The 250068-nt window shown below is 41.1% G+C and overlaps 1 protein-coding gene across 2 annotated transcripts; it reads right to left on the bottom strand.

Annotated features, from left to right (window-relative positions):
- Nucleotides 1-11827: 11827 nt before the first annotated feature.
- dnah9 (dynein, axonemal, heavy chain 9) lies at nucleotides 11828-210789 on the bottom strand. 2 transcript variants are annotated; one of them, XM_026177431.1, is made up of 78 exons: nucleotides 210306-210789; nucleotides 209458-209654; nucleotides 209211-209369; nucleotides 207824-207954; nucleotides 207471-207682; nucleotides 205627-205860; nucleotides 205371-205538; nucleotides 204814-204930; nucleotides 204549-204699; nucleotides 202007-202121; nucleotides 201743-201811; nucleotides 197070-197196; nucleotides 196637-196783; nucleotides 194360-194468; nucleotides 185913-186154; nucleotides 185596-185731; nucleotides 182835-183031; nucleotides 182497-182759; nucleotides 182161-182322; nucleotides 181397-181619; nucleotides 181010-181176; nucleotides 178915-179058; nucleotides 178588-178747; nucleotides 177004-177159; nucleotides 175486-175618; nucleotides 175120-175397; nucleotides 174577-174707; nucleotides 174346-174472; nucleotides 173764-173916; nucleotides 173173-173298; nucleotides 169687-169926; nucleotides 169337-169497; nucleotides 164142-164298; nucleotides 163096-163200; nucleotides 157629-157786; nucleotides 155924-156062; nucleotides 153399-153686; nucleotides 148238-148448; nucleotides 148015-148142; nucleotides 147598-147706; nucleotides 145713-145860; nucleotides 144991-145165; nucleotides 143981-144154; nucleotides 142648-142855; nucleotides 140972-141137; nucleotides 140169-140271; nucleotides 135262-135501; nucleotides 129369-129530; nucleotides 128331-128527; nucleotides 125353-125515; nucleotides 125015-125138; nucleotides 118964-119106; nucleotides 102571-102732; nucleotides 102086-102319; nucleotides 93228-93308; nucleotides 92614-92793; nucleotides 91859-92089; nucleotides 90547-90741; nucleotides 89337-89456; nucleotides 85350-85538; nucleotides 81795-82030; nucleotides 81580-81702; nucleotides 75970-76174; nucleotides 70628-70792; nucleotides 69302-69442; nucleotides 67767-67937; nucleotides 67466-67588; nucleotides 62591-62784; nucleotides 60883-61031; nucleotides 58741-58868; nucleotides 54591-54818; nucleotides 51838-52029; nucleotides 51518-51709; nucleotides 46847-47017; nucleotides 33587-33769; nucleotides 16628-16881; nucleotides 16410-16545; nucleotides 11828-14585 (listed from the first exon to the last, which is right to left on the bottom strand). In XM_026177431.1, the coding sequence occupies exons 1-78, from the start codon at nucleotides 210666-210668 to the stop codon at nucleotides 14358-14360; spliced, it is 13407 nt and encodes a 4468-aa protein (XP_026033216.1). In that variant the 5' UTR covers nucleotides 210669-210789; the 3' UTR covers nucleotides 11828-14357. The 2 variants fall into 2 exon arrangements, with proteins under 2 accessions (XP_026033216.1, XP_026033217.1); XM_026177432.1 differs by lacking the exons at nucleotides 163096-163200; nucleotides 164142-164298; nucleotides 169337-169497; ... (29 more) ...; nucleotides 209458-209654; nucleotides 210306-210789 and adding an exon at nucleotides 161881-161920.
- Between the last annotated feature and the right edge of the window lie 39279 nt (nucleotides 210790-250068).

Genomic DNA, 250068 nt, shown 5'->3' with positions numbered 1-250068 from the left:
GGTCCTGTTGCTCTATTTTCACCTGTAAAGCAGGAGTTGGGTAGGCGGAGGTTTACCCTGGTGCAGGTGTGCCGCGGTCAGTTGAAGAATCCGCGAGTTTCTCTGTGAGTTTCCCATTAAGTCGTAGCTACTCGGTGCTTGTTGGAAGTTTAGGGGTTTTTTTCGCTGTAAAAGGAAGTTTTCTTCCCACGCACAACGGACACTAATATTTTTGTCACTTTTGATGGAATCTAACTCAAAGTAAGGTCAGTACTTCCACGCTTTAAACGCTGCACGCTCATACTCTCTCCCGCACTCGATATATGATCCATTGTTGATCTGCACACAGCTGTTGTCACGAACGTCGCACTCGCTTACGTCACTGTCATGAGACATTCTCGCCAAAAATCACGGTTTTAGTAACGCAGTAACGCAGCGTTCCTACGGGAAAGTAACGGTAATCTAATTACCGTTTTTGCAATAGTAATCCCTTACTTTACTCGTTACCTGAAAAAAGTAATCGGACTACAGTAACGCGTAACGCGTTACTGCCCATCTCTGGTGGTGACTTAAAAGTGCAAAATTGTAACTAATTTCCAGATTTTAGAACTCATTTCACAATCTATAAAGTTCATAAAGAAAGTGTATTCTAAGGCCTGGCATGTTTCACAAAACACTAAAGCAAACCCAAGACAACAGATGTAACAGATCTGCCTTTTTTATACCATCAACATACTATTGCACCTAAAAAGCTTTGAAATTTCATATTGTGGTCTAGGATGTGTGAGTGTGGAAATATCTCACAAAAACTACACATCGAACTATACTCAGTGTGTTTCTTTTGGTCTTTCTCAGCTCGCTGTCCAAACACCTCACATTCCCCATGATGATTGCTGGATGGTAGATGGAAAAGCTCCATCTCTGAAACCCTGTTCTTTCCTTCATAGCTTCTTCAGGATTACAGGCCTTGCTCGAGGCAAAAAGAAGTCAGCCCGAGGAGATTAATCATCAAGAGTGCAATGCAAAGACAAGTCGCTAGTAGACCTGCAAAACTTGACTTGTGAATTGCAGTAAAAACCAAGTGTCTGCTACGTGTACTTGGAAACGATCTAAAAAGACCAATCGTCTTTTTTTATCACATGCATCCATCCATCCTGTTGTGCTTATCCTTACCTCTTCAAAGAACAAAGTCAAAAAACAGAGTTTGCATTTATATGCATATTTTTATGTGTCTGTACAAATATTTGCACATTCAAACGAACAGCTTCATCCTCACATGATTTGCAGAATCTCATCTTGTGAAAATCAAGCCTGGCAAGGCAAGGTAAGGCTGCTTTGTAGTAGTTACTAACTGTAGATGTCCTGTAGAGCTTGTTTTCATATCTAATTCCTTTCTGATCGAAAACTAAAACCAGAAAGCATCATTTACACATGATTGGCCACTAGGCAATCAACTGATAATATTACTACATCACTAGTTATATGAGATATAACTATATATATATATATATATATACAGTGTTGACACACACCAAAATTACATAGATATCTCTATACTTTGACCTTAAAAAAAAACAATAATTCGAACTTCCTTACCTTACTCAAAAGGGCATTTTTAGACATAAAGGTCTAGCGTCTATATTGTAAAATAATAGTTAGAAATAGTTAAATTCACTTACAGAACCATATCTTTTGTAGTTCTGAAGGCTGTCTGTGTCTGTGGTGTGGATAAGTGATGTCTACATTATTGAGTTGCACTGGAGTAAGTGCATTTCTCTGTAGTTTGATCATTATGGATTTAATAGATATATGCTGCTGCTGCTGTTTTTAGGTCCTGTGTGAACTTCATGCAACAGTAACTTTGGGTTTACAGAGCACCCTTTAAGGTTTCTTGTTTCAGTATGACAAACAGGTTGTTTTAATCAGCTTTAACAAACAGCAAGTGCTGCGTTTTATCTAATGACGATACCTTCTTAACCTCAATTTAAGAAGCTCACACTGTGCAAACATCACTTTTGTCGCTGCCCACTGAAGTATAGCAACCAATAAGATTATTTATGATTCTGGAACAGCTATGCCTCAGAAAATTATCTGTGTAATTACAGGTCCAATCTGCCAGCTGTACAGGTTTGATTATACAGCGGTGGGGGTCACGCACCTTTTCTGACAGCATCCCAGAGCCAGCCCGGCACGCATGTTTAACTGACAGTTTCTGCATGTATGGCACTCTGGGTTTTTCTGGGCAGTGCTTTTATATGACATCTGAATTAATATGGTTTAATTTAATGCTGGTCATTGCAAATTCAAACCTTGTTTAAATTCATGGAAATCCATGGGTGTGAAGGACAATTCTCGCAGCAAACAACAGCGTCTGCAAATTGCACTCCTCCATAAACACACAAGTTTGTTTTTTTGTTTTTTTTAAAGAGCGATAAGAAAAAAATGGAAAAAGTTTGCATTTGCAATTTACACTGATCCTCGAGCCCATCAGCATTTAAATGAAAATATGAGACTGCAGTCAAAAAGAATCTATGAATGGGAGAGCAGCTGAAGAGTGAGAGGAAGGCTGGCTACAACAATGACTGCAGCTCAAGCGGTGCGAGGAGGAGGAGGTGCAGAACATGGTCTTCCATAAAACAATCAGCAGCTTTCAAACTGTCTTTCCACATCTCAAATAGCACACATTTCTTCAACAATGTATTTCATTACTCATGTGTTCTGCATTTAATGCTAACATGATACAGGAACAGAGGTCTTATTTTGCTGGTTAAAAATTCAATCTCCTTTTCTGTACTTTTCCATTTGGTCCTTGCTTTCGCCAGCTCTGAGTGCGGTCAGTGAGCACTGTCATGTCTGGATTTGAAACAGAAAGACATTTTCAGTTTCCCTGTGACATTCAGAGGATGTAGTTTAGACATATAAAAAATACAAAAAAAGGCAGTGGGCTCTTTTCTGGGTTTCATCTTCCATATAGAAAGCTGCAATTTTAGTCCGCTGTGGGGAAAATGCTTTTTTTTTTTATATACAGCAAACACGATGACAGGTACGAAACTGAAATCCTGTAAAATGAAACGCCTTCTACTGCCCTCAGTGATGACAATAGAGGGAATGACTTATGTTATTTTATTTGATATTTTTTAAGCCGCCGTGGATATCTTGAAAAAGGTCAAAAGAACATGACAGTGGCCCGGCACCTGCCAAAACACTCACTGTGTCGAGCCAACGTGTAATATATTGTGGCGATATGTTCAAGCCAGCTATTTCAAGTCATAATTGCTCTTTATTTTCTTTTCCTCAAATACTTACAATCTGACTACTGCCCTTCAGAATGCCTTCGAGGAAATCTTCATCTCCTCGAGGCAAAGCACGCTAATTTTCAATGTTTAGCACCACACATGACAGAGCACACAGCCCAGATTCATCATGCAGCGGTAAAGGTGACTAGACTGTCAAATCATCAGTCGTGCAGAGTGTCGCATAAAAAACCCAGCAAAATAAAGTACACTTAAATATGCAAAACATATATAACTAAAGTGAATGGAAACAAATGTACGTAAGAAAAAACATAAGAAATATATTTATCCTAAAACTTGGAAAATTAAAGAATTAAAGCAGTCATAGCATGAAAAACAACTTAGATTTGCTAGTATTAAAATACATGCACTGCATACAAAAAAAACAACAAATATGGAATAAAATAGTTCATAAAGGTAAATATTTCCACTAATCAAAGAGCTCAGTTAAGCATAAAATACAAAACAATGAAGTGTTCAATAAACCAAAAATCTAAATATGAGAAAATAAGTAGCTTCAATTTAAACATGAATGCAGATATGCTTGTGTGAGGTGATTCAGCAGAATTGAAACAGTTGTTAGAGAAGCTGTTCATGTGCATGTCCAGTAAGTAATGCACAGAGTATTCAGGATCCACTAATTATTCACATCCATTCACCACAGCCACAGTCATTCGGATGACCTCTGCTGGCAGCAGAATCCAAACAGTGTCGATTCAAACTGGATTCAAACAGCAACACCAAAGACGACTTTCCTCGGTGAGTCATGTGGACGCATTCCAACAGCTAGCAGGATTGCACCACTTCTCTTCTCACCAGAATAACATCCTCTCTGTCTGAAAAGCCACAAAGCCAGGTATGGTAACACTGTGGTCTGGGAAGTAAGAGTTCGGCAGTGTCTCACTTCAACGCTGCAATGCTCCATGAAACACATGAAACAGGTCCCACTCTGAACTGCCGTTGTTTCCTCTGTGTCTCCTCCATAATTACAGACCTTACATTCAGCAGAACTGTTGGCACAATCAGCTGGTGAAGATTATCTGCTGTCAAGAAGGGGGGAAAAGCTGTGGACATCCAAAACAAAAAGTTGCTATTTCACCTTCGTATGAGTCACAATAAGCAAGAAATATCAGTTTCATCAAGTGATCAAGTCACTAAAATGAAATAAGCAAAAAGCAAAAACAGGAGCTGCTGCTCAGCACAACCCCTGGACAAATACAAAAAATACATATATTTGCATTTGTCACATAAAGTAATGCATCCTCTGTCAAAAATGTAATACAATCATAAATACTACAAAAACTATTTTGTTGTAAACTCCTAAGACCTGAAGTCTTTCATGGCATGCATTTTTCATTTCTCTTTGCTATTTGGCTTTATAGTGTCCGATAGAACTGAGTAATGATGTGCAAAACTCTTTATTTGGTGTCTGAACACAACATTTCTCCTGAGTACAAAACAAAATGAGAAACAACAATTGCGCCCTTTTGAGCAATATGGCTCATTTGAAAGAGGAAAGTTTAGTACTGTGGTCTAGACAACCCAAAATGTGATGTCACCATATGTGGATGTCAGGTCCTAAGAGGTTAAATTAAAAAAAAAGATGAAGCAATTACCAAATTGTTGATGAGTTTCACTAGTAGCATTATAGTTATTCAAACATTTCATAATGATATTGTTAACATGAATACTTTAACCACAATAATGACCATCTAATTCAAATATATGCAGATCTTCGACAACTATGAACTTACACAACCTCTTGTAACTAAGATCACATAAATCATTGTATTCCTCTTGTCCATTTTAATTGCACAGAATAAAAAGTGATGTATGTGTGATTAAATATAACTCGTAGTCTAAAAGCATTTTCTCCGGTCAGTCAGTCAGAAGGGGCTATATAAATTCCATTACATTAAATGTACATATTGCATATATAATTCAGCACTCATAATGTTGGATGGAAAACAAATCTGAATGACAGACTAATGAATTCAACAAAAGCTAATCAATGAAACCAGACTGGATGGGTGGGTTAGAGCGACTTTAAACTTCAGATCCAAAGAAAAGCCAAAATAAAAGACACTTTGTTTTACCGTTTCCAAGAAACATCTGTTGTCTGTAAACTGAAACCACTTCAGTCTGTGACTACACGGGTGGTCGAAGACAATTTAAAAAAATTACAACAAAACAAAACATTTGCTATGCAGTGCCTTGTATAAAGAGTCTGATGTTCAGTTCTTTTTTCAGCCATAATAAAATATTCATAAATACTGACACAACAACAGTTTTGTCCCAAAGACATAACAGGCTTAATAAAATATTTTCAGCCCTAAAAATGATTTGCAAGTCTTCTTGTGATGTATGTAGCAACAACCAACTCTCCTGACAAAGCAGTACCCAGCTCTGAAAAACCTCAAAGCGCCACATCTCTCACTCTCACTCTCACCTCATGAAGTTTGTCATTGTGAAATCATAGCAACAACTGACTGTATCTGCATGATGATCAGCTCTGATCTTCTCTACTCTGGACATGTGAAGCTGTTTGGTGGAACGCAGTATTTTACAAATAACTGAGACAAAAACAAGAAAGCCACAAAACTTTTATTTTGTACTCCTACAAAAAACGTGTCATTATATCCCCAAAGACTTTAAAACTTCCTTCATTACACTGGATAAAAGTTTGTTTGTTCCTGATTCTGTTTGTGTACAAGATCTGCATTATCAGAGATCTTTATCTTAATAACTACATAATTAAACAAAAGTTATACAGTTCAGCAGGAGGATTTCAGGTGATAGCATCTTCAAAAAAAGATTAGGGTGTCTCAAATCGCATACGTGCTGTATATGTGCAGCCACGATGACAAGTCTGAGGCTTTTATATGTCCCAAATTCACGACAACTGTCACCTCAAGGTGCTTTAAATTGTAGACTACAGATTCTACAATATTAAACAAACACCCGTAATGGTCAAAAGGTTGAGTGTGAAATTTTTTGAAATAATTTTTAGCTTGTTAAAAGAAGATTCACTTATGGTGACAATATCATTGTGTAGCTAACAAATGGACACAGCTGCCATGACCTCACGCACCGGTTTCTGGACCACACATTTTGAACCCTCACGATTAGCATTGTTTGGAGTGCTAAGTTATTACCTACCACTAGCAAATTGTTAGCAAGCAGCATTTGTAAACTTACAATGTATGAACAAATTGTAACCAAGTAATTTGAAAAAATCAAACGTGCAGTGATTAAGAAGTTGAAAACTATCCATAGAGCTTAAAAGAGTTTGGACCAGGTTGTAAACGTCCTGTTTAAAGGTGTACAGCTGGGCATTTTAACACTAGAGTCTGGGTTTTGGAGCCATGCAGCCCTCGAAACTACTGTTTTTGGAATGTGTTTGCTTGAGCCACTGCTTTGCTACCAAGCTAACATAGCATTATCTCTTTCTATGCATTGCAATTACATGTGTTTTATTATTATTTGGTGTTCATGCATGTTAAATTGTTCTTCATTATTATATGCCAGATGTAATTTCTGTTAATTGCAAAACTAGCAACCCCACATTCTGTATTTACCCATAGTGCATATAGTGTAGTACAAAAACCTAGTCTTAACTCAAACATTTATCACATTAAGAAACCTTGAATTTATGAGGAATGCCAAGAAAAGTGAACATCTGCATCCAGTGTCACACCAGAAAACACAAACAACTGCAAAAATAAAATATCGTCAAAGGTCAAGGTTTCCCTTTAAAGATAATGCCCTGTCACGAAAACAAACAAAGATGTATAACTCTTAACTAATGTATTAAAAAGTCAAAAATTAGCTTTGATAACAGATTTTCAAATTGATATTAGTCAGTACTTGTAACAACATTTGTTGGTACACAAGTGCCAGCTTGAATGTGGACTGACAGAATCATCTAACCATTACGGGTGAGTTTAAGCTCCTAACATGTACACAGTAGGTGCTGTTGTTGTGACTAGTTTCCGCCTGACTGCTCAAAACACCGTCCTCTCTGCTTATCTGCCTGGATGCAGGACCCAACCCCAGTTATTTCTGATAATCCACAGATTGTAGGCAGCTAACAGACATTTGTTTTACGACAGATGCCAGATTCAGATAAACATTTAATTAGCAACTCATCAGCTCTGTCAAAGCTAATTACCCCAGTTTCCAGCCAAAGCCAAAAACTGCTCCTCTCGCAGTTGGTTTGCATAACAGCTGAGTCTGCTGGCTGTGACAGGATATGAGGAGCCAGAGGCTGCGAGGAGACAAGACCGGCTTGCAGTGCTGTAGCAGGAATCAGAGTGGGTAATCCAGCCATTCTGCCATGGCTGAGAGTTGCAGGTCAGAGAAGTGGAAAGAATGGGTTAAATAGAATTACAGGCTGAGAAAACATTGTACTATTTATCAGCTTGTAACACGCCTGTCATGGAAATTACTGCTAGTGATATATCTCAGCAGCACGTTTCTCAGCAGTCAGAAGGAGTGGGATGTGAGTTTTTAGGATGGGCAGTGGACACAGTCTGGCTGCCAAGTGGTTCCTGAGAGGTGTATAGTGTGAAAACAGCACAGACGTGACCAGTGAGCAGCGACAGCAATCGCCACATGATCGCAGGATTACTGACCCTCTAGTCAGATGACCATCTTGATGATTTTTGCATATGCTGGACTTGTGCGGAATGTTTGCAGCACAGTAACAAACAGAAATGGGAAGACGTCATCAAGACATCTCCACGATCATTTGCTAATGTCGAGCTCTGGAATTAAATCATCACGTATGACTGTAATTAGAATTTGACATGCTTACACATTATACACACTAAGGCATCTCTATAACACTCAGGAGCTTCTCTGGGCTGACCTGTAACCTAGCAACCGTGTGACATCTCACACAAGCAGATGATTAAAGGTACCTTCTTTTCCATTCTGAGCATGGAGCCTTTGATAGATCCCCCCCGCCCACTACTTCGACTCCAGCATTCTCCTCAGTAGCATGCCAAGAACACTCATATAACCTACAAATATGAAATATGAATCGTCATGCTTTTTTTAGCCTTTTGAGACCAGGGGTCTGTAGCTGGCGTAGCAGGCAAAGCCGCATCATTAACTGCTCTTAAGAGCTGATACATCTGGCTTTTCATGACACACCAGGATAGTGCTGATCTGCAGGGGCATTTTGAAGCTCATATTATTAGTCTGCACTGCAAATAAATAACACACAACTCAGCATTTATATTTTGGCTGTTAGCCTTTCCAAAACTATAACCATGAAGGGATTATTGATGTTTGTGTCTAAAAAAGCTGTTAGTTGCTTTCAAAAAATAGTCATAAGCTGACTACATTTTTCATTTGATTTATTCTTATTGAAATTCCAATTCATTCCGATACACTCTGTCCTGCTGATCTTCAGAGATTAAAAATAAAACAGTTGGACTTCTTGGTTTTCAAGACATTTCATCTCTCTGAGAGGCTTCTTCAGGTCTAGAACAATTGGTGTAGAGTCACAGGTAATAATCCCCTGGGTGGGTGATGGGAGTCAAAGAGTAAGTACTGGGCTGTGTGTGGATTTTTAGCAAATTTTAGTGGAGCTCTGAACAGAAATTATTGTGAGTTGTGATTCTTTTCCCCACAGTGAGCCAGGTGGTTCCCCACCTACCAAATCACACTAAAAGTCAGTAGGATTAGAATTAGAATACTCTAATCCCAGAGGAAATCATGTAAAAAAATGTATTATAATGTCCAATGTAATCCTATCTATCAGTATTGCTTATTATTCCATTAATATTGCACAGCTTTTAGTCATCTTTGCACAAAAATAGCTGCTAGAAATATCCACCGAAGATCTACTTTTAAATTTCTTACTTTGAGTGCATTTTAGTCTCTTCTTTTTCACTTTCACTTGAATAAAGAAGTTGAGTCAGCTTTTCCTACAATCCGCTCTAACTTTTACCAGAGTATTTTTTTTAACACATATCTATACTTCCACTTAAGTACAGAATGTGTGTACTTTTGTCAGAGAAGGTCAGTCAGGGCCAGTTGATGGAGGACATTTGAATACATCCAATTAGTAATTTTAGAGAGGCTGTTGAGGGTTTTTGGCTTAACAGAAAAGTACAGCCGTGTATCATCTGCATACCAGTGACAGGAGATTAAAACTATTAATTAGATTACCCAGAGGTAATATATATATATTAAAAATCAAAACACAATTGGTCCAAGACCTGTGCCATGAGAACTCCACATATGAGGGTTGCAGATGAGGACACACATTGGTTAATATGAATTCTGAACTGTTGGATGAAAACCATTTGAGCGCAGTACCAATGATGCCCACCAGTTTTGTAATCTGTTGATAAGCGTAGCCTGCCAATAAATCTAGGAAGGCTCATCATATGTCAGCACTTATTTTTTAATACAGCTGTTTCAGTGATGTGGTTTTGTCTGTAACAAGATTGGAATTTATTAAGGATATTGTTTCCTTCAACTAAGGTAGTAGTAATAAATGTGAGTTTGGAAACTGTCCTGTTATCATCTAAAACAGTGGAGGAGTGGTTGACTTTTTTAAGGTAACCTGAAAATGAATGTAGGAGGGATAATGAAAGAAAAGAAACCGAAGAAAAAGCACACATATGTGAAACAATATCGAGGAAATCTAATGTAGCATTAACCATTTAGGAGAACAAAACTTCTTCAAAGTTCAAATGTTAGGCTTAATAATTACAAAGTCCTTTGTAATCACTGGATGCATTTCCTCAATGTGATCCTTTGCCAGGCTGTCATTAGATGTCTGTTCACAGGTCTTGCTCTGTTTTGCTTTACAGTCTAGATTACAGTATTTAGCAGCTCAGTTGCATTGAGATCCTAATACTGACTTGGCTGTTACAGAAACTTCCACCCTTTTCTTTGCATATCTCTTCAGTTACGTTCTCGGTATGTTCCAGGGTTAGGATGCAGTAAAGTCTTACTCCGTGGACTCCATAATTCATCCAGTTATACATCGACACTGGACATCACATTACACCTGCACCTCTGTTTTTGTGGAAGATGGCTTCAAAGGCTTCTACAAATTTGTATCTTCCTACCATTCTAGTAGCCACTTATGCAAAATGTTTAGTCTCGATGGCAAACTCAGTACTGAAAACTGCTCTTCGTGGTTCACCTGAAGTCTTCTTCAGGTTTTTTTATTGCCCAAGATTGGCCTACTTCACTTTAATCATTTCTAGACTTTTAACCTGCTTATTTTATGAATCAACAATTAACAAATTATTGTCAATAGAAAGTTTTTGAGCTTCTTATGACCAGTTCTTTTCCCCCAGGGAGTAAATGCAGAAAAATGGACACACACATACACACATATATCTATTTATGTTTGCGTGTGTTTATATGTGTGATTTGGGGCTTTATACATACAATTGAATTGAATTGCATAGTTAAACTGTATAACAACTCTTCATTATGTTACAAATGAACACACTTGTCAGGCATCAGATCCCAAACATAATTTGTAATTTACCTTCATGCAGATGTGTTTCTTAAATTTATAGTCTAAAAAATATTTATTTATGCAATTTGCACTTCTGTCTTACACAATTTCAATGTCAATAACACTTTTGCTAATTTTAAAAAACTTAATTTTTACTTTTGCTTTTAACCACGGTTATAAATGTAGAAATTCTTGCACCCTCATACAACATGGCCTTTAGTTAGAAATCAGAAAGTCTTCTTTTCTTTACTTGTGAGTTTTCACACCACTGTTAAATCTACAACTATTTGATGGCAAAATCTTCTGTGTAAGAATGCAAAGTTTGACAGATATACTGCAGCATTAGCTGCTAAGCATGACTGAGCTCCACTAAGGGTCAAACAGATAATGTCATACTACATCAGAGAATAACTACAGCACTGCTGCTGAACAGCACGCCATAAGCTATGCTACAGTGACATGACCTGTGTACCAAAGCAGGATCTATTTTCATAATGACACCTGAAGCTGTACTTTAGGAGACCGACATAAAATTCCTCGCCGTGCATCGCTACTTTTCTCTTCCTATTTCCCCTCACGTGCTCCTCGTGCCTCTGTCTCTTAGAGCATTGTTAAGGCTCTCAAATAACCAGATAAAGATGACGCTGGGGAACCTGGGCTTAGACAGCAGCAGAACAAGAAAAAAGAAAGGAAGACAGAGTTTTAAAGTTGGGTTATATCATAGTGCGTGTGTGTGTGCGTGGGTGTATCTGGGAGATTGCGCACTTTCTGCTTTGGAGATGTTTTTTTTATTATCTCAAATGGGGAGGAGAGAGGAAGAAAGGGGTGAAGGAAGGAGGAGGAGGAGAGGGGGAGAGAGTAGGTCTAAAGAGCTGGAAGAGAAGAGGCAGGAGTGGGGAACTGGAAACATGAGATAGGCGAAATGACTGCATATTGGCACTCAAATGGGATATATCATGGAGTATATGAAAATAAAACCACATGTGCAATCTGGAGAGGCAAGATAAAGCATTTTTATTCTGCAACTTTTCTGGAAGAAAGTACAAATGAATAAAATATTTACACATATAAATATATTTCAAACATATATTTTGTATGTGGTTAGTTAAGATATGATTATGAGATTATGTGTGCATAGTGTAGGTAGCTCTACTGATGTGAATTCAGTAAGAAAGTGTTAAATCACCCAATAGTTAAATTTATTCTGTGATATTTTCCAACCAGCCACATCTTTTACAACACCTCCTCATACAGTGACTCACAGATACATATTTGCAGAATTTCTCCACACACAGATGACCAGTAATTAAAACGCTTCAAGCTTCACAAAGTTACATTTAAAGGTACATCATGCAAAAGATCCAACATTGCTCTTTGTGACACTTCTATATAGTCCTATATAAAATCACCAACAGGACGTTTTTGCCACTTCCTGGTGGTGACTGTCTCGGAAAAACAGTTAAAAAAATGTAGGCATACTCCTAATTTTAAAAGTGCCCACTGCATAGTTGTTATGCAGGGGAAAACTGTTCTTAGACAAGAACACTATTGTACAGGACTGTAAGCATGATTTTAGCCCTGTAAAACTGGACGTTTTAACATGGGAATGTATGGAACCAGCCTCAAGTGGGAAAAAATGCAGTTTTTAGCCTTTTCACCTTCACTTCAGACAGCTGTGGAGCATGTGTGAGCATGGGGAGTCTAAAGATTGAAAGGCTGGTGGATCAGTCCCTGGCTTCTCCATGTTTCTGTTGAAATATCTTTGGGCAAATAACTGCCCTCAGTGCATGCACTGGAATGTGTGTGTATAAATGTAAAAGTGCTGTACACTGTCTATGTGATTGGGTGAGTAGGACTTGCTTTGAGTGTTTGCAGCACTGCAGCCTCCATTTCTTCATGTTTCTACAGCAGAGCTGCTGTGGCGAGTGCTTTGAGGTCTCTTTGGGCTGGTTTTAATCTTTGCTTTTTGTTGTGGGCTTTGTGTTCACACGTAAACACTAGAGTTCAGGGATATGTGTTGGTGCATGGATTTATACTGTCAACTGGTAATTATGTGACAATGAGTTTTAGGTCCATTTATGGCCTTGCGAGAAAGTAATGTAACAAGCAGTTTAACACATTACTCTGGTAGTTAAGTAACATACTGCATTACAGTAACCAGTAATGTGTTCTTTTTTTTGAGTCACGACCTCCAACGACTGGAGGGGACATTGCTTACCACTCATACTAAAGTGCCTCCTTTACATGTGGGAACAATAAGTTTTGACTGTTCAGAGATTTGTATAACCAAATAAAGTCAATCAAATGTTTTTAAAAACAAATTACAAATAAATAATGGGACGCTTCATTTGTGTGTTTAGTTTCAGTGAAACTTTGTAAATTTGGAGTTGAGTTGCTCTAAATTTTAGCTTAGTTTTAGTTTTTCCACTTTCCTGCCAATGTGCCACTTAGAATTCTTTTAGTCAAATTGGTTGAATTCTTTGTAATAGACTGAAAAAAGATGATGGTTCACCTTTCTCAACCCTTTTAAGTTGTTGGGATCTTTAAAAGGGACTTTTTTGATATCTCTTTACCAACTCTTCACATTTTTGTCAGATGGAACGTGATCCTATTTTCTTTAGGGGTACAGGTCTTCCAAAGCAGATGTTCATGTGCTAAGTTTGGAACAAGTCTTGGTTTGTCTGGGCTAAATAATATGTAATGAACCAGACTGAGTCAAGAAAATGGACTGTTTGTAGTTACCACAGAAGCTCAAATGAATTCTGCTGTTACAGAGGTAATAAATTCATGATTTATGTGAAATGTATGTGACGCTCTCCTGATAGGGAAGGTCCGGAATTATAGTTGCCGTAAATGATGACAGAAAAAAATAAAATAAAGCTCAGTGTCTCAGAAAATGATTTGGAGCTCTTCAACAGCCTGACAGGAGAAAATGTAAGAGTGTGACTGATTTACAAAATACACTAATGTGGGTTTTACATGTTGCCATTTTTCATGTGTCACTTACTTGAGAGACAGGCCTTCAAAGATGAGAAATCTCTTCTTAGATCAAAGGTTTCTTATAGAAACTTTCCCCACAGGACAAGTGTCAGAGTGGTTCTTATCATCAAAGAGTCCTATGCTCAGAAGCACAAGATTGGAAATGAAGTCCTATAATCACGGGTGTCCCATAATCAGAACAGCAACCACTGTGGCCACAAGTCCCACTATAACAATAATGGCACAATCAATGACGCCAAGTTACCTTTAACAAATGCTATAATATGGGGTTCCTGTTAAAGCAATGCTAAAAACATTGGGTCTTAGAGTTATTTAGGCGGGGTAAGGTGTTTAATTTTGAGTCAGTTTCTATTTTTGCAAAACTTTTGAAATGTTTATATGTAGGTGGAAAAGTAAGAACGGTCTAACTTAGCTTTCTGAAACTATCTAGAGTAAAACCAACAGAGGCTATAGCAAGAATTCCCTGAGTGCTTTGACCAATAAATCTACCTTTTCATTTGTTATTCCCAAATACTAACACATCTCATATATGTCCATTGACATTTGAACCATTCCCTCTTTCAGGATCATTAGCGCGTTCATCTTAAACCATTCTAGATCTGTAGAAGAAGAGCCACGCCAGCTAAGGTCCACTTGGAGGGGTTTTCTTTGGTCTTCAGGTTAAAGGTCCATACGTATGTGGGTCCCCTCTGACGAGTCTTATAAACAGGGCACTGGTAGAGGTTTCTGTTGTCCCATTTGTCCACTGGGATAGCCTTGATGAACATGACCGGCATGGTTGGGGTGAGCTCTTTGAGACGGGCATCCACAATCAAGCCAGTCTGAAAGAAAAAGAAATAAAGAAGGAAAGTCGGGGAGATGGGAAGGAGAGGGAGGGTGTGAAGGAGGAATAACAAGCCAATCAACCCCAGACAGGAACATTTCACAGAACTGTAGAAGTTATAAATTAGTTTGAGGTTTGTGGAAGCTTTGCTCAGATGCTGTGCTTGCCATTGAGCCTCCATTTAATAATCATTTTGTGCCAGAGCAAAGAAAAGAAAAGAAAAGAAAAGAAAAGAAAAGAAAAGAAAAGAAGCTGTTTGACTAATCTTGGATGGCACAAGCAGAGTTAGAGTTTGTTAAACACAGTTTTGTGGCACCCTTGAAAAGTGGTGAAAGTCAAGAGAGTCTGAGCTGAAGTCGAGCTACCCTGTCTTAGTATACACACTCTCTAAACAGTCGGAAACAGAGTGGTCTGTCTCGCTAATTAATCCTCCTACAATTAGCTCCTGACAAACAGAAGTTTCTCCATGCATGCACAGTGACTTTCAGGAATGAATGTAAATCCTGATGACTTTGGAAAGCAAAGAGGACAAAGCCCGGACTGCATCTGCAATTCCTACAACACTTTAAAGAGTTGCTAAGTACCAATAACCTTATATCTGTTTCGGGTAAATAACAATGATGAGGATCCTAAAGTGAGCAAGTCATTATGGTAAAAATGGTAAATGGCCTGTATTTGTATAACGCTTTACTTAGTCCCTGAGGACCCCAAAGCACTTTACACTACATTCACACACACTGGTGATGGCAAGCTACATTGTAGCCACAGCTGCCCTGGGGCGCACTGACAGAGGCGAGGCTGCCAGACACTGGCGCCACCGGGCCCTCTGACCACCACCAGTAGGCAAAGGGTGAAGCGTCTTGCCCAAGGACACAACGACCCAGACTGTCCGAGCCGGGGCTCGAACCGGCAGCCTTCCAATTACAAGACGACCTGCCAACTCTTGAGCCACGATCGCCCAATTATAAATTGTCCTAATGATGCTGTGTCTACACTCTTACTACACTAGCGAATATCCATTTTGATCGTGTGCTCACACAACATATTGAAAGAATCAAGTACATCACAAAGCAGGACATCAATAAGTAGTGTCCATCACAAACACAAATCATTTCAAAGGACATATCTGCATATTCTGTGATTCCACATGCAATACATGATGTCTGAACCATCTCTGAATAAAATGTAAGGTTCATTAATATAGATTAGGTTTAATATAAATCTTTGACTTTAATGGCTGCACAGAGCATTGTCCAAACGGAGCGCTGCATACTCGCCTATTCACACTCTGCTACTCCCTGCCAGTGGCACAGAACTGGCCCTGGGGCTGAGAGGAGAATGGGTAGGAGGAGAAGAGTTGTGTGAGTGGAAGCCACCCAGCCTGTAGGGCTGCCTGTCTATTTGCCTGCGCCTCCAACTTTAATGAAGAAAAAAGGAACCACTCCTCCAAAGGGTGATCTCAGTGCTCAAGTGCACACTCTGCACATTCCCTAATTAAGAAGTCTAGTGGGATGCACCTTGAAAGCTGGGCACATATGCAGAGCTTGAATGTATAGAGATAGAAAGAGCTTTGGGAAGCTGAGTAATGTGCTATGCCCCAACAGCTGAACACAAGCAGGTTGCAAAGCAGAAAATGAAGCCACTAAGGAAATGTGAAGGTGCTTTTTTTGTGAGCTTAAATGAGGTGAGGGTCAGCTCACCTCATTTAGATATATAGTCTGAGGAGCTTGCAAGTGAAAGCGTGTTGTGTTTGTTGTATCAACTTTCTGTAGCAACTTTGCGGCACTCAGCTAAACAAGGAAATCAATAAAAACTCATGTACCTGTGTGTCCCAGCGTGCACCCTCCATGTACAACCCGTGTATGTAGGCCCCTTCACGAGGTGGAGAGCTGAAGTCCTCGCGATTCTTCTTTGTGACATCACACTGCAGACACATACTGTCCAGGGGCCACTCGTTTCTGCCGCATAACCACACATTTCCTGTTAACAAGCCATGTGGTTTCCATCATTTTCTTATATCTTAATGCTGAGTAGCCCTACCTTCTCGCCATAGCCTGCATGATGGCTGTGAGAAAGGACTGAGGGTTAAAGAAGCCAGCCAGCCACACTGCAGAAGGTAAGCTGAAATCAGCTGACCAAGCTTCCAGCTCCCTGATCCTGGCCAGCAGGTCAGTGAACCACAGGGCCAGGCCAGACATGGAGGGATATGCCCGTTTGGTCCAACTCTCTGGCACCATGTCCAGGAAGATAGCATTCTGAAGGTTTTCCATGTCACTGGTCATGGTCAGCTCTCCCTGATGAGCGAGGGTTAAAGGAGAGAGAACAGATGAGATAAAAAAATATATACTGCTACACGTTAACGGAGTAATAAAAAAAATTCTTGTTTCTTATTTCTCCTTTCATTAATTTCTGCAACACACTGACAGTAGAGCACCTGGTGTTTTAAGCTACAATCCCACTGATACAACATTGACACCTTCCAACAAACAACCTGCATGATGATCTGCTGGATAATCTGCTTGATTTGGGCTTTAGGCAGTGTCCTCTGGATTGCACCTTACCACCAGCAGAGAGGGAAGGAACAAGGCTAAACGAAATACTAGCTGTAGCGACTTCCACAGTCGCTACAGGCCGGGGATGGAGCCTGCCTATTTGCCTGACGCGCTGTCAGTTACGCAATAATGCGAGAGATGGAATTGTTTGCTCGTTTAATTAAAGTGCTTTGCGATTTTTACAGAGTAGTATCATCGGCTCCTGATTCAAACTCTTACAACATCACAGGCTCTAATATAACGAAGCGAACATGTCGTGCAGCGGTCAACAAAAACTACGGCTACCCAGCCCTCCTCTCTGTCAAAATCAAAACCCGTGAATGACAGACTGACAACGCCCATTTATGTCACCGCTAGCACCCACGTGACTCCCATAACAACCAAACAAATAAAAAACCCAGTGATCATCAAAATCCAATACATTCAATTATGGCTCCTACACACCAGCCCCTAATTATTAGGATCCCTTCTAATAATTACCCATAATTAACCAAGTAGGAGACATAAAACATGCAGAGAAAAGTCAAGCATTTACTGTATTTCAATATTACCCGCAGGAATCCTATAGGTAATCTTAAAGTCTATCTATAAAGAAAAATGAGAGACATTTTATATCCAAATACAATCAAAGTCTGATAATTGGACCCAGAAGTCTTTAACTGTGATCTGCCTCCAGCAGTAGACACAGTTTGGTAATAGGTCGATCCAGGCAACTAGTCTGAGTTTTAATCCGAACTTGACGAACGAATCCTCTTCGGTCAGGAAAAGTCTTTATCACACGTCCCATTGGCCAAGAGTTTCGAGGTGCCGAACTGTCCATGATGAGAACCAGATCTCCCACGATGAGGTTCCTTTTTACTCCAATCCATCGCTGACGTTCCTGTTGCTGTAGTAGGTATTCCTTCACCCATCTTTTCCAAAACAAATCAGACATGTATTGGACTTGTTTCCATCTTCTGTGTGTGTACATATCAGTGGAATGGAATACTCCTGGTGGTAATATCGGTGAGGTCTTTAACAGAAGAAGATGATTAGGGGGTCAAAGCTTCCAGGTCGTTAGGATCCATTGAGGCTTTGGTAATTGGGCGGCTGTTAATGATGGCTTCAACCTCACAAAGTACAGTATGAAGACCTTCTTCATCCAGATTTTGTACTTTCATTATGGAATTAAGTACTTTGCGAACCAGTCTTATCAGTCGCTCCCAGGTTCCTCCGTGATGTGAACCTCCAGGTGGATTAAAGGTCCATTTAACTCCCTTTTGCAGAAAGACGTCTGTTACGGTCGCTGACCTCTAGTGGCTCTCCCTCTGTAGAAGAGTTGTTTTTCTCCTTTTCTTGTGTTGCAGGTCTGCCTCATGAGCCGCAGCTGAGGTGTGTTCCCGCTCGTCAGCCACGGCATATAGGCTGCCATCCTAAACTGCCACACCCCCTGCCATTTTCCCCATGTTTGCCAGAGCTGTGAGCTGTAGAGTTTTTGGCAGCGGGCCTTAGTGTGTGTGTATGTGTGTGAGAACTTACCCTCTGTGAACTTTGGTTTTTCTTTCTTTTATTGTGAGCGAAGGTGTGCCCTTATTGTGATAATTAGTTTGTCATTGTGGAAGCAGGTAGGGGTTCTCTGCCATTTTTGTTTCACCTGTTTTCTCCTGGTTTGGTTAGACAGGGAGCTCAGCCATTGTATTTTGTTTTTGGTTAGTGAGTACTTGGTTTTGATTTCTAGCTAAAAGGGGGTGTTTTGTTTATTGTTTTGGCCTTGGAGACCCTGAAGAAAAGAAAAGCGTTCTTTTAAACCTGGTGATCAGGTACTCGTGTTGGTGCCCACATCTGGTCCGTCTCTGTCAGCCCAATTTGCGGGACCATATGTGGTAGAGAGCAAAGTCAATGACACAGACTACATCGTTCGCACTCCGGATAGGAGGCGTAAAACACGGCTCTGCCATATAAACATGCTGAAACTGTTTCACTCTAGGGAAGACGACCGCGAGGGCTCCATCTCACTCATTTCTGTGCCCATAAACCATGATGATGGTTTGGTGAAGGGTAGTGAAGGTCAGCAGAGCGGCAGGCTTGCAAACTCAGAGGTTCTTGGTGCCTTAGACACGTACCTCTCCTATCTTCCTCATGACGAGAGAGACGATGTGAAAGATCTGATCCTAGCGCACCCTAGTCTGTTTGGGGATGTACCGTCTAAAACCCCAGTGTTAAAGCACGACATTGACGTGGGTGATGCGTGCCCTATTAAGCAACACGCATACCGGTGCCCCCCACTCAAGAGGGAATTAATGAAAAACGAGGTACAGTACCTGCTTGGAAATGGTTTGGCAATACCTAGCCATAGCTCTTGGAGCTCTCCATGTCTGCTGACACCAAAGTCAGATGGTTCTCCTCGTTTTTGTACTGATTTTAGGAGAGTAAATGCAGTCACAGTCCCTGACTCATACCCATTGCCTCGCATGGAAGACTGCATAGACAGTATTGGAGCCGCCACCTACATAACAAAGCTAGATCTGTTAAAAGGGTACTGGCAGGTTCCTCTAACTAGCAGAGCCTCTGATATTTCAGCATTTGTTACTCCAGACTATTTCTTGCAGTACACAGTGATGGCGTTTGGCATGCGGAATGCACCAGCCACTTTCCAACGACTTATGAACCTTGTGTTAGCAGACATTCACAGTTGTAATGTGTATTTGGATGACATTGTGGTATATTCTTCTTGCTGGACTGATCACGTGAGTACTCTGAGGGATGTTTTTGCTCGTTTAACCCAGGCTTCCCTAACTCTGAACCTGGCAAAGTGTGAATTTGCCAAGGCGGTAGTGACATACCTCGGAAAACAAGTGGGACATGGCCAGGTGCGCCCCGTGAATGCAAAGGTGGAGGCCGTACTGAGCTACCCGGTGCCCACCACCAGACGGGAGCTCAGACGCTTCTTGGGTCTGGTGGGCTACTACAGATGTTTCTGCCGGAACTTTTCAACAGTGGTGGCTCCCCTAACTCGTCTGTGCAGTCCAAAGGAACCCTTCGTATGGACTGCGAGTGCCAACATGCATTTGACTGTGCCAAGTCTCTCCTTTGCAGTGCCCCTGTACTGGCTGCTCCCGACTTCAGCAAGGCCTTCAAGCTGGAAGTGGATGCAAGCGCTACGGGCGCTGGAGCAGTACTGTTGCAGGATGGAGTTGATGGCATCAGTCACCTGGTTTCCTGCTTCTCAGCTAAGTTCAAGCCTCATCAACTCAACTATTCCACCATTGAGAAGGAAACCCTGGCCATGTTGCTTGCTCTGCAGCATTTCGACGTGTACGTGGGGTCAACCACCACCCCTGTCATGGTTTATACTGACCATAACCCTCTGGTATTCCTAAAGCACATGTACAATCATAACCAAAGATTGATGAGATGGGCGTTGCTTGCTCAGGAGTATAACATAGACATCCGACATCAGAGAGGTGTGGACAACGTGGTGGCTGACGCACTGTCCAGGACCCAGTATTAACCCCTTAACCCCAGTAACGGACCTGGTGGCAGTTGTTAAAGGTGTCTGTTTACTGTATGTGATATTTTATGTGGGGGGGTGTTACGGTCGCTGACCTCTAGTGGCTCTCCCTCTGTAGAAGAGTTGTTTTTCTCCTTTTCTTGTGTTGCAGGTCTGCCTCATGAGCCGCAGCTGAGGTGTGTTCCCGCTCGTCAGCCACGGCATATAGGCTGCCATCCTAAACTGCCACACCCCCTGCCATTTTCCCCATGTTTGCCAGAGCTGTGAGCTGTAGAGTTTTGGGCAGCGGGCCTTAGTGTGTATGTGTGTGAGAACTTACCCTCTGTGAACTTTGGTTTTTCTTTCTTTTATTGTGAGCGAAGGTGTGCCCTTATTGTGATAATTAGTTTGTCATTGTGGAAGCAGGTAGGGGTTCTCTGCCATTTTTGTTTCACCTGTTTTCTCCTGGTTTGGTTAGACAGGGAGCTCAGCCATTGTATTTTGTTTTTGGTTAGTGAGTACTTGGTTTTGATTTCTAGCTAAAAGGGGGTGTTTTGTTTATTGTTTTGGCCTTGGAGACCCTGAAGAAAAGAGCTTCCCTGTGTTTTTGTACTATAGTAGTTTTAGGCAATAAATCTTGTATACAGACAGCTATTTCTCCAGTAGTTCATGTGTTCCCTTTCACTTTGTGTTACCCCTCACTCCAGTCGACACTCCGTTCATTAAGTGGGGCGTAACAACGTCATTGATTTTTACCTGGTTCCAATGTTCAATGGCAGTTCTAAGTTCACGTTCAGCACCTACAAAATTGGTTCCGTTGTCAGAACGCAGTTCTCGAACCTGACCTCTTCTTGCATTGAAACGTCTGAACGCATTAATGAAAGAGTCAGTATCCAATGATGGAGCAACCTCAATGTGAACAGCACGGATAGCAAGGCAGGTGAACATAACACCGTATCTCTTCACCACGCTCCTCCTACTTTTTACACTGAAGGGTCCGAAGTAATCCACTCCCACCTGCGTGAATGGAGGTTCATCTGGAATGATTCTTTCATTGGGCAAATCCGCCATCTGTTGATTCACCGGTGGAGCATTAAGACGTCGACAGATGACACATTTAGATAACACTTTTCTTATTGCTGTACTAGCTCCAATCAACCAGTACTTTTCTCTTAGCTTAGACAGCATGTGGTTACGACCACCATGTCCAACTTCCTGATGTATGTGTCTAAGCAAGAGCTCGGAAATGTGTTGATCCTTTGCTAGTATTATGGGATGTTTCACCTCAACCGGCATTGATGATCTACCAAGTCTCCCACCTACTCTGAGAATTCCATCTTGCAGCTGTGGGCAGAGTCTTAAGATAAGATAAGATAAGATAAGATAGAACTTTATTAATCCCTCGGGTGGGTTCCTCTGGGAAATTCGACTTCCAAAAAAAGCACAGCAACGACCGAAGTTACAGTTACAGAATTGTTATATATATATATATATATATACACACACACACACACACACACACACACACACACACACACACACACACACATATAAATACAGAGACAAATATAAATAAAGTATACAAAGGGGATAAATAGAATAAATAGGAATAAAAAATAAAAATACAAGTGAATTGCACATTTCAAGTATTGAGTCTACTGCACTGTTGACTATTTACAAAAAGTATTGCACAAGGTATTGTACAGTGAGGTGAAGAGGCACTACAGCTTAGTTGTTCCCCCCTCCTTTGTCCTCCTGTTTCCTGTTTCCCCTCCCTCTCCCCTCCAGAGAGGAGTTAAACAGTTTGATGGCGTGTGGGACAAAGGAGTTTTTAAGTCTGTTAGTTCTTGTCTTGGGGAGAAGCAACCTGTCACTGAACAGACTCTTCTGATTGTTTATGGCCGTGTGCAGAGGATGCCCAGCATTGTCCATAATGTCCATCAGTTTCTTTAATGTCCTTTTCTCTGCCACTGTCACCAGAGTGTCCAGCTTCATGCCGACCACAGAGCTAGCCTTCCTGATCAGTTTCTCCAGCCTGGATGAGTCCCTCTTTGCTGTGCTGCTCCCCCAGCACACCACAGCATAGAAAAGTACTCCAGCAACCACCGACTGGTAAAACATCCTCAGGAGCTTCCTGCAGATGTTAAAAGACCTCAGCCTCCTGAGGAAGTACAGTCGGCTTTGGGCTTTTTTATACAGGTGCTCTGTGTTGCATGACCAGTCCAGTTTATTGTCCACCCACAGCCCGAGGTACTTGTACTTGTTGACCACCTCCACCTCCTCCCCCTCTATCTGAACCGGCAGTGGACCTTCTCTGGACCTCCCGAAGTCCACAACCAGTTCCTTAGTCTTTGAGGTGTTGAGTTGCAGGTGGTTTGTGTGACTCCATGCGACAAAGTTCCTCACCAGACTTCTGTACTCCTCTTCCTGATCATCCCAGATACACCCCATGATGGCTGTGTCATCTGCAAACTTCTGAATATGGCATAATTCAGAGTTGTAGCAGAAGTCAGAGGTGTACAGGGTGAAGAGAAGAGGGGACAGCACAGTTCCCTGTGGTGCTCCTGTGCTGCTGACCACAGTGTCAGACGTGATGTCCTTCAGCCTGACGTACTATGGTCTGTCGGTGAGGTAGTCGGAGATCCAAGCCACCAGGCAGGGGTCCACCTCCATCCTGTTCAGTTTTTCCTGAAGCATACAGGGCCGGATGGTATTAAAGGCACTGGAAAAGTCAAGAAACCGTATCCTGACCGTGCCTTTTCCCCCATCCAGGTGTGAGTGGGCTCTGTGTAGGAGGTACAGGATGGCATCCTCCACTCCGACACCCGCCTTGTATGCAAACTGTAGTGGGTCCTGGGCATGTTGTACCTGTGGTCGGAGGAGGTTGAGGAAGAGCCGCTCTAGAGTCTTCATAAGATGTGACGTCAGTGCCACCGGTCAGAAGTCATTCAGCTCATTGGGCCGGTTCCTTTTAGGGACCGGGACGATGCAGGATGTCTTCCATAGGGCGGGCACTCTCCCCAGTCGCAGACTGAGGTTGAAGACTTGTTGTAGCGGCTCCCCAAGTTCAGCAGCACACGCCTTAAGCATCCTAGGACACACCTTGTCTGGGCCTGCTGCCTTTCTGGGGCGAAGCTTCCTTCTTCCTTCTTCTTAGAGGACTTGATTTTATAATGGGTTGTCCCTTCTCCAGATTCACAAGCTCCAAGGAAAATCTCCTCCTCTGACAGAACTTGATAATGACAACCTCAGCTTTGTCCAGATCTTCCACTGTAAGATTCTTAATCACAGATGTCCTCTTAAAGTTCCTCAGCTTTTCTTCCACAAATGATTTCTGTTGCTCTTTGGTGACCTCTGACTGTGGTAAACTTGAACACAATTCTCTCCTTTTCTTCACAAAGGACAGAAGCAAGTCCTTAAATTTTAACAGCCATGCCACTGACTTCTTAAGACGTGTCCAGGTGGAAAAATGTTTAAACAAGCGAGTAACAGAATTTTCTCCAGCTTGCTCAACACTCACTGTGGCAACTGTTTTTACCTCAGGATCATCAGATGCAAGCAGACTGATGTCATCTGGGTAGACAGGCCATTCACTTCTAGATTGTAGAAGATACTGAGGCCCAGACAACCATTTTGTATTCTTCATAAAAACATCGACTTTCACTCCTCTTGAGGCCATATCTGCTGGATTACTGGCAGTGTCCACATATCTCCATTGCGAGGAAGATGAAACTCTTAAGATTTGTGAAACTCGGTTGGCCACAAAAACCTTGAATCTTGAAGTTTCACTCCTGATGTATTTAAGAACAGAAGCACTATCTGTCCAAAACACAGAATCCAGAAGTTCCATCTGCAGCTCTTTCCTCCAGAGTACATCCAATCGACTGGCCATGGTTGCTGCAATGAGCTCCATTCTCGGGACGGTAAAGGATTTAAGAGGAGCGACACGAGCTTTTCCCATAACAAACGCACAGTGTCGTTCTGAACAAATGTTTTCAATCAGCAGGTAGGTCACTGTTCCATACCCATCCTCACTGGCATCACAGAAATGGTGCAACTGAGCACTCGTGATTTCTCCAAATCCATCAGGTTTCAGACAACGACTCACTTCAAACTTGCTCAATAGCTGGAGCTGCTGGAGCCATGTTAACCATCTTTTGGAAAACAGCTCTGGTACGTTATCGTCCCAGCCGATTCCTTCCTGGCATAGATCTCTTAGGATTTTCTTAGCAGTTAAGACCACAGGACTTAGCATTCCAAGAGGATCATAGATAGAACTGACAATTGAAAGGATTCCTCTTCTGGTGAGCGGTCTGTCCTTGAGCACAATCTTGAACTTAAAAGAGTCTGATTTTATGCACCACTCCACGCCCAAAACTCGCTCGATCATTGAGGAATCCAATTCCATGTTCAACTCTTTCATTCCTGTGGCTCTGTGACTTTCAGGAATTGATTCCAGCACTCCAGGCTTGGTGGTGATCCACTTTTTGAGCAAAAATCCTCCTTTGGCACACAAAGAAACCAACTCGTGGTACATTAACACTGCTTCCTCATCAGTTTCAACGGACACAAGACAATCGTCCACATAAAAACAGTGCAACAACTTCTTCACAGCTTCCTCACTGTAGAGATGTCCAAAGTCATCCGCACACTTTCTGAGTGCAAACTTGGCACAACTTGGTGACGAAGTTGCCCCGAAGAGATGTACATTCATCCTGTATTCAGATGTTGGTCGTTCCAGATCACCTTTAGGCCACCAGAGAAATCTCAATAGATCTTTATCTTCAGCTGGAACCATGACTTGATGGAACATGGATTCAATATCTCCCATAATTACAACTGGCTCCTTCCTGAATCTTGTGATCACTCCTATTAAAGAGCTTGTAAGATCAGGTCCTTGTAAGAGTTGGGAGTTTAAAGATGTTCCATGATAACTCACTCCACAGTCAAACACAACTCTGAGTTTCTTCTTGGTCGGATGGTAAACACCATGGTGTGGTATATACCACAGCTTGCCATCATTGCGATTGATCTCCTCTTCCGGGACCTTTTCAGCATAACCTTTAGCCAGAAGCTCATTCATGAAGACTTTGTACTCAGTATGAAACACTGTGTCTCTCTCAAATCTCTTTTGTAGAAAGCACAGACGTTGTTGAACAACTTTCTTATTGTTTGGCATACTGATACTGGCATTCCGAAAAGATAATGCTATCTGGATATGACCACCCACATATTTGGCAGAGTTAGTCACTATTTCCAGAAATCTCTGATCCTCTCTTGACAATCCAACCTGCTCATCAACTTTGCTCTCAGGAAAGTCATTCTTGAACTGTTGCTGCCAAAGCTCCTCCAGCGTGACAACAGAAATTCTGTTGACTGTAACTTGTGGATGCTTCTGATCACTTGTAGCTTCACAGTTTCCTGAAAGTGGTCCATTGATGGTCCAGCCAAGCCTTGTCCTTACGGCATACGGTCCTCCATCAACACTACACACCACTTCCAGAGGTTCCAAGGCTTTGGGAATGTTTGTTCCAATCAGAAGTTCGATTCCTGCATTTATTTGAGGCAAGGTTATGCGTTTTAAATGTGCCCATCCTTCAATATCTCTTGGTGTTGTAATATTTCCTTTATGTACAGGCATGGACTCCTGTGTGTACACTTTTGGCAGTTCCAGAAATTCATCACCACAAAGAGCGGCAACCTCCAGTCCTGATAAAGTGTTGCTGCTCACAACTCTTTCCTGGCCCATGGTTCTGAGGAGGATGTTTCCTTTCCTTCCCTCAAGGTGAAGTCTGCGCATCAGACTCTCAGTGCAGAAAACTAGTGTGCTCCCTTGGTCAAAAAAAGCATATGTTGTAATAATGTTGCTTCCTTTCTTTGACTTTACTTGGACAGGCACAATGGGCAGTTTACAGTCCTGGTCTCCAGCCCCTGTAAGACCACTCGACACCAGTGTGCTCACATGCGGCTGCATGTTCCTGTCGGTCTTTTCAGAAGGTGAACTTTCTTTGTGCAGGATGGTGGGATGTTTCCGGCTGCAATTGGAACAGGAAATCCTCTTACGGCAATCTTTACTGATGTGTCCTATACACAAACAGCCAAAACAGATGCCATTTTCCTTTAAGAATGTTATCTTCTTCTCATGAGCCATTTTTCCCAACTGTGCACAGACGTCCAACATGTGTCTTCCTCCACAACAAATACAGACGTTCCTTCCAACCTGATTAATTTTCATTTCCATTTCCGCAGGCTTAGGTGTACTCTCCACAACTTGCATAGTGGTGGCAAAGCTTGTTCCTTTATTTCCAGGTCTGCCTTGATACTTGGCTTTACTCATTCCTTTTATTGGTAAAGAAAGCGGAGAATCTTGAATATTACCGAATACAGGATCAGTTAATATTCTTATTTGCTTCTCCAAAAAGTCTGCAATATCCATAAATTTGGCTCTTCTTTTATGCCTTTCTTGCAGGTCACAAACATGGCTTCTCCATTTGTCCCTAAATTTATACGGCAATTTTTTAATAATGTTCACCATATTAGAAGGCATGTCCAAATCACTCAGATGCTGCACCTCCTCCATTGCATTACAGCATCCCCTGAGGAACAAACTGTAGTTCTGAAGAGCTTTTACTTCCTCCGTTTTAATTGATGGCCATGAAAGTGCCTTGTCCAGATATGCAGCTGCGACCTTCTGTTCATCGCCATAGTGCTCCTTTAACAGTGATTTTGCCTTGTGATAACCACGATCCGAGTTCATTTGTTGACAGCTTCTCACCAATTCCTTTGCATGGCCTCTTGTGTACTGTTCCAAAAAATATAAACGATCGCTGTTATTTTTCGTATTGCACTCAACTGCATTCTCAAATGCTTTAATAAATGAATAATATTGAAGTGGATCTCCATCAAAATGAGGTATTTCTCTCTTTGGTAAAGAAAAGAGTCTTTGTTGTTGGATTAAGAGTGTTATTATTTCATTTTGTTTAGTCATTATTCCAATAACATCATTTTGTGGTTCCAGTTCCACCATACCATTTGTATGACAGTCATTTTGTCCATTTGCATCAGATGGGTTTGAAGGAATAACTGAATATTGTCGAGGGTGCTTATTTTGAGAAGATTCAGTCAGCACGGCTTGTTGCATGACACATTCCTGGGTTTTATCTTTTCTCCTGTTTTGAGTTTCAGCATTAGTCAATGAATTTTGTTTTGCAGAAATGTGAGGTATAAATTCCAATGCATCAACATTAAGGGTTTGTTTAGATCTTTCATGGGAAATGTATGAATTCATTCCATCTGAAACTTTTAAAGAGCCTTTTTTGCTTGTTATACTTTGAGCTTTAAGGACATTTATTGTAGCCATTTTTTCAGCAATTTCAGTGTCCAATTTTAGCCTTTCCTTTCTTTTACGAAGACGTTCCTCCTCTTCTTCCAGTACATGTTTCTCATTCAATAATTTCTGCTTTATCATTAAAGCTGCCAACTCTGCCTCAGCTTTCATACGAACAGATGAAGTTGAAGATCTTGATGAAGAAGTTTTGTGGCTTTCAACATTTGAAACACTATCACTTGGCTTGATATCATCCTCCACTTCTGTCTCAGTATTTGATGCAACATTGTTTTCCAATAAATTGATTTGCTTTGGACGAACAGCAGGATTTTGTTCTCTTTGATTTATCCAGTTTTGAATTTCATTTAAAAACACATTGGTGTATTTCATGATACTTGAAAACCATTCCTCTTGTTTTATTACTTCTTCCTCTGGCACCAAAGACAACACCTCAACATGTGAACTTGAAGCCTTTTCACACAGTGCCTTTAAATCCACCAAATACTGCTTAATTTGAGAAAGATTTTCAGTGTGTTGCATGAGCGCTTTCATTTTTTGTATTAGTCCTTTCATTTTATTGACATATATTTTGCATTCATTTTGTAATTTTTCGATTTTATTCAACAATGCCTTTCCAGTCAATTTTCTTTCTCTCTTTCCCCTCAAATGATTAGAGGAACAATCATCACCAGCTGTTTGACTCATGATTTTCCCGTTTGTTTGTTCGATTTTTTATTTATTTATTTTAATCTTCAGTGATCATCCATTAAAACATATATCCACTGGAAGCCACAATAGACTTTGACCATAAAATCCTTTCAACGTAACGGCACTTTAATTGTCCATTTGAACGTCATCCAAGCAGCATAATTACGGTAATAAGACGCAGCGCAGACATCATTCCAAGAGCGCAGCCAAAAACGTTGCACATTTAACCAACATTCATTCCATTCAGTGTCTCTTCTTGAAACATCTCAGCGCTAATCCAATGTGGCTTCCTTTTCCACAACCAGACATGCACAGGTATTCTTACCTGCGCTCCTCAGAATTGCGTCAGGTGTGTCGGTGTTGCTGGGCTCACTCATTCAGATGCGCTGCACTTACTTGGCGTCTTTCAGGTTCCTTGATCTGATTTCTTTGATCCTGCTCGCGGCTGGCTTCTCCAGAATGCCGTTTTTTGTTGACTAAAGATGTAGCGACTTCCACAGTCGCTACAGGCCGGGGATGGAGCCTGCCTATTTGCCTGATGCGCTGTCAGTTACGCAATAATGCGAGAGATGGAATTGTTTGCTCGTTTAATTAAAGTGCTTTGCGATTTTTACAGAGTAGTATCATCGGCTCCTGATTCAAACTCTTACAACATCACAGGCTCTAATATAACGAAGCGAACATGTCGTGCAGCGGTCAACAAAAACTACGGCTACCCAGCCCTCCTCTCTGTCAAAATCAAAACCAGTGAATGACAGACTGACAACGCCCATTTATGTCACCGCTAGCACCCACGTGACTCCCATAACAACCAAACAAATAAAAAACCCAGTGATCATCAAAATCCAATACATTCAATTATGGCTCTCTACACTAGCCACTCTTTATATCCTGTTTATCCTATTAATTCTGCAGCGTTTTCAGTAAATATCTTTCTATGAGCATAGCAAAACTATTTCTTCCTGTTGTGCATGGCTGAGGACAGTCAGGAAAGAGGTACAAAGTGGTGTTACTAGACAAAAAGGACTGCAGATAGCTGGATAGCTAAGGCCTCTGTCACACAGACCTAGAGAATGGTTGACAGTGGTGTATTTCCTGACCAGCTGGTGTGTGGTTACTAGAGGCTGTTGCTGGGTGAGGTTGGCCTCAAAGACAGTGGTATACGAAAAACCTTCCTGTGATTGCTTTGGTAGCTAGGAGACTGCTGTGGTTGCCTGTAGATTGTGTGGAAGATGCTGCCTTGCCTGCAAACACTTGCTAGCTAACACAGAGTATGCTAACTAACCACTCAGCCATAGTGAAAATTAAGAAAGTGTGATGCGAAGTTGTGCCTTTTTTTCTTCCCCACCTGTCACGTTTGGTTCTTTTGCCATCAGAATTATTGTCTAAAGGCCAAGAAAGATGCCCAACGGATTTACTTTACCAAATGGACCATCCCGGCCTTGCCGTATTGGTTCATTTGATTGACCTTTGTTTTTATTGTTTATTTTATTTTATTTTCACTTGCTACACATGGGACAGACATGACTGGGGGAAAGAAAAGGGAGAAAGAAAGAGAGGTAGGGAAACAAAAACAGCGGGGAAGAGGAACGGTGATAAAGGGCACAAAACAAAAACAAACAAAACAAACAGACAAAAAATACATAATCATCACCTGGATCACCGGTTGAGAAAGAAAAAAGAGAAAACAAGCAAAAAAAAGAGCAATATAATAAACAACAACATCACGATAACCTGTGTGAATATAAAAGTAAATACTAAATATTGAATATTATTGTGCAGCACATAAGATCAACAGCTCACAGTGTGCTTTGAGGTAGGAAGGTAAGGTGTAATTTGTGTCTGTGAGCACCCGTGTGTACACCTGTGAGCATGAGCGCGCTTGTATTCAAAAGGTTCCTTCATGTAATGATCTGCTAGAGGGTGTGGGGAGCCACAGCCCCGTCCTCCAGGGCATGAAGCAGGTATGGAGGAGATCCAGGCTCCAGACATCCAGAGACCCCCAGAGCACAAGAGACCAAGGAAGACCAACGACTTGCTGTTGCATAGTGGGTGCAAACTGAGGTCTAGGCCTGACTTCATAAATCTACCACTATAATAAATTAAAGGACACTTCTATGTCGGCATTACAATAACAATAGGTTATCCCACATGCAGAATTCTGAGACTTATATGTGTGGAAGCCAACAGAAAAGGAAAATAACATTTGATTGTGTTCATAAGCTACAACATTTTCCTCTGTTTTGGATACTCCCTTGGTATTCCTTTGAAGTTCAGTAATTTCAAGACATTTTGCTTTAAAACAAACATGAATATGATGCAATAGAAAAGTATGGATTTACTTGTTAGAATGTGAGGATTCCATTAAAATGTTAGATATTGCAATATGAACTGCTGGTGTGACCCGACCAGTGTTTGATAGGCAGGTCATGAAACACGAAACTGCAACATCTACACGGGTATCGGCAAGTTCTGTCCCTTTGCCATAGAAAATAGATAAATCTAATTTATCCAATTTCTAACTTCATTTTTGAAAAAAAAAATCTTTCAGATAACATTATGTTGATATAGTGCGGATTTGTTGCAGTATAATCACCAGAGCTTGCTAGGCTGGTGATGTCACCATAAATGCTAATATTAGTTCTATTGCCATTGTTTGCTGTACTTTATTGAACAGGCTGCTTGTGGATATGAAAAATCTGTTGTATAATTTGGCTTTCATGCTCTTCTTGATCATCTGGAAATACCCATTTTAATTAGGGCGAGTACTCTCAGTGCTGACAAATGCTGTGTCTGTGCAAAAAACTTCTTGCTGGTTTTTGAATGCTATTTACAGGAAGGGAAAAAAGTTCCTGCTTGTCTAGCTAAACACTGGAGGTGAGACCTTCCAGCTACTTAAGGTGTTGAATGGTAACAAGCCCTTTAGAAATCAGTAAACATGGGAATAAGCAAGCCATGCCAGATAAGGAAACATGCTGTAAGATAGCCAAGAGAAGATGGCACTGATGAGTAATGAGACAGCATGCGAGTGAAAACAGTAGTGTCCTTCACCTGCTGATAGTGTAGCTGATGTATCGCTGATGTATAGATACCCATTTCTGACATAAGAATTCTTTATGAGGGTGATAAGGTTCTGTGGGTTTATCTAGATAAGTGACTTTATCATTAACCACTCCTCAAAATAATCCATCAGTTCAGCCATTTCATACTCAACCTCATAGCACTATGAACCTCCAACACCTCAACCAGGATAACATTCTGATAGTTCCTATTTATTGAACTATAGAGGCAACATATGATTCCATTTGCTGGTACAACAGTATACATGGCTTTTAAATCACTGAGCCGATTTATTGGGGCTTGTAGGGCGGGGAGATCGAAGCCTCATAACTCCTGACAAATGCATTGACATATTTTTCCCCCTTTCTTTCTCTTTTCATTTGTTGTTAACACATGACTCAGTCAGGCTTGACACAGAGAATGCCGACATCTCATTCCTTTCTGCTACTCTGTAAGCCAGATCTCTGAGTCACTCTTACAACCGTGCTTCTGACAAACAACAAAGGAAAAGATTTAGTTGTGCAGGAATACTAACTAAGCAGTCTGTTGATGTCAACAGTAGAGAAGCCTATGTAAAGTGAATCATAGGTGTTGAGAATAACTGAAGCTTTTTATGGTGGGGATTCAAGTCACAGTTCACTGTTTTGCGTTGCAGGTTTTTAGTCGTTGAGGGTCCTGTGCAGTATCTTGGCTGTTCCTAGGACTGCACTCGTCTGGACAGAGATCTCGAATGTTCTCTATACTTCTTATGGTCGCTCAACTCCTAGCCAAACATCTCACTAATCACTATAGCCGTGGTGTAGATCAGCTGATTTGTCTTGGTAATGGTTGCAGTAGGTATTGTCTGTAGTACTGCATTCACATAATTACATAATTTACTTAGGTATTATTAAAGTATTCTGATTCTGATCGACAGTAGGCCTTCAGAGGGAACTTGTAATCTTGGTAACCGGCTACAGAAGGTCCAGGTTTCAAGCTTCGCTATGATCCTGTCTTTTAGGTCAGTTCCTCTTGCACTCAACAATCCTTCTTCCATTGCATTTGGGGCTTGGTATCCAATCTCGGGTGGGGGTGATGATATCTCCCCCCAGACTTGTCGTTCTGGCTTCCACTTGCTGTGTCATTTGTGTTATATAAATTTAAACGGCTAAATTCAATGCATTTGAGTTGGTTTGAGCTCTGGAACCAGTCTCTTGGAGAAGGGATGGACTCTTTTCCATTCTGGAGTTGCCTTTGGTGGAAGGAGGTGGGGAGGCCTGGATATCCTACGTATCACCATTGGAGTTTTTATTGCAGGAAAAGACGGTTGCTTCCCCGCACCTTCGGCTTGGAAAATTGGTCCTGACTGTCGTTCAAAGGTTGCTCCATTTGGAGATATCTCTATTAGGATGAACATCAGGTAGTGGCCTCCAGCTTGCACTGGAGTGGTTTGCAAGTCTGAAGCAGTGGGAATGAGAACTAGAACCTTAGACTAGACTGGTCGATCAACGTCCCTATCCTCACGTATGGATATGGGCTTTGGGTAGTGACTGAAATAGTGTGACCAGTTGCTATCTCCTACCAGCAGGAGGCCCAGGAGTAGACCCATGTCAAATAGGTCTCTCTGCTGGCCTGGGAACACCTCAGTGAGGGACTTCTGGGCTTCCTTGCTTAGGTTGCTCATGTGACCCAGCACAGGATAGGTGAAAGAAGATGGATGAGTGGAGGAATCAATGGATGGATCTTATTTGACTTGGTAGCTACTGAATACTGTATCATAATAAAACTCAGGCTTTGTCCACAGGACATGTACAATGTAAATGTTTTTGCAAGGCAAAACACTTCCATCTCCAGTCTCATAACAGTGCATAGCCTCCCATTAACACTTCAAAGCCACTACTCACCTTAAGTCCAAGGCTTAGCTCGTGAAGAGAGCATCTGATCTCCTGGGTGAGAATGTTCATACGCTCACACTCCTGCAGCGCCACGACCTGATAGGGAGTCCTCTCCTCTGCTTTCCCTAGAAGCTCAGCCATGTTGAACTCCTCTGGGAGTTTCTCCAGTATCTCTTCCAGCACTGCATGCACCTGATAACATGGATAGGAATGTAGAAAAAAGTGAGAGGAGTGTTTCCCAGTAAAGTAGCCCATTATGCTTGTCAATATTAAAGCTAAGTAGGACAAGAAACACCAATGGTAAGACAATACTATCCTAAGCAAACATCTGAAAGAGATGGGTTCATCTGAGTCACATAAACTCAGTCCTGTCAATGCTGACAGTCTGAGAAACTGTTTGAAATTGTTCCATAAATATTCATGAAGACATATTTTTGCAACACCAGCTTTTTGTTTTCAATAACAGTATTATTCCTTCAGAAAATCAATGCTCACATCGTATTTTTGTGGACAAGGGGTGAAAGCTAATGTCTGTGTCCAAACTTTCCCAAGACAACCAGCAAGAGAGATCAATCAAAGGATTAGGTACCAAACTAAGGATATCAGGTCATCGTATCTATGGATTTTTTATTCCTGATGATTCTGAATATCTGACTTGACTTTGGCAGCTACTGAACACCCAGAATACAAAGTGGGCCTCTTCAGTAAGCCAGAAAGATTCCAAATCATAATATATTAAATGACCAATGGAAACACGGAAACACACACACACGGCAAATGTAAAGTCACAAATCAACCTTACATATATGTTTTTAGACATTTTAAGGTCAACTAATCATTGACTTCAAAATACAGATGAGAGCAAACGTAAGTAAATCAATCCCAGTTAAAAGCATGCGCATATGAATTAAACATGAATGAAACATGCTGAGCAAACTTCCCTAATGGTCAGCGGTGAAATCAAATTAATGTTTTCTGTTAGAAAGGGGTTGTTGCAATTATCAAATTGTAATCATAAAGTGGTGGAAATAATTATTTGATCCCCTGCAGAACTCATAGGTTTGCTCACTTACAAAGAAAAAAACAGTCTCTAATTTTTACCATAGTTTTACTTTAAAGGAGAGAGACAGGATATCAACAAAAATCCAGAAAAACACATTTTTCTGAAAAACACTTATGAGTAAAAAGCACACCTCCACCAACATGGACCAAAGAGCTGTCTAAAGATGTCAGGGACAAGACTGTAGGCCTGCAAATGTCCATTAATCATCCTTGATCGGGAGCTGGAATGTGGATGAGCCCAAAACTACACAGGAGGAGCTTGTTCATAATCTGGAGGCAGTTGAGATCACAGTCACTAAGAAAACAACTGGTGAAGCACTATGCTGTAATGGATCAGATCCTGAAAACCACAAAAGTGATCACACATTCACGATCATCACGAGCATGTTATTCTTTGGTTTGGTTTGCCACACCGACTTTGTCCCCTATGGTGATACTAACAATCCAGAGATGTACATGTAATGTATCTAACTGTGATATATTTTTTCATAAGCCCATTCACAGGACTACATACTAGATACACAATACAGTCATTAACTACTCCCATTTTTAACATTGTCAATACACAGTTTAGTCGACTGAATAATGGACAATACACATGTGAATGGGGCTTTATTGATCAATTTCACAACAACTGCCAGCAGTCAATTGTTTGGTTGGGGAATACCTGTTTTTCCTTTGCAATCCGTGGTTGTCAGATGGTTGCTGACCACTCTCTGGGCTGTGTGGCTTATTTAGCTATAGTTTAGTTTATAAATAGCTTCCATAACCACGTACTTTACAGGGCACTTTTATTTAAAGCAATTAATTTAAGCTTTTACTTTTTAATGGCTCAGTCATATTAGAGCAAAAATAGGATGAGAGTCTCTTTGTGAATAGGAAAGATTTATGCATATCAGATTAATAAATTGAACTTTTTGCATTGTACATCTGACCACAAGTAGTTGAGTCAACCAACTAAGGCCTTTTCATGCTTAACCTTGGGGTAGTCACTTTTAAGTTATCTTTAAACAATCTTCAAATAGTCCATCTTGGACTAACTGTAATCATTCTCAGACAGATTAGTCAAGGTCAACATATAATTGGCATTTATTTTCCAAAACTTCGCAATTAAGTCAGTCTGAACCGATGAGCTGAACCTGTCTGTGACATGCCTTTTTGCAGTAGGGGACTTGAGTAAGCCGGTTGCCAACTCGTCTTCTCATTATATTCCTATATAAAAGTTGGAATGCCATTTTTAAGCACCAACTATGTCACTATCTGTGAATGAATTTCTGATTCTAATCATCTGGGATTCTAAATGTAAGCAGTTAATGTGAATTCCTTTTTCATGTGAATTTCCGTGTATGTAAAAATCAACACATTTGCAATAGCTGGATTTGTACTTTTTGCCTATTTATTACAGTAACTGCTGTGTTATCATAAGCAGATAACATCTAATGAGACTGATTCTGTTTTTCTGTCATTTAATTGCTGTTGTGAGTCACCAAAATCACTTTGAAGATAGCAGCTGACTGTGAGTGGTCAAGGATCTGTCCCCCGTCTTCAAAGCAACCATATCAAAGGCAACAAAATCACAAGTTCATTGCACACAGTTGCAACAACTTTGGTCACGCTACAGTCTCCAACCACTGTTTCACTAGTGTGACTGTAGCAATCAAATACAGTAAAACAAACCAAAATAATTTATCTATCTATCTATCTATCTATCTATCTATTAGGGGTGCAACGATATTCGTATCGATATTGAACCGTTTGATACAGTGCTTTCGGTTCGGTACGCATATGTATCGAACAATACAACATTTGTAATTTATTTTATCAACTTTCCTTCTGACGATGCTGTCTGTGTGGAGCGCTCAGTGAATCTGCGTTCGACTACTCCGCCTAGGCTGCACTGTCGAGCGCAGATCCAATGTGCGCTCCACACAGACAGCATAGTCAGAAGGAAGAGCGCAGGGCAAGCTAGCGAGACAGAAGTTAAGCTCTCCTTGCAACATGGCAAATTGAACCTCCCCCACCCTCATTCAGATCTGGCGTTTGGAATTATTTTGGTTTTCATGTGACGTATGACCCTGAAGGTAAGCGCGTCATGGACTAAAGTAAAACAGTATGTTGGATGTGCCACACAATGCTCAATTACATGGGTGGGAGCTAGTGTGTTAGCGCAGTTAGCTCGTTAACGTGTTGGCCGTCTAGCCCCATGCACGGGGCTATCAGGGGTAGCTCGTTAACGGAGATTTGCCGTGTTGTGGCGTTAAGGTCATTTTAACGAGGTTAACCTGAAAGCACTAGTGGGAACACAACAAATATGACTGCACATTTACGCCGACATCATCCTAGTGCAAAGACAAAAACAACAAGCCTGCATGCTACAAACTTTACCCGAGTCATTTAGACAGCCGTTAGCACATGATTCTCCTTATGGGGACCTGATATGTTTAATATGCTGCTGAGAATATAGCCCAGAAGAAGCGGATAGTATAACTTTTATTTTGGAAAGAGCCATTTCTCTGTAATAAACTCTCTTTTCCAAAGATGAGTGATTCCTCAATCAGATACAGGGCTCGCAAAATCGCTAGCCCGACGTCCTGGGGCTAGCGATTTTTCCAGTCGGGCTACCAAAATCTATCTCTTCCCTGCCTGTCCGGCTATTGTAGGAAGGAAAAATATATGTCAATGCTTTTGCATTCTTTTGGAAATGTAGCTGAGTAATTATGTCATTGGCATCGGTGAGCCACTGTCAATATGTGACATATTGAAATCGCGTTTGAATTTTTTTTTGCTTTCACTTTGCAATCGCGTGAACTGTGTATAGAGAGCGACAGTACTGATTGGTGAGTGATGATAATTTGTGCACCAATTCCTCTGACATCGTCTTATCAATCGTTAGCTTACTATGCAAACATGACAAGTGAAATCTCCCGCAGCAAGCTTAAACATGTGAGAGGTTGATCGCGCAGAGAATCGCTGAGCTTATGTGAGTGCGTGTGTAAAAGCAGCAGGATATATATTTTAGTTCTGCTGAGCCAAATAAGACAGGTCAGGGTGAAGAAGTGACAGCCAAAGAAAAGCTTACCACAAAACAGAAAAGTTATGACAAATCAGACTATAAGGCAAAAAGAAAGTGCAGCTTTATGGTTTCATGGACAAAAGAATTTCTGTGGCTGGATATGATGAGCTAAATAACCAGGGGTGCACATAAGTGGTCCGCAGGTGCGCATTCGCTGTCAAAATAAAAAACACGCACAAGGGTTAGGGTTAAATTTAAAAACTGTACTTTTGAGTTAAAATCTATATTTATAATTTTAATAAATGACAAATTAAAAAGGCATGAACATTTTATTTTATATCGAAAAAATATCGAACCGTGACACCAAAGTATCGAACCGAACCGAACCGTGAATTTTGTGTATCGTTGCACCCCTAATATATATATATATATATATATATATATATATATATACATACATATATATATATATATACATATATATATATATATATGTATATATATACATATATATATATATATATGTATATATATATATATATATATATATATATATATATATGTATATATATATATATATACATATATATATACATATATATATGTATATATATATATATATATATATATATATATATGTATATATATATATATATATATATATATACGTATATATATATATATATATACATACATATATATATACATATACATACATATATATATACATATACATACATATATATATATATACATATACATATATATACATATATATATATATATACATATATACATATATATATACATATACATATATATATACATATATATATATATATATATATATATATATATATATATATATATATATATATATTTTTTTTTTTTTTTTTTTTTTTTTTTTTAATTTTTAAATTTTTTTTTTTTACTGTATTCTATTTATTCGTCTAGTGGAGTACTTTGACTGTACTGAGTTCTTCTGCCTTGTTTTCTCATCATATTTTTATCATTTGTCTTTACTGTTTCCCAATTTCTGGCATATCTTATCTTATTTGGATGAATATACCAACATACATACTTGTATAGTGTTTTCTCTACTCCAACTCAAAGCAATTTTTACAACAACTTTCATTCGTCCAAAAACACAAACATTCATATAAACTCATTTTCTAAGAGTCTTCTCTAACACACACACACAAACACACACGCACACACACTCTACTCCTGAACCACAGCCACTCTCAGTTATATAAAAACAAATTATTCATTCTTTTTTAAAGGAGGAGAAAAAAATCAGGGTAACTTTTACTGCATCTTTTTTTAACAAAGCTAACACTTCCAGATCATGATATAAGAAAAGTGACACTTGCTCCATAGAGGGAGTGCAGAAAGCTGCACTCTCTGACAGAATATTTGTTTTAGCTTTTACACTCATATAAACTTTATTTCACAGCAGTACTGAACCAAAAAATGCACCACAAAATGCCATCCTTGTAAAACTCACCCTAGGTGTTTTCAAAGCCCCAAACAGTTGGTCACAATTTATTTTCAATTGGCCATGCAGGAGCCACAGAAAATGTCACCCGTTGTCATCACACATTTAAGTTTTGGGGATCTCGCTTAGAGTTTCGTGTGAGACTTACTAAGGCCCTGGTTCATATATCTGCCTGGGATATCTACCGTACACAAGGGCAGAAAATCACATCAAAATCAAAATCTGAGTTTAAATGCTACCATTCCCATATACCCATGAATATAACTGACCTGCTTGTAGCGTTGTCATAACAAATATACACTATGCAGAAAAACACTGCTTAAACCTAATTCACATTTTACTGAAGATGGTAATGGTACCAAATATGTCAGGCCAGTCTTTGAGGGAGAATGTGTGTCAAATAATAAAACTGGAGATATGGTGCAGGCACAAAACACATGGAATATTAAAATGAAATAATTTTCGTAGGCACCACACAGGAAGGGGGAATCAGTTTTTGATTCTCTGCTGAATTTCTAAATTTGCTCACTTACAAAGAAATGAACAGTTTCTAATTTTTAACATACTTCAAATGGAGAGACACAAAATCAGCCAACAAACAGAAAAATCAGTATTTGATCTCCAAACAAAACAAAACTTAGTACTTGATTGAGAAAACATTGTTGCCAAGCACAGCGGCAAGAGGTTTCCTGCAGTTGTTCACTGGGTTTGCACACATCTCATGAAGTATTTTGGCCCACTCTTTACAGAAACTCTAGATTATTTAGGTTTCTTGGGTGCTGCTTGGAAACTGAGGTCTGGAGACCAGCTAAGGCCACTCATTGACCTTGATATGCTTTTTCTGCAGTCACGTCTTTGTTGCCTGAACAATATGTTTTGGGTCATTTTCATCCTGGAAGATCCTGTGTAGGATATGTGTTAAATGCTTTTGAATTTCCCCAAAAATTCAGTTTACCCGTGCGGCAAAGAAGCTAGCTGGATAGAGAAAGTCCTTTTTTCGGCAAGAATAATAAGAGTGATACTGTATTCCAGAGGCCGTGAGCCAACGTGAGCACTGTGAAGCCCCGTGTAGCATTTGTTGCTTCGCATGGTAAGTCCCAGGCAGCACACGTGCGCTAGCATAGCATGCTACTTGCCGCTAGCTCCGATGCTAACTTCCGTTAGCCATTTTGCAATGAAAGTGCCTTTTCCGAGGCTAAAGCAATTAGCACTGAGTCTGCTGCACTTTATATGAGATGTTCTTTAAAGGTTTATGTCACATTACTGTGGTATTGATGTATAATGTATGGTGTTGTGCGATGTTATGTTAGCACATGTTCCCTTTTCTCATGGTGCTAATTATAGTTCTGCACACTAAGTATTAGCAATGTGAAATTAAGTGCCTTCACCTGCACTTTACTTAGCTGAAACTTGATAAGTCTCAAGCCAATGTGTATTGTTTTAAATGTGTGTTTCCTATGCACTTTTTCCCTTTGAAATGAGAATAATTTGTTGTACAACATAGAATATTTTGAAAGAAATTTAGAAGCACTACAAGCAACCAGTAGTAATAATAAGTTACAGGCATGATAGCTTAAATGTTGAACTACTGTGTTCTGGCCTGGTCCCCAGGTCAGGTTTTTTCCTTTGCTTATTTGGATTGGATTGGTTTTGAGGACCTGAGAAGAATTGAGGATCCCTTTTCCAGTACTGGATGGCGAGCCCAGCCCAAAGAGCCGGATGAACTGGTAGATTGTAACCCGACTGGTTACAAACACACTGAATGACTACTGAACATTGAAAGACTGAAATTGACTTTAAAAAAGACACAAAAGACAATATATCCTTAGGTCGACCATTTGTGGGGTTTATTTTATTTTGTTTTCAAGAAGAGCGCTCTACTTTTGTTAAATGTGCACAACTTTAATAATTGCTAATAAATGCAATTGTGTTTTCTACACCTACTGTGTACAAGTCCTCTGTTGTCATACACCCTTGGCTCCTACGAATCTAGAACCTGTCTGATCTGGTCCATATTTCCCTTCTGTCCTCGTACTGTGGTTAAAGGTAATTATACTGCCGTACTACAGGCAAAGAAGGCAAGAAGTAGCACTAACAGGCCTAGTATTGCACCACCAGTGTTACACGTGCATGTGTACCCCAGTCACAGCTCCTTTCAGCATGGCGGGAGATTGCAGATGTTACAGCAATTTGCAGTAAAGAGCCCAGAGATCCAGTGCTGTCTCCTGCCTCTTATTCATTCGCCAGACCACAACACATCAATAGGCATAACACACACAAATGGGTTACACATGCACAAGGCATATTCAGTATTTTGGCTCAGCAAAGAAGGTTCTCATCCAAGATTTTGCAGTACATTGCCCGATCCATTAAGGCAGCGGTCCCCAACCTTCTTTGCACCACCAACTGGTTTAATATCAGACAATATTTTTACGGACTGGCCTTTAAAATGTCACAGATAAATACAACAAAATAAAATGACAAGACAAGACAAAAACTGTGGTATTTTGTAAATATAATAATAATAAACGCAAATTCACTGTATAACTGTGCAACTTTATTAGCACCGTCCTCCTGAAATGCGCCAACAGCATTGAGAGTGACATCCTCCTCTCTGCCCCTTAATGCTCTCTGGTTGCTATGGTAACGTGTAAATATTTCTTTCAAAATAAGACACAAAACTACAAAGAGTTGGGAATCGCTGCATTAAGCCATAGTGTGTTACCAGTTGCGTTCTTGGTGACTGTGCTCCAAAGTGCCCTCAGATCATTAACAAGCTTCTCCCATGTAGTTTTGGGCTCATCCACCACCACTCCAACGATCCTCCTCACCTCATGAGGATCTGTTAATATTTAGCTGAATATATGTATATGATGTTTATATGGTTATTGGGGCGACCGTGGCTCAGGGGGGTTGGGAAGCGTATCTGTCGCCGGTTCGATCCCTGGGCTCTCTGTCCTGGTCGTTGTGTCCTTGGGCAAGACACTTTACCCTACTGCCTACTGGTGTTGGCCAGAGGGGCCGATGGCGCTAAATGGCAGCCTCGCTTCTGTCAGTCTGCCCCAGGGCAGCTGTGGCTACAACCGTAGCTGCCTCCACCAGTGTATGAATGCAAGAGTGAATGAATAGTGGTATTGTAAAGCGCTTTGGGTGCCTTGAAAAGTGCTATATAAATCCAATCCATTATTATTATTATGGTATGGACACTTTCTGACAGACAACAGAGCCCTGTAGTTTGAAGCAGGATTTGAGCAAAACTTGAGGGCTAACTCTGTCGTTTAAAGCTTTCAATATTAAAATATTGTACAGTCTTTTCCTCTTACACACAGTCACACTCTGCTGTTTGAGTTGCTTTCAGCTTGTGTGTAACTTCTTTATCTTTTCACAGCATAGTTTTTATCATTATTTCTTACATCACTCCCTTGCCAGCACACCTGCCCATTTTTCTGATTGATCAAATACCCACAATACCCCCCGTTTCATGTAAATGTACTCACAGATAGACTTGAAAACTCGTGGTTGGTCTATCCGGCTGAACACCATCTTCTTGTGCCCGCTTAGCCTGATGTCAGTGTAATATGATGTAATTGAAGAAAAATAATGGATATCTTGGGTATGTTTGGTATGTTGAACTTGCTAGTACAGGTCACTAGAGTTAATGAATATGTGTATTCCTTCCTCCCTGCCCTGATCACAAAGGTCATCACAGAACAGATCCAGGCTGATTCCTAATTTTAAAATCAAAAGTAATACCAGGTGAAAATGAATCTGTCAGTTCAGACTAAGAACATCAATTTTTGGCAGAAGATCAGGAGAAATGACAAAAGTAAAGAAAATCTTTGGAGGAAGTTAAAGCAAGTCAAACTAAGCAATGAGTATAAGTAAGAAACTCCTGAAAATGCAAGAGCATTAATCAGCAAGTAGGAAAAAACATGCTGAAATCAGATCAAATCTTTCTGCAAGTCCTTGTGTGCCAATTAAAGAGATTTTATACAGCCTAAAGTACTTCCCCATCAGAGCTCAATTTCTTAGTCCATTATTCAACTAGTTAATCATCACAAAATTAATTTGCAACTATTTCATATCTCACTGCAAGAAAAATGGTGCTGGTTAGTTTATCAGATATGATTATCAGTTGCCAAAGAATCAGGATACATCAGCTTTGGGAAAGTAGAGGCGGGATGTTACATTTTCAAGACAAATACATTGGTCTGGTTTTTCTTGGGTGTTGCCAGCTCCTATAGTTCAAATGAAATAAAATCTTACTGCTACTGCAAATAATATTTCATTACTATGAGATTTCTGGATTTTCAGAGTATCTGGTCACGTCTCAAGACATGATAAACAGCGGAGCCCCTTTTCTGTGAGGGGATGAGCTTATGCTGTGGGTGACCTCAGGGCCCCTGTTTGGTGGTTTCATTTAAATGTTTTCAAAATGAACTAATATTTTTATTAATGGGATCATTCTATTTACATACAATAAATTTAAAATATCGTAAACTTAGATCTACATTTCCTGAAATATTGTTTCTGCATGTAGAAAACCTGGTTTCCCCATTTCTTATTATGTCATATATTATATTATATAATAGTGGTCACATGGGCAGAAACGTCTAAGGACGGTACAAGACACGAGGCATATTATTTGTTAGGAAAATCCACTAAAATGCCAAAATGCTATACAAACACAACACAGCCTTTAACAACAATACCAAATGGTTGAGTTATTAATAAAAAAAAAAACAACAACTCACAAATAAACCACCATACAGTTGATACAGGTTTAGGTTGTATGTTATCTATACAATCAAAGCCCATTTTTTGCACCAGGTCGTAAAACTCTGGGACTGACTCACTTTCAGAGCCTTAGACTCAAGTAACCATTAAAGTATCTGAAATTTGTCACTTTATGTTTAGCTTCATTTTTCAGCACTAGAGCTGTTTTTCGCTCGGTTCTGACAAAACACAACATCTCACCAATTTTTTTTACCCTATGACATCTTCACACTGTTGCCTGACAGCAAGAAGGTCCTGGGTTTGAATGCTGAGGCATTTCTGTGTGGAGTTTGCATGTTCTCCCCGTGCCTCTGTGGGTTCTGTCCAGGTGCTCTGGCTTCCTCCCACAGTCCAAAGACATGCAGTTAGTGAGTTTGGGTTCGTTGGGAATTTTAAATGGACCATAGGTGTGAAAGGTTGTCTGTGCCTCTGTGTTAGCCCTTTGACAGTTAAGAGTGCACCCTGCCTCTTACCCTATGGCAGCTGGGATAGGTTCCAGCCCTCCCATGGCCCTGAATTGGATAAGTGGATGGATGGATCCTGACATGAGGTCAGTAACCATTAGATAAATCCACTCTTTATGATCTGTATGCTAGTGGTCATTTTAAAAAAATAATTTTAATCATTTGATAGATATTGATCCTCAAAGAAAGTTACGTCCTGACAGAGCCCTAATGATGTTTGCGGTGTCACTACCTCTGGTCCAAAGTGCTTTCTATATTTCTGGCTCCAGCTGGATAAAGATGGGATCAACTGTAGAGTCAAAGGAGCTTGCAAAGAAAAGCGTCTGGACTTCTTTAAGTTACTTGAAGACGTTTCACCTCTCATCCGAGAAGCTTCTTCAGTTCTGAGGTCAAATGGTGGAGAGTCCCAGATATAAACCCAGTGGGAGTTTCCCCCCACAGAGGGACAAAAGGACCCCCTGATGATCCTCTAATCGCCTGAGCCAAGGTGTGAAACTGGGTGTGGGTCCCAATCAGCCAGAGTTTCGGGTGAGTTCATTGTGAAACCTGGCCCCACCTTATCATGCGAATTCCTGAGATCAGATGGCCCAGGATGTGAGTGGGCTTTAAGGCGTCTGGGAAGGGATCTCAAAACTGGATTATAGATGGCAGAGAGTTGGTGTCGTAAACCCCCGCCTCTGTTCAAAGATGGTCGCTCACAGTGGACATAGGTGGCTTCTTTCACTCCTCTTTCAAACCATCTGTCCTCTCTGTCCAAAATGTGAACATTGCCATCCTCGAAAGAGTGTCCTTTATCCTTAAGATGCAGATGGACTGCTGAGTCTTGTCCTGTGGAGGTGGCTCTTCTGTGTTGTGCCATGCACTTGTGAAGTGGCTGTTTGGTCTCTCCAATGTAGAGGTCTGGGCATTCCTCGCTGCACTGTACAGCATACACCACATTGTTAAGTTTGTGTTTTGGCGTTTTGTCTTTCGGGTGAACCAGTTTTTGTCTGAGCGTGTTGCTGGGTCTGAAATGCACTGGGATGTCATGCTTGGAGAAAACTCTCCTGAGTTTTTCTGATACACCGGCTACATAGGGGATGACAATGTTGTTGCGTCTGTCTTTCTTATCCTCCCTCGCTGGTGTCTGATCTTCTTTTCTGTGCCTCTTTGCTGACTTTAAGAACGCCCAGTTAGGATAGCCGCACGTTTTGAGTGCTTCGTGCTTCCTTTACATGTGTGTGTTCCTTCTTTTTTCCTTCAGGCTTAGAGGGAACATGTTCTGCCCGGTGGTGTAGGGTCCTAGACAGGCGCAACAACATTGTCATTCCCTATGTAGCTGGTGTATCAGAAAAACTCAGGAGAGTTTTCTCCAAGCATGACATCCCAGTGCATTTCAGACCCAGCAACACGCTCAGACAAAAACTGGTTCACCCGAAAGACAAAACGCCAAAACACAAACTTAACAATGTGGTGTATGCTGTACAGTGCAGCGAGGAATGCCCAGACCTCTACATTGGAGAGACCAAACAGCCACTTCACAAGCGCATGGCACAACACAGAAGAGCCACCTCCACAGGACAAGACTCAGCAGTCCATCTGCATCTTAAGGATAAAGGTCACTCTTTCGAGAATGGCAATGTTCACATTTTGGACAGAGAGGACAGATGGTTTGAAAGAGGAGTGAAAGAAGCCACCTATGTCCACTGTGAGCGACCATCTTTGAACAGAGGCGGGGGTTTACGACACCAACTCTCTGCCATCTATAATCCAGTTTTGAGATCCCCTCCCAGACGCCTTAACGCCCACTCACATCCTGGGCCATCTGATCTCAGGAATTCGCATGATATGGTGGGGCCAGGTTTCACAATGAACTCACCTGAAACTCTGGCTGATTGGGACCCACACCCAGTTTCACACCTTGGCTCAGGCGATTAGAGGATCATCAGGGGGTCCTTTTGTCCCTCTGTGGGGGGTCACTCCCACTAGGTTTATATCTGGGACTCTCCACCATTTGACCTCAGAACTGAAGAAGCTTCTCGGATGAGAGGTGAAACGTCTTCAAGTAACTTAAAGAAGTCCAGACGCTTTTCTTTGCAAGCTCCTTTGACTACGATGACCTGGATGACTGAGAACCTTTATAGACAGATCAACTGTAGAGGGGTTCTCAAGATTTCAGTTCAGCCCAGTTAAAACCAATGGGTGACGATCTTTGTATACAATCTATGTACTACACAAATGGATTCTTAGACACGCTGTAATTAGAGCTCACTAGTGACAGTCCTTGACTTTTATTTATTAGCTTAATTTGCCGATGGTTCAATAGGACTGCGATGCGTCAAGCTGACAGTGGATTTTCAGAGCACTATCTTATGGTTCCCAATGCAACCTAATTACTAATAACTACATTTAAATACAAGGTACTTTGCAAACTTTGCCTATCTTACTAAACTGTAAAAAACAAATTAAGCATTTACCTTCTCTTCACACGTCGTCCCGCTTCCCTCACCCACTCCTCTGTCCCTCGGCTGCATTTCCAGGATAGTGCGGAAAAGTGTCTCTGAGGTTTGTGTAAGGAAGCCAATCTCAGCATTGGGGTGAAGGCCATACAAATAAGGGGACTCAGGAGGAAGGTTGTCATCGATGTACTGGAGCAGGAAAAAGTCAGAACTTTATCAGAATCAGTCAGAAAGTATTGTTTTCTTTTAAGATTAACTAACCCTAATTTACACTTAGATTCTTTTTCATTCTTTTGTATATAACAAAATGGAAATTTGCAACTCAATTGCTTCCTGTCTAGAAAGTACCATCACTTTTTTCTCCACTCTGGTGTTTCTTTTGAAGTACTGCTGACAAAGGACAAGAATGGAGCCATATAAATGGTGAGATATTTCTGGGGGAGATTCAAACACTCTGGATCAATTGACAGACTGTTAATGACCATAACAAGGGAAAGGAAATGTGACATTTTCCATCTGCTGGTCCATAATGAATATCAATATGCTTTTAAGTCAGTACAGATGAAAGTGAAAACTCAACTGAAGAGGGGGGCTTTTGTGGGGCACTTAAATAAAAAAAAAAGTTCTTCTAATCAAGTCCTGATGAAAGTCTTGATGGAAAATATACTGGCCTTTAATACAGAAACACTTTGTAGTCAGCTGTTTTGAGATAGCCTCAGTACTTTTTGGCTAACATTTACTCACCGAGTACACCTGTATGTTGTTGAAAGTGGAGGAGAACTGCTGACTCGCTGGCTTTTTCTTTGTGCTTGGTCCACCTGTCTCCTCTCTTATACAGTAGGTTTGTTTTAGATGGTAGGAGATGGCCCAACAGACCTCCAACAACACAAAGGTCTTTAAAGCCTTTGTTCTTTGGACAAATTTAAACAGCTAAAAACTCAGTTACCACCACCTAGTCAGGCTAACTGCAAAAAAACTCTCCACTCCCTGTGGGAGTCCCCTGTGCTCCCCTGTGCTCTTGTGCTCACAAGAGCAATGACAATTCGTGGTTCACATGCAGTAAATGTGAACTGCATAAATGCTGAAGGGAAATGTCACGCTGGTTTGTGCCGTCAAAGACTGAAGATAAATTCTAAAGCAACCTGAACATACTTGGCCTTGCTTGTGAAGTCTGTAGGATTTTACCCTATCAATAGAGTTTAGTGTTAAATGACAAGTAACAGACAGGAAACACGGTGAGGTCAAGTGAGGGGAAGCAGTAACGTGATAATGCTTGGAGCTGTCACAGTCTGGTTTCATCATGTCCATGTCAACATTATTAACGGTGATCACACAGGGAATGGGCAAATGTACAATATGTTGCAGGTTTATTCGAAGAGTCTTAAATGTGTAACTAAGATAGCACTGCAGTGACCCAGTAAAAGAATTCCTGGGTTTAATCTGAGTCATATAAAGAATTTGACTGAAGAATATTAACATCATTACAGTTTTCCAAAGCTTACCATTTTCTCTGTATGCGGATTAACACTATAATGTCATCAAATTGTTAAACTTCTGATTTTTCAGAACAAGGTTGGATTGTTTGGATTCGTGGAGTTAAACCTAGCATTTGGATTGTAACTCCAAAAATAAAATAAAAGAACGGAATGTACAATATCTGTTACTTATGTTGCTTGTTAAGTTATGTTTGTGTTATTCCACAGCATGGCCTGGGATACTTTGTAAAATAATACGTTTACATTATAAACCTTAAGAGAAGCCCACAAAGGACGCTATTAGAAGTGACCGGAGGCTATAGAAGATCAACGATATTCAGTGAGTTCAGGCGACAACAATCAAAATAACTGCTTTTTCAATATTTCCTATAACACAAAGCCAAGCGCAAAATTAAAAAAGCAACAACACACAGATCTGTGGCCATGATCGCTCTTAGTTTTGTGGTTGTTATGATGGTGATTTTACATCAAACTTTAAACCTCAAATGTGTTTCTGAAGTTGAAAATATACAAAACTGTTTGGTCTGCATACAGTCTTGGATATCAGATCATTTTCAGCTTGGTCCTCCAGATCTTTGGAAACTGTTGCAAACACAGGAGTGTCTTTTATTATTGGATTTGCAGGACAGAGGTTTGGTTCCTGTTTTAATCATTGGAGAAACATCAGTAAACTCTGATTTATTGCATCAAAATCTGAGATTGAGATTGTTATTCATGATTTTATTTCATCTTGCCTTGATTGCTGTAACTCAATTTTAACTTGTCACAATAAAACCTCCCTGGATGTCTGTGCAGGTTCTCAGTCACCCAGGTCCTGGTAATCTAAAGAGCCACACCCTTTTTCACATGTCAGCTCATGTGATGAGGGTCAACGACTCTCTTAACAGACAACTCCTGCTAGGGCCAAAATATCTGGGACTCTACACCATTAACAGATGAAGCCTCTCGGATAAGAGGTGAAATTTATTCAAGAAACTTGACAAGTCCAGTTGGTTTTTATTTCCAAGCTCCTTAGATTACCTCCCATGTCACACCTCCACTGATGTCACTGCACTGGCTCCCCATCAAATTCAAAATTCAATTTAAAGTTGTGGTTTTCACCTGCATGGCCTCTGCATGGTGAATCACCAATGAACTCTGACAGCCATATGTCACCAGCACGACTCTATGGCCTTCTGATCAGAGGCTCGTTATCCAAACTAAAAAGCAAAGGTGACAGAACCTTTGCAGGTGTAGCTTCCACACTGTGGAACTCTCTGGCCTCCAGTCTATGATCTGTGAGTTCACTGGGCCTGTTTGAAAATAGATTGAAGAATTATCTTTTGTTGGTTTTATTTGATGTGAGGCAGCTTGTGATTTGTCTCATGAAAGATGTTATGTGTTATGTTATCTGTTATAGTTCAGCCTATGAACAACTGCTTTATGGCCCATTTACAGTTTACGGTTTGTGTTTCTATCCTTCAGTGAAATTAAATCACCATTTAGATAATTCAAGACCTTGTACAACCCAAGAAATAACATAACTACCATGTGATTTATACATAATATTACTGTGTTACTGAAAAATGGAAGGTGATTACACGTATCACGCCCAAGAATGCTCGTGGGCAGGTTTATTCAGTGTAGGTGTATTCAGTTCAATTTAATGCATTCACATAGCATCTCAAGGTTACCTTAAGATGCTTTTTATTCTAAACATACATATTGTAAACATACTACAATAATAGAGAAAAAAAACAACAACAATTGGTTGACCCACTATGAGCAAGCAATTGTCGACAATGGGAAGGAAAAACTCCCTTTTAGGAAGAAACCTCTGGAAGAACCAGGTTCAGGGAGGGGCAGCCATCTGTCGTGAGTGGGTGTCCCTCCCTGAGCCTCCCTGAGTGGGTCCCCAAAAGACAATGTGTATACAAACAAACTGTAATTCAATAAAGCTACCATTTCTCATTTCTTTGAATTTTACTCCTAAACTCCGTTTCTCTACTGTTTTGTTGCAGCTCGTGAACTGAGTGACAAAAAATAATATTTCTATTCTATTCTAGTATAAAAGTGCATTCTAATGAACAAACCTTAGTATTAGTGCTTCTGTCATCCCTTTGGTGTGCTATTGTCCCCACGACTTTCTTGTTTTTGCTTTTTTTTTTTAAATGTGACCTTCAGGACTTTACTCACCTTTATTGTAATTATTTGTTCTAAAGTTAAAAAGTCAAACAGTTGCTATAAATGGTTTCCAGTATTATTGTGTTTCCAGTAGTCAGTGACCACCAGACTGTGCAGTCACCTCGAATTATTGGATTCAAATCCAATTTTCCCATGGCTTTAAAGAACCAAATAAACTGGCTCAGCATTAGTTGAATGCAGATCACCCAGTGGATCTTGGATCATTTAAGCAACACATGAACAGCCTATCCTCTACTGAAGCCACAGAGGTTTGAGAAATAAGTGCTGGGAACGGACCGATGGTCAAATTAAGTCTACCATCATCAAAGGCATGCTTGTAGGACATCCATTCATATTGTGTTCTTTTACAGGAGCTGCAATTACTGACAAAAACCCTACAAAATGCTATTTTCCCAAAGTCTAGCAGCACACAGCTGTAGCTGCTGTCACCGACTGTTTTCTTATTTTTACTATTTTGTTGTTTGGAAACCTGCTTTATACTGTAAGCTCAATGACCCAACTGGTTTTATTTATTCTGACTTGCATACATTTTATGTTTCTTGGTTTGCTCACATTTAACTTTGCCAGTTAGACTTACTGGCAAACAGTTTCCACCCACAGAGCAGCTCCACCTCAGAGAAATATTTATGTAACTCAAACAACAATCTGTTATGTCCCAGGGACCCATATGGGAAGCATTTTATTGTTATTGATTTAGCATTGGATTGTACTACTCCACACTGTACATGGGGAATAATGATGGTGAAAACCTTTTAATTACAGTAATTCAGTTATGGCCACATTAATCCACCATTAATTTACTGGAGGCCACATAGACGCCCCTTGGGGACACATTGAAGAATACAATCTTAATATTTTTCTTGCACTGTAAGTGGGAGATACTATGCTTTTACATGGCTGATTCCACTAGGAGCTTCTGCTTTTAATTTTCTGTCGTGTCCTTTTTGTGGCTACATTATCTTTATTTAATGTTTCATGGCCTAAATGAGTCCAGTCTTATCTGCCTCACCTGGTGGTAGCTGTTGTAGTCCATGTTTCCAGGCAAGAGGAAACCAGGTGCTAGGTACAGCTCCCCCTCCATCATCTCGGGCTTAACAAACTCCTCCAGGTATGTGCGACACAGACGCCGGTCCCAGTCGTCTGTGATGTGACCACCATACATGATCTCACCGAATAGGTAGCGCAAATCATCGTACGGCACCTGGGGATTACAGAGCACGGGGATGTTGTTTTGCTGGAAAGTGGCCTTTGGTGTTTAGCTGAGGTCACCCGTGTTCGGATTTCCAATTAAGATAACAAACAGCAGGCTTTGTAAAGAAACATGTGTACCTTTGGATTTGCCTCCAGATAGTTGTAGAGGACGTTGACAGAAATGGTGAGGTCTCCGGTGTTAAAGGGGTATGATCTGTTCCAACCTTGAGGACCAAATTTCCTCCTCTCTGCCACCACCGCATGGAAGTAGCAAAGGGCAAACAAAATACTCTTAAACTCATTCTCCCTTGCGCACATTTCCAGCGTATCCTGAAACGCAAAAGAACAAAAAGCGGCATGTTCAAAGGGCATCTCGAACTGTTCGCACTGGAGTTATATCTGCATGTTATGGGTAAAAAGTTGTGGCAGGTAGCCCTGTGATCTGCAATATTTTGTCAGATCCCAGCAGTGCTTCATGGTAAAAGACAGACAATGAGAAGACTAGATGGCAATAAAACCAACGATGAGATTCCCTTTTTTAATTGTCACAACTTGTCAAGCGCTTTCAGCCTTCAACTATCTCATGGGCTCATTATTCAAGACAGGCAAATAAAAAAGTGGACATAAATGGCACTGTAATCTCAGGGGGGAGAGATAGTTAAATAAGCTTGCCAATAACCCCTATGGAAATAGGAAGGCTAAATTCTCTTTATTCTAACATGTGTCACCGAGTGCTACGGTGAAGGCCTTTTCGCTTCCGCTACTGCAGTGCCCAGGGGAGCTGACTCTGACGATTGCACAAGCAGAGCGCAGGCTGACTACCACACTCACAAACACATGCACGCACCCTTTTGGAGATTTAGTTAGTATTCTGTATGGTACTCCTCTGCTCAACACAGCTGAAAGAGATGCATAGCCCCTCTATTCATGACCCGTGGACTGGAGAAAATCGGCATGCTGTCCGATCGCAGAGAGACAAAGACGCATAAACACATGTCGAAGTCCTCGCACATGCAAGGGAACACAAACTTTGATATTTATGATTTGACAACAGTTTCAAGATTAACATCTGGGTATGCAAGAGTCTGAAAAAGCTGTGTAGTCTGATACTGTTAAAATGATTTCATCATTTAAATGATTAGCTTAGACAAACAGTAAATTCACAACAGCTTAGTTGTACCACCGTGCTGATATTACTACTCTAGCAGAGGCTGTTTAAAAGCTGTGATGCTGTATGCATTTGCCAGCGAATAGACCAAAAGAAAAGAAATGTCACTTCTCTGCCTTTTGCCGTGTAGATGGGCCATTACTGAGAGTTAGCCAAATATTGATTAACTTTCACTGAGTACACATGATTGGAATATTCTCTCATCTTCCCCTCAGTGGACCTCCCTGTAGCTCTGCATAAGGCAGGGCTCACAAGCATGATGCTCTTATCAGACAGATACACATCGGCAAACTAAGGATCATGGAAATGGACCGGGAGGAAACTGAGCACTCAGGTAATGGTGCAAAGGAAGATGCATTAGCAGCAAAGCACAGAGGTAATGGTAAAGCTTAGATAGAGACTAAGAACTGATAAGGTAAAGTAAAGCTAGGAGAGGCCACTGTAGCACCCTGATCCATTCTAACTATGGGGCTGGAGAATAGTCTGGGTAAGTGATATTGTCTGGATGTGTTCCAATAACTCACACAAACATCAGCAAATGGACTTTGCTGAGGTCTGTGCTCAAGTAATCCCTCTTTCTCACAGCAGAATGTAACCAAACTTTTAGCGTTAGCATGTGCGATGATCACATCTGTCCTCTTCAGGTCAGAAGCAATTCCAGGGTGAGTGAAAGGTGAAGCTGCCATCTGCTCGCTGCAAGACTTCTGCAAATTGGCAACTTGATGAGAAATCGGGAACTGACATGTTTTGTTTCAACTGCCACTCACAGCTAAAAGGAAAATGAGCATTCAGAGGTAGGTAGCATGTAAAATCCTAGAGAATCAAGAGAATCCTCAAAAGAATAGCCTACTAAGATCCTGTGGAACGGGCACTTGAACTGCTACAAAAAAATAGCTTTCTTTTCCTTAGTTGTAACCTCATGCTGCACTAGTGGGTGTAACTAAAAAGTTAATTAATAAAATGGTCACAGATCTCTCAGCTTTCTTTGCCAAGTTTCAATCAAATCACATTTTCTTTCTCTCTACTGGTTTATGACCCAGATTTAAGCCAGAAATACTCACATTAAAAACACAGTATTACGATGCAGCCCTTTAAATCATTCCAGACACAGCACAAAGGAATCTTTCTTCATTCATTTCATTCTTATCATGTATGCTTATTTAGCTGAAGTAAAGTTAAACAGGTCTACATTTGGGGTGGCTGTATCTCAGGAGGTAGAGCAGGTCATCTACTGATTGTAAGGTTAGCGGTTTGATCCCTAGCTCCTCCAGTCTGCATGCCAAGTATCTGTGGGCAAGATACTAACCCCAAGCTGCTCTCCGATGCATCCATCAGAGTATGAATGTTAGCTAGGAAGCACTAAAAGCTTAGAAGAAAGTGATTGGGTGAATGTGGTATGTTGTATAAAGTGCTATATAAGAATCAGTCCAATTTTAATTGGCACATCCAGCTGCCCTACACCAACATTAGTCTTATCTAGCCTTCCTTTAGCTACTACCTTTGCTTCTCTGCTGTAAATGTGGATTTTTTAGGGTAACTATGCTTAAAACCACAGTCTGCTGCTTCTGAAATAAAAGTTCATAGAAAAAGAAGCTAAAGAAGATTTCACATAATTACACACAATGTAACCATATAAAAACCTTTTGTGCTAAGTTGCTTTCCAGTGGTGAAGCGTAGGTAGGTAATAAAGGTAGAGCAGGTATTAAACCTGTAAGTGTGTTACCTGGTTGAAGTTGTCGAGGGCCTTGTGCAGGTTTGCGTGCATGCCAGTAGGTGGTTCATTGGTGATCTTGATGGAGGTCTCCAGGATACCCTGGGGGATGATGTGGCCCTCGCGGGTTGATGAGGGCTCCGCACTAATAAACACTCTGAAATTTTCATTGCTTCCATCTCCGTACTGCTCCAGAAGTTTCTCAAGGGTGCCCAGCCAACGAGCCACGAGGTGGATGTTCTACAAGGGGAAAGCCTGCTGTTAATCTGGCTCATTTTTATGCAAATCAGTTTTGCTTTTTTAAGTGTAGAAAACGCAATCTACACGGAGGTGAAGACTACAAAAGTCTGGGCTTTAATGGAGTGTACACAATACTTTAATACTCTGCTTGATGCTAATGCATCAAATATTGCCTATTTATGTATATTTGTTGTAATAACAACTAGCAAAAGGACCAATTAATATGTTTCATATTCCTCTCGCTTCACCGTGACTTTGATGTGGCACCAAATTAAATGGTACATAGCACATGAAACCCATTTCTAGGTTGCTGACATTGAACGACCATTCTCTGGCTTTACTTTACCATGACGTTTCTGCAATATCATCGCTCGGTGCGGTGCGGGCAGCAGGGCTGACTTGTACTATCACACAAGCATGGATGAGCTCAATTTTCCATCTCAACTGTCCTGACACTTACAGGATATCCCGTGAATGATAAGGAGTCAGCCAAACCCCCCAGATCTCACCACGCAGCACTGCCCATTCCCTAAATCTAATTACAGCACTAATAACTCCAGTCATTAATTCATAAGCCTCTTTACTTTCTCATTTCCCTTTGCACTCCACATTTAATCTTCCTTACGATGGCTGAAGTTTCCAAACGATGGGACACAGAAGGGAGCGGAACGTCGACTTTAGGGGGAGTCATTGAAAAATACAGGAGAAGAAACTTTTACATTCTGTGAGCAAGTGTCCAGAATGAGCTGGGAGCTGAGAAGGGGATAAGCTAGTTTTCTTCTCAGTGCCTTAGAGAATAATGAATGGTATACAAATTAAAAGTCTAAATTCAAGCACTTTTTCATCAAGCCAGAGTACAACCTTTCCTCTTGGCATGTAAATAGTTTGGCAATAAAGAGAGCCAACAGAAGAAGTGAGAGACTGCCTCAGAACTTGTCACTGTAATGAAACCATTCATCCTCTGGCTGCAAGGGGAAAGGAAGGGGGCGAAGAGACCGACAGACAAACAAACAAGACAGAGGGGCAGACGCGTTTTTATGGCTTTTTAATTAACTTTCAGGTGCGACATTTTTTGTTCCCTCAACGTCTTCTCGATAAGGGCCTCCCAGCCCTGGCAATGACTACGCTGATACTACATCAGAGAGTCACCTATTTACATAATAATATAAAAGTTGAATCCAAAACCCATTAGAAGACACCACTGGCAAGGTCTTTGATGCATTGCTACCAAACACAACCTGAGGGAAGGCACAATGGCACGTCCAACTGCACACGCTGGCTCACAGACAAGCAAACAGAAACACGAGCAGGTGCCCACACATAATCTTTCTATTTTACACGTAAAAAAACCCCTGTTGGTCAAGGAGCTGCAGCACTGCCGGGCTCCACACTGAGGAGGCGGCCCTGCGGTATCACAGCAGACTCTGAGTGACACTGGAACATCGTGAACAGGATGGAGGGACAAGCAGGACTGTCGACACACTGCAGGCACTGACAGCATGACACGCCCTTGAGACTAAATTTAAAAATAAAGGCATACATCCACCAATGCCAAAAGATACATATTTATTTAGTGTAGGGTTTGGAGGTCTTTAAAGGTTCATAAATGGTCTATTTTTATGCCACTGCTATTATACACTGTAGAGTAATTTGTAGAGGTCATGTGATATGTCCACAACTTGCAGAATGAGAATTCCTGCAAATGTACTTATTTCACCTGACACAAATGTTATTATGCTGCCTTTTTCCTGCAGGACAATTAAAGCTGCATGTTAAACCTTATAAGAATTTGTCATCGTACAGGATCTGTATACCCATAACTACTGAAAAAAATGATCAATTTCTAGACATGGATTTCTATCTATGAAATCTTTGAAGGTGCAATATTCACCGGAAAAAACCCTTCTGCAGCCAGCAGCTCCTTCCAGTTTGCCACTGTATTGTAAAGACTACAAAATGTCACTTTAGATGTGTCACCCTTAACTTAAAAAAACATGCATGCATCATATTCTAAATGTAGCTGTAATTGTTTTTTATTTATTGCCATCTTTGTAAGACTTCATGACTGTAATATGAGAAATTTGTCATTGTGGGATTTATGAATCATTTCTTTCAGAAGTGAGGGGAGGACATCGTGATGAAATCGTTTCATCCAACTGTCTGCCCTCCAGAGACGTTTTTCTGTCACTAGCTCAAAATGGGTGGTTTTAAGATTAAAAGTGGCATTCGAAACAGACCAGCAAGTTCTGGCCACTCGATTTTGGCCTCCTGGCCAATGTAAGATCTTCAACTCCAATCTGCAAACACATACTCCCACCAAATGCATTGGACTGCTTTGAAGTTTCTGCTATTTTGTCTCTTGTGCCCATCTGAAAAGAAGATGCTGCTCTCCAATATAATTACCCAGCAGCAAAAGGGAATCTGCCATTAACATGATCCTGGACTGATGGAGCCAGGCTTAATAAAGGTGGAGTGGTGAATAGGTAGGAGGAGAACTGAGACAAGAAGGTCAAAGAGGGGGAATGAAGAGATAGCAGGTTAGCAGGAAAAGTGGGAGGATTGATAGGATGTTAGATGTGGTGGAGAAAATGATAAAAACCAAAGTATCAAAGTTACTTCACAGAATGAGAGAGTGGGCAGAGGAATAGAAAAGAGAAGATGGAGAAGATACGGATGGTTTAAGCAGGAGATAGATGGGAATATGTTACCTCCCCTCCCCTCCCTTCCCCTCCCCTCTTTTTTTCTTTCCCTCCCTGGCCAGTACCATAGGGGTGGCACTTGGTAGGCAGACAAACAGACAGATAAAGCGAGTAGGAGGTTTGTTGCCAGGGGGACAAGGCCTTTTTAAGCGTATCGATCGGGATTCTTATGCAAAGGTAATTAAACAACTGCTTGTCTGTGCTATCCTGGGTCTGGAGAGGAGAGTGATGCTGTCGCAACCTTCTCTCTCTTTTTTTGAAATCCAACAAGCTGTGTGAATTAAAAGAAATGGGTGTCCCACAGTGCCTGGTCTGTGGTTCATATCTGTCGATACTTCACATTAGAATTCCACCAAGGTTTCCACTTAAAATGCAAAAGCCAGCCTTGCCCTCCAGATAAGAGGAGAACAGACACCGTGGCTGTAGATATTGTACTGTATAATGCCGTGGCCCTTTCAGTTAGGAAATTTCCCTCGAAAATTAAATTCGCTTTTCCACAGAGACGAACCTTGGAGGAAAGCAAACATCCCACTGAGTATGCAATGAAAAACAAAGTGATAATGTGCCTCATTCAGAACACGTACAGATAAAGGAAATGCCACATAAAATCACCCCTTGAATAGAAAATCCTTGACATAAATGAACCCTGTATTCAATTTCCAAAGAGTGTTTGTTTCAGTTTTCCGAGTGCCTACAGGATTGTATATATTACATTTGATAACAGACATATTTTTTTGTAATTTGGCACGTTTTATGTGATGTGGATGGGTTTACCACATGGGACAACTCAGTGAAAGACAAAATGTTCTAACAATTATAATGAATTGTCATTTTATACCTTTTGTGTTAGTGTTCAAACACCACAAACTATAATTGGATCTACTTGATATGATTAAATGGTAAATGGCCTGCATTTGTATAGCGCTTTTCTAGTCCATAGGACCCCAAAGCGCTTTACAGTACATTCAGTCATTCACCCATTCACACACACATTCACACACTGGCGATAGCAAGCTACATTGTAGCCACAGCCACCCTGGGCGCACTGACAGAGGCGAGGCTGCCGGACACAGGCGCCACCGGGCCCTCTGACCACCACCAGTGATTGTTGCAATAATCTTCAGAAAACATATTGATTGGAGTGTGAACTCACTGAATTTGTGTTGATACTCATATTTACAAATAACATCACAGTCCCTATTTCAAAAGTATATTTGCTGTACCTGTAATATGACCCAATGGCCGTTTTTAGCTGCCAAGTTGAGGGCTTGTTCAGCGATAACTTCCTGACCTTGACCCAGAGAGACATTATGGAGGTTTTTGTTGTCAAATGTGTAGCCCAGCTTCCTCCCTGAAAGAAAAAAAAGTAATTGTTTCAATAAAACTTTGGTTGCAGAAACAGTTGCAAAGACTAAAATGATAAATGCAGTCTATTGAACTGGACTGCTATTTGCTAGTCTAAACTCCATTTAGCATCCATCTGCATCTTTACTACCTCTCTGCACTACAGAGAGGTAGCTCTGAAATGTGCTTAGCCTAGATTAGCAAAATAATGGTACAGACCAAGCTCTGATTAACTGTTAAAGAAATAAGCCAAGAAAGTAATAAACAAACTGTGTTATTTATATGTTTAATATCTTATTAGTCTCCTCTTAAAAGTAATGCTAGATGTCTCTTTTAGTTCCAATCGATGCTAATTGAGGCTAAATGTTGCAAAACTAAAAGCGATCAGTTTGAAAACCAAAATTTCACACAGAACCTCGCACAGAAAACAGAAACACAAAAACAGAAACACAGTGAAAAACAGTGGGTGAAGTCCATTTTTAAATGTACAGTCTATGACTGAGCGTCACAAATGGTTCTTAGGTGGGAGTCACAAATCACTAAGTGTGATAAACAGTATTATAATCAGTATTAAGAGTAGTGATCTAGTTGCTCACTTATTCAAATGTAATCTAACTGCATAGCTTAGAAAAATATGAACAAGCTACATAGTTATTGGATATGAATCTGTGTAATGAACTGAATAAAATGACTCAATTCCACAATATCTCCTCCTCTGGCTAAAGCACTATCCATGCCTTGGACGCAGGCTAAACTAACTAATATGCACTTTAAATCCTAATCATTAGATGAGTCAGCTTTAGTTCCCCACTTTAAGCCTTCTGGTTAAAATTTCACACAAACACTGGAGTGATTTGTGCTCAGTTTGTTAGAAATCAAACTTGTGAAATGTTTGTTTCGGAGCCATTAGTGCGCTTCAGACCAAACAAAAATCACATAATCTGTCTAATGAAAATCTCACCAAAGCCTAATATCTAAGAAACCCACAGACACAAATATAATGGGGAAAAAACATGTTCTGCTGCTTTTCATCAGCACAGGAGCAGCTGGTTACCTTTAACTTTGATGTGATTGGCTATGGTCAGGATGAGGGTGTTGCTAATCAATAATCAGAGCCCTTAGAGGCAATTTCAGCAGGAGTGCTATTTGGTATGGTATTAGGAGAGGATGGAGGATTTTACAGGGGGTTTCGGAGCCTATAGTAGCTCCATGGTTGATTTAACCACCTGGCGATGCCTATAAAAATGAAGCATCTAAAAATAGTCACAAATAATGCAGTGTGTTGGGCATAAACCAACACTTCAACACGCTGAAATGGGTCTGTGTGATAAATTAATCCGAGGATAAAAGGACGACAAAGGAGAAACTGAAACCCAAGTAAGGCAAAACAAACAAAACAACAAAAACCCTAACAAATCATTCATTACTTGAATGCAAAAATGCCGATGCATATGCTTGGGTAGAAGAGAAATAATGAGGAAATCTGTTCCAGTTAATTGAAACAATTCCTGCAATCTGAATATTTCATACAGCTGATTTCAAATACCCAAAAACTGAATTAATGCCTAGGTCAGAACAAAAGCTTCAACTTTTTCCATATTTCTAGTAAAAATCATCTCGCCACCCATTATTCATAAAGGAATGTAAAGTAACTCTAAAACCAATGACATTTACTTTCTGTTGCCCCTAATACACCAGTGGTGTCATCTCACATATTTCTGACCTTTAGTATAATCCTTTCAGTCTATCCAGAGCTGGTTGTGCATCGGCAGTGATGGCTGATATTACAGCAGATACACATTACAAATGTGTTGTTCTGACTGATAATCCTATGCAACAGAACTAAAATGAAATCATGCATGCAGGTAGACAAGGCATTTCCTCTTAATAACTAACCCAAAACCCTACACAGCTAAAAGAAACGATAGACTGGCAATGTGTTCGCTCTTATAAAAGTCCTGAACACACTTTTAAGCAGGATTTAAAAGCTTTTTTAAAGATAAAACAAGCAGAAGCCTTACCATGTTTTTCCACATCCTTCAAAGGGTCAACTCCAGGAGAGAGGATGAAGAACATGGGCGTAGCTGGACCTGACTCTTCAAAGGAGACGGCAAAGTCCAGTGATCTGCCAATCACATACTTGCTTCCCAGTTTCTCCTCTACAAAGTCTCTGTAAAGGAGAGTGTGACTCAGTTCTCCTTAAGACTTTATTATCTTTGACAACAAGCTGAAGAACTTGAAGAACCGGAATTGTCTGTATTACAGTGCATTAGACAGACAGCTGCTTCAAAACTATAAACTCTAGTCACGACTCAGCTGTCAGTAGCTCTTTTCACCCTCTCCGGATTAAATGCTTTGGTCTTTCAAACATTATGCTTTTCTTGCTTCAGTTTCAACCAAATCACAGTCTTAAATAAATCAAGAATTCACTTTTTAACAAAATATATTTTGTACATATGTTGTATTTTGTCCTATAACCTTAGTTCCGCCTCCACTTAAGGTTTCTGAAAATACAAACATACATGTGCAGAACCGATAGTGAAGAAATGAAAACACAGAAAGCAGCAAAATGTGAATTCTGTGTATTTGTTCTGCAGTGTGCCAATAAGTTGTCCAGCTGTTGCGCATTGACCACAACTCCAAGAATTTCCTGGCAGATGTGGAGACCTTTGCAGTTCTAAACTCCACCATTTGCTCTACTTTTAGCTCTCTTTTGGTCTCCACCTTGGAAAGCCAACATGATGTCATCCATCTCATATTTTTTAAAACCCGACATTGTGAGTGCAGGGTAGAACTAACTATGAAACTGTGTGACACAGCATGCTGAATAATTAAGCTACATCTAGAAGCTACATCCATATTTTGTAATCAGTCTGGGTTTTAACCATCTAAAGCTGCAGCACATTAAAAACAAATTCATGAACTCTGAGATGTTAAATTGCAATGTGGTGCTGGTTATTATACTGCCTGTCTTAACAAATTACCAAGAGTGATAAACTGCATTATAATGTATTATGAGTAGTGATCTAGCTGTTCACTTATTCATTTCAAAATTAATGTAATCGCATTGCTTATAAAAAAATATGAACAAGCTACATAGTTATTGGCTACAGGTATGAATCTGCGTAATGAACTGAGCAAAATGACTCAGTTCCTCCTCTCGCTAAAGAACTATGGACACAGATTAAACCAAGCACAATCTTCATAAGACTCGTAATATGCACTTTAAATCACAATCATTAGATGAGTCAGCTTTAATTCCCCACTTTTAGCCTTCTGGTTAAAATTTCACTCACATACTGGAGTGATTTGTGCCCAGTTTATTAGAAATCGAACTTGTGAAATGTTTGTTTCGGAGCCATTAGTGCCCTTCAGACCAAACAAAAAACCACATAATCTGTTTAATTAATATCTCCAAAGCCTAATATCTAAGAAACCCCACAGACACAGGCATCTTAATAGAACTAAAATACTGCATCTCACACCTAATGTATGTTAATTCAGAGTGTAACTGGGGTCTGGATTTGGTACAAGTGGACACAGACGTTCTCTTTTAATACTTAGGTTTGATGATTGTCCCTGAAAATCTGTGTGACTCAGTCAACTGTCATCTCAGGATAGAAGCCAAAGGTTCTGTTGTTCAACTTTTTTACCTTTTCAGTAACCAGAACAGGTCAAGTAGGAGCTTTCACAGATCACAGAGCAAAGGGAAATGATACCACCTCTTACCTGACAGCGTACGTCATGCGGTCAGGCCTCAGGGCTCTCATAATGCACAGTCTCTGGAGTGAGCTTTTGCTCTTCCATTCCTGTGGGAATTTCTCTTTTTCCGGACACTCGGACTCTACAAACTTCTTCCAGCGTTTGGCTGAGCCTTCAATGTCTCTGTCCAGGTTTCTGAACTCCTCCATGGAGCAAAGAGCCTGGAGGTTTTGGAAAAGAAATAGGATTTGTGGAGTGAAACATAGTGCATGTTGTTAAAAGAGCTGCTGCACTGCGATCAATGATACACATTAAAGTTCTTGACCAGAGATATTTTTCACAATGCACAGGTAAAAAAAAAAAAAAGAGAGTCTGTTTGCAAAATATGGAGAGTCATAAAAAAACAGAATGCTTATCTTTCCTCATGTCCTTATAAATAATATTTATTCAAACAGAAATGCTGAGTAAACACAAAGCTTTCATAACGGGACAGGGGGTAGGGGAGCACTAAATATGCATCTCTTGCAGAACCAGTGAGGGCTTCATTGTGATGCCCCAGATGACAGACACCTCATCTCATCTGCAGAGAACAGCAGTGTCACGCAGTGCAGCCTCAAGCAGCTCTGCTGTCTCCCGCACTGTGCAAACTATGAGCAGGATGCTGAAATCTTCTCTCAGCAGAGACACAGAATACAAGGTGTCAAGGCAAAAACATCCCGTGTCACTCTATGAAACCAACCCCTCGACACAAGCCATGAGGGGAAGACATAGAGCAGAGTGAGAAGGAGCGGCTCGGCACACATCACCTTCACTGTGACTCAGTTTAATTACTACAGGTGGTTGGCGACCGATCAGCCCCAGTGTAATGAGAAACACTGGGTCCCGAGGGATTCCAGCTCTGCTAATATCATCAACTGGGGCAAGCAATCAGAGGACGTTATCCTCCTTTAAATCTTTCCAACTGATTATGTTTCCAACTACGATAAGAAAAATCAAGTGACAGAATTTGATTAGCAGGGACTTAAACATCCACAGCAGGTTGAGAGCAGTTACAGAAAGGCCATCTCTTAATCCTCCGAGGGGTTTTAGGTTAAGTTAATATTGAAGGCGATATAGAGTGAAATATTCATGAGCACGAGGGGCTAAAAGACATGCTGCAGTTAGGGTTTACCTTGCTGTTAAACGCATCTGACAAGATAAGAAACCTCTGCTGTCCACAGCACTGCGTTCTCTGAGACACAAACAGAGAGACTGAGTTTTTCTTCTAGCACCCTTCAGTGTTAGAATCTAGCAGGGTCACAGAGCACAGTGGGACCCTGGAGACTGCATGCTGTCAGACTGGAGTTTTGGGTGATACAGAGATATACACTCCAATTATGTGCATTCACTTTAGTGCTTACTTGTTGGGAAAATCCACTGTACATACTGCGCACTGTGTGGAGCCGATAAAGGAACCGGAAGATATTAGCCTTGAATCTCGCAGATGACAAGGTGGAGGACAACAAAATTTAGAAAGAAATAGAGGTGAATTATTTTTTATTATCTTTTAGAGATTTCAACATATAGGATGGAATTCGAAAAATAGGGCTGATCTACAAGTTATTGCATCTTTATGAAGTTCAAGACGGAGCTCTAGCTTTCTGAAAGAACAGCTTATTTTGATGAATTCATCAAATTCACACTTCACAGTGTAGCTTTGTACCATTACAGCCAAGAAGGTCTAAGGAACTTGGAAAGAAAAGCATCTGGGCTTCTTTAAGTTGCTTGAAGACGTTTCACGTCTCATCCGAGAAGCTTCTTCAGTTCTAAGGTCGAATGGTGGAGAGTCCCAGACTTTCCCCCCAAAAGGGACATGGATCCCCCTAATGATCCTCTACCTAATCACGTGAGCCAAGGAGTGAAAAAAATATTTATTTTAAGAGAAATAAATAATATATTTATTTAAAAACCCTATCATGTGATTTCCAGAGATCAAAAGGCCTATTGTGACCTACTCCCATTTTCACACCTTGGCTCACGTGATTAGGTAAAGGATCATTAGGGGGTCCATGTCCCTCTCGGGGGGACATTCCTATAGGGCTTAAATCTGGGAGTCTCCACCATTTGACCTTAGAACTGAAGAAGCTTCTCGGATGAGAGGTAAAAAGTCTTCAAGCAACTGAAAGAAGTCCAGACACTTTTCTTTCCAAGCTCCTTAGACTACGATGACCTGGATGACAGAGACCCTTCACAGACCTACAGCCAAGAAGGTTTCTACTGTTGAAAGTTTGAATATTATCTGGAATTTCACAGGGAGCCAGTGAAGTTCCTCAAGAACAGGGGTGATGTGCTGGTAGGAGGGGGGTTCTGGTGATAATGCGAGCAGCAAAGTTCTGAACCAGTTGAAGCTTATGGAGGGATTTTTGGGGGAGACCATGCAGAAGAGAATTGCAGTAGTCAATACGAGAGGTAACAAGACTGTGGACAAGAATGGACGTAGACTGGGTGGAAAGAGAAGGAAGCAATCTGTTAATGTTACGTAGATGGAAGTAGGCAGAACGGGTGACATTACTGATGTGAGATTTATAGGAAAGTGAACTGTCTAGGATGACACCAAGGCTCTTAACCTGAGGAGAAGGGAAAACTGTGGAGTTATCGATGGTGAGTTAGAAATGGTTCACCTTCAAAAGGTTGGATTTGGTGCCAATAAGGAGGATCTCAGTTTTATCCTCATTGAGCTTTAGATTAGAGGTAAACCAGGATTTTAACTCGGATAGACATTCTGAAAGGGAAGAAGGTGGGAGGGAGGAATCGGGTTTGCAAGAGAGATATAACTGGGTGTCATCAGCAAAACAGTGAAACTGAAGATCAACTTTGCAGAAAATGGTACCTAGAGGGAGGATGTATATTATGAAGAGGGCCTAAAACTGAGCCTTGAGGTACACCAGATGTGACGGGGAATAGACGAGAGCGGAATGATCTTAGTTGAATAAACTGGGAACGGTCAAGGAGATATGATTGAAACCAGGCGAGGGGTGTGTCAGAGATGCGAGAGAGGAAAGTCTGCTTAGAAGTACAGAGTGAGAAATGGTGTCGAAGGCTGAACTCAGATCTAAAAGGACGAGAATGGTGAAAAGACCAGAGTCAGCTCCGATAAGAAGATCGTTAGTGACTTTAAGTAAAGCAGTTTCTGTACTGTGACATGAGCGAAAACCAGATTGAAATCTCTCGTAGATATTATTATTAACCAGGTGTAAATGCAGTTGAGCTGCAACCACTTTTTCGAGTAGTAAAAATCATACTGGAAAATGAAAACATATTAGGGTGATTACAGACTATGAATGAAATTTTGTAATTTCAGTAACGTAGTGGAAAAAGCAAAGAAAACAAAATATAGATGGAAAAATATGGTCAGATGTTGTCACACCGGCATTTAAGGAGTCCAAGAAAGGACTGAGTATAGGCTGCACAACTAAGGGTGCAATCCATTCGCGCGTATTCCAGGAATCCTCCAGGCTTTTCAACAAGTAGAGACCGAAAGGTTCGGAAAATCAAAATTGCTTTTAAATATCTTTGGGCCACCAAAAGTTACAGGAGTCCCCTACAAACACAGAATGATAATGATTACTAGTAAAAACACAAACTTGTTTTCATCAAGGACCTCCAATTTTACAAGAGTTTCATATAATGCAAAGTCAGCACGTTTCTTAGCCACAGACTGAAAAAAAAACCACAAAAAACAAAACCATGAAGATAGCTACGGAAAAAAGGTTAAAGTCTGGGACTGGGCTTAATTATTTCTGAGAAACAGAACAAAAGTGTTCGTAAGTGAAAAAAAATTACCTTTGATGCGAGTCTGAATAAGAACACACTGATAAATCAAATATGTATCCATATATAACTATATTTCTCTCTCTGTGTTAATGTTTTAATGGTATATACTGGGGGAAATAATTATTTGATCCCAGACGGGTCTGTATATGTGCCTTAAGCCAGGGGACCTTGAGGCCACTGCAAAATTTCAATAATTTACAGCGTGTGTTACCTATAGTGTTGTTAGCGACTGTGGTCCCAGCTGCCTTCAGATCATTAACAAGCTCCTCCCATGTTTGGGGCTGATCCACCACCTTTCTTGTGATCATCCACACTCCATGGAAGATTGATGCATATTATATATTGTATTTCTTTCATTTTTGAATAATTGCACCAACAGCCTCTCACAAAGCTTCTTGCTGATGCTCTAGTACCCTATTCCAGCCTTGTGCAGATCTACAGTCTTGTCCTTGATGTCCTTCGACAGCTCTTTGGTCTTGACCATGATGGTGGAGAGGTTGAAATGGAAGAAATGTATTCTGTGGACAGGTGTGCTTTATACACATAAAAAGATAAGATCAGGAATATCTGTAATTGATTGTAATCTGTGAACCACATGGGCGCACAGGCAATCTGTGGGAACCAGACTTCTGGATGGGTCATAGAGTAGTCAGTTTCTAATTTTTGTGTGATGTGTTTTTTCCTGATTTATGGTTGAGATCCTTCTGTCTTCATTTAAACAAAACTACCATAAAAATTAGAGATTGTTGATTTCCTTGTAAGTGAGCAAATGTACAAATTCAGCATTAGATCAAATAATTATTTCCCCAACTATACATGTTACACACAACGTGTTTTTAATTTTAAAAAATGGTTGAAAATGAGGGACAGTTAACTCACAGAGGTGGAGGAAATCTTTGACACAGGAAGTTTAGCCATTTTGTGTGTGTGTGTGTGTGTGTGTGTGTGTGTGTGTGTGTGTGTGTGTGTGTGTGTGTGTGTGTGTGTTGGGACAGTTACTTTAAGACACAACATCACATATCTCTGGTTTGCTCAGGGACTGTGAAAAAATGATCGAGTTGTGCCCTTTCACGCAGCCTCTTTTCATACCTTGATCCCCCCCCAGGAGTGGTTAGATAGGAACTCCACTGGTGATGTTACACCTGGTTGGACAGGGTACCTCAGGAGGAAGTCTAGCTCTACAGGGTTTATATCTTTATTCATCAGGAGTATCTGGGCACAAAACAAACAGGAATAACTTTACAATGATGCGTTTTCGGTACAGAGCACATCTCCTTTCTACTTGATTAAACCCAAACAGGGCCGCCGGTCTCCGGAGAAGCCTGTTCAGCAGCAAACGTGTGCTCAAAAACAAACCGTGCAGAGGATGAAACCGGATGCACCTTCCTACCTGGAAAGCGAGCTGAGCGATGTATGTGAGCTTGTCACACTCAAATAGGCCTCTGGTGGTGTACTGGAAGACTGAGGAGGTGATGCTGTCAATTAGGTTGGACACCCGCTGCTTTAGACCTTCTGCAGGCTCAGCCTTCAGAACTGCTTTCTGGAAGACCACACTAAACGCCTGAGGACGCACAGGAGCAGGTACAATACAGAAACAGTGTCTGACATCAAAGTGTTAAAAGCACAAGAATAACAGTACTGTTAGATACAAACTCATAAGGTAATCCAATAAAGCAAATGATAACCCAGCAATTGGATTGTGTTCATACTGATCTTTAAGTATAAATTAGATATCATCAGTCTTTGTCATTTACAGCTGACTTGATGGATATGATGCAGTGTTCTAAGAATGAACTGATCAATACTACTTTGGCTCTATAAGGAAAGCCGACAGCTGTAATTGATTACAACGTTTATGTATGTATAAATATTTTATCAATGTGGTAAGCTTGAATGAAAAACTTTAATGGACATAGACAATTTTAAATTATTTCTAAACACAAAAATAAACAAAATAAAAATCTTTTGCAATGGACCTCATTAATAAGTAGGATGTTTTCAAAATCTGGTCATCTGTGCTACAGAGCTCCAATTTTTTAATTACAGCTCAAAGCTCTTTTTGCTATAAGGTAAAGACCCTAAAGTATTAGCTAGAAAAACCCAACAACCAGATAAATATCAAAGAGGCAAAAAAAATCATAGAGAGACAAGGACAAAGCAAAGTGAGAGTAGACAGTTAATAACATGCAGAAATAGCACATAAACATATACCACATAAGGAGTGAAAGGTTCTCAGTGCATTGTGATCGCACAGCAACCTGAGCCTATAGCACTAAGGGACGTTCATTGTTTTAGGGAGCTTTTCTAACTTTCTAATAATTGTTGCTGCACTGGATCTGACTTCTGATTCCAATATCACGTCATACTGTGATCCTTCAACATACTGAACCATGCAGAGTTTGAAGTACTGGAGAAACAGTTTGTTTGCACTTTTTGCAGCGACTCTAAAATAACTTATTACCACAGAAATACAATAATTGTCCTCTTTCACTGTAGGAAATGTGCTGTCATTTCTGTTCATTTAGCAGATTCACACTTAGCTCTGAGGTTGTATACAGAACACATATTATAATGTATTTCATTTCATTCACAAGGTCAAAGGTACATAAACACTGAATGTGTTTTCATTTTATTATGTTGGGAAATAAGACGGGCCGAGGCAACTACCTGCGGAGTCGGAAGAGATTGCAAACAATATCTCAGGCTGCCTTCTCTCAGCACTGCCTGGCTGACAATATGAAAGACATTATGCTCTACATAACCACATTAGGGAGCCACAAACACAATAAAAGCAGGGCAAAGAGCATAAAACACGGTGAGCAAATGGAAGGAGGAGGGAAACAACAGAGAAGTGAGTGTAAAGAAGGGTCTCACTGGGGGCCCATGACAAGGGTCGGTAACATGGTGGGTCAATAGACAGGGTACCTTTAGAGAGAACTGATACATGGGGTGGATTTTATTGAGGTCGTTCATTGTGAAGTACAATAAGGAAGCCCGTGCTGCTGCTGGTCGGAAGTGCTCTCGAGCCTCATTGATTTTGGTCTCTGTCACCTTGGCTTCTTTTACCTGCAGTAAAGTAGTGCAAACGGAATCACACTCATATACATCAGCACAGACGAGGATATACTCAAGGTCCATCAATCAGTTAATGATGAACTTGTGCACAATCCAATAAAACATACTCCAGTGAAGAGCAGTCCTGTTGCAATTTCACGCTTCAAAATGTCCTCACATTCTGTGGATCATGACAATCATGCTTTTTTTTTGTTTTAATAACCAGCAAACGCCTGTGCAATTATGTTAAGGATGAACATCTGCAAAGGAAGCGCTCATCTCCTCACAGACAGAAGGCACACTCTAAGATTAAAAAAAACACAGAGCTTTTAAGAAGTGCTCTAAACTAATTCATCTTTGGCAGACATCATACGCTGAGCTGATGTGATCTTGTAATCTGACCACAAGAAATAAAGAAACAAAGCAAGGGAAGCAGAGCTGAGAGTATGGCAACACTTTAGGTGACAGTTATTCTGCACCTGCAAATGGGAATTATTGAAGAAGTACAGTCTAAAAAGGATACTGCATTCTACATTTCATTTAGGATAACATTAGAAACAAACTGCACTGATGCAAAAGTGTGCAGAGACAGGTTGGCAGATGCAATCAGGCAACATGCTCTGTGGACTATGATGTTCATAGATGAAATGGAACCTGGGGAGGTAGAGGTATGCTTCTGTTTGAATGAAAATCAAACAGAAGCAAGACAGACTACATGGGTCAAGTACAGAGAGTGCACAAGAGATGTGAAGAAGAGAGTACACAAGTTTCAGGTGTGATTTGCAACAGAAGGAAGGAGCAAGAGCGAAAGAGAAGTTTTACAAGATGGTAGTGAGAACTGCTATTATGCATGGAGACAGCGGCACTGACAGGACGCCGACGCGGCACCGTTGAAGATATTAGGAGTTTTATTAGGAGCAAGCAGGATGAACAAGATTAGAAATGAGTACATGAGAGGAACAGTTTAGGTTGAACAGTTAGACAGCCAATGTTGAGGTGGTCTGAACGTGAGCAGAGGAGGGATAGTGGACAAGGGATGTTGAAGATGGAGTTGCCAGGCAGTAGGAAAAGAGGAAGACTTCAGATGGTGTCAATGGTAAGTGCTCTAACGAGAGCTTGTAGTCAGTAGTAACACTGTCACTTGAAGGCTGTGATCTAAAGTGTGAGAAAAGATTAAAGCAAATAGAAGACAAAAACCTTTTCTTCGATCTCAGCAGCTGTGCGTTTGGTTGTCTCCAAGTTTTCCACCAGCTCCGTGTCACTGAGGAAATTTCCTGAAGCTGAAGACAAACGGGATAGCAAGTTGTCCTCCAACGTCTTCAGAGTAATCTTAAAGTCGTTCTGTTGCTTCGTCAGGTCAAACTTTAAACAGAAAAAAAAGAACCTCAAAGACAGAACTAATCAATACAGTCTGCATCAGTTGTCCGGACACATGGAGGGGGTTTTCTGGGATGGATTAACCAGCTTCTGTTTGGTTGCCAACATCAAACTTTTTCAGAGTCACCTAACCCTTGGTGTGATGAGGCCGTCGATTTGAATAAGATGGGAGGGCGCTTTGATGGGGAATTACACACACATCTTTTCTGAATGAGCTTTTACGAGATGCCGTGTTTACAATTATGTACCAATGCAGGCATCATGCAGTGCAATAATGGGGTTATTACCTCCCCAAATGCATTAGAGCAGTCCGTCTTCTAACAAAGCTTTCAATCTAGCAGGTTTTTCTTTTCTTTTTTTGGTTTTGGCTTAAAAAAATTACCTGAGAGAAACTTTCACTTTTTTTCAAAGCCTGGTGTTTGACAGGAGAACAAAGTAGACAGAGCTTCATCCTGCCCTGTCCTTCATTATATTCTGTTGCAGCTCCTTGTTTCTGCCCGTTAATGACTTTGCTTTATTGAAGTTTCCCTTAATAGAAGCCTCTGCGACCTTTGAATTGTTGTAATTACTGGAGGGTGGGCTGTTGTGAGATTTGCCTACTTGGAGGGTTGTCGGGGACGGATAATAGCACAGGGGTTTTTTGAGTGGCGTGGTCCCTGACAGGCGGCTGGTAATATGTTTCTGGCAGTGCTGTTTCTGCCCACGTGTAATCACAGAAGATGCTGATGGGGTGGGGGTGGAACTGTTCCTCCTCCCTCTGGCAAAACTCACACATGACAAAAGACGTACTTGGCTTCGATCGCGCCAGGGGAGCAGATAGTTTAAGAGATCACAATGCTTAATTGTTCTCTTTATGACAGTATTTCCTACTGCTGTGATGAGAGGTATTTCACACCATTGTTAGAACTAATTGAGCCTCTGTTTTGTTGAATCCCAGATGCTTTAAATTGTATGTTATTACCAACTCTGTAGCAGAAAAGTTGCACACAGAGAATGAATCGTGGCATTTTAAGGAAAAACCTGACATGTGTGTGTGGTTGGAAAAGAAAAGAAAAAAGCCTGGTTTGAGTGGTAGACATTTAACTGGAGTGACTCAACTGTGACCTTCTACTTGCCTGCACTCTCTGCTCTTGCGGGGAAAAGCTATCCAAGCTAAAACATTCCCAACTGGATCCAGTAATGAGTCAGTTTTTAACGATTAGCTTTCCTCTGGCACATTGTACTTGTAATTACCCTTGCTTTGGAAAAACAAACAATTAACCAGTCAGCAGAACACTCTAATTGGGATTAAAATAAGATATTACATCTATCATTTTTTTAGGCAAATGATTAGCGAGAGCCAGCAAGCAGCCCTGTTAAGGTAATTTAAGAAGTGGAGCATTTTAGCTCTCATTAATACCGAAAGGCCTGCGCCGGAGCGAATACGCAAGCATGCACACATGTGCACACAAACACACTTGCATGTGCTTAGGGAGGACCAGACGACGTAGTTATTGTGGTAAAAGGTTGTAGACTCATCCCCCTGTGCACTCTCCAAAAAGGCAACTTGACATTTTAAGCTCCTTAGCTCCATCTTTGGCTTTGCTTAAATGAGAGCGCTTTCACCCAGCAGTCATCTTACGGCTCAGTAGCAACGCTAACCTCATTAAAGGTATAATGGCACAGAGTCATTCGAAGAATATAAACAGGTACAGCCAATTTGCACTCCCTCATCAATCTGATGATTGTTATCACTCCGGGTTGTTTACTGACAACAAAGAGCCATTCAGCACTTCATTCTGTCGGCCACGTTTTGATAGGAGGGGGTTCGGGAGTGAACACAGCCAGCAACAGCTCACCCCCACCCTCACCCCAACCACCACCCACCTTCAACTTTCAGCGTTAATTAAAATGATAAGTGAGCTCTAGATCTTGTTTTTTTTTGTCATCCTCCAATCTCAGTGAAATGCTAATTAAACAAGCTTCATTAAATCAAACTTTATTTCTTCTCGATTGGATTTTGCTGAGGGGGCATAAGGCTTAAAATAACTCTGGCATTTTGGCTTTTTTAACTTCTCTTTTCCCATTTTCATTTATTAAAAATGCTGATTTGACTTTGGATGGAAGCCCACAGGTTGGAGTAAAGAGCTGCCCACGGAGACCCAACACAAACAAAGGCACCTCAAGAAACCATCAAAATGCAAATAGGATTGTGTTAGAGTAAATCTGCCTCACCCATTAACAGAGTTCCAACAGTATCTTCCGTTCTGATCTCTCTGAGTCGCTGCCGTCAGCTACACTTGTACTCAAGAAGGAATTTCTTATTTCCCCTTCACTCCTCAACTAACAAGAGCTGCATTTAAGGAACAGTGAAAGTGTGTCAATGTGTCGTCTAATTACTGTGGTACAGTAACGCTATCGGCCAATCAGTTTCAAGCAGCTGATATGCACTGCAGCTTTGATCAAGTGAATTTTGGGTTAAATATAAACATCAGCCCATACTATGGATATTGGAACTAAGAGCTGCTCATTACTTCTCAAAAGTTGTCTACAGAGCTGCCAGCAACTTGCAGTAAATTGCTCACAGTACTGAGTACTGAGCCGGACAGCTGCAGCTGCTGATCAACAGAGTGGAACAGCAGCTTTCTAATCCTTGCTGCCTGAAATAGAATAGCTCTACAGAACAAAGGCAGCCATTTACATTAAAAAGGGAAATACACCTTAAAGCGTCGTCTATCTGCATCTCCCTTGATTTTGGAGATGTGTGAACATAAATGAGGCTACCAAAGTAAAACGCTTAAAAAAGCTTAAAGCTCCTTACGGGGAGCATCAAGACAGGATTACATAATTCTCAAAGTTTGGTGATAAACGGCAGCACGTCAAAGGAACAGTACCCAGGGTGACTGCAACACAATGGTAAATTAGCACATGTCAGTGCTTCAAAAGTGAATAGGATTTTTTGATTTAGGATTAACTGTTTAGCTGGGCAGTGCTTCAAGGGCTTTTTCTGATATTGTCTATCATCAAATGATTTAAGATGGTAGCTTGAGCTTATGAAAGCATTTATTTCTGTTTGACCTTGCATCAAAGCAATGTTTCCAGCAATGAAAAGACTGTTTTACTCAAACAAAAGGTGAAAATCAAAGAAAGAAAAGGAAAGCGTGAGGTCACATATAATGATTACTGTTCTGTAATGTCTTTAGGATCAATATTTGCATAAAAGGTGACAGTCTGCACCGTTTCAATAGGAGCAGAGAACAGTGTGATAGGCTCAATGTGATGCTCACTATACGATAAAATATCTGCCACTGTCGGAGTCAAAGCAGGCTTTACATCTGACCATTACAGCCATATCTCTTTGATGTGTCAGCAATTTACATGATTTTTCCTATATACAGCAAACAGATTGAATAACTGCATGTATTACAAAGGGTTGGCTTGAAGTGTGGGTCAGCTCCCTTTTCTGGTTACATGGAACATGACTTTGCAGTTTTGGTGCAATCATAGTTCAACTCAACTGATCTTTTCCACAATAAAAAGGATATTTTTTATTCGTGGAAAAGATCTCTGTTAAAGTAATTGTCGAATCAAGTTTAGTAATAGTTAATTCAAAACAAACCCACATCTGCAACCTGCTTTGCAACCCACCTTCACTCCCCCCTCTCATTCTGACCTAATGGTAAATGGACTGATTCTTGTATAGTGCTTTACTACTCTACCTGAACACTCAAAGCACTTTACACAACTTGCCTCATTCACCCATTCACACAAGCACTTTTTTATATGCTTTTCAACTTAAGTGTTTCTATCTGCCCAAGAATATCCTGCTCTTGGCAGACTGGAGTAGCCGGGAATCAAACCACCAACCTCGCTGACCTCCTCCTACTAACTCCTGAGCTACAGCCATCCTGTTTAATCGTTGTCATATTTGCTGTTATGGTTTCTCCTTTCTCCACACCTTCAGGTTTTTGGGTGCACACATGGAAAGGGATGGAAGTAGCAGAACACAACAGCACTGCTAAATATAAAATAACGCAGATGCCCAGTCACAAAACAAAATCAGCACTTAATCCGTGTATTTCATTGTGTCCAATCAGAAACACACCAGAGACCAGGTATTTAACTGATTACTGGTTTCTGTTTGAGGAAACTCAGTAGGCAACTATTTGCTAACATGTTGCAGAAATGCAATCAGTCCAAACGACACACACTGCTGCTTTGATGTGCGACCCTCGTATCAGAGAAGGATAATGGTAGCTGCATGATCGCGGTGAAGATTAAAAAATGAGTGAATGTGCAGTGTGCTTACGAGACAGCCTGCACAGACAGACAGAACCCCTCTGTCACAAGAAGGTACTGACAGAGCATGAGAAATAGTGCGATGATACAACTCCGATTGATTTCTGCATTTAAAATGAACCGTTTCAATATTATTTGTGCTCTCGGAGCAATATGCAAATGTCCTGTAATTGGGAATTAGCTCTGGGCAAATGCTTGTGTGTCACATTAATTTCAACAACTCCCCTAAGAAAACACTATTGGAACACTGCTGGGAAACTGTGAACATCACCATACCTGAGGATGGACGTTATTACACTTTGAATTTAAAACCACCATTTGGTGTACATTTAAAAATGTTTCATTTAGACGACTTCATGCTCACACACATGCCACGTGAAAACACAGGTGCCGATGTGCACGTTCACAGCCGTGCAGGTTCCCAGTCTCCATAAGTGCGCCATACTAAGCCTCATAATTATCCCACATCCACCAGCCATTAATCAAAGATGCTAGCTGATTGTTTTGGAATCAAAGAGCCCGGACCTTGTGATGTTTAAAGACAGACGATCTTTTCTTGCTGACGAGAACCATTAAGGATTGATAATGACGAGCAAGAGTGTTATGTGCAGCTCTAGGAGGCCCCTGACTCCTCTGACTGTGACTTTTAATTACACCTGCTCAGAAAAGATGTTAAGAGAGAAACTCAAAGAGTCCATCGTGGAATGCTTGTTTGTTCTCTGATAACATCCGAGCAGTGTGACAGATGCTCTTTTCATGTCTGCTCAGGTTCACTTTTACATTCCTGTAACATATTGGATGAAAACGAATCTGTCAAAACTCCCCTTTGTTGTCAAATAGTTGTATCAGGCAGGGTTGCTCCTTGCCTACACTGACTTTCTCACCTTCAGCTGTTCCAGATCAGGTCTCTCCATGCTGACCACGGCAGTCAGCAGCTGGTCCTCCAGACCGTCTCTGGTCACTGTGAAATTTATTAAGGTGCACTGGGCCTGCAGCTCTGGCTGATAATGAGGGCTGGCAAGCTTGGTGTGTAAAATGAGACGGAAACTGGGATTGTACTCACACTCCTTGTCTCCAATCTTTATGTACCTGTTTGTAAATCAGGAACAGAAACGTTTGATCAGTGAGGGTTTCTTAGTGAAAGTAGAGATTCTGAAACAGCACATATAATAGTGGACAATGTCATTATTGGCAAAGATCTAAACATCTGTCTTTTCTGTCTTTCATATGTTTAATACAAACAAATATCTTCAAACTGGGACACTTGTTTGTAATGAGAACCTGTCAAAAATGTCACACAACCTTTCTGCAAGGATGATAGTTTTTGACAATGCCAAACCAACTGATTTTTCTTCATGACAGATATAGTTTAAAAAAAATACTCTCAAATGTATTACAGTCATTTCCTGAAAATGCTGCACATTTAAACTGCAGAAACTTAGGAAACTGTTAGGGACACATATGACGCTCTAGTAAGCCTGAATTGTCAGTACTACATGTCCTGTGACCCTCTATGTGTATTTAACAGTGACTGAACCAGACAATATTTATAGGTGTGGCTATGCTGAGACCATTACTTACATCAGGGTGTCACCAGACCAGGCTTTTATTTTGTTATTTTGTCATGTGGTTCACTCACTCTTTTCACTGGCTTATTTAGGCACAAGGAGGAACACCACACACACTCTATCATAAGCTTTTTTTATATAACTAACTAAAATCATGAACAGCTGTTTAAATCCTAAAGTTCCTTCAATACACTGTAAAACACTTCTTGTTGCTAGGTAAGTTGCTTTTCCTACTTCCTAGTGGTAAATGGACTTGCACTTATGTAGCACCTTTCTGTTAATTTTGAGCATTCAAAGCATTTTCTACTAAAGCTCTCCTTCACCCAATCACATACACATCCACAGAGGGATTTATCTCAACATAATCAATTTTATCCAACATTCACTTGTACACTCACACACCGACGGATGTATCGGGAGCAACTCAGGGCTACAGTTACTTGCCCAAGGATACTTCAACACATGGACTGGAGGATCTGGGAATCAAATATATAGGCAGCTGGATAGCGTAGTGGTTAAACTACACGCCTTTGGAACAGAGGATCGCAAGTTCGATTCCTGCCTGGGGCGTCTGTATCCAGTAAGGGTCCTAAGGCTAGACCCCCTATGCTAAGCAAGCCTACCGCAGACATGAGCGAGACAGATAAATATGAAGGCATGCCGGCTCGGACGTCGCCCGGATCAACAAGGTCCGCGTCAGGTGTTGAGGAACCAGGGCACCCTGACGAAAAGTGGGCTACTGGAACAAGAAGGCATCGGTGGGCAAGGGACGAAAACAGGGCGTTGTTGGAATGCTACTACGCAAGTAACCCTGGCGGAAGGGGCTACATGAATAGGATGAGGGACCTATGGATTCTTCGATACCCAACATCCACAATGACGGCGAAACAACTAGTAGCTCAGTGTTCCAACATTCGAAAGAAGGGACTGCTCTCACAGCTAGAGATTGACGAGGTACAACACAAATGCTACGGCAAGGAGGAGTCAGGACGCCAGGTCAGGGGGGAGATATCATCACCCCCACCCGAGATTGGGTACATAGCCCCAAGTGCGATAGGAGAAGGATCGTTGAGTGCGAGAGGAACTGACCTGAAAAATAGGATCATGGCCAAGCTTGAAACCTGGATCCCCCGTAGCCGGTTACCAAGATTACGTGAAGTACCCTCAGAAGGTCTGCTAGATGATGTTAATGCAGCACTACGGGCAATACCTACAACCACGATTACCGACACTAACAAGCTGATCTACAATACGGCAGCAGTGATCAGTGAGATGCTTGGCTACAAGTTGAACAGCCACAAGGGGCAGTACCCTCCATGGAGAAGGAGGCTAGAGGGCAAGATCAAAGTAGCACGGAGGGAGGTTAGCCAACTAACGGAGTTGCAGAAAGGTGCGACAAATAAGGTGCCTAAGAAATACAGCAAGCTGTCCATACCTGAGGCCTTGGAAACTGCCAAGCAAAGACTCACAGCCTTGGCCAGCCGCTTGAGGAGGTACACCAGAGAGATAGAAGGCAGGAGAATAAACCAGCTGTTCTCCACAGAACCAGCAAAGGTGTACTCTCAGTGGCAAGGGAACAATAAGAGAACAGCACCACCAAGGCTGGAGACGGAGCAATACTGGAAGAGCATATGGGAGAAGGATGCAACCCATAACGGCAATGCTCAGTGGCTAGTGGATCTGAGGGCAGACCACAGCGACCTCCCTGAACAGGGTCCAGTAACCATCACAGTGGCAGATATCCAAGAAAGGGTCTCCAGTATGAAGAGTTGGACAGCACCAGGGCCCGACATGGTTCACGCCTACTGGCTGAAGAAGCTGACTGCACTCCACGAGCGCCTGGCAGCACAAATGAACCAGCTGCTAGTTAACGAGAGACACCCGGAATGGCTAACTGAAGGCCGGACGGTCCTGATCCCCAAGGACCCCAAGAAGGGACCGGTCCCCTCCAACTACCGACCAATAACCTGCCTCAGTACTACATGGAAGCTCCTGTCAGGCATCATATCGGCTAAGATGAACAGGCACATGGGTCAATACATGAGCGGGACACAGAAAGGAATTGGCAAGAATACCAGAGGTGCAAAACACCAGCTACTGGTAGACAGAACAATCAGCCGAGACTGCAAGACCAGACTGACCAACCTGTGCACTGCCTGGATTGATTACAAGAAGGCCTATGACTCAATGCCCCACAGCTGGATACTGGAATGCCTAGAATTGTACAAGATCAATGGGACCCTAAGAGCCTTCATCAGGAACTCAATGGGGATGTGGCGTACAACACTAGAGGCCAACTCCAAGCCCATAGCACAAGTTACCATCAAGTGCGGGATCTACCAAGGAGATGCTCTGTCCCCACTGCTGTTCTGCATAGGCCTGAACCCCCTCAGTGAGATCATTAACAAGACTGGCTACGGATACCGACTACGGAACGGAGCAGTTGTCAGCCACCTCCTGTACATGGATGACATCAAGCTGTATGCCAAGAGTGAACGAGACATCGATTCACTGATCCACACTACCAGGCTATACAGCAATGACATTGGAATGTCGTTCGGACTGGAGAAGTGTAGTCGGATGGTAACAAAGAGAGGGAAGGTAGTCAGAACTGAGGGGATTGAACTACCAGAAGGCAACATTGCAGACATAGAGGACAGTTACAAGTACCTGGGGATCCCGCAGGCAAATGGGAACCATGAAGAGGCCGCTAGAAAGGCTGCAACCACCAAGTACCTGCAGAGGGTCAGGCAAGTCCTGAGGAGTCAGCTGAATGGTAAGAACAAGATCCGGGCCATCAACACATACGCCCTGCCCGTGATCAGGTACCCTGCTGGGGTAATAGGCTGGCCAAAGGAGGAGATAGAAGCCACTGACATAAAGACAAGAAAGCTCCTGACCATGCATGGAGGGTTTCACCCCAAGTCCAGCACCCTGAGGCTGTACGCTAAGCGGAAGGAAGGGGGCCGGGGACTGGTGAGTGTCAGCACCACAGTCCAGGATGAGACAAGGAACATCCAAGAATACATTGGGAAGATGGCCCCAACTGACCGAGTGCTCAGTGAATACCTCAGGCAGCAGAAACCCAAGAAAGAGGAGGGAGACGAGGAACCATCATGGAAGGACAGGCCCCTGCACGGTATGTACCACCGGCAGATAGAGGAGGTGGCTGATATCCAGAAATCCTACCAGTGGCTGGACAAAGCTGGACTGAAAGACAGCACAGAGGCACTAATCATGGCAGCACAAGAACAAGCTCTGAGTACAAGATCCATAGAGGCTGGGGTCTATCACACCAGGCAAGACCCCAGGTGCAGGCTGTGTAAAGATGCCCCAGAGACAATCCAGCACATAACAGCAGGGTGCAAGATGCTAGCAGGCAAGGCATACATGGAACGCCATAACCAAGTGGCCGGCATAGTGTACAGGAACATCTGTGCCGAGTATAACCTAGAAGTCCCGAGGTCAAAATGGGAGATGCCCCCAAGGGTGGTGGAGAATGACCGAGCTAAGATCCTGTGGGACTTCCAGATACAGACGGACAAAATGGTGGTGGCTAACCAACCGGACATAGTGGTGGTAGACAAACAGAAGAAGACGGCCGTAGTGATCGATGTAGCGGTTCCGAATGACAGCAATATCAGGAAGAAGGAACACGAGAAGCTGGAGAAATACCAAGGGCTCAGAGAAGCGCTCGAGAGGATGTGGAGGGTGAAGGTAACGGTGGTCCCCGTGGTAATCGGAGCACTAGGTGCGGTGACTCCCAAGCTAGGCGAGTGGCTCCAGCAGATCCCGGGAATAACATCGGAGATCTCTGTCCAGAAGAGCGCAGTCCTGGGAACAGCTAAGATACTGCGCAGGACCCTCAAGCTCCCAGGCCTCTGGTAGAGGACCCGAGCTTGAAGGATAAACCGCCCGCAGGGGCGTGCTGGGTGTTTTTTTTAAATGGCTAGGGTCACTGTCACTACTGATAGCATGGACCAATGTCTGGAACCCATAGAGGTTGCACAGGTAGTCCAACCAAATATGTGTCATTGCCAGAAGGTTTGCTGTGTCTCCCAGCACAGTCTCAATAGCATGGAGGAGATTCCAGCAGACAGGTAGTTACTCTATGAGGCATTGGCAGGATTGGAGGCAGGGAGTTCTTGGAAGATGAAGGAATTGATACCACTGACTTTGCCCCCACATCTGCCAGACCTAAATCCAATAGAACATCTGTGGCATATTATATTTTGGTCCATCCAACACTGTCAGATTACACCTCAGACTCTCCAGGGGGGTCAGTGTAACCCTGGTCCAGATCTGTGTGGAGATTTCCCAGGAAAGCGCACGTTGTCTCATTAGAAGCATGCCCTGATGTTGTCGGGCATGTGGGGCTCTTCTACTGAGTACCATTTTAAGTTGCTGCAATGAAATTTTGACCTGCTGCATAATTTTTACATGATTTCAGGAGGTCCTTCAATTCAGCTCTCTGTAAGTTGATAGTTTTCATTTCCATCAATTCCATCAAACAATATCCTTTCATTGCTAACACATTACCAAGTTAATAAATGCCACTGTCCATCTTCATTAAAAAGAAATGTTATATAGTGTAATCACTGATAGAGCTCATGTATTGAATCTAATGAAGTTAAATGTATTTAAAATGTTTTTGTGTGGAAACCACAGACATACTAAAATGGTTTATTTGGAAAGTTCTGCTAGGCTTTAACTAACAATAGTTTCTCAAAGATTTACATTTATAGTGTCTATTTTTAATTTGTCATGTGGTGTCAATAATTAAAAAAGGCAGTGAAAAGAAAGTGCTTGTTGCGGTGTTACATATGAGTAGAAAGTTTCCTGAATTAGATCATTGTCTGAAGCAGTGCCTTACAATGCTTCATTCAGTGCTACAAGTATTAAGACACCTTTCAGCATGAGCCTTACCTTCCCTTCTTGATGGTTTCTCTGCCAAGCAGAGGTCCAAGAACAGGATCTAGCGTTTCTTCCAAGTTCTCTATCAGAACCACATCACCTGCTGCCAGCGCTCTCTCTATGGCATCTAGGTACCTTTAAGGTACAAATAACAATGAATCTGTCAAAATTCTGGTTATTAAATGCCCAAAAAACCTCAGTACTGCAGTTTTCTATGAGGCTCTTACCCTCGCTGTCCGATGCGGATGACTTGCAGGTCTTCACCATATTTATTTTTGATCCACTTGATGCCCTGCAGCTGGGGGTCCACCATAAGGGGCCAGCGTTGGCAAGAAGTAAGAATGGTAGCATTCTCCGTGGACATCCTGTCAGCAGGTAGCCCCTCATTCTGCCATGTAGCAACGTCAGCGTCGTCAGTCAGCAGTGTCAAAGGGTCCAGGTCATGCGTCACTGGGATAGGAACCTTACACGTGATTTGCATTTTAATTAGTTTTTCCCAGTGAACTGTTTCAATTCTTCTTCATGATGACTGACAGGTCACAAGTCACAGCAATGGTGCGTTGTTAAAAAGGAACAGATAAACTTTTCCCTTTAGTATTTAAATCTATGTTCATCAAAAGTCGACTGGCAACTGCTGTTAGAATAAAAAACATTGTGGTTTCCATGTAGAGCAGGATTACATTTGGGACTATTTACATCTGCAAATAAATGCCCAAATTGGTAATCCTTTCTTTGGATCATTATTGTATGTGATTTGCATTAAACTTTGGTTAATAGCGCAAAGTGGATACTGGACTATCTCACAGAACGTCCACAGTATGTGAGGACACAGGGCTGTGTCTCTGATACGCTGGTCTGCAGTACGGGGGCCCCACAGGGAACTGTGCTGGCACCGTTCCTCTACACTGCAGACTTTTCCATCAACTCCCCACGCTGCCACCTACAGAAGTTCTCTGACGACTCTGCCATAGTCGGCCTCATCACAGGTGAGGACGACTCAGAGTACAGACAGTGGACTCTGGACTTTGTAGACTGGTGTCAGCAGAACCACCTGCTGATCAACGGCGGGAAAACGAAGGAGTTGGTGGTGGACTTCTGGAGACGCAGACCCACCACACTGACACCGGTAAACATCCAGGGAGTGGACATTGAGATAGTGGACTCTTATAGGTACCTGGGTGTTCACCTGAATAATAAACTGGACTGGAGCCACAACACTGATGCTCTTTACAGGAAGGGTCAGAGCAGACGCTACCTGCTGTGGCTGCTGAGGTCATTTGGAGTACAGGGAGCGCTTTTAAAGACCTTCTATGACTCTGTGGTGGCATCTGTCATTTTTTACAGTGTGGTATGTTAGAGCAGCAGTTTATCTGCAGCCGGGAAGAAGAGGTTGGACAAACTCATTAGGAAGGCCAGCTCTGTTCTGGGATGCACCCTGGACCCAGTGCAGGTGGTGGGAGACAGAAGGACTCTGGCCAACATCTCTGATGGACAGAGTCTCCCACCCCATGCATGTAAATGTTGCTGAACTGCAGAGCTCCTTCAGTGACAGACTGCTGCATCCTAGATGCACGAAGGAGCGTTTCTGCAGGTCCTTCCTCCCTGCAGCTGTCAGACTGTACAATCAGAACTGCTCCCAACAATCAGAGATGTTTACATCTGCGCTGTAACTGCAATAAGTTAATTAACCGATTCGCACTACAACCTGGTTTGCCTCTTATCTGTAGCTATTTTTATTTAATTTAATAACTGTACAATACTCTGTATATAGTAACCATTGTCCTTAATGTAAATATGTAAGAAAAATTGTGTATGAAAGAAAGAGTACTTTATTGATCCCAATGTGGAAATTCCTCTCTGCATTTAACCCATTCACTCGGTGAAGCAGTGGGCAGCCATTGGGCGCACGGGGAGCAGTGTGTATGGACGGTACCTTGCTCAGGGGCACCTCAGGGTAGCTGTTCAGGGGGATCGAACCCCCGACCTTCCGATCATGGGCAACCACTCTACCTACTGAGCTATCCCTGTTTCTGTTGTGTCCTGTGTACTCTTTGTTTGTATATGTGTCTTTCTGGCTGCTGTTACAACCAAATTTCCCCTTGTGGGACAATTAAAGGATTATTCTAATCTATTCTAAATACTAAAAAATTAAAACAAGAAAATTAATGTTTAATAATATTAATAGAAGAGCTAAACCATCAGTGAACAGTGAACATAACAGACATGTCTCAGTCAGAGAAGCTGACGGTGGTAGTGATAAAAAGCAATGCAACTTGTTATCTGTGCTACCACTGTTTTGTATTTGTGCCTCAGGACTTCTGTGAACATTCGGCCGTGGTATTTTCAAGCACAGAAAACAGGCATTATATTGCTAGTAATGAATGAATGTCTCTACCTTCCTAGCCCGTTTTTCCCTGATTTTCTGATTCTGACTACAGTTGAGACAGTGACATCACAGTGACATTCCAGTTTAGTTTTTTTTTCTCTATTGCCATTTATTTCCATTTGCGTTTTGATTTAACCACCAAAACTACGTAGTTAGGCTTGCAAAATGATCGTGTTCTGGATTAAAATATATCTTTTAATCCTTCACTTTAAAAAAGGATGCTTAAGGTGCCTGTTGTGTCAAAATGTGATGTTCCTGCCTGGTTGTGAGACCCATCTGTCATCGTGATGGGTGATTCATGACACCAGTGTCAGAGGACACCTTGTATTTATCTCTGAGATGCCATAGAGTTTGACTAAACAGCAGTGTTTAGTGCTGTGGGAATTAGACCAGCAATGTACAACATAACGTTTTCTCAGTTGGGCCTCCAGGCAAACAAATGTCCAAACAGGTACAATCTCTTTAACAACCATTATGAATAAAACGACTGATCGCAAATTAAACTTTAGTTAAAGTTTCAGGGGTAAAATTTTACTGACCTCCAAATAAAGCCAACCTAATTTATTTTAATAGATTAAATTATAGAGCATATTAGCAGATTTACATTAATTATATAAATCTGCAAAATACTTTGCAGATTTGCAGCCTCAACCACACTGCAAGAGAGGTGGGCTGCTTTCCTTCGCATTTTAACAATCCAAACAGGTAGCTCAACGCAGGACTTTTACTGACATTTTAATGGGAAAATTGTAACAAAACACTGCTTGTTGGTGAGGGTTCATTTCAGCCAGTTTGCTTCACAGGTGGACTCAAATCATGGAAACACTATTAGTGGCCCAAAAGGCCAGCAGCTGCCCAGTAATGGAACATTTACCAGTAGCATTACAATTTGCAAGCAATAAAAAATAGATAAACAACACTACATAACATTTTATAACTGCAGTTGTTAATGTGTCCTATCAGCCATGATACATGACCTAATTAATTCATAAAGTATTCTAAATGTTTTGCGTAATACAAACCCGTTGTAACTGCTGAGTAAGCATTAATATCCCTTAAGTCTATTTTTTTTTTTTTTTACAAAAGCTACTTATATTTACTCAAGTTATATTATTAATCATTTAAATTTGAACCATTTTATAAAATATATATAAGGTTTTCTGAACAGATTATTGTTTTTTCCACTGTACATTTAGCTGTGGGCAAAATTCCTAAAGTCCTGACATCACTAGCAAACAATAATTACATGCAGAGATAGAGAAAGACCAACAGGGCCGGTTGCAGATTCATTTCTGTGTTACATTTCAGTCAGATTTACAAGTAAAGGTTTTCAAAGACTTTTCACAATTCTTGCAGTGTGGCTAATTCAAGTTGAAATAACACATAATGAACCCACCTTCAGCTGACTGAGATAAGGCCTCCACGTGCTGTCCATAAGCTGGACCCTGTAGCGCTTGGTAAAATATCCTAGGTAGGAGATGAAGGTGGTGATGAGGAGAACATCTCCACACAGAGTCCTTTCCTGCTTCTTGAAGTTCTCTACAGCCTCTGCCCAGCGAACATTCTCTGATGCTAGACCACCCACCTAAACAGAAAATAGCAGCAGACCACTTTTAAAGTTGTTGTTTTTTTTTTCATTTTTCCCAATGAAATACCGTCATTCCATCATCTTCCCCAAAGCCATTGTGGAAAGAATCAAAATCAAATGATGGCTGCTGCTGCCAAGGTGCTAAACCATAATTTAAGGAAATCTCCACAACAATGCCTTAATACCTTTGAGTTGTTTTTTTTTATTACCATTTTTAGGTTTAAACACTCTGCTTGTGCACCGACACCACTACTTTTTACTTTTTAGCAATGACCCAGTGTCCCTCCAGGGATCAATAAAGTTCCCCTCAATATCTTATGTCCTCTAAACTTCAGAGGGCGCATGCACTAACACAGACTGCAACTTCTCAGTGCACATCACAGAAATACCGTGCACTTCAGCAAGTTGACTGCATTTGCACTGACATTTTGGATTGACTAGGCAATAAGCACAACCTCAACCTCTGTTTGTTGCTTCTGTCAGGTCTTTTAGAAGCTTTCTCTGAATAATTTAGATTATCATACTAGCATTGTCAACATTCATCTTTGCATTTTGCTGCTGTAAGCAGGAGATTTACAAACCAAAAGATGATTACAGGATTTATGTGTATATGTGAATATGTATATATATGTGTGTGTGTATGTAAATGTATTGTGGACCTAAAGGCAGAGACAACCACACTAACATGGGGCAAATATATCTATATTTAAAGATATAGATATCTTTAAATCTATCTATCTATATATATATATATATATATATAATATAAAACACCCAGCACGCCCCTGCGGGCGGTTTATCCTTCAAGCTCGGGTCCTCTACCAGAGGCCTGGGAGCTTGAGGGTCCTGCGCAGTATCTTAGCTGTTCCCAGGACTGCGCTCTTCTGGACAGAGATCTCCGATGTTGTTCCCGGGATCTGCTGGAGCCACTCGCCTAGCTTGGGAGTCACCGCACCTAGTGCTCCGATTACCACGGGGACCACCGTTACCTTCACCCTCCACATCCTCTCGAGCTCTTCTCTGAGCCCTTGGTATTTCTCCAGCTTCTCGTGTTCCTTCTTCCTGATATTGCTGTCATTCGGAACCACTACATCGATCACTACGGCCATCTTCTTCTGTTTGTCTACCACCACTATGTCCGGTTGGTTAGCTATATATTTACATATTAAATATAAATAAACATACTTTCACACTGTGTTAATTAACGTTTGTCCTGGCAGTTTTTCCAAAAACTAACTGGAATAAAGTTCCAGTTAGCACTTTAAGTTCTGTCATCATTGGGGATGATTTGATTAAATTATCCTCCAAACTGTTGGCAATCTAGGAACAAAGAAAATAATAATTACTGAGTTACAAAGTTAAATTTATTTATAAAAAGTCTGGTTGACCTTCTCCAAAATATCAAGTTATTGTCACCACCTATAATGACTCAGCTCTTATATTTGAACTACTATTAATCACTTTAGCCATTTTAACCACCCTTATTAAACAAGCAGCACGATATATAGTGACAGATTTTTAAAGGAGGCTCTTTGTCTGCAGACTATTTTGAATACACATTTGAGACGGTCCCTATCTTGTGTATTATTCAAGATGGCAGCTTTTCATATCAAATCATGGAGTAGACACCTGTGCAATATCAGACCATTTTTCTTATTCTGCAGTGCACAAAACCTTTGCAGAAGACTGGATGAAACGTTATTTATAAGGATAAAGATGTCTAGCGTTTTTTTAGCCTGTCAGTAAGTTGTGTCTCCATTACTGAATAAAGCCTTAGCTTCTAGCAGTTTAATTTTGCAGTACTTAGATAAGTATCATGTGAATTGCTCCTAAGACAGAAGGAAATGTCAGAATCTTCTGATGAAGCCTTAAAAGCAGGTTGTCTGTAATGACTCAGAAAAGCAGTTGTGCTGCATGACAAATCAGCAGGATAAATGATGGTAATATGGTCAAATAAAGAAATTACTCTTTTTACTGGAAAGTGTCATTACATGACTCAAATCTAATTTCAACAGGCCAAACTGTGCAAGGTGCCTTTCTGGGCCCAGACTATCAAGCCCTCTAGTTAATGACTGAACAACAGTGCCGGGAGCAAATGTTCAATATGATACAGTCAGTCCATGATTGGTTGTCATCCATGCTTCCCTCCCAAGCAGCTCCACCTCACCTCACATGCTATTACCTGATGCATGTGTGTTAAAAAAGATTCTCTGTCTTTACAAGCTTTGGTGGACTTCGGTGCTGAGCAGTAGGCACAGATGTTTTCTTTTATTGGTGAGTATTCACTCACCAAGCCAAATCATTACATTCAGGTGTTCCAAGCACTTCCATCACCACAGGTGTATAAAATGTATAATTGAGCATTAGGGCAGAATGGGTTGTTTTAGGAGCTCAGGAGTGTTACCATTCTATAGTCAGCTGTTGGCGGTATTATAACAAACTAGAAGCGGAATATCAGCAACTCAGCCACGAAAACTGGTGCAGAATTCACCAATTTGCTACAGACCTTTAAATTTCATGTGGCCTTCAGATTAGCTCAAGAACAGTGGCACAAAAGCACAGAGAGCTTTATGGAATGGGTTTCTATCTGTTCAAAACCATTAGAGAGCATCGCTGACAAGTCTCTTGAGTGCTTCAAAGCCTCATTGTTATCACAAAAAAGTGTGATTTTGAGTTCCATCTGTAACCTTCCGAGGGTACGTCAGCGAAGGTGGACATATGAAGGCTGACCCAAAGAAAATCAATGCAGTAGCTGATTGCCCCACTCCAACTTTTGCCGATGCTTTATATGTGACTAAAGCCACACCCTTGCCAGACTTCTCCTCAAAAGTCTCCTTTGTTTGGGCCCAGGAAGCAGGGTCAGGCTTCCAAGAGAGATTTTCATCTCTGCTCAAGTTCTGATCAAACTGGTGATTCTTTTGAGAAACAGGATCACCAACTGAGACACTCAGAACATTTCTGTATAATTTTATTTTATGTTAGTTATCTTGGGGAAAACAAAAATCTAGTTTTTAATCTTATTTTGTTAAATATTTACGACCTTGATGGACAGTGTTGGTTGTCTGAAAAAGTAACATATCTTTTCCATTTATTTATACCAGTGGGACCACAATGGGGATTTCTGTCAATCATGTGTTATTATTAAATCATAAAACAGCACAAAAAGTCACATATAAATTGAAATTCATGACATTAATACTCTGTATGTACTCTGTAGCAATCCTATTTTTTCCCAAGTCTGTATATGCAGTTGGCAGAATAACTACAGCATGAAATAGCAAAAATTTCAGGCCTTCATTCATTTCTGGCCCAAATAGCTTCTGTGCTATCTCATATGGCATCAGCTCCTCTTTTGATTGTATTATCAGATTAAGAAACTTTTGATATAGACATTATGCGTCACCTGTCATTTCTTTTATTTCATTTTAAATCTATTTCCTCCCGATAATTGATGGTGAAGAGGATGTGGCTGGCTTCTTCAGTCAGCGCTTCTGATATCATTTTATGTGTGTTAGGCATAAAATCTTTCCTACACCACAGACAAGAAAGAATCGGTAACCCAGGTACCCAGCAAGAAAGGTGCTGACAGTTGTAACCTCAAAATAAAAAATATGACACAAATAATGCTTAATTGATTGAAAGTGTCTTAGTCTAAATGCTACTAATCAAAGATAAGACAAAATCAACATCAGATTTAAAATGCAGTATTGCAGTGTGCACACATCTGTAACTATGTAAGCATGCTGTGACAGGAAACAGAGTGTATTTGTCTGTGGTAGTGGCTAGCCTCCTCACCAGACGGTTAGCCAGGGAAATGGTGTGCGCGGTTGATTCTGCTTCCTGTTGGCACTTGAGCTTGTCTGCAGTGGCCTTCTCAAACTTGGCTGTGAGCTTGGCCAGGTTCTCATTAAGGTGCTGATAGGCCACAAACACACACGCACACAAAAACAGAGAAAAAATTGGCACTTGTTAAAGTACAGTGTGGTCATAACGAATCCTAAGAGACAGAGATTAAAGACAGTCAAAGTGTTTCTATGAAAGAAATTTAGGAGTGTGTAGAAAGTTGGGTAAAACTTATCATTAGTCCCACTATGGATTTATTTGGCATATGGAAGCAATTAGCGCAAGGACAAACAGGATTAATCGGTGGAGAGGCACACAGGTTCAGTAGATTAGTTTGAGGATTGCTAATTCCCCTTGGCTCCGAAGCCACTCTCCACTCAAGCGATCTGACTGAGGGCTTGAAAAATGACAGCGAGAAGTCACGCTGGATCTTATTAATAGTCGTCACTCTGCACTCTGCAGGTTTTGATGTAAGCAGCAAAAGCTGCTGCAGCGTACCGAACCCAGTGCTCTGCTGGGGCTGTCTGATGCGCTGAATGCCAAACGCCACTGAGAAACAATTATTTACAGCTGCTTTTATCAATAGGGTTTTCAGGCTGACAGATTTGGTTTTAGATTAATTAACTGCAAAAGCTTTTAAAAGCACTTGCAACAGCTTAGCATTGATGAAATGCTGTTGGTAGATCATTGCTGGAAGAACGCATGTGTCAACTGTCACTCAAGCGTTGGAAAAATAATTCTGAACTTTTGCTTATGGCTTCCAGTTGTTTCTATTTTATTTCTGTAGCACCAAAATCTTATTATAACTACATATCTTCAGGTGATGGAGTTGTTGATCCTCACTGATGTCTCACGAATCTTTTATAGTGAGGTGCTGAGGATTTCTGACTTTTATAAGTCATTTTTCAACTCTCAGTCTCTTTTAAGTTTTAATACTTTTTTGTGCGTGTCACTGCGTTTGTGTCAAAGAAATGATAAGAAGAAGACAAGAACATGCCTTCAAAGAACAGTACTCCTTTCTTTAATAAAATGGTAATGCAATTTCAAAGAATATATCCTTTGGATTTTAGATATTGAAATTGTCTTCTTTTGAAACAGATACTTGTCAGGCAACAAATAAACTTTTCATTTCCTGTAGTCTCAGTTCAGTGCAGTGGCTTACATTGATTTTGCTTTTGATGGCGGCGAGCTTCTCTTGTGCAGCCGCCAGCTCTGCATTGGCCTTGCTTAGAGCCTGACGCTTCGGCTCCACCTCGCAGTAAACCTCGTAGAACTTGACGATGTTTAAAACCCAGGAGCACAGACCCGCTGCTGCATATGACTTGGATGCCACCAGGTCTGGCTGGAATTCTGGATCCTGGAGAAAAGGATACACATGCTGTCACATCCTGCTTCCAAATTCAAAATGCGTTAATAATTTCTCAGGCTGTCAGCAAATATCCTGAAAATGAACATAAAATTCATATTAAATTATGGTTAAAATGCAGTATAAAATGTCTTTCTGTGTAATAACGTCAGGAGAGCTGTGTGGTAAAGTTGCAGGCTTAACACTGTTGCTGATGTGAAGTGAGAGAGAGTAATAAATGATTTACAACGCTTGGGCATTAGCAGGCTTCTCACATACATTAGCTAGCTTAACTTTTGTAACTTTGTCTGCAAAACATACAGGCGAAGACACACAGTTCTACATCAACATCAGTTTGGGCCTGAAATAATTCATCAGCAACTACGTGGTAATGATGGTAAAAAATTCATGATCCAACTCATAAGCATGAGAGGCTAACAAGGATATAGCTAGCTGTTTCTTTTCTTGGAAAATCTTTTGATATAGCTGCTACCTCTGTCCATTAAATGTACACCAAGAATGAATATCAATTTACAAATGAGTTTGTTATTGCAAAACGAATGCTGACATATTTTTGTTTATTATATTGCTTTGGCACAGTCCTTTCATGTTATCCTGTGTAATTTGATCTGCAGCAGCTATTTTGGCTAAAGGATACAGGATATTACTGGATTCTCAAACACACAGTGTCAAAAGCAAATCAGTGATAATGAAAGTAAAATCATTTGGTGCACAGGCAGTTGGAAAATAGTTCTCAGTTTGAACTATTTTACCTGTTTTTCCAAAATAGTTCTTTTTTTCACAAGGTACAGAGATTAATTTCAGTTCAACAGTTCCTACATAGTGAACTTAAGCTGCACTTTACCTTTATTGGCCACACTGACATTCCTCATGTTTGCTTCACTGAACTTCATCATCAGGACGGCTGTTAAATTTGTAATGCTTAATTTACTAGCTGATTCTCTCTCTCTGTCATTTCAACACTTGGCAGCCATAATGTGCCATTGTCATTATAATCACACCCCTACTAAATTTATGACTTATTAGTTGAGCTTGCCATGCGGCAGACATTGCACTCTGAACAGTGTTAGCAAGGAATTCAATGAGTAAGGGCTAATTGAACACTTACCTGCAGGTAAGGCTGAATGGCCTTAAGGCAAGCCTCTGGGATCTTTTCCTTGTTGAAGTTAATCAAAGAGTCCAGGAATGTGTCCACTTTGGCCATCATTACCTTTGCAGCCTTCCAGCTGCGATCCTTTGGGACTTTGCCACCAGGTGCCATCAGGACCATGACTGCTGCTGTGATGTTGGTCACTGCTGCCACTGGAGAGCCAAATGACTTCAGCTCAGTCAAGTTGTTCTGATGTAGGGAAGACAGACAGAGTCACTAATGAAAAATGAAAGCTGTGATCGAATTGAGTTTGTATAAAAGTACTTGTCTGTGGTCTTCTGAGGGGAAAAGAGAGAAAGTGGAAAGGATTAGAATAAAGACAGAAGAACCTGTGCTGACTCTGAGAAGACAACAGAGAATTCTAATTAGGGCATCTTTAGAGAGCTCTAAGCAGTGATTGAACTGTCTGTTCTGCTTGTTTGAACAGAGAGCACCTTTAAACACAGAGGGTGTTTTTGAATATCCCCCAGGATGCTCATAAACCTACATGGGATGCAAGGATAAAGTAAAATGTCTGCAGAACACAGAGAAGACATTATTTTGGGGAAGACCTGCTAAATCCTATGACTAAATAATCTCCTATACAATTCAAGGCTTGTGTGCACGTAAGTTATTCCACTGAAGCTGGGAAAATTAAATCAAAACCAAGCAAGAAAAGTATAAAGTATGAAGTAAATCAATACGTTACAGCAGGGGACAAGAGAGTAACTGACCTTATTGAGAGTGTTAAGGGCATCCTGAGCAGCAAGCAGGGCTGGCTCGGCTTTAGCTAAGTCTTCTTCACAGTCTCTCTGTTTGCCGCTGACTACCACAGCAATGGCAGCCACTTTTTCTTCTTCTTCATCAGCCACCGCCTTCTCTTTGGACACTTTCTCAGTTTCTATCCCAACCTCCTGGGGCCAGCACACAGAATTTATTGCTAGGTTAACATGTAAAGGGGCTTAATAAACACAACTACTCTTTAATTAAGCAAAACTGGTATTTTAAACTGTAAAAAGACAAATCAAAATTCCAAGGTATAAGACTGAGAACAAAGAATGCTCTGAGAAACAAAATGCAGGCGTTTTTTCTTCCGACTAATTTGACACTGAGGTTTAAGCCTAACTTTCTCTGAATATCTAATATTTTACTGAGCAGTTCCAGCCAAGACTAGAAATCCATCCGTAGATAGGGACGCTGCTTCTGATATGACAGCCTAGTGCTTAATTAAGATTTATTTAACATCATACTTCATTTCTTTAAGCACTGCCAGAGAAATATGCCCCAAAACACAGATACATGTTTTGTTTTGTTTTTCTTGAGGTGCTGGTGTTATATATGTTCTTGCCTGTATAAGTTTGTCAGCATCCTCATTCTTCTGCTTGAGTTCCACTTCTTGAGCAGCCAGCTTGGCCTTGAGGTCATCCACCTATCGGAAGATGAGACACCGGAGAGCGGGAGGTCAGGAGGATTTGCCTGGATGAAGATCTGGATAAATGAGATCTTCAGCCAGTCAAATCCTTGTTCAATGGAGCAGTACAACAAATTTCTGACAGTAGTATATGCTAAGAGTTACAAAGAGATGAGTGCCTACCAGCAAATCTGTAGGCAAGAAACGAGATTTTTTTAAGTGAACAGACCAGCATTTATATGGAGTTTCTCTATTCTTACTGACCACTGATCTCTGTATTGCTCTCTTCCACAGCGTGTCTTTGTCCTGTCTTCCTCCCCTCAACCCAAAGAGGTTTGTTCCTGTTAAAAGGGAGTTTTTCCTTCCTGCTGTCACCAAAGCACTGTGATTGTCTGGTTGTTGGGGTTTTCTCTGTTTTCTTTGTATTATTGTAGGATGTTGACCTTACAATATAAAGAGCCTTGAGGCAACTTTTGTTTTCATTTCGCTCTCAATAAATTAAATTGAACTGAATAGTTTAAATCTGTGAGGAAAGCTTTTAGTATAGGCCTGTACAGGATTCGCACCCAATACTACAACCTGGCTGTGATTACAAATAGACAGAGTCACTGCAGTGAATACTGAAACACCTCTGACCTGCAGAGATATAAAATGTATCAACCACCATCAGCTTAATATTGCAAAGGTCCCCCCTCAGACCATCCAGTTATTGATCCATCCAGTTCACCAGCTTCAGCTTTTTTTAACGTTAAAATAGACATCCTAACATCACAAACATGATACTAGCATCAGTCTATTTCTCCAAAAAAAGAGTCACTGCTCAGATGTTGAACTGTACATTTAATTAAAACATGAAAGTCTCCAGTTTACATAAGTTGAAAGGAAAAAAGTAACACAAAGATTAAGATGAAGGGAACAATGACTTGAGCGCAGAGGCGGGCTACTGACAATAATCTATTTCTGTTTTGTTAAATGGTCTTGCAATCAGTGTGCATATCATTAAGACTAATGAATCTGCCACTATCACCTAACTGAATCTCTCAAGTAGTTTTGAAGGACTGATCATTTTGTTTTGTCGTTTGCATCATTGTTGGATCTTCATTATTAATACGACTGCTGATTGAGCTCAAAAGCATCTCAACTGAAAGGTAAACATCTCAGTTCTTCAAGGCAATAAATATGATTCTGTGTCTTATGAGAGTCAAAAAAATACGCTTCATAAAGGACACTAAACATTTGCAGATACTATTTTGTGCCCTATAGGATTGTGCCATGGGTCATGCATGTGACCTTTTAGCATTACTGTAAAAAAAACTGTAACCTGTCCAAGCAGATAAAGGGAGAAATAAGAGATGAACGGCATGCATAGTTTGAAAATATAAAAGCTTTAGGACTGGAGCTGCTATCAGCGCGCGCGCGCGCGCACACACACACACACACACACACACACAAATGAATAGACCAAAGACGATCATAAAGAGAAATTAAAGCTGTTACAAACTCCTCATAACTCCCTGACAACTAGGGCTCTACATTAACGTCCGACTCCATCAAAACATTGCACTGGGGAAATAAAAACAGACTGTTTTTCATGCTTGTCTTTCAGCTAATTAACAAACAGAAAAATCAGGCCTGAGGGAAGACGGCCCTTTTGGGTTGCGACAATTCTGTATAAAATATGCAGTTGAACATTAGACGAGCACCAAGTGAGCCATCAACATGATGAATAGGTGGGGTGGGGGTTGGGCAAAAGAGGGAGGGTGGGAAGAGGGAGAGGGGTAAAAAGGGACAAACTAATTGGTGAAAGACAAGCGTGATATTCAATATATCTGCGCTGCTTCGGTGTTTATGTACTGCTGATAGAAATCCAAGTAGGAAAAACATGTCTCTGTGCCCCTGACTGCCTGTATAAAACAGCCCACTCTCACTCCCTGCAGCTGGAAATGTAAATTGGAACAACCATTTCTTAAGGCGAGAGAAAATTCAATACAAAACCAAAAGACTATACCCATTCATTCAAATGCGATGGCTTATGCACTCAAAACACACGTTTAAATTCAACAGAGTTTGGGATTCCAGTGTTTGCTTACATTGCCGTGTGGACTAAGTATAGCTTCATTCATGCAACAAAAAGACATCTGGCCGTTTGTGTGTTAAGGGAACGGGGTGTCTAATGTTTCCAGTTATTATCCATATAAGAGAAAACCCTCCCGTTTCTTTTCCCCAGTGCAAATAGCTGTCAGGAGTTAGCCTCTTTTGGTAGGAGCTAAGTTTAGAGCGATTACATGAAACACCTCCACACTGATTTGAACAGGAGAATTACTGCAAAGACGTACTTATTGCTACAGCAGTGATTAGTCATACTACACCTTTTATTTTTCATTCTGCTGTTATTACTAAATTGACCACTATTTCTCTAACTATACACCTACTTATCTATCTGTACTACTGCTTGTACTACTAATGGTCTTGCAGGAACTATATGATGCTACTCTATATGGTCACTGTATCAGAATATTGATTAAATTCTTCAACACGAGAGACTGTATGCTGGCTTCCAGACCAATACAGATGGTCTGTATATAGACTAGTAAATATTAAAAAAGGGTGAACTTGAATGCTATCATGCAATTAGAACGTAACAGATTAGGATAAATTACCTATTGTCATACATTTTTGATAAAATACTGGCCGTCGTGTATACCACAAGTCATTTAGTTGTTCACAAGGAATGCTCTGGCCCCTTATTAGTAAGCGAGACAAAATAAATTAATGTCTTTAATCTACTTTAGCAAAACCTACTATTACAGCTGCTAATGTATCAGAACTACTACTTCCTACTGCAACTCGTACACATTCTAGTAATACTTCTACAACTGCTTCTACCAGAACTCAAAGTACATCTACTACTTGTATTAGTACTACTTATCCTAGAAGTAGTACTACAGTTAGCATGCAATAGTACTTCAGCTGGTAGTACCACAGCACATGCACAAATATGTCACAATGCAAACTAACCAAAGGTAGAAATCCACCTCTGTAAAACTGAAGAGGGAAAAAAAACATGAAACTAATGTGTTCTCTGGGGAGCAGATGACTCATACACACACACATACCCACATACTGTACACACACACACACACACACACACACACACACACAGACAAAGATCCCTTGCTTGAACCCTTCCGGTCGTTGTTTATCATGACCGCCGCAGCCCCTGGTGAGCCACAGTTTCCCTTGCACAGAATGTTAAATAACAGTACTTATAATAGGGCAGCCATCATTGTGAATGCACTAACAAATACAGGGTGCACTAATGGTGGCTTGCTGCTGTAAAGGGTATGCTCTCTAATTAGAAGGCTCCTCAATTATCATACCCCCCCGTATATTTCATGTATGTGTCTGTGTGGCTGCGTGTGTGCATACATGTGTGTGTGCTAGTCTGTTCCTACAGTAAATGGGAGACGGGAAACAAAACTTCGCTCTGCAGCTTTCAACACTAACGTCACTTGTTTATGGGGTGTTTATGTATGTGTGATCTTGTGCGGGTGGAAATGTGTGGGCCTGTTTATGCAAAGCACTGGAGATGCATGGTATGTAACAGTGACACTGTGTGTGCAGGGCTGTGTGTGTATGTGAGGCTTTGCTTTTACTCAACAGGTTTAGTATACCCACTATCATTAGGGCTGCCTCACACGCAGACTTTCTGTTACATTATTCATATTCCATATTGCTCTTCTGAAAAGGTTTAGAGATGGGAAACATTTAAACAAATTGATCCAGGTGTATGTATTAAAGAGGGAAACATTAAATGATTCGGATAAACATTTTGTAATACAAATGAAAAAACAAAAATTAGCCAGGTATTTGTCTGCTCTACCTACGGTTTAGTAAGATTAACAGGCTGTCTATGGCACACAGAACAAATGGCCACAGTAGCAGTCTAAATCCACTGCTGTTACTAATACAACTTAACTATTACTACCATTAATACTGCCTTTACTCTTGCCACTTGTGCTACTTCCACCACTATGTTAATTATATATATCACTTCTACTACTGCTAACCCTAGCTCTTTATAATTGATGTCACACTATTGAGCATTTGTAAGGTATTAGCAAGTGCTTAACTAATCATACACCTTAGTATGTCATTCATAAATACAGATATGTTTATCCATCTGTTACTGTTACACCATGTACAGCTATCACTTCAACTACATCCCTGCTAGTAAAAATCATATATCTGTATTTATTATAATGTCATACCCATAATGAGAAAGCACTACTTCTTCAATTGTCATTGCTAATATTATAAATGCTAGCTCTACTACCTCTATGCTACTGTGACATCCAAGTAAATGAAGTCTAATTAAAAGGCCTTAAAGTCAGCATTGACCCTGTCACTATATTAGAGCCACTCCATATACTTGGCATCTGGCTTAAGAAAGCTAAATGTGAAACTTAAGGATACAGCACACTAATTAGTTGGCAACTTGTCCATCATGAGGAATTAGCCATTAAATTATCCTGCTTTATTCTCTTGTCTGACTCTGATTCAATAACTAGAACTTCATGTTGCATTCAGTAAACATTTTTATGATGAGTTCATAGGCTTAATTACTCGAATCAAGTCTTACTGAGGTCACAGAGGAAAAGATTCAAGAGTCATTTTCCCATATATTACAAAATTAAAAGTCCTTACGCAGCCACATGAGCCTTTATTTCATTATGTATTTATTTAACAAGGGCAACGAATGTTAGTGAATATCAACATACCAAAAATATTAGGTCTGCAGGGATAAGTGATGGATGGAGGAAATTTTATTTTAGTCACATAAATCCTAAACAGGGAGGAGTAAAGAAGTCAGACTAGATCACTAGCCAGTTGGAAAATATAAGAAAATAAGATGTATTTAATTTTATGGGCTTCTGGACAATTTATTAAATGGTGGAAATAAGTGCAATGATGCAGTTGCAGCGTTTGCAATGCCCCACAATCCACAATGATGTAACTAGTTCACTTAAGTAATAACCAACATTCTACCAAGGTCAGCGCAAATTAGAGAGTCAAAAATCTGCAGACCCACTGAGGGAGCGGGAAGGAGAGAGTGGAATCGCTACTAACCAAAATAATCTAGTGTAAGGCAACTCTCTCTGAGAGTGCACAGTGCATAGGGTTCTGAGGATTGAGAGTCAGGTGGAGTGCTGGATTTAGTCAAAGGAAAGCTGCTCTATTACAAACTGTTCCACCCTGTGAACCTGAACAACAGCTGACCTGTATGATATGTAGAACAACGCCAAAGAGGATTATGAGTGATCACTGTTACTATGTTACTGTGCCACATTCACATTTTTTTGTAGCACACAGCAACATTCAGGCATAAATCTAACACACTTACACATATTTATTAATAGATGAATTTTCCTAGACATTTCACTTTTAATCATTACAGATTCAACCTCAGAGACGTTGCCTGCCGTGTGCGCACTGCTGAGAAAAAGACAGCTCAAAGTTTTGGCCCTACTCTCACAGATTTGCGCATACACAAAGTGCCAATTACACTCATTCTGATAACATTTCCTCCTCTTAAAAAAGACAACCCTAGTAGCAACCATCACAGCCACCTTAGGCATAAGACATGCTTTTTTTGGAATTGGATTTTGCAACTTGCAGTAAACTGTGTGCTGCAAACTCTGTAAAACACATTTGCATGGCTCATGTGAATATCCTCCTGGAAGGGAAACTCTTACAACTACATATACCATAAGGCTAGCTGCAAAGATAATCCTGTCCACAACTTTCACTCACAAAATTGACATCTTAGGTAAATCCAGTAGTTTTTTTTAACAGCAAAAGGTTTTGTACTGTCATAGTAAACCTTTCCCTAAATGCTCCTCCTTCTTTAGACTTGTAATGCAGAGGTATTTTTCACAGGCTCTTATCGTTTAATTGACCTGAATAAAACAACAAGCTAAGAACAACTTGTGGTGGATTAGATGTATTTTGTAGTCCATCTTCTGCCTATTGTAGTTTCAACCCAGCAGACATCCAGAGTCACGCTGTTAAGGAGACTACTGCTAGGTTGCTCAGATTTTCAGTGCACCACTCTTCTCTTCTCCTAAGTACTTATCTATTTTCCTACCCACCTGTCTTTGACCCTGATGCCGTCTTTGATGAAGGAGATACTTTTGAAACATGTTCTGGGAGCTTCTTTCTGCCTGGCTTTCAAAGGTCAAATGGCATATTGGCCATTTTAGGTCAGAAATAATGCTTCACTTACAGCACAAACACTGTCATAGCTTTAACTATGACCTATGGAAGAAAAGAAATTGCTATAATAACAACAAAAACCAAGAAAATTAGAATAAAGCATTAAAAAAATGCTTAAGAGGCAGAGAAATGTTGAAGGCAAAAACAGAAACAAGCTCATATTTTCATACAGAAAAAACATAGTACAAGGCATAAAAGAGTATTTTAAATAGTTAACATGGAGTCTAGTGGTAACTATGAGCTATATTTGACAAAATAAAATATTCACAATATTAGTTAGCCAGGACATTGATTCTTTTTTAGAGACTGAATACTAAATTGTAACAAGAGGAGATGCAAGACAAAACAAAAGAAGCCTCTTTGACTTTAACCTGGACCTTGAAGCAGCTAAATGGCCTTACCCACCAAAGCCCTTTTTAACAGCATAGAGCTGACTGATGAAATCTGGTGCCTTGTTATGTAAAGTCTCATATGTAATTAAAGATACTTTGACATGGATTCTCAAAAAAAAATCACAAGTGCAGAGAAGTTATGATGATACTGATGTGGGAGCATCTGGTCGTTGTCAGTATCCAGGATGCACGAGTCTGCACAAACTAATGATGAGCTACAGCTCGGGCATGAAAGCAGTGCAATAAGGTATTGTTGACACACACACACAGACACACACCTATATAAGTGCGTGTGTCTGTGTGTGAGTAAGAGAGGGAGAGAGAGAAAGAGAATTTGGACTTTATTTTCCACATCTGCTGCAGTTGTGCCTTTAGCCTCTGGTACTTCTTTGTGCTCCTTCTTTATGATGCTACTGTTGGCTGGGGTTGTCACATTTATCCCACATTTACAGACTTCTGTTCCTTGTCAACCACCAACCAGATATAGGTTGGTGGTTGGTAGCTGGGGCACCTTGTCTGTCTTTGTAGCATCTCTGCACAGACAGCAACTTAGGCCCTGTCAGCTGTGGTACACTTTTGCATTATGGATCAGAGCCAGCGTATAGGAAGTGGCTGGAAGTCACTCCACTCCTAATTCTATATCAGTATCCACTCTTTGCATTGAGTTGGCTTAAGGGGTTTGAGGCCTATGCATAACAACAGTGGGGACAGTGCATCATTTTGGTATATGCCACACTTATGTGACTTACGTGATTGCTTTGGAGTCGTGCATTAATGCATTGGCTTTATACTGTGTTTATACACTCCAATATCCATGTGTGGGGCATTGGGTTGTAGGCTTTCTTGTACTCAATCCAGCCTAGTGTTGGAGTCCTGGTGTACCATTCATAAAATACATGAAGCCACTATTGATTAATGACTTGTTAATCACAAGTCGTGAGCAAGTAAGTAAGGATATATTTGTTTAAATTCCTTTCTGGCTCAAATTTGGACCATACTTTACAAAGTCCAAATGTCCTGCTGTATTTAGTGAAGACTTTAAACTACCACTAGAGCCCATAAAGAAATCAGGAAAAGTGTCTATCGATAGCTAATTTTTCCCTTAATTTTAGACTTAATTTTCAATGTACAGCTTTCTTGTAAATTTTATTAAACATTTTATATCTTTAACATTCTCAGCTTATCACAGTTTTATTGTTTAGAACTTTTCAATTTTATTTTAACTTTATTTTTTTCTTTTTATTTACTATACAGTCACACTGTATCTTATTTTAATTGATGCTGCTTGGCCTGTTTTGATATGTGCATTGTGTGTTTATCTAAAAAAAAGTTTTATATATATATATATATATATATAGTCATAAAATGAACAACAGTTTGCTTATTCTTTATTTTTGGAAAGTATTTTGTAATGCTGGTTTTCCCGACCAAAGTTTTCCAGTTTAATATTTCACTGTGCCTGCACCTTGACCTTGCATAATCCAGTAACTCCCCAGCGCTACCATCCTATCTAAATACAATCATATCTGGTTTTAAAAAAAGATGGCAAGAGCCAAAACTACCAGTCGAGACTTGAAAATGAAAGTGTGACCTTTATATACAGTTTATGACCTTGGTATCACCATCTGTTTCAAAATTTAAAATTATTCTTTGCAGCATGATACACATAGTTCTAGTAAGAGTAACACGTCTAAATGATAAAAAGGTTGTTTTTTTTCTTTGCCTTTGTATAAATAAATATGTACTTGAAATCAGAGAGAAATGATAAAGAACACTTTGGATTGTTGTTCTAACTATTAGATATTCTATTTCCGTTATATATGAAACAATCTATACACAATGCTTACATTAAAGAGGTATTTTACAAGCTGATATCCAAGTTTAATAACACCATTTACTAAATGAGGATTGTGGTAAGATTATTTTGTGAACTCGTGCTTCCAGTTTCTACATCACACTTTTGTAAGTTACCTTTTAAACCATATCAGCTTACATGTCACAGACCCCGTAATTCAGCACATGAACCTAAAACCCCCCTGAGTGTCAAACTGTGAACATGTCTCACTTCGCACAGTGAAGTTCAAACAGCTAGGTGAACACTGAGCAAAACACAGTGTGGATGAATACCTGAGCAGAGGTGCTGTTGAGCTTCTGGAGACCGTTCTCCAGCCGCTCCATCTTGTTGGTGAGGTCTTTGCTCTTCTGGCCCAGCAGACTGCGATACAGCTTGATCTGCTCCAGGAAAGACTTGGGCGTGGTGTAGTTGTAGCGCCGCTCATTGGCTAGGTACTCCTTCGACATTTGATTGACACTCATGTGGACATAAGCCATGAATTTACTGATCGACTCCTTCACTTGGGGCTGCGGGAATGAAAAGTCCTACAACTGTTTAGTTCCCATTAAAAGCAGATAACTGGGCAGATGTAGATATAGAGTAATATTTCTTGAGGCTCGGGCTTGGAATTTAATTTTCAGGGGCCTCTGGTACTCTTAAATGAATATCACATTCAGTCTGTCATGGTGGTTGACATTTGAAATTATATCATCAGAGTGTGAAAATCATTTAGGTGAGTAGCTTCACCTCACTGTATTAGATTATGAACTGTTCTCACATTGATATTCTCAACCTCCTCCAGGAACCTGAAGCTGACCGACTCCAGAGCCTCCTGTGGCCACTCGTGGAACCAGTTGATTGCTGTGCAGTTGACTACTGCTGGGAACTTCCTGCTGCGAACCCTCAGTTTACTGCCAACTGGAGAAAAACACAAAGCCACCTGCAATACATGCACACACACATCCAAAGAGACAGACGGGCACACTGAGGTCAAATAGAATCGAGTGTCAAGTCAAACACAGTCGATCAAATTAATTTCGCTTCCTTCTGATTGGAGCCACAGTGAGCACTTCTGCTCAGACTTATCCTTCATGGTCAAGAGAGGGAGCGGAACACTGTGAATTAATTATCTGCAGTTCCATCATTAAACACACAAAGCCTCCAGCAAAGATGTGAATCAAACAATATGCTGAGCTGTGGGCTACGTCAGACTGAAATTCACTGTTGGAAATGAACAGCTGGCTTGTTGAGAAGCTCAGCCAGATGTTCGATGCATTAGACAGAAGAAACAAACATGCAGGAGGCATGCCCAAAGACACTTCTGATTATAATTAACTCTGGAGAAAGAAAACACCACACATCTACCTCACAATCACTGTGATATTCTATTTACTAGTAGAATATTGACTGATATTCTATCGACTGAGGATTTACTTACTGTAAAAGATGTCGTAATGCCACATCACTAAGTTAATTTATCTTACAATGACAAACAGTTGCATCTACCATTCTGAGCAGGATTCACATAACAGTGAACATTGTGGCCCCTTTCTTTCTCCTCTTATTTACAGCAGCTCTTTATTCTCCACCCATCAGTTTTTCTGTTATTTTATCAGGTCACATTTATTTGATCTGAATTACTAAGAGTGTTGGGGAGTAACGGAATAATGTACCGCTGTTACGTATTTAAAATACAAAATATGAGTAACTGTATTCCATTACAGTTACCGTTTTAAAAGGTGGTATTCAGAATACAGTTACTTTGTTGAAATGAATGGATTACACGGCGGTATTTTCCTGTTTCATAAGGCTATGAACTCTATATTTTTGGTGTCCACACCGGTGGAAACCCAAACAAAACACGCATTAAGAGGCGCTCATGTCTGTGTCTCAATCACGCGACCCATGTCACCTACTTGCGGCCCACATAATGACGTGAAGAAATATTTAAAAAAATTATTCACAAAAATGATTTAATATGATGGCAATAGGCAGAGTGTTACAGGCTTCGCCCTAAAGAATGTAGCCTCATGGGCAGTGTAGTCCATGCTGCAGGGAGAACGGACTGCTGTACCCGTTATGTGTCTGTGAGCCAGGGAGGGAGAAAAAGAGTCGAAAAGTAAGAGATGTCACCGACCAGAAACGGGAGATGGAAGCATGTAAATATATTTTATATATATATGTATATATATATATATATATAAAAAAAAAAAACACCCAGCATGCCCCTGCGGGCGGTTTATCCTTCAAGCTCGGGTCCTCTACCAGAGGCCTGGGAGCTTGAGGGTCCTGCGCAGTATCTTAGCTGTTCCCAGGACTGCGCTCTTCTGGACAGAGATCTCCGATGTTGTTCCCGGGATCTGCTGGAGCCACTCGCCTAGCTTGGGAGTCACCGCACCTAGTGCTCCGATTACCACGGGGACCACCGTTACCTTCACCCTCCACATCCTCTCGAGCTCTTCTCTGAGCCCTTGGTATTTCTCCAGCTTCTCGTGTTCCTTCTTCCTGATATTGCTGTCATTCGGAACCGCTACATCGATCACTACGGCCGTCTTCTTCTGTTTGTCTACCACCACTATGTCCGGTTGGTTAGCCACCACCATTTTGTCCGTCTGTATCTGGAAGTCCCACAGGATCTTAGCTCGGTCATTCTTCACCACCCTTGGGGGCATCTCCCATTTTGACCTCGGGACTTCCAGGTTATACTCGGCACAGATGTTCCTGTACACTATGCCGGCCACTTGGTTATGGCGTTCCATGTATGCCTTGCCTGCTAGCATCTTGCACCCTGCTGTTATGTGCTGGATTGTCTCTGGGGCATCTTTACACAGCCTGCACCTGGGGTCTTGCCTGGTGTGATAGACCCCAGCCTCTATGGATCTTGTACTCAGAGCTTGTTCTTGTGCTGCCATGATTAGTGCCTCTGTGCTGTCTTTCAGTCCAGCTTTGTCCAGCCACTGGTAGGATTTCTGGATATCAGCCACCTCCTCTATCTGCCGGTGGTACATACCGTGCAGGGGCCTGTCCTTCCATGATGGTTCCTCGTTTCCCTCCTCTTTCTTGGGTTTCTGCTGCCTGAGGTATTCACTGAGCACTCGGTCAGTTGGGGCCATCTTCCCAATGTATTCTTGGATGTTCGTTGTCTCATCCTGGACTGTGGTGCTGACACTCACCAGTCCCCGGCCCCCTTCCTTCCGCTTAGCGTACAGCCTCAGGGTGCTGGACTTGGGGTGAAACCCTCCATGCATGGTAAGGAGCTTTCTTGTCTTTATGTCAGTGGCTTCTATCTCCTCCTTTGGCCAGCCTATTACCCCAGCAGGGTACCTGATCACGGGCAGGGTGTACGTGTTGATGGCCCGGATCTTGTTCTTACCATTCAGCTGACTCCTCAGGACTTGCCTGACCCTCTGCAGGTACTTGGTGGTTGCAGCCTTTCTAGCGGCCTCTTCATGGTTCCCATTTGCCTGCGGGATCCCCAGGTACTTGTAACTGTCCTCTATGTCTGCAATGTTGCCTTCTGGTAGTTCAATCCCCTCAGTTCTGACTACCTTCCCTCTCTTTGATACCATCCGACTACACTTCTCCAGTCCGAACGACATTCCAATGTCATTGCTGTATAGCCTGGTAGTGTGGATCAGTGAATCGATGTCTCGTTCACTCTTGGCATACAGCTTGATGTCATCCATGTACAGGAGGTGGCTGACAACTGCTCCGTTCCGTAGTCGGTATCCGTAGCCAGTCTTGTTAATGATCTCACTGAGGGGGTTCAGGCCTATGCAGAACAGCAGTGGGGACAGAGCATCTCCTTGGTAGATCCCGCACTTGATGGTGACTTGTGCTATGGGCTTGGAGTTGGCCTCTAGTGTTGTACGCCACATCCCCATTGAGTTCCTGATGAAGGCTCTTAGGGTCCCATTGATCTTGTACAATTCTAGGCATTTCAGTATCCAGCTGTGGGGCATTGAGTCATAGGCCTTCTTGTAATCAATCCAGGCAGTGCACAGGTTGGTCAGTCTGGTCTTGCAGTCTCGGCTGATTGTTCTGTCTACCAGTAGCTGGTGTTTTGCGCCTCTGGTATTCTTGCCAATTCCTTTCTGTGTCCCGCTCATGTATTGACCCATGTGCCTGTTCATCTTAGCCGATATGATGCCTGACAGGAGCTTCCATGTAGTACTGAGGCAGGTTATTGGTCGGTAGTTGGAGGGGACCGGTCCCTTCTTGGGGTCCTTGGGGATCAGGACCGTCCGGCCTTCAGTTAGCCATTCCGGGTGTCTCTCGTTAACTAGCAGCTGGTTCATTTGTGCTGCCAGACGCTCGTGGAGTGCAGTCAGCTTCTTCAGCCAGTAGGCATGAACCATGTCGGGCCCTGGTGCTGTCCAACTCTTCATACTGGAGACTCTTTCTTGGATATCTGCCACTGTGATGGTTACTGGACCCTGTTCAGGGAGGTTGCTGTGGTCTGCCCTCAGATCCTCTAGCCACTGAGCATTGCCGTTATGGGTTGCATCCTTCTCCCATATGCTCTTCCAGTATTGCTCCGTCTCCAGCCTTGGTGGTGCTGTTCTCTTATTGTTCCCTTGCCACTGAGAGTACACCTTTGCTGGTTCTGTGGAGAACAGCTGGTTTATTCTCCTGCCTTCTATCTCTCTGGTGTACCTCCTCAAGCGGCTGGCCAAGGCTGTGAGTCTTTGCTTGGCAGTTTCCAAGGCCTCAGGTATGGACAGCTTGCTGTATTTCTTAGGCACCTTATTTGTCGCACCTTTCTGCAACTCCGTTAGTTGGCTAACCTCCCTCCGTGCTACTTTGATCTTGCCCTCTAGCCTCCTTCTCCATGGAGGGTACTGCCCCTTGTCGCTGTTCAACGTGTAGCCAAGCATCCAATCCAATCCAATCCAATTTTATTTATAAAGCACTTTAAAATACCCAGCACAGGAACAAAGTGCTGTACAGAAAATAAGTTAAAACAATAAAATAACAAAAAACAGCAAATTAAATAAATAAAACACATAAGACATAAAATTAAAACAGCCCTATGTTAAAGCAAAAACAAGATAAAACAGCATCGAATCACCTAAAAACAACTAAAATAAAAATAAAAAACCAACATCTCACGTGGTGTCAAAGGCCAAGGTAAAGAGGTGGGTTTTCAAGAGTGACTTAAAAACAGATAAAGAAGTGGCCTGTCTAATCTCTAAAGGAAGCTCGTTCCACCGTTTGGGAGCTGCTACAGCAAAAGCACGATCTCCTCTAAGTTTACGCCCAGTCCTGGGTATCTTCAGGAGCAGCTGATCAGCTGACCTGAGAGAGCGGGTGGGTGTATAAGGCTGTAGCAGCTCAGAGAGATAAGATGGAGCTAGGCCATGGAGAGCTTTAAAAGTAAATAAAAGAATTTTAAAATGAATCCTAAAAGAAATGGGCAGCCAGTGAAGTGAAGCTAAAACAGGGGAAATGTGCTCAAACTTTCGAGTGCCAGTTAAAAGACGAGCTGCGGCATTTTGCACCCTCTGTAGATGACTAATATATAATGCACTGACCCCTATATAAAGTGCATTACAGTAATCCAGCCGAGTGCTAACGAAGGCGTGGATCACTGTCTCAAAGTGCTGCCGTGAAAGAATTGGCTTTATTTTTGCCAGCTGCCTGAGGTGAAAGAAGCTAGATTTTACCACGGCCTTAATTTGATTATCAAACTTTAGATCACAGTCCACTTTGACCCCCAGGTTTATGACAGTTGGCTTAACATACTGTGCCAGGGAATTTACATACACATTGGGGGTCTCAGTGGGGCTGCCAAAAACCATCACCTCGGTCTTTTTATCATTGAATTTTAAAAAGTTAACAGACATCCAAGCCTTAATGTCATCGAGACACTGAAGTAATGGCTGTGTAAGGTATCTGCCTTTTTTCTTTAGAGGGACATAGATCTGACAGTCATCAGCATAAAAGTGGAAAGCAATGCCGTGCTTTCTCAGTACAGAACCAAGAGGAAGCAGATATAAAGAGAAGAGGAGGGGGCCTAGAACTGAGCCCTGTGGGACACCACACAAGAGGGGAGCGGAGGACGACGCATAGTCACCAAGGCTGACACAAAAAGTTCGCCCCGTCAAATAGGACCTGAACCACTCCAGTGCTGTGCCCCTAATGCCCACCCAGTGCTCCAAACGAGAGAATAAAATGGCATGATCCACGGTATCAAACGCAGCTGTCAAATCTAAAAGCACAAGAACAACACAGTCCCCAGCATCAGTCGCTAAAAATATGTCATTAAAAACTTTTAAAAGGGCTGATTCAGTGCTATGAAAGGGTTTAAAACCAGATTGGAAAACCTCTAAAACATTATGCTTTTCCAGGAAGGCCATTATTTTGTTGTAAACTACCTTTTCAAGAATTTTGGAAAGAAAAGGTAGTTTGGAGATAGGCCTGTAATTTGCAAGAACCATAGGATCAAGAGCAGGTTTTTTAATCAGGGGTTTGACTACTGCATGTTTAAAATCTTTAGGGACAACACCTGACATCAGACTATGGTTTACCAGCTCAAGCACCAAAGGACCAACTGTAGGTAACACCTCTTTTAAAAGTCGAGGAGGGACAGCATCATTTGGAGACCCTGCAGGCTTAAGATGACCAACAGTCTCCTTTAAAAAGGATAGAGTCACAGGCTCAAACCTGTCAAAGACAGCAGAGCAGGAAACAGAGACTGAGAGGTCGTGAGCATGAGGAGAGATTTGAGCCCTTGTGGAGGAGACCTTCTCGATAAAAAAGTGTAAAAAATTTTCACAGGCTTCTGATGAGGGCTCAATACAGTCAGTATATGGTGCATTAAGAACAGAGTTAATAGTATTAAATAAAACACGTGGGTTGTGGCAGTTTGACAAAATAATGTCAGATAAGTGTTTTCTTTTGGCATCTTTTACAGTTCTTTGATATCGACGCCAACAGTCCTTCAGCATCTGGAATGACACTTGTAGTTTGTCCTTTTTCCACTTGCGCTCAGCTCGACGGCAGTCGCGTCTGACAGCTCGGGTCAAGTCGTTCAGCCAGGGCTCAGATTTAGTTTTAGGCAGTCTGGATTTTAATGGAGCCACAATGTCCAAAACAGTCCGACAGGTAGAATAAAACCATGAGCTCAGTTCCTCAGTCTGGCTGCATAAAAAATCCGGGATCTTACAGAACTGGTCAAAGACTGTTGAAAAGTGTTCAGCAGTGGAGGAGTTAAGAACACGACAGCGCTGAGCAGCAGCGCGAGTTTTAACTGAGGCACAGGCAAGAGGAACTTCAAATAGCACAGGACTGTGGTCAGAAAACACAGCATCACAAATCTCTATGTTAGAAACAGAAAAACCATGAGATAAAACAAGATCAAGCGTGTGTCCACGTTCATGTGTGGGACCTGTCACACATTGCACCAGATTAAACGAATCAATAAGGTTTAAAAAGCCCTTTGCCATGGGCCTGTCCGGACAACACACGTGAATATTAAAATCCCCAACAATAAGAACACGATCATATTTTGGCATAAATTCAGCCAAAAAATCGGCAAAGTCACTCACAAAGTCGTTATTGTATTTTGGAGGCCGGTAAACCACCGCACACAACACTGTGTGAGAGCAGCCCAGCTCAAACACAGACAGTTCAAAGCTGGTGAATGACGGGGTTGATAGCTGCTTACATTTAAAATGACTTTTAAAGATCGTAGCTATTCCTCCTCCTCGGCCCAACATACGTGGGGAATTAAAATAGCAGCAATCGCCGGGTAGAAGATCCGAGAAGATGCTGCACTCACCGGCGCTCAGCCACGTCTCGCACACACAAAGAAAATCCAGTCCTCAGGATGTGAAAAAATCCTTCAGGATAAACGTTTTGTTCGCTAGGGACCTAGCATTTACCAGGCCAATCCTGGCGGTAAGCAGCGGATCCCCGTCGCTAGCCGTCCTAGAAGCCCGACACAGAGGCCGCAGGTTCCGCAGATTCACACCACGTCGGCGGGGGCGAGGAGAGCAGGGTTTTCGGGACATCCCATCTAGGCCGATGACAGGTACCAGCCAGGCACAGACAGGTTCCAACGATCGCCGAGAGAAACAGAAGTTTGGCACCACTCCTTGTTTTCTGGACAAGGGCTTAAGAGAATACCTTTAAGAAGCTTTCAGCTTCACCAGGAAGCCAGCCCTTCGACCCCGGCGACGGCACTTTTGCCGGAGTGGTGGATCTGGAACACGGCACAGGTGAGCCGGGATCTCCGATATTAGCGGGGGCAAAGTTTTATGTTCAGCTTGGTTCCACTTTGCCCAGCCTTTGACAGAAGGTCGGAGATCCAGTAGGGTTAGGCGATCATACACCAAGAGAGAGTTGGCATTTATTACAATAGTAAATAAAATCAAAACAAACAAACATAACACTGGCAGTGATAGACGGCAAGCCACACGCACCGGCGCCATCTCGCCATATATGATCTAAAGCATCTCACTGATCACTGCTGCTGTATTGTAGATCAGCTTGTTAGTGTCGGTAATCGTGGTTGTAGGTATTGCCCGTAGTGCTGCATTAACATCATCTAGCAGACCTTCTGAGGGTACTTCACGTAATCTTGGTAACCGGCTACGGGGGATCGAGGTTTCAAGCTTGGCCATGATCCTATTTTTCAGGTCAGTTCCTCTCGCACTCAACGATCCTTCTCCTATCGCATATATATATATATATATATATATATATATATATATATATATATATAAAAAAAAAACACCCAGCACGCCCCTGCGGGCGGTTTATCCTTCAAGCTCGGGTCCTCTACCAGAGGCCTGGGAGCTTGAGGGTCCTGCGCAGTATCTTAGCTGTTCCCAGGACTGCGCTCTTCTGGACAGAGATCTCCGATGTTGTTCCCGGGATCTGCTGGAGCCACTCGCCTAGCTTGGGAGTCACCGCACCTAGTGCTCCGATTACCACGGGGACCACCGTTACCTTCACCCTCCACATCCTCTCGAGCTCTTCTCTGAGCCCTTGGTATTTCTCCAGCTTCTCGTGTTCCTTCTTCCTGATGTTGCTGTCATTCGGAACCGCTACATCGATCACTACGGCCGTCTTCTTCTGTTTGTCTACCACCACTATGTCCGGTTGGTTAGCCACCACCATTTTGTCCGTCTGTATCTGGAAGTCCCACAGGATCTTAGCTCGGTCATTCTCCACCACCCTTGGGGGCATCTCCCATTTTGACCTCGGGACTTCTAGGTTATACTCGGCACAGATGTTCCTGTACACTATGCCGGCCACTTGGTTATGGCGTTCCATGTATGCCTTGCCTGCTAGCATCTTGCACCCTGCTGTTATGTGCTGGATTGTTTCTGGGGCATCTTTACACAGCCTGCACCTGGGGTCTTGCCTGGTGTGATAGACCCCAGCCTCTATGGATCTTGTACTCAGAGCTTGTTCTTGTGCTGCCATGATTAGTGCCTCTGTGCTGTCTTTCAGTCCAGCTTTGTCCAGCCACTGGTAGGATTTCTGGATATCAGCCACCTCCTCTATCTGCCGGTGGTACATACCGTGCAGGGGCCTGTCCTTCCATGATGGTTCCTCGTCTCCCTCCTCTTTCTTGGGTTTCTGCTGCCTGAGGTATTCACTGAGCACTCGGTCAGTTGGGGCCATCTTCCCAATGTATTCTTGGATGTTCCTTGTCTCATCCTGGACTGTGGTGCTGACACTCACCAGTCCCCGGCCCCCTTCCTTCCGCTTAGCGTACAGCCTCAGGGTGCTGGACTTGGGGTGAAATCCTCCATGCATGGTCAGGAGCTTTCTTGTCTTTATGTCAGTGGCTTCTATCTCCTCCTTTGGCCAGCTTATTACCCCAGCAGGGTACCTGATCACGGGCAGGGCGTATGTGTTGATGGCCCGGATCTTGTTCTTACCATTCAGCTGACTCCTCAGGACTTGCCTGACCCTCTGCAGGTACTTGGTGGTTGCAGCCTTTCTAGCGGCCTCTTCATGGTTCCCATTTGCCTGCGGGATCCCCAGGTACTTGTAACTGTCCTCTATGTCTGCAATGTTGCCTTCTGGTAGTTCAATCCCCTCAGTTCTGATACAGCAGCTGGATAGCGTAGTGGTTAAACTACACGCCTTTGGAACAGAGGATCGCAAGTTCGATTCCTGCCTGGGGCGTCTGTATCCAGTAAGGGTCCTAAGGCTAGACCCCCTATGCTAAGCAAGCCTACCGCAGACATGAGCGAGACAGATAAATATGAAGGCATGCCGGCTCGGACGTCGCCCGGATCAACAAGGTCCGCGTCAGGTGTTGAGGAACCAGGGCACCCTGACGAAAAGTGGGCTACTGGAACAAGAAGGCATCGGTGGGCAAGGGACGAAAACAGGGCGTTGTTGGAATGCTACTACGCAAGTAACCCCGGCGGAAGGGGCTACATGAATAGGATGAGGGACCTATGGATTCTTCGATACCCAACATCCACAATGACGGCGAAACAACTAGTAGCTCAGTGTTCCAACATTCGAAAGAAGGGACTGCTCTCACAGCTAGAGATTGACGAGGTACAACACAAATGCTACGGCAAGGAGGAGTCAGGACGCCAGGTCAGGGGGGAGATATCATCACCCCCACCCGAGATTGGGTACATAGCCCCAAGTGCGATAGGAGAAGGATCGTTGAGTGCGAGAGGAACTGACCTGAAAAATAGGATCATGGCCAAGCTTGAAACCTGGATCCCCCGTAGCCGGTTACCAAGATTACGTGAAGTACCCTCAGAAGGTCTGCTAGATGATGTTAATGCAGCACTACGGACGATACCTACAACCACGATTACCGACACTAACAAGCTGATCTACAATACGGCAGCAGTGATCAGTGAGATGCTTGGCTACAAGTTGAACAGCGACAAGGGGCAGTACCCTCCATGGAGAAGGAGGCTAGAGGGCAAGATCAAAGTAGCACGGAGGGAGGTTAGCCAACTAACGGAGTTGCAGAAAGGTGCGACAAATAAGGTGCCTAAGAAATACAGCAAGCTGTCCATACCTGAGGCCTTGGAAACTGCCAAGCAAAGACTCACAGCCTTGGCCAGCCGCTTGAGGAGGTACACCAGAGAGAAAGAAGGCAGGAGAATAAACCAGCTGTTCTCCACAGAACCAGCAAAGGTGTACTCTCAGTGGCAAGGGAACAATAAGAGAACAGCACCACCAAGGCTGGAGACGGAGCAATACTGGAAGAGCATATGGGAGAAGGACACAACCCATAACGGCAATGCTCAGTGGCTAGAGGATCTGAGGGCAGACCACAGCGACCTCCCTGAACAGGGTCCAGTAACCATCACAGTGGCAGATATCCAAGAAAGGGTCTCTAGTATGAAGAGTTGGACAGCACCAGGGCCCGACATGGTTCACGCCTACTGGCTGAAGAAGCTGACTGCACTCCACGAGCGTCTGGCAGCACAAATGAACCAGCTGCTAGTTAACGAAAGACACCCGGAATGGCTAACTGAAGGCCGGACGGTCCTGATCCCCAAGGACCCCAAGAAGGGACCGGTCCCCTCCAACTACCGACCAATAACCTGCCTCAGTACTACATGGAAGCTCCTGTCAGGCATCATATCGGCTAAGATGAACAGGCACATGGGTCAATACATGAGCGGGACACAGAAAGGAATTGGCAAGAATACCAGAGGTGCAAAACACCAGCTACTGGTAGACAGAACAATCAGCCGAGACTGCAAGACCAGACTGACCAACCTGTGCACTGCCTGGATTGATTACAAGAAGGCCTATGACTCAATGCCCCACAGCTGGATACTGGAATGCCTAGAATTGTACAAGATCAATGGGACCCTAAGAGCCTTCATCAGGAACTCAAAGGGGATGTGGCGTACAACACTAGAGGCCAACTCCAAGCCCATAGCACAAGTCACCATCAAGTGCGGGATCTACCAAGGAGACGCTCTGTCCCCACTGCTGTTCTGCATAGGCCATATATATATATATATATATATATATATATATATATATGTATATATACAGCGGGGAAAATAAGTATTTGACACATCAGCATTTTTATCAGTAAGGGGATTTCCAAGTGGACTATTGACACAACATTTCCACCAGATGTTGCCATCAAGCCAAATATTGAAGTCATACAATCAAATCAGAACATATAAGTATACAAGTTAAACCATAATAAATAAAGTGAAATGACACAGGGAATAAGTATTGAACACACTTTATTCAATACTTTGTAGAAAAGCCTTTGTTGGTGATTACAGCTTCTAGACGCCTCTTGTATGGATAGACCAGTCGTCTGCATTGCTCAGGAGTGATTCTGGCCCATTCTTCCACACAAACGGTCTTTAAATCTTGAAGGTTCCTTGGGCCTCTTTTATGAACTTTAATCTTCAGTTCTCTCCATAGATTTTCTATGGGATTTAGGTCAGGTGATTGACTGGGCCATTCAAGCAACTTGATTTTCTTTCTTTGAAACCACTTCATTGTTTCCTTGGCCTTGTGTTTGGGATCATTGTCTTGCTGAAATGTCCACCCTCTTTTCATTTTTAGCTTCCTGGTAGATGGCAGCAGATTTTTATCCAGAATGTCCCGGTACATCTCTCCATTCATCCTGCCTTCAATAATATGAAGTCTGCCAGTACCCCTTGCTGAAAAGCAGCCCCAAACCATGATGCTTCCACCCCCAAACTTGACTGTTGGTATGGTGTTCTTGGGGTGGTGAGCAGTGCCATTTCTTCTCCAAACATGGTGTGTAGAATGACTGCCAAAAAGTTCAATTTTGCTTTCATCTGACCATACTATAGTCGTCCAATAATCCACAGGCTTCTCCAAATGCTGTTGCGCAAATTTTAACCGAGCCTTGACATGCTTTTTGTTCAGCAATGGAGTCTTGCGTGGTGAGCGTGCATGGATGCCATGGCAGTTCAGTGCATTGCTTATAGTTTTCTTTGAAACAACAGTACCTGCTGATGCAAGGTCTTCCTGAAGTTCTGTCCGAGTGGTTCTTGGCTCTTGGAGAACCCTCCTGATTATTCTTTGGACTCCTCGGACAGGGATCTTGCGTGGAGCACCTGATCGTGGCAGGTTTATGGTGAACTGATGCACTTTCCATTTCCGGATAATGGCCCCCACAGTGCTCACAGGAACATTCAGCATTCTGGAAATGCACCTATAACCATTCCCATCAAAATGCTTTTCAACGATAAGATTACGAAGATCTTGAGAGAGTTCTTTGCTTTTACCCATCATGAAGTCTTTCCTGTGTGCCTTCTGGGTAATGAGGAGCCTTTATAGGCCATCAATTAGGACTAAAGCAGCTGATATCAATTAGTACTGATAGGGGACAGGATTTCTCTATCAATACTGACAGATTTCAGGTGATCTCCTGGCTTTCTATGTCATTTTGCCCCTTGTTATCTCCATGTATTCAATACTTATTCCCTGTGTCATTTCACTTTATTTATTGTGGTTTAACTTGTATACTTATATGTTCTGATTTGTTTGTATGACGTCAATATTTGGCTTGATGGCAACATCTGGTGGAAATGTTGTGTCAATGGTCCACTTGGAAATCCCCTTACTGATAAAAATGCTGATGTGTCAAATACTTATTTTCCCCGCTGTATATATATATATATATATATATATATATATATATATATATATATATACTGGACCTACCAGTGGCTGGACAAAGCTGGACTGAAAGACAGCACAGAGGCACTAATCATGGCAGCACAAGAACAAGCTCTGAGCACAAGATCCATAGAGGCTGGGGTCTATCACACCAGGCAAGACCCCAGGTACAGGCTGTGTAAAGATGCCCCAGAGACAATCCAGCACATAACAGCAGGGTGCAAGATGCTAGCAGGCAAGGCATACATGGAACGCCATAACCAAGTGGCCGGCATAGTGTACAGGAACATCTGTGCGGAGTATAACCTGGAAGTCCCGAGGTCAAAATGGGAGATGCCCCCAAGGGTGGTGGAGAATGACCGAGCTAAGATCCTGTGGGACTTCCAGATACAGACGGACAAAATGGTGGTGGCTAACCAACCGGACATAGTGGTGGTAGACAAACAGAAGAAGACGGCCGTAGTGATCGATGTAGCGATTCCCAGTGACAGCAACATCAGGAAGGAGGAACACGAGAAGCTGGAGAAGTGCAAAGGGCTCAGAGAAGAGCTCGAGAGGATGTGGAGGGTGAAGGTAACGGTGGTCCCCGTGGTAATCGGAGCACTAGGTGCGGTGACTCCCAAGCTAGGCGAGTGGCTCCAGCAGATCCCGGGAACAACATCGGAGATCTCTGTCCAGAAGAGCGCAGTCCTGGGAACAGCTAAGATACTGCGCAGGACCCTCAAGCTCCCAGGCCTCTGGTAGAGGACCCGAGCTTGAAGGATAAACCGCCCGCAGGGGCGTGCTGGGTGTTTTTATATATATATATATATATATATATATATATATATATATATATATATATATATATATATATATATATGTATATATATATATACATATATATACACACACACAAAGTTGACCCAGACAACAAAGTAAAGCTAGATTTCGGCTACGAGCCCGACACGGAACCCGACGTATTAGCCAGAGGTCCCTTTACTACGGTTCGGAGCCGCGGACCTGTTTTATATTCGTGCGGAATAGTTTTCTATCTGAGATCGCTGCAAAAAGTGCAGCCTTACCTAATATCCACCTACTGTTACTCATTTTATATTAAGATTTAAACATCTAGTTGGTATTGCTATGGCGAATAACCTTCAGTAATAGTAATAAATCACACAGCAATAGTACATTCATGTAGTTGTAAAAAGCATGACAATATATTACGTAATCCAAAGTATTCAGAATACGTTACTCTCATTGAGTAACGTAACAGAATACGTTACAAAATACATTTTGGGGCATGAATTCTGTAATCTGTAGTGGAATAAAGTAACCTTCCCAACACTGATTACTAATGATGATGTCAACAGAAATAATAATTTCATGTTTTTTCTTTTTTCAAGACTGCATGAAACATGGCTGTTCCACATCAGGCTGAACAGTCAGAGCCAGAGGAATAATACCAAAACTGTGTTTTTTGGCAAAAGTGGTGAAACAGCATCGTTGTTTCCACCTTTAGCTTGAACATTTTTCTTGCATATTTTGCAAAGTACCGTCCTTTTGTTGGAGGTTATTCAAATATCTCCCTTTTGAGATGCTTAATGTTCATCAGGGGATTAAGCAATATGGCATAAAAATGTAATGTAATTTGGCATGCCTCAGACTTTTCTTTGTGTTTCTATTTCTTGAGGATGATTTCTTGACAGACATCCTTCTACTCAGAGCATTTCTGATGAGGCTTTGGGAACCCCTGAGATATGGCTGAGGTAAGTGTTCTGCTTATAGGTCTTTGCAAATCATCTTGTTGGTGGAAAAATACAATTTTATTCCAGTCAAACTGTGTTATTTTAACCATTTGTTGCAGATTTGATTAAAGAAATGGGAACACCTCATTTGTTTGTTTGATACTGCTAGTGACAAAGTGCCTAAAGACATAATTTAAAATTGGTTCTTTGCTAAGGTGTCTGTTATGTGTAGATGCAACACTGATTCATCATTGAAGTCTGGTGCCTTTTTTATGCTTAAATGAATAACGGTCAGTGTTACGTGGCTTATCAAATGATACAACCCCCCAAACAAACACTGTAAATGGTCAGGTACAAGAACAATGGTTAACATTAATAGAGGTAATGTGGTATGACATGGTCCAGTATGGGACCAAAACAGTCACAGTCACTTGGCACACAGTGGTATTAACCACTCAGCCGTATTACTGTCGATCCCAAAAACAAGGTTATGAGCCTATAAACGAGCATAATATTTGCTCTTTAAAACAGTAAGGGTAAAAAATAGTGTCGTATTCTGCACTGATACATCTGATTCTGATAAATCCTCTCTAGAGTCTGTGAGGTAGGAGAGGATATGCTCTGATTTTCAGTTCATAAATAAAATACACACTATTCAAAATACTTTCCTGCCACAAAGTATTTGTCACAACATTTATCATGCATGTAGTGTTGTGTGTTTGCAATAAAATAACTCTAAACTCTGGTATGTTGCATAGTTTCTGAACAGCAGACTGCTTAAAAATGCTCTCAGTTAGATTTTTGACCCAGAAATTCTTTCACTATTTTCTGTCTCAAACAGTAAAATACTATAATGACTTGGCCAAGAATAACTGGCAGACTGATCAAAATATTTGAATAAAGTCACACCTGCTACAAACAGGACAGCCACTATATATTTCAGCAAACATGGGCTTCAAGACAATCCAGAGCACGTCCTAGGCCTGCATCACTGGATACTGTGATATCATGCCGTTACTTCCTTCTCCACATATTGTAAGCCTGGAACCACTGATCTAAAAGCATTTTAATCTGTGGCAGTGATAAAGTAATAATGCTGTTAGGTCTTCACTCAGCTCAGAGACACAGCCTCAGCAAATGTCACACAAACTCTATGAACAAGATTAGGTAATTCTTCGGGAAAACATCCTTTCTATTCAGACAATTTTGAGACACATAACTGCATAGTTAGAAATGCACTCTTGATATGTCTGTGCCCTTGGGATTGCCTTCTTTATTTATCCACTTGCCAACCCAGGGAGGCTTGAGCTGTTAGCGAGACAGAAGTGGAGGATGATGTGGGTGGTGTCGGTGGCGCATGCTTGTAATAATGACAGAATAAGCAATGCTTTGGAATCTGTCCCTCTCTAGGGGGAACAAAGCAGCTACGCGATGGTGAAATTAACTTCAGCTAAACGCCGGCTTTTCTGCCCGTGTCTGTGATTTATAACGACATCCAACACCTCCCATTGTACTCAAGTTCATCTGAAAGTATAGAAAATTGTTTGGGAAGAGGCTTCATCCTAAAACTGGATGTTTATCCAAGTATGAGGGGTTTCTTATTTAGGAATAGTAAATTAGAGTGTGAGGCGGCAAGTTATTGCTCTATTAAGAGCGGATGGAGATAAAATACATATGCAGTTGTGTGGGAAAGATTAATGGAAAAGTTTCCCCTTGAAGAGAGCCCCTGAGAGCAACTTGATAATAACAAGTAAAATTCAAAATAGCAAAAAACACAGCTTTCACTCCTGTGCATGTCTAAGCGTCGGACTGCTTCACCTTGAGCTGTCGGCGAACCCGACTGATGAAGAACTTCCAGCAGTTTTCCTTCGTATCCATCAACCCAGAGCCACGGACCTCTGGCCGCACACTGCCAATGACGTTCTCCACCTCGTCATCTGGGAACAGGTCAGGGATCTCTCCTGAAATGAATAAAATAATTCACTCTGCTACCAGGAGACCACCGAGCGTGCAAACAGCAGTGATTGTGTGTGTGTGTGTATATATATATATATGTGTCACGGTTCTGGGTCCGTTGGACCCAGTATTTTGAGTTCATTATGTTTTGGTACTTTTGCATCATGGATTTTCCTTTATGTTTCTCTGGTACTTGGTGTTTCTGTTATCTTGGTGTTTTTTTTATATTATGATCTGATGCTGTTGTGATTATGATTATTATTTAGTAGACTTTGGTCAGCGTCTAGTCTGTCTCTGTCTAGTCTGTGTCTTAGTAAAGTGTGTTTTGTTTCCTGTTTTACTTTGAAGGTTCTTGTTCCTGTCTGATGTCAGTATTCCGGCTTCGCTCTCCCTGTCTCGTTAGGTCTTATTTCTCCCAGCTGTGTCCCCCTTCTGTCTCTAATTCCTTGATGACTCCCTCAGTGTATTTAAACCCAGTGTGTCTTTATGTCAGTGTCGCGTTGTTAACGGCTGTTCACCCTCAGACCGTGCCTGTGTGTTCCAGCTTGTGTTTTCATGTTTGGTTTATGTTTTGTTTTCTGGCCAGCAATAAAGCTGTGGTTTTGATTCTCAAATCTATGTTCGAGTCCTGCGTTTGGATCCTCCTCTCCGCCTGCCCACACACAGAGCCTTGACAGAACGACGCGACCAGTAATGGATCCAGCAGACTCCGTATGGTATCGGCGACCCGCAGTCTCCACCTTCCTCAAGGAGAGGGAGAGGCAGGGGGCTAGGTGTGCCTGGGAGCACGAGTCACCATTCGATGGGTCTCGTTTGGCTCTGGGTGGGTCCCGCAGCTTCCAAACTGCGATGGCTACCGCCGTTCCATCAGCTGTTCCGTCAGGGATGCGAGGGGCCAAGCGCTCTCCCTCGACGGCAGTAGCTCCTCCGTTTTCTGGCGTCACTCCACCGCTGCTCTCAGAATTCAGGCCCTGCAGGAGGGGCAAGCAGCGACGAAAGAAGGATTATGTGGTGGAAGACACTGGGCTTACTCCACTGCAATCCTTTGCTTTGTTTTTGGGACTTCCACGTTCGGAGCTACACAAACTTCCCGCCTCTTCGTCCCAGCCCGGCCCACCGAAAGACTTTCGGCCCGGTCTGCAGGAGGATTCGCAGTCTGGCTTATCTCCCTCTTCCCAGAGTGAGCGACGCTCACGCAGCCGTCGCTCCGCTTCCTCTGGACAGTCAGCAGTGGTGAGCAACAAAGACTGTCTATCTCATGCACCTCCTGAACTCATGAACATAACAAACAATAAATCCACCCCTAAGATTCTGAAGACTACCTGCCATTCAAGTGGATTTAGATTCACTAACTTAAAGGTAGTTGAGTCTGTGTTTGTTAACCCTGTGAACCCCTGCTCTGAGGATTTAAGAACCGGTTTTCAGTCTGCCCAATCTGAACCTAGTGTTAAAATGAATAAGACTACTCCACTTAAATCTGGGGGGAGAAATGTTCGAACTGCTGTGAAATTTCCGGAGGCTTCAAGTTCTGTTTTCAAGTCAGCTGAAAGGGGGGTGGTTAATGTTTCTAAGCCAGCCTTTCAACCATGTACTGTTCAGCAAGGGCGCAGGCAGTTGGTAGGGACAGAAATTGCAGGCTGTAACTCAGGCTCTCTGAAGGAAGGGGCTGTCTGTTCCCCAAGGACATTTAAGGACTCTAGTTGCACCTCTCTACAGTCTATTAAGACCGTGGCTCTTCCCAGGGACTGTTCTGTGTCCCGGTTGAATGTTTCTGAGGTTGCCCACTCTGCTAAGACTATATGCCCAGACCCAGTTGGCAATATTGGGCATTTTGAGACCATTCCTGAGCTTCTCGCTCCTCCTGTTTCTGCTCCTAGGGTGCCGGCACCCGTTCCTGTGTCAGCTGGAGGCTCAGGTGAGCCCTTCCAGCAGTTTTTGTCGTGTTCAGAAGGCTCAGGAGGATTAGCTCAGTCACCATCACAACCACCATCACTACAACCTTTATGGCAGTTCCCAGCTCAGCTTTCTGATCAGCAGCCACCTTCAGCTCAGCTTTCCGATCAGCAGCCACCTTCAGCTCAGTTTTCCGATCAGCAGCCACCTTCAGCTCAGTTTTCCGATCAGCAGCCACCTTCAGCTCAGTTTTCCGGTCAGCAGCCACCTTCAGCTCAGTTTTCCGGTCAGCAGCCGTCTGTAGCACAGTTTCCAGTGTCACCTGGTCAGCAGCCGTCTGTAGCCCAGTCACCAACTCCACCACCACCCCCACTATCACCTCAAGTTCAGTTATCCATGGCTCAGTCGCTACCTCAATCAGACTTTTTGCAGACTTTATTACGGTCCATGGCCCAGTCAGTAGCGCAGCTAGTGCAGGAATCGTTAGCTTTGTCTTCTGCTAAATCAGCCTCTCATCTCCACCCTCAGTCAGGGGTCCCTATTGCCTCTGGCCCTGCATCTGCTCCAGCTGGAGGGCCTGAGGAGCCCGTCCAGCCTCAAGTGTCGTCTGCTGGGGGTTCGGGTGAACCCAGCCAGCCTCATGTTTTGTCTGCTGGGGGTTCGGGTGAACCCAGCCAGCCTCATGTTTCGTCTGCTGGGGGTTCGGGGGAACCCAGCCAGCACATCCTCACATCTGCTGGCGGTCCGGGGAAGTTTGTTCAGCTACCATCTGCTGAAACATCCCCTGTGACTCCTACATCACCGCCTGCAGCATTCACGCCACCGCCTACGGCATTCACATCATCACCATTTGCATCACCGCCTGCAGCGTCGCTGCCGTCAGGTTCCACAGCCGTCCCGCTGCCGTCAGGTTCCGCAGCCGTCCCGCTGCCGTCAGGTTCCGCAGCCGTCCCGCTGCCGTCAGGTTCCACAGCCGTCCCGCTGCCATCATCCACGCCTGGTCCGGCTTCAGCTCCGCCCACGCCGTCGCCTGGTCCAGCCTCCGCTTCTTCATCCACGCTTGGTCCGGCTTCGGCCTCCGCTTCAGCCTCGCCTGGTCCGGCCTCCGCTTCAGCCTCGTCTGGTCTGGCTTCGGCTTTAGCTTCGTCTTCGTCTGGTCCGGCCTCTGCTCCGCCTTCGTCTTCGTCTGGTCCGGCCTCTGCTCCGCCTTCGTCTTCGTCTGGTCCGGCCTCAGCTCCGCCTTCGCCTTCGTCTGGTCCTGCAGTTGCCACGCCGCCGTCGGAGCCAGCTCGATCCGTTCCGCCTCGCCTCTGCCGGCCGTTTTCCAGGCCTCTAAGGTGGCGTCATGGCCTTCGGGGACGGCCTCCGGAAAAGGTTTGTCGCCTCCGCTGGCATCGCGGCCGCCCTCCGGACCTGCTCAGTGGCCGCCACTGCCTTCCAAGTGGTCGGCCTCCAGAACTGTTTGCCTGTCGCCGCCGCTGGCTTCGCGGCCGCCCTCCGGACCTGCTCAGTGGCTGCCACTGCCTTCCAAGTGGTCGGCCTCCGGAACTGTTTGCCCATTGCCGCCGTTGCTGTGTGCACGGTCGGCCTCCAGAACTGTTTTGCCTGTCGCCGCCGTTGCCGTGTGCACGGTCGGTCTCCTGACCTCTTCATGGACTCTTGAGCTTTTGTTTCATTTTGTTTTTGATGTGCCTTCTTGTGTGTTTGGACTCTTGTGCTCCTTTTTGTTTCGGACCCTCCGTTCTGGGCCCCCTCCGCCCGCCCTGGCCTGGTGCTCTGTGCTTTTTCGTTTTGGGCTGTCGGGAGCCAGCCCTTAGAGGGGGGGTACTGTCACGGTTCTGGGTCCGTTGGACCCAGTATTTTGAGTTCATTATGTTTTGGTACTTTTGCATCATGGATTTTCCTTTATGTTTCTCTGGTACTTGGTGTTTCTGTTATCTTGGTGTTTTTTTTATATTATGATCTGATACTGTTGTGATTATGATTATTATTTAGTAGACTTTGGTCAGCGTCTAGTCTGTCTCTGTCTAGTCTGTGTCTTAGTAAAGTGTGTTTTGTTTCCTGTTTTACTTTGAAGGTTCTTGTTCCTGTCTGATGTCAGTATTCCGGCTTCGCTCTCCCTGTCTCGTTAGGTCTTATTTCTCCCAGCTGTGTCCCCCTTCTGTCTCTAATTCCTTGATGACTCCCTCAGTGTATTTAAACCCAGTGTGTCTTTATGTCAGTGTCGCGTTGTTAACGGCTGTTCACCCTCAGACCGTGCCTGTGTGTTCCAGCTTGTGTTTTCATGTTTGGTTTATGTTTTGTTTTCTGGCCAGCAATAAAGCTGTGGTTTTGATTCTCAAATCTATGTTCGAGTCCTGCGTTTGGATCCTCCTCTCCGCCTGCCCACACACAGAGCCTTGACATATATATATCCTGCACCGTGGAGGACATGTTTCTGACAGAGTAGCACTCTGCATTGAAAAATCTCCAATTATGTTTTCCGGCAGCTGATGACTTCATCATATGATGAACTTCCATTATTATAGCTTTTACATTTAAAAACGTAAATATGCTTTCCCACATTCCTTTAATTATTCCAAGTTCACGCGGACACTGTATGAGTATTTAATGCCAATGAAAAATGGAAGTAAGGGACCTGATGGGAGGGTTGGGTGGTTCCGTTGATGAGAGATTTCCTGCCTTTGTGCACATATTGAGAAAACACTCTACCTCCAAAATTGAAATATTCAACTGGATCAGCGTTTTACTTCAAATACTGTAAATCACTACTACATTCCTGGGATGCACATACATTGCAGCACTGCCCCAGAAATGTTACTTTATTGTGTCTGGATCCCTTCTCCTCCCTATAACAGGTGGGCCAGTCTGAACAAAACATGAACATCATCACACACAAGGCAATTATTAACATCTATATGTTTTTAAAAAGCCTTTCATATAAATTCTAATTCTTTGGATTTCTGTATATATTATATTTCATCATCCTCCCTGCAAATGCAGTGTCATGTTCTCCTTGGATTAAAGCCACATTAATTTTGTTTTAGACAGCTTTGATGAAATGAGTAAAAAGTATGTAGTATGTGTATCATAGTATGTACCTCTAACGCCTTCAATAAGCTCACAGTTGGCTGTAGCTCACTAGATAGAGGAGGCTAAACATAAGGCTGGTGGCTCAATCCCTGGCTACTCCAGGCTGTGTGCCAAAATATGTGAATATCGATCTGAGCATGCTGAACTGCTAGTTACTCTGGAGTGTTAGAAAGAAAGCACTTGGGTGCAGCAAAAAGTGGTTGTATTAATGGATGAATGATGCACCAAATAAAGCTATACACAAATCATTCTATTTCCCATTTAAGCGAAACCAGCTACTAACAGTATACTGGAGTAAAAACATGTAATTCCAGCTTGTGTTTGCTTATATTTGTTGCCATAAACATCAGAACACCAAACAAAGCGTTTCATGATAAACATGTAATGGTGTTGCCAGGTTCGGTCGTTCGCACTACTGTCCATGCACGCCTCACAAGCTGCTCTTTTATTCGTTTATATTATTGACAGTAAGTAAATATATTTTGAAATATTGTGTCAGTAACGCACATATGACAGCACCCCGGGTAACTGTGTAGTTGTTCTTTTTGTTCTTTTCTTTTCAGGCAGGCAGCAGTGTTTCACTAAATAATGCATCGACATCTGCTGGCACACGCCTCATATCCTAAATATCTTCCTACTTAAAGTGATACGGTACACTCACAAAACTATTGCAAGCCAACATTAGCACAGATTGCTTTGCAGTAATTTTCTATTAACAGTCATTTCCATTCATTAGATTATTAAAATGCCCCGTTTAAATGTAGCTGTGAGTCTGAGCCTCCTCTGCAATTTTTCACAATAATGTGTTGGTAGCACATGAGTAATGGTGCCGAAAATGGCACCACAGTGATGTGTTGCTGTTGTGCAATGAAAGCATTTCTCTCTTGCTAAACATGACATGCAGTAATTAGCAAAACCTGCTGTTACCCGATGCCAGCAGATCGTTGACCAGAACGAGGAACTTCTCATCTGCCACTTGGGCATCAGTCATTAGGAACACAGTGCCAATATTCTTTACGCCAGCTTTCACGTAGAGGGACGCCAGGTCACTCTGGATGACAGGGAGAGTGAGAGGGTTGGAGTGGGAAAAGTGGCACCCATAATAAGATTTGTTATTTTGCAGCGATACATGCCCGAGTGCTTTAAATTTATATACTGTGAGGATTATGTTTGGCAAAAGTGCATGCACATAATAAACTTTGTTAGATTTTAAATGAAACATGCTTTTACAGGATGATCTGTTTGTCAAGTACTCCTCTTCAAACCTTTAGGTCAGCGATACTGTAGCCTTTCCTCAAGGTGATCTGGAAGACCTCCAGATTGGAGATGAAAGCAGCCAGCCGGGTCAGACTCTGCTTGCCGCTGCCGCCCACTCCGACCAGCAGCACATTACCCCGTGGAGACTCCAGGATTCGGTTTATCCGGCAGCTTTATGTGGAGGAGCAGACAGCCAGGGGTGGGAGAGGTGTGGGGGAGGAATGAATGAAAGGGTGAGACAAGAGAGCCGGATAAAAATGTCTGACTCATACAACAAATAGCAGAAGACAAAAAGGTTTGTCTCCTGCTCTCTCTGTTCTAATGCTAACTGTCACCACCGTCTACTCCAGACTGTTCCACTGACACGTACAGCAATGAAATATATCAAACATTACACTCAGCTGCACTGTGCTCCGGAGAATCTTTATGATTTTAGTAACACAAGACGTGTGCTGCTGTTGTCGATGAAATTACTTCATTATCGCTTCTGTTGCTCCGTTTGTGCCAAAAGACACTCACTTCAGCTGGCCTGGTAAATGTAATCTCTGACAGTTCAGTTGCTTCCTTTTCTTACACTTCTAATTATTCAGCAACTTTTCGAGCTTGCACATCCACATTAGCAAGTCATAGATACATCTTCTGCTTCTATGCTTTCACTTCTAAGTTGTTTAATGTAAATTAAACTCAACTGACACATCGACTAAGATTTATTACACTTCAAACTGCATCTACTTCACCATGTCAATTTCCACTTTATCCATTTGCATCTTTTACATTACAGTTAAGTGCGTTAAGCTCTTACCTGTAAATGTCGACTTAGTTGCTGAGAGTGCTTCAAATCACAGTTTAGCAGCTTTTGAAAGCTTTAGATTCAATTTTAACTGTCGTTGTGTAAAGCTCCCAACTTCTTGAACTGTGTTCGTCAACAGTACGGCTTCGTTTTGCAGCTGCTGTCAGTTCTAAAACTTCACCCATTTTCACTTAAATCTCTTCAAATGCTTTTATCTTTTTCACTTTAAATGCTTTCCGTGTCAGTCCTGGGCTGGAGATGACGATACTTTAGCTTTTCACATCTGACTTTTTCTATCTACAATAAATGCTTTCACTTAACCTGACACCTGAGAGTCAGTTCTCTGATGCTGTAAACTCACGTAAGTGCTTCAATTTAGATCTTTTAGAATTCAAGTGAACTGAAATCTCTCCAATTAACAACTCGGTTGCTTTTTTCTCTTTCACTTTAATTGCTTTCACTGCTTTGGCAGTTGTTTCCACGGTTCAAAAATCAAGTGACACTTTTCATACTCAGGTAAAAGTTTGACTACTTGCAGCTGCTAACTCAGCTGTTTTCAGTGATAGTACACAAACTGCTGACTCTACTTCCTGCAAGGCTTAACTTGAAAGTTTTCCTCCTTTGAGAGGCCATACTTCAACTCATCTACTTTTAGCTTCCACCTAAGATCCAATCAGTGCTTCAAACCTAATGTGAGTGCGCCCGGCTTACAGTTGCAGTGAATTTAAAATTAGCTCCACATCTCATACCAAAAACAGATCAGATATGATATCACAGTTAGAGATGAACTATTTACAGTAGCTAAAGCCATAAATGTAAGAAAGCACACTTTTCTCTTTTCATTGGTTAACTTATCTATAAAATGATGAGAAACAGTTTCTGTATCTGTCTGACAGATAATCTTACTCCATGCTAACATTTCAGGACATAAATCTATGCTGGCTGATAACAGGTGTCAGACATTAGATAGACAAAAGAGCTGACCTTTACAGAACAAGAACTTTGTGGTGGCATTATGACATCACTTTGAAAAAGTGCATTGAATAAGCAGGCAGAACTCAATCTTTTGCTCGCACACATTTTCTAACCAGTCATCACCTCCTTTACTAAAAACTTGTCCACGTTAGTTTTTAAGAATGTTATTTTAAATCCACTGAATATTGCCCAAGTATTGTTGTTCTTATATGTTGTTAATTATCCCACAAAAAGACCAAAATCAGTAAGATGTAGTCATGCCATTGATCACTAATTACTTTGTATACTGAATGTTAATCTATCTGCCTAGACTGCAAAGAACTTTGGGTCATCTGCTGTTAGTTTAGATGTGCCGTATAAATAAAAGTCTTATAATTACACATTTTAGAAGACTTTAAGACGGGAAACTGGTAAAATAAAAAACAAAAAATATGCTACAGAGGCCGGGGTGACATGCAGACTTTTTTTTTTTTAATTAAAATTTTTTATTGAAAAACGTTGAATCTCTTTAGCATTTATTTCATCTGCTTATCTACTCGGTGAAGTGGCTGCTGTTACTTCTCTAAATTCTTTTAGTCTTAAAGACTTCTTAGTTAAAGAAACTCTCCACAGAGGAGCAGCTCAGGAAGCTGCTGTTTTGGGGAAGAGAAAAGCAGCACATCCTGTTCTAATCAGTCTAATTCTACCCCCGGAGACCTGATTGAAGCGTCAATCAGTTTAGGTTTGTTTTCTTAACAAGGTGTTTAAATAAGGCATTTTTATTCAGTTTGAGATTTTAAACCAAATATGGAAGAAATATTAGCTACATGTTAATGTAACCAATCTGGATGTTATTTCTAGGAATAGAAAACGCTGATCAAACGTTCTGGACGACAGGAACTGTGGCACAGAGGACTGGTGTATTTGGCTATTTGTGGAATTTGTTGACTGTTTGTAAAAATCAACTTTAATGACGACTGATTTTTTGATTCTGAATCTTGCAACCAAAATACTTTTAGACTGAGCATCCAGTCTGGATTAAATTGTCATGATATATGCTATTTTTTATTTTTTCACAGATTCACCTGTCTCTATGTTTGACAGTCTATAAAATGGAAGCGGTAATCCTAAAATACCTTGGAAGCCAGCCGACTGTCTTGACAGACAATAAAAAAACAGATACATTTTTTTTAACTCTATCTGTAGTCCTCCTCCTCCCCGGGGTTTCAAACTTCCACTCACATGTGAGCCATGGCGTCCTCAAACAGCACGAGGTTTAGGGTGGCGTTGACCTCATTGTAGCTATCCAGCACCTCCAGCAGAGTTTTACTTAGGCTGCTCCAGGACTCTACGGCCATGTATCTGGCCTCCCCCTGACCATGGGCGAAGTGGCAGTACAGGTTCATCTCTCTGGTCTGCTCCAGAGTCTCCTCCATGTCCTCAGGAGGCACACACGCAAACACACACACACATTTCAGCGATAAACATACATACAGACCCACACACTACCCCTGTCAGCATAACATTAGTGTTAAGCCTAAACAGTCTGGACAGGGACACAGCTGAATATCACAGCTGCGCAGAGGGTGACCTAGTTCATTTTCACTCTGGCAAGTGTTAGGCCCCAAACATTTGACTGGAAAGACTGTGTGTCTGTTCAGCACGCTGGTTTCCTCGGAAAACAAATAGCTGCAGTAGATGTGATGAATTAGACTATTTTTCTACTTTTTTGCAAGCTTACATATTTATCACGTTCAGCTGTAGTATTTAAAGAGACTATAAAAGTCTCTAAACATTGTCTTGTTTGCATGTAAAAATATAGCAGTAAACCATGCTGCATATTGCTCTGTGGCACAGGGGCAAAATGTCATAAGTTTACCTTAGCTGCCAGCTGTGAAAACTATACATGAGCAGGGTTATTCTCTCCCTTCTCCTTCTGTGTGTGTATGTACACATACACTTGTCAGGTTCTTCATTGTGGGATGACTAGTGTGCATGTGATAGAGCTAGGGAGTGCAGTGAGGGAGCAGTGGACAGAAAACCATTAAAATGTTTTCCAATTTGCCAGGCTGACAGCACGGACATGACAGGCAGACCCCCACACCACACTGATTAATATTCTCCCCCAACATTCCTTTTTCTCCTCTCCTCGCTGTGTTGGCCACTGATGTCCAGGTCCAGACACAGAGCAGGCAGCCTAATGATCCCGCACTTCCCTCCCTCCCCAGCCTCCAGCCTCCCGCTCTTGTCTTCCTTCGCTGAACTTTGTAAAACTCTCACCTCATAGAACTTCTTTACTGTGTCTGCCTGCAGCCTATCAAAAAGCTGGAAGTCCTGCTCCTCCACCAGCTTGTCTCTGTAGACCCGGTTCGACTCATGCAGGTAGATTTTCAGCAGGTCTAGGGGGGCTTTCAGACACTCACCGGTACAGAAGAGAATGCCCTGAGCAGGGAAAGGAGGGAGGAAGGTTTCAAGTTTCATTCCGTTTATTCCACAACGAGGAGGGAAACACAGCACACTCACTGCAGGTAAATCAATGGATATTGAGTGGACAAGCTGTTAGGAGGTGTGTCAGATAAAACTAAGAAATATGGGATCACTTTTCTTTCAGCGTGTAGTCTCAAGGGTATTGCTGCGTGCAGAGATGGAAGAGTGACCAAAAAAAGAAATAAATAAATCAGGCACAGACTCCACACATCATTCCCACAGAGACTTTAAACACAAATCTTATGCTCTAACCTACATTTTAATTGGATATCAGTCATTTATTATAAGTTTAATGCACTTTTTCAGATATGTGCTGGTTAACAAAGAATTTCAGATTTCATACATGACCTCCAAGGTATGACAGCAAAGAAGAATTTAATACAAGCCACACTGCAATCCAGCTCCACTCCAGCTCCTATTTACGGTAATGTAATACTGACCTGATCAGTGTTATGTCTGTTCTTATTGATACCAGCTCTGGAATGCACTGGAGGGCTTGCTTCTACTGTCTCCACTGCTGGGTTTCTAAGAAAGCACGTCTCAAGGAGAGGGAGTCGTGCTCAACAGAGCTAGAAACTAACTGCATATGGAAATTTTAGTCCTTTTGGACCATAATGGTACTAACTGAGCTATAATTACTGCCTTGCTGCAATTTACATATTTTACCTGCGCAGACACATATGCACACTGAAGACTTTGCAGGAAGTGTTAAGAGTCTTAAAAATAAAACTTTAGTAGATAAACTGAATATTTAATCCATTGCAGACACGAAAAAGTCAGGTTAAAATCAAAGAACCCCCCCCACCTCAAAACTGGGGGGGATCAGTCTGATTCATCTTCTTTGGACTGTGAATATTTTGAGCAAAACCTGTGTCAATTCAACATGTAAATACAAAGCTATTTGAGGAATGAAAATTTTGACAGGCTGATGAGTCAAGTAGCCAAGATTTCAAATAATGACATACGAATGAAGTGTTAGCCTAAAACTGAGCAATCAGATTGCTCTAAATGCTGAATCAGACAGCTTTTTTTCTATTCTTGGCTCCTTCTGATATCACTGAGGGGTATCATGCTATGATTATCTAGGGCATGTGTTTATGAGAGGCAGCCAATCACAAGAAAGTTAGCTTAGAGAGGAGGAAGAAAGCTTAAACTTTTTTAAGAGGCGATGAACTGAGAAGCTACACAAAGGCAAGAAAACAAGGATTATTTTGAAATGTGAATCATGAAAAGCTACTCGAGGTCCAGGAATAAAAACATGGAGGAAATGGAAATGAGCAGAATTAGTCCCTATTAACAGTAAGCTGTGATGCATATCTGTTTTAAATTTTATGGCAATTGGAGACAACTAAAAATATAAACCCCATGGTGGTGTTTAAGGAAAAGTGAGAGCTTATTTCTGGCTATCATCAAGATTCATCTTCTTCTGAGTTTGGCCAGAAGCAGTAATTGCACTCAACAATATCTATAAAACAACTGAGCCAGCATGGCTGAACATGAATGTGTTTTTTTAATTTATTGTTTTTGTGGGTTTTTCTTTTCATCCCTTAGATTAAAACAAAAAAGTCACGACAATGAGCAGATGAGTGTTTGGTGGATGATTGATGATTAATGCATCTCTAGAGAAAGCCAGTGTGATGCGACGGCTTTCCCACGGGGACGCTGACGATGAAGCCAGGCGGATCTCGTAACAGTCTCACCGCGTCACATAACAGGTGCCGTATAGGATGAGAACAGGCTGGAGAGGCGCCCAGGCACTGTTTGTTCCCCTCTGCACAGCGTTACCCAGGAGGCAGCGGCAGAGGCAAGCAGATGCTGTGTGTTTCCAGCCCCAGAACTTATTCTAATCAACAGAATCATCTCCGGGGGTAAAGCCAGCTGAGTCTGATCTGACTCCATATCTGAGCCGGCTGAATGAGACAACTGGCTGCTAAATCCACTGTGTAATTGTGCAGATGGGAGGTGTGCTCTGGGTGTGGATGAGTGTTCTTAAGATGCAAACCTAGCCTGAGTAATGGACACCACTCCGGCTCTACCAAAGTTAAGACGTTTTCCACGAGAATGTGTGAATGATGTCATATTTTTGACTTTTAATAGATCCAGCTCTTTCTACTTCATTTCTTTGTTTAATGGTGTCAATCACGACTCCCCGCATTCATTGTGTACAAGTGTGCTTGAGCAAAACAAAACACCATATGGCACCTAACTCTATATAACAGTAATAATCACAGCCTTAGCTGTTAGCAGTATCACTTGAACAAACTGAGAGCAGACAGAACTTTGTTTTTCTTCTATCCAGCTGACTTTGGCATACTATCTCATCCTCCGTGCCCCTGATCTTTCATTGCTTTGTTCAACTCAGAGGAGAGGGATTAGAGAGCACTTGGTGTCGGCATGTATCTGTCTGTCGTTCTGTCTGCAGCATGCTCGCTTTTCTCGTAGCCTGACAGCTGCTCCAAGCCCCAAACAATGCTTCCCCTGCTAACAAATGCACCCAGCTGACTATCTACAGAACATCATGCAGACATATTGTGTAGTCAGTACAGTTTGGCTTTGGTCTCTCTGCACCATCGTGTATTCTCTTTCTCTCCCTAGTCTCTGTCCTCCTCTTCCACTCCACATCCATCTTTCCCCCCGTCTCCTCCCTCGCCTCTCGAGCGTCGAGGAGCTCATTTAGGCTGACGTGGAGAAGACAAGCCCATGGATATGCCCGCTGGTCATGGCAGAGAACGAACGCTGGCAAACGGAGCTCTTTGACAATGCTCCCAGTCGGACGGCAAACTGTTTGTCTAGCCCTATTAGTGGAATTTGGCTACTGTACTTCACTTATAGTGCGTTTAATTTAACATCCGCAGGGTGGAATGATCAAACTAAAGCCCAGGAAAACTGAAGATTTATGGAGACAATGTGTCTGCTCTCTGTCTACTCGCCAACTTTTTTAAGGACAGGGTACTTTAAAAAGTTGGCGAGTAAAGGAAGGTAAAGTTTAGAAAGTATTAGCTCCTGTTAACTATTCAGCAACCTCCACTAACCTTAGAACTTTGCCAGCAAACAGCAACAATCTTCTCAAGATGCAGCCTTGACTGTTTTGTGGACCCGCTCCTTTTGTCATTTTCAAAAACACCTTTACACAGACCACTGCAAGCTCCCACAGAGCTTCTAAGCTTGACTTTCTGCCTCATTAGTGTTGATTATAATGAGACAGCTTCCTCTGGCTACATCTCCAAGTTTTGAAGAAAAGAGGAAAAAATCAATTACAAAAAAAGTCCTCCAATTATCTCAGCTGAGGCAAACATCTGAAACATCAAGCTAGTAAATACTGACTGACAACTATTTAGGCCTCATAGCTGAAATGAGAGGAAACGTTTGTACTGTCAAGCCAAATACTTTCCCACTTTTGAAGGTGTAAAAGCACAGAGGTATGGCTGGGAAAATACTGCCGAGGCAGAGCTGTAAGCTAAGAGGTTTCTCGCCTCTACCCACCTGTCCTCGGGTCTTTGCGGCGAGAACTGAGTAAAAAAAAAAACTTCAAATAAGCTCCAGGAGTCCATTTTCTGGCTTTCTTTACATTTCCTCTCAGGATGGGGAGAGGAGACAGCTTTGACATTGTTTCCTCTTTGTGGTTATTAGATGTCCGATCTCGCTGTGCAGACCAATTAAAAAAAAAAGATTTTGATGAAAGAGGCAGAATGGCTTATTTAAACACTAGCTTCAAAGTGTTGTGGTGCAATTTAATTCCCAACTTTTTGACGGCAGTGATGTGTGTGATCTAGGACCTAGAAGCTAAGTCTTTAGGTGGTCAGGGCGAGTGCATTGGCAAGGACGATAAGTAGGCTTTAATCTTAAAGTGCAGAAGGCTCAGCATACTTCATCTGACAATCTGGTCTAAAAAGAGTCTCTCCTTGTGACGGCTGAACACTGACATTGCATCTACATCATGCAGTGATTTGCCAGGTGTGGTGGGATGGTTTAAAAACTTTATCTGGCTCTCTCTTTTCTTTCTTTCCTTAAACTCAGTGAGGCCTACCACATTATCTGTTATAGAAAAGTACCGTAACCCAGTGATGTAGGACTGTATGAATTTTGGCATCTAATATTGCTCTCTTCAGTGTTTGGCAATGCTAAAATATTTTTGTACTGTGTACTTGTCTATTCACTAAGTGTTGGTATTTTATCAATGCCTGAAGGTCTAGCTATTCTAGCTTCTTGAGTTGCTGTTTCGAGCCCTCCAGTGTGCAGCACAGAGCTGTCTTTACCATTCTTGTTTCTGGTGAGATAACTAAAGACACTCCCACATCTCCACATCACAGTGGTGTCCCCACTGGTTTTGCTGTTCTTCGATCCACACCATCCTTGGCGTGGGTCACAATAAACGGGAATAATAACTTTCCATCCACCCATAAATGAACAGCACATGAGGGTGCTGAAGCCTTTCCCGGTTGTAATAAGACAAAAGACAGGATACACCCTGGACACCCATTCATTAACATTCACCTACGGCTAATTTAGAATCACATGTAACATGAAAGTCTTTGGATTGTGAAAACCAGAATTCCTAAAGCAGACCCACACAAGCACACAGAGGAACTGCAAACTCAGCTGGTCACCAGGTTCAAACCTCACTGTGAATCGTAAGCACTGCATCACCACTTAAAGGAAAATCTTGATATTGTGACAAATATGCACAAATAACAATATTGCACATAGCTGCGTTCCTTTTTGTATGCTTTTATACAGTTACACTTGGAGACTCTCCTGCTGCCTCCCTGCACTTACATTTTGTGCTCAATGAATTTGAACTTGTCTACATTCTTCTGGGGCAGTGAAAGTTGTCACTTGAGGTCCATCATGTACCAGTCATTCTGAACCACACGACGTGCTTGGCAGACCACAGGCAGATGATTGCTGTCCTTTTAAGCTTTTGCTAATGGCCTTTTTGGATTCAGCTGCTATTTTGATTTTGATTGCTGGTATTTTTGGGCAGTTTTTGCTTTTAACTGACCGGCTTTGTTTGTCATGTTTGTGAGTTTTGCTTGCCCAAACTCTGGAGTGAAATTTCAGCCTATATGAAAAAAAAAATCAGGATTAGAAAAGAATCTAAACTAGCATAGTTTCACACCTATATATTCTGCACAGTGAAAAACTCAGTTGGACCTCAGTTGGTCCTCTGTAAACTCCAAGCTAAAATTATGAAAAATCTAGTTCCTATAGCTCAGTGGCTTAAAGCATTAATTATACAACGGAGGGTGTTAAATGAGAGCCTGCCCTCCATGAAACCGTGGAGGATTCTGACAGAAATATTGCCCCAAAAGCTTCTCCCCTGACAGCTACAGCGCTCTGATATTATATTCATTTAAATACATTAAATCATCACTAACACCCGTGGAAGTGCAAATCCATTCTATTTTCTGTTACACTTATTTCAGACTTATTTCTGGCTTTCAGACTCAGCTCTTAAATCAATAATCATTTAGATGAGAAATTAGTGATAGAAGCCTGGCTCTACCCGCATGGGAAGCAGAGCCGTAGAAACAGAAAGGAGCAAGTTAAAAGGAGTGATGTGGAAAAAAGCTCCCAACTTTATGGAGGTAACTTCTTGCCTTTCGTTGTGAGAAGTTTAGCTTGAGGTCATAGCTCTCAAATCATTTCTGCATGGATAAATCCTTCTGGTGTATGTGTTCAGTACCTGGAAAATGTTGGAGAGGTCTCGCAAGTTAAAGATGTAGTGGAACTTGACTGCGGTGGGGAGGAAGGCGGAGGAGACGCGCTGGTGCAAGGCCAGGGCTAACTGCACAAGGGTGGAGCAGCTTTTCTGCAGGGCAGCACTGAAACCCTCTCCTCTCAGGTGCTGAGACAGAATGGAGGTGTAGATGGTGCTCAGGGCCTCGGCTCCGGGAAACGACAGGGCAAAAACTGAGAAGTGGCGCTATAGAGGGGGGCAGAGCATAAAGGAGGCAAGAGTAAACACATGTTTGTCACTTATTATGCAGTCGGTTTGTTTCCAGAATGAAACCAAGGGTCACCTTGTGGGTGTTTGCAGCAATAAGTGAAGAAAGGCTGTCACCCAGTCAAGAATGACTTTAGAATTTAAATATGACAGGGTGAATGTCTGGGTGTACAAAGTGTGTGACTCCAGGTCAGTCAGAGTTTGTGTCTGTAAACAAAAGTCATTTTTAATCTAACTGCAGAGGACAAGGTCAGAAATAATCTGCATTTAGCCAAGTACCAAAACTTTCATTTATTAAACAAAAATGTCCCTCATTCTATTGGATGTCTGCTGCTCCACAACAAGATAAAGAAAATTAAGTGCTGTGAGAAATTATCGTCACTCAAATTTTAATATTAGACAAAGATAACCCAAATGAATACTAAATGCAGTTGGTAAATAATTTCATTTATAAGGAGGGAAAACAAGCGTGTAATCAAACACAAGTAATCAAAGTCCAGACTTAAATCTGATAGAGATGTGTTGTCATGACCTTAAACAGGCCCTTCATGCTCAAAAATCCTCCTGTGGTTGAAATAAGACAATTCTGCAAAGAAGAGTGGGCCAAAGTTCCCCCACAGCAATGTGAAAGACTCATTGCCAGTTATCGCAAATGCTTGATTGCAATTCGCTGCCAAGGGTGACACAACCAGTAATTAGGTTTATAGGACAATTACATTTTCCCATAGGGCCTGCTAGGTTTGTAAAGCTTTTTTCCCCACTTAATAAATTGAAATATTTCCTGGAGCAGCAAGTGTATTTTACTCCACAGTTAAAAAACAGTCCCTAGAAACATTAGTATTTACACCTGCTCTCTCATTCCACAAAGTTCGTTTTTAAAAAACATCAGAGACAGACGGAGTGTTTTACTCTCCTACCTATCATGTCTGCAGCACTGATAGTACAACTGCTGGAAATCTCTCCTGCTGAATCACCTCCTCCTGCCCCTAATAAAGTACACTAAATACCTTCAGATCGTTGATCTCTCTCTTCTTTAACGCTGTAGCCATGTACCAAAGTTTGTCCCCCAACCTCTTCATTGCAGGCATGTCTCACTAACTTTTCTACAAGCTGTTTCAGTGTAATGACAAGCGGCACCCTGACCTACCGTCATCTGTTCTTTTTCTACCAGAGGAAGCAATCGCAACAGTATCGAAAAGAATTCAGTCCAACAATCTTCCTACAGTTGAGCATTACACTCTGGACCTGAATGTTCTGTGAGAACGTTTTGATGTTCATGTTAAAGTCCTTTTAAATTGGAGTCTGCAGCATTGTTCTCTTATCTAAGCCCTGCAGCTGTTGATCTACTCCTTCAGATGTTAGATATGATGCTAGCCACAAAATCATTTAGTGACAATATGGCAAACAATGCTCAAACGACAACTAATTGATGTCAGTCTCACTCTGTGTTTTGATTCTTTCACTTATTAAATTCTTGATCTTTGACAGATGTTTGTTTTACCACATTTACTCTTTACAGCTTTACTGGTACACCTGTCTATCCTCTCATTCTCACATATGTATTCTGTCTTGATTCCGCTCTTCTCTCCAAAGCATGCCTCCACCTTCATCAACACACTGAAAGCAAACATTATATCAACTGGACCAGCCCCCTTTCTGTTCTTCATGCACTTCAAAGCTGCCCTCACTTCTGCTTACTAATCCTCTGAACATTTTCTTTATTCAGCTCCACTCTTTCATATGTACATTTCCATCTGTATCCTTAATCTTCCTGGCCAGCTGCATATCTTTTCCAGCTCAGTTTCTGTGCCTCACCAATTGTTACAGGTCCTTTTCTCTTTCCTTATGTCCAGCCTCACATATAACTCGCCATAATCCTTTAACCACCTCTCTCTTTGCCGTATACCAAGCCTCCCAGTAGTCCTGTCTACTTTCTTCATCTCTGCTTGTTCCACTTTTTATTTGCCAGCATCTTCTTTTAAATAATCCTTTACTTCCTTATTCCACCAATTCCATTCCAAGTCTCCTGTCCTATTTTCTCTGTGCAGAAAATACACTAAACACCTTCTTGGCAGGTTCCCTCACCACTTCAGCTGTACTTTCACAGTCTTCTGATAACTCTTCTCTACTACCCAGAGCCTGTCTTAACTCCTCCCTGAACTCTGCACAATATTAGTAACAGTAAAGCAAGTAGAATAAAATTTTATTTTTATAGCACCTTTCGAGACAAAGCTCATAAAGTGCTTCACAACCGAGCCAGAGCATTAAAATCACATAAATAAATATTTATTTTTCAACTACCACCCTTTAATCATTGCGTCTACTTTCCCTCGCTTCCTCTTCTTGATTTCCAAAGCCAACATCCGAGGTTGCCTAGCTACACTCTCCTCTGACACCACCTTGCAGTCTCCTATCTTTTTTACACTGCACCTTCTGCAGAGGATGTAGTTTACCTCCCACCACTCTTATATGTTATCCTGTTTTCCACACTCTTTCTGAAATATGTGTCCAACACAGCCATTTCCATCCTTTTAGCAAAATCCACTGCTATCGGCCTGTTTACATTCCTCTCCTTAACCTACCCAACAGCTCCTCGTCATCTTTGTTCACTTCATGTCCACTGAAGTCTGGTCCAGTCACCACTCTCAGTCCACTAGTGATACTCTCTACCACTTCATTCAACTTACTCCAGGAGTCCTCTTTCTCTTCTAACTGACATCTAACTCACAGGGCACATCCAGTGACAACATTCACCCTTCAATTTCCAGCTTCTAACTTCTGATCCTGTTTGGCACTCTTTACCTTTATAACACTATTCACACTATTCCTACTCAACTTCATATCTACACCATGACAGAACAGTTTGAATCTACCTCCAACGCTCTTGGCCTTGCGTCCCTTCCCAATAATACATCTATTGTCTTTCATTCCACTCTGGCTGCAACCTCCTTCTTAACCTTTCATCTCTATTATTTTCTAGTGGATGGTTCCCCGTTTTACATATGGTCTCAGATTAGGCATGGCAGTGCAGAGTCAAACGGCTTTCCCTGGGACATAACATAGAGGACTCTGTCCTCCCACAGTTTTACTGCTCTTTTGACATTGCTTTTACTGAGACTGTAACTGAAACAACTAGATTCATACAGCAGAGACAGATAGACAACTGTGAACATGGAAAACAACTCTTCAAAGCATCAAACGAGTTAGTTTTTCTAATGGTTGTAAAACATTTCTATCACGACTGTTTGTGCATGCTTTACATAAATGTTATAAATGCCTCTTTGAAGTCATCTTTACATCCCTTTGTAAAGCATTATAAATTACCTTGTGTCTGAATAGTGCTACACGAATAAATTTGACTAGTGTTGTAGTAAATAGACCTAGGCACTTTGCAGTTGTCGAGTTGATCACAAATGCTGACAGAAAATATTCTATAGTCAAACAATGAACCCAAGCACACCAGCAAGTTAACGAAAGAGAGGCCAAAATAGAAGCAAGGTGTTGCAGTGGCCCAGTCAAGCCTACATCTTAATCCATGTGGAATCAGTCGGTAGGACCTCAATAAACAAAAGTTTCGCCATAACGATGCCATTAATAAAGTTATACAGAACATTATTACTGCACCTAAGCTACTGAATGGGGTGTGCATTTTCTTTTACTTTAGACTGAAACCAATGTATTTTAAAAACTAGCAGCTTGATGTGACCCAGCTGTGATGTTGCTCTGCTACATTTGTTGGAGACAGGGCTGGATAAACCTGACATCACAGTAAAGCATGTAATAGACACGCTGGCTGGATATACTGTAAATAATGGAATTGGAGCTGCTCTGCTGGAAAAACTATGTGATGATATGGTTTTTAAAATTACCCACATCGTTTTTCTGTATTGTATATTAAAAATACCAAACAATATGCCTACACTTCTGCTATATCTGTGAATCAGTACTGAATGGTGACTTGTAATATCACATTACAAAGTCCTCATCATGCTGCACACTGGCTTGTTATGTTTCTAATACTATATATTTGCAGAAGTTGTTTGCAACTTCTTTAACTCTGACCCTGAAATCTTCTGTAGTATAGCCCCTCTGTACGGCAGAAAGCCACATGAATGTATATTGGGATATTTTCTTTTGTTCTTTTCTAATTTCTTACGTTAGATTAGTTGTGTGTGTGATAACGCAAAGCCACACAAATAGGCAAGAATAAATGCGGCACCACCCTCAGGCAAACCAGTCTAATTTTCTAAATGCTGAATTATAATGTTGAGAAATGATGGAGTTAACGCTTCCTGAAAGTTTTGTCAAAATCTAATCAACTCTGCATGAAGGAACAGACAAATTAACAAAGAGAGAAACAAACAATTTGGCAAATTCACAAGGAAGAAATAAATGACTGTAAAACAGCATATTTAGATTAACTTAGTCCTAGACTAAAAGTAAAGGTCAGTGAAAAGGGTTTAGGACTGGGCTAAATTCACATCTGCTAAACTTGTCGATAATGGTTCTGAATTCAAACTCAGAAAGCAAATTTAAAGAAAAACTGATAACGTGTGAGATGTAGTGCACGTGAAACCTCAGCAGCGAGTTGCATAACCAGTGGATCACAGCGTGCTGGGAGGCCGAATGTGTGTGTGTGTGTGTACCTGTAACCGTGGATTTATGGTGAAGCTGCCAGCTGTGGGGTTCATGCAGGACACGTATTGAACGTTGTGTATTTCCTTCAGAAGCAGCTTATTACGCTCATACCTGGGAGTCCACACACACATGCAGAAAAAAATCACTCTTTAACAGTCTTGCATGCAGAAAAATACTCATGCCCCCTGTCTCTAATACACACACACACACACCCACACACACTTTTGCAGATATGGACGCCTCAGCTCCCACTTAAGCTGGCGTGGCACAGCAGCATCCTCCTTCCTCTAAATTTCATACCTGAAATCCTCCTAGCATATCTCTAATGGGCTGACTGTGTCTAAGCCAGTTAGCCTGTGTCTGACGCAGTGGAACCATGTTCAGAATGGCTTCACTGTGTCAGAGAGATGAGCAACAAAATCCTTTTAAGGCGAATCACACAAGCCTGCTCCCACATTTGACTTTTGACACTCATAAAAGTTGTAGCATATTGATACTAAGGCAGGGATTTCTGTGAATACTAAAATGAGGGAGTTTTCAGAGGAAAGCTGCGAATTATTAACATTTCACAGCTATCAGCTACTGGCACTCAATTATCTGAATGATCCCTTTATCTGTTAATACAGGGAGAAATTGTCAAAACTGTCCATCATTTGAGCAATTAAAGCGGTGCTGATGTAGCATTTTCTGAAAATCACCTCTGACAGCACAACCTATAAGTATAATGTTCCTCTTTCAAGCAGCACGTGTATATTCTCTCCCATACATGTGTGGATACTGCACAGCTACATGATAAATGACAGCGCCTTACCAGTGGTTGTAGTCCATGTGTTGGCGTATTAGTGTGTGAGGCTGAACCGTGCCATATGCATCCACCTCAGGCATGTTCATGTCGTCTATGAAGTAGATCAGTCTTCTGCTGCCTGGGGGTCCGTAGTTGCGCCCTGCTTTCTTCTCAAGGGGTTTTTCTAACACAGCTGTGCGGGAGATGAATGAAAGAGCAGACAGCAGAAAGAGGAAAATCAGCACAGAGGAAACTGTAACTGAAAAACAGCATTTACAGAGTAGCTTCGAATCTGGGAGTTGGAGTCATTTTGACTTTAGAAGAACACCCAAGGCAATGATAACTAATATGTAAGAAAAATTATTCCACTATACGAAATATAATTTTCTATTATTCTCTTTTTGCTGTTTTAGTATTTTTAACTTTTTAGGTCTCAGTGTGATTTACAATAAAAGAAGAAAAAAAAGAAAAATATTAATTGACATTTCAAGTGAGCTGCAACATGCAAAGAGCAGTTAGACATTTCTGTGTGTTAAGCACTGACAAGAAAAAGACACAAGGACACAGGGTACAGGCACTAAAGCAGTCTGAGGTGTCCCAATATGGAAAATAAAGATTCGGATCAGCAGCATTACCCATGCTACATTTGCATGGATGTACGTATGTATTTCTTTTGATAAACTGTATCTTCAACCTTCGGAGGCCCAAGTTGTAATGACGACTCTGACACTAACTCTAAGGCAATTGTCTCTGATGACTTAGACTTCACAGGGTTAACCAGCAGCTAAAGACAAACACAGATTTGTTATTTATATTTGCAGTAATTTACATTTGGCTGCTCTGTTCTGGGACTCTGTGTCCTGACAGAGACCCCAACACAGAACAGACCGAGTATCCCTGATTAAAGATCATATACTACGGAGCCCCGCAGGGGACATGGGAGAAAAAAAAAATTAAGACGGACTTTTGCGAGATCTCGCAAAACTATCTCGGGATCTCGAGATAGTTTTGCGAGATCTCGCAAAAGTCCGTCTTAATTTTTTTTTTCTCCCATGTCCCCTGCGGGGCTCCGTAATATACATATCCTTTGACATAAAAATATTCTACTTTTTTTTCCTTTCTTTTTTTTTTTTTTTACAATATTTATGTAAAACAAACTGTAAAATTATGTAAAATAACTTTTATATTAATGTTGATGTTTTCAAATTTTTTGAGTAACCTTACAGAAACACAGCTATGGCTATATAAATCATGCAATCATGATTTCATATGTCTCTCTGTAAGGATCACTGTGAGTTGGTCAGCATCAGTAGAAGAAATACTGGTGACTTCCAGTGCTACCCCTCAGTCTCCAAGTAAACACATTTATGGGATAAAAATCCTCTGTTGCCACATTCTTAAGTTATCACATTCACAAAACTTGACCTCTGACCTTGACCTTGAGGTCGAAGCCACTAAGATTCAAAATCATCGCAGATTTTTAGTAGATACACGATGGTATCAAAGTCACGAACTGCCTGCATAGCCGGCTTGGTGAAATCAATACTCTATCAGTCTTTTATGAATGAGGGGTAAAAAAGCAAACTCCATCAGTACTATGACCTCATGCAACAGCTTAGCACAGTTATTTAATCAATTACAGTCCTTCAGATGCACAGCTTAAACAGAGAGGTGTGCCATTTGCCATTTTAAATCATTCCTACCTTGAAGCATAGCAGATGTGGTATAATAATTAAAAGGGACATTTTTGATCATATATTTCTCTGCGTCCAGTGATCCCAGTTTTTCCCCAACCAGAACAGACTTCCCGGTGCCAGCGTTTCCAACCAGCATGACAGGCCTTCGGTACTCCAGCAGATGGTCCAAGAAGTAACGAACTCGAATGGTCTCTGTAGTGTGGACCAGGCATGCCTGCAACATGGGAATCATTCACAAATATTTGATACACATTGTCTGATGGGAACACTAGTAAGACTGTTCAGTGTCGTTATTATACCTCATACATTCCTTGTTATTCTATACCGTTTTGTTTCCTCGTATTCCTAATTGTCTAAATCGTGTAATATTGCAAAGCCGCTCCTTTGTCCTTTGTGTGTTTGTTACCTGATTTGCATTGTGAGTGCCCACCAATGTACAAGATCAGCTTGTATTCAAGAGTTGGATTACGGAATTAACTTTTACTCTGCCTCTATCCTGTTTTTCACTCGCTGGGCCCACGTCCTCATTTTAGGTTTGACAGCGGCTCCTGGGCCTGGCAGATCCCCATAGAAGTAAAGAAGTTAAAGAAGTGAAAAGGGGATGGAGGGTGGGGCACGTAAATGAGAATGAATGGCTTGTAGAACTGGGGGAACCTATATAGATGAGAACTGGAAGGAGCGTGTTTGGAGGTGTGGTCCAGCTCCTGAAATTCAGATACTTTATCTCCAATTGAGTCCCCATCCTGCTGCTATGCACAACAGGAAGAACTACTGTAGCTACTTTAAATTCTAGGTGTATTATTCTGATCACTTTTTCTCATGTGGACAGGTCTTTAAAATATTAGCTATGGTTGACATAAAGACAAGCGCTTGTCTATTCACACATCTAGAGCATTTGGAGTTACGTTACAGCCACCTGCAGAATGTAATCCTAATTCTGTGACAGTTTTCACAAACCCTTGGTGAACATGCCTTGGTGTTAACTTTTGCTCAAAGTTGTCCAATGTGTCAAATTTGTCGGCTGACATTGTGATAGTCTATACTTTAAAACAGTAAATATTCTGTTAGAACTTCCAAAGAAATTAATTTTTTTCAAACCCTTTTGGAGCAATTTTTAACAGTAGTTTTTATTTAAAGGAATAAGCTTTGGATCATACAAATTAATGTTAGTTCAAATGTTTAATAATAACTGCCAACATTAACGCCTTGAGGTTTTTCAAGATGGCTACTGATTGGCTGGTTGGAACATTTAGTCACGTAAATAGCACATAAAACCTAAGAAAGCAAAGAATGAAAGAAAACACACAAAAAAGCATCTAATCTAAAACCTTTGTTGTACCTGAAGTGGTGTGTCTGCATCCATCTCAAACTTGGGCACCATCTTGGACCAGGGTTCAAACTTCTTACTCTTGGGGTCGATGTAGTAATCAAACACGGTGCCCTGGGTAGGGAACTTGATGGTTTTGAACTCGGTCACCCACCACTTGCTGAACTCCACTCTGTAGTCAACCAGCTGTGCTCACACAGAGCACACATGCAGAGACACAGAGGGTAGGCGAGCGGTCAATACTCTAAAATGACTTCCCCTCTGCTTCTTTTCTGTACAGTAGCGATGGATCTATGTGTTTGATTTATACTGGTGCGAATGCAAACCAGAGGACAAATAAATGGCAGCAATATAGTGATCCAGCTACAGCAGATGAAGGGTGGAAAATAAGAGATGGCAGGCGTATCTATGCATCTCTGCGATTCAGACGGTGAAGTAGCCTCATCACCTGCTGGCTGGCAGCTCCTCGCCTTCCTCTCTGCCTCCCCACTCCTTCCTACCTGTCTTCTCTATTCACTACCAACTCTCCAGTCAATAAAACCACTTAGCATTTAAATGCATCTGTGATGGGAAAATAAAGTGGAGTACATTTGTACCAAGGGGAAAGCAGTTTTATCCCATAACTTAGACGGACGCGCTTACTGTACGGCACTAACTGGATTGCTTAGCAACTGTTCGCCATGGCTCTCCTGCTGATTTAAATTCAGCCAGTCTGTGTGTTGTTCAGGGGGAATGGAGTCCACTTCATTTTCAGATGAAGATCTCTCCCTTTTAAAACCCCTGCCATTTCATCAACTGAAAATAACATTGAAATGACTTTTCACAAATAGAGACACAGAGTTGAGTTGCATAAGAGCCATCACGGATGGAATAATACCAAGAAATACCAAGTGCAAGAAACTCTTTCAGGAAGGGGTTATGGGGAGAAAAATTATTCAGCTGTTTCAGTTATTTCCCATTCTTTTCCTTCTTTATGCAACCACTTAGTACTTATCTCACACGCCTAGAGCCCTTTGCATTACCTGGTCTTGAAACATGGCCCCTCCAAAGGCCCAGACCGCAGCAAAGACAAAATAGAGCTCATAAAGTTCTTTGGCACAGTCTGCCGGGGTGTTTTCTGGAGTCAGAAGACATTCCAGCAAGTAGCACAGCATCTGGACCAGACTCTGCTCAGGGATAGGGATGATTTTCTTAAACCTGAACAAAGATAGATGCATTACATCACACGATTCAAGCATTGTAGTCGTCTCATGTTGCTCATTCAGTACATAAAGGAACAACTGTGTACACAGCAAACAATAAAATGTTAAACTCTGGTGTTACAATCTGCAGTTTTGAATTGGATCACATGTTTCTTTTCCTCATTTAACAGAACAAACACAGCTTCTTTCAATTGAACACACTGAATTATGTTGAAGTCCAAGAAAAGAGAGGACATATTTATGAGCTGTGGCACAGTGGTTCCATACACACTGTCTCACATTGTGAACAAATTTGCCCTCCTCTGCTTCCTGTTTTTGCTGTGTGCTCTAATAGGAGCAGTGATGGAGGTGTTGGAAGAGGCGAGTGGTCCTGTATAGAAAGCACCATCCAATTCTGCTGACTCAGTCCGTGTTTGCTCGTCTAACACGCCCACTTAGTACCATTTGTTACGTGTTATGTCACACCCCAACATCCTGCGTCAATATATGACTCCATGCACTTCCTGTTACAGTGGCACAAAGCCACAGAGGAGCTGCGTTACCTCGACCTGAGTGCTTCCAGGCAAGGTGGGATATACTTGTCAAAGAGAATGGTCAGGTTGGCCTTCTCTGACTGGACTTTCCTCTTGTCGATCCAGCTTGACACTGGTGGATTCCACCCAAGGTCTGCTGGGTTTATGTAAAGGATGCCTGAAAAAAAACATAGAGTAAGATTTAAATTTAACACATTCAGGTTTACAGTGTTTATAACAGGGCTGGATTTGGGCAACGATATTTTTTGGACTTCTGCTGAATCCCCCCACCCTACCTTCCATGCACCAAGCATGCCGTATATAAAAGATGGATGGAACCACTATGACATCAGCCACTGATTTTGGAGCTTTTGCACCTTTTGGCCACTGCAACTTCATTTTTTGGAGCTAGAAGTGACCATACCTGAACGAGAGGGTGGAGTGCTAAGCTATTAGCTAACGCTACCCAGCTTGGTTCACAAGTTCACAAACACACATATTGCTAATTAGAGCTATGTGACAGACACACAAAAGAATTAAATCATATTTAACTTAGTGGCCCACAGTGAATTTGGTCCTTTTTAACCCTTTAAGACCTATCATAGAATCAAGTCCGCCAGAGCTTATATTATATTTTTACATGTTGTAGTGCCATTTTTGGGAGCATTTCAAGTTGCTATACATCAATACAACCATTATAGTCCAAATTTTAATAATATGTATGCATTAAGTGCATAGTAATTACATAAATTGCAAAAAAGTGCAATAAACTACTAGAGATGGCACGATACCACTTTTTTATGTCCGATACCGATATCATAAATTTGGATATCTGCCGATACCGATATGAATCCGATATAGTGTTTTTTAATCAACAAAACTGTTTTTTAAATATCTTGCTGCATTTTGTATAAGTTCATACTCAAGTTTAAAACAACAACTACACTAAAGCTATTCTGTTATACCTGTATGCAAAAAAAAATATTTCATAGTTCAGCAATACTGATCAATCTAATAAACTTAAACCTACACCATCCTCCCTATTCTGGTATTTTAAAGAGTACTTAGCATAAATATTAAGCAACCTAACTAATAGGGTTCCAACTCCCAGCAACAACAAAAATAAATAAATAAAAAATAGGGAACCACCCCTCACGCGCCACCTCATGATGCTTAATCGACGTAATCAACCTTAATTTGATGCAGTGTGAAAAAAAAAATGCACAGAAATCAATTATTTTTCAAGAAATATTAAATAGATTCAACATCTTTCTTCAACAAAATTGCAGACTGCTTCATAGTTTTATTTTTGAAATACACCAATTTTTATATACTGCAGAAAAAACGAAAATAAATATTATAGTGCAAATTTGCAAAAAAACAGCATGTGCATCAAAATAAACTATTTCCAGCAGTGCAATATGAATCCAGAAAGTCATAAAGTCAAACATAACTTTTAAAAACACCAGTATAGGCTCATAAGGCCCTGATGGTAAAAAACTACATTTCCGCAAAATGACATCACTTCCGGTTTTGGGCAGGTCATGGCGGACATGTGATAGTTTGCGCTGATGGACGTAGGAAGTGTTACGAACAGCTGATCGGATCGGCAAAGCGTGTTTCTGGAATATTATGTTTTTGTTGCTGCAAGTGATTTTTATGCAGTTTTTGCAAAGCTATATGTGGAAGGAAACCGTGACCTAGGACAAGCTGATGGCATAAGATGTAAGTACAACTCCTCCGGTTTCATATCCAAAAAAAATTATTGAGCTAGCTTACGTGGTTGCAGTGCTACCGGGATTTAAAAATAGTTACTCAAAACGGAGCGTGCCTGCTAAGACCAGCTTTAAAGGGTTAAACACTTATCAGAAGAGCAAAAGTAAAACAGTGAGAAAAGAGGAATAACAAGAACTACCCGCTCTGGATACAGTAGCAGGGGTGGCAGTGCGAAGGTGGCTGATCTCAAACACCAGCCTCATGGTGGGGTTCAAAGGGATCCGCTCATTACTGGCCAGAGTCAGCACCTAACAAGAGGGGAAAGCAGATTTTCACACACAGAAATAACAGAAATAACTTAAACAGAATGTGTTCTTTTTGTGCCTGGCACACAGTCCAAGCCTCTTTTTACATGCAGACACCGTTATTCACTCTCTCATTCAGAGAGTACAAACAGTTTACTATCCTTTCGTATCAGTGATGAGTCAACCACGTTCCCTTTTCATATCTGAATGCTCGTTCAGTGAACAACAGACAGTCTTTTATTCTGTGTCAAACTGACATTTTCTTTAAATCAATACAAGCACACACTCGCATGTGTTTAATTCAATAGCACCTTGTTGTCATCCATGACTGTATTGAGTGACTCAATCCACATTGGGTCAATGTCTCCATCCACAACAATCCACTTTGGTCCGCCGTGACTAATGTTGGCCAATTCGCGCATTATATTGGAGAACAGACCTGCAGGAAGGACATGAGACATTTTGGATGTTTGAGACAGGTCACTAAACACTTTGCACTGATCACATTGTATCTGTGAAGGACTCTGTAATCACCATCTTTCCACTCTCGGGTTGCTGGGTTGATGATGCCAAAGAGCTCGTCATTGGTCACAGCCTTAGGGTTGAGGTCTGCCCACACGGGCCGACACTTCATGTTCTGATAGGTCCTGTGGAGTGATCTCATCACCTGGCTCTTCCCAGTGCCTGCATTCCCTATCACAAACACAGAGTGACGCACTGCCAGCAGTTCATCCAGCTGCACCACCTAATAGACAGACACAGTTTAACATTAGAAATTCTTTTTTGTATATAGACACAAAGAAAACATAACACTGAGGACTAAATTCCCTTACAAAATATGCAAATATGTAGCTTTCTGTGTACCCTGTGGTGCTCAGTCTAGTGCAACTCCTCCTTGTTATTCTGCTATAATATATATGCAGAATGACAGGAGTGTGATGCATTGCAGTGCAGCACAGCAGCTTAGTACACTGTTCACAGACCACGATAAATGACAGCAGTTGTTTTCAGGGAGGACAGATCTCTGCACATACTACTATGTCTGCATAATCAAAATGCCACCCAATCTATTTTACACAGTATAATTATGTGTCCTCCTCTGAAAACCAAACAATTTAATGAATTAAAAAGACATTTTAAGATAGCATTAATAAATGCAGGCAAACAAATATGCAGACAATTAAACAGAACTGATAGAGAAGGGCATTTGGTCAGTCTCCACTAAGACCAAGTTTTGATGTTATTTGGATCTCCTTTGTTTCCTTTTCATACGCTCCACCTCGCCTCTCGTTTTATGGTGCTCGGTTTGCTAGTTTTGTGAAATCCAGAACTATTTTCTGTTGCAACAAGATCAAAGATGTCCCTAACAGATGGTATGGGCCCAAAGAGCCCTGATCTCAGCACTATGGAGTCAGTCTGGGTTTACTTTGAAAATACAGAAGAAACTGAAGCAGACTAAATCTACAAAAGAACAGTGGGAGGTTCTCCAAGATTGTCTAAAGCAGCAGTGCATAAGGAGAAGTGATGCTGCTTTGAATGTAAATATTAGGTCAATATTAGGTCGTCTCTGCCCAACCATCTTTTTACAGTCTTTCTATTTTCCTCGCTCTTTTCAGGTCAAATTCAAATTCAAATTTTATTTGTCACACACACACAACCATACACAGTATGACATGGGGGTGAAATGCTTGTAGCTGTACAATGCCCAACCATTAAATGACAGAAAAAAGTTTTACAGTATTTACAATTTACAGGTTACTACAAAATTTACAAATTAACTTAGAAATTCACAGTAAAAGTCTTTGTTGGCCCCGTGTTTCTCTGTATGTTTCTGTACCCCATTAAATAACCATGTACCTAATCAAGTTACTATAATCCAGCTCTTATTGAACGATTGAAGATTGTTACTAAAGACTGGACACAAAACATTATATGTCAGGTTGTAGTTTACTTGTCTTGTTTAGATGGCCCTCATTAGTGAAAGACACTATTTGTCTCCCTGTGTCTCAGTTAAGCTACCAGCACCACACACACCTTGCTTCCAGCTCTCTCACCAGTCTGACTTGCTCTCAACCTCAAGACACTAGCTGACTTGTTCCCCAGCCAAACATTTGATTCAACAGCACCTAGCCAATAAAAAACACAACTTTCAAGCCACAAATAAACCTTATTTACTGTAACCCCTCACTTTCCCCACTTTTATAACACATTTATTTGTTTTAGCTTTTTCTCTCATCTTTTGTATAAAAAAAACCCCATTCAAATCTGTTTATGGCATTAAAAGGATACTTTTTTCCCCACAGTAATGTGTACCTACGTCGTTGAAGAGAAATTGTTCAAGCCATGTTTCCGAAGTAACAAAGACGCGAGGGGTGGCCTGGATTGCAGCCATTCAAAGGTCAAATATAACGTCCCAGAACACTCCAGCTCACAGGTTAGTCTGCTCCAAGCATTTACACGAAGGTCAGTGTTTTTTAGTAGTTAATACGTCATTTTCATAACATAATTAGTGATATAGGTTACAAGCAAGTCTGGCGCTGAACAGAAATTGTCACGCTATGCTCCTTTATTTATTGTGCATAAATAGTGAATTGTCCTGACACAATATTGCGTTTCGCTTCTGTTATTATGGTACATTGACAAAAACATATACTTTTATTCACAGGATAAAACAGTTGTTTTGTATCACTAATTGCCCAGTATGATTACAGCATACAATATTATTGTCACTGCTACATTTCTGTGATGGGTACCAGAAATTATTTCCACTACTAATTAATTACCGTTGAGCTCAAAGGTCCTATTAATAAACGGTTAAGGAATGTGTATTTATGACGACGATTTGTGAGACTGGTAAACTTATGATACGTACGATGGTCTTTCGTTCTACACGGTGCATTTCAAGGTCCTGCACCCATCCGTCGGTAAACTGTACCTGGGCTTGTTGCAGTGACCTGAAGTTACTAAACTTCATGAGTGTATGCACTCACTCCAAGAACCGTATGATTATAAATATGCATATAAATATGCTAAGATGAGATAGCTGACTTCATCTAACTAGCAAATGTTGTCCAGGCTACGTTGGTGATACAGTTTTTTTTAATGTGTATGATATTTTTGTCATGCGATTTTAAAGCTGGTCCTACAACCGCATCCAAGAATAACATGCAGCTTATCTCAGAACTGTCGGTGAAAATTATTCTTGGAGCTAGGTTTAATTGAGCTGCATTTTAAAGAGGTGCAATTTCACAATTTGTGTATATTTTCTAAGTTCACTATTTTGTCATGTGTTGAGAAAAACACAGATTTTAAAATTACATGGTCTAATATTTAACATTTAGCATAACTGCAACATTATTTTTCTTTTTTTTTTTTTAAAGACTCGAAAAGGACTTGAAATTCAAAGTTTCAGACTTGTGACTTGACTCGGACTTTTACACCAGTGACTTGAGACTCGACTCTGACTTGCCTGACATTACTTGAGACTTGACTTGAGACTTGAGGATAAGACTTGAGACTTACTTGAGACTTGGCAAAACAATGACTTGGTCCCACCTCTGGTACCTACACTGGTTAACCATAACATTAAAGCTGTATAGTACTTTATAGATTTAATCAATCATAATATATGCAGTATAGAAAGTTGTCTGTACTATTTTTAGTACTTTTTATAACTATCATGAAGCACAGTCCTCTCGTGCTCTTTAAAATCCAGGGTGAGCGCACTGCTAATGTGTATCACTATTTTATCCCAGGCCATGAAGTTATTGGTACCTAAACCAAAGTCACAAAGGAAAAAGTACAAAGTGAGTAAAAATGAGGGAGTAACTTTAAAATGAAACAAGAAAGCAGAACACAAAACTCTCAAATTGGGATATGAACTGTAGCCTGGCTGAGAAACTTGTTTATTACACCGCCACCCTTCCTGCCTCCTTATCGAGACTCTTTAAAACAGGACCATTAGCCCGGTTCTCAATATTGCTGTGCACTGATGCATTGAGGCACCAGTGCCAATGGGCACCTTGTACATATATCTGCAATACTCACCTCTTATAACAAAAGCACCGCTGTTTGACACACTGGGCCACTGGGGTTGCCCTGTAGATGGTATGAATAAAAGTAACACCTAAGTGAATTTTAGGATCCAAGGTTTCTGTCCCTGCAGCTCACAATGAGATGATCAACGTCATCTGTCAGATGATAGAAGTGCTAAAGAATCTGCACTGATAATTACATATTTTGCTAAATGTGTATTTTAATTGTTTAACACTAATGTGTATTGCTGTGATTTGGCTCTATATAAATACAACTGAACTGAATTGAATTGAAGTATCAGTGTTGTGGATGATCTGTGTATATTCTTTTGTGTACATAAAGAGAGAGGAGACTTAAAAATTCTATTTTTTAATTGTTTTTCTAATTAAGTTTGCAGGAGTGCTCTTTTAGGATCACAAGACCCTAAACACACAATGCTTTTTAGCTTAATGTTTCAGCAATACACTGCTTTTAAATACAATGTGCTGTTGAAAATGTTGTCAATTAACCTAAATGGCAAACTAGAAATAAAATATCTAAACAGTTTGCTTTTCTTTCACCACAGAAACTGCAGCATTTCTTGATTTTTAGAACTGCAAATTAACTGGCTCCAAAATTCCTTTGTGGGTTCAGACTTCTTCATTTCTGGGTTAACATATTCAGTATGAGTGGACACCACAGAGTGATTTAAAAAAAGAGTGACAGAGACAAAAAAAAAGAGAGAAAGATATTTCCTCCCCATTTCCGTTGTAACATACACCCAATCAATGCCATCGACCCGGCTTCTTGGGGCTCCTTCTCCACATCCATTCAGCCAGAGCACAGACAGCTTTGCACTCTCAAAGACCCTGGCTGATTACCGCTTTGATGTGCGGAGGACTAATGCTAGCACAGGCTAACACTAAAGGTATGCTCTTGCCCTCCCCCCTTAACGGTCTGAAATCAAAAGGTTTGCTACACAAACATAGAAGTAAAAGTTCAGGCTCTGGGTGTGGACGGTTGTTATTGACCGCTCTGCAATTCTCTCCCTCTCTTGCTCTGTTTCTCCTCCTCTTTGTTTATTTCTGTGGCTGGCTCTCACAATGTCAGGGTTAAGTGGCATGGTGCAGCGCAAGCCTCCATTGATGGAGTGTTATTATGTGGTTCCGTGTCTATTTGACCTGAGGCAGATTGCACTTATTTCCCCTGGTCCTGCGTACATCTGTCTCTGACATACAATGCCTTCTATTGAGAGTCTGTATGTGTGTATCTGTATGTAATATAATGACTAGAATTAGGTCATCAGCTTGGGCACCTGAACTCTCATTCGTTTTCAGCAATATTTGCCCAATTCATCCAGATGCTGGTGTCTTGTTTGACACTAATGTGTATTTCCCAGTGGAACATTATGACATGAGGTAAACAGCTTTTGGAAAGAACTAAGATAAATCTAAATGAAAGTGCTACAACTGTAATATCTATCTAAATTGTTAAAGATGAAACCCCCCATCTGGGGACCTGGCTCATGCTTCTCAGACAACTTGTGATTATGTTTGCTTTCATCCTGAGCTTTGCAACTGACTTACACTCATACGGGTCCTTCATTTATTCAGCTGTAATGAAAATACAATTGGATAAACTGCAGCAGATAACCCTGAAGACTGTCAGGGAGTAACCACACCTTTAGTACAAAATTGTCCTCGGCTTGCAGCTTCAAGTCCAGGATGGACTCCCTCACGCCCTTCTCAAAGTCCAGGTCTCTCTTCCTGGGGACGTCCAAGGCAGGGAACAAGTCTCCTATTAGTCCCATGAAAACAGGCATGTCATCGGTCACGATCTTCGGAATGTTGAAGTCTCTGAGAGCTCGCATTAGCACCTGGTCCTCAGCTCTGCCGGGGTCTCCTCGCTTCAGAGAGCCGGCCACCACCAGGACTGACTTGATGGCTCGGAGACCCCAGTCATAGTGGTCCTACAGAAATATACACACCGCTCTTATTAGAACCTTTTTCATCGACAAGCTCATCACCTTTTAAAAAATGTTTTTATGGAGGATAATTAAGCAATTCAATCTTAGAGAAATAACAAGACTAAATATGCAACTCTATTTACTTGATCATTTCTGACTTTGTGTAAAAACCTATACTACCTCAGGTTCAATTTAGAACATATCTAAAGCTGCCACCTGTGTTGGATGACTGTATCTAAAGGCATTTGCATAATGGCAGAAGTATAATATCACACAGTTTTTGACTTCCATCCAGAGGCTCTCCAAATAACATGGGAGAGTAAGGCAACACACACACATACACACACACTCGTTTTCATATCTTTGTGAGGACATCTAATTGACATAATGCTTTCCCTAGCCGCTTATCCTAAGCCTAACCATCAAAAATGAATGCCTAACTCTAACCCTTAGCTTAAAGCTAACCATAACCTAACTGTAACCTTGACACTAAAACCACATTTTGAGCCTCAAAAATGCCTTCAAACTTGTGGGGACCGGGATTTTGGTCCCCATAAGGGCTGTTGGTCCCCACGAGTATAGTAAATTTCCAATTTTTGGTCCCCACAAAGATATTAATAAACGCACACACACACAAACACACAGAAAAACACACTTAAATATAGAAAGAAACCACCAGGTTCACATCACATCAATATGTGCTGTGATTAACTGTTAACCCCCCTTGTTTTCACAATGAAGGAAAAGATAAAGCCATAGATTTTTTGTCATGGAGCTATCAGATCTGCTGCTGCTTCATATTTTGTTGATCAGCACTTGAAGTGTTTAGTCTTATCATATCAGCTGGGCTGTTGGTACCCAGCAATCTAACAGCTATTCGTGATTCAACAGTAAATTGAAGGTGATCAAATGTTTTGTACAAAGCCCTGTGTCCCAAGTTACTCTGAATAAATGTGATAAAATAAAGTAGAATACAAGTAAAACATAGTAACTGTGCTGTGATATTGCCTATATTTTAAATGCGTCTATCATAGATTCTGATGATAATACAGTAGGACGATATGAAAACAAAAACAACTGCTGGTATCTGGATGCCTTGGAAATTAATGATGCTGCCGTGTACAGCATGGATGGATCTGGCAAAAAGCGCTGACGCAAAAATGAGATATGAGTGACACGTCCTTCCACCATCACTCTGGTAAACAAATGAATGAAGGAATACGTGTCAAGTGAATGCAATATGAAAATATTCACACTCCAATGAGCGCAGCAGGAACTTGTCCAAGGATACTTTGACATGCAGACTGGAGCAGTCAGGGATTCAATCACCAACCTGCCCAACTAAATGACCTGCTTTACCTCCTGAGCCACAGTCCCCAAGAAGTGGAAAGGAAAAAAAAGAAACTAACAGAAACATGAAGAATATCTAAGAGTGAACACAAAGGACAGAGGAACAAAGGAGTCAAGAGGAAATTGAGAAAGCAGTAAATGAAAATACAATCATTTAAAACCACTTTCATGGCCAGTCACAAGCCCATGGAGCAGAACTTCTGTAATATTAAAGCCATAATTATGAGGCACTTGTTAAGCTTTAGAAAGTTGTTTTCTGAATCTGCACTTTTCATTGATTTGCAGTTTCAGCCCTTATATGAATTTAGCTTAGAGAAGCAGTCTGTTCATTATCTTTTCATTTCATTGCCTAAGTTGCTAATGTTGGAAAACCCAGGCAAAGAAAACCTAAAAAGGTAATTTTAAAACATTTCTGAAGAACTAGAGATTCATAAAACAGCCATAAAAAGAAATTAGTGTGCTATGACACTTAAACAGGCCTGTGGTCATGGGAAATTCATCCAGAATTGAGGGCTCATAAAATCACTTACCTAAGCTAAGGAGCACCTGTGTAGCTATTAGTCAGCACTGTGAGTGGTTTTATTGCTTTTTTTAAAAAACGTAAATGATGGCATAACATGTAAAACAGGAGCAGGGTAAAATAGATTAAAGAAAAATGTTGATGAAATAACATCCAATCCCCCTGCAGCTTCTTATTTATATGCATGTGATACTTCACCCGAACGGTTGGTCACAAGGTTAGCTCTTGTATGGAGCCTCTGAGTCATTCCTTTATCAGAAGCCGCAATTATAAAAAGAACTTTGTGTCAGCTGCTCAGTTTATAAATGGCAATGGATCTGGGTTTTACTAACCACATCGGCTGCGTTACATCGAATGAAGCAAGCAATACCTGTTTAGACAGCAGCTCTTTGCACAGCGTATAGAGGGTGATAAACTTCCTAGCAAGGACCCGGGCATTAAGGAAGCCTTCAGCCACCAGCATGATTTCACAGATGAGCTCAAAGTCCGGCACCACCATGGCACAAGGTCTGTGTACAAATGTAAAGAAGGCAGTGACTTTAAGTTGTTTGTTCATACCCATATGGAAAAAAAGAGAAAAAAAAACACTGCAGTTAATTTCCATATGGCTGCCACATGGAGAAATCCTTTGTCACCTGCACTACAGTACATCATGGATGGTTCTTATGTAGCTCTTTTCTACTCTATTTGAGCACTCACCTTGCACAACTCGCTTCATTCACCCATCCATACGAGCACTTTTTTCTGTGCTCTACGTAAGTGCTTCTATCTACCATTCACACACATTCATACTACGATGGATGCATCGGACAGCAACTCGGTGTTAGTATCTTCCCCAAGGATATTTAGCATGCAAACTTGAGCAGACAGGGATCAAACCGCCAACCTTCCGATAAATAGGTGTCCTGGTCTACTACCTGGGCTACAGTCATACAGCCCTGCGGACTAATGAGAAAAAAGCCTTGATTGATTGATTGGAAGGTTTGAGTCCCGTTCACACACTCGAAACCCTGAATTAAAACTATTCTGTTAAGTATTGTCTTCACAGTGATCTGAAAGACAGACTCGTTGCCAGTTATCGCAAATGCCTAATTGCAGTTTTTGCTGCTAAGGGTGGCAAAGCCAGTTAGTTTAAGGGAGGCACACAGGTTGTATACCCTTTTCTCTTAACAAATGAAATCATCATTCAAAAACTGTACTCTGTGTTTACTTGGAACGGGACAAACATTTTTTCACTGCACTATAGGGATATTGTTCATACACTGCAAAAAATAGAACAATGTCAACATACAGGTCTGAATCCATTACAATTATTTAAGAAAAGCGGCACAGCTCTTCTCCAGTAACACGTATGCAAACACAGCTTATCAGTGAATGTCCACTCCAACATTAACCTGAGATATTACAATGTTCAACTTTTTTGTTGTTTTTTACCTTTATGTTATTTAAACAGTTATTTAATATTTAGTCAGCCTAAAAGAAGGATCAGTTATGTGATATTTTAAATTAAACCCGTTTAATGACACAGAATCATCACCTGAATGTACAAAAGTTGCATTTGTCCATACAAACATGTTCTCCTGATAATCCACAGAAAACACAGTTGGCACTTTTCATTAGGCCTACATTATGCTGAAGAAACAGTCCCTACGTATCAATTTTGGTAATTTGAGTAAATAGACTTAGGGAGTCTGAACCACTTTAGTGGCTCGGGGTCTGGACTCTTTCCAGAATTTTGGTATGACTTGTACTCTTGATGCATGAGTAAACCCAGGATTAAATATTAACAGATGGATTAACCCAGGTGGCGCCAGTGTCCGGCAGCCTCGCCTCTGTCAGTGCGCCCCAGGGTGGCTGTGGCTACAATGTAGCTTGCCATCACCAGTGTGTGAATGTGTGCGTGAATGGGTGGATGACTGGATATGTAAAGCGCTTTGGGGTCCTTAGGGACTAGTAAAGCGCTATATAAACACAGGCCATTTACCATTTTACCATTTAACCCAGCTGAAATAAATGAAAGGATCAAGCTGAATGATCCAAATAAGCGTACACATTATGAAGATCTTTTGGCCTACCTGAACAGAGCTTTGAGATTCTCAGGAAGCTCGGTCCTGCCAGCGTAGCCTGGGTTCATTGTGATGAAGATTCCAACAGAGGGACAAAGATTCACTTCCTCTCCCATGAAGTTAAATCTCTGCTTCTTATCGCGGATGGCATCTTGGATGCTTTTGACCTAATTTCAAAGATAATACAAAATGGAATTAACTGTCGCAACTGGATGCCAACACACAAACATTTTTTAGCCCCATTTTTGAGGATTAAAGGGGTATATAGTGTATGTTCCCAAGCAGTAAAAAGGGCACACTCTGTCTACCACAATTTAAAAAAAACAAATGCAAAAATGTGTTTTTAATCATCATTTAAGTCAAAATCATGTGATACATTGTGACAAATTACATGGTGTTGCTCGGCTTTTTTGGTCACAGTTTAAAAGACGGCATGTTAAAATTATTTTTAAGCTAATTAATGAATAATAATGAAAAAATACAATGAGAATGTTAAACTGCTAACACTCACTTTTACTTAGTACAGCATTGGTTACTGTATACTTTTTGCTTCAGTGTCTACTAGTGCCCGCTTGGGTCAGAGCCATGACATTTGGTAAACTGAGTGTCTGTGTCTGTCTATTGTGGCCAACAGACATTGGACTTGTCCACGGAGGATTTACATGACAATGCACCAACTACATACATGCCAAAGCATAACACGGATATATAATCAAGTCATTACATACATCAACTAATGTGTTGAATCAGAAGTGCTAATATGCAATCTTTGCACAGTTATTCCAATTCAATACCGTCAGGTTCCTACATGTTCAAGGCACTAATGAAATTTCGAGGGTGACCAAACTTTCCATAATCCATCCTCTAGGCACCAAAACTGTTTGTACAGAATTTTATAGAAATCCATCCAATAGTTGTCAAAAAGTCTTTGGCCAACTACTCTCCCAACAGTGCTATCCCTGCAGGACTTGGGTCCATGGTGCCATGATTTTTCATTCAACAGTATTTCTCACTTTCATTGGTAGTTTCTTCAGTCACACATCTGGAACTCACCAAATATTCACTCTCTTTGGTTTCTGGTTACCGTGTCGCTATAAGTCTCTTGCGGTGTGGACATGTCTTTACAGTCATTTTAACATTCTATTTTGGAACACTGAAAATCAACTTTTGATGAATGGATACAGTTATAGCATTTGTAACAAACCTAACAGCTGGTAAGCTGGATGAAAATTCAGCATGTCTGCCTTAGAGATGGCACGATACCACTTTTTTATGTCCGATACCGATATCATAAATTTGGATATCGGCCGATACCAATATGAATCCGATATAGTGTTTTTTAATCAATAAAACTGTTTTTTTAATATCTTGCTGCATTTTGTATAAGTTCATACTCAAGTTTAAATAAACAACAACACTAAAGCTATTCTGTTATACCTGTATGTAAAAAATATACTGCACCCAAAATATTTCATAGTTCAGCAAAACTGATCAATCTAATAAACTTAAACCTACTCCATCCTCCCTATTCTGGTATTTTAAAGAGTACTTAGCAGAAAAATTAAGCAACCTAACTAATAGGGTTGCAAACTCCCAGAAAAAAAAAATAGGGAACTACCCCCCACCCTCCACCTCATGATGCTTAATTGACGTAGTCAACTTTAATTTGATGCAGCGTGAAAAAAAATGCACAGAAATAAATTATTTTTCAAGAATAATTAAATAGATTCAACATCTTTCTTCTACAGAATTGCAGACTGCACAGATGGTACCTTCCCAAAGGAAAAAGAACTAGCTTACTAGGGTATATTAGACTTAACAGTTACTATATACAGTAATGGACTTCTATATATTTTACATAAGATTAAAACTTTGGGTGTAAGATTCAGATAATTATTTATAAAAAGCTAGACATTTTAAATGAGAATAAGAAAGAAAAGTATGTCTTTGAGCTTTATTTCTCTCCGATATCCGATCCAGTAATTTACGTCAGTATCAGACCGATACCGATACGTAATATCGGATCGGTCCATCTCTAGTCTGCCTTGAGAAATATACAGGCTCGCTCATCCAATATGGCGGCCTCACTGACACACCTTTGTAATAAAAATTCCAACCAATGTGGCATCTACATGCGGGTAATAGCTATGCCACCGGCTCCCTACCAAACCACGCCAAGCCGAAACTATCTGAAACACAGTTGATATCCCGGCATCAAGTGCAACTCTCATTAACATATTATTAATATCACCAAGCACACAGCAGAGTCGATTTGCAACAGCCTGTCAAATTGTTATGCAGCATGCAACTTTTTTTGCAAAGGGACGCAATTTCATCAATAGTATGAGCATGTTATCAGCCAGGGTTCACTGGATGGATGAACTACCAAAGCCCTGCTTGTCTACATTATGAGGGAATGAGATATCAGAAATGAACTTTCTGTGAGTGTGTATACGTGCATGCATGTGTGTGTCTCGGCCTAAAACTCTGAATCCCAGCCTGTAAGAAGCTTTATGAATTTAACATGCGAGCGGTAGAACAGCGAGTCGACAGCTGGAAAGAGGAGGAACATCTCTTCATGGATGAGTACTCGGCTACAGATCACTCAGTCATACTAACGCAACGGGGAGAGGCAGGAGGGGGGAATGCAAAAACAAACAGGGAAGCTGCATCAGACAAAAAAAAAAGAAGAAATAAAAGTTTTTAGGACAACATCAGAGGAGCTTGTGTTTTATATGAAATGGCAGCAGCTCACCACTGCTATCCTACAGGGATAGGAAGGGAAGTAAAACACAAAAATCACATTTAAAAGAAGCTCAAGAAAAGAGGTATGATCCAGAGAGGTCCAGCTCCATTCTTTTTTCCTCTCTGGAGCTAGTGGCTTCAATAAAACAAAATAAAACACATTCAGTGTTTGATGTAACCGAGGCAGAACCCCACCAAGCCATCTCCATGTTATAACAACTGCAGGCCTTTGGTTGGTTTCAGCTTTATTTAATGTAGAACTGGTCCAGGCCCAGGCCTCAGCCACGTTTGTCACTGTGCAATGCCACGCGCACCTAATCCATCTGTAAGAAGATGGATTAGGTGCATGTGGTATGGTGGGAGATGGCTCTGTGTTGGCTCCTCTCAGGAAGGCTGAGCGCTGGAGTGGGCTGCCAGCTCTCACAGCAGGAGTTTGACGCTCCTCCATTCTCTGGGTCTACTTCTCCACGTAGGAGCCACCGTGATTTATTATTCATTACACCACGCAACACCAATTCATTCTTCTGGCACTTTAAAATTCTCTAAGTACTGTAGACTTCTATGGCTTATGAAGGAAGACTGCTTGACTTTCATTTCTGCTACAGGGAGAAGGGCAGAGGAGTGACTGCTAAGTCTAGGGGTGAATAATGATCCTTTGAGGAGCTCTATCTCCATTATCATCATGATCGCAATCAGCATCCTTATCAACTGTGTACATTTTGCTTTGACAGTAGTGTACATGCATGAAGATAGAGTCAGGACCAACGGTAGGCAGGATTGGAGTACAGCACAGGGACTTGTGAAACCACAGAGAGAGGATCTCTTTGATCGTGGATAACAGAATGGAAGATAGCTGAAAAGCTAGAATCAGCTGAAACACGCAGAGTATGGCTGATTTCTCAAAAGAGTGCTGTTCTCAGAGGGTTAGCTACTGTAGGTCACACAGAGTATACGATGCTCGGTGTAGAGTCTTTTTTTTTCTCCACATGTGTCATTTTGCATGAAGTGAAGAGAGAAAAGGAGCATAACTATAAAGAATGATCAGTTCAGGTCATTCACAGAGCTCCATGTAGTAAAAAAAGAGCACTATCCCAGCTTCTTCTGGGGAAATAATTAACCCTACTGTGAAGCACAAACGTTAATTCACCAATCAATTTTAGGCCACTTGAGATCAGTAAGACCAACTGAAAACCAGGTTTGGCCACTATGTGACCACTTTACCCAAGGGCTTCTTTCAAGAAAATGTTGTTATACCCAGTGGATGCTGCAACTGTGGGGGTGGGGTGATTCAATACAATTTAATGGTGCACTCGATTCATGCACTCGAGTCATGTAGCGCAACCCACTTCCTTTACACTAATTAGTGATTGTGCAGTGGCACAGAGAGAACAGAGGAGCTTTGTATGTGCAGCTCTGGAAATACAAAGCGAGAAGCAGCAAGGACTTTATATGTTTTCCAATTCTGGGAAAATACCAAATCAAAGTAGACCTTTTTGATATATGAATGATAGCTTACCTTTATTAGTGGACATAAGTGGAACATCTTTATCCTCTGTTTTGTAAAAGATGGAAAGTAGTCCAACGACCTACCAGTTCCTATTAGTGAACACTTTGAATTGTGCTGTAATGGGTCGTTGTTTACCAACCAATCACAACATATTTGTCAGCATACTTAGTGTTTATATTTGCTTCTGGTATGCTTGTATGTATTTCCTTGAGTCTTGAGTTCTTATTTCCAGTTTGTATCCATGTTTAGCTCTAACCTCAGTGTTTCTTTTTCTATCCTCTTCTGTCAGTTCCCTCATATTAAGTTCATTCATGTGCTTCCCACGCCTCGCTTCCTGTTGATTTTGGGAGTTATTTATCTCTAGTGTCTTGCATTTAGTATTATTTACCCTCCTGACTTGTCTTTGATCACTATCAGCTGAGTCTCATTACCCATCTTGTGTAGAGGTAGTCCCGTGTGTTCATTTTAGTCCTCGTCACGGTGTCTGTTATCTCACCTCGGGTTCTTTCAGCCAGTTGTTTTGTATTTTAGTTTCCATTAACTTCCACTGCTCATCACTGCTTGGACTTTGCTTTTGCTGAAATAAAGGTTAGTTTTTTGAAACTTCTGCCTCCCTGAGAGCCTGCATTTGGGTGGGTATCATGTGATTTATAACTGAATTATAGGAAAACTGAAAATTATGTAAAAAAAAATCATTAGAAGGTTAAAAAATATTATGGTGTTTTTTGTTTTGTTCTGTTTTTAATTTATGGATGACAAAAGGCCAGGTTGAAGGTTCTGACTGACTTGTAGGGGGTCAGTTGTATCAGGAAAAACTGTAAGATGATTTTTCTACATTTTGTTGGCAAATAAAGAATATTTTGCTATCTGTTCTCTGAGTGTTTCATGTCAGTCCATCTGAGTTGCAAAGATTGCTACTAATGTTGCTTGCAAAGTTAAGCTGGGGAGGCAGTTTTCCCTCTTCAACTCTCAAATCAGATCACAGAAGGCTCCAATTATAAAGAAGCTCTGGGGTGCAAAGGTGGCAGCCTTGGTACATTAGTGTTATAGCTGAAAAGATTATACTTGGAATTGGTTATGAAGAGGCCGTTTCCTCGAACAGCAGTGTTTTCAATGGCTTTTCACTAGAGCTTGATTGAGTTGGACCACAAATAAAATGCACACACGGTGCTCTCAATCAACTCCACCTGCAAATACCTGAGGGGGAGGGGGAGGGAATCGTACCTGTACAGCCACCACAGAAAGCACCTCCACAGATATCCTGTTAAACTCGTCAAAGCAGCCCCAAGCTCCTGTCTGAGCCAGGCCTTTGTAGATGTTCCCACAGGACTGTGGACACGAAGAGACAAATATTCAGACACATTGGGGCAGGAAGCCAGTCAGATTCAGATCCAGTCTGACTGGTAAGACGTGGAAAGGGAGACGCATATGTATCAGCAATTACACAGAAGATATATGAAAAAACAGTTTTGTCATAGCTACTACAGAGACATGCAAGTTTGTGAATAATAACACAAACAAAGCGTCACACTAGTAAAAACAGGGGCTGATGGCAACAAAAAGAAGGCTAAAATATTGCCTGCACACATTACAGCTACCCTTAACACTGGCTCGAGAGCAGGTGAACAGCCCCCCTGAGACCAAGATGAAGCAGGCCGTTGACTCCAATTACAAGCAGAAAGAGCGAAGCCTCCTTGACGTGGACTGGAGCTGACCGGAGGATTGATTTAACTTGTGTATGTGCGTAACTCAATATGACTAACAATGCAGGGCTCTGCGAAATGTTGAAGCGCACATGTGTATTAGCACATCTATCTGTACACAAGAGCTTTGGAGTTTATAGGTGTGCCGGACACCTCTATAATATAATGATTCCCCTGTCTAGTGGAAGCAGGAGCAAGCTGGATTGTAAGATTGCGTTTATGTCTCCGTTGACCCCTCAATATGCAGAAAATATGAGTGAAATATAAAAGCATAATAAAGGCAGGCGGAGGCTGAATACAGAGAAGGGTTTTTGACAAGGTTTGGTAAAGCAATAACAATGGGGGTTTACTTAATCAGCTATTCTTTCAAGGGGAAAGCAAACAGAAGATGAAAAGAACAAAGATGAAAAGAGAAGGGCATAAAGGTAGGTTGACAACTTTAATGACAAATGCATACCATATCGCTGACAAAGGCAAAGATGAAAAGAAACACACATGCTGCGAACGCACATTGGCTCTGTGCGTGGGCTCAAACACAGAAGCTTGTGCTCATGCACGCTTGCTCACCTTGTAGTCCATCTGCTCGGAGCAGTTAAACACGTACACCATGATTCCCAGGGCCCGTCCCAAGTCTTTGGTAGTCTCAGTCTTCCCCGTGCCTGCAGGCCCAGCTGGAGCTCCACTCATTGTCAGGTGGAGGGACTGAGTCAGTGTGATGTAGCATCTAAACATAGTGGAGATATTTCTAGTTGCATTACTACAGTCCACGCACATCCATATAAGTCGGTTCTCTGGTTGAGCACAAAGATAGGAAACTTAAACATGAAATCACAGTTTCGGGAGTAAAACGTCTCTACAGAAGGCTCTTGCTTCTGTGCAAGTTTAAACCCAGAACACTCTCTATATTTTTATGTGTCAAAATAATGAATGCTGAGGAACTGAAATTTCACAGTTGCTAATTCTGGCCAAAACTCTGTGAAAACACATGCAGGAGCCCAAGGTTTTTAGCATGGGTATGTCAGTGTGCATGAACATGCTTTTCAGTAAACAGTAAACTGAACAAATGTGTTTGCCACTGTTTGCTTTAGGGCGACTGTATAGGTGCTACCAGCTACCAGCACTACTTCTGCTGTAAATACTGATATAAGAAAACAAAAACATACTATTCTGTGTGGGAACCTGCATGTTGCTGCCTGTGTGTCTGAGGACCATAATAAGGATTTGAATAAAGACATTGTCTTCAAAGCCTGAAAACCAAAATTTGGACTGAGTGCATGATTTACAGGTGGCTTAATGAGACACTGAAGTCCTCCGTGTCAAATCAAAATACAAAGTGGCATCAGTGATCAGCATGACATTACACCAATTCACTTAAGAACAATGCTCCTGTCCCTCACACAGCCGAACCAGCACGCAGCGAAAGAGCTGAATGCAGAGGACTTTCTTCCCCGGTCACTGCAACAATACAATCCTGTTAAATCATCCACACTCTCTTATAATAAATGCACAATAGGAGAAAAAAGCTTGGGTTTCTGCCACCGCATTACAAGAACTGCACGCAGCTATTAACATGACAAAAAACAACCCCGCGTTGTCCTATAACCAGCACTGACAATGTCTTGGTGTTGTCTCAGCTGTCACTGTACATAATTTTATTATATAATAATATAATCTGTTCCTGTGCTTTGATTATGACACAGGCTGATTAGTGACACCATTGATTGCTTCTGCTCCACAACCTGTCAGGACTAGCAAGCAGTCTGCCCAGCTAGTGTCAATAAAAAGCAGAAGCACTGCGAATGTGAACTGACAATCAGGACTCCATTGATCACAGCAGTGAACACGCTGGTTTGCCTTAAATATCAACACAGCAGTTGTTTTAATAAGCTGCTGGTTAATAGATGATGTATGGAAGGGGAAAATATCGGGAAGCGTAACGAGAGATAGAAGTCAGAGAAGACAAATGATGCCATCTGTATACAGTGTATCAGAGCCAATCAGCTTCACGACTCTTCGCTAAAATACGGCCAGAAATCTCACACTAAGTCATCAAGGAGGCTGGATAAGGATGGTCTGCACTGAATAACTAAAGCAAGATAGGAAAGAGTGAAACTAAACAGGGTTGCGATAAGGTGACTTATTTTATTACAGTGTCTTTAAGAAGAACAGCTATATATCAGCCTACCTTTCTGACTCATTCTCCCTCCACTCCGGTGTGTGTGTGTGTGTGTGTGTGTGTGTGTGTGTGTGTGTGTGTGTGTGTGTGTGTGTGTGTGTGTGTGTGTGTGTGCGTGCGTGTGTGTGTGTATGGGGTGGGGGTTGACATTTTGCATAATGGTGCAGCTTTGGAGTATTGAGTGAGTGCAAACATTACGCTGATAACATACACGCTGTTATAGATTAGAGTCACTTCCTTTAGCCTAATTATCCTGCTGCAGAAAGTGAGCACAACAGATTGAAAATAGCCACCTTGTGGTACATAATCACACAGAGGTCATGTGAACGAATTCACATACTGCTTAAGAATTCACATTTCTTCTAGACAATATTAATGTTTAAAATCTTAAGTGACAAAGGCTTTGATAAACGCAGCAATGTCAGTAATTAAGAAATTCTGTTTGCCTGCTTTCATGTAAACCGATGCTGTAGAGCCTTGTCACAGAAAGCATTCTGATTTGTCATGAGAGGGTAATTAATAAATTAATAGTGTCTTTTAAATGGACTTGTAAATCGCAGCATTGAAAGATTGCTTAAAAACTTTCAAAATTAACTAAGGCTATCAACAGTATATGAAAAAATATCTGGTATGACCTTATGTCCAAAATATACCGTGTTAAAGATATATCAACTTAAGCTGAAATAGGGCCCGGTTGTACTTTTCTGTAGTACCAGTTTTAACCACAAGATGGTGAAGTGAATTAATGCAACATCCAGTGTGCCCTTTATTTGAAATCAAGAATTATTGTTCCTACATGCTAGGAAAAGCTACAAGCTACAGCTACTACTGGCTGCCTGAAGAGTTCGCAGAGGTCTTACAGACAAATGGATGGAGTGATCCCACTTCCATACATTTTACCTCATGGACCACCCGTCTCATTGTGACATTTTTTTTGTTTAAATTTTTATTATTCTGCAAAGTTGCGGGTTACTCTGACCAGAACCCTTCAGCAGGTAGAGGTTCATGTGGTGCTAAGTCAAGCCTGACGATAGCCAGTATAAATAAATGATTCTGTAGTAAACTCTGAGATGTATTTTTCTTTTTTGCCATAATTACAGAAAAATATATTTCCATCTTTCACCATCCATCCATCCATTTTCTTCTGCTTATCCAGGACCGGGTCGCAGGGGCAGCAGTCCAGGCAGAAAAGCCCAGACCTCCCTCTCTCCAGCCACCTCCTCCAGCTTGTCCGGGGGGACACCAAGGCGTTCCCAGGCCAGCTGAGAGATATAATCTCTCCAGTGTGTCCTGGGTCTGCCCCGGGGCCTCCTCCCTCACTTTTAAAGGAAATCTAAATACTGTTTAGACATCTTTTCAGTATTGCTCCAGTTCTCAGGGTGCATTGGTTTCTTGTGTGTCCAAGGACTGATTTTCATAGCTTGCACTGCACTACAACAGTGCTGCTGATTTAGTCTAAATCATATTTATAGGTTTTTTTGTATTGCCTTGTCATCCTCTTGCATCGTATCTCACAGCTTTGTTCCATCTCTAACAAAGTTCTTCTGAATTGCAAAATTGATGTCATATAATGTAAACTTGCTGAACTTTGATAAAGATAATGGTTTCATACTTTAGATAAACTAACCATTTAAGATATGTTAGTATACACAGAAATCTGCATGTAGTGTTAAGATAAAAACGTGGATTTTACTCTATGCTACTGTGGTGCCTGTGGATGTCAGGTTGTGTTTTTCTCTTGTTGACTCTGATGTGAAGAATTGTGTAACAATTCATGTAGCAAACACTATTTTAGCCATTTTCTCAAGTCATGGATTAAAGGATTTGACACCTCGCCCCCTGGTCTATGGTCCATTGTTTCAATGAAAGCCAGTGGCAAACTGTGTGAGTCACAGCGAGGGCATGCACCATATGGTGAAGCCTTGCTCCACGGCCGCTGATGATGCCATCAAAGCCCATTGTTTATGCTTTGTTCAAGCTTCAAAGGGAATACTGGTCAGCTTGGAAAACCATACAGTCAAACACTGCGGTTCGCAAAAGGACTCTGAGAGGCAGGTATTCAACTCTCTGTAGCTTAACTAACCCTGCAAAAACATGTGGGCACGAACAAACCAGCAGCTGGCACAGTGACCATGCAGAGTTGAGCTGAAAGATTTTACTTGTGGTGGGTGTGCATAATGATTCAAATGAAGATGCTTCCAAAGCATCAGATGGTGATTATCAGATGAGAAACCTCCATTTTCTTCTCAGTGACAAGGGAAGAAGACTATTAGTACAAATGGATTTTTGAAAAGCACTCAAGTTTCCTGCAAAACAGCACCTGTAGAGTACTACACAGTAAGTATTCTTGGTTGTTTTTCATTTACTTTTTTATTTACTGCTAAACTTCCTCTCCTCAACACAGCAGGCCAGTTAATCTTTGGATTCTTCTACATACATAAGAATTCAGAGAGTGGCTTCATTTTAAGACCTTTGCTTTCTAGGACTGATCCTATCCAGCCAGTGTCCGCTCTCTTGGCCAAAATGCCCGGTTGATATCAGAGATGAGAGATAAATGGTCAGACTGCTTCAAGCTGACAGAACAACAGTAACTCAAGTATCCAGTTGTAACAACTGAGAAAAAAAAAGAAAAGCAGCTTTCAATCCACAACATGTCAACCTTTAAAGCAGAAGGGCTACAGCAGCAGAAAGCCACACTCCTGTAAGAACAGTTCACAGAGAAAAATGTTGCCTGGTCTTATGAGTGGCAGTCTCCAACAGAACGACACTTTTCTAGGCTTTAACTCAAGATTTTTACAAAGCTTTTTCAACCTTTGTATAAATCCTGTGGTTTCAGTTATAGTTTTTTTCACACACTGTCTGCATCGATGTGTAATCAAACCCCAGCAGTATGGTTCTTGTTTTAAAGCAAATAATGTACAAATCTGAAATACCTTTAATACAGTGTTTAAAAAAACGTTGACAACCTAAAGAGCCATAGTAACAAGCCTAGCCCTTTTGAATAAAGGACCCACAAGCTAAGGTTCCCACTCAAATCTACCAAACATCCAGGTTGGCTGTATGCACTTTATGAATATCCACTGGTTATCCTGGCATTTCTAGCAAAGTCGTTGAGTATTGTGGCAAAAATAATCTGAGTTCCATCATTTAGACATGACAGCCTCTTTGGTGGATCATTGTGTCCCTTCTCTTGGGTCTACCAAGGACTAGGCTGCTGGTGCTCCGACTCCAGTTCAGTGGCTGTTCTGCAGAGAACATATATGTCCCATACTGTATGTGTTATACTGAGTGAACTGGCTAAAAGGAAACAAACTCTTATGTCTACAACTTCTGCTCCCTGAAAGAGAGGGATGACTGTGATGGTGTGTATATGTCTAGGCAGGACCACAAATACATCATTAGAGGTCATCTGTCGTAAAGGCTTGAATAGAGGTGTCTTCAGGCAGGATACACGGGGTGTGATATCCCCCATCCCATATGTTTTGTATATCAAATTCAGAGAACAGAAGTTATAGACATGACACTTTTTTTCATTGCCTCTTTGTCTGGGAAAAAAGAGACAAAAAATTGTCCAAGCCCTCCATACCTATCTGTTAGAGGAGTGATGACTAATCGCGGTGTGTTTCCCAGGTATTCGTAGGAGTAGAGAAACTGGGCATCACAGATGTTAGTAAGACAATGCTTCTCCTTTTCATCCCAACGGTGTCTCAGCTGTGACAGCCACACAAAGGCCTGAGAATTCTCCACCTAAAAAAAACAGTGAGATACAATCCAAAATAATATATGCTTTGTCACCTTCTAATTATGATAATGACATACTTGCTGGAATATCTTTAGTTCATTACTCACTGGTAACAGCATCACAAAAAATACAGCAGCTGCATAAGATTTTTTGAGCACTGGCTCTGGCAGACGTATCCCTCGTGACCCTCTCACCTTCTGAGTGATCATCTTGGCCACGACGTCTCTGGCATGGACATCGATGGTGCAGATAGTCATGACCTTCTGCCGATCACCCGGTGTAAGTTGGCCAATCAGCATTGAGATAAGAGTGTTGAGCTGGGAGACCTGTTTTTTGTAGTACTCCTTCATGGCGTTATCGTAGCCCTCCTCCAGACGTGCAAAAGCCATAGTGACGTCAGACGTCCACCAGATCTGTGTGCAGGTCAAAGCCACCTGAAAAGGGAGTCAGAGACATTGAAACCACTCTGATTCTCTCTGGTAGTTTACTTGTATTCACTTTGAGCTAAAACATCATCTAAATGTAAAACAAATCTAGGAATTGTGCCAACAAAGGCACATAAAACATATGGCCCTATATGTTTTTGCATAAAAACCCCCACCATTGGAAAGAGATGTAAAGGAATATTTGAACTGAAAAACAGATTTGTTTTGGCTGTTGTTCCTGACAAATGTGGAGAGTCATCTTTAAGGAACACTACATGGACTGAGCAGGTGTTGTTTTGTCTGGGTATTAATGGACTTGGCATTTAAAAATAATTCCAGTTGAAGCCTTCTAATACCTTTGCAACTGGAAAGGGTAAGGTTGGAGGGTATACAGAAATCAGGTATACAGATGAGCTAATAAAGATGAGCTTAGCTTCTGAGTGATGCAAGCCAAAAGAAAGCATTCTATCTATGCCCAACAAGGAGCATCTCCACTGGTTACAAAGAGAGTCTACAAGACAAACATCCTTGGTTTCCCCTAAACTATGACCTCAGTAAATACTTTTCTGATAAACTTATGGTCTCAAGCACTAGTTACTGTTAATGAAAGAGCATCATGTTCATTTTGTAATTCATGGTCCTCTTTAGTGTCAAAAGGGAGAATAAAGCTGTGTGTGATTTACTGTGTGACTGATAAGTTCGCACCATACAAATATACAGATATACAGGCATTACAAACTATCTCAGGCTATAAATACACTGTTGTATGGTTTATGTAACACCTGTTATACTTGTAAAATAAACAATTTCACTATAATGTATTTTTTGCAAAAAAGTCAGTTTTTCATTTATTTATTGGTTGAAGAACACCCGATGATGTAGTGCACAGCTGGTGTCACAAAAAAATACAGCTTTTTTTGTGCCAAATGACTTCAGGAGTAGCTTGTTGTACACATCCAAAACTATTCAGCAGCTAAACAGTTGCATCTAATTGTAATAGGGCACTTCACTTGTTTAGGACCTTCTAATCGTACTGAAAAGTAAGAAAATGAAAAACGTTTTCTGTCACTCTGAAGTTTGCAGTTTTCTGAAGTGAGCTTTCAAAAGTCTGTGAAAATGACAAAGGGCTTGTGTTGCAAACTTTGGGGATGAAGACTGAAAGAGCTAGAAGATCAAACAACTCAATAGCATCTAACAATAAATGCTAATGAGTATGTGGGAATTCTAGAAGAGGCTGTTTTCAAAAGGCAAGATTTCTATGTCTCTGCTGCTTTGCTGCTTTGATTTTGACCGTTCTGCTTTTATTGCTAACTTTAAGTTTTTAATTTAAAGCCTGCCCAAAAAATTAATTTGGATTACTAAAAGATTGACCTTCAGTCTTTGTCAGTTACTTCTGGAATAATTTAAGCTAAATATATTTTTATCCTTGCTTTCATAAACACTATTGATCATGGAATTGATTTTAACTTTGCTATAAAGGCCTAACTTTTTTTTTTTTAATTGCTATTCTCTGTAGATTTGGTACCACCACCCAGTTTGAGGGGCAGTTAAGGTTGTTTATGAAGCATATTTGTGAACGCCCTCAAAGTCAGATGTGGAAACCCCGGGTTGGCCTCATCGAATTCATGTCTCAGTTCATAACCATCTTTGCGGACTGCTTAGCAACACTGCTGATGTTAGAGTAAGTGAAGCCAGATAACAGAATATCCCAGAAATGTGGAATTTGCTTCATATAACAGGACTCAATTGAAAATAACAAATAAAAGAAATTATCATGTGAACAATAATCAGACTAAGGCTGTGATGATGATATCTAGGATCGAAGATTACCAAAGTTATTGACAATAACTAATCAATGATGCATTCAATTAATATGATCATTTTTATGAGATTCATAAAAAATTAATCTACATTGCTGTAGTTTCAATTCATCTCTCTGCATATAACTGAGACCTATGACATAGATAAATGTCATAGGTGTCTAGGCATGTATGTGTATGAGTTACACACTTATAGCACTGCTGTGCATGTTGAGCTTCCCAGCATTAGTATAATCAAAACAATGAGCAGATCATCCAACCCTAAATCAGACCAAGTGAAAAGAGGTAGGAAGTGACCACTCTAACTTCCATCTGTAGCCACACATGAATCAGTGATACCTGGTATGTAGCATTTTCAGGTAAGAATAAGTGGTCCATTATCACAGTCACACATTGGCTATGTAAAGGATTTTTAAGCTTGTGAAAGTAACTATGAGAGGCCCAGACAGGAATTTGGTACCAGTCCAAATAATAGATGTCAGCAGTTAAATCTGTGAAAACATATTTGTCCCCTTTTCAATTTCTGTTTTTTTTACTTGTATATTTCTCACTTACATGTTTCAGATCATCAAACAAATTTTACTTTTTAGAGAGATAACCAGATTAAATACATAACAAAACTACTAGTTTTTAAATTTCTCTAAGAACTGGGATGGTGCAAGTAACCTAAAGTTTTCATTCCTAGCATTTCTTTTGATGTCTCACTATGAGAAATTGAGACTCTATAACCCATATACAGGTTCAGATTTGCTCTGAAGTGAGAAAAGGTGTTTTAATTATGTCTGTGTGGTAGCACAGGTGACTTAAGGGTGAGATGTTATGTCCGACGTGGTCACTGCAATCACTAGGCAATCAGGATTGGCAGAATGAGGATCCAGAGAATATTTATTCTCTGGGCTGAGAAGAAAAAAACAAACTTTCTGGAAGGTTTGCGTCCCATTACGATTGGTGTAAAACTAACACAGCATATTAAAACAAGAACATCATACTACAATTCAAACATAGTGGAGGTAGTGTCACGGTCTGGGCCTGCTTTTCTGCTTCAGCGCTTGAACAACGTGGATGAGCAGCGTTATCCTTTGCAGGCGGTAGTGACGTCCCTTTTTCGGCTTCATCAGATTAGGGTTGTAGTGTGTAGGAATGGGGGTTGAGGGGTTATTTTCTCTTGCTTTGCTTGAGAGCACTTCCATGGCTTTGGGTTGGTTGTAAGTCCGAACTTAAATTCGATTGGGATGCTTTGGCATGATCTTAAAACAGGTCTTTCATGTCTGGAAACCTTCCAGTGAGGCTGAATTGAAACAATTCTGCAAAGAATAGTGGGGCATTCATCCACAGTGATCTGAGAGACTTGAAAAATTTGAAAGCTTGAGTTACAGAACACAGGAAGGGGGAAAATATTTTTCACAGCATCATACATCAAACCAAACCTATTTACCTGAGCTGAATAGTCAAACAGCCACTGCTCCCTAGGCTTTTCCTCATAGGCTATTACTGCCTCGGTCATCTCGTGGCGAACTGTGGAGCGCATGGTGTCGAGCACCCGGTTTAACCACATCTCCACCTTACAGAGAAAACACAAAAACAGGCAAATCCCTGAATACAAAAACCAAAAAAATATTGCAATGTGTGTCACATGAGCGCCGATGTACTCTCTTATCAGTGGACCCTAATGAGGCCATTAATAAGCATTAAAGTGGAAGTGGAGTCAGGCAAACACTACGGGATATAATGGAAAATGAATGAATTGATGAGCTTTAAATGCAAAACCTCCAGGGGCAAAACAGATTCTTTCTATATATATATTTTTAAATGTGTGTGTGTGTGTGTGTGTGTGTGTGTGTGTGTGTGTGTGTGTGTGTGTGTGTGTGTGTGTGTGTGTGTGTGTGTGTGTGTATTTCCTATCATTACAGAAAAGGACTGGTTCGAAAAATTGTCAATGTCAGCAGTAAGTCACAAAGATAAACACCATTAACGTCTTCAGCATTTGGATCCATCTAGAAATGGTGATATCCAAGGCTCTTTTTACCTGTCCACTGCAGTCACAGGACTGATTGAAAGGGACATACTCTTCCTCCTTGCTGTACATGCCTTGACCAATCTTCGAAGGATTCCCCTCTCCATCGGTTTCAAATCGCATCTTAGCCATGTTGTCAAACAGCTTGGACAGATGCTTCTGGACCTGAGCAAACGCACAGCTCGGGATCAATTTACACTCACGGTTTGAAACGTTACAGTGTTGCTTTTCAGGACCAGTGTTCTGCTACACCTCTGCTAGCTTCTGATGAAAGAGATTTTGATGGCGAGTTGTTTTTAACAGTTATTTATTTTTCTGAGGACAAAAAAAACCCAGTGCACTCATGATGGAGGTTGGAGTAACATACAAAACTATAAGCACCATTGCCCCTGTGTGGGCACTAAATGTACTACAAAATTCAGCAGCAGTGAGTCAAAAGCCTAATGACACGATGGAGCATAGTTTTAGAAAACTGTTAGTAAAGTAAATTGTAGAAAGAGCTGAAAACGTTAGTACTGTTTTTTTCTCATCTGTGTGAACAGACTGAAGCATTAAATTCACTGCCATCCCTTGGGCATAAATTTGTGAAGCCACCTGGTGTGGGTTGGTCCCATTAGACAGGATGTCCAGCAGATCAGCTGAAGAGATGAAGTAAAATCTGGGAAAGGCCAGACGCTTGGTGTCCAGGTATTCTGCCAGAGCCTTTTCACACAGAGAAAGCCTGTAGAAATAGCACAGCACATGCAGAGTCAGTATGTGTGTGTGTGTTTGTGTGAGACGTATGGGGAAGAAACAGAGAACCGCTGATCTTGGCTGAACTTTCACCTGCTCTGGATGTCCTCCAGTTTACGAAACAGGCCTGGTTTGTTGGTGGCCTCCACTACGTTGGGCGTCTCGTGCATAGCGTTTGCCAGCTCTTTGAAATCGGCATCAATCCCCTCAAAGCGCCTGGAGTCCTGCAGAGGATTTCATGAGGGAGCCCGGCAGGCGTTGATTCCCACAAGAAAGAGGGAGAATCAGAGGTTTAATAGCAAACATCTGGGCTTAAGCACAGCCTGAACATCACGGGAGCAATTAAAAAGTTGTGTAATCTCAGCTCTTAAACTAAGTAAGGCTAATTAATGGATTCTTAATTAACAGCTATTACAGTTATGCTGCCTAGGTTCATATAGCAACAACTGGGGCGCAGGTTGAGGCTTGCATGTATATAAGCTTGACACTGACGGATACCTGAAATATATAACTGTATGAACTGTGTGTGTGTGCGTGTGTGTGTGTGTGCGTGTGTGTGTGTGTGTGTGTGTGTGTGTGTGTGTGTGTGTGTGTGTGTGTGTGTGTGTGTGTGTATGTATGTGTTTGGTGTGTAACCTCAGGCAGCTGTGAGCGAATGTCCTCAGAGCCAAGGAAGATGCTTTCCAGGTGACTCCAAGTCCGCTGAACCACAAACCAGATGGAGATGACGGAGTCGACCACAGATAGCTTGCTTTGCCATGAAGATACTTCATCCAGGAAGTGTGCGATATACTTGGATGACATAAGGTTCTGCAGCTGGACCTGGTTGTCTTCCAGCGTCTCAATCAGCTCCTCATTTGCACGGAGCAGAGGGAGCTTGGTCCTGTGGTGGGGCTCATACTGGAATTGCATACCTGCAATAAAGTCCATCAGAACATCATAAGCAGGTAAAAAAAACAATTAAAATTCACTGTTAGAAGTTAAAAATTCATGTTTCTGTACCTGTCCATGTGGAGTTGAGCTCAGACAGGACTTTCTCCATCCCCATCTCTTTAACAGCCTTGTCTACGATCCCTCTCACCTCGTCTTCAAAGCAGTGCAGGTTGAGCTGCAGCAGATCAGCCAGAGTGGTCTCCTGCTCACAGACAGCCATGTCACTGCTTATGTCACAATACCCAGAACTCAAATCTGGTGATATTAAAGTCATAGTAACAGTGAATACTAGCTAGTTTCAGAGTAACATGGACATACATATTTATCAAAAGCAGACATCCATTTTTTTATAATGAACAAGGGTTAACTGCACAAACTCTGTCACCTACAAGTAGACATGTATGTTACCTGTAAGCAAAGGTTACTTAGTTACTCACAGACTGTAATGTTGACCTCTTATCACCCACAGCCTTTTTTAGTCTCACTGACCACTAAAAATCACTTTAGACCTATTTAAAGGACTGCATCTAACTCACAGCCACAGCTCATTTAGAATCACAAATTAAATTAACATGCTTTTGGATCGGACACTGGAGTACCCGAAGGAAACACTGGGAAACCACAGTGAGAACATGGAAACTCCACACAGAAAGGCCCCATTTAAGGTTTAAAACAGGAAGCTCCGTGCTGAGTGCCGAGCCTAGCCACTGTACAACAGAGCCACGGACCAGGAACTGAGCTGCCCGCAGTTCTTTTGTCAGCAGTACCTCAAGAATAGCTGCTAGAATTTTCTTTAAAAAAAGTGAAGAAAATGTTAGTTTTGCTTCGGTAGTATTCGTTGGCTTCTTGCTGCTCGTGCTGCTCATGGAGGATTATGTCATAGTTATGATAGGTTATTCTATCTAATATTGCAGGGTCTTTATCTTTCAAAAGGGTATTGAGGTGACTGTTGCTCTAAAATCATACTATACAATTAAATCTGGATTAATTTATTAAATAAGTAATAGTATGAAAAAACAAATGAGATGGCACATTTGGTCAGTTTTTAATATGTGACAGATGACACTGACAAATGTTTATGCAAAAAAAAAAGTGTTTCATTTAAAAAAGTGCAGGGATAAAAGTGCAGGTGCAGTGGTGATGCTGCTGATGCTACTTTGTCAGAATAGATTAGCAGCTGTAGACCATCTCTGATGGTAGTCGAGCAAATCCCTGCTGTAGCCAGCTGAATGTGTATGAGAGAGGAATCTGTCAGAGCCTTACAAAGCTAGCGCTATATAAATCTATATATTAAAAAAAGATCAAAGCAGATCAGTTAGCCTCTGTGATACATTTTTGTACAGACTTAAAAGCTGTAAAAACCTATCATCTTAACTTCTGCAGCACAAACTACCCCAAAGAGGAGCTGAAAAATGAATTTGCTTATGTGTGTAAGAACCCCCTTTTGAACCTCCATTAAAATATTACCACATCTGCTTGGACCTGAATAAAAAAAATACTGCAGCTAGTGTGATAATAATGTTAAAATACTCTAAATGAAACTCCACAACATGTTGGGTTTTTTAAAAATTAGAATAAGCTGTAAACCTGGTCCATGGTGAAGCGGACTCCAGTAGCGGCCATTAACTGATGCCAATGTCTGGATCGTATGGCTGGATTCTGGAGCTCTGCCACAGCCCGGAGGGAGGTGAGGAGGTTCCTCACCCTGCTCTCCAACCCTGTGAAGGCCTCCCACGCTCTAACCTGCCACACACAAGGCCACATGTTTAGGACAGAGGAAAGCAGCTTTAAACAGCAGTTCAGGATTTATTCTGAATTGTACTTTTTTTACTTTGAGCAAGACATTGAAATCCTTAAATGCCTGATTTCACTCCATTCTTTATTGCTGCTTTATATTCCTGTGGGCCTAATGTACAAATTTACATTAACAGTATTATTATTTACTGTGTCCTTACAGTATTATGCTAAAGAAAACTCTATGGACATGGATACAACAGCACTGTAAGTATATATTCAATTGCTACGTACAACACATCTATATATTTCCTGTGGAGATCTTAAATTATCTGTAGGTGTGAATGTGAGGATGAATGTGTTGGCCAAGTTTATAATGTGTTACTGACTGATGATCGGTGCTAGAAGAACCGCAACTCCCGCTCTTTGTTAGCTGGGATAGGCTCCTGCCCCCCGCAACTGTTATTTGAATGACTGGTTAAGGAAAGAGATGAATGGATGAACACGGCATCTGCTGTGACATTACCACAGCCTGAGGATTTCTTACTACTGCATCTTCATATTAAAAGCACCCACCAATCCAAAGTCCACTTTCATTAGGAAATAGTTACAAGAAATACAATGCAAGACGACAGAATGTCTGAGGCAGTCAGAACAAGACAATGCTATTGACTGGGCCTGATACCACAGGTTATACCCAGGGGTAAGCTACACCAAGTCTGTATGGTTTACACACATATCTGTAACTCAGTCACCTAATTCATCTCAAAGTTTCTCACTTCGATCCTCAACGTGTTGGTTGGCAGCTCTGAACACCACATCCAGAACACCTTGGATTTTGTTTTTGAAAAGTGAGAGTATGATGTTCAACTTGTGCTCCAGTCACTGAGGCAGTTTGTAAGAGATTACAGGATGACCCCAGCCTCAGCAACGGGATCACTCTCAGCACCGACCAATGTGTCTGCTATTGGATCTGTGTCGTCATTCCACATATTTCACATACAACGGTCAGTTTGATCCATTGTGGCCAACTTATACATGGAAGAACTGGAAAAGAGGGCTCTGTTATCCTACCCTGGAACACCACCAAGTCATTGGTTCAAGCATATGGATTACACCCGGTGAAAATCAAATCTCAGGACATACCACGCTGGTTTGAGCAGGGAGTCAGAGCGATATGTTAGATGAAGAGCTGAACTTGTCAGTAAGGTCACCAAATGTTTCACTGCTGTTTGCAGCATCATGCTGTGTGAGGTGGAAAATTTGATCACAGTTGAGCACTGAAAAAATTCTGTTTATTAAATACAAGGCTTAAATTAGTATGTGAAGTATGCAAAGATTGTTTCCAATTCAGCATCAGTAAAATTCCCATATTGGATGTTTGAAAAAGAGATTTTGTGGATCATAAGTATTTTGACTTCACGTCTCTCCTCTCACCTCTTTATCCAAAATGCGAATCTCTTTGGAAAAACGTTTACATTCCAGTTCCATGTCCTCCACGTTGATCTCTCTCCAGGAAGTTGTCCTCCATGCTGTCATGGTGGATTCCACCATGGTGATCATGTCCCACAGCTCCTTCAAGAGAACCACCTCATGCCTTGAGAATGAAACAGAGCACAAAGTTGATTAATCTAACATGAAACAGCTCAGATACTGAATGCAAGAGAGCATCTATGTTAAATTAACGACTCTAAATTAGTTTTAAATGTATCAGTGTCTTGTGATGTTTGTTTATTTTTTTCTTATTCCATCGTTGGGCTTTACCTGCATTGTCGGAGCTGTCTGTACTCTGACACAGTGACCTCAAACAGGCTGGCAGACTCCACCAGAGAGGCCATAATTGCCTCCCGTTCCTGGATCTGCCGGTGGAATGCATCCAACATCTGGTAGGGGCTTTCACTTTCAAACCTGGACAAATGCATGAACGCACACAGGCACCCATCAAAACACACACACACAAACATTTGTACAAACTCAGTATAAATCACGCCGTGTTTAGGTAATGAAAGGCTCCAGTTTTCGCCAAACTCATCTTTTACCCTCTGCAGGATAACCAGAGGAGAGTCCCAGTGCTGTGACAGTTAACAATGACTTCCATGACATTAATGGGAAAATAATCACCAGGTTATTAAGAGACCAATTACACACATAAGTAATCTGACAATTATACATTATGACGAAGCATCTCCACCTATGAATTAATTATCATTATGTTAGGATTCAATTAGCCTTGTCAGATGTGAGAGCCTCGAGATAACGCTTCTCTATTATCTAGTCAGAAGGTTAGGAAGGTGACATTCTTAAACATTCAAAGGTCCTCCCTCAACTTCATCACCAAAGGAAAGTTAAACAGGAAATGTTCTGGAAAACTCTAATGAGATGGCACATTATACTTCAACATCCCCTTATTTAGCACTAGCAGAAGCAGACAATAGAGTAATAATTGGAAGAAATAAGCTCATCTGTCATCTTTGTGCCTTCAGTTACATTAGATTCTACATAAAATAAATAGTAGTGCACAACAGTATTTTAAGAGAATATCCACTTTTTTCTCATAAATAAATAAATCTGGGAAATTGTAACAACTCTGTAACTTGGGTTAATGCGTGAACACAAATCCTTTTCAGTATCTAACTAGCATTAGCTTGTTAGCAGGCCGCAATTAGCTGTTAAACTACCATTAGCTTGTCAGCTGACTCAACTAAGAGAACTCAGCTACTGTCATGACTGAGACATGATGAGTTTCACCCCTACCCAACAGCTATAGCTATGGCTATCAGCCCTGCCAAAAGGTCAGAACCGAAGGCCAACTCTAATTCTGCATTGCAAGGTCTGCAACTGCAGACTTCTGCTAATCACTGGCACATTTGCTGGCAAAGTGGCACTAAAACAGACACTCAAACATTCCCACAATACGCTCAGCAAGCCAAAGCAGAAAACCAGTTTGGCAAACATTCCTTTGCAGCAGCTGCCATAAGGAACCAGGAACATCAATCTCTGGTGTTAAGTTTTACAAGGGGGGCATCTCTGGTCCCAAGGAAGGCTCAAAAGGTCTGTCATGAACACACATGCTCTATCATAGACAAACATGGTGTTTTTGGAGCTTTAGTCACCCAATGCAACTCCAGTAGTCAAACATTTTGTCCAAAGAACCAGAGATTACAAGTAACCCAGAGTGTTACATTGTCCTTTTAATGTAACTTTAATGTATCTTTAGCAATATAAATATGAACACATTGACAATAATGGCAGGATAATATGTAATAAATGTAATTGTAATATTAAAATTTCAGCAAAGTTGTTATGTATCTTTTGTTTGTTTTTTAACCGATAGAGGAGATTCACAGCCGCTGCAGCGAGACAACTGAACTGACCCCAGATCCAATGGGATTCTGGATACTTTATTTGAGCTTGACTGCATTCCTGTAATACTACCCTTGATCCTATAGGGGCTTGTGTTAAAAAACTCAAGCATGGCAAAAAAAATCTGAAAGGGATGAGGAACCCAGGTTTGAAAAAACAACACTGTAACTGCAGGATTGTGTACTACTTTTCTCTCTGTATTCCACCTCCAGAAAGATATCTATGTTCAGGAAAATTACGGCGTTGCTTGCATACAGAAAAATGTCCAAGCTCTAGCGTACATAAAATTGTAACACTTTGTTTGCTGCTAAAGCAAGCTACATCAGAATACAAATATAATTTCAACGTTTTTTGGTTTTGTTTTTTGTGAAATTGCTAAGCTCAATCTTTCTCTTTCAAGTAAGTTTTAAGCATGCGAAACACTTTGACATTTCTTCATGTGTGATTAGACACATTATTTCTAATCACCATGTTATACACAGCAGAGATTCTCTACCTGAAGAGCTTGCTTTTGCGAAAGTGCTCCCTGAATGTGTGTTGCTCAACATCAAAAGCAGCACACTTTCGACGAAGACCGGACACCTCGACAGCCTGCAGTGGTGCCACCTGCTGCTTGACCAACACTGCCTGCTTTTTCACATTGTCCCACTTGTCTGGCAGCTCCTGCAGACAGACAGACAGATGCAGAGATAGATACAGAGAGGGGGAGAAAAGCGAGGAGGGCAGGATTGACAGATGATGGATTGCCAGGAGGAAGTGCATGAAACAGAGATTTAAAAAAGCAAAGAAAAAGGAAGAAAAATTGCTCTGTCTCAGTTGGAAGAAACAGACTAAACAATCTGGGCTTGAAAATAATAGGAGATGACTGAACATCGCTCCTTACCTCTAACTGTTTGTAAACCACATCGGGCAGCTCCTGCTCATACTCCTTCAGAAGAGCGATGGTTTGCTGCAGAGGCTCAAACATGGTGTCTGTAGCATTTTGTCTTTCCTTAACAGCCAGCAGGTTACCCATGACCTCCACCAGGCCATCGTAATCACCCTCCTCCACCTGCTGGCTCAACCCAGCCTGAACCACTGTGATAAACTTCTCCAAGTCTAACAGACTGGAGACAGGACAGGGGAACAGGATTTTAATGAGCCACCAGTTTCAAACATCAGCATTTCTATTTTAATTTACACTAATATCTATCTTATCTTGAGCCATAAGCTAGTAAAACAAGTCCTGTAATATTAGCCTGTCTACCTGGATTGGACACAGTTGCATTTTATCATATTTATTGAAAATGCTCATTTGGGAGCACGGTGGTGCTGTTGTTTGCACTGTTGCCTCACAGCAAGAAGGTCCTGGGTTCGACTTCACCACATGGGGCCTAGTTTTGAGGAGTTTTCATGTTCTCCTTGTGTTTGTGTGGGTTCTCTCCGGGTACTCCAGCTTCCACCCACAGTCCAGACATACAGTTAGTGGCACTGGCTATCTGTCTGTCTGTGTTAGCTATGTGAAACACTAGTCACCTGTGCAGGGTGTACCCTGCCTCTCACCCTACGGTAGCTGGGATAGTCTCCAGGCTTCCCCTGATAAGGATAAGTGGAAGAGAATGGATGGAAGCTAAAATTGTAACTTTTTTCGTTGTTTGGGTGCCATACCTGTTGGTAACAAGGTCAACGAGGTGCTGTTTGAACATGTAGCTCCACTTTTTGATTATGTTGAGCAAAGCACTCTTCATGCTACGGCCATCCACCCTCATCCACCTGTGGAACACATGCACCGGCTCCAGAGCCTGCACCTCTTCATATATCTTCTCATAACTACAGGACAAAGACAAACCGATGGCAGTTTAGCAAAAACAAGCTATTACGTTTATGCTCAACTGAAAACAAAACCTTAATCCAAATTTTAGATGAATTGCTTTAAGATATGACTTAAAAATGTCCTCAGATGAAAATTCAACATACACCACTTTCCTCTTGAGTAATGCCTACCTGTTAACCTGCTCTCTAAAGTTCCCCAGACTTGGTGGACTCTCAGAGACACTATTGTCAGGATAAATCTCCATCTCCTGGTTGGTGAGAATCTGGCCGTACAAAAGGAACTGACGCATGAACTCCTTCCTGTCTTCCACATACAGGTAGCTGTAACGCTCCAGAGAGTTGCGAAACTCGCAGCACGTTGCCATGGCCGCCTGGATCCGCTCCATGATGAGATTACGCATGTCTGCCAGGTCAGCCATGTCCTCCATGTCAGCCTGAGTGAAAAATGTCCAGATTAAATCTTAATGTGACCAGCTACATGTGATGGAGTTGCATGAAACTAGTTGTACCTGGTAGTTTGGAAAGGGGCTATGCTGGGCGAGGCGTGGCACCAGTGAAGAAATTCCAAACACATCATTGATGAGGCCTTCCACCAGCTCAAACAAACTTTCTCTAGTCCCAACCTCCAGAGAGGGAGTGAACACCATGTCAGGAACCCTCAGATCCAGCTGAGCCTCAAACAGGGGGGCAATGACAGCTCTTTGGTCTGAAGTGAAAGGAAATGCAACACACATTTTATGATTTGAATAAGTGTTAAGATGCTACTTGTGAGCACAGTTTTATAGCTCTACCTGGTGCAGAACACTGCCACTTGAGATGTTATTATAAAAGCTCCGTGTTGATCCATTTATTGGCTCCTTGTAAGGTTTTTACAGATACATTTTACACTTCCCCTGTTTGGAATTATTCCAAAACATATCACACACTTCATGACTCTGTATGTGGTCGTGCCTCCTAGCAGATTGGGCTCTCGTGGATTTTTCAGGCTGTTTTTTTCTTGCCGTTTGAGTTAATAAATACTCAACCTTTGAAAATCAGAGTTGGCCCAATCTTTTAAATCAAATAATATAAAATTAACATCATCCTTTATATGAATACTTTTACATTTTTATGGCCTCTAATTTTATAATCCAGTTGGATGTTTTTAAGGATGTTTTTACTTTTTCATTTGAATTGCTTTTGATTTATTGTTTGTGTTTTGCACTTTGTATGTTTGTGTTTCAGTTTATTATGGAATTATAAAAGAGACTGCACTGTGAACATTACCTACCATATAAAACTTCCTCCAAGGTTTAAATGTGACTTCTGTTCTTTGGTCAAATAAAAAACTGAAACCTAAATGAGAATTAACCTAACCGGCTTATTCCTTATTACCATTTATTCAAGCTTAGGTTTAAAATAAGTTTACTGTATATTAATGGAAGAAACGAACACTTGACCATCACAGTATAACACATCCATGAATGCTTATGCAAGAAGGATTGGTGTGTCTCCCAGCACAGTCTCAACAGTGTGGAGAAGATCTCAGAACATGGGCATCAACCTAGCAGCAGTGCCAGCATGTGCTTCCTTGTGCAAGGATGAACAGGAGGCGCACTGGCAGAGCCTTGCAAAACTTATAACGGGCTCCTCATTTGCACGTTTCAGACCAAAGTGTCAGAAACTGAGTCCATGATGTTGGCATGAGGGCTCAACATCCCAACGTGTGACCTGGTATTCACCAGATAACAGGAGTACTGAACTCTTCACAGATGATGTTGCGCGCCACATAACATTTGCCACAACCTCTATACACATCTGTCACGTGTACTTTGTGTACAACTATTCCTTAAGTCTACTGGTTCTAAGCAGTAAACCTATATAATCATTCAAAATGTTTCGACATTCAAAGAGCTTTGATATTTTGAAATATGCCTGCCAGCCTTTTTTGCTACTTATCCATGTCCAGGTCACAAGGGTAGCAGTCTAAGCACAGACTCTATTACGCAGCTCTATTCAGAGTCCTTCATGCTATCGCTAAGGGCCACCAGCTTCGAGGAAGCTCATTTCTGATGCTTGTGTCCGTGACCTCATTCTTTCAGTAGTAACTACTCAGAACTGATTCCAGTTTCAAGACTGGATCCAGAATGAAATGTTTAGATGTATTTAGTGTTGTGTGGTATTTTTCAGATTATAAGTCTCAGAAATCCAGAACAATAATAATACTATAACTCGTTCAAATGTTGTTGTTAAGCAACATTTGGCGGTTACATGGACATACTCAATAAACACATGCACTGCCTTTTTAGACTAAGGACATTCAACATATATTATAATATCATTTTAGTTTTGTGGTTTAGCTTTTTTCTAAAGTTCAGTTTATTTGTAATTAATTACAATATAATGAAAACAGAAAATCAGAATCAACAACTACCATTCGCTCCTGATACATGTTGATGTTCATATTTAAGTGAATGAGATTTGACACTGGGTTCTTATTAGCGTTCTAATTCAGTGCTTAATTTTATAAGGACCTAATCAAGTTGAAAGGACTGAGCCTCCTCAACTGCCCCCTCATCACTGATATTTCCATGTGAATTTGTCACTATAAGCTTTTCATTTGATCAGCTTATGATGTAAAATTTGGGATTAGCGCTGCTTTAAAACTCTCGCTCTGCTTTTCCTTTTATTTTAATGGACACTTGTGGTTCTTACATTAAACAAGACACTGCATTAAGGAAAGAACAGCTAAATTCCAGAGCTTTTAGATGCTGGACCTACTGTTATCGTAGCTACCCCTGGGTCACATCATTTATTAAAGAGTTTAAGAGTTTTTGAAGCCAAACAAGGAGAGGGAAAGGAAAAGACGAAGAAGCGGAACAAGGAGTAGAAGGTTTGGTCACAGTAGCATTCTGGCAGCAATCCATCACATATTGAACCACATCCCAGTCCATCTAAACTGGCTGACAAAACTCATGCCAGCTAACAAGTCCAGAATTATTTTATGTCCACAGCCAATAGAGGCGGACACCCAATTGACATCAAAAACCCCGAGGACGTGTTGCTAAGAAGCTGTCCAATTCAGTGCTGGCTGAAGGGTGCTGTTGGATCAGAGTACTGAGAAGCGCTGCATTTTTTTCATATTAATTTCAGGATTGCCAGCAACATTCTGGCTTTGAGACAGCAAGTAGTAACACCATCAACATGACTGAGGCACAACAAACAGTAAATAAGTACTTATTTTATGTTTTCTTCCTTATTTAGAGTATTATTTGTTCATGAAAATCATACCAGTGTTATCGAGGAAAAACCTGAGAGAGCACTCAATGCTGTTGAAGAAGCCATCTATGATCGTGTCATCAATGTACTCCACATAGGCCTTCCACTCCTCAGAGGACGGCTCAGCCTTTAACAGCGCCCGATTGCACTAAGAGACATAACAGAGTGTGACACTCATAATGAATCACCATCTTTACTGCATTTGAAAAGTCCTGCAGAAATGAAGTTCAAATCCGAAATTGCTGACTCCATTATAACTGCTTAAAATGATGAAATGTGAGTGAAACTTAAAGCCCATCTGACATTTCACATAACAATGAGCAAAGCACCTTAACTAGGAAGTGGATTTTTTCCCCGGAAGACCGAATCAGACTGTAAAATCTGTCGAGCCTCTCAGTCCTGTCCTCCAAACTGAGCAGAGCGTCTTTTTTCCCCTCTTTCCTGTCAAATATGGGGGTGGACCAGGACCTCATGCAGCTCAGAATCTCCTCTACGTTGTCTTTGGCCCTCTGGAGCCGACTTTCCAGGTCACACACCAAATCTCGCGCCTCCTGGATATACTCCCAAACACCTGAAAGAGGTTAAAAGGTCAAATAGGTTAAAAAAAATGTTTCAATATCATTCTTTGATGTTTTGAAATAAATTTCAAAACATCAAAAAATTTGCTGATTCCAGGATGTAGAGACACAACACAGGGATATGCAAAAATCTGGGATTTTTTTCTATTTTTAAGATATTTTTAACCATGAGCTACTACATGAGATACTCACATAAGAATTAATACCAACAAAATTAGCAGTGGATTAGAGAGTCGTCTGCAACAGTAACAGACCGGCACACAGCCCTTACAAGCACATGAGAATTTTGAGATTTCACTAAAGCTCCAGTTTCAACAGCTTTTCAGCATTAAACTGGTTGGTGCTGTTTAATTAGCAGCAATTACCTGACAGCTGCATGAACCACATTTACATTATCATTAAGGTAGCAGTAATAATAAGCAGTGGGCTTCTCTACTTACATTGCTTCCTCCACAGCCCACATCTAGATATGCAGCAGAAAACTGATGGACAGGTGGATGGATGGATAAATCAAGCCTAAAGTTGAGGCTGTATTAAAATATCTGCACTAAGGCACAGGTATAATCAGCATATGATTTTCCCTGCTGATTGACAGGGAGCTCCCAGCTGTGGGTGTCTTAAAAAGGTTTGACAGAATCTAAGCTCCAAACCACACTATCATATTTTGCCAATATTTAACAAAATACACATTCAGTGTCTGTAAAAGTCTGTAAATATACTGAAAATGAAAACTGAAGTTCAAAGGTTGTATGATTTTTATGATCCTTTCATATAAATGTGGTTCATCCTTTGGTTGAACACAGATACAAAAGGTTTTCTTACAAACATGACTTTGTCCAGCTAAAACAATACAGAGTTTGATATAAAGAAAAACTTACCGATGCCCCCCAAAGAGATTTTAGCGAGCTCCACAAGAGAAAGTCTTCTTTCTAATGTCATAATGAGACTATTTTCTAATATTAACTATTTTTTTAAACTTGGAATTTCCTTACTAAAGTGCAAAATACATCTTGTTTATTCAAACTTCTGTCATAACTGTCTCATTGTCTTTACTGTATGCAGTGATCAGGCTTAGTACAACTACTCCTAATACTGCTCTGAGCCAAAGAAAATGTACAAGGATACAGAAGGAATTGTGGGCCACCACAGACAGTTACGGGTCCATATATTACCTGCTTTCACTAAAGTCTAATCTAAGAAGTACTGCACACAGCTGTCCATACTCAGCTCACGACTGAATCTCATGACTTACTAGACCACACCGTTGTGATTGCATTTTGTGATTTTGTGATTGTATACAGTTCTTCGATACCTTTTTCATCTAACAATCAGCCCCAAATGTATTCTGTGGCTTGATACAACAAGCCCTAGCGTGCAGTCGGAGTCATAAATAACTAACTTCAAGACACAAGAATAAGGAGTCGTGCAACAGATGACATGGTCTAAACAGCTACATGAATAGAGACAAGACAGTGAGTTCTGTAAAATACTTACACCATCCCACCTGCCAAGTACCTTAAAAACTAAGGAACTGGTGCTGCTGTAAAGGCAATTTGTGCTCACAACAATTACAGTTAAATGTAAATATTTTTCTCTTCGCAGTGGGTTAACTTAATTGAAAAACAAATCTCACTGCATGAGGTTTGAAAGTATCCTTCCTTTATTTTCAGATCCTAAGGCCTTTGATAAGTACTGTATGTATACTCATTTTCTTTTTTAATTGATTTTTGTAGTTGCACTTCTGAATTAAGTATTACCTGAATGAAACTAGAGGCTCATTTTTAAGCTGACTTCTGCATTTAAAATAAACACTAATAAGGGTAACTAAATAACTTCAGCATTTCGTAGTTTTCTCTTTGTGGCTCTGTGGTTGCAAGAACATTTTAATGAGATTTTTAAAAACTGCACAACCTCTGCATGGCACAAAAGTGCATTTGACCTGTAAATAAATGCAGAAAAAGGCTTAACTTTTAACAAAAGTAGCCCTTCCTGCTTTTCAGGACATACAGTGTAAGGTTATATATCATCACATTCTTTAACTGTACGTCCCAAAGAATATGATTAAAAAAAGGTGCTGCTGTAAAATAATGAATTCACTTCGTGTCACCAACCATTTAATGACTGTCTTTCTTATCAGAGTTTGACCTGTTAGGTCTGCTATAATTAAGCAAGTCTGACAAATCTGTATGATTAATTTATCTTATTCAGTTTATATACATGTATTCAGGGAGCTAAAAGGAAGCCATTCGCTTAGACAGAGGAAATCTCATGTGCATGCTCTGTGCCCTCAAAATGCAGAAGCCAAAAGAAGCTCATGAAAGTTTCATAAGAACGAACAGGGAGTCACATTTATAGTATCCTGGTTGTCAAAAATACTGCTATATTTCCTGAGAACTTACTGGCTTTTACCAGAATTATCAGTCAGGGAGAAACAATCACTTTTGAACTTTTAAAGAAAATATCCTTAGAGGAGCTTATTCTGTACATATGGATTTTTAAGTTGTACTCAGTCATTTTAATAAGGCGGGGTTTGTTTTCTGTAAAATACAATTAAATGCCAACAGGACAGTTAGAACACATACATGCAATGCTCCAGTAGAGTAGAAAAGCACAATTTAAGGACAGTCCATTTTCCATTTATTTAAACTGGACTCTTTACTCTTTGCTGATGGTGTCTTTTTGAGCATCTATCTCAGATTATCAGACTAATATTACAGATGTGTGTAATACAAACCATTCAAGAGGCTTATGGTTCAGTTTTGGTGTTAATAATAATAATTCTGTTATTTAGCACTAAATGTGTCCTTCTTTTAGACTTCTATGGGCCAAACAGAGAATAAATCCTATTGTTGTCAGACTTGGGACAGTCACTTTATCACTTTTCAAAATGTATTCACACAGATACATTTGTCATTGAATAATCCTGCCCGGGTCAACCACACAGATGAAAAATGTAAGTCTCATGGTGTAAACATGAGTTTCGGGACCTATGCACACACACACACACACACACACACACACACACACACACACACACACACACACACACACACACACACACACACACACACACACACACACAGATATTAACATAAGGCAGATAAGTGAATGTAGTGTATGGTCTGCAGAGGAACGGTGACTTTGTCCCCAAACACCTTCGAGTGCATTGGCTCGTACCATCAACAGTCCTCTCATTTGTGCTACATTCCTCAGGGAATCCCGAAGTCGAAGAAACTATCAACGAGCCTGCCTGCTCTGAGTCAGTCAAAGCTAATCAATGATTAAAAACCTCTCCTATTCTTATTTCATGCGCTTTTCAAAAAGCAAAGCCTCTCTGTTCACGTTGCGTGTCAGAGCACATGGCTCTGCTCTGGAAATGGCACAGAGGGCCATGACGGGAGGAATGAGGAAAGCATGTTTATCTCATCATCTGTCAATATTCATAGAAATGATAACTGCCTGATCACTCTGCATTGCTGTTTGTAATCATGCATCTACTGTAATACAGCAAACATTGAGTCAGGGTCATATTTTTAGGACACAAAATATTTCTGTTATTTTTGCTGTTTAATATATTCAGTTTGCAGTCCTGTGACTTACAGTCAGGACTTTCAGCTTTGGTTCACGGGGTTAAAAAACATTCATCGCTGCTATTTTAATATATTTAATTGGAAAATTCAATTTCATGAGTGTGTGTGTGTGTATGTGTGTGTGTGTGTGTGTTCATAAAATTAGCAGGTAGAAAGCATAGAGATGATTCAGAGCGATTCAAGCGAAACTCTTTTGCTGCAAAAGTAAAGCAATTTCATTGTCATCGGTCTGAGCTGTGGGCAAATCAAGAGCACAGATACATAAAATGCCTGGCTATGCACAGAGGCACTAATGATTAGCCAGATATACTAAACATATAGCTCTTTACAAGACAAAATACCTGCCTCCCCTATGTTCCCTGTGTCTCCATGTCTGTGTCAGGTACTTTACCTGTTTTATTTCTTATTTATTTATATATTTCTTATTCATTATTATTATTATTTTGGTAGTGTCCTGTCTCTTGTGTTTTGTATTTAGTTTTCCTTTTAAATTTTTTTAAAAAGCTCTGAGCACAAGATCCACAGAGTGGACCATCACCTCACTACCTGGATCCTGGACTACCTCACCGACCGACCACAGTATGTGAGGACTCAGGGCTGTGTGTCGGACAGGGTCGTCTGCAGTACGGGGGCCCCACAGGGAACGGTTCTGGCTCCGTTCCTCTTCACCATCTAAACTGCAGACTTCTCCCACAACTCCACCCAGTGCTTCCTGCAGAAGTTCTCTGATGACTCTGCAATAGTTGGCCTCATCACTGATGGGGACGACAAGGAGTACAGAGGACTGACCCAAGACTTTGTGGACTGGTGCCAGCAGAACTACCTCCAGATCAACACTAATAAAACCAAGAAGCTGGTGGTAGACTTCCGCAGGCACAAACAATCTCCACTGCAACCACTGAACATCCAGGATATGGACATTGAGGCTGTAGACAGCTACAGGTACCTTGGTGTTCATCTGAACAACAAACTGGACTGGACTCATAATTCAGACTACAGGAAAGGACAGAGCAGGCTGTACCTGCTGTGGAGACTCAGGTCTTTTGGAGTGAAGGGCCCACTCCTGAAGACCTTCTATGACTCTGTGGTGGCCTCAGCCATCTTCTATGGTGTGGTCTGCTGGGGCGGCAACATCTCTGCCGGGGATAGGAAGAGACTGAACAGGCTGATCAGAAGCCAGCTCTGTTCTAGGATGCCCCCTGGACCCAGTGGAGGTGGTGAGTGACAGGAGGATGGTGGCTAAGCTGTCATCCCTGTTGGACAACATCTCCCACCCCATGCAGGAGACTCTGACAGCACTGAGCAGCTCCTTCAGTGGCTGCAGCAGCGCCCACGGTGTGGGATGGAGAGATTTCGCAGGTCTTTCCTCCCCGGTGCTGTCAGACTCCACAACAAAGACTTTTGCGGCTGTTCAAACACACACACAAACCCACACATGTGCAATAAGACTAAGTGCACTACTCCTTTCTGACAAAGTTGTATTTTTACTCAGTTGTATATAGAATTTCTATTCTATTTTTATCCTATTGTATATTTTATTCTATTTTATTCTACTGTATATAGTATTTTATTTTATTCTATTCTATTCTGTACAGTTGTGTACAGTATATTATTCGTATTGTATTCTAATCTTTGCTATATAACTTTTACACGTGGGACTGTGGGACTAATAAAGGTGATTTTATCTTATCTTTTTTTTTCTTCTTCTTTTTGCCTGTCCCGTTTGGCTCTTTTGCATCAGAATTGTTGTCTAAAGGCGAAGAAAGATGCCCAACGGATTTACTTTACCAAATTGACCATCCCAGCCTTGCCGTAATGGTCCATTTGATTCACCTTTTATTGTTTATTTTATTTTCACTTACTGAATATGGGACAGACTTGACTGGGGGAAAGAAGGGGAGAAAGAAAGAGGGAAAGAGAAACAGCTGAGAAGAGGGACGGGGGAGAAGGGCAAAAGACAAAAAGATTTTATCTTATCTTATCTTAGAGGCTGGGGTCTACCACACCAGATGATGACCCTGACAAAGGCCACAAGCTGAAACGCGTTGGTCAGTTAATAAAGTTGTTCCTCTTTACTTTTAAGTGTTGCTGGAGCCCCTGCATTGTGAGTTTCTCATCGTCTCCATGCACCTCGGAAGTAGGTGAAGTTGTGCCAGAAAATATTTGCTGCGGTCTATCACACCAGGCGAGACCCCAGGTGCAGGCTGTGTAAAGATGCCCTGGAGTCAATCCAGCACATAACAGCAGGGTGCAACATGCTACCAGGCAGGGCATACATGGAACGCCATAACCAAGTGGCCAGCATAATATACAAGAACATCTCTGTCGAGTATGGCCTGGAACTCCCGAGGTCAAAATAGAACACAATCCCCCCAGGATGGTTGAGAATGATGGAGCTAAAATTCTGTGGGACTTCCAGACACTGATGGACAAACTGGTGACTGGTTAACCTCCAATATAGTGGTGGTGGACAAACAGTGGACGATGGCCACAGTGATAGATGTTGATATATCAGGAAGAAGGAGTACGAGAACCTCAAGAAATACCAAAGGCTGAGAGAGGCACTCAGGAAGATGTAGAGGGTGAAGGCAAAACTTCTTTCAAGTATGCTAAATTATCAATTTGCGAAGCCAAATATAAGCCAGATTTTAATAGACTGTTAACATGACCCCACTCTACATCTCTAAAACATTTTATCTTATAATTAATTTAAAACTTTTCATTTAAAATTAATTCAGACAGGATGATGATACACAAGTACCCAAAACAAAAACTACCTAAAAACATAACCGCTTTGGCGGTGGTGATAAATTCTTTACAGGACTTTATAAACAGAATAAAGGAAATATCACACGGCAAGAATTAATATCACTGCTTAGCAATCAAGATGTGAACACAGTGTAAATTATTAAAGTCTGTGTGCAGGCATAGTAACCAACCTGGCAACCACACTGTCAACAAAATCAAGGAAAGCACTGCTTGCCAAGAGTAACACCAGCATAACTACAAATGTATATGAAGTGAATCAAGTGACTTTGGACAGAGCTAAGCCAGACCCCCTGCTCTTCGGTTAACTCTATAAAATGCTGTGCAGTTTTTGGTTCCCCTCAGGAATCTCATTCCTCATTTACTGCCACTGTTTCCACTCTACGTTAAATACAGAGTATGTTGTTAAGATGAGGAATAAAAAACGCTTTTTAATACCTGAATTATATTAAATGTACTTGAAAACACAGTTTCTCCATCAGAAACGTACATGCTGTTTTTTTGTTTTGTTTTTGAACAAGTCAGATGGAAATATTTGACTAGCTTTGTGCTTAATTTTCAATAAATTTCCGCAGCGATCAGCCTGAGATATTATATAACACTGAGTACTGCATTGTTTCTCTTTTGTTTTGTTTGAACAAAGCTCAGTAGCAGACATCTACTTAAAAATCTGTGTTTGCAAAGATGCAAAGAGCTGTGATTGCTCAGCACCGGCTTAAATACAAAGAAATCTGCTGCTTTTCTTTAAGACATAAATAAAAACATTGCCACTTCACAGTATTTCTACACATTTGTCTTCTGGGTTAAATTAAAGTAGATAAGTAATGAAATGTCAAAATGATCCAACATGCTGTAACAATGAAAGAAGGAAGCCGTATCATTGCTGCAAAGTGTCGGTAAAAGAATGGAAAACACAGTTCAATCATAGACGTGATGTCCATTTAGTGTTGCAGTGTCATGGTCCTGGGCCATGTGGGCCCAGTATTCTTAGTTTCTTGTATTTTTGTATTTCGTACCTTATTTAGGTCATGTTTCCTGAGTTGTCCTGTTATGTTGTTCCTTATTTGACTTCCCCTTGTGACTCTTACCCCCTGTGTGCCCCTCTATGTATCTGTGAGCCCTCATCTCCCCTCCTTGTGTTTCATTCCATGTTTCCCCAGCCCACTATGCCAGTGCTCTCTCTCTCCTCCTGTTTGCACCTCTGTGTACTTCCTGTTTTACTTTGACAGTCTCCCGTCAGTGTTGTTTACTCCTGCCTTGTCTTGTTATGTTTATCTGTGTCAGCTGTGTTCCCATGTGTGGCCACTTCCCCTGATCATCCCTGTTGTGTATTTAGTCTCTGTGTTTCATGTAGTCTGTGTCGCGTCGTCTGTGTTACCACCCCCTGTGTTCCGTATCTCCAGCCATAGCTTTTCCTTAGTTTATGTCCAGTTTAGGTTTCTGTTTAACTATTACTCTTATGCTGCCCTCACTCTGTTTTGTTCCTTTCATCAGCCAGAATAAAAGGCTCGCTTTTGTTTAACTCCACTCCTGCATCCTCGCTTGTGTTCGCTCCTGGGTCCACCACACACATTTCCGCACGGTCTGCCTCCGCAGACCGTGACATGCAGGGATGTTATCAGCACTGAACTCTGTCAATCTCAATACTCACAGAACACTTAAAGAAATAAAAGTACTGGTTTTGCATAATTTCTTCAGCAAAGTGATGCCATCTCCATTGTACTGTGCTGTCAGTTGAGTACTGTCGTAACTAATGTCACTAGACTGACAGCAGCAATTGACATATTTAAATGTGTCATTTGTCCGGAGCTGTATTGGCTACTAATCAGTAAATGTGCAGACCTTGGCTGTTCCAGTTCAGACTGTCCTCTGCCTTTCTGAGCTGAGCGTCGATGTCGCTGAGCTGGCCCTGAATCAGAGGACGTTCCACATCAAGCACGGAGTGCACCACCTGCAGCCAAACAGCAGAGGAAAAAAAGAGAGAGACCTGATTTTCTGCTCCCACTAAGTGAGTACAGAAAAATCATTTAAATATCATTTCTACAAAAAGGCCAAGCACAAGCCCAGAGCGTCAACACGGCATGTCGTCCTCATTATAGTCACTATTTCTGCATTGTTCCATGCTGTCATGACTTAATTGGACTTGAACTTTTGCCTACCTGAAGCACTGGATTTCTACATTTTTAAAAATGTAATCATGTCGTTGAGGTGGCTGTAATACGTGTAGTTGAGCTTTGTGTGGCTGAATTAATTACACAACGAAACTGTATACTGTTTCATGGCGCATTACTGAAACTGCTATTTTGCCCTAATGCTTAGTTCTTATTAAAACTGTGAAGGTGTCTTTGATAAATACAGACTATGTACTCAGTAATTCAGCTAATAAATACATTTCTGAAATAATCCAGCAAAGGCCTGTGTCAGTGTTTTGTGGGATTTTTTTCCTGTGTCTTAAGGACGTGACTTTCAGATTCTGTGCATTTGCCAATTCTTTTGTCCTCCACTTGGCCATGTTTTTAAAAGACACGCTGCACACTGTGTCAAGATGTGCCAAAGTCTTTGCTAATAGCTCTTTGGGAATCACCTTGTTGGTGCAAAAACACGACTTTTCCCTGCCAGAGTTTGTTATCTTTGGCTTTTATCATAGATTCAGCTAAACCTCAGAACTGTGGCTCACGACTTTTGCACATGGTAAATAATTCTGTATATTTTTAATAGTGCTAGTCTCCAAAAAGATAAGGACATGTCTAATTGCAATGTGCATGTCACAGAGCTATTCTTCTCCATTATCTGATAGTGCTCCACCCAGGCACACTGTCCTGTCCTCATAGATTATTTTACTGTGTTAAATAATTTATATGTTAAATAATTTGAGAGGATAACTTCTCATCATATCCAGCCTTGATGGCATCATGTCAGCCTTATATTTCTATTCTATTATATATTATATATGCATTCATAATTTCTATTGTAGTTATTAACAAGTTATTGTAAATTCTATTCTTTGACATTGTGCTTGAAAATCATGTTCCTCTAGATGTTTCCTTAAGATTTCTAGCGCCTTCTTCAGTGTCACCCTCTATCATGCAGTTTCCTCTGAGTGACTTTGATGAAGGTCAAATCTGACTGGAAACTTTTGCTGGAGCATTTCTACAAAAGCAAAGCTCGTGTGGTAAACTGAGTTGAGTACCTGCTAGCAGTGATTCACGAACAAACAAACCCTGACTTGGTGCCAGGGTTTAGACCAGGGCTGTTACTGGCAACTAATATACTGAATATTTATGCTGGAGAAAATTTAAATTATGGGAGGCACTTCAGAGCTGCAAATGAGTGGCATTTTGCTCTATGCACAGCAGTCACAGACCTTATCAGACTAATCTGCAGTGTCAGGAGACAAGCAAATATACAGCTGTTAACTGTTTAAATTAAAGCAGACGCGTACTGGTTCATCAAGCTGTCGTCTCCTCGTTCCTCCCACCTTACTTGCTTACTTCCTGTCACAGAGCGAGAAGCTATACTGTTTTTTCTATTCTGCTTTCAAGGAGCTTCTTTGTTTTTTAAAGTGGTCCAATTCTCTAGGACTCCTGAAGATGCTAAAAAGCTTTCTTTGGACATGGGCTCCTCAGGCCTGGAAAATGTTCTACAGCACATGACAGGATTCATGTTCGGGGACTGCATTTCAGGTCTTGGAGCTCTTGTCAAAATTGACGGAAGTATAAGGAGGAGAAATAACTGAGCTAAGCCATATTACACAAAAACTGGACATAACCTATTAAGCCCCCAGCGGTTTTCTGATCTCCACGACTCCTCCCTTTTGCGCCCATCTTTGGGTGCGTGGGTGCTTAAAAGATTAATAGCAATGATGAATCCAAATTTGAGGTTTTTGGTTAGTATCAGAGGTCAGGAGCGAGGTATAACAGAGAATGTAAAGCACAGTGGTCTTCAAAAATCAGAACTATTCCTAAAGAAATCACACGAAGGCTTAGAAGAGTTCAGGCTTTGTTGAAGAATAACGGTGGTCACTTTAAAGCTCATCAGAATATATTTATTTTTTTGCAGTTTTTTGACGATAAATTTCCACATCACAGTTTGAAAACTTGCAACCTAATCTGATCCAACCTTATTATATCGGTCCACAGTGAGTTCAAGGTTAGCCACATACTGCCACAGCTGCCCCCTGATGGTGTAGATCTGCACTGCAGTTTCAGGGATGGCTTCAGTCTGTCTTGCCACTAAGTACTTCACCTCTCTAAGCACAGCCGCCAGCTAGGAAGAGATTAAAAAGTACATTAGAAGTACTGAAACATATATCAAGACATTAAAATTGGTCTGATCAGATAATTTTTTTAAAATTCACGATGTTAGAAAAGATAAAATCACTTTGGCCCATAATTATAACCCATTATATCATTTCAATTAAAAACTGAAATACTGACCATACTAATGAGGAAGATGAAAATAAATTAGCTTGATATATCACCACTCTAATATATCTCATTACAAAAAGCACAAGCCCATCAGCTTTTCAAACTGTGTGGGAGCTAATGTAGACCTGTGGGTTAAAGTTGACTGTGATCAGCTGAGTGTCCGGGTCCCGTTTGATTAACGGCAGGCTGAGGTTGTACTGAGAACTCTCACCAACAGTCTCTGTCCATGTCTCAAACAAGCTGGTGGAATATCTAAAACAGCAAACAAAAAAGCAGACGCGCGATGACAATCGAGCAAAAGTTATTACAACAGAAAAACAATTTGCACTTTTACCATCAGAGTATAACATTGTTTCAAATTCCCATTACCAGGGCCAGGTTTTTAATTTAAGGCCACCGGCACAAAAATGTCTCATATCATGGAAATTAACATAAACAGCAAAACAAGAGGCTAAAAGGCATATGATTGAGCCATTCTCCCATTTCTCCATGGTTGTAAACAGAATGAGAGGCGCAAATCGCTCATCTGCATCAAGCACACAATAAGGATAAAGGGAGAGGAGTGAGGAGGGTTAGATCCAGGCGTGCGGGGAGGTAATATGAGGATAAACGCTGATTCATCTGCAAGAGGCAGGGAACAGACAATATGTCAGGGCTCTGTACAGCTATATCAATCTGTAAATAGCTACGATTATGATGAGAACTTCAGTGCGCGCTGTGTGCTCCTTATTGGATTTCAGCTGTGAGCTTCATTTCCTGATAGTGGCACCGCAGACGCAGAGGCAATCAAATGCTTTGGTCATGGTCATAAATCACACTACATTTTGTCTGTGGGGGTAATGAGTGAGGATGCCCATTCTGTTCCTGACTAGAATGTGTATAATAACGGTGGCATTCATCGGAGGCAACGGCGATGATTATTACAGCATAACAAGGGCTCTAATTTCTGATGGGAGTAAATTGAGGGCAAAGAACTGGTGTTGTTCATCATCTCATTACTGTGGTTGCAGGGACATGAAGTGAAGGAGTGATATTAAGTCTGTGAGGCATAAGGAATGGGCTTCTGCATGGGAATCTGTAAGTGTGTGTGGATTTCATTCACGTACTACCACGCATACACGTGCACACACGCATCTACACTTCCGGAGCAGTAAGGGCTGACTATTCATTCCACCTTTTCGAACGTTTCCAACCCTGCTGTGATCATTTTTTATCCTTCACCAATTCAAAGTGGAAAAACACAAATTTGAGAACAAACATGTGGCTCTTTAATGAATTTGTTCAAATAATACTTTGATAGACAAATGTTTTTCAGTGTATTTTAAGCTAACACACAAATGGGTGGAACCTTTTAGCCTGTTTTGTCTGTTGCTGTACGGTTAACCTTTACTGCGCTCAGTAACTGCTGCTATTGTAAGCAGTAGTCTTACATTGTAGCCCAACAGTAAACAGAAAGATGATCCTTTATGGTGGCCCACCTTCATATAGCAGGCTAAAGCTCCCCGATTCAAAGATACTGGAGCCATAGGCACTATCTGCAGACTATCTTTAACAAGCATGTAGCAGCAGAATTCCAATCTATGTAGTCTACATAAATACTTAGGAAGTACTAAACGCACGGAGGGGCTCTGATGAAACGATGGAAAGCGTCACTATAAAGACGGAGGTCTTCGTAGGTACAATATACCAAACCTCTGAAAAAAGATGTGAACATAATTGTTAAAGAAAATATTTTACTTCACTAAAATAAAAATAAAAACTCAACTTTTGAAAAAATAAAAACAAGTGAAATTGTTAGTTTTAGCATCTGTTAGTTTTAATGTATATTAACTTATTAACAACACAGGGTGCAGTTCACTAACATGTTAGTTGTGTTAATTTTAAAAGAAGCTAATGCTGTTTTGCTGCATAATGAAACCTTTTTGTGGCAGACACTGAGTTGTCACAGCAGTAAATTTAATTAAAAGCAAACTGAGAATCATGATGACTCAGTCCCACTGAGTTAGTATGCAAAAGAAGTCACTCTTTAATATTAATCACACTAATGCTATTGCAGCATATCCAAACGTCTGCTGTGGAAAATGTTCATGAATACAGGTTTAAAGGTCCTGTAAGCCGACACAGGTGCTTTCAATTATCCTGCATAATTAGACCTCACTTACTCACTTGCACTTACAGTACTGGGCAAAAATCTTGAGCCACCCCTCATTTCTTTACATCTAACAAGCATTCCTAACAAAATGTTAGGAAAACTGAAGGTGCAGCAATGGGTAAACATATATGGAAATACGGCACATAAGGGAGAAACTGAGTCTGTATAATTCGAACAACCTTGAAAGTTCATAATTGGTATGACTATCTTTATCCTTCAACACAACCCAAACTCAAGCTTTCTTGTAATTAATTTCTTGTAAAGAAAGCTTTACAAACTTTCTCGTAATTATTTAAGTAGTCTTCAGAAATAGTTTCTAGGCTTCTTGAAGGACATTCCAAAGCTCTTCTTTTGATGTTGGCTGACTTTTGCTGCCTCAGTAATGTTGAAGTTCAGGCTCTGGGGAGACCGACTTCATGTTTCATGGTGTCTTTTTCTATCTAAGTATGCTTTTACTGTATTCTCACTGTATTTGCAATCATTGTCATGCAATGAAGCCATTCCCAACCCCTGTTGAGGTTAACGTACCGCTGATTTTCAGATGGTATTGGATCAAAGTCTGATTGTTTTATTTGATTGTAGTGTGTTCACAATCCCATCAGTTTTGATAAGAACCACCCCAGCAGCTGAAATGCAGCCCCAAATCATGACAGAGTCGCCGCACTCACTGCTGAAAGTCTCCTCTGACCTCCTACTGACAAAGATTTAAAACAAAAATGTGAATTTATTACTCCATAAGAGCTGTTCCCACTGATTTTTAAACCAGTCCTTGTGTGATTTGTCTCTTCATCATGTTGTACTTTCTTATTAAGAACGGTTTCTTGACAGCCACCTTTCCACTATGACCATTTCTGATGAGGTTTTGGGAAAAGGTGGATGGATCAAATGAAGGTCAAGATTCATCTCTTAGGTCATCTTTTCTGGATTTTCCCTCCTATTTCTTGAGGACATGACTTTCCTCTATCAGATGCTGTAGGTAGCTTCTTCTTCTTTTGTCCTCCACTTTCACCATTTCACTTTCCTCAAACTTATCATTTTTTGTAGATTCAGCTAAAGAAATGGGATTTTGTGTGTTATTGTGATATTAACTGCTATTAACAAAGTGTCTAATGATTTACACTCATGCAGTCTAACAAATCCTGCAATAAATGCTCCCTTCATGAAAATTTCAATGTGTTAAACTGTTCAAGAGAAGTCTTTTGCTCAAATGTGTTATGTTAAAGTGTTAAAGTGTATCTTATCAGGTAGATAAAATAACAGGAAATTAAACAGAAATTTAGAGTAACACAATCCAATTCAACTGCATTAGCTAAGCTAACTAACCTGGCAACAGTAAAACGAGAGAAAACATGTTGATGGTTTGCAATTATTATTATTTTTATCTCTGTGATGTTTCTTTGACTGGTGTAGCTCAGTTTGATTCCATCCAAACAGCATTTCCTGCCAGGTACCAGGTGGTTGTTGGGAGCCTGAAACCCTGGGACCCTGATCTCGGCTTGCAATGGGGTGTCCGTCCTCTAGGGGATCAACTGCCTGTTGCCGTGGACATGGGCGCCCCATCTAGGACCTCTCTCTGAGATGTGTGGCTTTAGGTCTTCAGTTAGCTCTCTGCCTGCCTTTGACTCCTGGGAGGGTGGTATTCTGGCTTCCAACCCTCATTTTAAAATATATTTCGTGACAAAGACACAAATGCACTCACACTCTCTCAGTTTCTCTCTCTCACACTCACACACACACACCACAAGAAGATTGTCGGCTTATGTACCTGTGCATTTTCGAATGCCTGTTGTATGCTTGTTTGTTCTTACAGGTGTAGCAGTTGGCAATACATTGTGCATTACTATTTTAAATGCCCTAATCCTTTCCCTCTCTTTTGTTATTTTTTTCTGCCTGTACTGCCTCAGACATTGTCATACTATAGACCACATATACAGTGTAGTAAGTGAAATAACATGAATAGAAATAAAGAAATAAACAGATAAACCCGGAACAAGAGGAAAAGCGAAATGTGTTTGGCACAACGGTGTATTTAAATCATAATTGTGATTGCGAAATCTGCCAGAACACAGGACAGGATTAAAAGGAAACAAGCCCCCCTCCCCACCCCCCCCCAAAAAAACAAAACAAAAAACTAACAAACAAACAAACAAACAAAAAACCCCAACATATCCTTCCCAGTGGGATGCTTTATCTTGCAGGGTTTGATGTTGGATGCGGTCTATAAGGCCATTTCTCACTTGGCATCAGTAAGCAGTGACAGGGCATATGGGATTATGGGAGTCCTGCAAAATAATCTGCAGAGCAGCGCCACAGTAATGAGAACATAAATCATGCCCAGAGCTGCATGTCTACATGTTATTCCACAGGGGCTGCTTCATAAATTTTCTACACTCAACTAACAAAATCACAAACGCTGGGTTTAAGAAAGGTTGGCATGAAATTACAGGGAAACATTTACATTTCAAAGACTAAAGCTAATATTTAATATCTGCCTTTATAGTATTATTATGCACTCCAATAAAATGGTGTCATATTCTTTCACTGTCTATTCTGTTTAATCTTCCTTTCTGTTCTTTTATTCAGTAATACATACATCTCAGCATGATGACACACAGTGTAACACGCTGAGATAAGTGCGGCACACACCTGTCCAGCAGTTGCATCATCTCCTCATACTTCTGGATGACCCTGGCTCCTTCTGCAGTCTCCAAGCACCTGCAGAGAAGATGAAGCTTTACAAGCCATGCAAAGGGTAGAGCCAATATCTTTCCAGGGTCCAATATTCTAAAGCCTCATTTTTATGAGGCCTCTAAAACTGCTCATTGTGATTAATTCATACTGAGACCACTGGAAATGCACGGCCACATCAACTTTCATTTTTTAATCTGCTTTATTTGAGGTGAGACTCACGGATAGGCGAGGTGTCTGAATTTGAAGAAGGGGGTCTGGATGCGCTGCTCCACCTCCTGGGCCCATCTCAGCCCTCCAGCTACTGCTGGCATATTCTTATTCACTGGAGCTGAACCTGAGGAGGTCAAACATCATCACATAGAATTACACAGATAGGCGGTTTTATGCAAAGTTTGAGCACCCTTAGGCAAATTACATATTTTGGTCATTTATGAAGAAGTAAATAAATACAGCCTCTGCAGCAAACACACATTAAAATGAGCTTTTTGAACTGTGAATTAAATGTTAATTCACAGTTTCTTTTTATTTCATGGAGGGACGAAGAGCAACTGTGACATGTGCCAAACTCACGGTACACTGCCAAGTCAGTACTACCTTTTGGCAGCTTTGTTTTTGAATACATCAATGAATACATAAATGAGTTTCATTCAGTTTTATTAGTTATCTCTGATTATAGTAAGTGTTTAATGGTGAACCTTAGATTACCTATATTTTCACACTCATCCCTGCATGTTGATGGCTCAATTACCTCACCAAGTACCAGCAACTGGATATACATGTACATGATTAGGCTTCATCGGTGGAAATCCTGAGCACAAGAACACAGCTACATGTGTGATTAAAATCTGCAAAGGACACCTCAAAAGTTTTTCTTTTAGGAAGTAACTGATGCTGGTAAAAGAGAGAGCAGATTTCTCCTGTTTTGGCTTCCCTTCATTGGCTCCCTGTTAAATCCAGAGTTGAAATCAAAATCCTGCTCCTCACATACAAGACCTTAAATAATTAGGCCCCATCTTACTTTACTTGTAGTACCATATCACCCCATTAGAGCACTTCGCTCTCGCTCTGCAGGCCTACTTGTTGTTCCTAGAGTATTTAAAAGTAGAATGGGAGGAAGAGCCTTCAGTTTTCAGGCCCCTCTTCTGTGGAACCAGCTTCCGGTTTGGATTCAGGAGACAGACACTATCTCTACTTTCAAGATTAGGCTTCAAACTTTCCTTTTTGCTAAAGCATATAGTTAGGGCTGGACCAGGTGACCCTGAATCCTCCCTTAGTTATGCTGCAATAGTTGTAGGCTGCTGTGGTAGTCCTGTGATGCATTGAGCATTTCTTCACTCACTATGTGTTAATAGACCTCTCTGCATTGATTATTAGTCTCTGCCTCCCTTTCACAGCATGTCTTTTATCCTGTCTCCCTTCTCTCACCCCAACCGGTCACCGCAGACAGCCGCCCCTGCCTGAGCCTGGTTCTGCCGGTTTCCTTCTGTTAAAAGGGAGTTTTTCTTTCCCACTGTCGCCAAAGTGCTGTTTGTAGGGTCTACCTTACAATATAAAGTGCCTTGCAGCGACTGTTCTTGTGATATGGCGCTGTATGAATAAAACTGAATTGAATTGGTACTTTGCATCATTACCACAAGCCTGTCCGATTTCAATTTCAAGATTTCTGCATAGAGATTTCACAGATAGCTTTTTAGTTCAATCCATTTTTTCCTTTCTCTAACCCAGCCACAGACGGTCAACAAACCAGAGTACCCTTACCGCCAGTCCCAACCTCACCTCCTTTTATTTCCGCTAACACATGATTTTGAACTTAATCAGTAGTTTTGGACTTCCTGATCACCAGTCTGGCTGATCCAGACGTTGCATCACCATAGCTCATTCCAGACAGCAAAAATTCCAAGATTGAACTGTAAAATTGTTTGCTTTACCAACAACAACAACAAAAAATGTACTAAATATGTAATTTTCCCAAATTTTAGATACTACCAACATTCAGAGAAAAGCTGAACTAAAAAGGCACATAACTGAGCAACGACCACCCAATAATGTGAGATCCCCTCATGTCCTCGTCGTATAGTTTCCATATGCTAGATTTGTCAGTACACTATAATCTATCAAGATTATCTTTAAAGTGCAAATTTCAAAAGACTGCTGTTTCCTCGTGACCTCATATCAGCAGCTGGGAGGAGCTACACTGGGGATTACATGATGAACAATTACAGGGTGATTCAGCTGCCCTAATTAAGCTCAGTATGTACACACCCACACACAGGAAAATCATCTGTGTGGGTGGACTATGGGTGTGTGGGGGTTTTAAGGGTTTAAACTCAGCAAATTTCCAAAGAGCTTGGTCGTTTCAATTAAGAAGTTTTTAAATCAAGAACACTCCACGTTTAATTCCTTTAGAAACTTTGACAACATCCTTGAGGGGTTGTAATGGATCTCACTCTTCACTGATCTCAACCTTTTTTCCAACCCCAAGCAAAAGCAGTTTTATGATGTTTTTCAACAGGGAAAGACAAGTTCCCCTTGAGACTCAAATTTAAACGGTGTTTACAGCTAAACTACAAAATGAAGTATATTTAGGTGTATAAATGCACCTTAAATATAGAGTTATCATGGACACCAACATTAACTGCTGACTGTGTCTTTCTTTGCAAGTTTGTGAGACTAAAAAGTGGCATATTCTTTAAATAAACACCATCATAATGTTGTTTATAATTAGACTTTTGTGAAATAAAGACTTTGTCGTGAATCTCACCCCACTCCTCAGCAGCTTGAATGTGTTTGTTGTAGAGAATTTTACAGCAGTCCAGCTCCTTGTCAAACATAGACACAAGCAAAGGGTATTTGTCCAGAGCATCTGTAGCCACTAGCGGGCGCTCCAGCAGGCTGCCAAACATGTCCAGAACCTGCAGACAACAGATATGCCAAAGGGCTTAATGATTATGTGTGTGTGTGCACGTGTGTGAGTTTGGGCGGGTGGGTGTATGCATGTGTGTGTGTCTGAGAAAAAGATCCCAGACCTTAAAGGCGTGCTCCAGACTGAAGGCGTCATCAAAGGCCTGACAGAAGATAGCTCCGAGTCTTCGGTCTATGTCATCCACCTTCAGTTTAAACTGCCTCACGTCTTCTTCAAACTCCTGCAGAGGAAATAGCTCAGCTACACCAACAGCCAAAATACCAAACAGCAGTGTGATGTAATGCAAAGCCAGCAAAGCATATTCCTTTTCACAATTCACTGACTCAAAGCCATTCAACAATTTGCGATTCGAGATATTCAAGTTAAGTCAATTTATATTTGCTTATAGGTCTCAAAAACCTTGGATAAGCAAACAGATGACATTTACAAATAAAATACTTTATTGGCAGAAAAGCAATTTGCTCCACCGATGCTGGGCTACCACGCTACTGTGCTGTTAGCCAGGATAAGAAGAAGGTATAAAAGCTCTGCTGGGCCTGTAGCCTTTCATATTTCATAAAGCCCTTTTAAAAGGAATTCACCTTGACAATGCTCAGTAAAATAAGAGAGCAGGCAAGTGAACTAGAGCCCCATATATCCTATGATCATAATCATTCGTACCATGTTGTTTACATCCAAGCAGTCATAGGGCTTCTCTGTGAAGAACTTATACGTGTCAGTAAATTCCTGCTGGAGCTGTTGGACTTGCTGGCTGAGGGCTCGACCTCGGACGCCTCCAATCTCCAGTTTCTCAAGCTTCAGCAGGTCGACAGCTGTTAACAAGATATCCTGCAGAGAAGGCAAGCTCCAGTCAACTGTCATACCAAAAATGCTGGCATTTCTCCAAGAGGTGCTGAGAACGTATTTCCATACTCACCTTAATGATTTTGACTCTGTTAACAAATCGGTCAAGTCCGGAGAAAATCAAAAGAGGGGAAAAGTCCCAGGGCCTAACCAAGCTCCCGTTCTTCTGGTACTGCCTCAGATTGGCCCGCCGGTCCTCATAGGTGCTCTTGAAGAGAATCAGGACCTCCAGGGTGGTCTGTATTTTCTGGAGAGTCTCAGAAACCTCTCCTCTCAGAATATCTTCTGGTACTAGATAGATGCGGGCCTGATAAAGGAGAAACAAGAATTATCTTTTTTTAAAAATAAGATTAAAAAAATATGTGATGGGTAATTAGCGTTTGCGTTTAGTGGCATCAGTGGTTTTGTTTAATAGGCGAGTACGGGGAGTGCAACTTCCTGCAAACGGAGGAATCCAGATGGACCTCCTTATTTATTCCTTGTCTTCTGCTCTACAGTCAACTGTCATCAAACAGTTATGAATAAATATACATGTTTATCAACCAATAGTTTAAATATATATATTAAACCACCAGTTGCCATTGAAAGCATTAATTAAAGAACTGCAATGTACTGACGTAGAAATGCATCTACATATGCACAGAGCATCTGAGGACATAAACACAGAGACCCTTTTATAGAGCTGAGGATACTCAGATCTACAATTCCAAAGAAAACTACAGCACTTCAAACCTTTTCTTTCCTCAAAGGCATTAGATAAACATTTCTCAGCTGCAAGATGTGTTCAGAATTCTTGTGCCTATCACGGTAAATGGAGCATCAGGAGAGAAGAGCTTCTCTAAGTTGAAACAAATCGTCAGCTATCTGAGCACATCACATTCTCGGGGCAGACTGTGCAGACCTGCTGTTCTATCCATTGAAAAGGATGCTGCATCTAAGATGAATTACACAGCTCTTACTGCTGAGTTTGCTGCAATGAAAGCAAGAAAAGTGACTTTCCTGCATTTTATGTGATATCGACCCTTTCATCTAACTCTGAGAAGAAAGCAAATAAGCCTGTTCCCTGCAATGTTAGGCCATTAAATAATAGTGTATTTTCACCAAATCTTGAAAATCTGGGTTGTTTAATGGCCAAATTTCACTACTGAGTTTTAATATTATAATCATTATATGGTGAATATTGTTTCAGGTGGTGATAAGAAAAATATGCAACAGCAAACAAGAAGATAGCCCAGACAGAAGCATTGGTTGGTCTCTGGGATCTAGGCCAAGTTTGAAACTGCCATGTGCAGTGTGGGCACTTAAATGCCATGGGACACAGTGGCAATCTAAAGACAGCCTACAGCTCAGTGTTTCCCAATGCACAGCCCAGCAGGTAAACGCTGGTGGCTGCCAGGTCTTTCCTGGGAAGGAGTTTCTGGTACATTATATATTTTTGGCTGCAAAAACAGGGACTTGCTTCCAATAAACTTAACACAATAAAACAGAACAGTTTGAGAGCATGAACTTTCATGGCTGAGCAGACAAAGAAAAAAGTTCCACCTACAAACAGGAAAAAAAACTCTAAGAAGAAAATCACCCACCCACTTCGCAGTGACAGGTGATCCCTGAAAGCGCAGTTCAGAAACACTGCAGTATGACTACTTAGCAACACCGACTGCCCAACTGTAACCTAGCTGTAAAACACATTCACTTGCCTGTCTATAGGGGATAGTGTGACACGGTTTTGTTTGATTGTTAGGGTTTCTTTCTAATATTGTGTTTACCTGGTAATATAAAGTGCCTTGAGGCAAAAGTTGTTGTGAATTGGCATTATAGAAATAAAACTGAATTGGATTTAAACTGAACTGAATTGAATTGTGAAACAAAAGTCATTTCAACAAAACATGCAGACAAAGAGCAGAAACTGCAGCTGACCTGCTGTATGAGGAGGTTACATGTCTCCTGCAGGAGAACAATCAGCCGTGCTGGAGTGTTGTAGTATCTTGAGTTTGCCCACACCAGACATACTGTGTGCATTAAAGGGCCGATTAGACCCTTGACAGCAGGAATCTCCACATTCTCCATGTCAGTAAACAGAGGCTGCAGGGGTCTCAGGTAGGTGCAGATGTCTTCTGCCTCCTCGAGAGCTGCAAATGAAGATGTGATCAAAGTCAATTTGACCACAAGTAAAAAGATAAAGCATCTTGTTCTTTGGCCCTTAAAGAACAAAAACATATTGCATCTCAGAAAGCAAACTTCATTAAGTTTATTGTCTGTTGTTAGATTACCTGCAAGGACATCCTGCTGCATGTTCATAAAAGCAGCATGGTAGCAGCTCTCCACAGCCTCCAACAACGCTGCCATCTTATTCACCTTGCATGATTTTAACTGGGAGTGGATGCACTTAAAATCTGCATATCTTAAAGAAAAACAAGGGACGTTTATGGATCTATTTAACTGCAGCTTCCCAGGGGCCTGAATCACTTCTGAAAGACTGCAAAGAATGACTCAGAAAGTGTAAAACTGTTCTTAAAAACCTGGAAGCATTGCCCGGTCAGCTGTGTTAACAGCAGGTTACTGCAACAGCAATCGCAGCAGAGGTGAAGAAGAAAAATCACAGAAAAGAAACTATTATTAATGCGGTTACAAGTGAAAGGTAAACATCTGATTAGCCTAACACAACCAAAATGTTTTACTAATTTATGCCTCGAATGTTGGACAAATCTTATCTGGGAAATGACAATTACAAAAACCATTCTGGACCATTTGGAAACCAGACATTAGCAAAACCTGGTTCACTGCACATTTATATGCTAATGTCAATCACCTTCAGCATTCCAGGCTTTATAATTTATTCCACATTTACTGGGACTATAATTCATAAAATATACATTATAAAATATTTGAATTACAGACTGAGACCCGAAATTCATCCAGAAATTTTTACATAGATTGGAACTGAAGGAACAAATCAAAACATTTTCTCATATATTTTCCTTAAAGATTCTTTAAAAAGCCAAACGGGTTGCACCATCAAAAAGAAATGCAGATTCTCTGTTCTTCTTTCTTTTTCATTTGTATTACTGCAGTCTTTACCTTACAATATAAAGCGCCTTGGGGCAACTATTGTTGTGATTTGGTGCTACATAAATAAATAAATAAATAAACTGAATTCAATTAACGCAGGGTCAGTGTTAATTTTGTAGCTACAGACTGCACAATATGAACTACCATATGTGTTGGCATTAATTTGTTCATATGAATAACATAAAAATGTACCAAAGGCTGGTGGCATTAGAGTATGTATTTAAGAAAAAGGAACAACTTTTGTTGTTTTTCATTTTTGTCTAATTTCTTCAGTGGAAAAACAAATGGTAAAAATAGAGCATACTGGACTGCTAGCATGTAATTCTCATAAGATGTAATTCTGTTACATAAGCAGATTTGTTTCAGCAAAGAAATAAAGAAAGTACTGGGCTGCAAATTACATTGTTCACTCGACAGCACAGGCACTTTGAAACTGAAATTAGAAGCACTAGCAAAAACTTAGGTCCCTTCAGTAATTCAAAGTTGTATTATTTTCTGTGTTATTTTCTCACACTTGTGACACTGAAACAAGCACTTCTCAGAAGCTGCCACTGGCTACTTTGTGTGTGTAATAACAGAGGTGCTGACCTGTTCTTCCAGAAGAGCAACTCGGTGTGAGGTGTGGGGTTTCTGCCTTCCAGCAGAGCCTCAGAGGAGTCTTTTTTGAGGATATCATGGATTTGATGGCTCCACTCTATCACTGCAGACTCCAAGGAGTGGATGATGCTTTTATCCACTATTTCCCCCCTGTGATGTTTCACAAGTAAAGCATTTTAGAATGTATGAGTTGGACAAATGATGCATTGACACGATCCTGTCACAGCGGTCTGCTTACCTTTTGTCCGTCTCGAGGGCGGCTCGGTCTATTCGCTCCGAGCCTGCGGGAAGAGGCAACAGAGTCTTGCCTTGGATTTGGCCAGACACCACAAACACACTGTTCTTAAGGGAGTGGACATGACACTTGATATCCTGTACCACAACTTGTGGCCACTGAATGTAGTTGTTGCTGTTGGAGAGCAGTGGAGCTATAACCTGAAGGAGTTTAAAGAAATTGGAAAAATGTTATGGACTAAACTTTTAAAGTACAGAGTGACAGCAGTATTAGGAAAAGGACTTAAAGTTTTAAAAGTACTCATTTTTCTCAAGTGTGGCATGTAAGTTAACTATAGACTGACATTAGCAATTATTTTAACCCCGTCAATTATTAACCGTTACTTGTGACAAAACTTTCAGGTCATTAGTGTTATGCATATCACTGTTAAACAATTACTTTTAGCAAACAATGTCAACCATTTAGGTACAATATTAGTTTTGGCAACGTATTAACTAATATTTTCAATTACAGATTTTAAATTACATTTTTAATTTAAGCATCATTTTTAATAACACTGACTTTTTACTATTTCAATAATTTGGCTGTTTTGCTTGGCGAGGTTTGCTTGCTGGTTTTCCCTAGAAATACCTAAGTACTTGTACCTAGTACTGAAATATGTACTGTTTTAAGCATAAAAAAGGAATAGTGCTTTGTTTTTGGACCACGATGAAAGCGGTCATTTAATTTGAACCCTCACTCGCAGCTCTGCATGCTTACTGCAGTCTAGGTAGGAGGTTAATGTACTCGGTCGTGGTAAGTAGGGCTTCATGCACCTAACAATCATTAACGTACCCTGCTCTGTGGCTTACCTCCTCAACTAGAGCAGAAAACTGGTCAAGTGGAGCATAAGACAGGTCCCCGTAAAACAAATTCTCTTTCATGGATTCGGGACTCAGTGTGGTTGTGGTTCGCTTTATGAAGTACACCGCCTTGTTCTTGGAGTCGCCAGTGAAGGAGGAGGCGGTCTGTAGCTGTCCTCCTGCAGTCACAGACACCACCAGAGTCCTCTGCTCGGCTTTGTCCAGGAACTCCTGCAGCACCTGCCTGTTGTCCTCGCTGGACACGCATTTCTGCCATTTGTCCTGTTTCAGTTTAAGAGTCCTCAGGACGCATTCCGCTATATAGTCCAGTCTCTCGTCCTCAGCAGCAGGTGACTCCCTCAGGTCCTCCATGTGCCCGGGTCAGTCACGTTGACTGTATGCACTGATTGTGTCTCGGCAACCATAGTAACGCCGTGTTTTGCATCAGGCCGTTGCTTGGGGAACATGAGCGACTTGGAGCTGACCCAGAACATCCCTCAGTCCATCCAGTTGCTGATTGACACCCATTTTCCCTGACAGGATTTCAGTGGAAAGTTTCTCTGACTGTGGCAACGACAAGCAACACACCTGAGATAAATGCATCTGATACATGTCACAAAATCATGTCAGTAAATAACTATTCACTAAAGATAGTGAATAGTTATAGAAAAATGGCCATGATAAAGTATAAACCAACAAGGGCGCACAGACGAAAGCGTCTTCATTTTAGGTAACATGTTTAAACATAGCAAAAAGGTATCAGAACCAAAATAAATTTACTGCGTAAAACATTCAAACTTCTTGTAGAGTTACTCTTTAAACAAATGTGATGTAGTAAACCCGAGCGGTATGCGTGTGATGGAAGAGATAACTGGTGTTTAAAATGAAACACGTTTGCAGATTCATAAGTTCTGTAGTTGTAGCTAATGTGTCCTGTATGTTAAAACACTTCGCATACCTATTAGTATTCGAAGGGCATCTTCCTTCGGGGTCATCAAAGACTCTGGAGTGGATGTTCAAGCTGCGCCCTGTAGGGTTAAGCTGTGATGAGCACCATTACTTTTCTACGTGAAGTCTTCTTTAATTGATTACATGCAGAGGATACAGGATGTTTACCTTCTCGAAAAATCATCACGATTATCAGCACACTGGATATGTTCGGACGAAATATGAATCCATAAGTAACCTGTATGAAAGTTACTATTTATACCCTTTAATCTAAATGATGTAAATGCTGATGGTTTTGTGAAAACTCTCGTTTTTGTCTTTGCCCTTTCGTTTATTAGGAAAGATGCGATTGCCACAGCTAACCACAAGGTGGCAACACTGCACTTACTAGTCAGAGGCCTGTTCCAAGAAGCTTCTGATTTTGTCTTTATGTTTACTCGATGCTCCACACTTTGTGCATTCCTGAGCAAAAATCTGACATCCTGCCATCTGAACAGACTGCAGGTCTGATATGAGGAAATCCAAACGTCACTACTGTACTGGTTTCTTGGAAGTGGTCTTTCTGTGTGTCCTCTGTTTGTGGGATATGATCAAACCTCACAGACTGAACGTGAACCATCGTGCTGCTGTTTGACAGGATGTGAGGCCAGCAGAGGAAATGAGTGTGTGCTCTGTTCATTATTCTCATGTGGGATGTGGAACAGGATTAGCAGCAAAATGACATCAAACACCGCCTCTGACGTCTTTTATCCTATGTAGGTGCATTTTATGCTGGGCCACCTTCAAGCACAGTGTGTGTGTAGGCGTGTTTAGGTGTGAGTTTGTGTGTACGTGTATGAATAAATATGCATGTGTGTGACCAATTGTGAGTCACTCAGACTGTCCAGAAGCAGCAACTAAGGAGTTTCGCTTCTTATGACAGAGCAAAAAGAACTGCAGAAGCCAGACTTTCCATTTCAGAATCACATGAACCGCCTGGTCCCTGATATGATGGAGCTGCTTGCTACATCCACTTGGGTGGCTGGACACTGGGATACATAAACCAGGAATGTTTCCTTCAACTGCATCTTTATATCAGCGAGGAGGATGAAAGTGAGTCTGTTACAGTAAAAAATCCCTAATGTTGCTAATCAGTTACTATTTGTTTCTGGTTATCAAGAAGGGATCAGAGTGGAAAGACAAAGAACATTCATATTTACACATTAATCTAATACATACTAATTAACATTCATTTATCTGACAGTCTTGCAAGCTTCAGAGAAAGTCTACTTTGCATTTAGAGGTTTGATCAGCTCAGGGGTCGACAACCTGCGGCTCTTTTTTGTCCTTATACTGCGGCTCCGGGTGGTTTGGGAAAATAAATTAGAAGTATTTAGCTGAAGTGTATTTTATTTGTGCTTAGTTCTTTTTTTTAACTTGTAGTTCTAAATTGGAAGATTATTGTGATATTAAAATATAAAAATAAAATTGTATTTTTTTATTTTTCATCGCTCAAAATAAGCGTCACACTTGCGGAAGCCGGTATACCCACCAAAACGCCGCGCATTTATCAAGACTTTCAACCCCAGGTAGGCCAATTATGGATGTTCTGATCCTCATTATGTCAGCAGCTATTCTCGACCGTGAACTATGTTACAAACAAACACCGCTCACGCCTCACAGATGACAGCTTACAGTCCTGCGTAAAGATGAAAGTGACTTCGTACAGCCCCGATTTGCAGACGCTGTGCGCAGAGGTTCAGGAGCAGAAGTCCCATTGTAAACATATCACGGCAGACCCGACGATGTTTCCATGAACATGCTTTTCAGCATCTCTTTATTGACCACTTTTCACACACGGTTGCTGACACATACAGCCGGCTGTAGCTTTTCAGCTCACAGCCCGACACACACCAACAACAGCAGAGAGAGCACAGACTTTAAGGTGGCGAGGCGTGATTGCGGGTGCCGCTCAGGTGCGTCCGCCTCCCCTGCAGCGACGCTGCAGACCACGCCCCGCCACACACATTAACCAGGTAAAATACATAGACAGAATTTTGCAACTATCTACTTTTCATTTTTTAGCAGCATAGTGCTTTTTTTCCCAATTATTTTTTAAAAAGTCAGGTCAAGGCTCCAAAAGCCCAAAGGCGATATAAGGGTGGCGGCTCACAACAGTTTTTGTGTGCTGGATCATTTTAGTTCAGCTGGGGGTGTCTTTCCTTTTGTTATATTTCTTTAAGAGTTCAAAATGTGTTAATTACATAAATAAAATGTAACTTTCTCATTAGCACTTCATGGATTTTATAAGCAACACACTTTAGTTGTTCACACAAAGCATAAAGGTAAAGGTAAAAAAAAAGCAAACAATATATACAGTGTTATCTTCATTTTAGACGTCAAAAAGTATTTGCGGCTGTCAGTGTTTTCTTTTGCGTGGAAACCAGGTCCAAATGGCTCTTTGGGTGTTAAAGGTTGCTGACCCCTGGATCAGCTGGATCAGTTTTGCATAGGATGCATTGTTAAACAGACACAAAGTTGACACAAAGACGGTTAGGGTAGAAGGATTCTATCAACTTTAAAATAGAAGATTGCTGTATTTCAGTGGTTGAAAAAAAATTCAATGGATTATTTGCGATATTTGTGAGTTAAAGAGCAAAAGTAAACACAGAGCAGAAATATGGGGAAAGGATCAGGGCCACAACAGGCAGTGAAAGTCCAGGTTTTTCCAGATTTTTGACAGTTCATCTGTGGTATGTCTCTTCAAATTGGCATCTTTATGCTACTACATGAGGTCCCTTCAGTCAATATAGTTATAAACTGCTGTCATTCATCAGACAGCAATGCGTGTAGTTTTTTTTTTTTTTGGGGGGGGTAATTCAACAATTTCTGGTCTCATGTGACACAAAACTGATTCCAAGTCATTCAATGTTAGATATACAGACTCTGGAAAGGTTTAGGTTGGCAATATTCTGAGTTGAGCCATCAAAATCAGTATCACACAGCTGGGAAGACTCTGGCAGTCTTTATGCAACCCATCACACACACTTTTGATGGCTTGCTCTCAATAATGAGAGATATGTTTAAAAAAAAAAAAGAAGATTGCCAGTTTCAGCTTATTGCTGCCATCATACAAGCAGCTCACAACTTGTCTTTGGTATTTTGCAAGACAGAAGCTTCAGTTTTGTTACTGCAGCACTTGAATCTGTACAGAAGTGATACACAATAACTGCATACACACATCTTCACTCCATGCTTTATAAAAAGGTGTTACTTTGTGCTGTTTTTGGAGCTTATTTTTTCAGATGAGTACAAAAAAAAATCCTTTGAAGCAGTTTGAAAGGGCGCTCAGGCATTTCTATTACACTTTCTTAATTTTAGATATGAAACTGTTGTTGTAAACACAGTAGACCAGTAGAGGTCAGTAAAATCCTTAGATTAAATCATGTAAATGCTTGCAGCCAAGCAGGAATAATCAACACTCACTAATAAAGTTATATAGACTTCCACAGAAAATATCATAGACAACTGTATGAATAAGGCACACGCTCGTCCTAAGGTCTTTTGGCACACTCCGATAACATCTGTGTTCATGTTAGCTTAAGCTCCAAGCATAAATACAGATTAATAAACCAGTGCGGGGGGATATGTAAACCTATGCTATGATTTTGAAGCTTTGTTGTGTTGCATTGGCATCAGTTGGCTGTTTAAACTTACCTTGTTCAGCTTCACATAAAGCCTTGTAAACAGGTACAGTAAAAAAAACGCCTTTATGAACTTGTTAAAATTCTTCTTTCATCATCTATAATTTGCCGGTCCCTCTTTCTTCCTTGTTTTATTGCTTTCAGATGTGTATCAGCATCAGTATGAGAGAGCCCTGCTGGATGAAATTCAGGAGAAATAACACTTTTGGTATTTGTCCTAAACGATCCATCGACACATCCTCATTCCTCTGAAATAAAGCTAAACTGAGTTCACAGACTGAAATGTGGCCAAGTGTCTGAAGAGCAAGTATGTTCACAATTGTGAGTCACTGTTTTTTTTTATGTATTACCACGCATGTTATCTTACTCATACAATATTAACAATGCAGGACTTTGCAGACATTCCTCATTTTCGTACTTTAGCTTTTAGATGACTTCTTCTTGACACATGTCCAGGACGTCTGGTCCCGACTCCAAATCTCTGTGCTGATTCACGAGTGCATGGTCATCTGTAAGCCTTAGTTGATGTAAAAAATGTATGCACACACACAGTCCAGGTGTCCAGACATCGTCATTAGCTATGGGTAGATTCTCTTTTTATTATTAACAATTGAAATTAAAACAAGTATCAAGAAAGGATTTTTGTGTGTCTCTTGTAGTAAGCCTGCCACGTTTACCTGGATTGTATAAGATTACAAATGATTTAGTGTTACACAAGAAAAATTCAGCGTGCGTCTTTGAAACAGTCTCAGAGTCTGTATCTGAAATGTCAGTTTATAGTAGAACATTCTATTCCACTTTGGAATTGGTTTGGTATCTTCCAATCAGGCATTTAGCCACTGAAAGTCATCAGCTGTGCTGTTGGTCTCTTTAGAAACATTTTTAATGGAATTATCTTGGCAATAATGTCTTACTGTGTGGAACAGCTCATCCATGACGCTTGTGCTTTATTTTTAGTGAGTTAATGTCTGGTATTTTCATAGTTTGGTAGTGTATGGACATAGCTTTCTAACAACAGTTGAGAACTTAGCTCATACACCGGTGATTACTTCTTGTTCTGAAAAATAAATAAATAGTTAAAAATAATAATAATAATGTGGCAGTGCTACAATGCCAACAATGGTGGGTGAAAATGTGGAGGCCAGAATCTTTTATATCCATATTCTATGTGTCAATGGGCCAATTGTGATGCGTTGGATAAATAAAGTCAAAACAATTGTAGTTTATTGTAAAGTAACTAAACAGAGCAAAGACGTGATTCATAGTAAAACTGTCCAACTGCCCACCCACTTTTTATTGGACAACAACTAAAGTTAGCCTGTCAATCAGCAATGCAACACACAACTTTTCACTCAAGTGAGGCTAGCACAACATGACACCGAATCTACAGGGTGAGCCATTTATATGGATACACCGTAATAACATGGGAATGGTTGGTGTTATTTAATAGAAGTCCTTAAAGTCCTGTTTGTGGCACATTAGTATGTGTGAGGGGGCAAACTCCTCAAGATGGGTGGTGACCATGGTGGCCATTTAGAAGTCGGCCATCTTGGATATAACTTTTGTTTTTTCAATAGGAAGAGGGCCATGTGACACATCAAACTTATTGGTAATGTCACAAGAAAAACAATGGTGTGCTTGGTTTCAACGTAACCTTATTCTTTCATGAGTTATTTACAAGTTTCTGACCACTTATAAAATGTGTTCAGTGTGCTGCCCATTGTGTTGGATTGTCAATGCAACCCTCTTCTCCCACTCTTCACACACTGATAGCAACACCGCAGGAGAAATGCCAGCACAGGCATCCAGTATCCGTAGTTTCAGGTGCTGCACATCTCGTATCGTCACACCATAGTCTATTGCCTTCAGATGACCCCAAAGATAAAAGTCCAAGGGGGTCAGATCAGGAGACCTTGGGGGCCATTCAACTGGCCCACGACGACCAATCCACTTTCCAGGAAACTGTTCATCTAGGAATGCTTGGACCTGGCACCCATAATATGGTGGTGCACCATCTTGCTGGAAAAACTCAAGGAACGTGCCAACTTCAGTGCATAAAGAGGGAAACACATCATCATGTAGCAATTTCAAATATCCAGTGGCCTTGAGGTTTCCATTGATGAAGAATGGACCCACTATCGTTGTACCCCATATACCACACCAAACCATCACTTTTGTTGTTCCAACAGTCTTGGAGGGATCCATCCAATGTGGGTTAGTGTCAGACCAATAGTGGTGGTTTTGTTTGTTAACTTCACCATTCACATAAAAGTTTGCCTCATCACTGAACAAAATCTTCTGCTACTCTACTTTTTTTGCCCATTCTCCAAATTCTGTGCGCCGATCTGGGTCATCCTCGTTGAGATGCTGCAGTAGCTGGAGTTTGTAAGGGTGCCATTTGTGAGTAGCTAATATCCGCCGAAGGGCTGTTCGACTAATGCCACTCTCCACTGACATGCGGCGAGTGCTACCTTGTGGGCTCTTGCTGAATGAAGCTAGGACAGCCACTGATGTTTCTTCATTAGTGACAGTTTTCTTGCGTCCACATTTTGGCAAATCCAACACTGAACCAGTTTCACGAAACTTAGCGAGCAGTTTGCTAACTGTAGCATGGGAGATGGGTGGTCTCGTAGGGTGTCTTGCATTGAAATCGGCTGCAATGACCCGGTTACTGCGTTCACCAGATATCAACACAATTTTGATCCGCTCCTCCCGTGTTAACCTCTTCGACATGTCAATGGCTGTGGACAAAGAGAAACTTGTAAATAACTCATGAAAGAATAAAGTTACGATGAAACCAAGCACACCATTGTTTTTCTTGTGACATTACCAATAAGTTTGATGTGTCACATGGCCCTCTTCCTATTGAAAAACAAAAGTTGTATCCAAGATGGCCGACTTCCAAATGACCACCATGGTCACCACTCATCTTGAGGAGTTCGCCCCCTCACATATACTAATGTGCCACAAATAGGACTTTAATATCACCAACCATTCCCATGTTATTACGGTGTATCCATATAAATGGCCCACCCTGTATAACAAGAAAACAAATTGATTTAGGGGCCGTTTTTTAGTTTCCGAGCCTGAAATTGCAACAGTCATTCGTACTCCAACAGGTCCTTACGTGCAGAGCACACCATTTTGTTGCTTTTGTATTGAGGTTCAGACACTTTTGTGTTACTTTTGTACACTTGAAATCTGTTTGAGAATGTGTTGAGATTTTCTGGCAAATTGCTTTAAGTGGGACATAAAATTCTCAAAAGGGAAGGCACATACACAGTAAAAAGGGTCAAATGTTCAGTAGACTGGAACATAAACAACTACATGGATTTCTAATGATCTAAATCAGATGATATGTATCTTTGACATTTTGATGTTTGGTTCTTCATTTCCTTTTTGTGCTACCAGGGCATGCTGGGTGTATAGCACAAAGCAAATTGAGTCACCATCCATAAAGTCATACTGGTTAGTGAACAGCCTTTGCTTTACTGTTGCAGGGCAGCTATGTAAGCAAGTGAAAAACAGTGTAAACCATTGTTGGGCAACAGCTGGACAACCTCTTCCATAAAATCCTTCAAGAACTGATTGACATCATGTGCTTTCTTCTTTCATAAAATTATCAATAAGAAAAGTTTCCTGAGATATGAATTAACCCACTCAGAATGTTCAGTGGTAAGCATGTCAAATAAAATCCACAGCATCATCGACAAAAGTACAGTGAAGAAAACAGTAGATCAGGGATGTCCAACTCCAAGCCTCGAGAGCCGGTGTCCTGCAGGTTTTAGAGATCACCCTGGGTCAATGCACCTGAATCAAATGATTAGTTCATTACCAGGCCTCTGGAGAACTCCAAGACATGTTGAGGAGGTCATTTGGCCATTTAAATCAGTTGTGTTGGATCAAGGAAACGTCTAAAACCTGTAGGACACCGGCCCTTGAGAGTTCGACACCCCTGTAGTAGATTGTAACGTTAATATTTTAAGCAAATTTGCAACACAGGTCAAAAACACCATTGAAACACACATAGACATGTTCTACTGAGATGACAGTTTGACCTCAAAATGTTAGATGCATTGCTTTGTTTGAATTTACACCAAATCTTATCTATCAGTCAAATCAGTGTGCATTTCTATGAGCAAGCAGAGTCTGGTATGCTATCAACCAGCCATACTTGCCAACATGTTTATGGAAAAGAGTGCTTTACAGTGCTGAAAATGTGACAACATTTTGCTTCTGAAATGAGTGAAAATATTGTCACTATCAAAATGCTCAATGTCAGCATTAATAAAACATGCATGCATGTCTTTTAAAAACAATAGTGATTTATTTCCTAGTTTAAAACATCCTGAACTAAATCGAACTAATTAAATGGAATAAGCTTTATATTATAAAGTCTTTGTCTTTAACAAGCTAAGTCACAGTCTATCTATTTAATGATAAATGCAGCTTTCTCAGCACTGTGAGACCCAGATGTGCTTCTTGGCATCGCCTCTGTGGTCTCTGAAAGATGTGCACCTGCATAGTTTGACATATGGTTGTCTTTCATTGGTTAGCTGTGCTTGTTGAGGCTACAAAACGTACTCCAATAGTTCCTCAACTGAGATCACTTTACCAAATTCTGTAATTCTGTAGACAGGTTTAAAAATAGCAGAGGAAAATGTATGTGTGGTCTTGCATTGTTAAAGGGCCAAAAATCAAAACCACCATCTCTGGAGGAAAGAACAAGCCATTAGCAGCCCTAACAACATGATCAGATTGCCAGCTACGGTGATAGGAATGATGTCCAGAACAAAGAACTAATGAAGTGGAATGATCGGCACACTGTGGTGGGTCACAGTGGAACACAGAGCCACTCGACCTATACGGTGCTGACCATCCGCAAAATGCCTTTCTAGAGTGCAAAGACGTTAACACGTTCACACAAACCTGCGTGTGGGTGCCGAACCACTGCGCGAACATGTGCTAGATGATGTGTAAACCACATTAATAGCATTGTCAATTACCACAGGAGGGGGCTGGAGTATAACACAACGACAGCTCTTTTTAACACACGTGCCCTCGCAAACCCTCACACACATCTGTGAGATAAACAGAAGTTTAATGCCTGTGCGCCTGACAATGACCTCATACACGGTTGAGGGGAAATGCCAGGCAAAGCCAGCTCCCTCAATAACAGTTCGACACACAGAGCTAAAAGAACTCATTGATTTCAATGGATGCAATTCCAATAACCAGACGTTGAACACCAGACCGCGCAGAGACCGCAAATAGACATCGAAAATAAGATTCATTTTGCATCCGTTCTCCCTATCCGCATTCTGCTCTGCTCACCAGCACACATTTCACATTGAGTCATGTTGCGGGTTAGCTTTTGGACACTGATTCCAAGGCATTCTTGGCAAAGCTGGTTAACCGAGAAATGTGGCGCAAAGTCTAGTCCTGAGGATATGCCACAATTCATAAAGGCAAGCATCTGTTTCAGTAAAAGTCTGGTTCCTGGGGAGTTGCCAGTTGCTGCTCAAACCGCTCACGTTGCCAGGCTTGACGTTTTTAATGATCATGCCCTGACACTGGCAGGACTGAGAACAGCACCTGACACCTGATGCTGTTTGTGCATGAATGTGTTTGAGGAATCTGGCGAATACCTCAGCCTCTTGGGAATGCCAGTAATCCTGAATGCTTCTGAATGATGCTTTTCCTTCACGGTTTGGATGGAGCTTGATTCATTTGTTCACTTCATGTCAAGAGCAGCAGCATTAATCATACTTGACTTGGTTTGACTGAAAGAAAACTTTTTCTTTTAGTAAAATCTGAGGATGAACTATTCAGATATTTGGCTTTTGTACCCAATCTCTGGCAATGTTTCCTTGTATTTATCAGTAATGAGGCAATGGTGCTTTTCTGAAAGCCTCATCAAACTTCACTGACAACACATTATTGTGCATCACTCAAAGTACAAGTGGTCCTCCCAGCACTGTCCTTAGTTTACACATTTGGAACCCGCTGCAGAGAAAGAAGTGCATGCTACTAGCCTGCTCACGAAAAAAAGGAGAGCACACCCAGTGACAGCATGTCATGCTATTTACACTGCAGAGGCACATGACACGTTGAGCGAGGCAGGGGTAAAGCACAGGCCAGAGAGTGTATGAGAAAGCTGATAACAAGCTGAGAGGAAGCCGATGCTGTTTATCTGGGCTTTCTGCATAGCTATAATTGCCAGGCCGCGCGGTCAGTGAATTATACAAATAGCTTGAAACAATGCTGGTTACTTTGTTCCTCTAAGGGGAAGGAGGTGAGAGGTTTTATGGTCTACGGTGGCGGAGGGCAGAGTTGCCTTCTGCCAGTCAGGTCTGGCCTCTGAGCCATGTGGAGATTTGTCAAAAGGAACACTGATGACTTTTAAAGAGCTTCAGGCCACAACTGGATGGGTAATTTTCATACTTTTGCGATTTGGTTTGGGGCCAAAAGCAACATGCTGGAGGCTCACTCTCTCTGAAACAGGATATTATGGCTGTCAGGGGACCAGCAGAATGACATAAATGTGAGGCTTTTTTCGTACATATTACTGAAAACTAACAGAAGTCTTTGCATCTATGACTCTCATTTAATACAGTGTGGTCAGGAACATCTTGTATAGATACCTGGAAAATGGCTCCAAATTTGGGTCATATTAAAGCTTGCAGGCTATCAAACTGCCTTTAAATGATTTGATGACAAAGTAATTAGAAATCAAATATTAAAAACAAAAACAAAACGGAATTAAAATTATTGTCCATTCTGTCATTAAAATATCCCATTAAATCTACATTCTACTTAAATATATGACAAATTAAGCAAATTAAACACTTGGTGGCACAAATTCTTCAACATCATTAACGCATGCAGAAGAAGAGGACATAACAGGATTACTTCAAGGGGAACTACTATTATTTATTTTCCTGTTTGAAATTCATATTTTTAGTATTGGACTAAACTAAAGCAGCTTAGCATGATTCACAGTTCAAAATAGCTTTTATTTATATCATAGTCAGCCTTAGTGCTGCCCCTCAGTTTAAAAACTTGCTTGAGTAACTTGTCGCAGAGTAGCCACGCCCTACAGGATACCATATTGTCTATTTACTCTAAATGGGAGTTTAATTTACAAAATGATTGTGTTCTAATCAATAAGACTTGAAGGAGTGTTTACTGAGGCCATAAAAGTGAGCAATATGTTTTATTTTTCATCGACTATTACACAATCACTTCTTTTTGCAACCAGGGAAGATGTTACCTGCTGGTCATTATAAAAAACGCAGGTCTAAGTCAATTTTTACTTTGACTTCACTTTAAAGGCAGGAGCCATTCTATAATGGCGAGACACAGTATTAAAAAAGATAATAAACCAACTAAATCTTAATTTCCATGCAGCTCACAAAGCTTCATGGCTCAGTTCGGTTTTAACTGAAATGTTTCATTCTTCATGGTGATTAGCACTGTTGCCTCACAGCAAGAAGATCCTTTCTGTGTGGAGTCTGCGTGTTCTCCCCATGTTTGTGTGGGTTCTCTCCAGGCACCCTCCCACAGTCCAGAGACATGCAGTTAGCAGGGTTAGGTTAATGGATAATTAGGTGTCTGTCTCTATTTGTTAGCCCTGCGACAGACACCTGTCCAGGGTGTACCCAGCCTCTTGCCCTATGATAGCTGGTATAGACTCCACCCCCCCACCTGAGGGACAAAGATAAGCGGAGGAGAATGGATGAATGTTTCATTCTTCATTTGTTTTTGACTGACTGTTCACAACCAAACGGCAGATACAAACTAACTGATAGAAGTAGTGGAGCATTTAGCATTTAGCATCTAAAGAGCCAAATGTCTCCTGCAGGAGTTGGAGGCAAAAACAGAGCAGTAAGAATGGGAATGCTGGACAAAATTAAAGCAAGTTAGCTTATAGTGTTACCGACTACTGTTCAACAGCATGAGGTAGATTCCAGGGACCACTCTGTAATACTATAAGAACTTTATTTATGAATTGCCTTTTCTTCTTTGTCTGCTATTAAATTGCATGAAATTATGTTCTGGAATAGCAATATTGTAATAGCCCCTATTTCTATTTCCAAACAAAGGCCCACTGGGTTTTAGCCCCGCGGTGACACCTTACCTGGGCTTCATAACAGTGTCTGGCAGTGGTGTTAACCTCCGCGATGAGGCTTGGCCTGGCTCTGTGTGGAGCACTCTTCCTAATAACTGTGTAATCAAGCCCCAATTAGGAGCCAATTAGAGGCAGGGCTTCACCTATGAGGTCAACATTATTCCTAGATGCTCGCCTGCTTATACTTTTATAAATAATTTCTGCGCTTATAACAACAACGTGCTTGAGCAACAATGAAAAGGATTTTTTTTCTCCAGTTGAACTAAAACACAGAGGTATCGCTGGCAGGAGAAGAACACTAGTTAATGGTGATCCCACATGTCCAACAGCACTCTTGGAGCCACAGATGTGTTATAAATCAGACAGACTATGTATAGACTGAGATTTGAAGTTCTTGAAACAGTTTGGGTTTCTTGTTATGTCATACAGCAGCCACAAATCAGCTCCGAGGCCACCAAGGCATACAGTAGTAAGTTTTTCTAACAGCCTAACAGAAAGGCTCCGGTGTTGATGAAAAGACATGACATGACATTAAAAGGCACTGTCTGGCATGGCTGGTGAGTGTCCTTTACCTCACAGATTCCTGTGATACAGCTAAAGTAAATTTGGGCCTTGTTGTATATGCCTTACAGAAGTATACTGTTTATTTAACATCGCCAGCGTGCTGAGTTATGACGAGTAATGATTACTCAAATGCCTAGTGTTTGGCCTATTGTACCAGGAGTGCCTCCAAACAGCCCCACTGGTGTTTATTTGAATTTTCCATTTTATATTGCTACGTGTCATTAGGCTGTTTAGAGTTTACTCTGAGTGATGGATCATTTCCTTCATCTCTCTCCACTCACCAAAAAACCTGTTGGATGGTGCTCACTGGTCCTAAAGGTGCAGATCTGTATATACGTATGTGTGGAAATAATGGTGCCCAGAGTGCATTGCAGATGTCTTATTTCATTAGACAACACCTATGCAATCAGTGCTGTGACTAGCTGAGAAAAAAAACAGAGGATGAACTTAAAGCATCTCGCTCCCAACTGTTAAATGTATTTCCACAGCAGCACGGAGGTATACTGGGTTTAATGTTCCTCTAAGATGCTCGTGTCACTTGAAGTCGTTTACAAAGCAAGTGCAATGTCAAAATCTGAATCACTGTTAACATTGTGGCTAATGCCAGATTCTGCTGGGTATAGTGAACAGGTACTAAAATAAAAAGAAGATCCAACAACTTTTCCTAAAACACAGTGAAACTGAGCTGCTTATTCTCCTTCTGACTACTAATTACTTTACAGTATAATAATATAGTATAGAACTGAATGGGAACTGGTTTAAGTCTGACAGTGGAGTCTGCATTAGGATAAAACCGACATATGAGAACCCTTTGATTAGGTTTATCCAGCAGAACTACCTGGTCAGTGTTAGAAAGCTCAGCTGTCTAATCTATGTGAACCCCTAAAAAGATAACAGGTCTCCTCAACTCCTGAACTCTGCTTGATTCAGCTTACAGTAGTCCCTTTTTTCTTATGCTGGGTCTTGGTCCCCTCGGTCTAAAACAACCTATGTTAGTTCAACTACCTTTAAGAACAACATCCTTTATTGCCAACTGTCTTCTGATTGGCTAACCTTTATAAACAGGTGGTATGGACAGTAGATCTGTGCTTATGTTGACCATATTAGTGTCAACATAGGAAATGACATCATACAGGGCCAAGAGTAGAAAAAACTGTTTCAAGTCTGAGCTTGTGACTCGCAGTAATTACTGGCACATACACCGACCTCAGTATTTGGAAATCATGATTTATATGAACAGTCACCTTTTAATAGTGTAAACATAAAATAAGGAAAAATAGTGCAGACATCCTTAACAAAATATGCTCTAAGACATGAGTGCTGTTTTCCTGACTTAGTAGTGAGATAATAACAGACAGTAGCCTTGCCTTGCTGTTTTGAACAAAAGCCATTACCGTGTTGCAAAGTAGCTGCTCCTAGTATTGTCATCTCCATTTCCAGAATACTCTCCACACTCGCTTCCTGTTTCTTATTCTCATTTTCAGTTTCTCTGTATTTTTACCACATTTCTATATCTTCTTCCTTCAAGTTTTTTCTTCTACTCCTGCAGTTCCTTCATGTCCCTCTCTAACAAGTGGCAGCGAGAGAAAAAGGTGGAGTTTTTGCTCCACAGAGCTGTGTTTACTAGTCCTTTTCTCTCTGGAGGTCTTTGGCTTCTTTGCCTGACAGCTGTTTCTTGGTGTTGGTGAACTTCAAAGAGACACCCATTCCCCTTCTGCAGTTTCTGGATTTCATCATCTCTGAGGCTGATCTCCTCTTTAAGCTGGTTCACCTCCTGCTGCCATTGGTTCCACATCATTGACATAATCTGGTTTTCTAAAGAGGCATCATCCTTGACATAATTGAACTTGGGTTTTCTCTGCCTCTGGGTCCCCAAGAGTTGTGGCAGCTTGTCTGTAGAGGCTCTCTTCTCTCTCTTTTTCCTTCAGCATTCCGAGTTCAGTTTCAAGCCCAGAGATTGTGGCATAGTTCTGAAAACAGCATTGCAAATGTTGTCACAGAAGAACCTGTACTTGCTTAATGTCTTGCACATCCTGAGGTCTCTGGACACCATACTGCTGAGTGGAGTGGGTCAGGTCATGTGCTGGGGTGCTGATTTCATTTTAGTACTGTGTGAGGTGTAATTAAAATGTTCAGGGAACAGTAGTTGGGAATAGTAACTTACCATATTAGCAACACATCAAACAGATCGAAGAGTTTAAAAAAAGCATTAAACAATTATTATACGCTGTAAAAAAAATGCTTGCAGAGAATAAAAACACTGGTCAGTGTTCCACAGGGAAATTTCTGTAAATCAAATAACCCTTAAAAATCAATAAAAGATTCCTACCATTGTCAAAAACTGGTGGGTAGATCAGTTGAATGCTGAACAAATTTGCTTCTCACTTCAGTTGTTACTTCATCAGTCTATGTCTCAGAGTCCGAGTGTGACACCTTACACCAAAGTACACCAAAAACATGAGGGCACGCAGAGCCATGTTCTGTTTGTCAGATGTGTTTAACAGGTAAAGTTCTTCAGAAACTGAAACATGATGCTTCTTTTCCACCATCCTCTAAATTGAACATTGGTCTCATAGTACGCCGTATTCAATACCATTACTCGTCACTCATCATCGGTCTCCTCTTGGTTATACTACAGCATAATATTACATATATTTTCTAGGCAGGCTGGAACATTTATAGACACTCCAAATACTGCAACTAGATATATGAATAGCAACTAATGTAGTTATAATGACGGACTGATATTAAAAACAGGGCTGTTAGCCTTACAGTTTTCATCTGACATTACTCCAGCTAAGCTTCCTCACTTTTGATCAAAATCATATTCCTGGTTAGAGCAACAGAAATGAACCCCAGTCCATTCAAAATCCCCAACACTCTGACTTCAACAGTTTTAGCTCTTTTTTTTTTTTTTTTTAGATTAGGTTCCCTTTTAATATTTCAGTTACATCTGAATGTTACATAGGAATAATTTTGATGTTTTTATTGAAACAAAGATGTATTGCTCTTTCATTTTTTAAATATAGACTATATAGTCTAAATGTTCTTCCAGAGTTAATATGAAAGTCCCACTGGACTTGTCTACCTGAGCACTCAAAGCACTTTACACAACTTGCCTCATTAAACCTTTCACACATATTCATATCCAGATGGATGCATCAGAGAGCAACATAAGGGTTAATATCTTGCCCACTGCGTTTGGCATGAACAACAGTTCAGGGAGTGACAAGCTAACAGTAAATGGCTAATAGCAAACACATATGTATCTACTGTATTATACAGGGAGTGCAGAATTATTAGGCAAATTAGTATTTTGTCCACATCATCCTCTTCATGCATGTTGTCTTACCCCAAGCTTTATAGGCTCGAAAGCCTACTACCAATTAAGCATATTAGGTGATGTGCATCTCTGTAATGAGAAGGGGTGTGGTCTAATGACATCAACACTCTATATCAGGTGTGCATAATTATTAGGCAACTTCCTTTCCTTTGGCAAAATGGGTCAAAAGAAGGACTTGACAGGCTCAGAAAAGTCAAAAATAGTGAGATATCTTGCAGAGGGATGCAGCAGTCTCAAAACTGCAAAGCTTCTGAAGCGTGATCATCGAACAATCAAGCGTTTCATTCAAAATAGTCAACAGGGTCGCAAGAAGCGTGTGGAAAAACCAAGGCGCAAAATAACTGCCCATGAACTGAGAAAAATCAAGCGTGCAGCTGCCAAGATGCCACTTGCCACCAGTTTGGCCATATTTCAGAGCTGCAACATCACTGGAGTGCCCAAAAGCACAAGGTGTGCAATACTCAGAGACATGGCCATGGTAAGAAAGGCTGAAAGAATCAGAATCAGAATCAGAATCAGAATCAGAAAGGGTTTATTGCCAGATGTTGAGGTTTACAACATTAGGAAATTGCTGCGGTGCTTCAGTGCAGACAATAAAAATTAAAGTGCTATGTAGAAAGAAAGATATGTGCATGAGATATACATGAGATATATACATGAGAATAAGAATTATGAGTGCTACGTAGAAAGATATATACATGAGTGCAGGTGGTGATCAGTGCCAGACATGAAATGATGCAGTGACACAGCGTAGGGTCATGTGTTAGTGGCGGGGACAGTCATGTGGTTATTGTTCATGTGTCCCACAGCAGAGGGGAAGAAACTGTTCTTGTGGCGAGAGGTTCTGGTGCGAATGGACCGGAGCCTCCTGCCTGAGGGGAGCAGGTCAAACAGCCTGTGTCCAGGGTGAGAAGGGTCAGCTGAGATCCGGGCTGCACGCCGCAGAGTCCTGGAGGTGTACAGGTCCTGCAGAGATGGGAGTCTGCAGCCAATCACCTTCTCAGCAGAGCGCACAACACGCTGCAGTCTCTGTTTGTCCCTGATAGTGGCTCCAGCGTACCACACGGTGATGGAGGAGGTGAGGATGGACTCGATGATTGCAGTGTAGAATTGCATCATCGTCCGTGTTGGCAGGTTGAATTTCTTCAGCTGCCTCAGGAAGTACATCCTCTGCTGGGCTTTCTTGATGACGGAGGTGATGGTGGGCTCCCACTTCAGGTCCTGGGTAATGGTGGTACCCAGGAAGCGGAATGAGTCCACAGAGGTGATGGGGGTGTCAGTCAGGATGATGGGGGGGAGTGGGGCTGTGTGCTTCCTGAAGTCCACAATAATCTCCACTGTCTTCTGGGCATTCAGCACCAGGTTGTTGTGGCTGCACCAAGACACCAGACGTTCAACCTCCCTCCTGTAGGCAGACTCATCCCCGTCAGAGATGAGCCCAATGACGGTGGTGTCATCTGCGAACTTGATTAGCTTGACAGACTGGTGGGTGGAGGTGCAGCAGTTGGTGTACAGGGAGAAGAGCAGAGGAGAAAGAACACAGCCCTGAGGGGAGCCGGTGCTGATGGTCCGGGAGTCCGAGACATTCTTTCCCAGCCTCACGTGCTGCTTCCTGTCCGTCAGGAAGTCAGTGATCCACCGACAGATGGGATCAGGCACATTCATCTGGGAAAGCTTGCCTCGGAGATGGTCTGGAAGGATGGTGTTGAAGGCAGAGCTGAAGTCCACAAACAGGATCCTGGCGTAGGTTCCTGGGGAGTCCAGATGCTGCAGGATGAAGTGTAGGGCCATGTTGATGGCGTCGTCTACAGACCTGTTGGCTCTATATGCAAACTGCAGGGGGTCCAGGAGGGGGGCCGTGAGGGTCTTGAGATGGGAGAGAACTAGGCGCTCAAATGACTTCATGACCACAGATGTCAGAGCCACGGGTCTGTAGTCATTTAGTCCAGTGATCCTAGGTTTCTTGGGGACAGGGATTATGGTAGAGGACTTGAAGCAGGCAGGCACATGACATGCCTGCAGTGAGGAGTTGAAGATGCCAGAAAACACTGGGGCCAGCTCGTTTGCACAGTGTCTGAGGGTGGCAGGAGACACACCGTCTGGGCTGGGAGCTTTCCGAGCATTCAGACTCCTAAACTGCTTCCTCACATCTGCTTCATGAATATGAAGAGTTGTGGTCGGAGGAGGTGGTGTGAAATCCTCTTTTGTGTGGGGTGAGGGGGCGGGTGTTGCAGGTAAACAGTTTGAAGGTGGTGATGGCTCTATGGAGGGGGGAGAGGTGGGGGAATGAGTGTCCAAAGTGCCTCTATTGTTGGGGTCGTTGGAGGTGTGAAGGCTGCCTGATGGCTCGTCAAAACGACAGTAGAAGTCGTTGAGGGTGTTGGCTAAGAGCAAGTCATCAGTGGAGTGGGGGGTTTTAGGCTTGTAGTTTGTAATATTCCTAAAACCTTTCCACACAGAGGCCGAGTCATTCTCTGAGATCTGCTGCTGCATCTTCTCAGAGTGCTGATGTTTGGCAATGTCCACTTCCTTAGTGAACCTGTACTTGGCCTCTCTGTAGCAGTCCCTGTCTCCGCTTCTGAACGCCTTACTCTTTTCCAGCCACAGCTTTTTGAGTTTAGGAGTAAACCAGGGTTTGTCATTGTTATAACTCACCCTGGTGCGTGATGGCACAATGCTGTCCTCACAGAAGTGGATATAGGAGGTGACAGTGTCCGTAAACTCGTCCAAGCTCGCCCAAAGACGACCACCACTGAACAAGACACACAAGCTGAAACGTCAAGACTGGGCCAAGAAATATCTCAAGACTGGTTTTTCTAAGGTTTTATGGACTGATGAAATGAGAGTGAGTCTTGATGGGCCAGATGGATGGGCCCGTGGCTGGATTGGTAAAGGGCAGAGAGCTCCAGTCCGACTCAGACGCCAGCAAGGTGGAGGTGGAGTACTGGTTTGGGCTGGTATCATCAAAGATGAGCTTGTGGGGCCTTTTCGGGTTGAGGATGGAGTCAAGCTCAACTTCCAGTCCTACTGCCAGTTTCTGGAAGACACCTTCTTCAAGCAGTGGTACAGGAAGAAGTCTGCATCCTTCAAGAAAAACATGATTTTCATGCAGGACAATGCTCCATCACACGCTTCCAAGTACTCCACAGCTTGGCTGGCAAGAAAGGGTATAAAAGAAGAAAAACTAATGACATGGCCTCCTTGTTCACCTGATCTGAACCCCATTGAGAACCTGTGGTCCATCATCAAATGTGAGATTTACAAGGAGGGAAAACAGTACACCTCTCTGAACAGTGTCTGGGAGGCTGTGGTTGCTGCTGCACGCAATGTTGATGGTGAACAGATCAAAACACTGACAGAATCCATGGATGGCAGGCTTTTGAGTGTCCTTGCAAAGAAAGGTGGCTATATTGGTCGCTGATTTGTTTTTGTTTTGTTTTTGAATGTCAGAAATGTATATTTGTGAATGTGGAGATGTTATATTGGTTTCACTGGTAAAAATAAATCATTGAAATGGGTATATATTTGTTTTTTGTTAAGTTGCCTAATAATTATGCACAGTAATAGTCACCTGCACACACAGATATCCCCCTAAAATAGCTAAAACTAAAAACAAACTAAAAACTACTTCCAAAAACATTCAGCTTTGATATTAATGAGTTTTTTGGGTTCATTGAGAACATGGTTGTTGTTCAATAATAAAATTATTCCTCAAAAATACAACTTGCCTAATAATTCTGCACTCCCTGTATAAATCATGTGATAGAAACACACATTAGCTTCTTTTCCCCCTCACAACATCGATGAACCCTCCACTTGCCATCGTCTCGGGTCTTCCATCCACTGTTTGAGTTTTGTTTTGGATTTCCTTTTTACTTCTTTGAAAGCACAAGTTAATCATGTTCTAGTTTCTGAACATGCCACTTTCCAGTGCCTCTGAGTTTGCAGTTATAGTTCTGGTCTGTTCATGTCTGCCCAAGTTTCATCTCCATGTTTTGTTATCCTTCCCAGTCATGTCTCCATGTCTGTTTCTCCCCAGTTCTAGTGTCGCGCCCACATATCTTAGTCTGAGTCTCAGTGTGCGTTACTTCCTGTCTTATTTTGATAGTCTGGAGCGTCGTGCGTAATATATCCAGTTTTCTTCCCTTGTCTCATTTGTCTAGATTAGTGTATTTCATTTTATTTTTATTAACCACCTATTATTTTACTGCTTGAGGTTCTGAGTCCTGTGTTTGGTCCAACCTCTGCCAGCAACGATGCAACCACCAAGTTTGCCTCAGTCCAATATTTACACCGACAGGCCAGAGGTCACTGTTTCTGTGATAAAGATGTACACATCGTGGACAGGGAGGAGGATAAAAAAGAAAGGGGGGAGTCAAGGATTCCATTTATGTGAAAAGGGAAAGACCATCTGTGAATTGAGGAGGGGGACCTAAGGGTACATCTTTCACCATCTTACAATGCTGTGATTGGAGCCATTCCCCAACTCTCTGTGAATGGTCATAGCAATTTGCATATTAAAAACCTGCAGTCTGCTGAAACTGAGGAAGTCACTTACGTTTCTCCCATTGTAAAGGCTACGTCCAGATGAACAGAATGAACTTCCTGGGCTTCTCTTAGCTGGATGATTGAGCATGCATCAAGACAGTCACATGGTTTGGTTTCTGTCACTTCTGCAGCTATTCTGTCTGCAAAAACAACTCTGTTCTGTTTCATGAGACTCAGTTTTGTTCTATTTCCATTGTGTTTTATTCAACTTTTTATTGTGTTTTTGCAATGTTTTTCTTTTTGCTGGGGATTTCTTAAGTTGCAGTGCATTTGACACTTCGGGGCCACCGTTGATTCTTCCCTCATTCAGAAGTATCGCTTTGCGGATAGGGAGATGACCCTTTATGAAGATATATTCAATTAATAATTAATAACTTAATTAATATGTTCACTTAGCCATACCTTTTGTTTACGACCGTGGCTCAGGTGGTTGGGAAGCGTATCTGTAACCAGGTCGCCGGTTCGATCCCCAGGCTCTCTGTCCTGGTCGTTGTGTCCTTGGGCAAGACACTTCACCTACCACCTACTGGTGATGGCCAGAGGGGCTGATGGCGCAAAATGGCAGCCTCGCTTCTGTCGATCTGCCCCAGGGCAGCTGTGGCTACAACCGTAGCTGCCTCCACCAGTGTGTGAATGTGAGAGTGAATGAATAGTGGCATTGTAAAGCGCTTTGGGTGCCTTGAAAAGCGCTATATAAATCCAATCCATTATTATTATTATTATTACATAAATGGGTGCATGGTTATTTTTCAATTGAAAATGAATATTATTCTTAAGGAAAACTTGTTATTCTTTTTCACCCTAAACTTTATAAGTTGAAATATTTAACATAATTCACAAAAACTGGAGCCAATTTCATGGATGAAGCCACATATTCTGTTTCAAGCTCGTTGAGAGAAGTGCAAGTGAAGATACTTTGGTTATTTTGATATAATATAGGTGTTCAGGTTATTTCATCACAGGTGTGAAAGTAGGAAGCCTGCTTGTAGCAAGAGCTGTAATATAATGCATTATTATATTGAAATATATGGATATAAGTATATCAGTAATGTACTATTTAAGCATAATTTAACTGTGAAGAAACACTAGCTGCAATGACCAGCTGGCTGAAACCTTTGTAGTGTTTCTCCTCACTCCTGAAACTAGCCTACCAAGTCAGACAAGAAAGGAATCATAAATTAGTTTCTCTTGTAATCGCTAAGCCCTGGCTGGCTGTCCCAAGATGTCCTCCTAGATTTAAAAGCAACAGCGTAATGTTTATGTTGGCTGCAAGAGAATATGCATCAAACTTCATTTGATGTATTAAAGACACTCCTGGACGTTGTTTACACACGCAGGTGAAAGCTTGGGAGATGAAATCCTATTTTCTCCCTGTTTGATGTCAGGACTTTGAAGGCCAAAATCAATCTTAAAACCAGATAAGAGTTTGGACTTTGGGGGTTCATGGAATCACTGTGTGCTTTCATGTATTTTGGATATTTCGCTGGAAAATTTGTGCAAAAATGTTTGACAGCATGTGGATGAATTCCTACCATTTTGACTTTCAATTTCCCGTGGAGCCTTGCAGCTACTCGAGCATGTGGTGAAAGGTCAAGTGAATGTTATAAAACAGAGCAGCCCAACAAGACTGCGTCACATAAATTCTCAGCTAAAACATTAATCTAATTCATTAGTAACTGATCTTTTTTTCTTTCGGTATCGGCAAAATTCGAGTGAGTAATCATCTGGCGGACTGTATTGATAGCAGTATTGATGATAGATAACCCAGTAGAAATCCTTTCATTGCTCTCTGAGCCCCAAACCAAATTTGAAGGAAAACAGTGTGCTTATTTTGAAAGTCATGCCTGTTGCGGGTATCACACTACGCCTCTTCTGTTCCATCTGCGACTCAGGCCACGAAGTGTGAGGAAATCTGTTTTGAATGCTCATTATACGAGTTATGTCATGAAATATTCATGTCATTTGCGTAACATGCGATCAGCATGTTTGCAAGTCTTCTATAAATAAAAGATACCGCTTTTCTCTGTGTTTTGCTCAAAATTCACTCGTGAGATTATTGAAACGAAACAGCTTGAAATGTGCACATTGCACAGGTTGCGGAAAGAAATACCCTTAACATAAACATGACGTCTCCTTACATGTTCGCTGTGAATTCTTTCATGCCATTTAAAGTGTGAAATACAGTGTCATGCTTTTCAGAACAAGACCTCATATGGAGAAAATCATTGACGTTGACAGCGCTTTAATTACCACATTCCTAAATCTTATTTCATGCCTGGAAAAGAAATGTTCACATCATGTTTTCATTGATGATCATTGATATTAATATTTTACATACGAATTAAGTGAGCCATTTTCTGTGCTCCTTCATTTTAACAGAAGAAAATTTTTCAAAGGAGGATTCAGTGCAACATTAATAGATGTTTAACAAAAAGAGGTCAGAGCAGCGTTTGGAGTACATTTCCTTGAAGGGGCCACAAGAAGGGTGGGATTAAACTGAAAAAGAAAATCAGAAAACAGTCGTCTTAAATACAGTCCTTCTACTCTGGTAGGATTTTTTTTTTAAACTTGGAAGTTCACTAATGTCCTTGCCTGTGCTGCCAATGTCATTTACGAGGTGGTTACAGTCCCTGCTGAAGATATTAATGCAGATCATGGAGGCATATGTGTTTAGTTAGTGGGTTTGGGTCGAACTTATGGTTATATGGTTCAGTCATTGTAAGGGGGAACATCAGAGCTCCAAATCCACAAGTTAAAATAAATTTGTGATTTATCATATATTTAGTCCTATTTACACAGTTTTGGCTTTTTCCATCAGTTATTGTAACACTGTACTCGGGAAAGGAACCACTAAGATCTGGGAATGCAGAGACAGCTTTTATTCTGTCTGTCAGTTCAAAATGCAAAAATAGTTACAACCTCCAAATCAAATTATTCTGCAGATTTCATTTACCCTCACAGCTCATGTCCCCAGAAACAGTCACGTTAAGTAGGCTACTTCTCAGCAGAGGCTGCACATACTTGCACTGGTGCAGTGGTTAGGAGTACTTAGTTAGCTCACAGCAAGACGCTGGGTTGGGAGCTCCTGGTTTTTGGACCTCATTGTGTGGAATTGCCTCCATTGCCTTCCGGATTAAATTCCTTCCACGTCCCCAAAATGGGCATCTTAGATTAAGTCACTATTTTTTATGTCTTTTTTTATACTTTTGTATTTGTCCTGCTCAGATATTAAGGACAGCTTTGCAGGCCATCATCTATGAGTTATAGCTTGTATACTGTCACAAATGACAGTCTTGATGAGGTCATTGGGCCTTCAAACAACCACAGAGTAGAGCAAAGTTAAAATATGCAAAGATCTGAAGTGAAACCTACTGTTGCTGTCCACTTTGTCAACTGAAGTCACTGTCTGTGGCTTTCATGCTGCTTAAGATGCCATTTCCTTTCTCCCTTGGAAGGCAGTGGTGCTGCTACTCCCTTCCAACCAATCACATTTTGACCCACACGTAGCATCAACATAGAGCTAAATGCTTTTGTTGTTTTGGGGTTTTTTGGGGGGAGGACTGCATATTTGAGTAGGTACCCTCGCTATAGGCTCTTCATAGGCAAATGCAGAGCTTCCCCGTGGGAACAGTAAACAACTAAAACAGTCTGTAAAGCTAAGCTTAGGCTCTGTATAGAACCAACCATAACCAGACACCAAAGAAAAGGTAAAGTTGTAAAGGTGGTACTGGAATATGTTAAAGCAGTTAATCTTTTATCGTCTAGCATTTAGTCATCATTGTACTGACTTGTGTCACTGTAAATGACCCAGTGAACACAATATATACACCAGCTCCTGAATGTATCTTTCTTAAAGTGGTAAGTTTAAGAGCTGATTTTTTTTCTTGAATTGTTGTTAACTTTGCATTTTTGCCATTTGCAAAGAAAAAGCAGCAAATTAAGATAAAGAAAGTTAAAGAAAAAAGCTAAGGGCCTTAAAAATAAAACAACAGGCTGAAAGATGCTAAGCTGCTCATTAGCACTTTGAAGAAGTAAAAGAGTACAAATATAATTATTACTTCTTTTTTAGGTTCATTACTAAAATCAGCCTGTTTCAAATAGACAGCAGCTTAAAGCAGTCTGGTATGTGAGTAGAGTAAATACACACTGTGCTGGAGTCTAAGTTATTGTGTGACAAATTGATCACTCGTATTTGTATCCAGCCCAAGCTCATTGAGTTTATCCATGTTACATGCTGAACAACTGGCCTTGACAACGAATTTATGTTTTTCTAATGCAAATGAAGTACTTCCTTAATCCCACGGAAGGCCAGAGCTCAACAGAGGTGCATGTCATCTTCTCCTCTTTCTTTCTTCTCTTACATCAGCCTACAGCTCATAAGGTGGACTTGATGCACTGTGATTATTCACAGCGGGAACATTTGTCAAAATGCAAATAAAGGTATACGAGTGAAAGCTTTGAGGAAACCCAGACCACCTGGCCCCTCTGGCCCTCATTACCTCCCTGCGTGAAGAGGCCCGGCACAAACATGAGCATGTTTTCAGTTTGCAGCAGCAGGAATAATATATCTGGATGTGAACAATTGTGCTTGTTTTGCCATTACACTCCAGGCTGGGTTCGGTTCAACATACCAATAGTTGCTATTACGACTGGATGACAGCAGCCTTTCTGCCCAGTCTTCAAGCACACCGCACTCACTCAAATCTCCATGGCTGAGGTAATGCCTGGGTTGGAGGCCAGAAATTCATACTCAGAACAGGGATACGAAATCAGATCTAAATTTAGAGGTTTGTTAAGTAGACTCTGTAACAATTCCATCAATCAAACAGTCTAACTTCTCCCTCTCATGTTTTACAAAAGAGGATTTTCTACATTTTATTGCTATGTATCATGGATTACGTCACAGCTGTGCCTCACAGGCTATGAGTTCTTCGGTGTCACATTTTAGATGCCTGACATCGACGTCATGTTTGGCGTCTAACTTTTACCCCCCAAACTTTGACATGGTGCATTTTTCTCTGTTCACTGTTCATGACCAACAACTGAACCCCTTGTCTGTAATAGACGGAAGAGAGCTGAGAGGCAGGTTCATCGCTCATCCTCTGAATGTTTTGATACTTTGGTCTTGATCTGCGGTAAACGCTACAAGCTTCTGGTAAATACCAAGCTGACTGTAAAATATTAGCCCCTCTCTTACAGGGTATCATATGAGCCTGCCTTGGGGCGTCGCTGAAAGCTCTTAATGCTTTCCATTCAGCCGCAATGCCACTTTTCCCAGGCGCTGGACTGTCTGTCAAACTGATGAGAAAGAGAATTGACATGACAGAAACTTGGCTATACTGTTTAATCATACAGTTATGTGAAGAGGTACACTTTGGACAAGTGTCCAAACTGTAGTTAAAGTGTGGCTAGCTGTGTCAAGGCTTTTGGGCTTGTTATTTTTCAAATGTGCCACTATAATGTTCACTAAATCTAAAATATAAGGCTATGGACATACAAACCAGCTTTTCCTCCCACTTTTGAAGCTGTACTGGTGGATATTTTGTACGACCCATGTGCCAAATGGCTAGCAATACTGGTACTCCAGTTTTCCACAGTGTCTTTTAATTGTTTAACTCGATTTTGGTTTGAACTTGCACCACTAAAGTGGTTAGAAAAAAGACACACGAAATCTAGTGCAGTTCTTTCCATGCAAAAAATCCAAACTGAAGAAAACTGATGCACATTTAATTCTGATCCGTCAAAGTTAAAGTCAGGTTGGGGTGGACTGTATTTTACTTCAGATTTGATCATGTTGTAACCATGGGAACACCAAGCTCAGACATGTGTCACTATTTGGTCCAGTTTACCAGTCGTGAACATGAAGATGAACAGTTTAACACTCGTAGATGTAAACAGAAAATTATAATTATAATAAACGTCAAAGATTGATTTTGAGTGTCATGTCGTGTAAATGTGTTGACACAAGCACTGCGAGGATAGTTTTGAAAATAAAGCAGTCTTTCAGTCTAAGTGATTGAACTAATTAGCTACTGGAACGCATTCATTTCCAGTTGTTGCATGACTGTTTTATAGAAATCACTTTTATCCAATGACCTCACTACTCTATCAAATAAGTCAGAGATAAGCTTGCAGAGGTAACAACCCAGTCTGCAAACAAGAACCCTGATTATAAATAGCTCTACAGAGAGCTTCAGACTGCTGGGAGGAGAGAACACGTTGCTTCACACACAAACACACATACTGTCGAAGTACATGTGGAGCAGCAACAGGGCCGGGTGAGGACAACCCTTTTTGTGGATCAGGATTACCCCGCCGCTGTATCAAACCTCCACCGACAAGTCAGTGTGAGTTATGCAATATATCTTCTCATCGTCTTTGTTTGGCGCATAGTGAAGCGAATTTATAAGAGAATTGGCATTCTGAAAAAATCTGGCTTCCTTTTATTCAGGACACAAGTTTTATAAAGCGAAGCAATCTGGAATAACAAAGCTAAAGCATAAATAATAGTGAAATAATATTGTGCTGTGTCATTCAGAAAGAATTGCAAACCTCACCTGTCCTCTGCTTGACTCGTCCAAATTCAAGTTCTTTTAACAGTTTTTGTGTCTGACTCCTACTTTGTGATCAAAGTATGATAGAAAAGGATGAAGATACTTCACTGAAGTATGCATTGTGATAGTGGCTTCAAAGGCATGGAGTTAAGATTCATAACTGTAAGCGTCTGATGGAGCGAAAAAAGATAATAACCTCAGCAAGCATTTAAAGTGAGGATGCAAAGATGAACTTGTTCTAACAGTACAGGCAATTATAAGTTCAGTTATTAGTCATGGAGAAGATAATGCTGAAACTAAAGAAACTATGAGAAAATCAACTGAGCATCCAACATATGCTCCAAAGGCCTTCCTGAAGTAAAATACTGCTTGATTATCTTTGTTGCCATTATATAAAATGAGATAAAATGAACTAACCAGGAACTAAACTATGGAATAGACTATAGGAATGGAGTATAGGGGTGGGATTTAATAAGTTTTCTTCGTCCCACTCCTTTTTCAGGCAAGTTTTGTTTTTTGTTTTGTGTATTTTATGTTCAATATAGGTATTTGTTGTGCCTGAAAATGAATAAATGAATGAATGAATGAATGAATGAATGAATGAATTGAGCAACGATAGATTCATTTCTTTCTGTAACTTTCCAGCTTTAATGTTACTGATTTTACCTATTTAAGGAAAACAAAGATGAAGTAAATCTACTTCAACTAAAAATATTGCAAGAAGTGGATATCAACCATCCGGGTCAAACCATTAGAAGATGGTCTGCAGGTAATATAAATAAAATGTATGCTAATCTTAACATTGTCCAGACAGAGGTGAGGAGAAAATTTTATTATTGCCCTGTATGTGTTGTTAATATCATGTTGCTAAAGAATAAATAAAAATAAGCTCAATTATACATTTTAGCTGTTAGCTCTCCCCTAGCTAATGCTATTGCATCCCCAATGTTTGTTTGTTTTTAAAACAACAATTACATCGACAGGAAAACTTCCATTATTAATCAAATAAAAGTGAAGAATGAAAGGTGAGGTGCCTTTACGGGTGTCAGCTCCATCTTTCTGCTCAATTTCAGCAGAAACTTATTTCTGGCTGTACACAGCCAAGATGGCGACTTCAAAACAATTCGAATTCTTTATTTTGGTCATTATTAACTTTAAAAAACAACAACAGCAACTTATATACGCACTTGTATGTACGTGTATAATAATAAAGAGAAAGCGAAAACTTACACAGACAACAAATAATTGAATTAACTGCTTGGAACTCCTTCCAGTGTAGTATTTTTGTAGCATCAACACCTTTAAAATCACATTTTACCAAAAAACAAAAAAAGCAAAAAGACAAAGAAGAAAAAACAATTAAAGTTCAATAATCAAACTGAATAAATTGATTTTAAGTAATAACCGTATCTCAGGCTTTAATTTTTTTCTTATTTTTAAACCTTTTGAAAAAATGTGCATATTAAACAATTAAACAACCAGCTGTTATTCATGAACTCAGAAACAAAGGCCTACATCTTCATTTTTAAAGTATATTAAATTATATTAATAACAAAACAAAAGCTGTCAAATTAAAAGAACAGTGTGTGACATGTTTAACTGTTTATATCTACAAGGGGGGATTAAATATAAATGAGAAATAAATGTCAAGTATTGGCAAAGCAGTTGGTTGAACTTCACATTCAGCCATTCTCATAGATGCTAAAAGTGCTGCAGAGCCTGCATTTCCTCAACTTGCCTGTTTTATTAAACTGGTCAGAGTTGCTGTCCCTTCTTCAACATTGTCAGAGCTTTCCTTGCTAATGTTGAGTTATTAGCAGCTTTTTCAAACCCTGTGTCTACATCTCACATGTTGGGCAACTTAGTTAACAAGAGGAAGCTCACCTCATATAATGGGAACAAATTTGATATAATGGACACAAGCGATGGCTAAACATTAGCCAGTATGAAGCTTTTCTAGCTTTTATTTCTTTCAGCTGATGTATTTGTCACAAGTGTGCAAATACCATTAAAAAAAATCATGTTTTAAAAAAGGTAAATTTATAGTCAGCTGATAAATGGTGGTGAACTTAAAAATGAAAAGAAATGAAAAAGATCTTTATGCTGGCAAAAATACCTTTGTTACCTTTCAAATTTATGGACGTGATTAAAAGTTACCAGGACACTCTGGACTGAATTAAAACAGCCAACAATGGAAGGTAATGGTATAATTCACCTTAGAGAAATAGTTTCCAGTGGACTACACATTTAAATGCTGATGTACAGAATTTAAATTGTCCAAAACGCACTGGACAAATATTCCAAATCTGATTATTATTAGTCAAAAGTAAGTCGAGCAGTGAGTCTGTGTAGACATATTGGCTTAGGTGAATGTTGGGGTCCAGGTCTGAGGCCCAGTCAGCTCAAGAAGCAAAGGAGGATTGTTTATAGAAGCAGAGACGTTCAGGAGGAACGTATCTTCTGGGATGATCCCAGGAGCCGGACCTAATTAGAAACAACTGCTTGAAATTCACTTCAATGGCTACACAGATCTCTTTTTATGTTGCTTGGCTGGTCTCGTGCATTCATCAGCTGCACCTCGAGGCTCATCTCCATCTCTTAAGTTCCCCCTGGCTGCATGGTGTTTGTGGATTTCATGTATGGTAAAAAGAAATTTAAAGCCAGCCACCTAACTCTCCAGCGTTATCTCTACTCTCCCTGCACACACACATGCGTACACACACACACACACACACACACACACACACACACACACACACACACACACACACACACACACACACACACACACACACACACACACACACACACAGAGTATCTCCAAAGTCTTGTCTTGAAACAACAGGCTACAATCACACTTGTCAGGTCAAATCTGTTTCCAATTGGAAACAGGGCTTTCATGTGTTTAGACCTCGCCCTGTTGCTTTTGAGAAACATTACGTCATGGACCTGCTTTACTGTAGCTGCACTGTAGGTGCCTCGTAGTGTTTTAATTTCTCACCCCTCTCGTGTTTGGAGTTGAGTCAGTTATCATTAGCAATGAGATCATGCTCCAGAACAAAAAGTGCCACTGCCGAGTTCTTTGAATCCAACTATGAAATACTGACCTTTTGTGCAGCATAAATTCGGCCGTAGTGCGCCATCCATACAATGATTACACATCTGGCAATATCATGATTTGGCATATATGAACCCAGACGTGAACCTTCTGAGTGTTCAAGTCAGTCTTATCCTGTCATCAGGCCATCTTTACTGGGAGTTCCTCATTCAACTGGCATCTGAATGTTGCCTTTCAGACAAGCATTGGCAGAGGCAGGCGCTCATATTTGAACCAGGTGATAGAGTTTCATGTCAATCTGCTATTGACTGCTCCCTTTAGGGGTCGCCACAGTGGATTATCTTGCTCCTGCTCATCCTATCCCAAGCATCCTCGACTTTCATGCCAACCTTTTGCTTGTCCTCTTTTATGACATCCATGAACCTCTTCTGACGTCTCCCTTTTTAACTCCATATTCAACATCCTTTGTCCAATATATCTGCTTTCCTTCCTCTGCACCTTTCCAAACCATCTAAACCTCGTCATAAATATTGAGTTTCATGTCAGTTTCTCATAATATAGATAAAATAATCACATAGCTGACTTCTTGTTGATTTTTTTTTTACTGAAGATGATATTACTGCTAACAAATAAGCCTTATTTAATCTCTGAAAGCCTTATTAATGGTGCAGTTTCTACAGAAATATGTTGATAGAGAGAATGAGAGACTCTGAGAAAGGGCTGCTGGCAGGTAGTGTGTGTAAAGACTGTGACTGCATAAAAGATGTGTTGATCTTCAAACCAGACACTTTCTGGTTATTTGGCTCATGAATCAACTAACTACTGCAAATAAACTCCTCACTATTGACTACTGAGCTAATCTGACAGCATTGCAACCATAACTCCAATAATTTACACAAACCCCAATATTATCCTATCCAATCTAAGAAGCCTTATGCTGCAATAACCTGAAATGCATTGTCATTTAATCACACAAAACACAAATCCCTTTCCTAATAACACACGCAAGATCTTTCTTTTAATATTTACATATTAACACAAAGGCAGCATACAAAGCAAAGATAAAAATTGACCCAAGGAGACTTCATGGGAGTTAACAAAGCAATTCTATTCTAGAAACACGAACAAGCAGAAATGGATGCTACCAAGCCTGGTTGCTCCTCGCTGCCTTTGCTACTTGTTGAAGTTCAGGCTCTGGTTGTTGAACCGGGGTTCATCCCTCTGATTTCCTACAGAGCTTTATGTTGGCTAGCAGACAGCAGAAAGAAAAAACACGTTTGCTTGATGATTTTGTTGTTTGTTTGAGCAGATAACTGAAGAACTTTTGTAGCGCAAGTGATAATGTAACTGTAACTTCTGAATTTAGTACAGTAGAAGGTTACATTACTGCAAAAGGTAAAACGTCATGTGATTACAGTAACATGTTACACCTAACACTGCTCACAAGTCAGAAAAGTTTTTTGCTTAGCATGGCAGAGCACTAGTAATACAGCGTAACTGCACTTCAAAGCTCTATCTGTGAATGCAGCATATTCACAGACAGAGCTCAGTCAGTTCTCTTATTTAGTGAGTCACAAATATACAAGAGTGGCTGTACAAATAAAAACTTTTACTAGCGTTTGCATTCACTTCCACCATCTTGGATTGTTACCTCATGGGCAGTGGGACTTCTTTGACCTTCCGAGTTGGAAATCTGAGTTAAGGGAGCGTCCAGGTGAAAATTCTGACTGGGAATAATTTGGCATAAAGTGAAAGGATGTGTTACTGTCAGACTTGTGTAAAACTTGGCTAAAGCTGAACTAATGTGGAAAGGTGGCGATGAAGTCACTCTCACTCCTTTTCCTTTGGTTAGTAGCAAATTAACATATGGTGGGGCTTGCAAGTAGCAACAACCCAAATAATAACATACTGTCAAAGAGGTGGTGGTCATATTTTGGCAGCTTAAACCATTTAGGGACAAGTCTAGAGGAAATGGAAGAGTTAATCCAGCCCAAAACAGAAGTGATATGAGACTGTTCTCAATCTGTTCCCACACCAAGACAGCTAAATCCATGAAAACACAACTTTCTAGGAAATCCAAATTCCAGAAATCTTGGGAAAACACCGGGAAATGAGAGACAACACAATAAAGAACAAGGAATGACTCAGACAACACACACACACTGTACAACATGACAAATGCAGAGACAAAACTCGAGGAACAGAAGAGCAACACAAAGGGGGAATTAACAAAATGAACCTAGGGCCATCAGGTACTGAAGGAATGAATGATAACACTATAAGGAACATGTAATGAACAAGATACATAAAGATAAAAAAAACCCAACAACAATAGAGCGCTATATTTCAACACTGCAGAACCCTACATGCAAAACTAGAAAAATAAAGGTCCACAAACAAATTGTTATAAAACCAAAAGGACCTGAATTGTATATAATGATTTCGGCAGTGAGAATAATCAGGTCATTGGCTCCATAGAACCTTTTAAATTCTTAGAAACTCTGGCTCCTGGAATGGCAATAAAACCTATTTAAAATGTCAGTAAACCAAAACTATGACTTCAAATAAATGCTAATGTTGGTCAGGGGGCACTGGATTTGTGTTTCCCAATAAATTCGCCATTTTCAGGCGATATCATCATTTCTGTGAATGTGTCTGTAACAGACCATGTTAAACAGGGCTAGAGACTAGTCAGTGACCCCATGGTAAACACTGGTTGCTAGAGACAGAGATAATATGTTCTGTGACTGGTTGACACAACCACACACAAAGAGTTATATTGGGGTTGCGGTTAGATCCAAGCACTAAAGTACCATCTTTTAATGTACTTGAAGGAGACACGGTTGAAAAGTGCTTCCAAGCTACTAATGGCAGCTCTAGTTTGTCACTATACTTGCAGCTTTGTTGTTGTATTCCCCAAACACACATCACTGTCAGCCTGTGCTGTGTGCTAATATCCTGCATGGCCTGTTTGTGTAAAACACACATTCCTTCGTCTGTGTTTGGGATAGAAAAAGCCTTTAGGAAGTTGTTTTAGCTGCAAGGCTTTTAAAGGCAAGTCAACCCAAACAGAGGTGCCTTTAAGTACAGCACATCAACTGTATGTAGAGTAGAGAGGGAGCATGTTGACCAGGGTGGATGGAGTGAGGCTGGAGAGGCTATAACCATCGGTTTAAGGAGAATGAGTAATATATTCAGGCTCCAATGATTCATAGCTCACCTTCTCCAACTGGACTGCGCTGAAAGAATCACAGTGAAAAATGATATAATTCTTTACCTCCATCGTAATCGTGTAACACATCGTGGGCTTAGCTGTAAGCTTAAACCTGGTGTTCCAGTCCGACAAGAGCTTTCTGAAACAAATGGTATCAATTTGCTTCCAGTCATTAGAGCACATTGTTGACTAGAAGGACATATTGTAGAGCCAATCTAGCTCAGACCCCAGTCCTAAATCAAGTGACCAGCTTTCCCACAAAGGAATGCACTCAGTGTTTGCCACTGTAAGAGTGGACTCATTGCAAGTTTTAATGGTTTGGACAACTGTGGGTAGTTTGCATGGATGATTGAAAGGGTTTTGGCTGCTCCCCTCATCTTCCCCCCCTCCTCTTTAAAGGGGGAAAGAATGAAAAACAAAACAACACATTCTCTCCCTTCCTCCCACTCTCTCTTGCTAGCATGCACACCCCGTAGAGAGAGCATCAGACGCGTCCAAAAGAAACAGCGAAACAGAAATAGAGCTACTATTTCAGTCTGAAAAGGTTGTTATTTTTAGAAAATGTGACACACTCTACATTAAATTACAACATCATAAGATCACTCTGTACCCCTCCACCCCCACCTCACCCACTAGACCTCCAGATCTATGACTCACCAAAGTATGCGGTGACGTTACCCCAAACTATTCGCCTCAGTCTTCTGGTCAAAAAATTTGATCATCAGCTCATTGCCCTGATTCAGTCAAAGGTGGGTGACTCGTAAGATGCACACAGATCTGGTTCTAGTTTAAACATATAGCTTGATATTATCATCACACAGGTAACACCGAGCATTCTGATCAGGGTGCTTAATCTGTTTAGTTAAGATTGGTTTGTTTTATGTTTCCCGTCCATGGACCAGTGCCCCTCTAGCATTTGACTGCACATCATAACATTTGTTTGTAGTATGTGAATGAAATGCAGAACAAACATGCGAGAGCATAATGCCGCTGTTGGGATGCCAGGCCAAGGCATAATGAAACATGTGAAAAACACATGCTTCCAATTTCTTACTCACCTCAGTGTTTCTTCCAACCAGTGATGTAGTTGGGAATGAAAAGGTGGGTAATCTCCCAGCCTTGGCTGCTGAGGCACGAAGCAGACGATCATTAATAAACAGGATAACAAAGGCTGACGACCACATTCACTTAATGTTGAATTTTATTGTCATAGTATATCTCAAAAATCCTAGTTTTTATTTATTTTTTCAAACAAAAACTTCAAAGAATCAAAGAAAAAAGATCAAATGTTTACAAATTATATGTTAAGTAAGATGAGATGAAAGATATTACAATTAAAAGAAAGACTATAAAATGTGTTTGAAAAGATGTCCCCTCTTGAAGTTCCTGACGCCTCATGCTTTTGTCTGTTGAAATAATTGAATCTAGTTCTTGCATTCATGTTTCCCTTAGGATGAATCATTAATTCTCAGTGTTTATGATTAAAGCCTTTAAAAAATCATTTGATTCCTGCTCAGCTCTACTTTGTCTTTTAGTGCTGTACTCTATTACAACTCTTTCAATCACTACTTAAAATAGATATTTTTCCAAAGCACAAAGTGTCTCAAAGACCTTACCAGGAGCAAACACGCCAAAACTAAAAACATCTACATAAAACTACTAATACTTTCTGTGTGGGGCTTGCATGTTCTCTCTGTACCTACACTGGGGTCCTTCCATAGTCCAAAGGCATGTTTGTTAGATTAGCTTGCAATTTTGTCATGGATCATGTCATGGATATTAGCGTGTGGCTGTCTGTTTGTATTGGACAACCAAGAGTGTATCCCACCTCTATGACAGCTGGGCTACTTTCCAAATATGTTTTATTTCATGTTCGAACCACAACTATATGATGCTGGAAGACAGTGGTTCCCCCTAACTCACCTCTAAACTTCCAGGTTTCAGTTTTCATAACTTCAGTATCCAATAGATAATGAAGAACTAAGAATTTAGTCATAACTCATCTTGATGACCCCGAAAGAGAGAATGTTCTAGAACTGATAAGTTGAAAGTGTAAGTTTGAAGATCACATTGCATCTGTTTTAAGCCAGACACAGAATTCCTCAAATAGAAAAATACAGTTGAATTAGTCTGAGGTCGTGTTGTACTGCTTCAGTTCTGGCAACAACAGAGTATGCAGTTTATCAGTCAGTGACTTAAGAATCAAGTGCAACTAAGTTATACCGGGATCTCAATCACAAGAGTAAATCCAACTTAAAATAGCTCGTAATGAATAAGATTTAAGGTTTTAGGGAGGATTAGTTCAAAACCTAATATGAACAGTACTGGGATACTGTAGTATAAAGACTGGCTTAAGACAAATTTTACTACAAGAAAGAAAAATACAGTTAGGGCCATAAATATTTGGACAGAGACAACTGAAACTGAAAATAAAATGTTCATTTCGTTTACTTTGTTCAAAACCCTCTGACAGCCTGAAGTCTTGAACTCGTGGACATCAACAAAAGCTGGGTTTCCTCCTTTTTAATGCTCTGCCAGGCCTTCTACCAGTAGCTTTCAGTTGTGGGTTGTTTGTGGGCCTTTCTGTGTGAAGTTTAATCTTTAACAAGTGAAATGGATGCTTAATTGGGCTAAGATCAGGTGACTGACTTGACCCTTCAAGAATTTTTCACTTCTTTGCTTAAATAAACTCCTGGGTTGCTTTGGCTGTATGTTTTGGGTCATTGTCCATCTGTATTCTGAAATGCCACCCAATCAATTTGACTGCATTTAGCTGGATTTGAACAGACAATATGTCCTGAACACCTCAGAATTCATTTGGCTGCTTCTGTCCTGTGTGCATCATCAATAAACACTAGTGTCCCAGTGCCACTGGCAACCATGCACACCCAAGCCATCACACTGCCTCCGTCGTGTTCTATAGATGATGTGGTATGCTTTGAGCGATAAGCTATGAGCTGTTCCACGCCTTCTCTACAGGGAGTGCAGAATTATTAGGCAAGTTGTATTTTTGAGGAATAATTTTATTATTGAACAACAACCATGTTCTCAATGAACCCAAAAAACTCATTAATATCAAAGCTGAATGTTTTTGGAAGTAGTTTTTAGTTTGTTTTTAGTTTTAGCTATTTTAGGGGGATATCTGTGTGTGCAGGTGACTATTACTGTGCATAATTATTAGGCAACTTAACAAAAAACAAATATATACCCATTTCAATGATTTATTTTTACCAGTGAAACCAATATAACATCTCCACATTCACAAATATACATTTCTGACATTCAAAAACAAAACAAAAACAAATCAGCGACCAATATAGCCACCTTTCTTTGCAAGGACACTCAAAAGCCTGCCATCCATGGATTCTGTCAGTGTTTTGATCTGTTCACCATCAACATTGCGTGCAGCAGCAACCACAGCCACTGACACTGTTCAGAGAGGTGTACTGTTTTCCCTCCTTGTAAATCTCACATTTGATGATGGACCACAGGTTCTCAATGGGGTTCAGATTGGTTTTTCCACACGCTTCTTGCGACCCTGTTGACTATTTTGAATGAAACGCTTGATTGTTCGATGATCACGCTTCAGAAGCTTTGCAATTTTGAGACTGCTGCATCCCTCTGCAAGATATCTCACTATTTTTGACTTTTCTGAGCCTGTCAAGTCCTTCTTTTGACCCATTTTGCCAAAGGAAAGGAAGTTGCCTAATAATTATGCACACCTGATATAGGGTGTTGATGTCATTAGACCACACCCCTTCTCATTACAGAGATGCACATCACCTAATATGCTTAATTGGTAGTAGGCTTTCGAGCCTATACAGCTTGGAGTAAGACAACATGCATGAAGAGGATGATGTGGACAAAATACTCATTTGCCTAATAATTCTGCACTCCCTGTATACTTTTTTCTTGCCTACATTCTAGTAGAAGTTGATCTTGGTTTCATCTGTCCAAAAGATGTTTTTCCAGAACTGTGCTGTATTTACTTTCATGGTAGTCTTCTCTTTATGGCTGACTTGGATATCAATACATCTACTCCTGGAGAGTGTTGGTGACTGTGTTGGTTGGTGGTTGGCTGTTGTGAATGGGTTTCTCTTCACCTTGGAAACACTTCATCCAGTTTGAATGTGGATAACCTCAAATGAAAGCTGAAAGTCTACACATTATATCCATATCCATTATATAACTATAATGGGAATGTTTCAGAAAACAGGTAAAACAAAACAAAAACAAAACTGTCCAAATATACTGTATATGGACCTAACTCTACCATAAGGTGCATTAAGCGAAAACAAAACAGTCAGATAAGTCAAACTTTATTCAACTCATTCTTCTTGCTTCCTCCACTTCCGTACCATTGATTCATTAATGCTGTATTCTATCACAGCTGCTCTATTCCCATGTTGTTGCAGTATATTAATGACTAACCTCATATTGTGGATGGATTATCTCAGTTGTTCTCCTGACTGAAGTTTGGTCCATTTACAGCATCCTGCCATGCGATTGCATTTGTTCCTAACTATCAGGAACCCTCGCATTAACTTTTGTTGAGTGGAAAAAAGCTAGCATTCATCCTCCAGCTTCCCAGTGTTTATGTTATGCTAACATAGCTGTGTCGCTAGCGATCACGTAGTACAGTGGTTCCCAAACTTTTTTTGTTGCGTCCCCCTTTGTTTTACAAGAAAAATGTTGCACCCCCCTCGGAATCACCGAAAACTGAGATTTTTTTTAAAACTCCTTTTTTGCGTTTACGTGTGGACGAGGAATACAAAGTTCGTTACGCAACATCAAAGGTATGTGCCTTTTTTTCACGTCACGCTGTGCGCCACGTTATTGTTTACATGAATGGCAGATAGAGACAAAATACTGTTACTGTTAATCTGACTATCTGCAGGTTTTACACGCTTACATACACACACGCAGTTAGAAAGGCAGAGGCATCACGGTGTGATTATTTTACATGTAGTTGTTTTTTTTCCTGTGTAATAATATTCAACATTGCTATCAATACATTTTTCAAAAAATGCCTCTCTGGGCAAAATAGGTTTAAAAACATAAACAGCTGTGGGATACTGTTTGTCCGTGATTTGAACCGGGGGAACAAATCGTGGCCTGATGAGCCTGATATTATTTCATATTATCATTATTTTCATTGTATATCTCCATTGTATATAGTATGTATATCTCCAAAATGTCAGGAGTCGTTAGTCATTACAAGAAATGTTTGTGAACTAAAAATCACGAATATAGGATACTGTTTGTCCATGATTTGAAGAGCCCAGCGCTGCTCCCACTAAGGGAAAACCAATTCTGCAGGGGAGACCTACCTCGGCACTTGTGGAGGTGAAGCCAAAGGGAAGATTTGCTTCACCATATTTTCTAGTCTTTGGCTTAGAATGAAGTTGGTTTGGAAACATATTCAGCGATGCTTCATCTCCTGCTTTGCGTTTCTGTAGGCGCCCCGTGCTAACAGTGTCCAAGCATTTTGTTTTCTTTTCCCCCTTTTCATCCCGCGCCCCCCCTGCCATGGCTCTGCACCCCCCCTAGGGGGCGGGCCCCACACTTTGGGAAGGTGTGACGTAGTATATCACTATGTATCAGCTAGTCCAACTTCAGTAATGCTACAAAAGTCACTGCTGTTTAGTTTTCTGTCTTCATTTGTGTTGGAAGTTATAGCAGAGATTTTAATTTAAGAAATCCCTCAATCAGAACATGCTATATCATAT

The sequence above is a fragment of the Astatotilapia calliptera genome, chromosome 8, assembly GCF_900246225.1.
Source record: "Astatotilapia calliptera chromosome 8, fAstCal1.2, whole genome shotgun sequence".
In the NCBI taxonomy this organism is placed as follows: domain Eukaryota; kingdom Metazoa; phylum Chordata; class Actinopteri; order Cichliformes; family Cichlidae; genus Astatotilapia; species Astatotilapia calliptera.
Note: the sequence above shows the minus strand (reverse complement) of the source record. Positions and strands in the feature narration are given on the sequence as shown.

Bases quoted from the DNA above. Each gene is read 5' to 3' on its own strand.
- dnah9 (XM_026177431.1), bottom strand. From the start codon at position 210,668: ATGGAGGACCTGAGGGAGTCACCTGCTGCTGAGGACGAGAGACTGGAC. The intron at 178,748-178,914 runs GTAAAGCCCAAC...TTCATTCTCAAG, and splicing joins AGACAGCTCCGACAATGCAG to GCATGAGGTGGTTCTCTTGA. The intron at 85,539-89,336 runs GTGAGGAGGCTA...TTTTCTGTTTAG, and splicing joins TTTCCCTGGCTAACCGTCTG to GTGGGTGGTCTAGCATCAGA.